This window comes from Clupea harengus, chromosome 1, assembly GCF_900700415.2.
Source record: "Clupea harengus chromosome 1, Ch_v2.0.2, whole genome shotgun sequence".
Classification (NCBI taxonomy): Eukaryota; Metazoa; Chordata; class Actinopteri; order Clupeiformes; family Clupeidae; genus Clupea; species Clupea harengus.
This window is the reverse complement of record NC_045152.1, coordinates 24,568,819-24,808,818: the sequence shown is the minus strand read 5'-3', so window position 1 is coordinate 24,808,818 and position 240,000 is coordinate 24,568,819. Positions and strand designations below refer to the sequence as shown.

The window sequence follows — 240,000 nt, the reverse complement described above, 5'->3', positions numbered from 1 at the left end:
AGTATGAGTGAGTGAGTGAGTGAGTGAGTGTGAGCGAGTGAGTGTGTGGAGGGAGTGTGAGTGTGTGAGCGAGTGAGTGTGTGGGTGTGAGCGAGTGAGTGTGAGCGTGTGAGTGTGCGCAAGCGTGTGCAAGGTAGCGTGAGTATGAGTGAGTGAGTGAGTGAGTGTGAGCGAGTGAGTGTGTGGAGGGAGTGTGAGTGTGTGAGCGAGTGAGTGTGTGGGTGTGAGCGAGTGAGTGTGTGGGTGTGAGCGAGTGAGTGTGTGTGAGGGAGTGTGAGTGTGTGAGTGAGTGAGTGTGTGGGTGTGAGCGAGTGAGTGTGTGCGAGGGAGTGTGAGTGTGTGAGGGTGAGCGAGTGGGTGTGAGTAAATGTAAGCGGGTGACCATGAGCGAGTGGGTGTGACTGTGTGTGAGTGAGGATGAGTGAGTATGTGTTAGTGAGGGTGATTGACGATGTGTGAGTGGGTGTGAGTATGTGTGTGTGAGTGTGTGTGGGTGTGAGTGAGTGTGTTTGAGTATGTGTGTGTGAGTGGGTGTGAGCGAGTGAGCATGAATGAGTATGTGTCAGTGAGCATGAGTGAGTACGTGTGAGTGAGTGAGTGAGTGTGAGTAAGTATGAGTGAGTGAGTCAGTGTGAGTGAGTGTGAGTGAGTGTGAGTGAGTGACCATAAGCGAGTGACCATGAGCGTGTGAGTGTGAATGAGTGTGAGTGTGAGTGAGTGAGTGAGTGAGTGAGTGAGTGAGTGTGAGTGAGTGTGAGTGAGTGTGAGTGAGTTACCATAAGCGAGTGACCATGAGCGTGTGAGTGTGAGTGAGTGAGTGTGAGTGTGAGTGTGAGTGAGTGAGTGAGTGAGTGGGAGTGAGTGAATATCTGTGAGTAAGTATGTGCGAGTAAGTATGTGTGAGTAAGTGTGACTGAGTGAGTCAGTGTAAGTGAGTGTAAGTGAGTGTAAGTGAGTGAGTGAGTGAGTGAGTGAGTCTGTGAGTGTGAATGAGTGTGAGTGTGAGTGTGAGTGTAAGTGTGAGTGGGTGTGAGCGAGTGAGCATGAATGAGTACGTGTGAGTGAGTGTGAGTGTGAGTGTAAGTGTGAGTGTGAGTGTAAGTGTGAGTGTGAGTGTGAGTGTGGGTGTGAGTGAGTGAGTGAGTGGGTTAGTGAGTGAGTGAGTGAGTGAGTCAGTGTGAGTGAGTGAGTGAGTGAGTCAGTGTGAGTGAGTGAGTGAGTGAGTGAGTGAGTGAGTGAGTCAGAGTGAGTGAGTGAGTGAGTGAGTGAGTCAGTGTGAGTGAGTGAGTGAGTGTGAGTGAGTGAGTGAGTGAGTAAGGGTGAGTGAGTGAGAGTGAGTGACCATAAGCGAGTGACCATGAGCGAGTGAGTGTGAGTGTGAGTGTGAGTGTGAATGTAAGTGTGAGTGTGAGTGTGAGTGAGTGAGTGGGTGAGTGAGTGAGTGAGTGAGTGAGTGAGAGTGAGTGAGTGAGTGAGTGAGAGTGAGTGAGTGGGAGTGAGTGGGTGTGAGTGAATATCTGTGAGTAAATATGTGTGAGTAAGTGTGACTGAGTGAGTCAGTGAGTGTGAGTGTGAGTGTGAGTGAGTGGATGTGAGCGAGTGAGTGTGAGTAAATATGAGTGAGTGAGTCAGTGTGAGTGAGTGTGAGTGAGTGTGAGTGAGTGTGAGTGAGTGTGAGTGAGTGACCATAAGCGAGTGACCATGAGCGTGTGAGTGTGAATGAGTGTGAGTGTGTAAGTGTGAGTGTGAGTGTGAGTGTGAGTGAGTGAGAGTGTGAGTGTGAGTGTGAGTGAGTGTGAGTGAGTGTGAGTGAGTGACCATAAGCGAGTGACCATGAGCGTGTGAGTGTGAATGAGTGTGAGTGTGAGTGTGAGTGTGAGTGAGTGTGAGTGAGTGTGAGTGAGTGTGAGTGAGTTACCATAAGCGAGTGACCATGAACGTGTGAGTGTGAGTGAGTGAGTGTGAGTGTGAGTGTGAGTGAGTGAGTGAGTGAGTGGGAGTGAGTGGGAGTGAGTGAATATCTGTGAGTAAGTATGTGCGAGTAAGTCTGTGTGAGTAAGTGTGACTGAGTGAGTCAGTGTAAGTGAGTGTAAGTGAGTGTAAGTGAGTGAGTGAGTGAGTGAGTCTGTGAGTGTGAATGAGTGTGAGTGTGAGTGTAAGTGTGAGTGGGTGTGAGCGAGTGAGCATGAATGAGTACGTGTGAGTGAGTGAGTGAGTGAGTATGTGTGAGTGAGTGAGTGTAAGTGAGTGAGTATGTGTGAGTGAGTGAGTGTAAGTGAGTGAGTGTGTGTGAGTGAGTGAGTGTGAGTGAGTGTGAGTGAGTGTGAGTGAGTGTGAGTGTGAGTAAGTGTGAGTGGGTGTGAGCGAGTGAGCATGAATGATTACGTGTGAGTGAGTATGTGTGAGTGAGTGTGAGTGAGTGTGAGTGAGTGTGAGTGTGAGTAAGTGTGAGTGGGTGTGAGCGAGTGAGCATGAATGATTACGTGTGAGTGAGTGTGAGTGAGAGTGAGAGTGACCATAAGCGAGTGACCATGAACGAATGAGTGTGAGTGAGTGAGTGAGAGTGAGTCAGTGTGAGTGAGTGTTAGGTGAAAATTCACCCTAGTTACCTCAGGACTGCATATAAGAATATTTATTAGACAAACAACAATTGCAATCGGGCTCATTCCTAGCACAAGGCTGAAAGTGAAGCAATGATAAGCACATCGCACAAGGTTTATGTAGACAGAAGTTTAGCGTTCAGTAGGGATAACCACATGGTGGATTTCTGACGTCCGAGGCACGGATGGAAGTTTTGCACAAGGTCGGAAGAAGCACAGTTCGACCCTTCTTATCACCCCTGGTCTAAACATGCTCTTGTACATATGCAGACTGAGTGGCACCTAATAATCTAAGTTACACACACGCAGAAACACGATGTTCCTGCTTACATACAGTAAGTACATGATTCATATAAGGTAATTAATAATACAAAGCACTTGATTATTATTTTCTTAAGTCATTTACAGTGTTTGGATTATCTCCAACAGTGTGTGAGTGTGAGTGAGTATGTGTGAATGAGTGAGTGTGAGTGAGTGAGTGAGTGTGTGAGTGAGTGAGTGAGTGAGTGTGAGTGAGTGAGTGTGAATGAGTCAGTGTGAGTAAGTCAGTGTGAGTGTGAGTGAGTATTTTTGAGTGAGTGTGAGTGAGTGAGTGAGTGACCATAAGCGAGTGAGTGAGTGTGAGTGAATGAGTGAGTGAGTGAGTGAGTGAGTGAGTGAGTGAGTGTGAGTGAGTGAGTGAGTGAGTGAGTGAGTGAGTGTGTGAGTGAGTCAGTGTGAGCGAGTGTAAGTGAGAGTGAGTATTTGTGAGTGAGTGTGTGAGAGTGAATGTGAGCGAGAGAGCATGAGTGAGTATGTGCGAATGAGTGTGAGTTAGTGAGTGTGTGTGAGTGGGTGTGAGCGAGTGTGAGCGAGTGAGCATGAATGAGTATGTGTCAGTGAGCATGTGTGAGTGAGTGTGAGTGAGTGGGGGTGAGTGAGTCAGTGTGAGTGAGTGTGAGCGAGTGAGTGTGTGTGAGTGACCATAAGCGAGTGACCATGAGCGAGTGAGTGTGAGTGAGTGTGAGTGAGTGTGTCAGTGTGAGTGAGTGTGAGTGAATGTGAGTGAGTGAGTGTGTGCGAGTTAGTATGAGCGAGTTGGTGTGACCGAGTGTGAGCGAGCGAGCGAGTGAGTGAGCCCTTTTTCCAACCCAACTGCCCAAAGGGTTTGTTTCAGAGTTGTGCCCATTTGTGTCTCATGTCTTCTTATACACGGGGAGCGCCCAGTAACATGATGTGTCATCACATGACATAACACTCTCCTCCCAGTGGCTTTCTCACAGATCAGTACTGCACCAGTCCCACCCAGTCACATTATTTCACACTGATGCTCTTTCTCTCTCTCTCTCTCTCTCTCTCTCTCTCTCTCTCTCTCTCTCTTTTTTTTTTTTTCTTTTCTTTCCCTCTCTCTCTATCCTTCCTTCTCTCCCTTTCTCCCTCAGCTCTGGGCGTCACCGAGCCTCTCCACTCATCCTCGACTTGCGAAATTCCCAGTCCAGCCGTCCCACCCAGCTGTGGCTCGCGCTCACGCTCGCTCTGCCAGCAGAGGCTGATGTCCAACACTAATCCTAAAACATTCCCTCCATGAACATCACCCCCAGGCCCAGCCCACTCCGTGACACCTCCGCACACCAGATGGAGCACTGATACGGAGCTCAGATACAGAGAGGTCTCCTCCCAAATGGGAGTAAAACAACGGCGTTGAGCTGGCTTTGAGCTGTTGTATGGCCGTTTGTGTTCACGTTTACACATACTTGGATGCTCTTCCCTTATCAGAGAGCTTTTTTTTGCGGTCACATCCAAACATCTTCGAGTCACCCCTGCCGAGTATGATAACACAGTAAACTCACGTGTGATTCCTCTCCAAATCAGATGCGCTCAAATCTCCGCCTAAGAGCACAAACATGAGGTGAACTCTGAGCCCACAGCGCCAGCAGGTTTCAGGGACAAAAACAATGTGGTTTTGATAGACCAGGAAAGGGGGGTTCCTGCCTTTTTTTTGCATGCGTTTTGGCCAGTGTAACTGTATATGGGTGAACACACGTCTCGGGACCAGGAGAATTTATGCATATGGCACGGCTTTATAGTGTCTCCTGCTGAGCTGATAGGCAAAGTGAGGGTGGGAGCTCAGCTCTCTGATCACCCCTCCACTCAGCAGCTGCCTGTCTGCAAATGGATTCCAGTATGAAGTCGTGAAATTAAGCACGACTAAAAGTTTTCATGTCCGTTCCTCGGTGAAAACTTTGTAGCCTTGGCTGTAGCCCGTGTAGAGTGCCCGGTTTTTCGACCGGAGCGCACGCTTTGGGTTTATTAACGAAGTGAGGCCTTATTTCTGACAGGCCCACTTTTAGAAGACAGCGAGTATTTGACTGTTTGTTTGAAATATCTCCAACGTTATCAGTCATTCTGCTCAGGTCATGGCACGGCGAGGCTGCTTGTGAGCGCTCCCTTTGCTCGTGCTGGCAGGAGAGGCTAATCAAAGACAGACGGTGGGCCTCTATTAGTCAATCCGGCCAGGCTGATTCAAACCATACATACACGTTTCACTCACAACCACCACATATTGTGGCATTTCAGAATTTAATTTCAGCAAGGGGGGAATGTTTAAGTCAGCACATTGACTTTTCTAATAACAGCTAGATGTAATAACTAATCCAAGGTAGCTGTGTGGTCTCTCAGGGCTTAATAGAAAGCTTCTGGGCCATACGTGACGTTGTGAAGACTCTCTTTAAACATGTTCCAGATATTTAGTGTCTTGTCTTCCCACACTAACACAACAACCTTGGTCTTTGATGAATCAGTGTGGTGACCTGTCATGACTGAGACCACACTTACAACACACATGGCCTACCATCCAGCAAAGTAGCATGTGGGGCAGGTATTCTCAGGCAGGGCTGGGTTAGCCATGGGGCTAAGAGGGCAGCCTGCAGGCTGGCATATATTAGGCCTGGATGGAGGCCTACATCGGTTCAGTGTCAATTTGTAGCCCATGTCTTGTTTGTTACCACATCTCTATACTCCACATCTCTATACTCTATACTCCACATCTCTATACTCCACATCTCTATACTCTATACTCCACATCTCTATACTCCACATCTCTATACTCCACATCTCTATACTCTATACTCCACATCTCTATACTCCACATCTCTATACTCTATACTCCACATCTCTATACTCCACATCTCTATACTCTATACTCTATACTCTATACTCCAAATCTCTATACTCCACATCTCTATACTCCACATCTCTATACTCTATACTCCACATCTCTATACTCCACATCTCTATACTCCACATCTCTATACTCTATACTCCACATCTCTATACTCCACATCTCTATACTCTATACTCCACATCTCTATACTCTATACTCCACATCTCTATACTCCACATCTCTATACTCCACATCTCTATACTCTATACTCCACATCTCTATACTCCACACTCTATACTCCACATCTATATACTCTATACTCCACATCTCTATACTCCACATCTCTATACTCTATACTCCACATCTCTATACTCCACATCTCTATACTCCACATCTCTATACTCTATACTCCACATCTCTATACTCTATACTCCACATCTCTATACTCTATACTCCACATCTCTATACTCCACACTCTATACTCCACATCTCTATACTCCACATCTCTATACTCTATACTCCACATCTCTATACTCCACATCTCTATACTCCACATCTCTATACTCTATACTCCACATCTCTATACTCCACATCTCTATACTCCACATCTCTATACTCTATACTCCACATCTCTATACTCCACATCTGTATACTCCACATCTCTATACTCTATACTCCACATCTCTATACTCCACATCTCTATACTCTATACTCCACATCTCTATACTCTATACTCCACATCTCTATACTCCACATCTCTATACTCCACATCTCTATACTCTATACTCCACATCTCTATACTCCACATCTCTATACTCCACATCTCTATACTCTATACTCTGTACTCCATGTCTCTGTACCTACTCGTTAACTCCCTCCAAAGGAACTCCCTCCCCAAAAGTCTGTCCCTCTTCATCTCTGCTTCTCTGCGTCTTCATCTCAATCCCGTTTCGATGGTTTATTGGAAAACTATTCACAGGAGGGAGTCTGTATTCAAAGTTAGAAAGATGCTATTAAACAACCGCATTTGAATGTTAATACACTTCCTTTGTGTTGATTCTACATTAACTCCGTGATTTCCCATTGAAATATCTATTGTTACAAGCTTCAGTCTTAAGAAGGAAAAAATATGAATCACATCAAATTATGCAATCAATGAGGTTTTCTTTTCTTTTTTTAATCGATTGACAGCATTACTGGAAATATTGAGGTGGCCCCTTTAAAAAGGTGTGGCCCTGGAGCTCCTCCGTGTTCTTAATCTGACCCTGGGTCCTCAGAAAGATGAGACTATGCCGGAACCTTATCAGCTTTCAGTGTTGACGCTTCCTGCCAAATTCCATCTCGCCTTGGCAAACTCACTTTGCACATCAAGGCTTCATCGACCAACTACACCTCCAGCGCTGAGGCTACACAGTGTAAATCTGACTGCCTGACAGACTCTCAGCCTCTCTGCCTGCGTCTCAGCCTGTGAATCCTTTTCAGTGCATCAACTCTGATCTGAAGCAAGATGCTTGTCATACATTCAATCAACTTAATGGCAGATAAAGATTCAAGACTTATAAAACAATTTTAGTATTTTAAGGGGAAATATTGTCTGCTGCAAACTGGATATGTGCGCTCACTCACATCTCAAGGCGTAAATGCTAGTACACACACATGCACAGATGCACACACACACACACGCACACACACACATGCACATACACGCACGCACACACACACACACACACACACACACACACACACACACACACTAAACCAGCTAGCCTGACAGCACCTTGGCTCCTTGTCCCACTGACCAGGCCACATCTGTGAAGCGCTGAGAAGCTTTACTGTCCTTGACACACCAAATGCCATGCAGTATCCTGAGAACGTGGTGGTCAGTGACAGTACAGTTCCCTGCTGATATGAATAGGCCTCCTCCTCACTGTGACTCCTGCTGATATGAATAGGCCTCCTCCTCACTGTGACTCCTGCTGATATGAATAGGCCTCCTCCTCACTGTGACTCCTGCTGAGGACTCGCTGAGGGAGTAAACCCCGCCGCCTCCCTGAAGCTGCTGGCCACGAGCGCAGCGGGAGCTGCAACCTCGCATGCATCTCTCGGGGAGAAAAGAGAAAGAGAAAAAAAAAAAAGCGTCTGATGCGGTGGGCAGCTCTCTGCCAGGCTCTGGCTTCAGACCTCTAATCCAAACCGTAGCCGACCCGTCCAAGGAGGAGGAACCCAAAACAGGACGGGCACATGGCCCACACCGCGTTATTTACAAACATTGGGCCTCAGAAGTAATACAGACTTCTGTGTGTGTGTGTGTGTGTGTGTGTGTGTGAGTGTGTGTGTGTGTGTGTGTGTGTGTGTGTGTGTGTGTGTGTGTGTGTGTGTGTGTGTGTGTGTGTGTGTTGTGTGTGTTGTGTGTGTGTGTGTGTGTGCGTGCGTGTGTGTGCGTGCGTGCGTGTGTGTGTGTGTGTGTGTGTGTGTGTGTGTGTGTGTGTGTGTGTGTGTGTGTGTGTGCTGTCTTGATTTTTATTGTAACTCAAGTGGCATGGCTCACGTACACTTCTGTGCCCACAAGCTGGCTCTTTGGCACAGCCAGACACTATCTGTCAGAGGTAAATAGAGCCATAGCACTCTGGCATTCTGTGCATACCACACGGCCTGTGGGAGAGCTCTCACACATGCACACACACACACACCCTGCACACACACACATGAGGCTAATGCATGGAGAGAGTGTAAGCATGATGGACAGTCATTAAAGAACATGTAAGTGGTTACTGAACACAGCAACACAACAACTGAGATATTTCATGTTTTATTTAAAAGGGTTGATATTCAATGGGGAGTTCAAATTCTTGCCTTTGGGTTTGCCATTATATGAGAGAATAAATTACCAAAGTAAAAAGCTGAGCAAATTAAGCTTTTGTAAAAAAAAAACAACAACAACAAAAAACAGCAGTAAACCCAGAAATAATCCACTACTTCTGAGTGGAGTCACTTGTGTGTTCTTCTCGTGCTCCAGCCCACCGTACTCAAGCATTGGCGTGTGTATTTGGGAGAGGGACAGGGTAGACTGGATGGTGACGTAGCGACGCTCGCAGGGCGGTGTTCTCACGTTTTGAAAAAGTTGACTGTGGTGCGGCTGCATCTGGAATACAGGACCCACGATTTGAGAATCTATAGTAGGAACTCTGAAACGCGCAGCTACGCTTTCTCCTTGCTTGCTCTCTATCGTTGTGGTGGAATTTTTTTTCTCTACACCTTTCTAGGCTATCTGTAAGTTGGATCTGTCGAGTTATTTTTTGTGTTTATTTCTATCCTACACTTTGATGGGAGTAATTGAAAACAAAGTCTATTTGCCCGCGCATAACGGAATATGAGAGCCTCACCCCTGTACTTTCGTCCATATGGATTTACGAATTATGGAGAGGATCGTACAACTTTCAGTTGACTCTTCGTTATGTTTTAGGGTTTAATTTTGGTTTCCGATGGTTCAGTGGTATTAGGGATTATATACAAAATCTGTTGAGCGAAACATTTCTACCAAAACAATCATTAATTGCAGCTGTGACCATGCTATTCCATTTCAATACTTATTTTATGTCAAAATGGACGGTTGGTGTTTTACTGTGCTAATACACTGTCGTCCTTGCATCACCTCAGTTGCATACTACTGAAAGGATTTTGATGCTTTATGATAGTTTTCTGTAGTTTTTTGGCGCTGTTGTTTTGAAAGTTAATGTGAAAGCAATTACACATGGCAAAATTGGAATTTTAGTGTATAATTATGTCTTGGGTTTACGCATAGAGATGTTTTGGTTATTTGCATAATTTAACGGTAGTGTATTTTAAAATTCGGTACAGCGATTCAGTAAATAATGGTACGCACTATATGCAGACGAAAAAGTAGGAGGAAACTTTTTGGGACTCAGAGAATATAACTGAGTGGGCAGTACAACCTGGTGGACAGACGAAGTAGTGCACAGGCTGCGCGTTTCTCTGAACTGCCTGGCAATTTATAGTGGAGTTTGCCTACTCAGCTAAACTCTTTATTGATCATTGTTTGCACCTTTATTTTTTTTATTGTAGATAGGTTCCAAAATGTCGATCGCTCTAGCCGCAATTTCGATTTTGCACCTGCTGGATTTGGTCATACTGATAACTTCAACAGCCGCCAATGTGAGTATAATTTTGTGTCTTAGTGCACGGGAATTGGTTCTGATTGTATGAACATCCATGGTGGCTATCAACTTTTAATTGCCTTCTCATTTTTTCCACTTGTGTGTGATGTGGGCGTGCCAGGCTTGGATAGTGGATGGGGACCTGAGTGCAGACCTGTGGTACAAATGCACCTCAAAGAACGGAGGATACCACTGCAAACAATCAATTAATGAAGGTCAGGACCTGTGAAACACACAACTTTGGTCTGGTTTGATTTAATTTCAGTGGAATCTCTTACCATTATGTGACATGCAAAGATAAAACCCCCTTGAATGATCTGTGTTTTGGTACTTCTATGCTCTGTGTGTTTTGACTGTCCTTTGGTTTGAATAGGCACGATTTGTATGACTTGTGTTGCTGTGTCTGGGTACTGATACAGCAGTGGCTGTGTGTATGTGTGTATGTGTGTATGTGTGTATGTTTGTATGTGTGTGTGTGTTGCAGACTGGCTGCAGGCAGTGCAGGCCCTCATGGTCCTGGCCGTGCTCTTCTGTCTACTGTCATTCGTCTTCTTCCTCTGTCAACTCTTCACCCTGGTCAAGGGAGGACGCTTCTACTTCACCGCCGTCTTCCAGATCCTCGCCAGTGAGTTCACACTTTATAATCGCACACCTGAATCTATGAGCACATGTACACATACATGCTCTCTCTCTCTCTCTCTCTCTCTCTCTCTCTCTCTCTCTCTCTTTCACACACACACATACACATACACATATATCCAAAGGCAGCACATCCTTTCCACACGGAAAGGACCTCACACCCATCCCAAAAGGGAAGATTTATACTCTCTTCACACCAATCACTTTGGCAATCACTCTTGTGGCACAACATCCCTCCTCTGAACTCTCTCTCTCTCTCTCTCTCTCTCTCTCTCTCTCTCTCTTTCTATTTCCTTCCAGGTTTGTTTGTGATGAGTGGAGCGATCATCTTCACAGTAATGAACTACGCTGCAGCCTCGAGCTCCTACGGGTACGCCTACGTGCTGGCCTGGTTGGCCTTCCCCCTGACACTGGGCAGTGGGCTCATCTACATCATTCTGAGGAAGACAGAATGAGCAGCCCCAGACAGGGGAGGAGTGGAGCAGGGAGGGGGACACCCACTCTCCCAACAGTCTCACTCAGTCAGTAGGACAGCCTGGTACCAGCAGCACCATAGAGCGCCCCCTTGTGGTGGCCGTCTGTGGACATACGCACTAAATGTGTTTTCTAAGAAGGAAAAAAACAAAACAAAGAGAGAAAAAAAAAACATGTCGGTCATCAGTTAATGTCTCATTGTGAAGGTGTGTATGATGTCTGTGGTTTGTCTATTTATAACATGTTTTACAGTACATACTTTGTGTATATAATAGTGTCAGTGTTTGTGTTAGAGGTGGTTGAAGCTCCCCGGCCTTTGGATTGGTTTTCAGTGCAGGAATATCTATGCAGAAAGGGGGAGAGATGGCTCTACTGTGTTGCTTTCATCCCACCATCCCACCTTAACTACTTAACTAGACTTACAATCAAAAGAGCAAATTCAGTTAATGTCCAGCGGTTGTTGTTTTTTGTCTTGTTTTTAAGTGCTTTTAATTACCTTTGAAATATGTATGTGTGTGATGAATCAAAGAAAATTTGTATCATATTATATTTTTAATCAATGTTTCCAAATAAAAATAGTGCTATGTATTTGCCATTCTTGAAAACCATAGGCATGTAGGCTTAAGTCATGAAGTAATTTGAACATTACAATTATACGTTGTGTATCTGTGTCCAAATATTCTTGCCTTCTGTAGTCTTTTTTGTAATAAAATGGCAAAGAGTATTTGATGTTTCTACTTGTAATACTTGATCTGACCACAAGAGAGCAGCAGACAACCAACGTTACCTCATGATACAATCAGTCTCCTTCATAGGAGAGCTACGTAAGATTGCTTGTACTAAAAGCATGGTAAGTCAATTCAGGTGCAACAGTGGATGTTAATCGGAAATAACTGAGTAAGAGAAAATAATATAATATCCATGTTTATTATTCACATAAAAACATATCATCTTTTTGACTGGATTGCAATGGCAGTGAACGTTGCCCATGACGCAGTCCACCAGCTGCAGCCAGATGGCCTCTCCTGGCGATGGCTTTGCACAGAACAAACAATGCAGCTGGAGCAAAATCTCGGACTTAGCTCATAGTTATGCAGGATTTAGGAGTATCCTAAGCAGCCGTGATATAATGTTGTATACATGCTAAGCCCCACAGTATAGTAAGTAATTTATTTTAGCCACCCTAGAAATAGAATTGCTACATGTTTGAATTCATCTATACTTCAGACAGACAAAGAAAAAAAGAAAAAGCGTTGTACATGAACGTTTTTTTTTTTTTTCTGTCTGAGGTGAAATGCTCCGAGGCTGGTTTAACCAGACCCGAATTCAGTTCGTGAATAGATACAGTCTGGCCAAGCTCCATTGGGGATCGTTTACAGTTGTTGCATCCTAATGGGTGTAGACGTCGGGTTAAATTGTTGCATCCTAATGGGTGTAGACGTCGGGTTAAACTGGAGACCTTTGGACTAGCTTTGAACCAATTGGCATTGACCTATGGGATTGCTAAACATCTTACTTCTTCACTTCAGGCTCATATATTAGACTTTAATTATTAACCTGTGAGAAGGTGAATTCTCCCCCTCCTCACTGTGGCCAAAAAAGGATGGTGCCCTTTAAGACTTTTGGACTCCACCCCATAATGGTTGGGGCTGGGCTCACCTGATGCCAATGTGGGAGGTAATTAAGCCAACATGGCTGTGCCCTATTTAAGAGGTGCCTCATTTGCAAGAGGGAGGCAGGCTGAGAGACACACAACAGAGAGGTAGGATGAGAGGTAGGATGAGAGGTAGGATGAGAGGTAGGATGAGAGGTAGGATGAGAGGTAGGATGAGAGGTAGGATGAGAGGTAGGATGAGAGGTGGTAGGAGGGTAAAACACTTCCCTGTTTTTAGAAGGTGTATGTGTTTTCTGTCTAGATGTGTGGACAGCGTTGGCCCTGTTTTATGCCTGTTCCTTTGTGCTTGTTCTGTGTGCCTTGTTTCTGTGCCTTGTCTTTGTGCCTTGTGATGTGTTCATGTGTTTATTTTGGTGGCTAGCTATGTACTTAGCTTCGGGCTTAGTGCCTGGGCCTAGTTTGGGGGCCTGGCTTGGGCCTTGAGCAGGTGCCGGTACTTGGGCCTGATCGGCCAAGCAGGTGCCCAGGGTGCCACGCACTTGAGTTCCGGGCGGTACGGCCTGAATGTTTTTGTTTGTTTATTTTGAGGGCACTGTTGGGGTTAGTCCCCGTGTAAATAAATATATATATATTTTTATATGAAAACCACCATCTCCTGCCCTGTTCTTCCGCACTGGACCACCCAGTCCAGTCGCCACATCCCCAAACGACGTGGGGTGACCGTCCGGTCCCTCACATAACCCTATTAACATATTAACCCCATTGTTATCTGAAGCTGTTGGCAGTACATAAACAATGTCTTTGCCCTTGATTAATGCATATTACACATTCCTCTTGTCTTGTTCTGTCTTCAATTCTTCAGCTTTTTGTATCGTCTAGCACTGCCGCCATTGTTACATTGTAACATTATGTACCAATTTTACCTCTAAAAAAAGGTGGTACTCTGACTTGTAATATGGATGCCATACATCTTGCAAAGAGAGTTTCCAAACTAAAATGACAGTGGAAACTGATCTGTGAGCAGTAGGTAGACAGAGCTCAAGCGCTCCTGTTTGCTTGCTGCTTCCCTCCTTCCTCCTGCTACCAAAACACACTTTCTAGACAAATCCAAATGCAAGACACTGATGGCATGACAGAGATTATTTCCAAGGGTTTACAATCTAGCAATTATATAGTGTCAGTGAAAAAGTCAGTGATAAATAAATGGATATCTCTTATAAAGAGATTCCTGAAGCAAAGCAGTTATCAGAAATAGGAGCATAGCAAATCTCAGTCTCAGGGTGACACAACACGTCAATGACCGCCTCGTTTAAACTGTTGATTAATTGGTGTTCTTGGGAAGAGCAAGGTGGAGATGCTCGATCCAGATGTTCCAGTTCCATTACAGAGCGTGCTCCCCTTACACCAGATGGAGCCATCTCCCATGAATGTTATTTGAAGTACGGAAAGTTTGACTTCAATGGAAGTCATAGAGGATCTGTACCAATGGATCAAAACTGCCCAACTACAAGTTCATTTGGCCAGCAAAGTGCATGGATTGGTTTTCCAAATATTTCTTTGACACTAATGCTAATATTTGTGTGAAGGGCACTTTGTGTGTCTGATGGTAAGACAACGACACCGTGAAGGACAAGCAACAGGAAGATGATGACAGATGAGGTGCAATCAAACATGCATGTGCATATACACACGCAAGCACGCGTGCAATTGAGTTACTGTACGTTAAGTCATTGATTCCAATACATTGACTTATGTCAAAACACAACAGAAAATACAGTTGAAAATAGATATTGGTTTTGTGAGGCTGTATCAAGATATAGTACCCCCTAAACACACAAGCACACAGAGAAATCTATATATATGTGTGCATAGGTCTTGGCAATTATGATTTATACAAGCAATTTGTCTCCATTTGACATAGAGATGAATAATGAATTATGAATAATTGTTCAGTCCTCAAGTAATTAAACATACTCATTTCACTGCATTTTCCTTAACCTATGTACACCAGCACATATCATCATGTACCAATGTCAGTCCATGCCACCATACGTCATCAGCACCCAAACTAGATGTTAAGGATTCCAGGCCAGAAGGATACTATTTTTCCAGAAAATGTTTCAATCAGTGAATATTAAGTTGTGGCAGCATTACGGAGCAGGAGTGAGCTGAGTACGTCAAAGCATCAAACAAACCTAACACAACAGCTGCTTCTGCTAATTAGCCTCAACGCAGCTCTTTTGTGGCTCCTCAGAGTTCTCTGCATGGAGCCTTATTCAACAGCACAGTATTTCTGGAGATGGACATGTCTGCATCCAGCCTTCCTGAGGTGTACAGACAATTCAATTCATTTAATTTCAGTTTTATTTATATACTGCCAATAACAATTTATGTTGTGTCTAGGTGCTTTACAGAGCCCAGAGCTTGAAGCCCCAGAGGGAAAGCACTAAGGTTGTGGGGATAAGGAAAGACCTAGAAACTCAATGCATTTAGGCATGTAAACATGGTCAAGAGGATCTTAAATTCAAACCAAACATCAGATTGGGGAAGAAAGGTGATTTAAGTGACTTTGAACGTGGCATGGTTGTTGGTGCCAGACGGGCTGGTCTATTATTAGTATAGTATTTCAGAAACTGCTGATCTACTGGGATTTTCACACACCACCATCTCTAGGGTTACAGAGAATGGTACGAAAAAGAGAAAATATCCAGTAAGCGGCACTTCGCTGGGCGAAAATGCCTTGTTGATGCCAGCGGTCAGAGGAGAATGACAGGATTGGTTCAAGATGATAGAAAGGCAACAGTAACTCAAATAACCACTCGTTACAACCAAGGTATGCAGAAGAGCATCTCTGAACCTTGATGCAGATGGACTACAGTAGCAGAAGACCACACCAGGTGGCCCTCCTGTCAGCTACGAACAGGAAACTGAGGCTACAATTCGCACAGGCTTACCAAAATTGGACAAAAGAAGATTGGAAAATGTTTTGCCTGGTCTGATGAGCCTCGATTTCTGCTGTGACATTCAGATGGTAGGGTCAGAATTTGGCGTAAACAACATGAAAGCATGGATCCATCCTGCCCTGTATCAATGGTTCAGGCTGGTGGTGGTTGTGTAATGGTGTGGGGGAGATTTTCTTGGCACACTTTAGACCCCTTGTACCAATTGAGCATCATTTAAACACCACAGCCTACCTGAGTATTGTTGCTGACCATGTCCATCCCTTTATGACCACATTGTACCCATCTTCTGATGGCTACTTCCAGCAGGACAACGTGCCATGTCACAAAGCTCAAATAATCTCAAACTAGTTTTCTTGAACATGACAATGAGTTCACTGTACTCCAGTGGCCTCCACAATCACCAGATCTCAATCCAATGGAACATCTTTGGGATGTGGTGGAATGGGAGAATCGCATCATGGATGTGCAGCCGACAAATCTGCAGCAACTGCGTGATGCTCTCATGTCAATATAAAAAAATATGGAAAATCTCTGAGGAATGTTTCCAGCGCCTTGTTGAATCTATGCCACAAATAATTAGGGCCGCTCTGAAGGCAAAAGGAGGTCCAACCTGGTACTAGCAAGGTGTACCTAATGAAGTAGCCAGTGAGTGTATATGATACATACAAGATTGACAGTGGATGAAAATGGAGAGAGTAAGCATTCAAAGTATGTGTTGTAGAACTGCTTACTGGGAATACAGTGTCCTTATGAGGTTACTTTTATAAGGGTAGGCAGAGAAATGAAGCACAAAACTATGATGTCAGTGATGGCATTCGTTTATATTACAGGTAAATAGGCTGGCTGACATTATGCAAATATATCATAAGCAGAGGAGAATTTGTTCATAACAGTTTGGTGGGAATGGGCCGCTGTAAGCACAGGGTTTCTGCAGGTAGACTGCAGCAGGCAGCATCCCACAGTGGAGATAGTCTAGACTAGGAGGGGAAGAAAAGAGACCGTGAGTGAACAGAGTACTCACTATCACGCCATATCAGACCTAAACCAATACCCAACCACATATACTGTACATGTCCTGAAATATGTTCTAATGTAAAATATATTTTTACCTATCCAATGAAATATATTTTAAATACTTAGCAAGGGTTTGAAGTTTAAAATGAAACCATGTTTTTTCTAAAACTGTGTAGGCAGTATGCATCCATAAATGTAATACCTACATTGTTACATATACAAAAACATGTCAAATTTTTCTTCACATTTAATCATTCTTCACCAGATGGTGAGGTTTTTTTTTTTATTGCGGCACGCTGGGGCTTATCCATCTCCATTAGACGCTGATTGTTGAAACATGTTAATTATGATCGTTTTCACTATGCTAGGCGCAGTCTCCACCGCGTTCATTAGTCTAATCTCAGCCCACTCAACACTCTCAGAGAAACGGCACATACTGTTTGCGGCGTGGGAGGGGGAATTGGTGGTGGTGGGTGGGGCGGCTAGGGGTAGGATTAAGCTGTAGTTCATTTCATGTCTCTATTTTTCACTATTGGTAATCTTAATTGTTCCACATTTTATTCCCTGCCTTGGTGAAAGAGAAGTCTACCCTCATACTCATAGGACAGAATGCGTGACAGGCTGTGTGGTCAGGTTGAACAGCGGAGGGGGACTTGCCATACGTGATGCCAACATACAGTATTTTTTTAAGCATGTGCTGGTTTAGATAGGAGAATCAGGCTGAGATGCTCCTCAACTCTCAAAATTGGTGTACCTTTAAAATACGACCACTAGAGGGAGCCTGCAACACATTAAGGACATTAACCATTTTAGCGAACGTGTTTGTTCTTCCCACAGCAAAAAAGCTCTTCTCCATATCTATAAACAGGTCGACAGGCACCGTTTTGAACGTAACAACCCAGCTCATATCAGCTGACATATCAGTTGTATCAAAGAGGACCAACTGAAGCAGCTTTGAAATTCTTTCCCAGACATATGTAACACCATGCTAATCCTCCTTCAACGTTATTAAACGTGCAAAATTTACCATCGTGTTGGATTATTGCAATAGGATTTAAACATGTGGCTTTGATCTGTGGCTTACCCTAAATCCCTTACCGCTACTGTAGGAAAAAAAATTCACCAGTGTCACAAAAGAGGGAATAATGCAGTGTTGTAAATGATTCTCAGCTCAAATATCACAGTTCTTCTAGCCGAGAGGAGAGGAGGGGAAGTAATGAAGCTATACCCTGATATATTAGGCTTTAATTGCATCGTCAGTTTCTTAGGTGTAATAAGAAAAAGCTTAAAATCCTAGTCTGCCAACCCAAGCTAAAGAACACTGTTTTACAGGGCGACAATTGGTAGTGGGTCCCTCAAACAAACCATGCCAAAAACTGAACAGCTTCATTTCAATGTAGACTAAATGTTTACTCATAGTTTATTTTTTAATATCAAAGTGAAATTGAAGTATGGCAAACTTCCCTATTTCAAGTCAGACCACCTGTAATAGTTGGATTCAAGTATATAATAATTGATATTAGTGAACTGACACACACACACACACACACACACACACACACACACACACACACACACACACAATTCACACCCATGTCTGGCTCGTTTAAAGATGTGTAGTCCAGAAGTTTAATATGACACACAAACACTCACACACACAGAGAGAGGGAGAGAGAGAGATTCACATCCATTCTCCTAACCACGACTCCAATTTCACCAACAAAAGTGTCCACAGCAAATAAGCCTGGACCACAGCATCTCGTTACACCTTTCCACACAGGTTCAAAGGGCCCTTCTCCTCCCAACTTTATGACTTCCTTCACCCAAACACGCCCACACTGAGAACGGTGCTGAAAAAAAGGACGAGGGCTTCCCCAGAGCCTACTGATAACATATTGGCAATGTCAAGAAAACTCAGGGGGCCCATAATGGTCTCACAGCTCCATTTCAAACGTGGTTAACCCTCCGGGTGATTTATCACTCCAGGGGTCAGCAGGGGACAGTGTGCAGAGCACAGAGGCCCACCGCCTGGGCTTGGAATGGGCCGGGGGGAGGGGAGGGGAGGAGAGGGGAGGATGGTCATCCCGATCCAGGGTCCAGGCTGGACTCAGCACTTAGCATCCAGATAGTGTTGCGTGCTGTTAGCATGTTGCGTGATGTTAATGTGTTGCGGGATTTTAGCGTGTTGTATGATATTAGCGTGTGCTGTTGGCCATGTGGGATAGGATGGCCACCCTGTATTATGGAATGCATTAACATCACTCAGAGTGAGCTGCTGCTCGGAGAGGAAGGGCGATGGACCCGCAGAAGATAAGTGTGTGCACCCTCTGCTCTTGCCTTTTTACATTCCCTCTCTCCCTCTCCCTCTCCCTCTCCCTCTCTCCCTCTCCCTCTCCCTCTCCCTCTCCCTCTCCCTCGCTCTCTCTCTCTCACTCTGAAATGTGGCACATTTGTCAAAGACTGGAGCCAGCTAAAAGAGTTGCCTGAAAGGAGCATTTCAAGACACCCACCCCCACCCCCACCCCCACCCTAAAAAAAAGGAGGGGAAAAGGAGAGTAAAAGAGAAAACCTCTCCCCTCCTTTTTTCTCCTCAGATTTGTTGCCTTTTCATCCCCGAAAGTCCATCTCCCGGAACAAAAGCCGGAGCTTCAGATGTGAGTAAATGATAGAGAAAACGGGGAAGCCGGCCGTATTCAGGCTTGATTTCATCACGCCCATAAATCTGGGGGAAATCAAAGCCCCTCCAGCGCCCGGTCCTCCCCTCCACTCTTTGTGTTGCTAATACACATTAGGCTGCGGCTGGCTGCCCGCTTTGAGTGCCGCCCGGATGGGCCGCTACTTCTCCCTCTCTCCCTCTCTCCATCTCTCTCTCTCTCTCTCTCTCTCTCTCTCTCTCTTGCCGGAGCTGCAGATGTGGCAACCCGGAGACGCCTTTAACCTCTGAACCTGCCCTGCTTTAGAGTGGTGCTACCGGCACTCTCACCGGCAACAACGGGGAGGAGACGAGGGGGGGAGACTCCCCAAGAATGCGCCGAAATCTCAGCCCCGCTTCCCCCTTTCCCCCTTGTCTCCCCAGGACCCTGAGAGGCTGATATATGGGTTTCAGATGAGCAGAGAGGATGAAAGAGAGGTGGGAGAGTGAAAAGATGCGTAGCAGGAGGTGGAGGATGAGGAGGGGTGGGAGTGGGAGTGGGAGTGGGGATTGCCCCTTGCTACTAGTTGACGTTTATATTCCTGCCCTGTGAAAGGCGCACACACACGCATAAACACAGCCACAAAAACACAGGCTACTGGCCAGCAAGGGTATGAATGCATTTGAGCTTGATTGTGTGCGTAGAGAAGAAAGCTTTTTTTTCAAACACTCTGAGATACTCTTCCTGCCCACTTGGTCTCCTTTTTTCTTCTGCCTCTGACCCCTTGCGTCTCTAAGTTCCCTCCTGAAGAAAAGAACAGGTCATAAGCACCACAAAGCCTTCCACTGCCTGCCAGCAACACTGAATGAGGGGGGGGGAATTGTAAACCCATCTAACTTATAAAAAAAATGACTTAATGACTCGCAAAAGCTGCGTAAAGCTCTCTGTACATCAGAGCCAACTGTGGGTGTGACTGCAGTTTGGCAGCTGCCTCCCACTGCTTATATTGGAAGGGAGAAACCTCTTCTGACACATTAGTGGCTCTCTATCCACTTCTGAGCTGTTCTATGTTTAGCTGTTTATGAGATGAAGGAGATGGAGGCTGCAGAAGCATCACAGGTGCCAGACTTGTATCCAAAGGGGAAAAATCTCTGGACACATTTAAAAAAGAAACAATAAAAAAAGAACGGTGTGAATTTCAGCCCGTGCATTATTCCTGTTGGCTTTCACACTTCCATTTTGCTTACTCATGGGGCTTTGGTGACGCATCTCTGTGGTGCTCGCATGACTTACTGAAGGAATGTTCCTGCCGGCTTGTGGTCAACATCTACTTAACATCCACTTACCACTTACCAGTTTCCCTTCTTCACCTCCTCGGAGTCTTCACATGTGGCCTGTGGAGAATTCCAAATTGCCTGATGGGACACGACCCCCCCTTTTTGCCTTTAATTAGAGAAGTCGGTGTCTCTCATTTTCCTCTGCAGTTTGGAGTTCAAGTTGAGCTTCCACCCAAAGCCCACAGAAGCAGCAATCGCCCCTTCTGATCTGAACAGGGACTGTTTTTACTGCCAGATTGCGGCAAGTTAGGGAAATAAAACATTTAACACATGGCCAAAGCAGTGATTCAAATCAAGCGTCCTTCTCACATGAATTACTCATAAATGAGGCCTTTCTGGAGTCTGTGTGACCTTGTAAACAACATATGTCATTGGATCATAGTGTGTATTGATGTCAAAGTGAAATGCCCTGCAGTTGTTTCTAGTCAAGTATGAATTGAATTCTTAAAAACACAAATCTGTCCTGGTTTAGAGTGCCAAAATCATTCCTGATCTCTCAAAATCATGTCAAATCTGACACCTGTGTGTCACGACGTGCTTTAATTCCACAATTCAGAAGTCTTTCGGCCGACTACTTCTCTGCCTCTGCCTCCGTCCCTGCCCAGGCAACAGAGCTCATTTGTCCCGGAGCTCTACGTGTGACTCGTCTAACGGGGGTTAATGCCTCTCCTCCTCTGCAGGGACTGCCTAATGGCACCGGACACATTCGTCAGTCTGTCACATCTGAGAGACTCGGCGGCGGTGCGGACTCATGGCAGCATGACGGAGTTGGGTTCAGCTCAGGTAATGGGGGGGAAGTGTGATGGGACCCATCCCTCATTGGCCCAAAACAGGAGGCTCAAGTGGACGCCGCCCCCACTGCTACCCCAGCAACCCCCTCCCTCCTCCCCCACACTTCCCCTGATTAAATAAAGAGCAACTACTGTTGGCCACGGAGGGGTCACATGTGTCTAGATGGGTTGGTTTAACCCCACTGACCCAGTCTTAACCTTTGGGGGCGACAGGTCTGGATGCTGTGGCTTGGGGGTTCACTGATTGGGGGTGGGTAGGTGAAATGTGTATGTGTGTGTGTGTGTGTGTGTGTGTGTGTGTGTGTGTGTGTGTGTGTGTGTGTGTGTGTGTGTGTGTGTGTGTGTGTGAGTGTGCGTGTGTGTGTGCGCACCCACTTGGGTGGGGGTGGATTGGCCATCTGAGTGGCCAAGGAGATTGGTTTGTTTGGCTCCTCTCTATGTGACTAATGACCAGAGTCCCGGTGAACTGGGTATTCAAATAGTGGACAAATGGAGATAACATTACACCCGGGGCAAACAGTGGGCCTCTGCAGCCTGAGTGATGAACTCTTTAATGGGAGGCTGGCTGTGATGCATCAGTCAGTTGACTGAGGACTCATCAGGAGGATGCAGTGACCAACTGATCATCCCCCTACAAGAGTGTAGCGGAGGTGGGGTGGAGGTCCGCTGCTGCTTGGATTCTGTGGAAATAACAAGACAACAGTCACACAGACATTAGCTAAAGCTAGAGCTTAGCTAGAGCTAACTGTTTTCTGCTTTGTTGTTATCGTATCTTATGTTCTCATTTCTCTCTCTCTCTCTCTCTCTCTCTCTCACACACACACACACACACACACACACACAAACGCACACACACACACACACACACACACACACACACACACACATACACACACACATTTCTCTCTCCCTCACACACACACACACATATAGGGGTGGTGCACCTCAATCATGATCATGGAACCACTAAAACATTGCAGGGCAAACAGAGCAAACCTTTATAGCCTGGTCCAGAGGGCTTTCATTCCCAGGTTGTATTATGATGAGATTCTTATCTCTCTCTTTCTTTCTATCTCTCTTTCTTTCCCGCTCTCTCTCTTTCCCTGTCTATCATCTGGTTTGTGAGCTGTTTCCTCCTCGGTAAAATGTGTGCACAGAGCTCTGATTAGATCTCAACTATGAGTGCCTTTGTCTTTGTGTTTTATCGCATCCACCCAGTCCTCTCAGCACGCGGGTCTGTTGTCCTGACTGTCCTGTGAGAATGACGGGATGTGAATGGAGATGTTCTTTTTTTACATGTCTGCCATGTCTGCCGTTAAGACATGGAAATCCGAGGTCACTGTGGGAAATCAAATGTGTGTGAGGGGGTAAATATCAGACTTCTGACCAGCTGAACGCTTGTCTGTGTTTGTGCCGGTTGTCCGGTTGTAACTGTTCAGGACACACAGGACACACAGTGTTCAGTGTGAACAGCTCAAGCCAGAGTGACACACAGTGTTCAGTGTGAACAGGTCAAGCCAGAGTGACACACAGTGTTCAGTGTGAACAGCTCAAGCCAGAGTGACACACAGTGTTCAGTGTGAACAGCTCAAGCCAGAGTGGACATTTTTCCAGAGAGCCTGCCTGTCAGTCTGAGCCATCACAAATGCAGGCGGCCAATGGAAACCATGTCCCAGCAAAGGGCCACGTTCACTGGGAATAATCAACAGGTTCCATCAGGCTCTTTTAAGTACATATGGGGTTTGTTTGTTCAGCAATGCCTGACTGTGTCTGCAAGTGAGAGAAAGAAACACAGAGACAGACTGTCACAGAGAGAGAGGGGTGGGGGGAGGGGGGGGGGGGGTTGGGGAGTGAGAGAGAGATGTGAGAAGTGATTTAAAGGTGTGTGTGTGAATGTGTGCATATACGCATGGGTGGAAACAGCACAATGTATGCCTAGCGCAGACCTATTAATTGGCCGGCATTCTCTGATATGGTCTGCCTCCACACACTCTCAGAGGCGGTATTGACACCTTCCAGTCTTCCCAGCTAAGGTGGCTAATGACCAGCTGCGTGTTGGACTCTGCCCACTGCGTGTCAGAGCCGACTGAGACACAGGCAATCCCTGAGCGCCCGCTAGGACCAGGAGCCATGGGATGATGGAACAGCCCTGCCCATGCTGATGACACCTCATTACTGTTCGGAGGGAGTCCGTGGTAGTAATGAATCAGATCTGGATGGTGATTGGCTGAAAGAAAGTCCACATTGCGGCGGCCATGCAGTGGAGGTTCTCCCCCCCCCCCCCCTCTCTCTCAGTCGTACTCGGCTACGCAAGACAGAATCCCTGTACTGGCATTTCCTCGGTGGGCTTTGGGAGGGAAAAAGAGCGTGAGAGAGAGAGAGAGAGAGAGAGAGAGAGATAGAGAGAGAGAGAGAGAACTCACGCTCAAGAAACCACGGTAAGCGTGCGGAGAAGATGAAAGTGGTTTAATTGAACTTGTCCTGTCCAGTCTGGTCACTCTGGTGTGTTGAGTGAGTGGACTACTGGCAGCCCCAGTTTCAGGTCTCTTTCCTGGGTCTGGTCAGGAGGGGCTCCACAGGTCTCTTTCCTGGGTCTGGTCAGGAGGGGCTCCACAGACAGACAGACAAAAGAACAGAACACTCTTCGTCGGTCCCTGACCAAGACAGACGGTTCACCTCACCTGGTCCCCGGGTGCTTAAAAGCTGCCCACTGCTCCTGGGGTCCTGGAGGAAGGACCGTCCGGGATGGGATAAATGCAGAAGATAAATTCACAAACGACCTCAGGCCTGCGTGTGCGTGTGTGTGTGTGTGTGTCCTGTGTCGCCTCCATGTATTCACGTGTGTTGCAGTGCAGTGTGTCGCTTGTGCGATTAAAGTCTGACAATTATCATGCCGGCACTATTTGTCACTGAAGTTTTGTAGATGCGCTTCTTTTGTGTGTGTGTGTCTAAGCCAAGGCAGCGTTCCCCAGAATGGGCGAGGCTCGTGTCTGAAAACACACATTAGCCAGCCGCTATTCTACCGCACAGCAAATGTCAACACAGCCTCCTAACACACAGCGGCAATTGCCATTTAACTTTGAATCTGCTAATTTCTCCCAGTTCAAGTCAGCACTCATCTTACCCCGGGCCCAAACAGCCTCTAGACCTGTATTCAAAAGGAGTATAAAGGCTGTGTGTGTGTGTGTGTGTGTGTGTGTGTGTGTGTGTGTGTGTGTGTGTAGTAGTAGTGTGTGCTTGGCTTGCGGTTAACCAAAGAAAGAAAATCCTCAACACTTAATCACAGTCCTCTTCTTGCAAACAAAAAAGAACATGATTCACCTCAGTGCTTGCTTCAGCCCCCCCCCCCCCCCCCCCCCCATCTCGCCCAGCCCAGAGTTGGCACGCACTTCACGCGCCTCGCCCACGGTTCCAACACCGGTAGCGAGACACACCATTGACAAGGAAAGCGAGAAGTGTTAAAGGAAACCAGAATTTGTTTGCCTCTTGGGCCAGATTTCATTTGCAGTATTGGTCTCGGTTGTGTGTGTGTCAGTCATGCCGCTTCATGCCTTGACTTTCCCTGGTCTTTGCATGAGAGGATTTCATGCTATGCTGACACTGCGGCAACAATAATAAGCAATGACAATGGTGCACATGTGTGAATGCAGGGTTTCATGATCAGTGTGCCCTCATTATTTCATTAGGACATCTATGGGATGTCAAAAGAAGCTTTGCTCCTTATGTAATACGATTTTTGTTCCAAAACTGAACCTGTTGCTTCTCAGCCATGCGCTGTGAGAACGCAGATATAAAGTAAGAGAGAGCTCGTCTTGAATAGGGTGAGGTGATTTAGTTAGTTCTGCATTCTTGACTCCAAAGTTGGTTTTAAAGCTCCAAAAGCTTTATTTCTCTTCAATGGCCATCAATGTCACCATGTGAGTAAGTGTCTGCGACTGGCCCAGTTGAACTTTGACCTGCAGTCTCATTGGTCATTCTCTGCTCACGCTATAGACAATTGGGGCGTCTGCTATGTAGACCGGGATAGAAGTGATGGCAAGACACCATGTTACAGTAACAGTGATGTACAGTGATTTTTTTACAGTGATTTTTTCGATCCTCCTGCACTACTTGTGAGAGCCTCAGACATGCCAGGGCAGCTTTAGCATGTTCCAGAGACAAAACAAATATTTCAGCTGTAAGGACTTAGGCCAACATAAACGTGTTTACTTATCAGGAGAGATTTAGCCATTAGAATAACACTGTTAAGTGTATTAAAATATATGCCTCAAAGAAAGACAGCGAGTGAAATGCGAGACGTTGAAAAATGAGAGATCTCCAAGACAAAGAGAGAAAGAGGGAACGGCACAGGGGAAAAGTGAGTTCTGTTCAGACAGCATTATGTGTCTTTGGGGAAGGGGTCATGGCCGGACTGCAGAATGAGAGCGCAGCTTTCCGGCAATCCTCTGGAATCATGGGAAAATGGCAGCCTGAATCCCTTCATCCCCTCCTTGGGCTGTCCCTGTCCTCCTCTGTCAGAAGCTTGGCTCGCTGTGCTGTTCGCAAGCGCAGAGGTTTATAATCCTAACTGATGGATGTCACAAGCCTTGACCTTCTGTTGGAACTCCCTCAAAAAGACAAGCTGCACCCACTGGATCTAGATGCCTGCAGTGACACACACACGCACACACACACACACACACACACACACACACACACACACACACACACACAAACACACACAAACACACACACCAGCAGAAGGCTAATGATTAATTACAATGCTGAGTACTATACAGTAGAGTAGAGTCTCTTTCTCTGTCTCTCTCCCTCTCTCTCTGTCTCTCTCTCTCTCTCTCCCTGTCCCTGTCTCCGTCCCCATCTTCTCCCTCTTTAAATCCATCCACCAGCGAGATCAGTGAGATTTTCAGTGAGATCACCCATAAAACATGTAGAATCCCTTTTTCTCAAAACCCATATTTGACCTGCTCGTGTGTCGACATTTTGGAACATCAGCAGCAGAGATGTGCAAAGTGCTGGGCTCATGTCCTCGGATGTTTTTGTTGTCGCTGTCGTTTGCTGCCTCTGCTTTGCTTTGCTGGATTGGGTTGAGGTGTAAGCACTTTTATGGCTGCCATGCTCACGTTGACAGTTGCACAAGAGGCACTCTGTGTGAAAGTAGGCCACATACAAACAAAATGACATGTCTGTGTTTCTCTTTAGAGAATCTGCTCACTCTACGCATTCATATAGTAATCACATTCCCAAATGCAGAAACAGAGAGAGGGATGGGGGGGGGGGGAGAGAGAGAGAGACATATATCAATAGTCATTACTTAAACCACAATATCCTCGCAGTATTATCAAAAATAAAACCAGCCACAGTGCCTTTACTACATTAACAAAGGAGCAGCAGTGATCCATTTATCCATGTCCAATATTCTGTTTGTTTGTTTGTTTGCCACTCTTTAGGTATGAGAGCTGGAAACAAACACTATTGTCATTATTACAGCCTCTTGTCTCCCCTACGCCGCAGGCTATCAGAAGAGCGGGTTAAGCACGCTCAGGTGAGACAAGGATGGATGGATGGAGAGCCCCGTCAGACAGACAGCGGGACCACGAGGGCAGTCAGGGTGTCGGGGAGCATCAGGGGTCAGGGGTCAGGGGTTGACCTCTGCTTATCTGCCGTGAGGCTTCCCATCTTATGGTGGCTCACTCATGTCATCACAACAGTCTGGAGGTGCTGAGAAACGACAGGGCAAAGGTCAAAGCACGACTCACCTCATCTGTAAGCATGCATACGCTGAAGACCACATGCACAGGAATCTATAAAGCTGCATATGTAAAGGATGTATTTACACAAAGTGTTTACAGTAACCTCATGGCCATTCACTGAAGGCGTTACATATCCATAACCAGACATAGACAGAAATGTGTTTATGGGCACATGCATAAATTCACACACTTGAATATGCATTCATGCATGTAAAGTATATATTTGTGAAATCGCATACACACATCTTTAAGCACGCATATGTACATGTACATACAGTATACATCTGGCAACGCACACGTGCACATGTTTACACAGATATGTACACATAAACATATGCATGTGTAGACACGTGCTGTCCTTATATTTGTTTGTTACGATCCTGAAAGTGTTTTAACGCCCTGCACCCTGAGGTTGACAGGCTATCGGGTGCGTCGTTGGGCTGAGTTATCTTGTAGGTGTGATGAGAGTTCAAGGGTGGCTGATTACCATAATGAGTATCGAACAGCGGAGGAGCTGCTTAGATTGCCTCCGTATTTTACTTTAAAAATCACGGCTTCGCCGGCACTTGCCGCACCTTGATTACACAAACAGCATCACATAAAGTGTGTGCTCGTGTTAAGTGCGTTCATATGCGGGGTGTCGCGTGAGTGCGTGCGTGCGTGCGAAAGCGAGTGAGTGCGAAAGCGAGCGCGCACCGCTTTTGACACGGCGAGTCAGTGGCTGCGGAGACGGAGTTAGACGAGCGCAGCACTCAATGTTACACATTCCTGCATCTCTGCCCCCCATCTCCCATGGGCACAGGCACGGCCATAAATCTGATCAAGCCATAAAGCTCTGGCCTTACCATGACACACATACACACACACATACCGACACACAGAGAGATACAAAGAGAGACCCACTGTAAATCTGATCTGCCTATAAATATCTACTCTAACCCCTCTGAGCAAAGCAATTCCTTCTCCAATGAGCATACTACACAAACACACTAATTCAATAAATCTGATTTGCCAATAAAGCTCTGGGTTTATGGGCAGTAGGGCCACAAGCCAACATAGACGTCTCATTTTCAAATAGCTTCCAGACCACAAACAGGTCTGACATTTTTTTTCTAAGGGTGAGGTTGTGTAGCGGGCACCGGTTGCCCACCCATACTGAAAACACCAGCAACAAAGGCAGCTCCACACTAAAGCGCCTTAAAGCCAGAGGCGTGCCCACTAACGATCAGTGGTGAGTTTGCTCATCCGTGTCTCGCTGCTGCGGCGGATCAGCTCTGACTGACCCCAGCTGGGCAAAAAAAGAAGAAAAACAACACTGCGGGCCACTTTGCTGTTGTTCCATCACAGGGTCTGACAGAGTTCCTGGAGAGAACAAAAAAAAGAGAGTTCAGTGACACGGATCGCATTACAATGTTGTCGCCCCGTGGCCTCTGTGCAGAGAGAGAGAGAGAGAGAGAGAGAGAGAGAGAGAGAGAGAGAGAGAGATGAGACGTGTCATTACGCGGGCACAGAAAACACCACCCAGTCCAAGCCTCAAAGCCCATACGGCCACTGGACGCTGTCATTGCCGGGCTCAGATTGAGCTGCTTTCCAAGGAGCCCCCGAACAGTGCAGTTCAAGTCCAGTGCTTTGAGGCGTCATAAAAAAACTGTTCAAGGACAGAAGTTAAGAGAGAGGATAAATTGTGCAATGACTGAAATTCCATAACAGTGCTTTTTTGGAAAACATCTTAAATGGTGAAAGATTGAGGGGGGCTGCCTCAGCTGTTGTTCATTTGTAATATCAGGGTATCATCTATCAGTGCCTGAAGTCTTGATCTGCCTATAGGAAGAATAATGGAGGAGGCATATGTTTTGACTGAAATCTTTATCAAACGGGGCAGAAGGACCTTGCTTCTTCCTCAGCCATACCAGAGGAAGGGGGTAGGTTGATTTACCCTATTCAGCTGTGCTATGACAATGGTTGTGGTGTGAGTGTGTGTGTGTCTGAGTCACATGTATGTATGTAATGGCTGGCGTCAGACCTAATATTGCCCTGAGACTGAGTTTCAGAGTCTGTGATGTTCTCGTTCATATTTTAGATCTTAAGCGGCTTTCTGCAAGATTAATTGCAACAAAAAGGGGCTCCCATGATGTAGGTCAGAGCGTTGGTTTATTTCAGGTCGTTGATTAGCTGTAGGAGCAGAGCGGCGAAGGACCCTTTGAACGGCGCGAGGAGCTTCTGAATCTCCCCAGCTGGTCATGCCGCCTGAGCGGAACATGTCATCCCTCCCTCGTCTCTGAAAACGATTATCTTTCTCTTTTTTTCACTCCCAGCACGAAGTCCCTCTTTAAATCTGGCACAGCTTTGATCCTGTGGTTTCTTGCGATTTGTTTCTGATTAGCCTGCAATTTCGTTGCAGCCTTCATGTGGATTCCTCCTTCCTCAGCCTCGGAGCGGTAAACCCGCACAGAGCCGCACTCCAGCGACAGGAAACAGAGAGGAGAGAGAGGGAGGGAGAGAGAGAGAGAGATAGAGAGAGAGAGAGAGAGAGAGAGAGAGAGAGAGAGAGAGAGAGAGGAAAAATAAGGGAGAGGGAAAGATGGGGACAACTGAACTGGACAACTGGCAACTGAAAACAGACCTCCATGAATCAGACGGTGCACCGTCACCAGTCCTTGGGCTACAATTGTGCTCCAGCTAGACCTGATCGAGGCGCGGCGGGCGGGAGAGACACACAAAAACAGGACCGACCCCCACCCCTTACCCCTCACCCCTCACCGACCCCCCCATCCTCACGACCCCCCTCCACATGGCCTGACATCACCAACGTGATGGAACCCAGAGTGGATCAGCCTGTCAGCACGGAAGATCCACATCTCCCCTCCACTTGAGCTTCATTTGGCCGACTTGACGTTTGCTGTGACGTGCCTCACCAGAGGGCAGTAAACAACGGCCCTTTCTCCCACAACGCAGCGTCTGCAGCAGATTATGGAAAGCAGAGGCAGGAAGGGAAGCATTCAGGATGACTTTCATGACCATTAAAACACAGATGCTCAGCCAAGCCAGACTCTGAAGTTATGAACCAGCATTGATGTGTTCATCACTGTTGAAACTTTCTCAATGATGCAATATATATATACGAGACCCTTACAAAAAAGAGGACACATGAAGAGAAGTGCCAGTACAGCAGCTCTGAGCTCATCTCACTGTAATCTGAGAATAGACATGGTTTTGATGCCGTGAGGTTTTCCCCCCTCGGAGCAGAGGAGCTGCTGACAGAGGAAGCCAAGAGTCTGGATAGAAAACGTTTGTCTTGGCAGAGACTGCAAGGACTTTTTCAAAAGGGAAGGAAGAGAAAGGAAGAAGGCCCAAAAAGTCTCTCTCTCTCTCTCTCTCTCTCTCTCTCTCTCTCTCTCTCTCTCTCTCTCTCTCTCTCACTCACTCTATGGTCTTTCGTATCTCCACACAGAGCCTCATCTCACACTTACACATGCACACTCACTCGTCCGTACACTGGAGCCACGCGCAGCACACAGAGGCATAGGGAGGGGAACCGACTGCCAGCTGTCTCTGTCTATTCATCACAGGGCCAGCAGAAAACCTAACCAAAAAAAAAAAAGTGTGAGTGTGTGTGAGCATGTGTGTGTGAGCATGCGCACGTGTTCGAACACATCGTCCATTGTCCAGCGGTCATATTCTCCTCTGTGGGATTTTCACAGTATAAATGCTGTCGTAATGTCAAGACTGGATTAAGTTGGGCTGTTCCTAATTTGACATACACATTCTAACCACAGTAATAAAATACTCCGTGTGGTTCCTCCTCATGAGCGCTGCCGTGTTCACCTCCACCCAGGGAGTCACAGGGCCAGCGGAGGCACTGCCACAGTACTACCGGGCACAATTAAATTAGCAGTAACGAGCTTACTGATGACCTCCATCACATCTCTCACTTTGGTGCTGAAACTGAATGTCCCTGTGGGGGCAGGTCACGGTCGGGGGGGGTGGGGAATGCGCGATCGTCCCCACGGTCCATTCACTGACGGATATGGGCGCGTTTGAAGTGGTTGGAAGGCTGACACACTGGAAAGAAGGAAACGATGGCACAGCTTAAGAGGCATGAAATGAAGCTGAGTATGTACGCTGAGAGCTACACGAGCAATTTGTCTCTCCTTTTGTGAATTAGAGGTCAGAGACGGCTAAATCGCCTACACACACACACTCACACACACAACTCTTTCTGGATTGTCAGTGCAAAGTACACACACACACACACACACTCACTCACACACTCACTCACTCACTCACTCACTCTCACACACACACTCACACACACACACACACACACACACACACACACACACACACACACACACACACACACAGTGCTGAGCTGCATATCCAGGCTGCATAGGCTCATCAGAGCAGTTTGAACAGTGGAGACAAAAACCAAGAAGAAGAAGAAGAAGGGACCACCCCCCCAATGGGGTGCATGGGCTGTCAGTGTAAAACTCTTTCTGGATTGTCAGTGCGAAGAAGCAGAGGTGACATGAGGTGCTTCAGAGGCCCTGTTCTCAGACGCCCTATGTTGTGTGTTTATATGACCTTCTCAGCTTCAGCACCAAACAAGATAAACTAAACGTAGTTTCAGGTAAATGTCTGTATCTGGGTGGCTCACGTGAGAACTTCACTGATGGCTCAAACAGAACAGATGATATCACTTGCCCTATGGTCTCTATATTTGAACCGTACATAACACATTATCACATCACATAAAATGGAACATATTTTAATTATGTTCTGTTACCACATGTTCTGCTTACCATAAGCTGTGTGTATTCTTTGCTGTTAAAACAGTGTGACATTCATGTTCAATGAACACTTGCAGTCTTCAGGCTATAAACATGCTTCCACACTCTCTGGTTGGGTTGGTACTTGGTGGCGATGGATCTAAATAGTAGATTTAATATTAGCAATTCACATATGCTTAAGTTTATATGAGGGATACCTAGGTTGAGGGAAACACTTACATGTGTTGGTCACAGTTACAGGATTGTGATACACCAAGGCAAACACTGAAGATGGAGATCACCATTACTGTGAATCCATAAACCATGGTAGTCCTTTAACATGCTTTGAGGAAAAACGCTTGAAGTGCAAGTGGAACTACATGTCAAACATTGTTATTCTCATCCTGATATTAAAAAAACACTCAAGCCTTTCAAACTGTAGAAGGTTTGTTTACATGCTGGCAAATAAATAAAAGAAAAAGAAAAAAGAGTGACACTTCCCTACAATTCCCTCTTATCCCAGAAGATCAAATGTACTTCTCATTCCTTACCTTCCAAAAGACTGAATTCTTTTTTCATTGAAAGGGGGGGAAAAGAACGAGCGCACATCTTTTTCCTTTTAGAAACATCAGACATTGTCACAGGCATCAAAGACGATGTCTGTGTATCATGACACAGAAAGAAATTACCCAGGGATAGGAGAGGGTGAGCTAAAGTCTCTGTTCCTGTTTGTGTTTGAGTCCTGATAGGATCAACTGTATCAAAATATCCCCAGGCCTCATCTGCGCTCGGCTCAACATCCCCTTTGTTTGTTGTTTACAGACTTCTTTGTTGCGGGAAGGGACAGAGAGAATCAGTGAGAGAAAGAGAGAGAGAGAGAGAGAGAGAGAGAGAGAGAGAGAGAGCGGGAAAGAGAGAGCGAGAAGACGAGCGAAAGCAGGGGTACTTTGTGATGAGAACCAAGTGAGGGGGATCGGAAGACAGGACAAACATGAATTGCACACATATCTGGAACCAGCTGGCTTAGTCACAGAATGGAAACAGTCCCTCAAGGGAGTCTGCAGTCTGACAGTGCAAGTGTGCGCGGGTGAGGCTTCAGAAGAGACTGTCTTGGTGAGGCCGCATTTTTAAGCAATTACAGGATAACCGCTGCAACCTTAGATGTGGTGCAGGGACAGGAAGATGGTGTGGTGTGTGTGAGGCCTGCTTGGGATGCTCAGTCATGCATACTGTACCTGCAGGTTATAGAAGAATTAGGTGGGGACTTCCACCGATGCTAAAACAACACTCTTCCACAACCCCCTCAGTCTTAAAACGAACCCTCTGAGAATCTCTTGAAAAACACACTTACCATTTAGCAGAGGAATCAGATTCATCCAAATGCATGCTTAGACATTAGTCACTTGCACTACAACACAGGAACGTTGTGATGGTGAAGGAGTTATTGACTCTCTGGGCCTTGGTTTGTGCACGCTAACAATAGTCAGAACACTTCGCTCTCACCGACATGCCTATGGTGCAACACAATGCAACCGCACGGGTAAGTGGAGGTTCCACCCACGGGATCAAGGGCAGAGCAAGGCTCTCGCCGTCTCGACGAGCCGGAGTGACAGACGCACGCATAGAAAAACCATGGTAACGCACGGAATTCTGCAGCGAGCCTGTGATGAATCAAGGACTCCGCATTCACGGCCATTTGACAGGGGAACATTAGAACGAGGGGGGGGAGAGACAGGAGGGCCGAGGCACACACAGAAATAAATGAGAGCTCATTAAGATCAGCGCGGAAAAGAATGAAAAAGCCATTTTGCATGGAGAATGGGGCCTGTGTGGGCTCACTCTGAAATGGCTGATAAAAATGAATCCCAGTGAAAGGCAGCAGAACGTGTTCAAAAGAATGAAGGTGGAAGGAGGAAGAGCTAAACTCGCATGAAATACCACGACGGCTATTTCCAGCAACGCGCTCGCTTCACACTTCCCAGAACGCATCTGGTGCTGATTTAACCCATTCTCTGCCACTTCAGGACTTCTAGTACTGAAATGGGGAGTTGGCTGCAGATGGTCATCACTATTTACACATGCTCACACTCGTTCTACTCGGATGTGAGCTGACTGAATGGAAGCGGTGTGGCACAAACCAGCAGGCTACTGACGGTCTATCCAAATCCTCAAAAGCCAGTAGAGTTCCTGTTAGACTACAGGACTAAAAACAGCAGAGCAACAGTAAAGTAATGATGATGTTTAGCTCTGTCCTCGGATGTGCCACACAGCCCAAGGTCTGAGACTGTCTGCATTTTGGGATGTGAAATCTGGGATAGTCGTGGAAGGATGCACCACAAGCCGTTGTATGAGATAAACAGAGTCCCGTTGAAAATCCCGCTGTTCTGGAAAATAATTCCTGGCACAGAGGTTGCCTCCATTCCTGTCTAATCCCTGGGCACAAGTTTAACAAACCAATTAATTGCAAAATCAGATTAAATCCCTGAAAGCTGGAGAGTGATCTGTGTGTTTAGTGTTCCAGTAGGGTCCGTTTCGAAATAAACTATCAACCCAGCTCATTGAAGATTTCAATTTGAGTGTGATATCTCTGTTAAAGCGCTTTGGAGTACATCAAATCGCTCGAAGCCCCGTCTAACCCCATAAAAAGCTTAGCTCCACAGGCATAAAAAAATGAAATCAAAAGATATCAGAGAATTATTTCTGCGGTGGTCCTTGTGTCAGAAGCGGGCGGTGGTACAGTTTCCAGAGATGAGCTTTAAAGATAAACCAGAACATATCCACCATCCTTCTTATCTCCGAGAGCCATACTACTACAGTCAGTGCTGCTTGGATGGGACCTGAGCCATTGGGAAGGACTAAAAACCTTTACAGCCGGGGGTGGGGTTGGGAGAAAGAGGGGGGGGGGGGGGGTCAAGACCTCCACAGGTCATCTGAGCAAGGTGAAGGTTGCAGACAGTGTGGGCGACACAGACAGGTCATACTGTAATCTTGTGGGCAGGAGAGGGAGTGGCCGCAATAACTCCTCCCCCACTCCGAGCACAAGGGTGATATTGGTTAATGGATGGGGGGGTGGGCTGGGGCTTACAATTGACTAAAGGGGAAAGAGGATAAGGGTGTTGGGTCTGGGAGCTGCATGAAGTGTCTGAGAGGGGAAGGGGTGAGCAGGGGACTCTTGACCTCAGCCGATGTCACTTAGCCTGATATGGACTCCCCTGGAATGTGCGCTCAGAGGTGCTTCAAGAGCACAGCTGTCGCTGAAGGTTATCAGTGGAGATTAAAGGTGGGGCCTATTATATACACATAACGTATCTGCTACATTTTATTTAAAAGACCTTTAAAAACTCAGTTGACCCGTAAATGTGAACACACAAGGTACTTCACATTCATTCAGTTTTATGAAGAACTGTTACACAAACGACAAGAACAAATGAACGACGGTCACAGAGAACACCATTGGGAGACGGTGTTGTCCAACATGGCCATATTACCCACAGAGGCCATTCCAGACAGTGGCATTTGAGGTCGTATGGACAGTGCACATGGTTTTGGACGTGAACCCCATATCATGACATGATTTATGAGGAAATGTCCCCGCTGACTGGCCTTCAGAATAGCAATTGCAGAGTTAATTTGTGTCTCTCTCCTCTCTGTTTCGCATGTGAGTAATCCAGATGTGGGCCCCTGCCTCACCCCTGATGGTAAACTGCTCTGCCTTAGAACTGGCTTTATGCTCATTTAGGGGAATCTGTTTTTCATATGTAAATAGAGTATCTGTGAATGGCTTATTTAATCAGAGAGTTGAAAACTCGCCAAAAAGGGAGTACATCAGAACCGCTCTCGAACCCGGATTAGGAGGCCTGCTGACAACCATATGTAAAGTTCACTAATCTTATTTGGCAAAGCCCAGAGCGCACAGCCCTGGCATGGCTCACATGAAGAGAGTCAGCTGCTTTAGATAGGGTGCCACTGGACTTAACCATGTTGAGGCTAAAGACAACCAAAGGGATTCATCTTACCAATCGCAACTTATTTTTGGCCATTCCGTGTGTGTGTGTGTGTGTGTGTGTGTGTGAGTGTGTGTGAGGGAGAGAGAGCAGATGTCTCTGTACGCTGCAACAGTTATTTCTACATTATTATCATACAGCACGTCTGTTTCCCCAATGTTCCACTAATGGCCCAAATGACAAACGCGCCATTACGTAAATATAGAGCTAGGTGAAAGCCACGGAGGCACATAGATCCACAGAGATGTGATAGATTAGCTGCAACGGTGGGGTCAATTCAAGGCTTGCATAAAGCAGACCTAGTCGGAGTTATGGAGGGACATGCCGGAAATTTGAGCATGTCATGAATTCCCATGGCGAAATCTTAGGACAAACTATGCACCTCCCTCGCCTGGGTTTGAACCATATGGTTTTACTCCTCCAAAGCAGTCGAGACAACTGCTTGTCCTTGACTAAAAAAAAAAACGTTTTTACTCTCAGAACTGGAAAACGATGAGGCATGACATTTTGGAGTCTAGTGGGACAGAAACTACTACCACTGCTGCTGCTTTCTATTTGAATCTCATCCTAGCCGTCTCTTCTCCACTGCGCCCGCACTCCTGCACAAGTGAGCCATCATCTCCAGTCTGCTGCTCACAGACAGCGCTTAGAGAGCCGTGTGCCTGCTGGAGCCGGGATTACAGCCGCAGATTAGTCATGTCAGCACATATGAGACAACACCCTCCCTCGGCTCAGATTAACGCTTGCCTTGCCTCACAGACTGGGATTACCATGTGGTATGGGGACAAAAACAATACAGAGAGGCTTGTTACCTTACAGGCTGTTTAAATGATATGGGTTTTAGTAGTAGTAGAAGTAGTATTAGTAGTGGTTTACAAATGAGATGATTTACATTCATAGGACACATCAGTGTGCAAATGTAATTTACATCGTTATGAATGTTATACATGTGAAACATTATATTTTAGCATGACCTCATGTACTTGAAAGAAGGCCATATATTTAGAGAAAAGCCTGACTGCTTACCCGAGACAGATTTTGACAAAATATTCATAGCAAAAAAAAGGAATATGAGTTATGCTACAAATACATTGCAAATGGTCTCTGAGAAATGCAATCCATGGATTTAACAGACTTAACATATTTAACTTCAGAGACTATTTCATAGACTAATCTCTCCCTGCTCTCTTTCTCCTTCTCTCTCTCTCTCCATCTCTCTCTCTCTCTTCCTTCGTAACAGGTGGCAGGCTCTGTGATGGCCCTGTAATCTGCCTGGCTTAGGACACCTGGTCACTTGGGAGTTTACTTTCTTAAAGTGGCTTACAGGATCCCTTCAATTGGTAAATCAGTAACTGTCTTAGTGTTCTCCATCAATTGGGAGTGAGTGAGTGGTGTCAGAGGACAAACACGAATGCTGGTAGTTCACCAATGATGCCGAATGCCACAACAGCCTGATTTCTAAACCACAACCTTCTGCCAAATGTGAATAAACAATAAACCCATGTATTTATTTAGGAGGTTATGTGGGGGAACTTTGAAGACTTGGAAAAGCAGGCTTGTTCTGCGATGTTCCAGACCGCCAGGTGTGTGTACGGTGCTCTCCAAGGCCCTTCACACAACAGCAGCCTCGCACACAACAGCCTGAGGGTATCTGGGCAAACAACAGTCTCCCAGCTGGGAGCGTCACAATTAGAGCTTCCCTTCAACTCTGCCAGTAATTGCTAAGGGGGCGCTTCCTGCACTAGCTGGCTGCGGGCCTGTAACCTGCGAGACGGGAGGGGAGGGTGTGTGGTCGGGTTATGGTGACAAGATGAAGAGAGAGAGAGAGAGAGAGAGAGAGAAGTAAAGAGAAAGAGAATGAGGGTGTGTGAGAGAGATTAAAAGAAGGAGAGAGAAAGCGAGGGTTATTACCGTCAGATAGATGAAGGGGGGAGAGTGGCAATTTGTGAGCAGTAAAAATAAATAAATGAATTTGAATGACTGATGGATGGATGGATGTGATCATTTCAGAGAGGAGTTGCCACATCTTGTTTAGAGTCCCACTGCAAGAGGCATGCAATTACAGGCCTGTCAATGCATGCAGCGCCATTAAACCTTCCATGAGCCCACATATGCTTAGTGTGATGCAACAAGTGCACAACCGCTGCATTAACCTCGAGGCTATGAATAAAACCCATGTGGTAAAGACTATGAAGGTTTTCAAATACATGTGCAGAAGAAGAAAAAATATTATGTCCTACACACACACAAAAACATAATTTTCTCTTCTCTCTATCACACACATAGAGAATCACATTCACAGAAGGACACACACACACACACAAACAAAACTCACATATTCTCACATACAGACAAGTGTTCATATGAGCTTTTCTCTCATGCTTGTCTCACACCATCCTTAACTGCGACCGGAACACATAGCACATCCCTGCCACTGAAGAGATTCACCTGCAGTGTGCCAGTACCCTTGATCACTGATGATAGTGCTGGTGTTGTCATGGTGATTGGATCCACTTGATGACAGTCGGTTAGTAAGACTCTGCATCTTCAGCATATCTCATTAGAATGTTTTTCAGACTGCGCTAGGCAAGAGCCACATGTCTGCTGTCCTCCGGGCTTAGCCTCCGTGGGCCTACAGATCCCACTGGTATGAACAAGAGCTCAAGGATGCTGTGGGACCAATTTCTAAATTCAGACTGTGAAACGTGATTTTTTTTTTTTTTAAAGGTGTTGGCTTGAAATAGCGACTAGCAATACTGTCAGTCATTGGGTTTCTGTATGGAAAAAAAATGTAGTGATTGTTTATAAACCCACCACAGCTGTACTCTGTGGAGAAGAAAAGACAAAACACATTATGTAAAAAATACATTTAATCGCCATCTCGGAGAAATACTTTAGCGCGACTGTATGCTGTTCTTGGTTCAATATGCAAAATCAATGTTATTTCTCCCACACCACAGAACTTCATGTTGGCATGTATAATTCATTCACAGGTTATCCACGCTAAACAGCATTTTCTGAGAAAACATTAACATTTTGTGTATATTTCTGAGGTTGACTAAAACTCAACCATAATGTTTACTAATGCATGAGAGCAATGCAGACTGAAAATCCCTTTAAGCAAGAGCGGAATGGTCACAATGCACAGAATCAGAATCACATATAAATATTCCTAAATATTCCCATATCAACATATACACACATTGCATGGTTTAAAATGTCATTCTGAAAGAGTGTTGCTGTTTTTTAGTTTTTTTTTGTTTAGTGTTTTCAAATTCACCCCAGAGATTTCTAATTTGTTCATCTGCGCTGCACTTGTGTTCTTCACCCACACCAAAACACTGAACGATAGCCCTGATGAAGTAAGTGCCTATCAATTTATATTATACTGAACAAGACCATAATCTCTCAAAACCTCGTCCTTTGACCCAACACCTCCAAATCTGCATGTTAAGTATGGCTTTGAGAGAGGGACTGCAGCAGGGAACCATAGCGAAGGTCATAACTGCTTTGCTCGTGCGCTGAAAACAAAGACAAGGGTTTCATTACTCTGTTGTGACAGCTGCTCAAGGCAGCAAACTCAGCATGGAGACCCCGGTGTCAACCTGAGCAAAACATATCTACAGAATGCTCCAATGCTCAATTAAAGCTTTTTGAAAAAACCTTAAGATCTGAACTAATAGAGAGAAAAAAAGTATTTTTTGGCAAAAAAAAAAATGTGAGTGAAATAGGTTTTCCAGCAAGCATTGGTGCCGGGTTGGCACACCATACCACCCTGACTGCAATGCAGTAAATTGCATTGATACCTGTCAGAGGTCTTCAGAGAACTGACCAAAACCTGGACAACTGAGGCCCATCTTGCACATCTCTCAGTTCATTCTCGCAATTAAGAAAAACGACTGGTGGTTAATCCATTGATGGATCCTGATTAGATTGGGGTGACCCTTAAAGTCGCTGCTGTGTGATTCCTCCACCTTAATTGACAGGATGAGTACCAATTTAGGTATTGATCTACCTGGAGGAGCAGCAATGTGTCAGCTGAGACCGCTATCGACCAGGCACAGTGGAGCCATTTCCCCTTCCTGTGCCAGAGATGTATTCTATAGGATGCTGTATACGCACTGTAACATTTGATTATTCGCTATATATGAAGGGCGGTTGCAGCCATTCAACTGCCTCAGAGTAACTTGTTAGTAAAATGGCTGGACTGATTTAATACACTGACAAATTTGTCTCTATGTCTGAGAGATACCCGTAACAGACTCACGGTGGAATTCAACCATGGTATTTATCCTCCAAGTATTGCAGTTATTCATTAGGAAAAAGCCACAAAATCTCTTGGTTGAATCCCCCAGTAATTGTGCTTTTGTGTCATCTATGGACCTTTGAATTCCTATATGTCATTCACTACAATGCTCTCTGTGTGGAAGTGCAAATAACTACCAAGCTTGTAAGACTAGGCCTTTTAGAGTTTCATGAAAATTAACCACATAATGAAAAACGGGAATGCAAAAAAATATAATGGAGATGTACTGATAGGCAGCTTAGTGAGTTAATTGCTTACAAATAAATTATCATAAAATAGACTTCTGAACTTCTTAAACAAAACAAATATCTCTGAAAATGTTCAAAATTACAATAACCACAGTATCTCCCACTGTCCATTTCACTCTCTTATTCTTCAGCTACCCACTCTCTGATTAATCCCAGCCAAAGTCATGGCCGGTCATACGGTAGAACTTCTTGTTGAAAGGCCTGTAGAAATCCCGTAAGCTCTGCACGACGCTGGGGTCAATGTTGGGGTGGGTCCTCCCTTTGGTCTTCCCCAGGCAGTGGGGCTTGCTGTTGCTCTCGGGCCTCTTAAGGCAGGGGAAGCCCTTGGCGGGGTTGAAGTGGAAGTGCTTGTCTGTGACAACGCGTTGCAGGCCCAGGAAGTCCTGGACGCGGGCCATCTCTCCGGCCGGGTCGCTGATTAGCCGCTCGCCGCTCACAAACAGGATCTGAGTGGCGGGGAAATAGGCCAGCCAGCGCTCCAGGTGTCGAGCGTACATGCCGATCTGGACGGCGCTCCACGAGGCGTCGATCAGGCCCGCGCTCCGGTTGCAGAAGGTCAGGCTCTCGAAGGACGGGATGTCGGGCTTCTTGGAGCGCGTCTGCGTGTAGTCCGAAATGGCGCGCGTGACCGGGTCGCGCACCACTACGATCAGCTTGGTGTCGCTGGACATGGCGTGGATGCGGGCGGGGACCTCCCGTGTGACGAAGTAGCTCGGCGTTTTCTCCATGGTGATCTGACCTTCCACCGTCTTAGGCATCAGATCCCTGGCAAGGGGAGAAATCGATTAAAATCAGGGAAAACCATGTGCATTGCCAGATAGATAGACAGCCCGAGTCACAGCTCTTGTAGTGTTGCTGTCTTACGTAATAAAGTTGCTGCCTTTCTTTACTACAGAGAGGTAGCAGTGTAACACCCTTCACACAGACAAGATGTTGAAGGCCAAATCATCAGTCACTCTCTCTAATCTGAGTTTAGTGTATGCGGAGAATACCCCACTGCTGACCCCAACCAAGTCATTCTACTGACTAACCTGTTATTTCACACTTGCAGAAAGATTACAAATTAAGGCTGAGAGATAACACTTGACATCGCCAATGCAGCAGACCTCTCATTTACCCAACTCAGCTCATATTGGAGGCACTTTAAAAGCGTTCCCTGCTGAGAGCGATTGTTAGCCATGCCCTTAAAAAGACGAGAACATTGTCACAATATCCATTGAGTCACATGCTTCTGCTTGGGGTAGACTTAATTGAAGACAAAGACAACATGCTGGGAATGAGACAACAGAGGCACTAGTGCGGAGACCACTCAGGCAGAGATAACTCCAGTCTAGTGGTTATGGACACAAAAGACTAAGTGGAATTTTGAGTAGATAGAGTGCGAATAGCTAGGAGACATTTTGGCTTTAGCAAACAGGATAATAAGCTAAGGCGTAAATGTGAATTATACCATACTCATTTTGAACTGATGTAAATATGTGAAATTGGGTTTAAATCATTATTTCATATCCCTCAGAGTTGACATGGCACACTTTGCCACATAAATTGTTGATGGCAGTCTTTAACACACAAGAGGTAGCTGGGACTTTATATATATGGATGCTGGAAAGCCAGACTGGTGTGGCTACAAATTAGCCAATCAGTCACACCTACAGAACACTGGAAGACCAAAAGTCCATACAGACTGACTGACACAAGTGTACACATAACACAGACAGTAACACAATTAAGTCCATGAATTTAAAACATTTAAAAGGAGTCAGGGATGGGCTGTTTCTCAACATCTCCTGCCACTTCCCCTAATCCCATTTATGGTTTAAAGATAATTCTCCTTGGCTGGCATCACAGGGCATTCAACTGTAATTGCAATGCGTGATGTGACTAGTTTTAGACATGTGTGAGTTAAATGAGTTTGCTTTACTAATTATGACGGTTGAGTGTTGATTCTTACCCCCGGGCGAACGTTAGATTATTCAAAAGGGTAATTGTTTTTTTTGGCCAGCCAGATGCAGAGGAAGACTTTTTTGGTTTCACTTTGCTGTAGTAAGTACCACTCTACTCACTCGTTGGCACAGCTAGCTGTGTGTGTGGGGGTGACTCCCCTCGTTGGAAAATTAGCCTTTTAGCTCTGGCCTGGAGTGTGTAATGGCCCACTCTGGAGCATGAGATCTAGCGCTGCAGTGAACGAGGAGGCAAAGAGAACAGGCTGAGATGGCAGGACACACTGGCCCATAGGACTATTCAACAAAAACATTTCCTTTCATTTGTTGACAATATGATTAGTTCCACACGGCCTATGCACTATATTACGCAAAACATGAGCCATGGGGAACTATTCAAAAGACAGTCCTTTATGACGTCACACGTCTTCACAGAAGTGAAAATGAGTGGCAATCAATGTTAAAGAAAGAAACAAAAAACCAACAGCATACTGGTATGGAGATGCATTTATGCTCTAAATGTCTGTCCTCCGAGACCTTCTGGGGGGGGGGGGACAAAATGCAACCAATTACGGGTTACTGCAGGGGAGAAGAAAAGGAGGAGGAGAAGGAGGAGAGACCCCTGTGTTCCTCTGCATGCAGCCAGGGGACAGGTGCTGCAGAGGTCTGCTGGGGGATGCTAAGGGGCAAAGCTCATCAATCTCAAAAACCTAAACAAAAACACACTGTGTTGCTCCTTCTTATGCAATCCTCATAAACCATCAGACTCTCTCCCATTTACTGGAGTAGCAGGCCATAGGTTGAGTATGAAGTATGAGCGGCATGACTTTTCTCAACGGCTTCTGGCTAATTTGACCATGAGGAACAAAACTAGGGTGCTGTCATTTACTGTAACCCGAGCGAACATCGAGATTTTGCCACGCCCTTTTAGCGCGCATCCAGCACATCTGTATCTCAGTCTCAAAATGACCGGAATATACATATTTAAATATGCACTATGAAGGTTTCTAAGCTCTAAAACCGTTACCTTTCGAGATATTCAAGAATTTTTGGGGGGGATATTCGCGTGGGGCGCAAAAAGCTTCAAATCTTGAATGTCTTGAATATCTCGAAAAGTAAAGGTTTTAGAGCTTAGAAACCATCATAATGCATACGACCTTCAGAAGCTGAAATACAGATGCGCTAGACGCGCCCTAAAAGGGCGTGGCAAAATCTCGATGTTCGCTCGGGTTACAGTAACCGACAGCACCCTAGGGGACGTGGGCGTAGATAAACGAGTGCAGTATGAATGTCTGAGATGGTATCTTCTCTAACTCTCACTCTAACTCTATCTCTAATTCTAACTCTAATTCTAACTCTAACTCTAATTCTAACTCTAACTCTAGGATAACTCTAACTCTAACCCTAACTCTAATTTTAACTCTATCTCTAACTCTAACTGGAGGACAGACTAAGAGAGCGCACCCAGGCATCTCCAGAGCCCCAAGGGAGACCAAAACTTACTACCCATCAAACTTCCCACTTAGTCCCCGAGCAAAACAAACCTGTAACAGAGCGCTATGAATTATTCATCCAAGCAGAGGAGGGAGTGTGTGTGCTTATGTGCGTATGTGTGTTTGTGTGTGTGTGTGTGTGTGTGTGTGTGTGTGTGTGTGTGTGTGTGTGTGTGTGTGTGGTGTGTGTGTGTGTGTGTGTGTGTGTGTGTGTGTGTGTGTGTGTGTGTGTGTGTGTGTGTGTGTGTGTGAGTGTGAGAGAGAGAGACAGAGAGAGAGAGAACCATTTTGAGTACAAGAAAAGCTTTACTCATGAGAAACATGTCGCTTTTGCAATTTGTTCTACTTAATAGACAGTATTGCCAAAGGCCAATTGGTTTCCAACTATCCTAAATCTATCACTTCTCGACCTCTCGTTATACTTAAAATGTAAAACCCTCGTGAATTCACACAAACACAGGCTGGATGATAATAAAATGGTAAACACACTGGCGAAAAGCAGGGAGAGAAACACAGTAATGAGGATTATAATATTCTGAGAGCTGGAGATTGCAGAGGTTAAATCGTTGGTCCTGGAAAAAGGCTGACACTACTCTTCACCGGCCAAAAACACTTTAAGATTCACTTCACATCTACGATTAGCATTGCAATGCAAATAAACACAATGGTTTGCATACATAAGCCAGTCACACACAGAGCAACACACACACACACACACACACACACACACACACACACACACACACACACACACACACACACACCGTACACATGTATCTGAGGGTTTGCTTGGAGTTATGTAATGAATTCACATTTTGTCAGGTGGGTGTAACCATGATGGCAGCTCTTTGAAAGACCTATTTGAGGGGCTCTGTTTACATGTTCTGCCATTGGGTAACGTGTGGTAAAGTGTGTTCAAAGGCAGGAGGCAGGTGGTTTGTGTTTCGGTGTTTGAGGACTGCTCTGGTTGACATAGCGTGGGGTGTGGGCGCTAAAGGCTGGCGTGTTGGATGCATACTTACATCAGAGGCCTTTGTCGCCTCACAGACATCCCCATACGAAAATATAATTATGGAACAATTACGAATGGATACCAGTTATGTTACAATGGCTTAACTTGAGCCATTAAATGGCAAGAGACAAGAGATGCTCCAGTTAAGGTGGAGAGGAGTGCCACTGGGTTGAATGAGAATGGAAGGCACCAGTGGTGATGGTATGCTGACACTTAAGGTCTAATCTGACAGCGTTTTCCACCAGATGAATTCCAGGCCCACATCAAAGGCATGGGACAGGAGCTCAGGGTTCTCCCACGGCCGCAATATGTCATCTTATCATCTCTGCCAAAGTCATAATCTCATTTTCCACTCACTGCCCTCTCTCTTGTGTGCTTGTGATGGCTTACACTAGCACAGGCCCGCAGTGGTTCCTTCTGACCATGTTCTACCACTCAATATACATGTCCGCCCCTTTCAAGCTCTAAAAGTGACCTGGTGTTAAAAAAAAAGATAGACTTATACACAAGACTGGTATGTTTAGCATATAACGTAGTTACTGTCAAAATACTTTTGCAGCATTGTCATTCTTCAGTTTGTTGATAAAAAAAAATGGCGTCTTTGCCAGAGAAGAAGATGCAGGAGTAGACTGTCATTATCTATTGTTGCAGAACAAGGGCTAAGAGTCTGTCAGGCTGGGAGCTTATTATACCACACAATGACAAAATGCTTCTCGAGAACAGACTTCAATACCAGCCGTCCTTCTCTCAAAATTGGCTGATAGTTGATGCTGCTGCCTTGAACAACACAGGGACATTGCCTCAAACTTTTGTTTTGAAAGAGAATTAATGGAGAGAAAAACAGCAGGCCGAACCATCGCTGTCCCCCCTGTCTCCAGGAGATGGTTGGCTAAATTAGTTTTATAGCAGCTACTAATCAAAACAGACCATTTTACAACACCTTTACAGACCAAAGTATCATACAATTCCGTTTTCAACAGCCATATACACGTCATATATCCCTCCTTTCAATCAAAAGGCTATTTTTAATGCCTGGAGTAAAATAAGATTAGATTGGATATTCCAAAAGACATTTTACAAACAACTGTGCAGGCTGGCAATATCCCAAAAGACTGATGTTGGTCATGCTGCTGATATTTGCGTAAAGGGCCTGCCCTGACTTGCTGATATGGGCAGATCTGTGTTATCATCCTCTATTGATGCTCTCGGTTTGTACTTAAGGTCCTTCAAAAATGCTGATACATTTTTACTTCAGCTCGGGAGCGTGCCAATGTTATGAGCTTTCCTCCGAAAAAACGTGCTAGGTTTGTACCCTTGTTCAAAAAAAAAGGAAAAATGATGGCAGCTGTTTCAGCAAGAATGGTGTGAACTTGTTTGAACTTTCATGTGGGAAAACAAAACTTTTTTCACCTGCTTCCTCACAAAAAAAAACTAAAAAAGTAACACCTCAGAAAAAAGGAGAAAGTCATCAGCTTTGGAGTTCACGTTCCCCTCCTGGCCTGGCTCTCCTTCTGGGGCCTGTTTCTGTTGAGTTCACACTGTGTTCGTCAAAAAGCACTTTCACCCTCCCCGGCGCATTAGCATACAAAGTGAGGGAAGACACACAATTCACACTAATTGCCTGCTCTTTCTCATCGAGGTTAATGCAGACCTCAGGGGCTCCACTGCCTTCTTTTCAGAGCGTCTAGTGCTGCTCCTGCTACTGCCACCACTGCTGCTGCTACTGTTGCCTTCTTCAATAGACTTACTCTCAATTTACGGCCTCCAGCATCAACTGCAGCCCGGCTCACAGTCAAGATCTCACCATCATCTGTGTTTTATAAAACAATCTGTCAGTGTTTGGGTTTTTTTTTTTAGTGAGTGCTTGAAATAACATTCAAAAATAAACATGGATGAAAGTGATTGTTTACATTAAATTCTGCTTCATGATATCCGTATCTCACTGCATGGAAATAGGCTAGACTGTATTGTCGTCCAAGAAGGGAGCAAGGGAGTCTGATACATTGACCCTTCCAACTGATTGTCTGAAAAGCTTTTTTGTGAGCGAAACAAAACTAGATTTGCAACAGAGGAGTCTTTTGCGTTGCAGAGCATTTTTGAGCGTAGGGGGCCTTGGCTGCCCCTCTGCCATGTTGGGCCAACAGTGTAGCCTCCCTCAATGCCTCCACAGGGGGGGACTGAGCCGCCCATCTGGGGGCTGCTCTCCCCGGGAGTCCACCTTACAATTAGCCAGTGGCCGCCCTTGTTGAAAACAGTCATCCCACTCTGTGCACCCCCACCCCCCTCCATCCTAAAATCCCTTCCCAAGTAAAAATGCACCACCGGGAGCCCAAGCCCCCATGCCCTGCTTAGAGAAGGCTGCCTGAGCCCAAACAAAAGGGGGGACCTGGGTCCATCTCTGGACATTCAGGAAGGAATCCAGCCACGGTGGGGAACCAGGAGCACCAAGAGCGGGGTCACGCATGACGCGACACGGCCTGTGATTACCAGCAGTCAGTGTGTGATCGCTCCCTTGTTCAGGCACAGGCTGGCGTAAGCATTCGGGGGCTTGCTCCTACAAAGACACCGGAGGGGGGTTCCTCTATCTCGGACTGATCATTAAGGGACGTGTTATTGTGTGGTCTGCAGTCCTGACAGCATCCACTCGGCCGGGGATGTTTTAATTAGCCGTGCACAAGCACCAGGGAGCCGGGACCCGAGGCCCCCCTAGCGGCCTTCCCCCCTACATTCTTCCACCATGTTACATTTGACCCCATAAACTAAAACACGATCACCTGTTACACGGGCCATTTGCCTGCCTCCCCCTCGGAGGCCTGCAAACGGGAAAACATCTCAGGAGTAAACCCATGCCAGAGGTCAGAGGCCAGCGCTCTGCATGTCCCTCTTCTGCTACAACTCACTCTGCCACACTCTGCCTCTCATTGTCATACATTTTTTAGCAATGCTGCCCCGCATCAAAGGTTAATATCTTTCACATGTACTTTAGAATTTAATTAAAAGAGATAGCACTGCCAATTCCGGTTGAAATTGGCCCATCTCACGGGGTATAAGCCATAAAGTATAAATCTCTGCACGCCTGAGGGGTATCCAGAGACCAGTACAAGCCTAACTTGAACTCTCTCCTCCCTCCAGGAAAGATTAAGGAGTCACCAAATGGTCATCCACAGCTCTGCCTCTGAAGGTGAGGGGAGTGCCCATGGGAAGCCAGACCTAACTTCAGAAACACCCCCACTACCCTCAGAAACTCCACTACCCTCTTGCCAAGGGCAGGAGAATGGAAATGCTGAAAATGGAGCAGTTGGGGTTTCTGCTGTTTCCCCCCCCCCCCCTCTTTTTACACAATCAATTTGTATAAATCCACAGAGAGACACACTCTGAACATCTGCTATCATATACCCCCCAACTTGGAATAATCTTGTATGTCTATATTTTATTCTAGCTCATTAGTCATCTTAATGCCAGAGGGAGGCATGTGATAATGTTTACTAATTTGTCTTCAGAAGACTGGCTGTGTTGCCTACACCAGTGCACTGCAGGAAATTAAAGAAAAGCCTGGAAAATGTTTGCTCCGACCAAGTTCTCTTTTCCCGGTAGAGTCTGAGCAACACAAGCAAAGCTGTCTCCTGTCTATGTGTCTGCTTTTTGAAATGGCAAGTAAACGACTTACAATAGAATGCAGCTGCGGGCAAAAACAGGGCTAGTTTGTCATACCACAACTACAAACTGTCAAACATTATGAGACCTCAACAGCAGTCATGCTCATTACGCTTAGCGTGGGCCATTTTAACTGTCACTGTTTCAAAAACAAAGCTAAGTATATACCGCGCATGTAACAATGGTCTAGCATATTCAAAATCGTCCACCAGGACATTGTCGTGAGGTGAACTTCCCAATGAAGCCCAGTGGAGTGTTTGCACATTCCGCATTTCTGAGTAAACTGTGAAGTGTGTCATTCTGAGATTTACACAGACTTTACCTGAGACCCCGTCAGACAAACCGCCCTCTCCACATGGCAATCATAGAGTATAATGAGAGCTGAGGTACGGTCCCCTGATACTAGGTGCACCTGCCACATCTTTATTTACTGAGCGTAATACATCTCTCATCTGGCCTCACCCTGACTGAGGAACTGGACCTGTTCAAAAGAGATAAATTCCTCTTTGGTTCTAACCAATCCTACTCCAAAGCTCCATAGCTTAGCTGTTGCACAATTTGACCGGACGACTGCATATTAATTAACTAATATTTAAAAATGTCCTGTCAGCACAGGAAGCAGAACAAATGTTAAATGTATTCGGCTATATTCCAACATGTATTTTATATGTATTCAATACGTGTATTTTTCTGTAGATGCCTCAGGATAGTTCAGTATGGACGTGCTTGAATGTCGGCTATATTTTGGCATGTCTACTGTCTTATAGGTGACACTGAAGTTAAGCCTATTTTCTGACTAGGGCATATTTGATATGGAGCCCTTCTTCAGACAAGTTTTGAACTGTACAGCCATTTATTTTTAATTTTGAAAATGGTTGCCCTTGATATAATAGATTTCGTATGCTATATTAAAATAGACCCCACCTAACAGTCTTGTTAATCTTCGCATGTAAAGGTAAGCGTACTCATCATACTCATTTAAACTACTAATTTTCTGTGAAACAATGCACTGCATACTGAAAAGTATATGGGCTAGATACTGGCTAGAAGTGTGTATATGGTGGTGCATAGGAAGAATCTGATTTACCTGTACCACTCGAGACCTTTATCGTAGTTTCGGTCGAAGAAGTGTGGCTCCGCTCCCACGGCTCTGATGTCCGGGTGAACGCGCAGAAACTCAAGGAGTGCCCGCGTACCCCCTTTCTTCACCCCGATTATAATTGCCTGGGGCAACTTTTTAGTCTCCGACCCATTAAGGTAACCAGACATGGCACTGTCTTCCAAACTCCTCTGTTCGCCTTTCATCTCATCCCAGTCGTCGGCTCGGCTGTCGATCTCGTTATCATTATTTAATAAGTCCCGTGAAAACGTTTTGATCAACGGGTTAAGACTATCAGAGTCCGGCTGCCCCCCGTTTTGGATTCTGGGTTGCATCTTGTGGTTCACTTCAGCGTTGTCTATCTTCCCACCTGGAGAGTCGATGATAAAACTTGGCGCGGATGAACAGTAGCCAACGCAATAATATAACATGTAGACCCACAATGACAGCATGATGCAGAACACAAATAGTTTATTTCTCACCGGGATAAATGAAATGGCATAGAAATTCTGACAAATCAAGCTATATTCCATAGGACTTTCGGTCGTGAAACTTGCTCCGATGAGGCATATTGGCAAAGTTACGCATCCTTTGAGCACCGCAAAATCCTAGGTGATGAAATTCATGACATATCTCTTATTTCGTGGTCCTAATAACAACTAAATCACACAAATGTCACAGGCTGGGGTGCGTCGCGTCTGAGTACTTGGGTTGACTCATCACCGTTACGTCTCCAGTCGGTTAATGATCGCCGGAGGGGTCTGTTGGTAGAAAGCAGACTCACGGAGACAGAGGGCGTGTGAGTGACGGGACAGTCGTCCAATTGCAGCCCAGGATATATCGGCAATTAGCGACAGTCTCACCCTCAAACATCGCTGAGTGCTCAATGCCAGTTTACCAGACTGTGATAGAAGGGCAGAGTAGCAAACCTTAACAGAACAAGTGAAGCCTGATTGCATGTTGTATGCTGATTTTGCATATACAGCCTTTGATTTGCGTCCTTAACCTGGTTAACTGCTTTTGAAATTATCGGCATTAATGTATGTGTTTTAGTTGTTTACCCACTTAAGGTTGGTAAGTGCTGCGCAAACATTCTTACAACATTGTTAAGTAGACTGCTCTTATGAACTGTCCAAACGTGGGTAACTGTATAACCTAGTGACTGCAACATCTGTTGGCAGGTCACACAATGGCTTTAGAATTTGCGTACGAAAGTCTGTGTTGGTACAATAGCCAGAACTCTTTATACGTGACCGGGCAATTGAGAACCAGCTCAGCATGAATAACGGCAGCTCAAGACGCGGGCAGATGTCTTTGAATCCTCCTCAGTTCCGGCATTAAGGAAGAATAGTATTTTCATAATAATAAGATCTACGATCTACTTTACCTGGTACTGACCTACTTGCCCTTGGTAATTTGCCCCTCCAACCACCACCCCATTGCCCACCACCCCCACCCACAGGGTCAGTGGTGGCTCTTTTGCCAATGCTTGGGGCTGACCAATGGATTTCACCACCTGAAATATGGTGCTTAATGGAGCCTCTCCAAAATCACAGAATAAATGTCTGTGTATTGTGTATTAATACAAGTGAGATCAGGGCTAATTCCCCATGATTGAATCATCACTATAGTGTCACATATAGTATCCAGTGTTTATACATGAATGTGTGTGAGTATGTGCATGAATGTATGAGGGTTACTGAGTCTTTAAATCTCTAACAGTACTATTTTCCAGATACCCTCTCCTGCCTAGTGAATACTGGGTGGACATATTTAGACAAACAGAGCTGTTCAAGGTCCCTTAACCCCACACTTGTTTGAAATTCCGACATGCTCTGTCCCATATCACCATAAGTAGAGCAGTTGGACCATGCCCGTAGTAATCCTCACAGCTCATTAAAATGGACAGTTTGTCTTCAAAGTAAGCAGCACATTGTCTCTGCGTGTCTGTGGGTGTGATTGTCTGGGCTTCGCTGCCTCAAACTAAGTTTCCAAGAGGAGCAGTGTGAATTCTTTACACTGCATTTTTAAATGGAAGGTGTTCGGCAAAAATGAGAAAGTTCCCCTGAGCCTTATTAAGCAATCGTAAAACTGTGAAGACTAGAGGCAAATCTGCTCACCTTTTAACAGTTACAGGGTGTCATCTGACACTGTGTTAAGAAAGCTGCTACATTTCATTCTGGCTAAAACGTCCTAGTGTAGCAAATCAACCAAACAAAGTACTGGAGTCCAAAGTCTGTTCTCTTTACGGAGGGCCACTGTGTGAGGGGGGGGGGGGGAGTGAACGCATGACCACAAGACAGCAAGAAGAAGAAGGAAAGAAGGAAGAGAGTGAGCTTTTTTTATTTTCATTTATATGTATTCCTGATTAGGCTCATCTCCAGCGGCTCTCTTTTGTGTCCGCTGAGCTCTCCTTTGGGTTGGATTGACACTTCAAAGTCATCCTGGGGCGGGAGGGGAAGGACACAGTGAGCTGGGAACAAAGGACACCTGAGGGGAGACGGAGCTCAGAGATGTACATGGTGCCCCCTTTTTGCAGGGTCCGGAAGGCCATGTGTGCTGATTGGTTCCGTCTGTTATGCTTCATGATGCATGACACACACGCACACACAGACACAGACACACAGACACACAGACACACACACACACACACACACACACACACACACACACACATACACACACACACACACACACACACACACATACACACACACACACACACACTTAAATCTACACAGATTTCGGGAGGATTTAAGAACAGGGCAGGACACATCAAAGAGAATCTAGCTCCTATAGCTCTTCTTCTGGAGGATCACTGTTACTGTAGCATGTTAACATGTGTTCCCTTTATGTCTCATTGGGAAGAATTATGCAAAAAAGCTCCCTGTCTTGCACATGCCGCCATCTTTCAAAGTGTCAGCGGGTTTCCATTACTCAGATGTGGAGAATAACACGACTCGACAACTCTGCTGCAGCGCACAAATGAGAGGCAAGACCTGAGTCAACCAGAACACTTCTTTGGGAAGTGAGGTGAACTCAACAAACTAAAAATGAAGGCATCTGTGCTGCGAGGAAATATATGGGACTGTATGTACTAATATAACACTCTCACACATCAAAAACAAACCTACTGTACATACTAGTATTCTGCAAGACCTGCAGAAAAGAATGTCTGCTCTTGTAACACCTTTAGCTATCACATATCAACACTACCTCTGAGGAGAATGACAGTGCCACAGTTCATGTCTATGTTTAGTTCATTTCTGACATCAGACTACTCGTTTGTTGTTTTTCCGAACACTAGTCTCTATAAATTCAGCCTCTCCCCCCATGCCTGTGAACCGTCTTGAGCACGTACACATATAAAAACATGACCTCCTTCACTCTGTGCAGCATCCAGATGTCACTAAGGCCGACTCGCACAATCAGCCAAGGGTCCATGACCTCATCCCCCATCACATCCATGGAACAACACCAAAAACTAGGAAGTGTTGAGGAACCTCACACACACACATGCGCGCACACGCACACACACACACGCGCACACACACACACACACACATGCGCACACACAAACACACACACACACACACACACACACACACACACACATACAATCCTCTGACAGTAATGACCAGGGTTATTAGCTGCTCTGAAAAGCAGCTCAAGTCTTCCAAGGTCTTTTAGTCAGGCTGTTTTAAATGTCTATAAATTCCCCCACAGGCCTGACGAAGTCTCTATCTGATCTCTTCTTTAGGGGAGAAGGGCCAGCCTCGAATGGATTTGATGGCCCTAATCCTATAGAGAGGGTATGATCCTCCTCCGCACTCCTTCTGTCGGGGCTGTCCGTCACAAGTTAGCAGGCCAAGAGCAGCTTAGACAATAGCCTCACCTCAGCAGTCAGGCCCAAGCAAAGACACTTCACCACACAATGCTAGTTCTCTTTAGTCTTTTTAAATCTGCAAGAATATTGTGGCCTAATTGTTCATTTACCTGCAGTGCAATCTGAAATGGTCTTTGCTGAACGGAGCACCCTGGGCAGTAATGTAGCAGGGTCCACACTGTTGCTGCCATGCAATCTTTTGTCTTGGGAAGTTAAATGCCATTCATAGGAATGTTCTTGAAAGGCCCCTTTGGAAGTCCGTTTCCGCCAGTGTGATGGAGAAAGAAATCCTGTAAGCCATTAATGAGAAACTTAGTGTGTCAAAAAATGAGAAACTTTATTATTTTGAGATACAAAATCATTATCTTGAGAAAGGTACTTACAGCATCCCTCAATGTAAATGTGCTCTTACTCAATACCTAAAGCACAAAACAAACCCATTTCCTCGTGTAACACGTGTGAAGAAAGGGCCTGGAAGTGATGAATCAAATGTTCTTGACACAAGTAATTTTCCAAGACACACCAAAAGGACAACTCCAATGTTCCTCCTAAATATATGTTTCTGAGCACATTAGGGTCACGTGTAAACACATTTTTTAATGTAAGCACATCTATACCAAGCCTGTGTCATCAAAACTTGATGATATTTGTTTAGCACTAAGCTTAACCCAAAAAGGAAAAATAGCTCATAGTTTCTGGCAGAGCTTCCAATCAATCTTTTCAAGTGTGATAGATGGCTGTCGTAGAGCAGAGAACAACAGTTCTTGTTTAGATGAGTAGCTTGATGGAGTTTTTTATGTTGGAGGGTTAAGTCAACACATTGGCAAAATATCATACAAAATAGTTTTAAAATGTTCTTATTCTGGGTCCAGCTAAACTCCAAAAGCCTATTAGTATTTATGGTCTGAAGGTAGGGGGAATGTGTGTTCTGATTAATTTACCACTGCCAGTGATAATATTGAAATAATAATATTTTTAAAATAATCAACTCTCAAATCTGGCAAAGGATGAAAATTAAAATGAGGGGCCAGCAATCAAAAAGCAATTTACATCAAAATAATTATGGCTGATTGCATAAATGGTCCAATTTTCCCATTTTCTTCCCCTGACTCAGTCGAAATCTCGCAACAAAATTTGTCATGTTAATTTGAAGAGTTGAACCTTCAGGACGATAAACAGTGTGAGTCATGCATAATATTTACACAACTGTGGCACTCTCCCTCTGAACCACGTAGCATTCTACTTTTTCAAAATATTAAAGTTCTCAGAGACAACCATTAAATCATTTCATGTAGTTTGAGACATTTTCATTAGTTATATCTCCTTTAAGCTCCAGCAACAGTCCTTCTTCCATGGCCCAAACCAATGGCTCACCTGTACCTGCGGTCGAGGCCAAGGTGCCTTACCAGGCTGTGGCCTCTGCCCTTTGATCTGGCGGATGATGACAGGGCTGTGATGGCTCCGTGGCCCAAGGCCTTTCTGTCAAAACATGACAAAGGGAATGGGTGGGCACACATACATGCACCAGCACCATACATACTCATACATGCATACATGCACACACACACACACACACACACACACACACACACACACACACACACACACACACACACACACACACACACACACACACACACACACACACACACACACACACACACACACACATCCAAACATGTATATACACCTAGACAGATCATTGGAAAAACAGAATGTAGCAAAAGTGATTTGTGCCTCACTGCCTAGCCTTGGAGTATTTTCATCGCTCCAATGCTCACGACATCTTTCTCACAACTTATTAGTACTTTTCCCTGCATACTTGCTGTCAAAGGTGGAGCGATACAAATGCACTTCAAAGGAACCAAATGCTCATTGAAGATATCCAAAAATAGCACACAAACCCCTCAGCATCGGAGCCAAGAAGAAAAGCTTTTTTTTGCGAGGAGCAGCTGAAGTTGGTCACTGGGTGAATCGTCTATCCCCCTCGGGAGGGGAAGAGACTCAGCGTGATAAGACGCACCCAGCTAAATTACAGACTAGCAACTCATCTAAATGGAGTTCAACCGGCGGCTGAGGGAAATAAGGTCACCCACTGCAGCAAAGCCAAACATCGATGGAGCCCCCCGCGTCTGCATTCCTGGGCGACAAATGTTGACAGGAATCACAGGCGATCATTAGGCGCACTCACGAGACCTCTGAGGCCTCTCATCTGCGGGGGTGTTTTTAAACACACACTCTGGAGCAGGTACAAAGAGCTGGTGAGGAGCCTGTGAAGCACTTGCCGTGTCGTGCTAGTACAACTTCAGTGGCTGCAGTCCAATGACTTTTCCAGAACAACACATTGCATCATGAGATGAAACAGGGCAACCACTATCTCAAGGACTCTCCATGCCTTCAGGCTACCAGAAGCAAGTCTACGGCTTATAAATCCATTCAGATGCTTTCAAAGTCATGCATGAATACAATTTTATTAATGTAATTTAGTGAACTCATGACAACCCATTTGATCGCTCAATTTGTCTCTTTCCAGACATGCAATCCAAGGGAAAAGTTTTGCTATAAAGCTGTTCTGATTGATCTATGTCTTCTTTTGTGGGCCTCTCTGCCATTAATGAGACTTTTCTGAGCTGCTTGAGTGGGATTCAAGTGTAAAGCAGAGCTTATATTTTTGAGACATCACTGCATGTCTAAAACTTTCAAGCCGTTGTTGTTGTTTTTTTTTATGAAACACACCTGGGGCCCTAATTTTATTGACGGGCAACGAGCAACGAGCACAGCAGCGGGCAAAATCTGCCACGCATGAACTAGAGCTAATTTAATAACTTGGCCAAATAATTTAACTAATTTAAGACAAGATCCCAAGTGCAAACATGGGTGGGTCAGCGCAGTGCTCTTGAGCCACTCGATGGAGCTGTAGTTCATGCAGCACGATGGACTTTGCTGGCTGCTTTGCTCTTTGCCTGTCAATGAAATTAGGGCCCCTGGTGAGAAATCCAATCTATAAATCTCTCTATCAGCGTTTCCTCAAAGGCCAGGGAAGATTTGGCACGTCACTCACTCTCATGGCATAATTTAGTATACACTTAATATGTTTCTCAGAGCAGAAGAATACCTGCGGTTACTTCAAGGCTTCAGTCGTTAGGAAACAGTAAGGCCCACTATGGGATGAGTATCCATAACACATGAAGCTCCACTCCTGTCGTTAGAACAGCATGGGAAGTTCAAGTAAAGGCAAAAACACAGAGAGGACAAATATTTCCTATATTCAAATATTCCTATATTTTTCAATGCTGTTTGTGTGTAGGATGAAAATACAAAATAATTCACCAACTGGAAAATGTATCTATTTCAAAAGCAGACATGGAAAAAATCTTAATCAAAATGTCAGAAATATATATATATATATATATATAAACATATAAATGCAAAAACATGCCTAGCTCCCCAAGAGGGGTCAAACTACAGCCATCCATTTCTAGTTCCAGGCAATTAAACATGCTCCACTAACAATGAGCTGTACATCCTGATCCACAAGCCATCAATGTGTATTACATAAGAACTTTTAAAACTCTCCACATTTATTTTGCTAATGGCATGAGTGATTATAATTTGAACTGTATGTGACAGACTGTTTTACCTGACATAGTGAGAATTATAAAGATGTTAATTTGAGTGAAAGCCCTCTGTGACAGCCATTCTTATCTAACTCATTTCTCAGCAAAAGATTCCCTCAATCCTTTCATAAAGAAGGACTCCAACAGATGTGTCTTTGGAGCCCTCACCCATCACCATCCAGTGGCTTTAATCCCAAAATGACTTTGCTTTGAGGCTTTTTATGAATAAAAGCTGTCGTTCATTTAACTCAGGCCGACCGTCAGGGGGATCAAAGGGTACCGATGATCCCGGGCCTAAGGCTGGGGGGCGCATGCAGAAGTCTATGATTGAATAGTGTGTTGGAGAGGAGAGCTGTTTTGCCGTGCTCAAATGGAACATGCGGTATGTGTGCATTGCCGCACGCTAATGGACAGTCCGCAATCTATGCACCGGGAAGTGGGGTGGGGTGGGGGGGTGTGGGGGGAGTAATCTTGCCCCCATCTTGACACACAACGGGCCTGAAGTAACTCCACACACCCTTCACTCACACATTCCTCTCTAGAGAATGGTGTATTTGCTCTTTTTCAAAACACACAAACCCGCCCCAGACACCTACAGTACACAGCCCCCGCTAACCATCCTTGAACACGAACAGCTGCCTCGTGTTGTTGTCTGGCGGACTGTGCCCAATGTGACATGTAAAGCCGACCAGACGCACACGTGCGCCGTAGCCCTCACCGCTCCCCCGCGCGCGCACACACAGCGCTGCTGTTTAAATCCCTTTGGTGTGCCGAGAAACGAGGCAGGGCGAAGCCAAGGACACCAGCGTCGTCGGGAGGGCCTCTGCATGGGTGGGCCGGAGCAATCAGCATCGCCTCGCAGCTGGCAGCGGCGGTTGCAGAGTGATTCAAATGACTTTTTAAAATGAGCAGGAGGAGCACAGGTGTCACGTCTCATCTCGTTAAGACGTGGATGAAGCACACACGCCAAGCAGTAATGGGGCCGTGTGCTGTGTCTCACTGGCTAGTTTGACAGCTGGTCACTGGTCTCTCACTGCCTCGTTTTTGTAAAGCGCAACGTCAACGAACGTTCATCGGCAGCAAGCAGTTATGGCGGCGCTTCCTTTGATCTCTCATAACCAATACACACAGAGAATGGTGGCCCTGACGGCTAAGTCCTCCAGCATTGTGTTGTTGTACATGCAATTACACTGATGTGACAGGGTATTATTCAGTGTCTGTCCTCCTCACAGCTCAGACCCTCTGTCTCAGATCCTCTCCTCCTGCAGCTGTGCTGAAAATGAGAAACATTTAGTAAAAAAAATAAGAAAATGTATCACCCTCTATGTAAAAAAAAACTCAGATGAAGTGTGTTATTTTGTGTGTGTGTGTGTGTGTATGTATGTGTGTGTGTGTGTGTGTGTGTGTGTGTGTGTGTGTGTGTGTGTGTGTGTGTGTTTCTGCGTATGTCTGTGATAATAGATTACATGAATTCTCTGTGTAGCTTACTGTGCTAAATGTTAAATATTTCCACAGGTGTCATTCGGATGTACACCTTGCATGTCGGAATGGCACCCTGCCACACGTGGGCTGCATTCCCCTGTCTTTAAGCATCCGTGCTGCGGAGGCAGAAATGTGTTAATGAACGTGCCCAATCCCAGGGTCAGGCCTGGAACGCTGCAGAGACGTGATAATGAGCAGGAGCGTGGCCTTCCGCAGCTGCTATCAGGTGTTGTTTGCCCAGTCTCAGAGGTGTCTGACAGATAACCATCGTTGTCTCGTCTGTCACGTGATACGTTTCGGAGCATTCCTTCTCGTTTAGACTTGTAACACATCCCTGTCCTCTGAAGTCACAACGTTTTCATTAGCGCTGGGGCTCGCGCCCATTAGGGCCCCCGCAGTCCTGCTGCACCAGACATAACACACAGAGAGTCTCACTGGCCTGAACTCTCCCTCCAGAGCTGCCTGTCAAAGGTATGTGTTAATGCTCGTTGACGTGTAATACTCTTCCCAGTGTTGTTTGGAGAGAGGTGGCATGAAGTGCAGTGCAGTGGCCTTTCTGATCTGCCGGTGGGGTACAGCGCGAGTGTCTTGTGTTGTTTTAGATGTCTCTGTTGAAAGGCCTGCTTATTAGAGGGCCTCTCTATGTAACTGTTGTGTAACGGTTTTCAGACTTCAGACTTCCTTTGAAGTTTTTTTGCCACAAATTAAGATGGCAAGCGAGTCGGTTCAGACCCAACTGCCTCCAGCAGAAGTGAGTGAAGTTCCGTTGTTTCATACGGCATTTGAGGAGGGGGTGATAGGTAATAGAATAGGCCCTTCCACAATTCAGGGACCAATGTTACCATTTGTTGGTGTTACATTTCCTTTGAAAAAAAAGGCATTGGTGGGCCTGTCTGAACAGGTCACAGTCAAAGTCCAAAGCAGGTATCAGTGTCAGGTGGGGTCAGTGGAGTTCAAAGGTTGCGACCCTTTGGGAAATGATTTCATTAGGCGCTTCCACTGGTCGGCCGTGAGCCAATTACTTCCCTGCGGTGTAATGATCAAGAGTGAAAAGCCCGAAGCCAGCCTGGACATTTGTACAGCAAGCAGGCAGTCTGGGAAAGACTAAATGATCCTGGGTCTTTCCTGACTGCTGTTCATTAGCACTGCCACATCATTATGAAGCTTTTCAAATAAAGCCTTCTCGCCCTCCAGCGTGTGATCAGAAATTCTGCAACCAAATTTAGCAGACTATATATCCAAGCCTGTAAACTAACCCTGGAGCTTTCTCACCCTCTTCTCGAAAAAGTGTGTTCGCTCTGAGCTGCGAAGCCTACTCTGTGCGGGAGTGTGGATGTTGGGCGTTTCCTCCGCGTTGACTTAGGGGCTTCAGGAGACGTTGCCTGAGTGTTTTTTTTTTTTTTTGGAAGAGCGAGGGTCCCGGGGCGGTTTTGCTTTTGGGGAGCACTGGCACTGCAAGAGGTGGGGGTGGGGTGGACAGGGGAAGTCTGCACTGGGACTGAACGTCTGGGGCTGCTGGTCTAATGAAAACAAATGATGAAGTTGGGTCAGAAGGTCTCCAGATCAAGGCTTAAGAGGATCTCCTCTCAATTTCCAACCCCACCCTACGCCACCCCCTCCCCTTTACACGAGATTAATGAAGACCCAGGGATGGTTGGCAGAAAGTGGCCATTTTTCAGTATCACTTACTTCAAGAGGCTTCTCTTGGCCCCAGGGCCTCGGCGTGCTGCCCACCTGTTGCCCCATTAAGGCCCTAATGGGTCCCACTACAAACAAGCCTGGGGGGGGGGGGGGGGGGGGGGCTTCCTTTGGTCACCTTACTGAATGAAAAGACATTAAACTGATGTTCAAAGGGGTTACGTCCACATACAACATGGCCGCAAGCAGCACTCCTGTCCTCAGTGTTTCCTCCAGGCATTTCTCTCCACTACAGACAGGTCTCCGCCCTACAAATGACTTACAACTCAATGGGTCTTCGATAGCTGATACTTCATAATGGTATTACATGTAAAGGTGTGTATACGGGTTGCTTTACTCTCATAGAACAATCGTGTTAACATTTGAAGTTTTTCTACCACTTTTGCTATGGGGAAATAGGGTGCAAACATTACACCCTTCTGAAACGGCGGCTAGAGCTGCTGTTCTGCTATGTGGGGGGATGTTGCCTGCTGGCATCCAGGGCCAGGAGAGGGTGTTGCGCCCTTCCAGATGTTTCTGTCTCCTTTGGATCCTAACGAGAACATGTCAACACATTGTCATCAGTTTTACCCAACTGTTCACAGGAATGTTATTTTTAGTCTGCAAGTGAATGAGAAAATTCATGTAAATTGGCATGTAAATAAACATAGTTCTTAGATTAAATATATGGATTCAAATGTTTGGCAAGGCAGACATGATTCCAAGAATATTGAAATTTGACACAAGGCCTAACTCTGGTTCTGTCCTCAGCTGGCCTGCTTCCGCTGCTACCCTGCCCTTCATGTGGTGTGGTGTTCCAACTGGACCAGGTCACTGGAGTGCAGAGACCCCTTGTTGTTGCTGGTTGCAAAAGCACCTCATCACCCAATTGTTTAGCACAGGCACATTAGTTGATGGAATAGCGCCCTCTGCTGTATACATTAATGCACTGACAAGCCATTTCAGATGTATCTGAAGACACACAAGTTAGACCTTTGACTTTGGCCTGAAATCTGTGTATGAGCCTGCTCAAGGAAAGAGCCTATTGACTGGAATTCAAAGCAATCAGCCACAGAGTGATTATGGATTAAATTTATTCTGAAATGAATATTTTCTAATTTAGTAATTCTCTTTTATTCCAAAAAGCTGATAAGAAAAACTGATGAAATTCATGCATGTCTCCCAGCAGATGCCTATACAGTCCTTTGACTTAAATTATGGACAACCAATAACTGTGCTGTCAGATCATCTGAGGCTGTGACTACCTGGCATGTGTCTTGACTTTTCCAACAGATTGAGAACAGTTGAACAGCTGAGACCCTCTACGGTACAATTTTATGTCGGAAAGAGATGGATATTGGTGTTCACTGATCTGTGTTATTTATTGACCTTTACTTGTTTCTCTTCCTTTTAGGTTTGTTAATTGGTCACTTGGGATGTTTGAATGTGGAGCCGTGACACTATAAATCAATCACACATTTTGTTTCTCTAAATGAGGCAGGTATGACAATAATGACAATAATGACAATCATTTTAAGTGTCAAATGCCTTGAGTTATTAAATGATTTGTTGTAGTGTCACAAAATGCCCAGAAACATAAAAAATGTATTCTAAAACTGGCCACTGTTGCCTTCTTAAAGTAGGCATGCTAGAACTAGGGAACCTTGCAAACACTAGCAGCCTAGTTGGCGCAATAAAGTTGGCGATAAAGTTGGCGATGCCGTACTGTAAGAATAAGTATAGCTACATTAAGGATGTGTTAGCAAAACTGAACCACGAGAGGGCGGTGTATTCACACCGCTAAGATAAGCTATTTTATGTATTGGTCTTGTTGGTCAGCCTGAAGTAATGAGATGTTCGGAATCTTTTGTCTATGCATGTCCAAATAAGCAGCCCCCCTGAGCATTACCATTTTTATCTCGGCTCAGTTTCGGTAATGCTGATTTTATATCTCAACAATGTCAAGCTTTTGTATATGCCTGTCCATGATCATATGATGGACCAGGTTATGTGATTTTCAAATTGAACATATTTCATTCTCACACTGCCGTGGACTGGACATTGCGAAGTTTCGGGAATTTCGCGATGGGTCAGTCTTGCAAGGGCCGGCGTTTTTTGTTGTTGTTTTTTTTTTTTTTTTTTTGTCTCTGTGTTACTTTCCCTGTCCTAGACTTTAGACATTGTATTGCAGATATTCAAAAGGGCGTCTTAGCTGCAGCGACACGGCTGGTGCAACCTGTAATAACAGTGAGGGCGTTTGCCATCACAACTGCAAAGTACTCGGGATAGTTCGAACGAAACGGAAAGAAAGGCTTTGCTAGCTGACGCCGAAGTGTGCAGTAGCGGTGGCAGGGCATCAGAGAGTGAGCAGGGAGCAGGTGATATGTCATGCAAGGTAGCCGTGCTGTGAACTAGCTAAATGAAATGAAGCAAAATGTTTGTTGACCTTTAAAACTGGTTTCAAAGCTGGAGTCCCGCTGCTGGTTTGACCATTTCCAAGGTTTAACTAGTCGGTGCATAGACGTTTAGAAAAGTTAACGTTCAATTTCTCTAAAGTGCTCTAACTTGACGGCCATCGGTTTTGTTCGACTGTGGACATACATGGGGAAAACAAACTGTTCATTTATTAAACCGATTTCCCTTTTAGGAAATACTGGACTGCTAATATCTCTATCAGTAGCCTATATTTTGAGAGTGAAGGGTGGATGAGGAGGGAGGAAGAACCAGCTCGGATCCAATTAAAGGTGCACTACTGCATGTTATTGTGTGACTGACGTAGGCCTAGAATAGAGCACAATGCATATGAACATAAATGTATATGATCAGGTCGGACTCCTTAATTCAAATGATTAGTTGTTGCATTACCATTAAAAAAAAAATGAATGGCATGTAGCCTAGAGCTGCATAATAGCCTACATCACATATGTATTTGCTTTGTTTAACTGTTTATTCAGATTTTAATGAAAAGGCTACAACATAATAGTTGAAGTTAATTTCCAAATGATATCTGATTTATGCATTTTAACAAACAGGTTAACCTGTCAGTCAGGCAGCGAAAGTTTGGAGAAAGAAGTCTTTTCAGGGACGTTACATTTGTACTTTCTCTACACACAAACATGAGGAGTAAAACCCTAGAAAATTAAGTTAATCGTTTCACTTATTATCCTAACACAAACAATGCAAAGTAATACATTAGTCGTTGGTCAATAAACATGCTGTTTCCGTTCGAATTTGCCATATCAAATGAGGTCAGTTGATAGCAAATTCCCGGGCTGTCTTTTTGTTGCTAGTCTGTCCCTTTCTATCATATAAAACACTACTACTATACAATGATTTTGAACAGGTTTTTCCTCCCTCGCAGCCTCGCTCTCGATCAGCAGCCTATCTGAGGCATCCACTGATGAGGGAAACCGATTTGGAGTCGTGACTAACCAGAACTACTTTTCCCAGAATGCAAGAGCAAGCAGCAGCTTCTTGTCGTTATGCTGTCACTTTGCCCACAGCGTAGAATTGCCCCAGCATCTCCTCATAGGGAGTAGCCGTATGTGGAGGAAAATGCATTGAAAAGACATCTTTCAGATTTTTCCGTGCGTGTTTCCAAATGCAATGAAGGACGGGGATTGCGACAGGGCGGATTTTTCTCGTGTGCCGCACCGGAATATGGGCCTTTATTTTCAGAGATATGCGGAGTCTTTTTCGCTGTAGGTGGTAACGCAGAAAAATACAAGATGAAGAAGCAATTCAATCGAATGCGACAGCTTGCCAACCAGACGGTAGGCAGGTAAGCGGTACCTCCCCGCTGTTCCGTCACGGAATTGAACGCCTTGGGGTTTTCGGTTTGAGAAATTTAAGAAAGTTTGAATGGGGAAATCCTCCTTATCAGAATGAGTTGTCTAATGATGCTATTCCAGTGATTTATGGAAACTACCTGACTATGCAACTGCCATAGAGTCAGCCCTGTGATGTTTCTGCTGCATAATCCTCTTAGAAAGATTCATTTCAGGCTCTCTAGTGACAGAAGTGAAAGTCCGAATTGGGTTGCCAATAGTCTCATTTGCGTAATGGTCTAACGTTACTGCAGAGGTAGTGTGGAGGCGCAATGCCCTCAGAAGATACCCACAGCGATGTTACACACGCTTACTCGCCCACACCAAAGGTTGTATTATCAGTGATATTTAAAAATACAATTCATTTTTTTTAGATAGTATTGGCGATGTCTGTGCAAGGGGTCAGGATATTGCATACCATCAATGTCAGCAAGCCTACTAGGATGCTTTTACAGCTGATGCAGACAGATGCGTCTTATGCGACGTGCGAGGAAAATGGAAAAGGTGCAATGTTTTCCAGTACGCAGTAATCTTTGCTACGGTCATCTAAGAGAAGGCAGAGTGGTCCCACCTCGCACCCAAATCATGGCCGTTTCTCCCGCGCCTTGCAAGACAAGGCTTTGCATCCGAGGTGGCACAAAAATCTATACTGTATCTTGCAGAGTGCATTCACGTCCATAAAATAATCATATAATCATTCTCTCTATTTCGGCTGCACGCTCACCAAAACCACTTTATATTATTTAATCGGCTTTATTTGTGTAAAACCTTCAATCTGGTCACTTGACAAGGTGTTTTCTCCGGGTGATAATGTCATGCTAATCTGTGCTGCTCTGATGTATTGCTACTGACCTTTCACATTCGTAGACTGTTGTGTATCACAGCACCCCCACCCTATCTCAAGGCCTGTTTTTCCACCTATGTAGGCAGCTTGTCATGTAGGTGGCATTGTGTGTGGGGACATGAAGTGTGCACCTTTCCATGTCATATCCTGCTGGGGAGATAATCGCACACAGCTGTGGGTCTTTATTCCAGGTAGTGAGCATTTGGTCTGTGGAAATGTCAGCCACTAGTTTCTCTACTTTCCACGTAGTCTGTGGCGGCCAGCATCAGTAGGGGCATTGGAGAGATGTCAATCAGTAATCACCGGCTCATGCAGTGCCGGCTTTCCCCCTGGACGTTGCACTGTACCTGCCAAAGTGTTTGTTTGTGTGTGTGTGGGGGGGGGGGTTTGTGCACACGTGTGTCATTAGGTGGTTGTATGCGAGCACGGTAATAACCATGTTAATGCCACATAGCTGCTGCCCGGTGTGATGGTATTCTCACCACACAGTCCGTAGTGCCCCCGGTCCCTTGGCAGGAGCACGCAGTAGCATTCTGTCGGCAGCGCTCCGGAATAATGAGCAACAACATGTTTCCCAAACAACAGGGTGCTCGCAGTAATGATTAAGTCCTACAAGGCTGGAGAGGTCAGGCCAGACCAGACTGTGAGAGGGAAGGGAAACAAGGGACAACATTTCACCTGCATCACACAGCAGCATCCCCCTCCAAAGCTCAGTGTCATGGCCCAGAGCACACATACACACACACACACACACACACACCCATACACACACACGCACACACACACAAACACACCCACACACCTATACAAACACACACCCATACACACACACACACACACACACACCCATACACACACAAACACACACGCACAGGGCTTCGGAATCGGACATTGTCCTCTGAGGGACCTTGACCTTCAGGCAGCGTGCTGAACATCTGGGAGGTGTTTCTTAAGCCCTCCCTGACATGCAGGCTTCTGCCATTCATATATCCAGTGCCTCTCACAGTGTTAAAAGAAATGCACAGCTCTGATTAGATGAGAACACGTGTTTTATTACACTGTAACGGCACTTCCATTTTTAGATCAGTTAGCACTTTGGAGCCTTGAGGAATGATTGATTATTGTGATTAGTGATCTTCTCATGTATTGATGACCCAGGAGCCCTGTATTATAAGACGGATGTTGTCAGTTGAAGTTTCTTTCTGTTTCACTTATGATTTTTGAACGACTTTGCTAACGTAAAACACAATAAGCCAATGTGCATTGTATATTCCGTACTAATGGATACCAGCAGCCTTCTTTAGGGGGTCATGGTTTAAGGGTCATGGCTTCCTTTCTCTTTATAGGTAAATGGGGTATTTTGTATGAACCAAAAGGGGTGGAAGTATATGTTTGTGTGGTTTCAACAGGCTCTCTCCCATCTGGGAGGGAGGCAGTGTTCCCTTTTAAAAAGTATGTCACAGACAGCAAGAGAGAGCGAGGGAAGAAATAAGCTCTTGAGAGGGAGGGAGTATTGTTACTGTGCCGTTTATCAATATACATAATGTTTATGTTTTACTGCAGTTGGGAGTAACAGAAAAAGGATGTTATCCCCTTTATGTTCAGCTTAATAGAGAGATGGAGACTTGGCACAGCAGAAGAGACGGAGAGGCACAGTAGGAGGGGGGGCTGTTCTGTTCTGAGGACTGATGTGTGTCTCTTTCAGGGGGACCTGCAGTTACAGTGGGGGGCACAGGCAGTGATTAACGGTCCAGTGTATTGAACACATTTCACACACACACACACACACACACACACACACACACACACTCCTTACGGAAGCCCTCCTCACTGTTTTCCTCTCAGCTCGCTAAACACTTGAGTCATTGGAGGTGTCGTCCGGCCCCGTAGACTGTCATCTGTATAATGGACGATGTCCATTTTACACTCATTTCAGTGCCGCCGCTACACATTACAGCTCTTTTATCTCCTTTTTATGGTACACACGCACTATGGCGTCTCATTTCACTGGCTCTGAGGACTTTAAATAGCATCATTGCTTTCCCTCTTGTCTGGTGTGGTCTTAACATACTGTAGCGAGGTTGATGTTCTCCCCAGGGCATCACTCATCCGCTGACACGTACTGCATCAGGCCGCGTCGTCAGCTCGTGAGGACTGCACCATGTCGCCGTCTCCCCCGAACTGATTTATGCCACTCAGCCAGGAGAGTTGCAGAAGGTATTGGCTCTCAAAAAGCCCAGGGAGAGACAATCAGGGAGTGTTCTCACAGAGTCCGATTGATCACGGTTCCTCTCAGGCTCCCCTCTCCAACACAGCAGGAACATTTACCACAGCTGGCCAGGTTATTGTAGTTTTGCAGCCGTTTGTCTTGGTGTCCCCCGTAGTGTGCAGCTCAGTTCATGGTGTGGTGCTTGGACCAACCAGGTTCTTGGGGTTCACGCATCAGGGAACTCTGTGTTGAATTGGAGAAGGAAGAACATGCTGTGTGCTGAGCATACTGTTATTGTCCTCCATTCAGGCACACCGTGGTGACGAGGTCCAATGTGGCGATGGAGAGCATCAGTCATGGAGGGTGCTGTCAGGCAGGGTGACACCCTCACCCTCTCTTCCTCTGCAGTGGCCTAGTTTTTAATTAGTGGGGAAGCGCTGGCTGGATGGGAGGTCTGGCCCTCATAGGGACCATAGCAGGTGTGCGGTGTCAGCAGCTCTTGGTTCACTTAAGCTGATGCCGGTGGGCTCTGCAGCGCCATGTGACCGCTGATGGGGGGATGGATCCGCGCGCGCTGCAGTGGATTTCCATTAAGCCCCCCCCCCCCCCCCCCCAGCCGTCAGCCATCCACCGAACGAGGCATTCTGCGATGCGAATCACGCCCGCCATTGGCGAGAGTGCCATTAAGGCATTTCCATGCTGCGCACAGATCTTATTGAGATAGCGTCCATAGGCAGAGCTACTTATCAGTCTTGGCATCTCCACTGAGGACTCTTTTTTCGCTACACAATAGCTGGGGCATTAGCATTCACTTAATGATACCGTTTGAGTGTCATTGGGTTTTTTGGCAGGTACTTTAGTAATGGTATTTTTGATTAAGTTTTATTCATGGCATTTCTTATCTGGGTTTTGGTGCACTAATAAAAATAATAGGACTAGATGAGAGGGAGACATTTTTATTTCGGCCCAGATTTTAGTGCACCTGCCCCCTCTGTGAATGGCAAACCAAAAGTAACTCTGAATGCAGATGAAGGCGAGATACAAATGCAGTCACATTTCTCAGTTACTCATGCTGCATAAGGTTTCCCTGTTTATGGTCAATTCATCCATATGTGAGTGTTGTTTCCATTTGTAGTGTTTACTCTCAACCTGGAGGCCAATCCATTTAATTTATTTGATTTACTGGATAGTCTAAGAGGTCAATGTAACTGTACTATTCAAATCAGCCTATTTGTTTTGGGCTTTTTAGACTAAAACAAGCATTCTTCCCAATTACATCTCAAAGGTCAGAGAGCTGAAACTGCCTCAGTACTTTCCAGAATTCTCAGCAGGAGCTTGTCCTCCTCCCCCCCCCAAAGCTCTCTCTCTCTCTCTCTGTCTCTCTTTCTCTGTCTCTCTCTCTCTCTCTGACACATACACACACACACCACCACCAGGGCCCCATCCTCTGCAAATAATCCCCGTTATTGTGTGGTAATAGATTTGTGGAAAGCAATTAGAGCCCAGGCTGCATCTCTCTGTACCCTGGGTCCAATTATGAGAGAATAGCCACCATTTGGAGGCTGCAGCTGAAACTCGCCACCACCCCACCACACCCCCACCCCAGACCATCGACCCCCCCACCCCCTCCCCAGACCGCCGACCCATCCACCCCTACCCCAGACCGCCAACCCCCACCTCCACTTTTTGATGTACTCTCTGGGGATGCAATGTGCTGCAACTGAGGTTGCATGCCGGCCACTCATGACATTTTCACTGGCTAAAAGCAAGAGTCTGAGGCTGAGGGACGTACCTCAACTATCAAATAAGTGATGTGATGAAATGGTGTGTGTGTTTGTGTGAGAGAGAGAGAGGTGAGGGGGGAGGGGGACAGAGAGAGAGAGAGCATGTTTTTCTGTGTGTCTGGGCACGCTTTGTGGGTGTGGTATCCTTCATTGCTGATGTCCTGCTGAATATTGTACCACATTGGCTGATTGTTTTGGGTGGGGTCCCTGGACTATAGATGAATGCCATGTTATTTTAGACCTGTTCGCAGCTCCCTGCCAAGTAGAACAAAGCCTTGCATAGCTCCACTGCTAACAGACACAGATAGCCGTGAGAAAGGCCAAAACTTGCATGTATATGTAAGCATACGTATATACACACTATTTGAATATAAAACAGAGGATAACCTCAAAGTGTTCCAGGAATTCCTGCAGTGTGGTCGCTCAGATAAGCCACAAGGAATGAACCAGCGAGGTAAAGGGACCACAGCACGCCGAGGCTGTCAGTTCCAGTGTGCCAGAGCTGCTCTAATCCCCTGTGTGTGTAGCCAAGGACAGCATCATCGCGATTCCTGTCAGTGTGTCCTTGAGATCCAGCAAGGTTGCATTCAAGAAGCATGGACGAGGTGTACTGTTCAATACAGGAGGGAAAGCAGGGTTAGCCCACCTAGCCTTTACACCTCAGTAGGGTCCATATGGCACAGAATTAGCATATTAGCACAGAATGTTTACATGAAGTTGAATAACTAATACAGACATTTTGAGTGGAGTAGGGGTTCAGTTGCCCTGTGTCATAAATACTCTGCGTTATTGTCTGTAATTGGTTTGGTCTGAAATGAAGGGCGCACAATGGACTGAAGTAATACAGTGTAACCTAATTCTTTCCCTGGTCGAGTGTTCATGGCATCAAGACATCAGCTTGCACGTGGAGCTTGTCCTTGGCCTCTTTAAACAGATCAGCAGTGTCAGCAAATGTCAGTGGGCTTACTTACCCCATTCACCATCAATAGATCTTCCCCCTGTATGTAGAGGGTGAAGACCAGTTGGTATTTTGTTAGTGTAGTGCTGTTGGAGTCAAGCTTTTATTCCAGCAGAAACGGTGCTTGTACAGTTCTGTCTGGATACTGAGTGGTAGTGGTAGGATACTGGAACAGAGGTGACAAGAAACAACAACAACATGAAACATGACGGGGCAGGGGAATGATGCAAGACAGTGAGAGAGAGAGAGAGAGAAAGCAGATTTAAAAACAGAGGTCCTTGGTTTGAAGAACGCCAGACACACGGCACAAAGAGAGAAAAACATTTGGCTCTGAGGTCACAATGTGTTCATAATGGATATTTTGAGGAAACCGGGTTCAGATGGTATTGGATGACCACCGCGTCATGTTTTTGCCGTTGATGGCAGCACTCCGCCCATAGCCCTTAAAAAAATAAATAACTACTCATGGAAAAAGTGTCTGCGGCCAGCATGAGTCACTCTCCATCCTCTCCGTGTCTGCAGATCTTTGATAAGCCTTCACTGTACTTTGGTAGCATCACATGAGGCAGCCTAGTTCCTCCCCAAATTCTCTTTTGTTCCCCAACAGCACACACACACACACACACACACACACACACACACACACACACACACACACACACACACACACACACATACACAGAACACTATTCCAGTCTCAGCACCCACTACTACAGGCATGTTCATGTAACTGGAAGCCCTCCAAGTCCATAATCGTAGAGCAGCAATTTATCATTAGATCATTAGATCAGTTGTGGTATGACACACTGTTCTAGTGTTCTATCAGAACTGCTCTCAACTCCCTTACTTACTTCCTGCACGCAGTAATTTGTGTTATATCACCATCTTAATAATATTTGATGCTTATTTGTACATTTGATTATTGTCCTAATGTAACAAGGTATTTTCTCCACTCTGTCTTGGCACTTGATGAGGACATTGAAATCTTGAATCTGGTTGCCTAGTAACGTCTTTTTTAAGGAAAATGTCCTGCTCTCTCTCTGTCTCTCTCTCTCTCCCTCCCTCCCTCTCTCTCTCTCTCTCTCCCTCCCTCTCTCTCTCTTCCTTCTCTCTCTCTCTCACTCTCTCTCTTTCACCTTGCCCACATGTTATTAATGATATGAGAACCTTGGGTGGGGGAGGTGCGAGGTACATATTGCAAGATTTGCTGGAATATTTGAGTGCTTCCATCCTCCCTCCCGGCCCTGGTGGAGGCAGCACTCGGAGGCCAGATTAGTAAGGCTACTGGTTGAGGCAGCACTCGGAGGCCAGATTAGTAAGGTTACTTTGTATATCTGACAGCTCTGGCTGCACCTTCAGTGTTTCCCCTACCGTTATATTAGGGGGGCGCCCCGCCCCCCCAACGGCACCCCCCGCCCCCCCTGGAAGGTCAAGTTAATTTTGTTCAATTTTATTTTCTATAAAGCGCCAGATCACAACGGAAGTAATTTAAGGTTACCTTTCCTATAGAACAGGTCTATAGTTTGTTCTTTTATTAAACAAAATAAATAGCCTTATGTTATTTATCTTATTTACACGACGGCATGTAATTTCTGTCTCTACATGGTCGCGCATTTACAATTCTCTGCTCTCTGTATCGCGCATGGCGGAGTTCCGCCGCGATGCGCACAAACACACACACACACAGACACGTGCGCGCACACACAGGTGAGCACGCTCCCACCAGCGGAGATAATTGGGCTTAAGAATCAGTGCACAGCTACGGACACGTTTAAGCTTTAAAAAACTAATATCCAGGCGTTCATGAATCCGGCAGAGATCTTTTCCTAGGTAGGGTCGACAATGAGGCCCAGTGAGAATGGCTAAAACAGACGTGGAAACAGAACGTACGTACAGAATGTCCGCACCGAAAATTCAGATATAGATCTGGCTTCCATTTTTTATCATTTTCCGTGAGTTGTGCGTGGCCCTTTTTACATAGAGTCTGGTAATAAATCTATGAAATGTAACGAAAATTATTTATTTTGCTGTGAATAATGAAGGAAGCAATAAATCCGATTATTTGCCAAACCCTCAAGAGCTGTTGCCATGGAGATGTAACGTTACTTTCTGTTTGAAGACAAGGTAGCAGCTAGTGTTGAAGAATGGATGACTTGAAATTGGACGACTTGAAATTAATATATGAAATTGAACATCAACACCTATACGGATAAAATAAATAAACAAGGATAGCAAAACAGATTGATAAGCAATGAGAACGGCAGAAACACAGGCAGGACGTCAGATGAGGAGACAGATCATAGTGACACAGGCTGTTTTTTTTTTTCGTCATATGAAGGCTGAGACATTCATAACATTTTATTCAGTCTTACTGGTCCTTTTGTAATGCCAACATGTGCACTTCGTTGTGGATAAGTAAAGCCTATTTTGCTAAATTTTTGTAGTCCAGGTAATCTTTTGTTTGGCATATTGGTGAGGTTATTAAGAGGACCATTTCTCAATCGTTTTGTTCTTGATTAATTAATGTTTGTTTTTTCAACAAATAACTCAATTATAATTACAAAGAGCACAATTCACAACGTTGTATCGCAACTTTCACAAAAACCTAAAAATAAAAACTTTCATCGCAACTTTTTGGAAAAGCTCCTGCGAAATCAGGAATTTTAGGCCGCAAATATCTCAAAAAATGTTCTTCCACAAGCCCAGAAAGATACACCACTGCAGCGACAAAAGCTGCACACTTTGTGGATACATCGTTCAGTTGTTATATTGACTGCTGTCGATGGCCATGCCACGCCGCGCACCGTGCCGCCCCCCCCCCCCCCCCCCCCAAAGCTGTAAACCTAGGGGAAACACTGACCTTCCACGCTGTAGTTTCTGGTATTGTATCATTTGAATGTCCAACAGTCTTAAACAGACCACCCTTCATGTAGAAAGTTGTTGGAGATAATTCAGTACTTGCCTTCCCAGAGCAATTTTACTGGGTGAGTGACTCTTCCTGGACGTGTGTGTGTGTGTATGTGTGTGTGTGTGTGTGTGTGTGTTTGTGTGTGTGTGTATGTCGCAGTTATTCTTGCATACTTAACAAAGCTGCGACCTAGTTTACTGGACAACTCCAGTAAGTGTTTTTTTCTGTTTCAGTAGCCTGGTAGCATTCCCCTCTGTCTTCCCCTCAGTCTCGTCTTCCTGGAGTAAAAAAAAACCTCTTTGGGTCTCTCCAAATCTCTCTGGTGTGATTTAGCATTGTGCTCAGTAGGAGAAAAAATGCATCCATCCCTTGACTTGAAATGCTGTGAATTTCCCAATGTCATGCTATCGCTCCTGTTCCCCGCCTCTTCCTCTCTCGCTCTCTCCTTCTCCCTCCTTCCCTTTCTCTCTCTCTCACTCACTCTCTCTCCCACTGCCCACTCTTTCTATTTCTCTCTTTCTCTCTCTCTCTGTCCAACCCACTGCACTACTTCGTTGCTCTCCCCCCCTCTCTCTCTCTCTCTCTCTCTCGCTCTCTCTGCCCTGTGCTGGCAGGTTAGTGGCGTGGGTGGATGGTTGGATGGTTTTTCAGTCAGAGTGGCTGCCTCTGCAGGTTAGACAGCTACCCAGCGCTCCGGTTCTGTGCCTGGCGACCGCAGGAACACTCCCCTACCCAGCGCTCCGGTTGTGTGCCTGGCGACCGCAGGAACACTCCCACTGACCAGACCGTCCGTTGGCTTTGGCTCCACATCAGTTCAATCCCGTTGCTTCTATTTTATTCAGATATCATTATGTACACATGAATAATTGATGCTGTCATAAGTCCTTGTGTGCGCATGTGTGTGTGTGTGTGTGTGTGTGTGTGTGTGTGTGTGTGTGTGTGTGTGTGTGTGTGTGTGTGAGACCCTGAAGGTCAGAAAAGAAGGGAGAGAGAATGGGGGAGCCTGGCTGTCTTAACACAAGTATTAACACATCTGAGCTGAAATGGAACCTTATATAAGGAGGGCGAGTGTTTGACGGTTGAGCCATGCTCACTGTTTGACTCAGGTCCACCTGCCGTTTAATGGAAGGCCTGGCACATCTGGTGGGGAGCCCGACTGAGAGCCTGGGTCAGATGCTGCTGTCATCAGGCATCAGTCACAGCTCAGGAAACCCCACACCTCACCTCAGTCCCTCCTTCCCCCAACACACACACACACACACACACGCATACGCATACGCTGCTTGCTGATTTGTTTAATATTGCAAAGGCGAGGTGGGCAAGTTTGAATGGTGGGGGCCACTGGGACTCTCTTTTGCATTCCCTCTCTCACCCTCTCTCTCTCTCATACACACACTGTCTCTTTATCTTTCTCTCTCTCTCACACACACTCTCTTTCTCTTTCGCTCTATCTCACACACACACACTCCCTCTCTCTCTCTCTTTGTCTCCCGCTCACACACACACTCACACTCTCACTCTCTTTCTCTCTCTTCCTCTCTCGTTTTTTTTTTTTTGCGTCTCGCTCCAGCGCCATAAATCTTGTTTTATTAATACCACACTCTTGCATTACATCTGTGAGCTTTTGTGCTGTCTGGTCCCTGTAGCAAAACCACTCAAAAAATTGCAACCTTCTGCACTCTCTTCCTGAGCAGAACAGCCCACAAACCCCGCCTGCCTGATTGTACTAACCCTGTCCGTTAGGTTGCGTTCTCCATCTGAAGTGTTCTATTGTCACTATCATTATGCAGCCAGAGCATCCAGCGTTTGCAGGCGTGTGTGTGTGGTGTGACAGATGGTGTTGACAGGCACACAGTGATTGTTGCCGGTTGCTCTTTCCCCTGCTATTCCTCCCACACCTTTCTCTGGCTAGTGCTAACTGTTTCAACTGTAAGGAGGTAACATGTCGCTAATGGCCTAAATGGGTATAATAATAATAATAATAAACTTGATTTATATAGCACCTTTCATGCAAAAGAATGCAGCTCAAAGTGCTTTAAGTGCTTTATTAGGTATGCTTATCCATAGTCCTGTCTCTCCCTTCCATCATCATCTACGTCTACATCTGTTTACAGCCTGTGGGCATACAGGCTGTAGTATTTTCCTGTTTTGCAGGCATGTGTACTGTATGTTCAGTCACTCCGGTGCTTCAGACTCGATAGGCAGATTAGGAGCGATATCCTGAGAGGAAATTCCGCTGTCTGAAAATAAACGAGCCGGAGGAACTGGACCTCTATCTATCAGCCGCGAACATCTCTGCTGATACGGCCTCTCCCTTTGATCCCAGGGCTGGGAGGACCTTTGGCTGGTGTGTGTGTGTGTGTGTGTGTGTGTGTGTGTGTGTTTGCTGTATTTGGGACCGTTTTTGTCGCTGCCCTGCACTGGCCTGGTCCCCTACGTAAACCAAATAGAGAGTCAGACAGAGATAGAGGGTGAGAAAGATAGAAAGAGAGGGGGTGGAGAGAGAAAGAGAAAGATGAGCCTGCTGGCCCGCACAGAAAGCATATGTGCTTGACAAGTTGGGGCCCAGTACTGCTCTGGCTTGTCAGATGCTCTTGAAGACCCAGTGTCAGCGGGAGATGACTACCTGTCCGTCGCTCATGGCTTCCCCATCTCACCATGTGGCTCCACTGGAGGACAGCTGCCTTCTCCACAGTGGCCCACTCCCACACCCCCTCCGCTTCAGGCATGGATCAGCTGTAACCCCCACCCCCTCCTCTTGGTGGGGCAATGCTGCCCTCCGCTCCTCTGGAGCCACACGGAGGATGACAAGCTCCCAGCCGCTGGGGCAGAGGAGTTGGCATCAGAGCCAAGGCTGCAGGGTGAGGGCTGGAGGTTGTGACGGCCAGGAGGGGGGTGATGTGAGTGTGGGATTGATGGAGCCTTGGGGCTGTTGACATATCTCCATGTGTCAAGCGGATGTCCAGGCTTCTACGGCAGAGACTAGACATCAGACTTTGACTTCATGTTTTGACTTTCCCCTCCTCTCTCTATCCCTTTTTTACTCCTTTCGCTCTTGCTGTCTTTCTCATTTCCTTTTCCCCTCTTTTCATTTATCTCCTTCCTCTCTATAACCATTTTCTGACTTTCTCTCTCTCCCTCTGTGACTCAGTCCCCCCCCCCCCCCCCCCCCCACTCTGTATTTCTCTCTCTCCCTCTGTGACTCAGTCCCCCACCCCCCCTCTGTATTTCATTTCATTCTGCACTGCTCACAGCACAACCTTCCAGAAAGCTGGTTTGTATTAGCGCCGTTCCGAGGCAGAAGTGCCCCAGTTCCCATGGCTTTACTCCTCTCACCTTGGCACTGTACGAGGGACGTTAATCACCACTCGTTTCCTCCTGCCTCATGTGTGTGTGTGTGTGCGCCGCCGAGCACGAGCGTGGGCATCGGCGAGCTGACACACACTCCAGGGCGGGTGCAGTGCCGCTTGACTTGGCCATGCGGTTTACATTTGCATTTAGCACATTCTTTTGGCAGACGCTTCTATTCAGAGTGACCTGAGAGTGAAGCCACAGGCGATACACACATACACCCCCACACACACACACACACACACACACAGGAATAGTAGCGGGGACTCATACTCTACAGAAACATCAGTGATTTGACAGGTTTGCAGAACAATTTATGGCAAGCCTAATGCACCTAAGATTCCTGAACATAGCCCGGAAAATCAGCAAGACTCGGCAGCCAAGTTACCGTAAATGAAACAGTGAATGAGTGTATTACTGTGTGTGAGCACATCATTCCTATCGAGAGCAAATGCCTACTTTATGTACAGACGTATCACGCTGTAATGAAACATAACAACACCACAGCATTGGACTTTGAACTTGGAAGAAGTCTGTTCTGAACATCATTGTGAAAGATAATTACAACACTACAACAGCAACGGAGTGCAAATGGTTCCTGTTCAGACACACAGACAGCCTCTCTGGACAGACCCTGATGCCATCATGAGGAGCTGCAGACGCCTTCAGAGAGGGAAAAAACAAGGAGACAGGCAGCGCCTGGATGTGATATTGGACGAGGCCAAGGCGCCGCTCCAGCAGGACGAGGGAAAAAGAGGGCAGTGAGGGGAACAGATGGCAGGCATTCTCACTGCTCCACGGGCCCGTTGGCACGGGCTCCCAGCACGGCCCAGCGATAAAAATACCCCCATTCTGTTACCCTCACACGCCCATGGCCGAGTGTCATTTTTTGGGGGGGTTGGGGGGGATGGGGTGGGGCTGGGGTTGAAATGAATGACAGGGCCAACATAATGGCTATTATGCTGATTCGTCCTTTATTGAGGCCAGAGTCTGTGAGTCTCGCCGGGGCACAATACCTGGAAGTGGTTGCTTGGTCAGTGGCCGGAAGTAGGACGGGGAGAGAGAAGGACAGAGTGAGTGCGTGGCTGCTGGCTCGTTGGGTCAGACACGCTGTTGTGAGCTGTTATCGTCTCCCTTCAGTGTCACACAACAACAGCCCAGCTGGAGCAGGAAGGGCCCCCGTCAGAGGTGGAATTCCTGGGCAGAGCGTGCCGCATAGTCCCCCTTTCACAGGCAGTTCTGAATGAACAGCAAAGGGCTGCTCTCTCACTCACTGCACACACTCAAACACACACACACACACACACACACACACACACATGCCTACACTCATACATACACAGAAGCATGGTAACATTATTACAGAGGGGCCCATGAGTCATTGGATAGTGTCTACTAATGAAGACAACCTGGCCCATTTTAGCATGAAAGTCAAACCAGCTTTCATCACTGTCAAATTAGGATGGTATTAGTGCAGGCCTTGAATGAAAACTCTGATCCATGAGAGACTCCCACCCGCCTTGCTTGTTACTGTGGCCACACTCTCTTTCTGGGCTCTCTTTAGAGCGCTTCTTATATCTTACTTAACTTCACACAAAGTCTTCGGATGTAGTGACAGTGAGGCATCTAAAGTGACTTGAACCTTCAGAATACACTCGTAGTACACAGGTGTAAAAGGGTGCAATGTTATGCTATACACATACTGCCCACTTGCGCTGTTGTGCTTCCGGAGCTGTGGTACGCTTCAGCTGCGATGAATAGTAAAGGTTTCCAGTGGCATTGGACTGACCCAGGGCCAGTCACGCTGATGAGGACCCAGGGGTGGGGTGGGGAGGGAACGTCCTGCCTGGGGAGCCGGTCAGCTGTGTGTCCGTCATGGTCCGTGTTTTCTAAGTGTGTTTATTTGTTGCTCTTTCCCCTCTGAGCTTGTCGGGGCGCAGCGCAGCATCACAGGATTCCAGCTTGTAGCATCTGCTGCGGGCAGCTTGCGAATTAATTTATTATTTTGTTTATTTTATCGGCTCTGAGCATAAGGCCGCGTCCTGGCCTCGGGGCTGTTGGAGAACGGAGAACATTCATGCACACACACACACACATAGACACACACTCACAGACACACACTCACAGACACACACTCACACACTCATAGACACACACACACACACACACACTCATAGACACACACACACACACACACACACACTCACACACTCATAGACACACACACACACTCATAGACACACACACACACACACACACACTCATAGACACACACACACACACTCGTGTCTACTGTCGCTCTCTCTCAGTCTTACACAATCTCCATCTGAGCACCCATCTGAGCCTCAGAGATCTTACCTAACCGGCTGACTCTTTTTTTACCTAACAGCCATTTGTGAGGTTGTGTGGTTGGCTATTGAGACTAAATGCGTTCTGAAGTGTGTGTTGTGTTGTGTTGTGTTGTGCATTTTCCGTAGCTCCTCTTTCATAACACCGCTGCAGCTCAGCTGAAGTGGACGAATGCACTAGTGGTTATTTTCACTCTCCAGCATTAGCGGGGAAAGCGTGCTGCTATGGCAACCTGGTCCCTCCGCATGTATGTGAGAAGGCATGTGGGTCACGTTAGAAACTCACGTGCCCCCGGCGGAAAAGAAGCCGCCCGTCCTCAGGCTTCCCAGCCTCTCCACCCACCTGTCTTCATGGGCCATCAAGAGCCAGCATTATGAGGTGGACGTGGTTCTAACACCCAGAGGATGAACCTGATCCAGGTTTTTTTGTTTGTTTGTTAGGTTTTTTTTTTGTGGAAATATGTTTATGCTTGCCGGCTATTTAACCAGTTTGCAAAGTTAACAGCACATTTGGATTGAAAGGTTTCTAAGCCACGCCCATCTCCCCAACCATGCCCCAGAATCTCTTCAAGCGCTTCCTGAAGGGAGGTTCTCATCCAGGTTTGTGTGCCTGCAGAAGGGTTTCTGATGTCCACCGTGAGGCACTCACAGCTAATGTTCCCCCATCACACTCATGGGGCCTTCGAGGGGTATGTGTGTGTGTGTGTGAGAGAGGTTCTGGCATACATCAGTGATGATGTCATCATGTGCTGACATCACAGCTCGGGAATGAGCGAGCGAGTCCATCTCTGGTGCACACACCCATCTCAGGTCAGGGGAACAGCGAGACCACTTCCCTCTTGTTTTCATAGCTTAGCAGGGGCAGGATGCAACGAGGCATTGGGACACACATTCTCAGTCAGCCGCTGTTTATGTAGCAAGGACTGAAAGGGAATATGCTCACTGAAACTTGGCCAGTTCATGGGGACTGTTTTCCTTGGTCCTATGGTTCCTCCGATGCTCGCAGATAACCGAAACAACCAAACACGTTGTCATCACTTTGGCACGAGCGTTGGTTTCCAACAAATAATTAATCATGGTCATGTAGAGAATTCCTTGGCTCTTCGTAATTAATAGCTGGAACACTTGTGAGATTCCCCCAGTGGCTTGTTGAGTTTGTTCTGGTTAAATAATTCACGCCCTGCCCCTGTGATACTAATTGACTCTTGTTTTTGGTGCTTGTTTCAGGGCGGAAAAAACCGAAGTTCTCAGCGATGACCTTTTGCAGGTAGTTTTGCGAGTTAATTGGGGTTCTATTTTGTGAATGCTTATTAGTTTGTGGTGGGTGTGGTGGTATGTGTGTCTTTGCACAGTGTATATTCATGTGTGTGTGTGTGTGTGTGTGTGTGTGTGTGTGTGTGTGTGTTCAGGTGGAGAAGCGTTTGGACCTGGTGAAGCAGGTGTCCCACAGCACCCACAAGAAGCTGACCGCCTGTCTGCAGGGCCAGCAGGGGGCCGATGGGGAGAAGAGATCGGTCAAGTCCCCCGCGGTGTGTGCTCTCACCCAGCCTCTCACACAATCTTACCATCCATATATGCATAGATGGACAGATCCAAAGGCAGATTTGTTGTGTTACAGTAATTCTGTTTAATTTTCTGTGTTAGTTCTTGTGAGCGATTGCTTTTCCATTTCAGTGGGACTCATCTTGATAAACACATTAGGCATGATGGTAAGATATTAAATATATTGATTGATAGTAAGATATTAAATACATTGATTGTCTTTTTCCCCAGAAAAAGCTTCCTCTGACTACTCTGGCCCAGTGTATGGTTGAGGGGGCTTCTGTGTTAGGTGACGACTCCCTGCTAGGGTGAGCTCACACATCCTTCGCTCACACACTCCCCTGTTAGCACTGTGTGTTATCTCTCACTTATTCTTGTCTTATCTCTCTTAACATCATAACACAGTGCGTTATCTCTCACGTATTGCACTGTTCCATTATGTCCTCCAAGTATTACTGTATGCTCACTGAATCTGTATCAGTGTCCCCCTTGAGTTGTGTTGCAACAACAAAACGAACTGAAACATAATTCATGTCGTAAGAGATGATTTCCATGATTTTAGTAGTTACATACATTCTTTGTTTAGATGGCAGTAGCATAACATCTCATGTGAACAAAGCTGAACAACCCAGATTTCATTTAAAAGCAACCCCTACTACCCACAAGCATTTTGTATTGTGACTCTTTGTTAAGAGCATGCTACACAAGTCTGAATATGAGTCTACAGGGCGCTGATGCAACATGGCAGTGGTGCTGGGATCTCAGCTCTGTGGTGTTCTTGGTGTTTGTTCCCCACAGGAAGATGCTGAAGATGTGTGGGGATGCAGAGGAGCAGCTGGCCCAGGAGCTCATCCTCTTTGAGCTGGAGATCGAGCGAGATGTGGTAGAGCCACTCTATGTGCTGGCAGAGGTGAAGCTCACACCGACTAACTGATATCTCTACCCCAACTACCTGAACTGAGTAACTTGTATCTCTACCCCAACTACCTGAACTGAGTAACTGATATCTCTACCCCAACTGAACTGAGTAACTCATATCTCTACCCCAACTACCTGAACTGAGTAACTCATATCTCAACCCCAACTACCTGAACTGAGTAACTTATATCTCTACCCCAACTACCTGAACTGGGGATGGTGCTAATGTGCTTACAGCTGTTAACCTTCTGTGTGTACACAAATTAGATATTTGCTATTCCAAATAATAACTCCAACTCCTTGGTTGGACTGTTAATATTTCCTATGGGTGAAATCTTTATGTTAGCATTGGAAATACATTGTTTGGATATTGGTGATTGCAACCAAGTAGAAATAATGCAAAAATAGTAAACTTGAAATCCAAAAAACATTGGCTACGAACAGTTGCTCTGTACTGATGTAGAGATTCTGTTTGGTTTGCCTGTGCAGGTTGAAATTCCTAACATTCAGAAACAGAGGAAGCACTTAGCCAAGATGGTGCTGGACATGGACTCTGCGCGGACGCGGTAAGAGCAGCTCTCACCCCTCAACACCGCTGTCATCACCCAGTTACAGCTGCCCCACCTGCCCCCTCACTCCCACCCTGTCATCTCCCCTCTAGGTGGCAGCAGTCCTCCAAATCCTCCAGCCACCCCAGTAACCTGCAGCCAGGCGGGGCCAAGTCCGACTCCCTGCGAGAGGAGATGGAGGAGACGGCCAATCGCATGGAGATCTGTAGGGTGAGCTGTGTTCTAGCAGTGGAGTCAGGAACTGTTCTGGAGTCAGGAACTCTTCTTCAGTCAGGAACTGTTCTGGAGTCAGGAACGTCTCGGTTACTTACGTAACCTCGATTCCTTAAGCAGGGACCAGATATAACAGTATGGTACATGACGTCAGTCATGGGCCCAAATCGAAGCATTTATCCATTCACGCCTGAAAGGCTGCGATTCGTCCGCGCTCTCTCCTGAGCCCGCCCCCTCAGGAGCCTATAAATTCAGGAGCATACTGTACTGTACTGTACCATACTGTTATATCGCAGTCCAACTGCGATAAGGAACTGTAAATTCTGTGCCGAAAAGTTGTGTCGCTACAGTTGTTTTACCGCTACTTAGAAGGGTATAACACTGCCAATGCTGACAACATGGACTCCTGTGTCCATGAATATAATGATGTATATATATAGTAAGTGTGTATACTAAAAGAGGAACATTTACAACAATGAGTGAGTGCTTCAAACCACAAAGCAACAAATGATTGCAACTAAATGAGCTACTGTGTCCTGTCTTCTTCTTTTTCTGTGTAGGATCAGCTATCAGCAGACATGTACAATTTTGTGGCCAAAGAAATAGACTATGCAAACTACTTTCAGATGGTAAGTTCACCACTTGATTGACAGCTGTGTGGGACAGCTGTATTCATTCCCTTTACTGACTACTGTATTGGTGACACAATAGTGTGTGCAGGAACAGACAGGTGTGTGTGTGTGTTTGTCTTCTGCGCAGCTCATAGAGGTTCAGTCGGAGTATCACCGAAAGTCCCTGGAGATCCTACAGGCCGTGCTGCCCCAGATCAAAGCCCACCAGGGTGAGATTGTGTGTGTGTGTGTGTGTGTGTGTGTGTGTGTGTGTGTGTGTCTGTGTGTCTAATTTGATCAGGTACCATTAAGCCCTTGCATGTTATTAGAATGCCACCAGTATACTCTGTGCCCTTGTCTCTGCTGACTGTAAGTCCATTGCTCTGTTGTGTTGTGTTGTGTCGTATTATTTTGACATGGCAGAGGCCTGGATAGAAAAGCCCTCCTATGGGAAGCCTCTGGAGGAGCACCTGACCCTCAGTGGCCGAGAGATCGCCTTCCCCATCGAGGCCTGTGTCACCATGCTGCTGGAGTGTGGCATGCAGGAGGAGGTAAACCCAGCTCTGGCGTAGCTCAGTACTCAGCCTGGTCCGTCTATTGGACCTGCTGCTTACAATAACAGGCATAGCATTGAGCTAATAACAGTGCCAAAGACATGCATTAGATCAGCTGGGAACACAAGTGCATACAATTTGTAGCCTCTGTGCAGTGAAGTATAAGTCACATTGGACAAGAACATTTTCTGAATGGCGAAAGTGTGATCTGATGTCATATTATTAAGAAACACTGTAATAATATTAACGTAACAATTGTAGGAAGTACTGTAGATATTGTTCTCAGCAAAAACCACATAAAAATGCATATTTAGCATATTTCCCTAGCCTCTTGTGTCTTTGTTGGTTCTGTCAGGGTTTGTTCCGGGTGGCACCCTCGGCGTCCAAGCTTAAGAAGCTGAAGGCGTCGCTGGATTGCGGAGTGGTGGACGTGCCGGAATATTCGGCCGACCCCCACGCTATAGCGGGTGAGCTGCGCCTCTCTCTCTCTCTCTCTCTTTCTCTTTCTCTCTCTCTCTCTCTCTCTCTCTCTCTCTCTCCGTGTACCGCTGTGATGATGTCATTTCCTCATACTCACCCCAGAGATGCTGGTTATCTCTAAAAGAGTGTGTATACGATTTGACCCCAGCTAGAGACTCCATTAAACTCTGCCCTAGTTTACTTGAGTCTAATGTTCCCTTTGGTGGAAGTGTGCCCCCCCCCACACACACACACACACACACGCACACACACACACACGCGCACACACACACTGTCAGGGACCTGCGGCACATGGTGAAGCGAATCTGACAGGCGAAACTCATCTTAGGGACTGTGTGTGTGCGTGTGTGTGTGTGTTTGTGTGTGTGCATGCATGAGTGTGTGTGTGTGAGTGTGTGCGTGAGTGTGAATGTTTTTGTATGCATATGCACAAAAAGTGTTTGTGTCATTATGCGTATGTGTGTGCGTGTGTGTGTGTGTGTGTGTGAGTGTGTGAGTGAGTGTGTGAGTGAGTGAGTGTGTGTGTGTGTGTGTGTATATGTGCTTGAGTGAGTGTGAATGTTTTTGTATGCATATGCACAAAAAGTGTTTGTGTCATTATGCGTATGTGTGTGAGTGTGTGTGTGTGTGTGTGTGAGTGTGTGTGTGTGTGTGTGTGTGTGTGTGTGTGTGTGTGTGTGTGTGTGTGTGTGTGTGTGTGTGTGTGTGTGTGTGTGTGTGAGTGAGTGTGTGTGGCCAAAGCTCATCTCTCATCAACCAAAAACCAAACCTTCCTCTAGGCCCCATTTCATATCTTTTGCCTGACTGCCTCTCTCTCTCCATCTCTCTCTCTCTCTCTCTCTCTCTCTCTCTCTCTCTCTCTCCATCTCTCTCTCTCTCTCTCCATCTCACTCTATCTTTGTCTTGCCAACTCCCCTTCTCTCTGTATGTCTATCTCTGTGTCATTCTTTATCTCTGTTTCTCTTCCCCCTCCCCCATTATTCTCTCACAGGGGCTCTGAAATCATATCTCCGTGAACTCCCTGAACCATTGATGACCTCTGAACTCTACGATGACTGGATCCAGGCCTCAAAGTAAGCAGGGAATCCCCCCCACCCCACTCTCCCCTCCCCCTCCAACAACCCCACCTTTCCATCCCCACCCCTTTCCCCATCACTATAAAAGCTCTCATAAATTAGGAAGCGGAGACTCTATCCTGATGTCCTCCGAGGAATGATTTTAAGTGCTTCTCTGACATGGATGCAGAATGTCATGCCTCTCCACGGATGACTAAACACTGCTCTCTCCCCCCCCCACCCCCACCCCCATGCTCAGCATTCAGGATTTGGACAAAAGACTGCAAGCTCTGCTGGCCGCCTGCGAGAAACTTCCACAAGACAATTTGAACAACTTCAGGTCAGCCTCTATTCGACTCTTGTACTCGGTCCATTTACACTGTAAACAAAAGCGTTTGTCTGAGACCCGTGTGACAAGTTCAAGTTTTAGTCAGTAGTCTGTGTTATTGTGCCATGCGTCTTGTTGCATAAGCGCTAATTATCACAGGAGGTCTTTGAAATGGAGTGTGCTTTGTTTTGTTTGGGGGGGGGGGTTCAGGAGGGCTGATGAGTGCTTGTTGACTGACTGCCTGCATATGTCACCTCGTGTGATGGTGGCACGCTGAGAGCGTCGTTAGCGCGAGGAGCCGGCGAAGGGCTCTAGCGTAGCAGACCCGGCCACTGGCGAGTCGCCAAAGCTAAATGTCCTTGACGCCGCCCCATCGTCGTCACAGTCCACAGTTAAAATCGTATGTAGGCCATTACCGAGGAGGAGGAGGAGGAGACGAAGGATAAATGCAGCCCCTCGTTCTGACCTGGATTCGTGAGAGTTCCGGGAATAGCACATCTTAATGATGGCAAGACAGTTGGCTCTGCGCCGTGTTGCCACACAATATTAATAGTGTTACAGATGAGACCACCGGTAGAGACCGAACGTCTCCACAGTCTATGTCTAACATGCATTTGAATGCTACTGTATAGATTAAAGTGCACCTCCTTATATGATAGCTGAAATAATTGGACTGGAGTTCTTCCCTGGGTAATTAGATTCATGAAAGATATTCATAGACAGGAACAGAAGAATAGAGCATTGTTTTAATGGACAAATGTGTGTTTAAATTTATAATTTTTTTTCTAGATGCTTTATTAACCCCCTGAGGGTGATTAGGACTCTACATTTACTCTACATTTAACTGTTGGCAGCGAATCCACTTCAGCACCCAGGGAGCAGTTAGGGTTAGGTGCCTTGCTTGAGTGCACTTCAGCCATGGACGTTGAGGGGGAAGAAAGCGCTGTTAATTCACTCCCATGTCCTCCTGCCGGTCCAGGGGATCGCACCAGCAACCATTCTGTCCCAGGCTCGCCTCTCTTCCCTTCAAGCCATGGCTGTTAGTTATTACTGCACAGCACATACACTGCTATAATTGAGGTTATGCACTCCAGCTTGAAGAATATTAACACTGAAATCCTGAAATATTCATGAACAGCCTAAAATAGAAAGGGATTTCTGATGAGTTTGGGGGACAGTCATTTATGAAAACAGTGTTTGATTCCTTTTATGTTTATGTCTCTCTTCCTTTCGCCATCAGATACTTAATTAAATTTCTAGCAAAACTCATTGAGGACCAGGACTTAAATAAAATGACTCCAGGTAACATTGCAATAGTGCTTGGACCCAATCTGCTGTGGACCACCTCTGAAGGGTAAGCATGGCCATTCTTTCAATAACTCTAGTATAGACTAATGGACTAAAGTCCAAGCCCAGTGCTAATGCACCTTTCCATAGCAAGTATGCAGTGTAACATTACATCAGAAGATTTGAATCCACTGAAGCAGTCAGAACCGTTTTTGTTCGCAGAAACATGACGGAGATGATGACCACGGTGTCCTTGCAGATCGTAAGCATGATTGAGCCCATCATCCAGCACGCCGACTGGTTCTTCCCCGGAGGTCAGGGTTATGATAAATACATATGCCCACACATGCGCATCACTCACACATTACCACTAGTGCTGTCAAACGATTCAAATATTTAATCGCGATTAATCGCATTTATGTCATAGTTAACTCAAAATTAATCGCGATTAATCGCACATTTTTATCTTTTCAAAATGTCCCTTCATTTATTTCTTTTTTTCATCATTTTATTTTTATTTGAATGCCCTTATCAACATGGAAAAGTGGATTGGCTTGCTTTATGCAAATGTTTTATTTTATTGAAAACCAACATTGCCAAACAGGGCGGTACAAAATAGAATTATAAAGTGCACATTTCAGGTAAACAAGGACTCAGCCTATAGTGCAGTTAAACCATGGCTTAATATTTTCTTTTTTTCAAGTTTGCTGGGAACATACCGTAGCAGTCAGGCCTCTTATTTCAGAAACAATGAACCGTAACAGTTAGGTTACCAATAAATGGTAAGCCTACTACTTCTTTGCTTTCAGCCAGCTGCCTGTTGACATTTTCAGACAACAGTGAAGCTCGCTTCTTTTGAACAACACAACTTTTAAAAGTAAACTTTCCGTTCAGAAGCTTTTTATCATCCATTTCGCCGTATCCCGCTCACCATTCACTCAAACCGTAACATTAGCCTACACAGTTTGCGAGGCCAAAAAGAACATTAATCTAAAAAAAAAGAAAAAATAATAATAATAATAAAAAAAAAAAATCTCGCGATAAAAAAATTAACGGCGTTAAAATGGGTTTGCGTTAATAACGCGTTTAACTGACAGCACTAATTACCACACATACCCACATATGATCATATACAAACCATACACACAAACACACGTGTAAGCACACACATGGACACACCCACTTGCGTGCATAGACACACACACACACACGCACACACCAACACGCACGTATGTGCACACATGGACACACACAAACACGCGCGTATGCGCACACACATGGACACACACATACATTGGATAGGCACTGGACAGATTTAGACCCCTGTCTTTATTTCCCTGCAGACATTGAGTTCAATCTGACGGGTTGCTACGGGAGCCCCGTCCACTCCAACCACAACTCCAACTACAGCTCCATGCCCTCGCCCGACATGGACCAATCAGAGCGCAAGCCGCAGCACGACCAGAGCCGCCGCCCACTCAGTGTGGCCACTGACAACATGATGCTGGAGTTCTACAAGAAGGATGGGTATGGTGCCAACTCACCCACTGCCAACAATCTCCCCCTCTGTTTTCCAAGACACCGCCCCCTCCTTGTCTTATCCAACTGTGGCCAGAGCACCTGCTACTACGGCTGACGCCCTCTTGTGCTTCCACAAGGCCAAATTGAACATTTTCAATTTGAACATTTCCATGCATGCTTCATTAACACTTTAATGACTTTTACTGGCCTTTACACTTTAGGTGTTATGATCAGAGGTTGTTAGCGGTCTCATAACCTCAGTGAGTAGAGGATCCCTGCAGCAGTGCATCCCTCACCATTTGACCCCTCTGCCCCATCAGGCCCGAGAGCACTCAGTAGTAAGGCTCGTGCTAATGCTAAGGCTAAGGCTAATGCCTCTGTGCGCCCTCTGAGCTGTGTGGACTGATAAGAGACTAGGAGGGAGATAAGGGAGGCCTGTGAGGTCTTGTGCACCTAACCCAGGTGCTCAGATTGGGATCTCCCTCCTCCTGTCCATCACTCTTTATCAGACCGCCCTCTTGAACCCTTATCAGCGCTCATTAAAGAGGCATCTGTGAACTCGTTAGTGGTTGACTGGTGCCTCAGAGCCAAATGCAGGTGCTGTGGAAGGCTGTGCCTGTTGGCTGTGGTGGCGGGGAAGAACACTGGGTCTGCAGTAGTAAGGTAGTATCCTGCTTTCCCACTGTTTCTCCCTGGCTGCCTCCATTCCTAGGAAATGAAGAGAAGCAAAAGCTCTCTTTGTTTGTGTGTCCAAGCGAGGGGCTCGAGGTAATTACAGTAATTGAGGCCTAATAGGCTCTCAGTGGTGGGATGTGAAAGCTGCTCATTTGGGGTCGGCTTCGCATGTCCTCACCGCTGGATTTCTCTCTTTTTCTCTCTCTCTCTCTCTCTCTCTCTCTCTCTCTCTCTACTTTTTTCCATCTCCTGATCCCTGCTGGTGTTCCATGATCCTCTTGGTGCTATTACTGCTCACTTTGTGCGCTACCCAGAGTGCATCACTGTAGTGTCAGTGTTGACACCACACTGCAGTGTATTTACGTTCACGTGAAGCAGGGACACTAGGAGATCAGTGTATGTTCAATATTCGTTATTTTGTATGATGTCGTGCCTAACTGCAGAACATGCTTCGTTCGGAAGAGACAAAGTTGCTGATGGTTGAGTCTCACTGCATGATGATCTCTTCTGTTCTTAGCCAACACACATATGAAAAGAAGTAAACCGTAAACACCTAACAGGTTTCAGCTGCCATTGCTTGATGTGTGATAAAACTATTGCCCGTCAGAATGTGTTTGTGTGTGTGTGTGTGTGTTTGTGTGTGTGTGTGTGTTTGTGTGTGTTTGTGTGTGTGTTTGTGTGTGTGTGTGAAAGAGTGAGTCATGACTGCTTCTTCTTTTCTAACCCTTCTCCTTCTGCTCCCATCACTGCAGCGTTAGGAAAATACAAAGGTACTGTCTGACTTTTTATGGGCGTCTTTCCTCTGTGTCCTCTCTCTCTCTCTGTCGTTTTCAAGTTTATGACTCAGTCTCTCCTTTATGCCATTTGCCATTCTGTCTCCTGCTTTTTTGTAAAACTAATTTCTCTCTCTCTCTGTCTCTCTCCCTTTCCCTAGCTCTTCTCAACTCTCTGCCTGTGTGTCTTTGACTGGTGTGTATGATTTACACCATGCCCTATTCACTCTCTCTCTCTCTCTCTCTCTCTATCTCTATCTCTCTCTCTCTCCCTATCTCTCTCTATCTCTATCTCTCTCTCTCTCTCCCTATCTCTCTCTCTCTCTCTCTGTCTCTCTCTCTCTGTCTCTCTCTCCAGCATGGGGGTGAGAGTGATGGACACATCCTGGGTGAGAGGCAAGGGTTCGTCGACGCTGGTGCGCAAGGCCTCCTCGACCCCCCCGTCCATGCACATGCCCGGCCTCCCCGGCGACTCCCTCATCCCCGAGCAGCCTGGCGAGCTGGCCTCCTCGCCCTCGCCCACCCCCCCGCCGGGGGACCGGGGCAGGTGAGCAGGCTAAACCACCCTCATCACCATCACCGCCATCATCGTCACTGGGTTGAGTCTCACGCAAAATCTCCCATCCCAAACTAACTGTTTGTTTCCTGTATGTTCCTCTTGTTTCACCAGTCACAGCCACTACCTCATTATTCTTCCTTGTTTATCTTTTACTACTTCATCATTTCATTTCATTTCTGTCTCACGTCCTTCCCGGTCGGCTCTCTTGTCCTCTCTGTCCCTCACTCCATCACCCCCTGTATTTACCCTGCTTGTCCATCTCACTGTAGTTGTATTAATCACTATCGCTCGTAGCCTGAACATCTATGAGGGTTAATCTGTGCGGCTTTCACAAGGATTTATTTGGAATTAGTCTCAGGACTTTGTTTACTGAAAGCTTTGGATATAGGGAGTCACTGTTTATTTTTGTTTTTGTTTGTTTTTTTTTGTTTTTTTCCCTCTCTATTGAAACAAATGAATTCAGCTTTTTAATGTGATCATGCTGCAGCTTCTGCGTGGGTTGTCATGGCGTCATGTTGCTAACCTGCTATGTAGTGGTCATGTGATGGCTGTGGGCGTGGCTGGCTGCTTCCCTTATCGCTGTGACCCTCTCGGCCGACAAGAAAGGGTTTTGTGTCGTTCTCTGTCTCAGGCTGTGCTAGATTCAGGTCCTGGATCAACCAAAGAAACCGTTTTTATTTCCAATTACTACCTTAATTAATTTTAATTATCGACTACACAAAGATGTTTAATCTACCAAATTAACTACTATGAATTACTACATAAATGAATTACTGCATAAATGTGTTTAAACTGCCAAATGGAAATATTAACAGCAACCATTTGTAATCATAGTGTAACGCTTCAGTATTTATTTTGGATTGGCCTTTCAGTTAGCTGTTTGTACAGCAGATTAGTGCTCCCGTGAACATATCATCTTGACCTGATTGCGCAGTTTTTGCAGAGAACACACAAGTTCATTTGAATGCATCAAAAAGAGCAACTGTTTCAGTGCAGTGTTTGCTTGTTTGCCTTTAGGAATCTGAAAGTCATCATTCCGCTTTGCCTTTTTCTTTTGCATCTGTGCCCCACAATGCTGGATAGTGTGCTGAGCTTGTTAGCCTTTCTTTCTGGCACCTTGAAGACTCACTTAACATTAGCGCAAAGTCCCATTAGTAACTGAAGCCATTGATGTGTTCTTGACACTGATTATTTATGATAACGTAGGGAATAGGAATAGGATAGTGAGCATAAAATATAAGACAGTCCACTTGATTTTTTTTTCTCTTGCGCACTCATGCGTCTCCCTGTGTAGTTACTAGAGCTGTTCTCTCCTCTCTCTGCTCTTTATGTTGACATTTTTGCAGCTCTGATGACGTGTCGCCCAATCGGCCGGACTCCTCTCACGCCTACCCACCCCCCGGGGAGGAGCGGCCGCCCCCCCCTTACCCCGCCTCCTCCGCCTCCGCCTCCGCGCACCACTTCTACCCCAAGCCCCCCCCCTGCCCTCGGCCCGTGGCCCCCCGGGCCCGAGTCGCAGCCCCCCGCCTCCCCGCCGCACCCTCGCTGGTCGCACCCTCACCCTCAGCCTCACCTGCAGCCTCAGGCTCTACCCCCTCAGTCCTGCTCTTCCTCCTCCTCCTCTTCCTCCTCGCTCGACATCAACTCCAACCCCAAGCCCAACTGCTTGCACTTTCCCAAGCACGGCCCCCCTGCCGACGCGGCGCATGCCCCCCCCTCTATTGACACTAACGCCTCGCCCCTCTACGTCAAAACCCCCCTCGTACTGACCCGCAGCGACGTGTCCCTCGGGAACCCCCCTAGCCTCCCCACGTCGGTGCCCCCTCCACCGTGGGCCGCCTGTCCCTGTGCCCGTGAGAGAGGACCCCCCAGGCTGACTAGGTAACTATAGCGCCTGCGCCCTGTGTGCCCTCTGTGCCCTCCTGACAGTGACAGTAGCAGCAGCAGTGAAGTGGTAGCGACACATATGAACACACACACACACTCACACACAAACACACACACCAGCCCCCCCTCCGCCCTTCCCCGGCTGCCGCCCTCCCCCACATCCCCCCACACTGCCACCGTGGCCTCGCTCTGAACCAGCCAAGTGCCCCTCCTCCCTCCTTTTTGATCTGCTCCTCTCTTCTGCTATTCTCTCTCTTTTTTTCTTTTTTTTTTTTGGTTTTTCTTTGCTGGTTTCAATGCAATATCTCAGATTCTGTAGCATTCTCATTGTCAAGCGATGCCTCTCACAGGGGGTTGCCTAGCAACTGAGGATGTTACTGGCCTTCGAGAAAGTGGAATCCTGGCATAGAATAGAAATAAATACATGACCAAACCGACACCCGAATGTATTTATTTTTTATTTCATACAGAATAATTTGTTTTGGACTTCTTTCTTTCTTTTTTCTTTGTGTTTGGAGAAATCGCTCCTCTTTTAGCTGAAACTGTGGGTCAGTCCATAGCATAATTAACAACCCAGTGCGATGCATCCATGGAGTGGCGCTTCTGCCTGCCAGGCTCTGCCTCCCTGCTAGCTACTCGCTCGTGACTGAGCCATCAGCAGCCGAGCTGTGGAAGTCTCGGGCTTGCTCTAAAAATAAGCCACTGTCACACTCGTGTGCCAGATTAGACTGGCTCGCCCGTGTGCCCGTCCAGTTCGATACCAGCGCCCTGCCAGGAAGGTGAATGTGGTTCTTGATGAATGCTCCCTTAAGTGTCAGGAAAAAAAAAAATTGCCCCCACCTCAATGGCCCCCGTAGTGTTGAGTGAGAAGAGGGGGTCATTATCCCGAGAGCAGGATTTGTATCTCTCTATCTATCTATCTATCTATCTATCTATCTGTCTTTCTCTTTCTTTCCTTCCCTTTCTCTTTCCTCTCAGGTGCGGACTGATCTCATCTCTTGTGAGTCCTCTCTGTGAGACTTGAGAGCTGATAGCAGCAGACAGAACAGCATGAATCATTATCTCAATTTGGTGCCCTCGTCTCCGAATGAGCTTGCTTGATGAAAGCTCCCCCCTCCCTCCCTCCCCCCCCCCCACCTCCCTCCATTAGCCTTTATTGAGATGTTGTCCCTCTCCCCCCATGAGAAGTGTGTGAGAGATAAGCGTCAGGCCTGATTGCCACAGTGTAGTTGTGAAAGTAGCAGCCTGGAGTTTGGGGGCGAAATGTGATGTGCTGGAGGCGAGGACTAGAAGCGTCTGTGGTTGTGTTGCTGCGCGTGGGTGTGACGAGGAGGGGGGGGGGGGGGGTAGGCTCTCGCCATCCTACTCCTCGCTTCCCATGTTGGAATACATTCACCACCATCTCACTCATGTGTCTTGGGACTGTTCCTGTGAAACTGACAACATACACACACACGCGCGCACACACACACACACACACACACTAACACACACACATGCACACACGCACACACGCACACACGCACACACGCACACATACACATGCACATCACATACATGTGCTGTAAAAGGCAATGGTGAGCATAGCATTACACAACATACACAAGAGTTTCTGCTACTGCTACTGATCAGTATAGTTTAAGTAGCAAGAAATGGTAAGTACATACTTAAATATGCCTTTTCTGGATACACCTTCTCCTGTGAAACTACTGTGTGTATATCCTGTTATGGTGTCTCTTCAGGTGTGCTTTATTTACTAAAAGATTATAACCACAACCTCAGTGGGAGTTCAGAAGCCTGAAATGCAAATGTGTGATGAAGTGAGAATGAGCTTGGTATGGAAAGTATGAACCAAGGTGCCGTGACTTATTTCTGTTTTAGTCTGCTTGTGGGAAGGCAGCCTTTCATTCTTTCATGCAAGGACCTGGACACTGACATCTTCATCTCTTTCCAGTACTCTAAAGAGTAAGGAGCTCTCCCCTGTTACTGGACACAAGCCCATCCAAGTGCCGATCCCCACAGTGCCCCCTCCTGGTGGCCAGCAGAGCAGCAGCCAGTCACCACACTCGGCAGAGTACAGCCCTCTAACGCTGCGCAAAGGCAAGCCTCTCCTCACAACACAGAATGCCACGACTCTCACAGAAAACCAAATGACTATTTATAATAATTTTAAATTCTGCTCTGCTTCTCCTCTGCTTTCTGAATTGAAGAGAAAGAAACGTTGTTTGTATAGTGACGATAATGTAATGTTACCTTGGTGCATTATTGGAAATAATGCACAAGGCTATGTCTTTCTCTCTGCTTCTTTCTTCTGTTTCTCTGGCTCTGCCTTTTCTCTTCTCATCATGTTCCGCCGTCTCTTCTCTCATGGTCTGCAGCCTCTAGGAAGCCAGCTCCCGTCCCGCCCAAGGTGCCATACGGCCTGTCGGGCTGCAGCAGCGGCGGCATGTCCGACCAGTCCACGGGCCAGCCGTCGCCGGTCAGCCTGTCGCCCACGCCCCCGAGCACGCCCTCCCCGTACGGCCTGGTCTGCCCACCCGGCCAGCTGCCCGCCTCCTCGCCAAGCCAGACGCCGCTGGGATCGGCGCCCCACGCCCTCTCCCCGCCGCCCTCGCTCACCGGCACGCTCACTAAGTCCCGACCCACGCCCAAGCCCCGCCAGAGGCCCAGCCTGCCCCCGCCACAGCCCCCCACGGTCCCCGGCAGCCTGCCCGGACAGACCCCGCCGCCCCTGGACCAGGGCCTCCTGGATGGCATGTCCCCCGAGGAAAGCATGTCCACAGGTAAACACGCCGGCGGACCGGTGCCGCTGATGCGCTCCGGAGTGCAGCGTTCCTCTCTCAAACTCTCAGTCTCGCCATCCTACACGGGCGGGGGACTCTGAGGGGAAATTCTTGTTAAAAAAAAGGAAAAAACTTTCTTGGTGCCCCTAGAAAAGTTTTTTTTTTAAACATTCTGGGTGCTTTTAGAAGTGACTAATAGTATTCAGTGAAAGGGAAATGTCTCCTGGCGTATCATCAGGATAATATTACCTCTGTTGGGGAAGGAGTTAATATATCATCAAGTTGACTGTTGGCTGTATGGAATCACCTGTCAAGACTTGATATGTGTCAGTTAATGTATTCATCTCTGCAGTCATAGATTTCACATCAGATGTCTTTCCATTGCTGTCGAGTGAGCCCAGGCCTTCAAGAGAGGCGGGGAGGCTTGTGTCTTATGATGTGAAGCTATAAGCTGTGAAGCTATGAGCTTGTAAAACAGAAGCTCTTCTCCTCTCTCATTGATTTATAACTGTTTTGTCCTCCCTACTCCCTCCTCTCCTCCCCCTCCTGCTACCATTGTGTACCTTGCAGCTGTGTGAGGCCAGGGACTGAGTGTGATGCTAAGTGTGAGGGGGACGTTTGGGGTAAGCTAGTCCTGCTGCGCCCGTGCCATGAGTCTCATCTCAGTCTGTCCGCCTTGGCTTTGGCCTGGGGCCACGCTGGCTGCCTCTGGGGACGCCTGCTCTTGCTCTCGCGCTCGCTCGTTCCCTCTCTCTCTCTCCCTCTCTCTCTCTCTCTCTCACACACTGTCTCTGTCTGTACATACATTACCCTTTCATTTTTATTTTAAGAAGAGCAAGTGATCGCTTTATGCCCACTCTCTCTCTCTCTCTCTCTCTCTCTCTCTGTCTCTGTATGTCTCTCTCTCTTCCTCACTGGTTGGTCAAACTTTCTTTTGCCACTTCAATGTTGCTGCCATGGCTAACTTGCTTTATCAGTGTATTCTGTGCATGGTGTTGAGACCAAGGGTTGTGCATGGCTGACGGCCTTCCCAGAGTGCACTGCACAAGTGCCCAAACCGGATTGGCGCCGCTTACAGGGGATGCTGCTCCATCTTTATAACCCCCATCCTCTCCTCTCTAAGCTAACAGGTATCCCCACCCATACTCCTCTCTTCCAGCTTGACTCTTTGGTGGTGGGTCAGTGGTTTCCCTCAGTCATGTCTTCTGCTCAGAGCCTCCCCTGCTCTTTTTCTCCCCCTGATTCTCTCTCCATCCCTCTTTCCTTCTCTCCCGCTATCCCTCTCTCTCTTTCTCTCTCTCTTTCCCTCACACACTCTCTCTCTCCCTCCCTCTTTCTCCCGAATCTGTCCGTCCTGCTCCATCCTGTTCTGACACAGGGGATGACATCATCCCAGAGCGCAGACACAGTGCATCAGACAGCTGCAAAGCAGATTTTTTTTGTATTCTTGCCCTCTTTGGTTCCTTTGCGTTCCGTCGGGATCCACTCCTGTCACTCTCAGCTTTCACACAACGCCCACTCATCCCGTTACCGCTGTGTGGTTTGGTTGCTGTGGTAAATGTGAAGTGTTTTGTATCGTCTGTGTATGACTCATATGTTGTACGAAAAACCTCAAGTCAAGTACCTAATTTCACATTGTGGAAAATGTGTGTATGAATGGACATTTGTTTGTGTTTTTTTAACTATGTTCCAAGGACTTGTTTAAAATTGCCCTTGGCATTTGGCATTAGAACATTAGAACAAATGACAAGCATTCCCTTCCTTTTTAGTATCCTATTAGTAGCGGCTTAGTTTGAGAGGATCCCTGTGTGAGCATGCGAGGAGCAGAGCTACTTCAGCCTCCATCTTTCTAACTAAAAAGTAAAACTAAAAAAGAAACATACTAATGCTGCTAATATGTTGCTACCTGTGGCTGCAGACGAAGAAATGAACTTTGACCTTGCTTCCCCTGTCTCCTCTCTCACGTCTCTCGCTCCACCTCATTTATCCACCATGAAACGACCTCTCACTCCTGTCTTCTCACACTTTCACCACTCTTCCTTCCTGTGCCCTCGTCCTCTCATCTTCACCATCCTCACCATCATCACCATCAAACAGCAGATTTCTTCAGTTTGGAAATACCCTCCTTCAATGTCAATCTGGACAGCCTCCTGGACGAGTTCAGGGTGTCGCCCTGCCGGAGCTCCCTGATGGTGCCTGACTCCCCGGATGGAGATGCCACTTCTGAGGAGGAGGGCCAGAGCACCACACTATGACCCCAGAACGGAACAGAACACACCCCAATCCTACAGGAGGCGCTGTCTTCTTTCTCTATCTATCTTCATGTTGTCCCTCGGTCTCTTTCTCTCTCTCCGTTCAGTTTCTCTCTCTGAATCCTCCTTTCTATCCTCTCTCTCTCTCTGTCTGTTTTCAGTTTCTCCCGCTATCCCTTTACTCTTTCTCTCTCTTGCTTTCTCTCTCTCTGCCTTTCACTACTGATGAAGCCACTGATGAATGCACAACTGAGTGTCAACCAGCCATCATCCGCAGAACTACAGACTTGGGTTTGCCACAGTCACTCTTCCGCTCTTCACAAAGCCACTGAAAAAAGGGACCTTTAATCTCCACAGACGACTTAACTTCTCCAGCTCTATATGTGACTTCAACTGCACGTATGGTGCCATGGAGGAAAAAACTGATTCGATCGTGCTGAATCTGACCAGAAGGGACATCAATAGGGAGAGGTAACCGAGAAGGAAAGGAGAAGAAAAAAAATGTATGTCAATTGTGTTCATTTGTTCCTTGTCTTTTTCATTTGTGATATGTACCATATTTTTACTTTTGTATATTTTTTTTGTATCGGTTCAGGGTTTTTTTGTTGGCCTTAGGAAAGTCAGGGATCAGGTTGCAAAGCAGCGCTGATTCAGACAGCGGTGTCGGTGGAGATTGCCTCAGGACAGAGAGAGAGGTTATTATTGTGTGTGTTTTACAGGGTATGAAAGGTTGGCCTCATGCAATATAAATGTTGCCCATTGTCAAAATCAGGACGAAACATGAACTTGCCATGAATATCTGACAAAAACCCATATGCTCTCTCTCTGTCTCTCTTTCTCTCTCTCTCTCTCTCTCTCTCGCTCTTTCTCTCTTGCTTGCTGGCTCTCTCTCGATCATTTTCTCTAATCCTAACCTTCACACACAAACACACACACACAAACACAAACGTGGAAGATAGTCACGCTCAGAAAATTGAGTGAAAAGATGCACTTGTAAATCTTCACATTGCTGTCAAAGCGAATTTACTTCAGTATTCACTGGGCTCTCATTCAACTGTGCACATATCAGCATCAGTGCAGTATGAGAATGTCTTTCTCATTTTTGAACGTTCTTTGTTTAAACTATTGTTATTGATATAACTGAACACAAATCATAAATGTATGGGGAAGACTGAGGGAGAAGTGTTTGAGACAAGATCTGAAGCTCACTCCTTTGAATGATATCTTTTTTTCCAGAGAAGGGCTTTGATAACAGGGGATTTTGACAGTAGAAAGAGTGGCCATGTGTATTAATGCTCATTGGTGTGCCTCTCCAGCAGGCCTCTCCATTAAAACATATGGACATAAACAGTAGTTTGAACTGTGACAGCACTGCCTGCAAGCCCTGTTGATGCTCTCTGCACACCTTGTCTCAAGTGCTTCAGACTTAATGTATCGCCCCTTCCTAGTGTAAATACTAACAGACTTGTAAATAAATATGTAGATAATTCCAAGCGGGCAGGTTCAGATGTAAAGACAAATATGAATTATACATATATTCATAAATGTGGTCATATTTATCTTGTTCTAGAAAAATGCTGTAAAATGATGTTGGTGGTGTTATTTTTCTCCCCGGCGCACACTATTGCCAGATTCACCGAGGAGTGAGTGAACTCGAGCACTGAACGCTGCAACAGAAAGCCATGAAACTGCTATCGGTACACGTGAAGACTTGACAGAGCAGAATTTGCGTGTTTGTTTGAACGTTTTGCGCGTTTGTTCTTAAATATCAGTGCCCTGAGGAAAAACTCTCTGAACCGTCAGTCCGTCATGATGCTGCCCACTAACTCCCACACCATTGCATGTTTGAGGAACAGTATTATTTTGTAAAGATTACTGCATAGCGCTCTAGACCATCTGAGGGATTCTATAATATGCTAATAATTGTTCACCCTTTTTGAATGCAATAATTGGGATATGTTGCTTTTACATGCAGTATTTTTGTATGTGTCAATTCAAAAAGATGGTGTGGATGCTATTCTGATCAACCTGGAGTGGTTAAGGATTTTACCATGACATCTGGCATACTGTCAACACACACCCTGTTAGAGTGTGATGTTATTCCCTGGGAGTGCAATGATGTGGCACACAGAAGACCTGTCTGTGTAGTGTGGTTGTATGACTGCTCTGTTCATTTTCTCAGAGGAATTGAAAGATGCTGCAGTTTTTCTCTCATATCTGAAGGCCCAAAACTGACAGGACATTTCATTTTGTCAATCAAAGTGCAATTATTTTGTTCTTGTGAACCTCAGAGAAGTGAAGAGGCCATATCCAACCCCCACTCTCTGCCCAACACTTGATAGAAAGTCTTTCTTCATTCCTTTTGCAGATGATATGGTTTACTTTTTATTTCTTGTTTTGTCTACTTCAGGGACTTAAACTCAAGAAGATAAAGTCTCTGTTATGTATGATATGCCTCAGTGTGTGTGTGTGTGTGTGTGTGTTCTCAATGAATTATATTCTTGAAGATTATGGTGGCTGAGTAATATTAATAGTTGTAGTGGTTATAAAATGAAAATTGCAAGTGCCCTCACATTAGATATTAATGTCCTAAAGCTAATGACAAGTTTTCTTGTGTACTTGAGGTTTTTGTCTGTGGTGGTTTCATCAGTGTTTTTTTTATGGAGGCAGGAGTGTCATTATACAAGAGCATTGACTGAATGTGTCTATCTTGACTTTGAAGCTGATCAAGGTCAGGTCTTGTCAATAACTGACAGAAGCTGCAATAGAAGCATGGCTTTTTAAAATAGCTCTCTTATTTTTCATACTCCATTTGCTCTGGTGGCATTTTGTGAACCACTGCACCCCACTGACAGTTTTAGTCAAATGCCTGTGTTAACGTTATTGAGCAAGTGGGGGAGGTGTTGTCGAGGCTTACATTTTGTAAATGCAATAGACTTTGTCAGGGGGCGTGGATTGTTTTCAGATAAGCGTTAGCATGCCCGCTCAAGCTGTGCTGTAGTCTGGTAATGATGGAGCTTTAATATTCATATTTCATTCTTTCATATATATTTCACACAGAAGGTATGAGCAAGTGAAGCTGTCACATCGCTGTCTGCAATGATATCAGGGTTACTAAAGGTCAAAGGTCAGCAGATGACTAAGAGCATGCCAACTTGATGTTGCAAAGCATCAATGACCGTGATGCGTGGCCATTTTTGCACTTCCTAGCTTATTGTGCGTGCTTTTGTTTTGAACCTGTTTTAGTCTGATTAGTCACAAGAGGAGACATGACTGTAAAGTGGGTTTTTTCTTTTTTATTATTAATTTGTAGTTCTCACACATCACTTTCTTTTAAGAGGAAGTTGAGGACACGAAATCATGGGTTAAAAGGGGGCAAAAAAACCTGGACATAGATGGCCATGGGTTTATGATACATACATTTTAAACTGGACATTACTAATGGACATCCAGCCTCTCCCATGCTTCCACTCCAACTCCTGCTGAACTGTAGGACCCACCCCACCCTTCCTTCCTCTGCTTAGCATATCAAGTGGAACAACACAGTCTGTACTGTGAAGCCGACTGCAATCCTTCAGAATGTCAGAAATATATATATAAATATATATTAAAGTCTACATTTTTAATAATACGTTGTCCACGTCATCTTTGTGCCTGCTGCTTTTCTTCTCATGATATGTTACAACAAGTTCACAGGATATACTGTATCATGCTTGAAGCAGAGCTTTCTCTGTTTCTGATTAATTGGCTACAATACCAAGGTCTGTGATCTTCACTATACACCAGCTTGATGGAAAAGTTCTTGTGACGATGCTTTGCCTCCACATGCATCCTCTGAAGAACCAAACTAACAAAACAAGAACTAGATCAGCTCAATAGAACAAGGATTGAATCACCAGACCATATTCTATTGACACAGTGCAGTCACTTATTGAGTGTAATATAGATAGAGTAGGCCTATATTTCATCTTGAACTACAGGAAAAGGTACCTAAAATGGATAATATCCTTAGATGTCACATATTCATAACAAAGCCCTGTGTCACGGAAGAACTGTCAAGGAGAGTTAAAGATAGGGGGCAAAATATGACAAAATGCTGTAATTTGTCACGACACATTATTTTGAAAATCTCTTATGAATCAGTAATGTTACTGCCATAGTTCACGTCAGCACACTTGTCAGATCCAAACTTTCTGCAAGTTCTACATCCCAGCTTCAGTCCAACTTTTGCAAGACAACCCAAACATGCCTGGCACCGGTTGAGCTGAAGGGTAATAAATATAAATTCCAGGGAGTCATTCCAGCAGGTCGGTATATGGTGTGTGGTTCATTTAAGCAGGAGGTGTGAAAATGAAATTGAATTAGATTAACATGTGCAATCACTGTGCAAATAATTTGTACTCAAGATGATCTATACAAGATTGTATCAGAATGTCCTCACATTGCAGGAAGTTCCCAGCCTGTGCACAGCTCCTCGTTGACCCAGAAATATTTATTCAAATCAGACTGTTCAAACTCAGAGGAAAGTGACCATGAAATAGCTCTCTACACTCTTCCCTTCCAAAAAGTATGATGAGGCACAGACCAAAACTATTGACCCATCTGACTCAAACTCTAACTTTGGCTCAGTGTATCAGGAACAGGTCAATTGAGGCAAGCATACAGTACATTTTCAATTCATTTTTTTAGTTTCTTTGTCGACCTTTTGTCAGTTTGAAAGGTCTTCAACAGAGCACTTTTAGATTACATTTTTTTAAATAATGTGTGTTTTGTAGAGCAAAAGTTTGTCAAGAATAAATCACAGACTGCGACACATCAGCCAGTGTTCTCAACCCAGTTTCTGGAACCTGTCTGACAGGAAATATCAGATAAAGGGAGGAGTGTAATGGAAGAAAAAACTCACACAGGCCATTAAGGCATGAGCCATGGTAGCAATTTACAGATGAGTTACACAAAAACACACCACCGGTGTCACAGAAACTTGGGACACATGGTGCATTCAGTTCCATCTTACATAACTTCATTCTAACTAATACGTACACACAAATACCTGTAACGTGACAACCATCGCTTATCTTCTTACAGGTGGCACCCATATCCAGTTCGTCCAGTTCCATTATGAGTAAACTCATAATCTTCTTGGATACTCACATTTATTCAGTATAAAATTCACAATTTAGTTTTCAATATGCTTTAAATATAGCCAAGTTATATCAGCATTAGTATTCATATATTTTCCCCAACAAGACATACAGACAAGATGAAAGGTCCTTGACAGATTTCCATACGTTTATCAGGCATAGCATTTTAAGTGTTATTATTATTCGAGGTTGCTTACATCTGTCCAATATGAAACGCGCAATATAATCACTAAGCCAACAAGACCCAAGGTAATGTCACGGTTATAAGCGCTAGTAAGGAGAAAACTGATAACAGGAACAGTAAACATCGCCCAGTAGTACAAATTCTCGGACGACTTCTCCTTTGATTTGGAACAATTACTGTTGTTGTTGGGAGGACATTTAAATCGTCTTCTTTCATAGGTCGGCCAAGTTCACTAATGATGAAAATCTCCGATGAGCTTTTACTGGGTCTTATGCAATCCGGTAAAGACACCCCTCTGAAATATCGCGTAATCCAGCCAAAACGTCCAGTATTCAAGGGTGAGACATTTGGAGACCGAACATTGAGAGGTTGGTGTACATCGAGTAAAGGCACTTCCAAAATCTTCTGGGTCTGTGCATGCAGACGGGTAGTCACCACGGGCTCATTTCGTTTAGTGATGAAGGTGAGGTGCCTGCAAATGGGACAGACAATACTATCCCGCGTGATGACCCCGTCCTTGTTGATGCTGACTAAAGTTCTGACCAGACAGTCGTGGCAGAATGTGTGGGAGCAACTTAGAGTCCTAGCTGTGCCTGAAAGGCATTCGTAGCAGATTGGGCAGTCTGTATCCTGAGAACTCAGACCTGTCTTCAGGTCTTCCATCCTGTCCTCGTGCGTCCCGGTGTGAATCTGGCCGATGGTGTTGTCGTGTGAGACCCGGGAGTGACTTCAGAGCTATCATTGGCGGTAGCCTACGTGATGGGATGAAGTATACTTCCTATATCTGAAAATGTCAACGCGTAAAATCCTCCCTCTTTGTGTTCTCTTGGAAACTCACGTTTGGGTGGAGACGTAAAAGAATGTCCTATTCACTCTCAGCATTCTGTTGGATAGCTTGGGGTAAATGCTGTCAAACTGGATTTGTTACTTTAAAAGGAATAGTAGGCTACCAACTTTTCAGCTGCTGAAATCGCCAATCACATTTAGAAGGGGGTGAATAACTTGGCGAATCTGGGTTCATGTTATAGGTCCATTTTAAATATCCCTTATTTACAAACCAGTTATAGGCTAGTGTTAATTATCAGTGTGGTATAGCAGCATTTCATCAATGACAACTCAGCTACATCAAATGTGAGCAACTATGAGGTGATGCTACTTAGAATGTCAAAAACTTAACACTCATCTGAGCTTAGTAGGCTACAATGCAATATTAAGAGAGCAGTGTAGATATGATTAATTACAAACAAACAAACAAGGCTGACTTCTGCCAGTTTTATTGTTGCACGTGCATATATTTGGAGGCGACACAGGACACACACACACAGAGGTCGGCGTGAATTTGACTTCTGCATTTTTCCCATCCCGGACTGTCCTTCCTCCAGGACCGCAGGAGCAGTGGGCAGCTTTTAAGCGCCAAGTGAAGTGAACCGTCCATCTTGGTCAGGGACAGACAGGAGAGTGTTCTGTTATTTTAGTTGTTAAGTTGTTCTTTAGCATGTTTTTAGTGGAGGAAACCCCTTGTGAACACGAGAACATGCAAAGTCCACACAGAAAGGCGCCCGGGAGATATCCCACCTGAGCACTGAAGGTCTGGGGAGGACCTGCCCCCCAGAGCCAACAGCGCCCCATGCGGGAATCGAACCAATTACCTTCTTGCTGTGAGGCGGCAGTGCAAGCACCTGAGCCACCGTGTAATATTAAGCTACCTCATTTGAACTATTATTTTCAAACCTGAAACCAGGACAAAATTAAGGTTAAATGTACAGAAAACCACGGCAGAGAACTGTCACATAATGAAAGCAACATGATTATACACAAATTAGGTGCTACATCTCCACAGAAATCACAGCAAAGACAACTGTTTTGGAACAATAGCCTGGACTACTCCATGACAACTCAGCAACACATTGTTAATGAATAGATAAGAGGAAAAGTTAAATCAGCGTCTTCTTCCCAAGTTATTGCCAGATAGCTACCTACTTTTAATTGAACAGGGGCTGGTCGTCAACAGCAATGCACTTAGCTAGAGTTGATGTTGGTGATGTTCAGTGCTGTCGTCAGGCATATTTTCCTTTCTCACTAGGGCCGTTTACAGGGTTGTTTGATGCGCATAGATAAATAAACTTGAACAGGATATGTCTGTCTGCCAACTTAATAACGAAATAATTCCTTACGGCCGATTCTTAACAGGTCTATATGTCGGAAAGAACACGTCGGATAGTCGAACAGTAGGTATAGCTAATTATTTTATTCTGACATGCAGTCTGGTTGCATCGCAGATATCAGACACTTTTATACTCGTATGAAATGTTACAACATGTAGGCCAACACATTTTATGGAGGCTATCCTACATTTACTTATGGAAGCCATCTAGGTAGACTTACATTGTAAACGTGATATGGTGCAATTATCGCGCTATTATATGTTTCAATCTCTGCTGCTGAGATAATACAAACCTCTTCCACAAGGGGGGCCGAACTCTGGGTGCTGTTCAGTGTTTTGTCGGTCAGTAACTTGGAAGAAATGACACACGGGGGAAAGGGGGAAAAAACTCTCAAACGCACGCATATGCACACTCAACCAGACCCACAAATCGAATAAAATGGAATTAAATGTATGCTTGTTTTTTATTTCATGATACGCACTGTTTTACCTGACAGGGTTAGCTTTTATTTCAAAATAAACAACCCTGCCTGGCGTATTGCCGTCAGAAACAGACCAAACATGTTGGCCTATTTGTTCTGAGTGAGCACAAATGCGAGTGAACATAGACCTACAACTTCACTGGACTGCAGGTCCTTTCCTCTTGAAGCTCAGCGCAGAAGGCCGACCAAACCTACTTTGAAAATAAGAATTTGAAGGTCAAGATTTAGATAATCCTAACTGTATTCACAACCACCATTCAAATTAAAAACGAAATAAAATATTGTTAATTATAAAATGAAAATAATTTTGGGTAAGGATACCCTTGGTCACCCATACAGAGATACAAGATTATCTTCCTTTACAGTAAAACCCAGGCCATCTTAAATCTACTCATCAGCCCCATCTAGGTTACATCTATGTTATATACGCATATACCTGGATTGATAACTGCGCTGGTTTAGCTCAGGGGTTACTTCGATGCAGAACTCACTCTTCGAGCGATCTCCGCAAAACCTCCCCCGAGAGGGGGATCGAACCCCGGGCGCTGTCCAGCGTTTTATCGGTCAGTAACTTTAGAATGTACTGTTAAGATGTAACCATATTGTATAAGAACGTGTTAAGATATTTACGATAAATCCGTAGCAAAATACGCTTATGTCCACGCGGAAGTTCGCCCTTTTACAACTTCAGTCCCATCGGTAACCTCCAGGGGGAATCATTGCGTAGTGATAACATTTCAGAAAAACATTTCAGAAAAAACGAGCAGGCGAGAAGGTTGTCTTTTGATGCACAAACAGTGGTTGCATTCAGGGATGGATTACCGAACGGGCCAACCCGGGCCAGGCCCAGGGGCCCATGAGCTCAGGGGGCCCCTAAACCAGAACACTGCAGATTCTCATCAAAACTGTATATCTGTTTTCATTTGACAACAAGGACTACCTCATTACAGTGGATTATTATTACAATTTTTAAGAAAAGTGTGTGTGTGCCTGCTGTGATAGATCAGCTAGACACCTAGACACGCTGAAACCGGGTGACTGTGTGAGAATACAGCCACTCAAATCAGGCAGAGTACTGAAGCCAGCTGATGCTAGGTCCTATGACGTCCAGTTACACTCCGGTGGTGTTCTCACTCTCTCTCAACGAGATACAAAGCAAACATTGGAGGTTGTAACTGTTCTGAACGAGGAAAACCTAAAAAAGTGAGAAAGGATGTAACAATAGGAAGTATTTTTTTAGCTATATGTTGCTACATGGACCTAAATTGTTGTTGCACCTACAGAGAGAGAACAGGCTAAGTAGATGTATTTTGAACGCATGAGCCAATGACCCAACTGGGTAGAAATAATATATACATATGTGTGTGTGTGTGTGTGTGTGTGTGTGTGTGTGTGTGTGTGTGTGTGTGTGTGTGTGTGTGTGTGTGTGTGTGTGTGTGTGTGTGTGTGTGTGTGTGTGTGTGTGTGTGTGTGTATATGTGTGTATATATATATATTAATACATTGTTAATACATTCTGTACTCCATGTGTGTGTGTGAAAGGGACGGAGGGTAACAGTAGGGGTCAGCCATTTCCCACAATCACTCCTGCTCAACTCAGGGTCCTGGAGTGATGACAGATTGCAGTCAATCATTCAGGCATACAGAATGTATTATCTGTGGGATTGCCTGTGTGGTGATTGCCTGCTTTCCTGCACTGTAAAAATTAAAACTCAAAACTCAAATTATCAAGTAAAAGTATTAGTAAACCACTTTACTAAGGTTTACAAGTTTAGACAAGACCTCTGCCAATTTGGATCTTCTTGTTCACCTAATTGAAACAAAAAAAAATTCCAGCACCTGGTATACCTAGGCAGTTTAATTTCGAAGCACTAACCCTGCAGGCCCAACACTGCTTAGAGATTGGATGTGATTGGGCGTGTTCAGTTTGGTTCTGCCTTTAGGTTTTTATAGTGTGTAATGTAAACCTCCACCTTGTCTAAATGTACACACGTGTACATTCTAAGACCAGGCTTAATGTAATGTAATATAAAGTTGATGTAGTCCAACTAAATATACAATGGACTGTCCATTGATGAACATATTTACATCTTAAAAAATAACTTGTACTGTTCATTATTTTGTCGATTTGGCAATCAGTTTGTAATATGCTAAAGCTGTTTTCATGTCAGACTGGTGGTATCACCTTTCTTGTCCAATCAGTGGCATTGACTGGCTGAGGAACGTAGTAATCTGTGAGTGGCAATCTCACCATGGACCTGTGGAATTCATGCATCAGCATTAAAACTACTAACTTTTTTGAAAGACAAGTTGCAGGAGTATCATTTATGGTCACCTCTGACGATCTTTAGCTGGCCTATTTTTGTGTTCTGCTCAGCTGCAAAGGATAGCCTGTGAGTCACTAGGTTACTCAAACTCTCTGAAAAGAGTGACTCAATCTGTGGCAAGAAATAGGAAGAGCTTTTGTAGATAGTTCACTTCTGTTTTCCCCTCTTTATCTACGTTCCTCAGCCAGTCTCACGGTAATAGCCAAGCTCACACCAGAAACTTCAGACACATACGGAGTAGAGGTGTTATGTCAAATCGTTCATGGCACGCGAGGCGTACACGTATCATCAACTTGCACTCGCTCTTCTCTTCACAGCAGGTAAGGATCACATTCAATTCTACCCTTAGTTATACAAACAGGAGGGTGGAAGAAAGCAAACACTTTAGTGAAGGTCTTCATTCAGTCGTTGTTGTTCTGTTCAACCTTATTCGCTGTCAAATTGTAGCAGTGACCTAGAAATATTACCGTTATACAGTAAGTTCCTTTTTGTAGAGCTTTAAGACTAGTATTACTAACTAAAAATTATTTGAGTGAATAAATATGCAAGATAGATGCTTAGCCATTTTGTGACACTTACACCGTAACATGTTGTTCCACAAAGTTTTCCGTGGGGAGTCATGCAACCTGGAGGTCAAAGAGCCAAGCGAAGAAATAAGGCAGAAGGAGCAATCGACCTTCCATATTCCCTGTGATGTCAGTGTAGCTCAGTGTCATGACAAGGGAGCACTTCAGTTCACCTGGCACGTCTTCAGGAAGTCCTCATCCGAGCAGTTGGACCTGGTCTCTGGCTCCTCTAAGTATTCACTTCTAAAGGAGGGGACGCTGGCAGTGAAGTCCTTCCAAGTTGCCGACAGTGGGATTTACCACTGTGGTGTGAGCATTAGGGACCATGTGGGAACAGGGGCCCAGGTCATTGGAAACGGGACAGTAGTGGCAGCTACAGGTGAGAGGAGATTTATGGGATCTATGGCTGTATCAAGAGAAGAAAGAGAAATTGAATTCTTTTGTCTTGTTTTTTGTAATGTGATGTATTATTGTTAACGTGTTTACCTGTGCTCTGTGTGATGATGGTGAATAATAGTTGTATCAAGTGAAGAGAATCGAATTGTTCATCTTATTATTGTAATGTGATGTATTATTATTGTTAACATGCTTATCTGTGCTCTGTGTTTTAGTGATAAGTCATCAGATCCAGCATGCTGTGATATGGTTGCTGTTTGTGGTGTTGGCAGTGTACAGTCTGATAGTCCTTACTCTCCTCATTCTCAAAATGGTAAATTAATCTGTTACAAATGTATTTGAAATAACAAACAGGATTGAAAGCTTGTGTTAGACACATTGTTCAATTTCCTCCAGACGGGACGAGACGTACCAATTCTAAGGGGAAAATGTGGAAAGAATAACGGCTCAAAGGTAATAAATATGACTGTCTGCTCCACTGCAAATATCATGATTTTTTTCCATCATGATATTTTGCAGCTTCTCAGTTTGTATGTAATAGTGTATTAAATATATGTTTATATATAATAAATAATCAATTGGACACCATGTTGACTCTCTTTAATTAAGTAGCCTATGCATCATATACATCTTCTGTGTAAATACCAAATATACTTCTGTATGTCTACCTCATTACTCCATTCTGTCTTGCAGAATAACTCCACCAGAAGACGGCATTTCCGGGCTGTGTTGCAAGAGCTGTACAGCAACAGGAACTTACACAGCACTGCAAAAACCCCAACCCTTAGGCCATCAGCAGACAGCCAGGTTCAAAACTACACTATTGACAAATCACAAAAGCACTTCATAAGAATCAGACAATTAAGCCATGTGTCTTCATTGTTCTTCGGTGGAGAATCTAAAGTTGGATGGAGCATTATTGGCATGTGTATGAAATTTGTCTTATTTTGTTTCAGTTTGAGAACCCACACACCCCAACACAAGATGATATCTATCAAAACTTGTGACTCAAACCACCAAGAGGAGTACTGTGAGATCAAAATGCCCACAGTTGTCGCCTGACCAACCCCAGAATGCATGGAAGAACAATGGCCAACCCTGCAGAAATATGATTTCATGCCCTATTTAAAATCTTCAAATGATGAGGCAGCAATTCATTCAGTATACTTGTGACTGACCCTTTTGTTTGAGTGGTGTGTGTGTGTGTCACAACACTGACTTTCACCAAACGTTTGCTATAATTATTATATACCTATAACCTTGTTACAATTAATAAATACTTTATTATTATTATTATTATTATAAATTCTGCGTGGCCTCCCCTTTATGTTTCATGCATTTCAGCCGTGCACGTAACAGTGTGTGTGTGTGTGTGTGTGTGTGTGTGTGTGTGTGTGTGTGTGTGTCAATCTGGTTTTGTAATCTCCTTTTGGGTTTTAACAATAAAGTTACCTTTGTGGGAACAAAGGGTGACTGTGCTTCTTTGAGTCCATTTAATGAAGTTGTCACACAATGACAAAATTCTTAACCCAGTACTATAGTTATAAAGATACAAACACCTTCTGAATGTCAGGAAAGAATTAGAAAATTTAAAAGCATACGTATATATATAGAGCCTATTATATATATAATCACTAACATATCAAGTACTGGTTGACAATTTGCTTGAGAACAAATATGTTTTTAAGGATAAATGCATTACATTCACTGAATCTCTTAAGACAAAATGAGTCATTCAAGCAGGCCTTGGTCTGTGCTGTACACACAAGTCACAATTTCATCTGGACTGACAATTCAACAGAAACTCACACAACTCTATAGCTTTACTGTTATTAGTCCTTCAGTGTCAGTCTCAGGATTTTATCTGATCGTTAAAAACAGCCTTTCACACAATGGATAAAAAGGCAGATGAGGGCTGTTGAATAATGAATACAAATAATCATTACAAAATATATAATTATAAATAAAAATAAGCATATAAATTCAAATTGTATTCATACCATCCCAAAACACACACAACTCTTCTCTCTTGTCACCCATGTTTGATTTTCAGCTGTATTTAGCTCAGCTAATTGTGCACAGCTGTGGCAGTAACTTCAGTAGATAGCAATCTTCATTTAAGATTAATCTTATCTGTTAACAATCAATTCACACACAAAAATGTGTTTAATGGACAGGTTAGAACGCAATTTGGTGTTCTACTGTCAAAATAAGGCAAACTGAACAAAACTGATCACACAAAGACACTATTGGGTCAAAACAGATATCCATGACAATAAGCAAAACTTAAACAAATGGCCCAAACTTATGTGATTATAGAATTTCAATGTGTGGAATGTAGCTACTAGCTTAGCTTAGCTCATCTCTTACCTACCGTCTTGCATATGTGTGAATGCAGCTACTAGCTTAGCTTAGCTCATCTCTTACCTACCGTCTTGCATATGTGTGAATGCAGCTACTAGCTTAGCTAAGCTCATCTCTTACCTACTGTCTTGCATGTGTGTGATTCTCAATTGGCAAAGATAAAGTCCATCCCTTTGGTACCAGTTACTGTCAAACATTGGGCTAATGCACCAGCTAGGTCCCCACTGACTAAACCCAATTTGAATACCTACATTATAAAGGAAAGACAAACAGAAACTGCCACCGTAAGGAGGATATAACAACACTCACTACCATCACGTTTCAACAGGGTTGAAAAACCTCATGGTCTCACGTTCTTCTACATTCATCCAGTGAGCATTTCCTGTGTACTGCCTACAGCACGTTCAGCCCTGAACTGAAAATGGGAAAGAATTATCGCCTTGTCAGCCATCAATATACTTGGAGTCGATGGTGTGACTGTTTCTGATGGAGAATGGCTGCCATGCCAAGACTTGCAGTGCAGAGACACTCAAGGGAACCAAACACACCAGGTAGAACATGGCTCCATATAAGGGCTGCAGTACACTGGAAATACAATAAGGACATAGTTTACACAAGTGTTATTATTACAGAGTAAATGTAACATAGTTTACGCAAGTGTTATTATTACAGAATAAATGTAACATAGTTCACACAACTGCTATTGAACATTGAAAAGCCTTTGTTGTCATTGTATTTGCATACAACTACATTTGGAATTATTATTACAGGGTAAATGTAACACGGCTGATACTCTCTTAATTTAACACATTTTTTTTTAACTTTAACTTTTCTAACTTTAGAGCCATCAATTTTTAACATTACATTTGAAACAGTGTCAGTCAGAACTCTAAACTTAAAAATGAAGTGTGTCAGTGCTCTTACAGAACAGCAACCTGTACTAACCTATTTGGCTAACATGGTCAGGGCCTACTGTTTAGAAGTGTATTTCACTGTATTTGAAGGGATAGTTAGCCTAATTATTAATACAACACATATGAATCACTGGAACAATATGTAGCCATCATAAAATCGTATTTGATCCGCTCTGATCAAATAAAATAAAGAAACTGATGACATATCTAAGAATAACTGATTGATTAAATTAAATTGAAAATGTTAAAGAAAGTTAAAGCAGTACCTTGGGTCCGTGGCTTGCGCAGCATCCTTTAAACTTTCGTAGCCATACTGGTTCAGAATATAGACGACCAGCATGGGTGACAGTGACTGTGCAGGTTTAGTGAATAAGGCATTGGTCCCAAAAACCATGGACGACAGAGGAGTACTGGCGAAAGAATAACAGATTTTTTTGTTAAAACATTTATCCTGAAACATGAACATCCCACAGAATCAAACATCCATTTGTGTAGAAATCATTTAAAATGTCTTAAGCAACACTAATTATAATAAGTTATACAGCCTTCTGTCTTTTTGTTTAAAAACACATAAGCAAACTCCACCAGTGAAATTATACTGTGATGGTGAAAAGGGCAAGATCATAAGGCAGAGGCGACACAAAGGAGATGAACACCACTTCACCTGCGCTTGTATCTCTGGAGGTCTGAGTCGATGATGTCTGCCAGAGGTAAGTTAAAGAGACTGAAGGCAGCCTGGACCAACACCCTGGGGGCGTAACAAGAAGACCACACAATATGATGATAATAGGAGATCATGTCAAGAATTTTAAATGTTTGCACAAGCTACAAGACAAAGTCTATCCTTCAGTATCTTTTCATTGTGTGCTGCACTAAATATTCATTGTGACAAGTGATATAAACTCGATAAATACCATGTTTAAATTACACTGTTATCTGGAGAACTCAAGCTGGCAAGCTAACCCACATAGCATGAAAAACAGCTAACATTAAGGTTAGCAAGGATTCGAGCTTAGAAATAATGGAATCACTTTTAACCAAGCAGCCTCCATGTTTTTTTGACTAAAGAAAGATGTACTAGCCTGGAAACTAAACAGGGTGGTTTCCTTTTAGACTAAACAAATACATACCTAAATACATGCATGGCAAAGGGTATAAACGGAGGAAACTAATGTTAATGTTACTTTGCGTTGTAAAGTGCTTTGCCTAATGTTTGTGTTTGTCGGGAGACCTTGGCGGCCTTTATCCCTTACTTAAAGACACACGCTCAAGAAAAATAATACACCAATGAATTTCCAGAGAAAAAGGCTCACATGTTGGCGGTGAGGAAGAAGGCCAGCAGGTAATAGTGGTGGCGGCCCAGCAGCAGCATGATGGCGGCTCCCCCTGCCTCTACATAAAAGGTCAGCAGGATCAGCCTGTAATAGCCGTACCGCTGCAGCAGCCTCTGGCTGCTCAGAACCAGTATCTGTGGAGACCATCAATCACCGGGAGGTTATTCATGCAAAATGAGAATGTGTGTGGTGAACAGGTGTAACATGGAGACTTTACGTTGTTTGGGGTTCAAACCCACAGTCTCAGTGTTCCCACTCTGGCTCTCTCTCTCCTAAAGTTAAACACCCACCTCCTTCTGATCCAGTCACACCAGTATAGTTGGGGGAGTTAGACTACCTTGTAAAGCTAAGTAACCTGTTTGAGAGTTTGCTACACTGTTACACAGACATGGTATTCTATATTTCTCATTAAATATAGATTAACTTCATTCACAGATGTTAACTTCTGATGTAAATGCATGTTAATTGATGTCCCTCTTGAACAGTAGGGAGATACTCCAGTTTATGGGGACTTCTTATACACCAATTTGTTTAAAACTCAGACAATATTGTTCTCAGCCGATTGCATTTGTATGTACTAACCACAAATCTACAGCACTAATAATGGTTTACTGGACTTACTTCATAAGCCTGTGGAAATGCATCTCTACAAGGGCTCCATACTCAAAGTGAATTACAGCATACTACATTTTTCAGTTTACCCCTTGGTTATCAATCCCAACACATTGGAGCTCTTAATAAAACCTCACTCTACCAGTTAAGCATGTGTATTGTTGGAGCCTTGTTCTTCAAGTTGAGTTGTGGGAACGCGTAATACCTGCGGGCAGATGAAGGCGGCCCCGTACATGAGGCTCTTGGCCAACGAGGGCAACACGTCTGGCGGGATGAGGTGCTCGGCGAAGATCATGGTGAAGTTACTGCAGAAGGCCACCATGAAGACCTGGAAGAAGTTCATGAGCACGAAGAGCTGGAAGTCCCTGTTGATGAGGATCTGCAATGTCATGGAGACCACCGAGGCCAGGGAGAGCTGTGGCTGGGAGGAGGGAGAGGACGAGGAAGAGCCGTCTGGATGGGTCTTGCTGTCGAAGCGGCTCTCGCTGTTGAGGCCAGTGTAGAGCATGCAGCCACAGGCCAGCATGGCCACTAACACGCAGAAGGCCTGGAAGGCGCCAAAGTCCTCCATGTTGTGAGAGATGAGGCCGCAGAACAGCACGCTGGACGAGCCCACCAGGGAAGCCACCTGGCTGTACTGGATCAGCCGGAGCCTGTTCTGGTGCTGGGACGAGATCTCGGCGAAGAGAGCGCACTGGGCCAGCATAACGAAGGTCAGCATGCCATCAAAGGCGCAAAGGGTCACCATCAGGTGCAAGCCGCTGAGCCAGTCCCCTGACTGGTAGGCCCGCCAGGGGAACCAGGCCAGCAGGAAAGCCAGGGCGTAAAAGGGAGCACCATAGAGGATGGAGAGCCGCCGGCGAGAACAGCAAGGCATTCGAGAGTTGTCCTGCATGTACCCAAACAAGGGGTCGTTCAGCGCATTCCAAATCATGTAGACTACCTGGAGAGGAAGCATTACACCAGAGAACATTTAAAAATACTAAAAGTACATGACAATTAAAGCTACACAGTTGTTTAGCCAAACCAATCCCCTTTTGAAGAGGCAACCCGAATTTCTAAACAGAATATATTTAGGAACACATTAGTAAACTGCAAAAGGTGTGTAGTTCATTACGACTTAAATACACTTTTCAAGTTTCTGGCATTACATTTATGCAGAGACCAGTACCTACTTGAGATTGGTGGAAGGCTCCCTCTGATATTTTGTACTTGTTTAAGAAGAGCTTGACATAGTAGAAGCTGAATATGCTGTTCATCATGCTCGCCCCAACAGTTGTCATCGCGTAAGCCACCGCGGGTGGATGCGCTCCAATCCTTGCTGTCAGGTGTCTCACCAAGGCGAAGGGGCCCTGGCTCCGTGCCCCTGTTACTTTCTCCTCTCTCATAGCTGCACGGTTTTCTATCAAATTAACTATAAACGTATGTACTTATACACGCTGCAGTCGAAAGCTAATGTATGCGAGTTTCACATTTGCGAAAGCTGTCCTTATCCATGTGCCTTCGGTAACTGGTATCACAACAGTACCTGTACTTCATTCAGGATGCATTGGACGCGGAAGAAGGCGTGACTACAACTACCATGTGACTACATCAACACTAGAGCGGATTAGCCCTTGCAGTATGCCCTGCCCCGTTGACTAACCATTGGACGACAGTCTGTCAGTAAGATCTTGTTCCTCTTGAGCGATTACTTGTTCGCTGCTTCGGGGAGTTTCAGGGTTTGGACTTTGCCACGTTGCTGCAGACGCCGGGCTACGCTTCTGCAGGATGTTGTGACTGAGGCAATACGGTGCAACCGTGTGGGATGAACGTAGAAGCACGAAACAGCTGGTGGAGATAGTTGTGTGTTTGCTGGACATTGATTTGCATCGCCGGTTAAAATGCTTACTGATGTGGTTATCGAGGAGGATTTTGAACTGAGGAGCGACGACCTTTGGTATAGCAAACAAGACCTTGAGAATGGTAAGTTTAGTTTAGAAGTTTAGAAGGATGCTGATGATGATGTACATGTAACGGTCTCGCCCATCACCAATACAAAACCACACTAAACATTAGGCTACATTACATTACTGTGGGTGGATGCCATTTATGTTTTGTAAAACTAAACTGATATTCATTCAAGTGTCTTGACTAATCGGCTTGCACTGGAATTTTACACAAATGTATTCCAGTCAGTCACTATAATCATTATAAAGTTTATTCACAAATATGATTTTTACTGAAAGATGTTAATGTAAATGCATCGTTTTGTATTACTGAACGAACGTTCAAAATTGTGTCTGTTAACTCCTTAGTACATATTAAATTGGGCACATAAAACTCGCCCTAGGGGATGAGGTTTGTAAATACGAGGTTGCAGCCACACTGCATTCTTTCACTGAATACGTGCACAGTCTACCTCTTTGACTTTTAGAAAATTCCTCTCAACTGCATACAAGACGCTCTGTGGACGTTCTCCTCTACTGCTGTCCTTTGACGAAATTCTGAGCTGAGATGTTTTGGGTCATTCTGTCTCTGATAATCCAAGTCGTTTTGGTGTACATGAATGCTGTCTTAGATACTCAAGTGATCGCCTGTGTTCTGCCTCGTGCTTTAAATTCTTGTGACACTCACACTATTGCTATAGTGCTAGTGACCTTTCCTGAGACTGTCTCCAGACAGTCGGTGGACAGGATGTCCTCAGGCACTCACTCACTTCCAGTGGTGTGTGTGTGTGTGTGTGTATGATGGTTTCTTACTAACTGATTTTGTTCTTGTCTGACTGTTGTATAAATCTCTGTTTCTCTCTCTCTCTCCCTCTCTCTGTTTGTGTGTGTGTCTGTCTGGCTGTATTTGTGTGTGGTGGCTTGTCCGTGTGGATTTCATAGATTTACATTTGGCTGCGGAGCTTGGCAAAACCTTGCTGGAGAGAAACCATGAGCTGGAACAGAGCCTTCAGCAGATGTACACCAACAACCAAGAGCAGCTGCAGGAAATCGAGGTGATTGTCCATTTCTTGTACTTTAAAACCAGCATTAAGTAAAAGTACACCCTCCGCCATCGACTTCCAACATTGTTTTTGTTGAATATCTGTACATTAATCAGGTAATAAAGTTTGTGTACGTTTATCCGAGCCCAATGTCAACAACTTGTATTACAAAACAAGCTCAGGCCCTATAGTGTTGCTTGGCCTCTTTGTGGGATGTGAAAACCAGCCTTGATCAGTCTCTGTTTCTAAGAAGGCTTTGGCACAAGGCAGACTGAGGGCATAACTGGTCATCTATCTGTCTATCTATAACTGGTGTGTGTGCGTATGTTTGTCTGTGTCTACGTGTGTGTGTGTGTGTGTGAGAGAGAGAGAGACACCCGCCTCTCACCTATGGGTGTATTCCAGTGATAGATTTAGCCTGTCTGCTCTGTGGCGGAAAAAACAGCTAAGGATTTCCTGCCTACCCCTTCGTCTTCTGCCAGGCAGTTGGTGGGGTTGCTCAAGAGGGCCCTTCCTGTTTGAGTTACCTCCCTCACCTTTCTCGCTGTAAGTCTCTGGCACCACACCAGAGCCCAGATAAGGCTGCTAAATCGTGGGTCTTGTGGGAAGTGGCGAGCTGATTCTAATCTTATTATTCTAACCTGTGTATGTGCTCTCCCAGTCCACTGCTACAAGCAGAGTTTGTTGATCAAGAGAGATAGGAACAAGACATGCCAATTTTGTCATTACAGTTGCTGGCATTGAAAGGTACAGATGCCAAATTGGGATTATATATAAATGTATTATATATATATAAATTGTAGATGTATTTATGAAGTCCACCGGGGCTTATAGACTTTAAGGTTTAAGGTTTAAGCTTGTCTGAAGATTATGGGATAGGAGTGGTAAATATTGCAGTCAAACTGAATGTAAAGTAACATCCAAATGGATAAGTACAACTGAAAATAATAAGTGAGTAGGCGGGTTGGATGCCAATTCCACCAAAATACTTAGAGAGTTCCTCTGATATACTACTTCTTTGGCAATACGCTCAGGCATTGGAGATTGTCCATTTTGCAGATTTTACATGGGTAGAACCACAATCCCAGTTATTATGTTTTGTGGCTTATGGTCTCCATGCATGGCTTATGGTTGGCTTAGCATAGCTCACTGTGAAGGACATGACGCCTTTAAAATATGATGACGTGGGGAATGGACTCCTATAGCTCACTGTGAAGGACATGACGTCTATATTATAATAATAATATTAATATAATTATTAGGGGTGGGAATCTCTTGGCACCTCACGATTCGATTCGATTCCGATTCAGAGGTCAACGATTCGATTCTAAACCGATTCTCGATTCTAAACCGATTATCGATTATCAATTCTAAACCGATAAAACGGTTATCGATGCATCTCAATTTTTAAAACATTTGAATTTGCTACTTAGAGTCTCAAATCACTTCCTACTTTGTGTTTGATAAATCAACAGATCTATTTTTTTATTAGAGAAAAAGTTTTTCCTTGTCACAATTATGACTTTCTATGAACAATGCAATAATCGATGCAGCTTGCATTTCAACACAAAATGAATATGTAAAAAAAAAAAAAAAAATATTATTTTTTTTTTTTTTTATTAAAAAATCGATTATGAACTTTTCTGAATCGAGACAGAATCGTTCTAAAGAGAATCGAGAGAAATCGAAAAATCGATTTTTTCCCCCACCCCTAATAATTATATAATGAGGTGGTGAATGGACTTTACTCCTGTAGCTGTTCTGCTCATTTGCATCTTATCTTTGTGGCACCATTTTTGTTTGATTGAGTTTATCGCTTATTGGTACTATCATGGATTCAAAGCCCAGGAAGCACAATTACTTCTTGGATCAGGACTTGCCATTCTTGTCATTGTGGTACTAAAAATGGGAAAGGTTTAAACTTAAAAAAAAATTTGTGAGTAAACAGTGAGAAACTTTGACTAAAACTGGAAACAGGATATTTAAATGTTTTGGCAGACGGCAGAGGAACTTGAATGCAGCAGAGAATATCACTGACATTAGAACTACTGTTGCATTGCCAGCACCAAATAAACCGTACTAAACAGTCATTGACCAAGTATAGATGTAACCGTATTGTACACCTCATATGCGTGGACCCTATTCCTGCTAACTGACACCGGGATGCTCATCCTCTCCCAGTACCTGAGCAAGCAGATGGAGGTGCTGCGTACGATGAATGAGCAGCATGCTAAGGTGTATGAGCAGCTGGACGGGGTGGCCAGAGAGCTGGAGCAGGGCAACCGTAAGCTGACGCAGGACAACCGTGCCGCTCAGCAGAGGATCCAGAGGTGAGCAGATGAGGGTCAGGGGTCAGGGGTCATAGTATGAAGAACAGTAGATGGGAAAGGAAGTTTTCCTGTAAAGCTTCTTAAGAAGTCATTGTTTTGATCATTGTTTGAGGATGAATAAATAAATTGAGCTTAATTGAATTGCGTGTTAACAACTGCTTGTGCTTGTGCATGCTGGAATTAATCAACTTCACCACACACTATGGCATAAGGTAATGCCCCATGAACATGTACACCAGATGCAAATGTATAGTAAATGATGATTATAAGCATTACAGAACATGCAGCCGGCCTATGTAAATGTGTGCTGATTAATTCAAATGCATGTGTATTTCATATACAGTATGCATGGAGATTGTGCACATGTACACATGTTAGCATGTGCGTTCATCATTGGCATACTTTTTCCCTTGGCAGCCTGACGGAGACGGTGGATGGCCTGCAGTCCCACATGGACGAGCTGCAGGAGCAGGTGGAGCAGCTGAGTGCGTCGCAGGCGGATCGCGCCCGCAGGGAGCAGGCCCTGCAGCAGCAGCGGCGCAGCAGCATGGGTGCTCAGAGTGTACCCTGTCTGAAGGAGCTCTATGACATGCACCAGGACAAGTAAATAACAACACAACACAACACATATAACATGTAACATTTAGCACAAGATAACACACAACATATTCTAACACAATATAACATTTCTGCAGTGCAGTATGTTTATTGCATGTGGCTGAATCCATCAGCTTTGCTATTTTGCATGTATGGGAGTTAACACCGCCTAACTGCAACGTAAGCCTTAATGTCTTAATGGCATGTTTGTGTTGTTCATGTGGGAACAGCAGTGAGTGACTCTTACCTATAAAGAAAGTCTTATCATAACACTCATGACTGCATCACAAGGCTCTTTATCCCTCTGTTTAGCTTACAAAAATAATTATGAAATGAGCTTTCAGTATGCTGGTCCAAAGGTTGAAGTCCATACTCAAATTAGCGCAACCAGATTGCAATCATGTCATCTGATTATGCAAGGATATTGGATATCGCTTTTTCTGTCCTAGAGTCTAGTTTGGAGTGAGATGAGGCATGTGTCCCGTGCAGCACAGTAAGACTGCTTTAGGTGAGTCAGAGTGGGGATGTTGCCGCCTCACGTGTCGTCCAGCCCATGGGTGACCTTTGTGATCAGCTCACGGTGACCCTCGCGCTCAGTAGCGCCTTAGCACTGCAACTTAGCATGTTGACCGGACAGGCGCGGGCCTTGCAGAACCAGACACCACAATCTGGCCTAGGCCCTTCTGACCATAATCCAATAATCCATAATCCATTGCCTTCCATGTCGAGGAGGGTTGATAATTCAGGGGCATGTTGACCGAGCCTCTCTGTTGCTATTAGGTATATAGGTATGCCTTCTACTGTATGAGGCTGTTAAGGGTAGCTTGTTACTTCTCTTCCACGACCCAAAATGTGTTTAATCAGGTTAAACACATCTTTAACAGGTTTTTCAATGTATCAGTACATCACAATATACTCCTTGGGGCACTCATTGAACTACAATTACAACCGCCACGCCAGCTTTATTCTAGCATACAGATTAACTAATACCACAACTTGACAATTAACACTGATACTCCCATTAAAAACACAAAAATCATTCATACAATTTGTGGTTGAGAAAAGCTCAATACTCCACAGGAGCCCAAACTAGCTCATTGTAACTCATTTGTATAGCGTGACAGAGCCCATTGAACCATCAAGAGCTCCTCGGATGTCTTTTTGTTAAGCCTGTATCTCTACCTTTGTGGCTCTTCAGGTACCTGACACAGGATGACTTCAGAGTGTGCGAGCGCCCCTGGCCATTTCAGATGGAGGAGCTCACGGCCGGCACAGAGGCAGAGGAGGAGGAGGAGGAGGAGAGGGCAGCCTTGCACGAGCTGGTCCAGACCTTGGAGGCCCAGCTGGAGGCAGAGCGCTCGCGTCGTTATGAGGCGGAGCAGGAGGCCGAAGCGACGGTGGAGGAGAACAGCCTGCTGGGACTGCGTCTGGTGGCCCTGGAGGGGTGTCGCGCCCGGCAGACGGAGCTGGAGGCAGAGGTGGAGGAGCTGCGGCAGCTGTGGCGTGCCGAAGTAGCCAGCACCAGGAGGGCGCAGAGGGCACTGCCCGACGACATGTTCCTCAACACAGAGGAGCAGCCTGCAGGGGAGCAAGAGGAGGAGGAGGAGGAGGAAGAGGAGGAGGAGGAGGAGGAGGAAGAAGAGGTGGTTCCAGAGGAGAAAAGAGTAGGGAAACCGCGCCCACGGCGCCAGAGTGACGGGGCACTTCAGGGCACAAGCGGCAAGGAACTGCGGCGTCGGCACCGGCCCACCTGCGCCCGCCGGCCCCGGGCACTGTGGTGTCGCGGCGTGTCACTGCTCAGCGAGGTGGATGCCCAGTACAGCGCCCTACAGAGGCAGTACGACGAGCTGCTGCGCCGCAGCCAGGAGGGATCCCTCAGCCACAAGGCCGTTCAGACCCCCGGGGGCCGTTCCGTCCACGCCCACGCTCACGCCCATGCCTCCGCCCACACCCACCGCCGCCGCCTCTCCAGCTCCGCCTCCAGCGAGGCCCCCGAGTACAAGGCCCTGTTCATGGAGATCTTCACCTGCATCCAGAAAACCAAAGGGGACCTGAGTGACACCAGCGTCCAGGCCATCCACAAAATCCAGACGAGACAGACGAGACGTCAGAGCCAGTCCATCCAGACGGATGAGACACAGTGACTCACCCGTGCTGAGTGGGGCTGCTACCAGTTGAGGCAGGAGAGTCACTCCCTCTTTCCCCTGTCATGGGGTTGGGGCTGCAGCTTATTCTAGGCTTCTGCATCAGTAAGAGGAGGGTGCTCAGGACTGGCCTTGGGCTTCTCTACAGATGCCCTTCATGGAACTTAGTGTTACATCTGCACCCAGAAAGGAAAGAGTAGTGTCCTTTACGTTGCATGCTTTGGTGTGGGCCAGGTGTGGAACCTTGTTAGCTGTGTATGTCAGGGATTAGCTGAGTCTCAGAACAGTGTTTCTGTTCTGTTTCTTCCCAAACAAGAGCAAGTGCAAGGTTAGATGTATTAACTTGCTGTTGACTTGACATAGACCTGACTCAACAAATGTATATGCATGCAAGACGAATTTAGAAGCCAATGAATGTAATGATTACAGCTGTTTTCAATCTTCGAAGTATATTTGCACTTGATTTGAAAATATGTGCTTGTAATAAAGGGTAGAGCTTTGGGACAGAAGTAAAGAGACAGAGACAGAGGTGCATCGCTGGCTTGTATATAAAAAGTGCCATACAGTGTATTCCTTGAGTAAATGTGAATGCTAGTTGCTTTTAGAATGATGAAGAAAATCTCATGGATTGCCCAGAATGTCAAAATTCAGGAAGACTGGGCAAGACATTCGTTCTGGTGGTCCATAATGTTTAGGCAGTGGATCCAGTGTTTGTAGATGTGGAAGACAGATACAAAGCAGAACATTTAATAGACCTACCATGCAGAAGCTAAACTGCTTTGCACATTACAGCATCAATGTTTTCCTCTTATTTGTTATTTATTGTAAACACATTCATCTTTAGAAATGAGATTCTATTTATTTTGTACCTAATTTTCTCGTATGTTTACAGTTATGCATTTCAAATTTATAAAATTATTGTTAATTTAACTAAATCAGAGGTCAGAGATTGACCACTTTTGTAAATTACTTAGTGGAGGCGGAGATTGGATTTGGCACACATTCCTACAGTCAGAATTACACAACAAGCATAATCTTACTCAGTTGATTAAAATTACAGTAATTTACAAGCAGTTGTGTACTGAAAACTAGGACTAGGTGATTTTTGTTTTGGGGAAGAACATATTATGTGTCCAGTGTTCTTACCCTAATTTAATGTATTTGCTATGCGAGAACCCAGAGCTGAGGTGTAGAAATATATAGTGTGCAGCCAGTATGAGATCGAAGAACAAAGAAATGTTGAAATTCTTAAAAAAAAAAAGAAGAAAAGTTTAGGAAGGATTCAGCTGTTGCTGTGTGGTGCTAGAAAGTGGATTAAGGCATGAAGCTCTCACTCTTGGGTCGTCTCCATCTCTGCAATATAATGCTATCAAGCATGCGGTCCAATTATTTTCGTATGTTTGTGTAATTGTATCACCTACTCAATGTAAGCACAAGGCGCAAACAGTGGATAAAGGCAGTCATACTCCTTTTGGAATGTAAACAAAAAAATATTCCTTGGAACATCAACTATTTTGTTTTGTTAGAGCTTTCTGACACGTGTGGATCCTTTTTATCCTCAACTAGTGTTCTGAAATATTTGCAGATTAAATGCTGTAGCTCTATCATATTGCTACAGATGTTTTTTTGAATCAAAATGTATTGATGTCTTTATCAGTAGAAAATCCAGGTGCGTATATATATCAATCATAATGGCACTCTTAACTGTAATGATGCACAGCATTTCTACTTTTTGTTTTGACCTTGTTCAGGGACTATGGCATACATTTCTAAGATACACCTTTTTTAAGTATTGAAATCCTTAAACTGTAATGATAAAGTTTACCTACTAACATGTGAAATGCAAAAATTAAATATATTTATGAACAAGCAAGTGTGTGTTTCCATATATGGATATGTTTTAGCTTGGAGAATATGAATGAGTTATTGATTGTTCAGTCAAAGTGCCCCCTAGTGGATTTCACTTGTAGTTTTCTGGTAGATGTGAATGTTCACACCATCCACTCCATCACTCACACCATCACTCCATCACTCCACACCATCCACTCCATCACTCACACCATCACTCCATCACTCCACACCATCCACTCCATCACTCACTCCATCACTCCATCACTCCACACCATCCACTCCATCACTCACTCCATCACTCACTCCATCACTTCATCACTCACACCATCCACTTCATCACTTCATCACTCACACCATCCACTCCATCACTCACACCATCCACTCCATCACTCACACCATCCACTTCATCACTCCATCACTCACTCCATCACTCACACCATCCACTCCATCACTCACTCCATCACTCACTCCATCACTTCATCACTCACACCATCCACTTCATCACTTCATCACTCACACCATCCACTCCATCACTCACACCATCCACTCCATCACTCACACCATCCACTTCATCACTCCATCACTCACACCATCCACTCCATCACTCACACCATCCACTCCATCACTCACTCCATCACTCACACCATCCACTCCATCACTCACACCATCCACTCACTCCATCACTCACACCATCCACTCCATCACTCACTCCATCACTCACACCATCCACTCCATCACTCACACCATCCACTCACTCCATCACTCACACCATCCACTCCATCACTCACTCCATCACTCACACCATCCACTCCATCACTCACTCCATCACTCACACCATCCACTCACTCCATCACTCACACCATCCACTCCATCACTCACTCCATCACTCACACCATCCACTCCATCACCCACTCCATCACTCACACCATCCACTCACTCCATCACTCACACCATCCACTTCATCACTCACTCCATCACTCACACCATCCACTCCATCACTCACTCCATCACTCCACACCATCCACTCCATCACTCACTCCATCACTCACACCATCCACTTCATCACTCCATCACTCACACCATCCACTCACTCCATCACTCACACCATCACTCACTCCATCACTCACACCATCCACTCATCACTCCATCACTCACACAATCCACTTCATCACTCCATAACTCACACCATCCACTTCATTACACCATCCACTTCATCACACCATCCACAAACACCTGGATGAAGAGAATGGCCTCAGTCTTCCATACACAGGAAGTGCTCCTTAATAACTCACATGGTTCCATCAAGAGAGGGCTCATTTCCAGGCCTCATCATCAAGGTTAATATAGGAGCATCTTTTCAACTGAGTAAGAATGGAGCACATGGACACGCACTTCAAGTGATACACGCTGTCATATTTCATGGTTTAATTCTTGAAAAAAAGCTTATAAAAACCGATCATAACAACTATGATTTTATGTTATACAGAGTAGATGCAATTCACAACAAGACGCATATCCATGGATCCTTGGGCATTAAACAGTGATTTTTACCATGAAGAATTCATCCATTTACCACACAGAGTGATCCCACTAACTGATACCCAGGCAAAACATGCCCTTTTTAACACACAAAAACTATTTTAAAACCAGGACAAGCTTTTGATATTTTGGTGTACATTTCTTCGAGTATTTTCACAGTGTATTGTTTAAAGATATGTACTCAAATATAACATATATAGATTTTACCATATTAAAACAATAAACATGCATAAATATGTATGCATTTACCATGTTAAAAACTATACATGACAGATGTACGTTAATACTTTGTAGAAACCTGTCAGCACCCACGTCCATCTACCACACACACACACACACACACACACATACTAACACAGCTTATACAGGAGTGTACTGAAGATTACTGTTTTTGGTGCATGTGTTGTTAACGAACAAGCTACTATTCTGTGCTCTAGTTCAAAATTCTGGTTCGTTACTTGCCAATGACACAAAACTGCCTATTTGTGCCCTTTAAGCTCCTTTAACCACTTCTGTTTGTATAGGGCTTATGTATTGGCGGACAATCCTTTGGGTCCATTACCAGGAAGACTCTAATAGTGTCTACATTCACAGCAGTAATGTGCTTACAAGACTGAGAGACTATATATATATATATATACAGCTCTGGAGACCACTCCAAATTTTTCTTAAATCAGCATTTCTAAGTGTATGGCAGCCATTCCATTCCAGTTTCTGTTGAATTCCAATACAGGCACACCTGATTCTACTGAGGTACTGATTAAGTGATCACCAGAACAAAATCTTATTTAATGAAGAAAAGTATAAAGACCAGTGCTGTGGTCATCACTATCCTCTTGCAATAGGACAAGCTGGATGGCAGAAACAGTGCTAGTAGTACCTCAAAAGTAATTGGAATATTAATATATATATAATGGAATATATAAAGTGTCTATTGACCATGCCAAAACGTTTTGAGTGAGGAAAAGAAGGGTTCAATTCTGGTTTTACTGGCAGAGGGATACACTGAGTGTCAGGTTTCCACCCTTAAAATTTAAAAGACGGCGGTTCATAAGAACAAGGTCAAATTTTGAAGTGGTCTCTTAATTTTTGCAGGAGCTGTATATACACACACTACACTGTTGCTTTTGTACTAATTTCTCTATGACCACCCGAACGCCTGGTTCAACTAACACTAACTAACTCACTCAAACTCTCACATCTAAGTATTTCAATCATGTACAGCAAAGCATATCTATCCATAAGAGTGACCTCTCTCTCTCTCTCTCTCTCTCTCTGGAAGACTCAAATGTGCCAAGGGATGTGGGCTCATCTCTCAGACTTAATAAGGCAGAAAAAGAGACCTAGAAGGACATTCGTCTGTCTCTGCTTTACTATGTCTGGGGCCCCGTCTGGCCACACATAACTCTAAGGCCAATAATATTAATGCCAATTGGGCAGAGTAACAGCCTCCCCAATAAGAGATTGTTTGGGGTCTCTTTATATGGCACTGTGGGTATTCCTCTGGAAGCAATGGATATTTTGGAGGAAGCGACCACCTGCCACTGTATGGAGAAATGTGTGTGAAGTCGATTTGAGATGATGAGAATAGTGGTGTGTCTTCAAAAAAAAAAAAACATCAGACTAAAGGCCACAGCAAGAGTGACGGCGCTGACATGCCAAGACATGATATTGCCATCACCTGCCAACGAGCCCTTATGAAATTTTTAATTTAAAGCTATTTGAAATCCTGTTCAAAAACAAATATGATTCTATCAGAAAATGTTTGTGTAGATACTTTTGATGACCTAATTCAACAATCTAGTATTGCAACATTGGTCTTAAATAATCTTTCCTGACCAGAACAGATAAGTACTTAGTGTTTCCTTTACATCTACTGAATAAATAATAATTAAATAACCCCTGCAGCAAACACACATCTTTTGTCCCACACCCCTGCTTAATGTGCAATGCTATGTAGTCTTGTCCATGTGTGCTGCTGTTTCATGATAATAGTATAGCGTTGATTATGTGTATTACCAGGTACAGTGTGTGTCTCAGAGTCTCTCGGGTGGTTGAGTCAGGGCTTTTGGTTCAGTGCTTCTGGTCCCATCCGCTGGAGCAGAGCAGCAGGGTGAGCAGGCCCATGAAGAGCAGCACCATCAGGAAGAAGAACTGAGAGGATAGGGGCCCAGTCTGGCTGGAGTGCAGTTGCTGGTTCTTCAGGTAGTGGTCCACCGCCTCCGAGAGGCTGTACTTCTTGGGAGAGAAGCCCAGCTCCCGGCGGGCCTTGTCAATCTTGAAGGTATGACTGATGGCAATGTTTCTCACCTGCAGGAAAGTTCATCACAGAATTTCACACAATTATTATTTGTAGTCTTATCTTTTTAGCGTGATATACTTCATATAGTCAATTACATTGACTATTACATTGAACTGAGATTATGAACATTTAGAGGCTAGCACATCCGCCCAAATGTGTGTTGCCTTAACATAAAGATGACTGACAGTCATTTTCTCTACGGATTACTCCCCCATATGCCTATGGAGGTTTCAATGGCAACAGGCTCTTGACACTGGCATTCACACACAGCACATCTGGAAAATATAAACAGAATTGGCCAAGGCTCTGGCCCCAGATGTTTTATCCTCTAATGGTACTGTCCGTTCTCATGAAAGGGGAGTGCAAGTGCTTTAATCCTGCCGAAATCAACAGTGCCTCCTACTGGCCACAAACAGATAAAACTATCACCATGGAAACTGTGAGGACACTATAGCTCAGAACGAATCTGGTGTCCACTCGTGACGCATGACTCACGAGGATCACATATCCAGAGGCTCTGGATTTGTTTAAAAAACCAAAGATCAGCGAAAGTATAGTCAAGAGGACAGGGCAAAGTTCCCCAGAGGTGCCTGTCACACAACACTGACCTCTACAGACAGAGAACCAACAGGTAAACTGTGGTCACATGACAGCAGGGAGACGCTGCACGCTGAAGCAGCTCTTCCTGTATCGCTCACCTGTTCCCCCTGGACCCAGCCTGGCACCAAAAAGCCAAGCCATGCGCTCATCTTTTATTCACACACAGCCGCCAATCATCAATCTCCCAGCCATCTGATGAGGAGAATTACCCCTGCAGGTCCAAGGCTTCTGTTTGTCATGAAACATGCATGATGGGGTTCCTGACTCTTAAACTAGCTCTAAACGCCTTAACAAAAGTGTCCTCGTGTGGAGTCCAGTGAAAAGCCTGTGGAAGCCATCTTTGTCATCTTTCTTCAGCCAGCTTGGGAAGATTATCTACAGGGACATAGTTGGGAACTGATTGTAGCATTGGTGCTCTAATTGTTGATATGTCTATGGTAGCATATATGTCCACTAACAATTGTGAGATGCACTATATATGAAACACAGTGAGGCAACAGTGAGCCTTTAATTGCTGTGCTGTGCTGTTGCTTTCAGTGCTGTGGCTCAGCTCAGTGGTAGAAAAACAATACATGTTGGATAGTGAAAGTAAGACATCCTGTGCCCAGCACTGTGACTGTCTCCGCCTGTTGCAGCCTGATTAAAGAGACAGCGGCCTGGTAAATTATACATCTCCCACTGAAAGACGTCTAAAATAGCAATGTGAAGAGAGGAGGGGAGATCAGAGCGGTTGATTGCGATTCTCTATTAACAAGGCCTGTCTACCGCTTGCCCAGGCGGGCCCCCGTGAGACTTAAACAAGGACCTAATCAGCCGCTGTAACCAGACCACCCGCCCACCGCCTACCCAATGCCTTCCCCGCAGTGCACCGGACCGCAGCATGACCGTGACGACCTCTGGGTTCTAGTGCCACTGAGACACGGGTGCGTCACGGCCACCCGTAGGCAGGCTTGCCCTTCATTCCCGGCACAGGGACGCCCGTGTCCCTCAAAGAGTCCTTCAAAGACAGACATGAAGGATCCATCCCCCGTGGATATCCACTTCAGATGGAGTCCCTATGGATGTCAGCGTCAGAGAAGGTCCCCGTAGAGTAATGAACCATGAATGTGAAACCTCCAGTACCCATTCATGTGTGTGCCATTGAATGCATTTGGCTATCGGAGCAAAGGATCTACAGTCACTTGTGGAGTTCTGCACAGACCTGTGAGCCTCTCAGCTTCGGAGCTGTGTATATACACTGATAGCATAGACCAGTGTCATGCAAGCTGGGAAACACTCATCAAAGGGATGATTCCTGATGGTGGAGGAGAAGAGTGGCGGACAGAGGGGCAGAGGAGTGTGAGGGATGTCGGCATGAGGGTGAGCTGGCATGAGGGTGACATGAGCGAGGTGCTACCTCATTCCGGGTGAAGAGCAGTGGGATCTCCACGAATGGTCTCAGAAGCAGATGCACACGTTCCATCAGCACAGCTGGGAAATGGAGGAACACGGAACACTGGCGTTAGATCTCCTCTAGTCTCAGTCACGTCGGAGACGTTTAGGGTATAATTTGAAGGCCCAACATCAAATGACACGTTAGTTTACAAAGTGCAGTGTGAAACAGGGCTGTGCAAAAAATGTTTTAGGGGTCAGCACACAAAAAGAGTGAACTCCCCCTTTCTTCCCCTTTTTCCAACAATGGAGGCGCATGTTTGAAAAAAAAAAAAAAAAACATCATCGGCAATTCACTTAAGGGAGAAAGGGCAGGGGTTCAAACCTGGCCTCAGGGTCTGTGTTAAGCACATGCCTGGTGTGTGCTCTGATACAATCGGCTTTGACCGACTAAAACACATGATCATTTCAGGACTGAACATAACGCCCCTGTGATTTCGTCAGTTCTTTTTAGAGAGATGTGGGAGTGGTAAGCCTGCTCAAAAGGCTACCTAGTGATGGTTATCTTGTATAATTCAAGAGAAGAGACAGTCAAATAATCCCTCAAAAGTTATAGCACAGAATTAAAGTGTGGATTCTTCTTCTCTCTGTATAAAACTTTCTGTGATTGACAAGGGATTGTCGTCAGACATGTGCACCTACCTACACACAACACATCGAGAAAAGCCTTCATTATATTGTGTTTCCATGCACACTCTTTTCTACTCTCCTACCTGCTGTGTAGACCAGACAGACGGGGAGGTGGATCAAAGGCCGGCTGTATCCCAGCTTTTCAAACTGACAAGGGGAAATGTTAAAAGAAGTGTCAATTCAAGCATTAAAAACAGAGGCAACTGGTAAACAAAACACAAAAAAGCATATTGGAAAGCATATCACATGCTGAACAAGGTTTATAGATCTACCTTCTTGTCTTTACACAAAACATTTGCATTTGGATACATTTTGAAAATTCACATTTTCATATCAACATACATTACCAATATCTGTAGTCTCCACACACAGAAGCTTTATTACCTACCAAAGGCCTAAACCACTCAAATATGTTCACTGACACTCCGTCATTAATGAAGTAGGCCTGTCCACTCTGGAAGACAGAAAGAAAATAATGCAAATTAATCTCTGCAGTAACAACAGAAGGCCTTGTCGGTGGTGACCGTAAGTAATTCTGGTCTCTGATTGGTTAAGACCGGTCAGGTGACTTGTCTTAACCAATTTAGAGACGAGTTACCACTGATTGTCTGCTGCTTACCACCAATCGTCTACCGACAGTCTTCCCTTGTTAATGTTTCACTGAGCTGAGCAGCCAGGAGAAGCTAACGCTAAAGCTCACCGCTACGCAGCGTCTCTCTGGCGTCAGTGCCTCGGCGGCCAGCAGGTGGGCCGTCACCAGGTTGTCCACGTGCACCCAGTTCATCAGGGCCCGAGGGTTCCCAAAGCTGAAGCTGAAGAGACGCCTCTCCACGTTGACCTGAGGGAGAAAGTGCCGATGCTAAGCAATGAGCTTCATGAGAATGTGCTACACTTCGAAGATGAAGTAGTACAGAGGGCCAAATCGGGACTTCTCTGCAGAGGCGCTTTCTGTTGTAACACCTATGGCGTGTATAAAGTGTTGCAAAGTCATTTTGTCATTTTTGCCTGCATGTAACTCGGTAAACACTGGCACACCACTTGAAGCAGGAAGCAGAAATAGCCTTGAAGTGCAAAAGCAGACTTGTGCTCATGTGGTGCCTGCTGTTCAGTAACTTCCCAGGCACCGCTGGTTTAAAGAGGAATGCAGATTAACACAGGAGTGTTTCTCAAGTGGCACAGGAGTGGGATGGAAGTTTTTCAAAGGCTGAAATTAACTTGATGTGACAGTGTTGCAATAGATTTAAAATACTGAAATGTGACTAATTCAGTTTATTCTAGTATTTTATTTTCATTATTTTCATTATTTTATTATCATTATTATCTAGTATTTTATACTGGCTATATTTTCTCTGTAAAAGCTGTGAGGAAGGTGATCTTACTCCTTGACTGTAGCTTCCTGTAGAAACCTCTTGCTGACAGTGTGGGTTGAATCTATTGACTAACGGGTGCTGAGGCTACTATTCACATTCACATTTGTTATAGAAACAAAGACAAATCCTTGACCTCTATTGCCATCTTTCATGGAAATGATTTATCCCATGCACAATTATGTGTACATTTATGCAGTGCATTCAGACTGTTGTGTATCATACTGCTGTGGTGTGGAGCGGGGGCCTTCAAGGGTGTAATTTGTTTGTCATTGTAAAAGGGGGGCCTGCCATGAAAAGCCACTGAAAATAACCACTGTTATACAGAAATGATTTATTAAATTGGATTAAAAACCATCCACAATGTATAAGACACTGTCATGTATGTAAGCAAGTAAGGTTCATCACGTCTGCGTCATGACAGAAAATACAGAGAACTCGTATGAATTAGAGCTAAGGACGATTCAGAACGCTAGGCCACATAAGTAACTCAATGAGTGTTGTGTGTGTGTGAGTGTGGTTGTGGATATGTGGCCTTGAGTCTCTCTGGGAGATGCTGAAGCAGGAGGCAGGAGGAGGGGGTGTAAAGTGATAGTCGAAAGTTCATAAATATTGTAAAGCTGCTAGGCGCACACAGGTGTCTTCAGGACCACACAGCAGGCCTGTCTGAGATCACGGCAGAGGCCCCGAGCTGCTCATAAGGGGCAGGGGTCCTGAGCAAGGCTGGCAATAAAGGGGGAATAAGACTCACCATCACCCGGTGGAGGTGGCGCCTCTCCTCTGGGCCGTAGATCCCTGAAGGACGCAGTGTGCAGGTCAGCAGCACGCCACCCCCTGTTGGAGCAACTCAGCCATTACACCTTCATCTAGCCATTAACCAGACATTTTTAACCCAAGTGACCTAAAGTGCAGCAAAGAAATACATCCCACTCCACCCTCCACCATCTGTCCCCCCCAGAACAGTTCATCAGCACCATTAAAGTCTCTTTCTCTTGCCTCACTTAATGCAGCTCCCTTAATGATTTTCCATGGTGGAGGAGGTCTCTCTGCGTAAGCCTTTTCAATGAGAGGCTGAGGCTCAGCCGACTTGGCTCCGTCTGAATAAATGTATGAGGAAGTCTATGGGAGTATCATGACCCGGCACCATAGGCCAGCGCTTAATTGAATATGTAAATAAGATATAGAGTATCACCTCTGGAGAGGGTGAGTGGCCTGCCTCGCACCTGTCAGTGTTGCAACACTCCTGCGGAGTTTTCCATTAAGGAGATTGGACAAAACGTGTACAAGTTGCATTGCACACACACAGCAAATCTGAATGTATTTGTTTCAGTGTTAGGAGACAAAAGAACCACATCATGCATGCACTTTCACATGGCGCACTGAATGGTTTGGTGTGTCAGGCAGCATATGTCTTTCTTTTTGTCCTTTTCTCTTTCTATCAATATGGCTATCGACCTTTCTGTCATGGTCTTTCCTTTTTCTCCTCTCGGTACATGTGCAAGAGTGATCATAATCACAGGGATTCTGCATATATACTGTTGTGTGAAAAGTCGACGTAACTATTAAGCGACGTAACTATTTGAATTACTTCAAAGTAATGCAACTTATTATATTTGGTTATTTTCAATTACTTTTTGATTGGCAGACGAGGCAGTGCTAATTCATACAAGGGAACCAATCAAAAACAACGCTCAAATTTTTAGCGCATATATACTGTCAAATGAGCCTGAGTCTAGATGCCAAAAAAAAGATGCAAAGCAACAGAATGGCTGTTATATTCTATATAAAGACTTTAAAGATTTTTCCTAAAAGAATATATTTAGATGTAACCCCTTTGTAATCACCAACATTTTGATTAGTAGCTGTAATTTAATTACATATTTTTCCTCAGTCACTGTAATGGAATACAATTATGCCTACATTCCTTTTGTCATTTAATTACGTAACTCTGTTACATATAACTAGTTACTCCCCGACTATGGTATACTGTATGTATATGTGTGTGTGCCTGTGTGTGCATGTGTGTGTGTACGAGTGTGTGTGTGCAACACAGCACACAGCAGTGTCAGGTTTAAGCCTGGCTCCATTTGTCCGTATTGTCCTGTTCGACTCTATTTTTAAACTGGTGTCAGCAGGTCTGGCTGTATACAGTTGCAGGCTGCAGCTGGGGCTGCTGCAGTGCTGTGGCCCCCACCTTAACCCAGTCATATGTCAGGACAGGAACTCCAGAGGGCACCAGAAGACGCAAGCTCAACACAGACAGGACTCTCACAGAGGGAACTCAATGACTTTGTGTGTTGAAAAGAGGAGATTATGTTTTTTATACCTTTCAGTGTCCTTCCATTGGCTGCCAGCACCATCCGGTCAGCTATGGCTTTGGTCCTAGAGTAGTGGTCTATGTGCTTTTGAGTAAAAGACAAAGTGAAAGGGAGGAGCAGAACAGAGGACTTTAAATCTCTAACTCCTTGTTGATGTATACTACTAAAGACACCACAGTAATTTTCATCATCCTCTGGTCCATCTTCTATACCAATAAAGACTCTGTATGTATGTATGTACTATGCATGCATGTATGTATGTATGTATGTATGTATGTATGTATGTATGTACTATGCATGTATGTATGTATGTATGTATGTATGTATGTATGTACTATGCATGTATGTATGTATGTATGCATGTATGTATGCATATAGTTGCAATGTACAAAGCACAACATAGTTGCAAATTCGATGAACAAGTGAAACACTTCACAAAAGCTCATGAACAAACACCTGCTCTGACATGCTTCATGAACTCCAGGCAGCTACAGCATGGAGGACAAAAGTCAGTGGCTGTTGTTAATAATGTCATACATGAGGGAGCCACACCAACAAAGGCTCAGGGTTAACCAACATGATCCCCGCAGCTTTCCTGAACACCTGAACACCACACCCACCCCAGGTGGAGTCCTGGCCAGACAAAGGCCCCTGCACCCTGACGCTCTCCTGACAAGCACGAGGGTAATCCTCGTGAGAGTGAAAGCACTTCTCTCCCTCTTTCCCTCTCTCTCTCTCTCTCTCTTTTTTCCCCCACAGAACATGAATAATCTGCCTTTAAACCTCAATTTGACTCACCACAGGGGATGATGTTTCACTTCAAACGTGGATGTAATGCTGCCATGGTCATTTTTGAACCGCACTGCTGGCCTACACACATCAAATCTCTCCAGATTCAGCTCCATGTCGTTTTATTGTATTTTTATATCATAACATTAACATTAAGTACTATCCCAGGGTGCTTTAAAAAACATGGCTAACCTATCTTGTGGTATCTAACTACCACAAGCAAGCTTCTGAGAGACCTGAGTGAGAGTTTGTAGGAAAAAATGGGGGAGGAGGAGAGAGAGAGAGGACAGGAATTGAGGGGTGCAACAGGTGGAAAGGGAGAAAGGAAGCATGTGTACACACAACAGGTACTTATACGTACAAGCTGGCCTGCTAAAAAGCAAAGAATGTTGAAAGAATGAATGACGAATGACATCTCACCACAACGCTTTCACAACGAAGAACCATTAAAAATTCAACTTTAAACACACTGATGAGGAAAGACTCCTCTGAGAGATCAAAATAAATGGAAGCAGCCTTTGAGGAGACACCTTGGTGAGGTAATATGTATATCGAGAGACTTTCTAATGGAGAATTCAACAAAGAAGATAAAACTTCTGAACAGAACTATATTTGTAAAAGTGCAAGTGACCAGTGAGAAAGGTAGACAATCCTGTGCTCTCTCATTCACCATTTCCAGTGGAAGGAGGGCAACTGAGTCCTCATCCCCATCCTCTATGGGTTTCCCTGCGAAGGCCACGTTCACGGTACTCGTGTAGACCAGTCGTGTTATCCCACGCTCAGAACACACTACCCATATGTGGACAAAAGAAAGCCAGGACCAACCTTAGGACCAATAATTATAGCGCTTATCAAATATATATATATATATATGTAAAATACAATTACGTAAATGATGAGGAATTGACAAGTAATCGTAGAAGCACATTTACTCTTCATTTCTGGTAATAGTATCTCTACATCTACACCTACATATCTCTAATGATGATGACGATGATGTCCTCTTAGCTGGCACATATCCATATGATGTAGGTGAAGACTAGTACTTAACTCGCACTTACTAGTACTTAACTCGCACTTACAGTAGTTACATTCCTGCACTTTTTATTCCTAAAATAGAGACCTAGTATTTATTGTTACACTAGGTCTCTATTGCTCGTAGCTTGATTGTTTTCTCCTTTGTACGTCGCTTTGCATAAAAGCGTCTGCTAAATAACTAAATGTAAATAAAGAAGTGTTTTTAACACACAATTAGGGTCTCACCATTAATAACGTTGTTGGTTCCCCCAACGTTGATAGATTCGACCAGTTCTCTCTTCAGCTGAAAATGGAGAAATGTAACATTTACAAACATGACCTACGATTACTGCTATTTTTATCATGTATGTACAACTCCACATGATGACCGCTTAACCTGTATTACATTGTTTCTCCCTGTAGAGTAACTACAGCAGGTCCAGATGTAAGAAAATGTGAAGAAAAGATCAGGTAAATTACATTGAATTGATTGATACATTTCTCTTTTTAAAAAAGTCCAAAAGACTGAGTACATAAAGGTCAAAACATTTATCAATTAGTAACAAATTAGGAGACATACACATTTCTGCATCGAGCCAAGGCTACAGTATCTGCAGTTCTTAGCCAAGAAGCTCTTGCTGTGTGCTTTATTTCATTTCCATATCAGCATTACAGCCTTTTTAATAGTTGATGTGCTGCAAAATGAATAAACATTAAGTTCCGCTGATACAGTTGAAACGTACCTGCTCAGGACCCGACATTCCATAAGCCGCTGTATGAAATATGCAGTCAACCCCCTCACACACCTTGTACAGGGACTCGTAATCTCGAATGTCACTCTGCAATGGAAAGAGTAGAAGCAGTCAATCAGTTATGGCAACGCAGTGACAGGTCACACTAGCTAACATATTTGTCTTCATGTGGCCCACAGACAGACAGGCGAGACAGGAAAGACAGGCCCCGGCGACAGCTGAGCGCCACGAGCATCACACCTGTAACATGAGGCTGAGAGCCCACCCTGCCCCCCACCCCTACACGCTCCCCACACCCACTCGGCCTGACGAGCATCTGTCCCTTCTGAGTCACACAGATCTTCTCCTTGTGTTTCACCTCAACCCCCTCTAATACCTGCGGAGGACCCAGGAAATGCAGCAATACAGAGAGACAAAATCCATCTCATGAATTCCTGTTTAGCATCCTGACAGTGTCTTAACATGGCAAAGCTACTGCTGCCAACACATTATCCAAATCATTAGTGCATGTCTGCAAACTGTACAGTCTTTTGCTCCCTGAGCCATCAAACCACTGACCATATCTGATCGCCATGCCCTGCAAAGTTTCCAGGATCAATTCCATGATATGCTGGTATAATATATTTCTTGTGAAATAGTAAACTGCTTGGCCATGACTGCCCTCCATCCCCCAGTCCCTCTCTACCCCCCAATCAAATAAGAAACGTCCACATCACACTTACCTGGTAGAAGACAGCCCCATCTGGAACATCCCACAGCGGTTTGTGCAGGTCGAGCAGAACCACCCTCACCCCCTGGCTGGCCAGGGTCCGTCCCAGTCTGAACCCAAAGTACCCAGCCCCGCCGGTCACCAGGACCTTCCCTGCTCCCTGTCTCTCCTTCTCCGCAGCCTCTGGTTGGCTGGCTACACACTCTGGGCTGCTGCACCAGGAGCCCACTGCCCCACTGGGTCTGTTTCGGGGACCAGCTGATGCAGCCACACCGGAGCCGTTTGTTGCCCAAGTTGAGTCATGGGCGCTGGTCTGGGACCTGCTGATGCAGCTGTCGCCATCCAGGAGACATGGGCATGGGGCAGGCTCCACCGCGCAGGAGGCACCATTCTGTTTCATGGTCCCCGGCTCTGCTTCAGTCCTCTGCTGCTCTCGACCTACAGGGAGGGGACAAAGGTCCACAAGGTGATCAGAGTGGTTCTGTTCAGGGCCGCTCTGTGTCCTCCTCATATATCTCCCTATCAAACCCAAGCGCTACACTCTCAACTGGAAAGTTACCCCTGTTCCTAATGAGCCTAAGATTACATTCGATCACCACAGCTGCAACTGCAGACACCACTCAGGGGATGAAATGCCCAAGTAGTGACTCAGGTAAGATGGCTCTTTCGCAATGTGAGGCAAGACAGACAGTATATTACATGGGACAGGTCATGTTAGATGGATATTCAAAACACTGATTTACACAAAATGAAATGCTGGTTTGAAAGTAGTACAACATCAGATGAACAATTATTAACAGTAGTGCAAGAATGTGTTTCTCAGCATTCTTTGTTCATCAGCTCACAATACAGATGCAACTAAGGAATAAAGGAATGCTTACCGGCAAGGAATTGTTTCTGCCCAGCTGTAAAGATCTCAGGATGCCAATGCCACCCTCCAAGATGTGAACACCTACAGTACATGATACATCACCCATAAACATAAAACAGTGGTCTTATAAATAAGTTTTGTCAAGTTTTAGTGCTCACTTAAGTGTAGCACATTATGAAATTCCTTTCCGAAAAGTATTCACGTGGAGGCACATGGTTATGTTTAACCAGTTTTGCCAGACGTCATAACTGACATTCAGCAGTGCTGAATGATATGGCAAAGCTTCTTTCTTACAAGTTATTATAACGAATCAAATTATTTATCCAGGGGCCAGTACGATCTGTCTGTAATGTCATACGTGAAGTGGAACTTAAATATGGCATATTTAAAATATTGACAGTTTTCTCTAAAGAATTTGCTGTGCAGGTATTTTTTATCATGTGAGGCCAGCATAAGTAAGCACCTGGGCTTGACAGACTAGAAACAGTATGTCGTTTTAAAATACTGATTTAAATCAACTGCACGTGGGCTTAACGGCAAAACGTGAATAATATATATCATAACGTTAAGAACCGGTTTTACGTTGTTTGCACGTGTTCTACTATCAGATATGGAACACACAAAAATTGTCAAATACCTTTTGCTTAGTTCAGCCCTTGTCGCAGGTTTGTATAATGTTTGACATAATGTTATGTGATTGAAAAAAAGAGAATAACACACTACTGATGGTTACATTTATCAGTACCATAATAGGCTTTTATGAATGAAGACAATGCCTCATTTGGGCTGTGGCGAAAGATAAAAACATACTTAGGCTACATTTTATTGAATGTATTTTAAAAAACGGCGGTTAACGTTTTATAGAGATTTAGACATTACCTCTTGAATATATAGGCCAATACTTTCGGAAAACGTCGGAACCATGCACTCTTAATGAAATACCACCAACAAAACAGCACAATTAGGTTAATTAATAAACCAGGAGATGCTCGGTGATGTCAGTGACCTGTTGCAAATGTTTTCAAACAAACATATTTACAAGTTAGTTAATACTTTACCTTCTTATTGTGGGTCATGAATTAACTGAAAAATTCCATTCTCTGCCTGTATCCACGGACATTCCGCTCGGTCGTTGCCCCTTTACTCAGGTTCCGAACTCATTTGATATCCTCAACCTGTCAATCACCTGTTGCTTCACCTGAGACCCTTACCGTAAGTAAGCGAAAAGCTGTGCATTTCGTATTCACCGAGAAAATATTTTATTCAATACCGTTAAATGTAAAAAAAAAAAAAAAAAAAGCAAAAATGTACTGACATTTATAAATAACTGTGTAGTGACACAGTTATAACACACAACCTACAGCTTTAGTCACAGTTGTCATTAACAATTAACATGATAATTACATTTACAGAACATCATTTCCTTCATATTTAAAATGTTATGGTCAAAAAACATCCCCTCATAATTTGATTGCAGCATTAATTTACCAGTACCACTACATTATTTTCAGACCATCGATTAAAGATTATGTAGATGCCAGAGGTGCAGCTCTGTGCAGTACAGTGCACTAAGACCCATTCATTTCTTCACTCCCTCTCAAGTTTATTCATGATCCTTCTTTTCCAAAAGAACGTCTCTGTTAAAACACAAAAAAAGCCACCCTTTCATTAAGATGACAACACTTTTAACTATTATGAATGATTTACCCTTTCCCAAGAGATCATCTGGGACACTTTACCAAGTTTCAATGTTTTAATGAGTAATTACAGGACATGAGAAAGCAGATAAAGCATTCACCTGAAACCCCCGGCTTCTCTCTGGAACTGTACCAGTTTGTTCATTTCCTCCCCCAGCCTTCTCAAATCGTCTCCCTCAAACAGCAGTACTGTTCGCTCCTGCAGGGCAAAGACCAAATTACAGGCTGAAAGTGAGAAACTCCTCACAGCTCTCAAAGCACAGCCATGTTAGAACTATACTTGCCTGCCCGTCATTCAGCTTGCTCTCCCACTGTTCGCGAGAGGCAAGGGCATCTACGGCTTTGCCATCCTCTTGGGCACAGTGGAATCGACCCCCTGTTTTATGGGCAAGCTTCTTCAAAAACTCTTTATCTGCTCTATGAAGAAAAGAGCAAGTACTTTACATTTACATTTATCTATTTAGCAGATGCACATTTCCATCAGTATGTGTGTTCCCTGGGTATCTTATGATCCCTGCGTTGTTAGCACATATCTCTACCTGCCGTAGCTCTGCATTCTGTACCAGATGAGCCACATGAATCCATGTCAATAACATGCACATTGGCACATTTACAGAAATATATGCAGAGGATTAAATCTGACCATGCCCACTGCTCTTATGTAAAGTTGTGGATTAAAAGTCTATGCTGAATGAGGTGTTTATAAATTAAGTAAAATGTGTGTCCCAGCACCTGTCTCTGCAGTGGAATGCGATGGTGTGGATGGTGATGTCCTTCCCAGCTGTCAGTCTCTCTGCCTCACGCAGAACCAGGCTGCAGCTGGAGTCAGGCCTCCCGTCACTGATAAGGTACCAGGCCAGAGGGGCTCCGAGCCCACAGGCGGCCTAGGAAGATCAGAGACACAAGCTCACCTCACACCTGGATTTCATTAAATGGTTAATTTTTTATTTCCAAGATCATATACAGATAAGGCAGCGCACAGATCAGTACTGTTCCACAATACTAGTTTAAAAGTTAAGGGGGGAGCACATCTTGACCAACAAGAGATCTCTGCTGTGTCCAACCTGGCATTGTTAACTCACTAGAGATGTCACTAAACTTCATTGTGAAGTTGTTTACTAATAATGGACAGTGGGACAAACGGAGACCCATGGTTGAAGTGCTAGTCTGGGTGTATATACTGAGACCCATGGTTGAAGTGCTAGTCTGGGTGTATATACTGAGACCCATGGTTGAAGTGCTAGTCTGGGTGTATATACTGAGACCCATGGTTGAAGTGCTAGTCTGGGTGTATATACTGAGACCCATGGTTGAAGTGCTAGTCTGGGTGTATATACTGAGACCCATGGTTGAAGTGCTAGTCTGGGTGTATATACTGCGTATATAAATGTAGTTCAGTGGTGTTGTGTAGAAGTTTTACCTGCAGTGCCTCCAGAGTGTGTGTCCCCCCGTGACAGGTGAGCTGAGACAGCCACTGCACTGCCTGCCTGCAGGCCTCCTCAGTGGGCTCCACCAGCTCAGGGCGCCAGGACCTCACGTCCCCCGAGAACACCAGGAGGGTGAACCTGTGACACAACCTTACTCTATGAACATGCTATAAATCTCACTTCAGTATCGTGGATGTTTGAATGTTTGAATATGAGGTGATGCTTTGTGTGTGTGTGTCTGTATGTGTGACATTTTACACCTGAATAAAACATATCTGAGTGTGTTTCACCCTTACACTCGTGTGGTATATGTATGTGAAATTGATGTGCATGTGAGTGTATGTGTGTATGTATCTTTCACTGTCAGTTTCACCTCACTCTTTGCCCATGCAGCTGTTCCCAGATCAGTGAGGCCAGCTCCCTCTTCAGCTCCGACAGGTTGGGGGCCATGGAGCCGGACACATCCAACAGGAAGCAAACCGAGCTCTCCAACACCGTCCCAAACGCACGTCGGCTTCCTGCGCACATACACCACACTATTACTGGAGGTTCAGCCCACTTAAACCAGACATGGACCTGGAAGTGTCCTCATCGCATCTCAACCAAAATCATCACAATATCACTCTGTTACTCTGATGAGTGAAACTAATGAATAATGAAAATAATGAATTTGTACTTAAAAATAATTAAAGTGATTAAAATAATTGCATGTTTTATTATTTGAACACTGAATAATTGTTAAGCCGTCTTTTGTTAGAAGCCCAGTGCTCTTTTTTCTGCTCTCACTAGTGACTAGCAGCCTTGAGAAAGGAAGCAGGGCTAAACTGCCATGTGGGCTGCTTTTAAGTGGTCTCCAAGGCTTCCCCTGTGGAGGGCTTGATTTGACAGAAGTCACACGAGCCACGATGCAGGCCGACATTCGTGCGGATGGTATCAAGAAGTCCTTTTCAAAATGGCAGGGAAACGATGAATAATGCAGCCGACGTGGGCGAAGGAGAGAGAGAAGAGGCAGAAGGGAGAAAAAAACAGATATGATTCAGAGGTGGCAACCTCTCTCCAGTCCAAAGGCAGGCCCCACTCAGACCTGCATGACCCCATGTGACCCCATGTGTTGACTCAGTGATATTAGGAGTTTTGGTACTTCGATGGACCTTCTCTGGACCATTGCATATGACAGCACTACATTTGTCTGGCCAATGAAAACATCATTAGTAAGCTGCATGGAGTATACTAGATGAATAATAGGTGTATGTTTACCAGCGGTAAGCCAATCAGTTTATCGTGACTCCTTTACTTGTTCTGTGACTCTTGTTCTGTGATGATAAATCCCTATGAAAACACTCTGGTCCATGGGGTAGGCAAACCCTCAAGGTATTTGTGTGTCCCTCTTAATGAAAACATGAAGTGAATGTAATAGATGCACTGCCTGTAGAAGCACTGTACATGTGTGTGGGTTAACTGAATGCGGTAGTTTGGAGGAGAGAGAAAAGGGATGGAGGGAGGGAGGGAGGGTTGTGGCAGCTGACCAGAGAGGAGCCACTGCATCCTGTGGCAGTAGCGCTGCAGCAGCCGCCGCGCCTCTGTGAGGTACTGGCTCAGCTCAGTGGGGGTCAGCTGCAGGTGCCTCACTCTGCCCTGAAGACACACGCACACACACACACACACACACACACACACACACACACACACACACACACACACACACACACACACACACACACACACACACACACACACACACACACACACACACACTGATGAGCATACATACACACACACACCAGACACAGATGACCACCCCCACCCACAATGATCAGTGATGTGCACAAAAGTGGAACACTGATTGACTGTAGAACATTTTTTCATAAAGCTGCAACTGATAAAGCAGTTTTCATCCTGATCTAATGGGTTCACCAAGACCAACATCACCATGCAACACAGAAGGACAATAACAGGATGAGAGTGAAGCACATCCTCTTGGACATTTCTTAAGTGCTTCATAAAATCAGACCACCGACAGAATACAGTCTTAGACATGTTAGTTGCTGTATCCTGCAAATGTACAGTGTAGAGCAGTTTGAACACCTCAATGTCACTGTGTCCACTGACAGACCAATATATAATTTCTTTCTCTTTTTTTTTCTCTCTTTCTGTTTGTATTTATCTCCTTCTTCTCGTCAGTGCATTGTCCATATTTGACATTTTGACCATGGTGTCAGTATGTAGCCAGCAAGCATTCCCATTGCTCTTGTCATTATGAATAGTTTTAGGAGGCTATGTATTCTCCATTTGTCTTGTCTATATCTCTCACTCACGTTCAGCTCCACGCTTGGAAGAATGGCGCAGTACTTCGCAGAGCCTTTCTGCTGGCTGTCTGGCACAAGTCTCTTATGGTGAACGCAGTCAGGCCCTGAGATGAGCTTGTGAAGATCCAACCTCAAACTCCTGATTCCATATCGCTTCAGCCACTGTTCATCAGTACAAAGACAGTATGCGCTAGTCTGAGATTGAGATCATTTATTAGAAGAAACATCTGTGAGAAAACACTTTGGTTCCACACTAAGTCAGAGCAGATCACCAGACCTGTAACAATAAATACTACTTTACACAAGGAATAAAAAGTGCAGGAATGTAACTGTGAGTGCGAGTTAAGTTTATCTTCTGTGATAAAACACTTTGGTTCAACACTTAGTCAGAGGAGACCTGTGGAAAAGAAAACACAAAGACAAAATGTTCACGTTGATACAAAATTAGCAAAACCCTAACTGTTCAGTCTTAGTGGGCGAGAGCACCCTCTTAGTCTTGTTGTCAGTGGCTCTAAAGGCCCTCCAACTCATGTGTTTAGTGATGGGGTAGCGAGGTAATGAGAGAGAGAGAGAGAGAGAGAGAGAGGGAGAAGGACAGAGAGGGCGAGAGAGAGGGAGAAGGAGGGAGAGGAAGAGGGAGAGGGAGAAGGAGCACTTAGTCAGAGGAGATCACCAGACCTGTTTGGTTGAGCAAATCTCTTCCCGCTTTGGTAGCTTCACTGTAGTGATCCCGTTTCGAATGCTTCTTGCTTTTGGGTATGCCTTGAAAACCATCCCTATTGTCAAAAAACAAAACCGATAAAATAAAGGACACAAATAGGAAAATCAACACAACAATGTGTGCTAATTGCCACAAACCTTCTTACCCATGCTGCCATCCTCTAAGAAAAAACATGATTGAGACGTTTTGATTTTCTTTCGCCTGAGGTCATTTTCCGCTGGCTTCCAGCCATTCACTGGTTTTGCTGAGTAAATGAGAATAGAAATATTTCACCTCAGAAGGTGGCAACACTGTGCACTCTACACGTGAAATGACCATAATATGGTTGCAAACAATTCTGTGATACAATTTTGAGCAGTACAAATCATTTACATAACCACTTTGAATATTCCTTTTTTTTATTTTCGTATTCATATTTTTCCTCTGATGAAAATAAGAATGCTAAACAATAAGCCCTTCCAGACTACCAGAGGGACAATTAAAAAAAAACAAAAAAACAATTGGTATATTTTTTTGTCATGCCAGATATTGTTTATGTATTGTCATATTGCAAGCAGTGAGAAGAATACAGGCTCTTCTAAAAGCTCTTTAAAATGCAGAGCAGACTCACCTGGGGGTATAACAGCTTTTGCACTGGTCGGCCGCCATGTTATTGTTCTCTGTAGGGAGCCTCTGTCTGGTCCCTTATCCCTGTTCGACTGCAGGCAAAAAGCACAGAAAAACACTGTCTCCATTCAAACATAAAATAGCCCCTCCTCGAAACATTCACCATCTCAAGTGATTTTTTGTTTTATGAATGTGTTTGTAGACCCATACATAGATACTGTATGTCTGGTCACCAAAGACATATAAGTCTGTCTGTTCTTGGTGTATGTTGGTTTTTGCCGATCGTCTTTCAAAAGTGTGGGAATAGCTACACCGTATGGTGACAACCAATGTGATGACACAGATGACACAGTGCTGACACAGTGACAGATGAGAGAGGATGGAGTGATGGTGTTGCTCTGACCAGCCGTGTGAGTGTGAGGATGGTGGGTCGAGGTGGGGGAAGTTTCTCCTGTCGTCCCCCAGTCTGGGCCCTCCCGACTGGGGCGCTGCCTGCCCGAGCCTGGCCTGCAACCGGAGCTCTGATCGAAGCCCTCTGGGCCAAGGAGTCCACCAGTTGACTGCACTGCAGTAAGGGAGGAGGAAAGGGGGGTGGTTGACACAAATCATGAGTCAGACTGACTAAGGGTGGGATTCCTTCCTGCCTGTGCATCAGAGTAAGTGATAACACATTTAATGAGTTCAACGATTTGGATGTTGAGTAATTTGACATGAGAAGAAATGCGATTGCTAACTCAGCAGGAAGCAGATGTGGCTTCTGATCGTTCTCCAGCACAGTCTAAAACTGAAGCTGCAATGTGTGTCAACTGCAGTATCAGTGGAGGAGTGGATCATTATGGCTTGGTATACGATGGGCGGCTTGGTGTAGGTGTAGATTTGAGGGGAAACTCACACCTTCTGCCAATAACGAGCAGCCTTCTCCATTTCTCCAATTAGAGCGCTGACGTCATCACTTTCAACGATGCCTGCAGGGAGAGGGCACGGCGTGATTTTCCACTCTGTCATTACGAACTCCACAACAGAAGCAATGGATTTGGTACAAAAGACTCATGCAGAAATGTGTGTCTCGTGTAAAACTTCCTTATGTAAGTACAAGTTGCATGCTAACAATTGTCCTCAACTGATAAACTGCAGGAATGCAAGTTTGATAGCTGAAATATTTGAGTTCATTTTTAATGATCGTGCCCTTTCTAGCATTACGGTGCATCGTGGCATGATATATGGTCAACACGGAAGTCTACAGGATCACTTCAGGTACCTTTGTACCTTTCTAAACAGGCATGTGACAAACATTTTGTTTTCAGAAAAGCACAAACAGGCCTTTTGCACCCTACAGCCCCTGTTCAGCACGGAGCCGCCATCACACTGATTGGGACACTGTGAGATCTTCATGGAGGCAACCTTCCTGAAAATGACACCGCCTCAGTGAACCCCCAACCAGCAGGGATAAATGAGCAACTAAGGCTAATGAGAACAAACTGCCCCTTTGGGCGAACAAGATGGAGTGACTCCCACACATTACAGCCTGCCTCTGCTTGGCTCCTGCTGTGTTTCTTACAAATGCCTTTGATCCCTCCCTCCACCCCGACATTACAACAACTGCACTGCTTTAACGAGGTCTTCAGCGAGCAATGAAGGGGTGAATAACATCTTAAGGATGCAGCCAATTCCGTGTTGTCTGAGAGGCCCTGCTTGTTGGTCAGCTCAGGGGTGTCATGAACTCTACACCAAGTGGCAATGAGAAACATGTGTTCCTCTCCCTGCTTATGGCATCGGTTCCCAAACTGGGGTACGCAAAGTGGTTCAGGGGGTACGCGGGGAGAACATTTGATTTGCGTTTTCAAAGTGAAAAAGCCCATTTCATTTTCAAACGGAGCTATAAACAGACATGAAATCTTAAATAGTCTGAATAGCCAAGTCGCATTGCCAGAAATACTTATGTATACCCATATTCAGCAAAATAATTACACTGGCAAAAATAGCTACAGGTAGGTTAGTGAACTACCCTGACAGTTTGAAGTGTTATAGGCTGAATATGTGCGCGGGGGGAGGGGGCGTGGCAGCGGCGGTTAGTGACCTACCCTGACAATTTCACAGTTTCAAGTGTTATATGCTGAATATGTGCGCGGGGGGAGGGGGCATGGCGGCGGTTACAAACATGGAAAAAAAAGGGGGCGGGGGGGGGGGGGGTACGTAGCTGGAGATTGAATGTCTGAAGGGGTACGGGACTGTACAAAGATTGGGAACCACTGGCAGCAGTACCTGTCTGGCTGATCCAGTGGAAGCGGCCTTTCCCGGCGTGTGCCAGCTGCCGCAACACCTGGGCAGTGTCAGTACGCGTAGCGTGGCGTGGGGGCAGTGGGTCGCTGGGGGTGTCCATGTCGGCAGTGAAGAGGCACAAGTGGAGTCTCACTTCAGAGGTGCTGCAGCACTCCGACACATACGCACTCACCGCTGCCTGAGAACGGGTGGGTAGGAGGGTGGAGAACCGCTCAGCATCATTCAAACGTGCATAGTCACACAAACACACAAGTACACACGGTATGCTATACAGCTTATACCAGATTATTTGATGAAGCGATCACACAACAAGGAGAAGAGGATAAATTCAGGTCAGCCATAATGACATGTCCACAATGGATTCATGAAAAAAAAAAAAAAGAATGAATTACTTGAAAATGAAAAAAAAGAATAGCCAAAGAGATAAATGTTTTCCTCTTGAGGAGAAACTCACCATGTCCTGGTCAGGCACCCCGCTGGTAAAGAGGTAGAGGCCATGGGGGACTGCAGGGGCCCTGTGAGGATCTCCCTCAAGGGCCAGCCTCAGGGCCCCCAGCGTGTTGCGGCCCCCAGCACTCTGTCTGCCCTGTAGCCACCTATGGAGAGAGGAAAGGACCCCCCATCACTGAGACACCCTCAGGGACTGAAACCCTAACTGAGAGAGCACAGTTCTTAAAGCAGCAGGCCGGACGACTGGTATTCCACGCTGCTGTTTATAAGTTGGCCAAAGATGTGCCCGTCTCACTTCCATACATTTAGCAGAGAGCTATTTCTCTCAACTGTACTGAACATCATTACAAAATAGGATTCATTGTGATTTTATTATCTAATTATATAGATTTAAAATAAAATAAAGAATTTGGAGGATTTGGCTTATTTTTCCATTTGGGTCAATGGATTTATTATAGGGGAGTATGCTGCTAATGCACATGTCCTCTTTCACCCTTTTAGTGCATTATAAAACCCATTAAGAATGATTCAGATAAGAAGTGCCTACTAGAACAAGAGTCCACTTATGGGCAAAAAGGACAGAGGGAGATGGAGAACACAAAAAAAGGTACAAAGGCTTGCATGGATGGAGCACAAGACATCAAACTAGGTCTCTCTTACTGCCAGGCCTCTTGAAGGTTCTTCGGGGAAACAGGAACCGGGTATTCTCTCCAGGATGCCACCTCTGTGCCAAACCTGATGAAGCAAGAGCAGGATGGAACACTTATGGAGGTCATTTTGATCTCTGGTGAGAAAGATGACACACTCGCTACAGCACTCAGTAGCGCAGCGTGTCATGGGTAAAACTGCACAGCTGCTCACTCAGGCAGTCCTGTATTTCCTGGCTTCCTGTGCATTCTGGTCTAATGTGAAACTCTAATTAATATTACCATTCCATTCAAAAACAACTGTAGCGAAGCGCAGCACTCTTGAGACAGAAATTATGCAAATGCAGCAATAAAGTCATTGGCACTAATGGGAGAGAGTTAGTCTGTTTATTCACAGGGAGGCTTTTAAGCAACGTCAATTAGCTCTATTCTTATGCACAACTTCACAAAAAAATATACCCCTTTGTGCTCGGAATTCGTGAAGCTCGAACAGGAAGAGACATCAAATGGTTTTGTCTGTGACTTCCTCACCATTATAAACCCATTTTTAGTTTCCAATGGTACTCCAGGGTAGACCAGAGTATCTTTTAGCTCAGCATGCTCCTGCCTCATGCCATCGTCACATACATTTCATGTTGCCTGTCACAAGCTGGATGTGTGCTCCTCCACTATGACACTGGAGGCATCGTCACACACATTTCATGCTGCCTGCTACGAGCTGGATGTGTGCTCATGTGTTGAGGCTGCAGGCGTGACCTACACTATGACATTGAAGCTGTGCTGGCTGCCCAGATGCTCTTCCAGGAGAAGCCTGAGGGAGTGCAGAATGTGGAGCCAGTGCCGATCGTTCATGCTCGACGCATCGACCAGAATCTGTACCCTGTCACAGAGAGAGAGAGAGAGAGAGAGAGAGAGAGAGAGAGAGAGAGAGAGAGAGATAGAGAGAGAATTGACTTTTAAAAGACATTTTAAACATCATTTATATGAAACATTCCATACCAGTAATGACTATGTAAGCCATGGCCAAACGAAACTGAAAAATGATAAAACTGTCCTCTCAATCTGACCACACAGCATCCCCAAAACACCATCAGTTTTCAAAGCCTGCCACATTGTCCATTTACTTACACTAAGCATGTTCCACCTCAATGCAGACCTTTACCACAGACAGGCAAACAACATCCACATCATGTCCATCCATTTTGTTCCACTTTCATATTTTTTTCTTAAATATCACCGTATTTGCTTAATATGCCTACAGCATCAATACTAGTGTAAGTTCTGTTTCTGAGGGACTTGTGGACTTAAGCTAGCAATCCCTTGAGTCAGACGTATGGAGGCATGGTATGTAGTCTGTGTTGATCTGGGGTGTGGTGTGTGTTGTAGAGTGGTGTGGTGTGTTATGTAGTGGTATGGTTTCTGGTGTTTTGTAATGTGTTGTATAGTGATGTGGTGTGTGTTGTATTGTGATGTGGTGTGTGTTGTATAGTGATGTGGTGTGTGTTGTAGAGTGATGTGGTGTGTGTTGTACAGTGGTGTGGTGTGTGTTGTAGAGTGATGTGGTGTGTGTTGTGCAGTGGTGTGGTGTGTTGTATAGTGATGTGGTGTGTGTTGTAGAGTGATGTGGTGTGTGTTGTATTGTGATGTGGTGTGTGTTGTATAGTGATGTGGTGTGTGTTGTATAGTGATGTGGTGTGTTGTGCAGTGATATGGTTTCTGGTGTGTGGTAATGTGTTGTATAGTGATGTGATGTATTGCGTTGTGTGGTATGTTGCTGTTTCGCAGTGGTGTGGTGTGTGTGTCTCTCACCTCGGCTCACACACAGTTCCCCAGATCTGCCGGCTGCCAGTGCTACTCAGCCACAGCACCCTCCTCTCCAGCTCACGCGTGGCACTCTGGAGCTGCTTCTGTGGGCACACATGAATTAGTGAGTGTGAACGTGTGTACGTGTGTGTGTGTGTGTGTGTGTGTGTGTGTGTATGTGTGTGTGTGTGTGTGTGTGTGTGTGTGTGTGTGTGTGTGTGTGTTGAGACTGACATGATGGCTGAGATTGGATGAATAGATGGAGGGATTGACAGACAGAAACACAAGATAAACCCAGATAAAGAGGCAGACAGACATGCAATCATTCTACCTGGTACTGAAACAGCAGAGGCAGGTCCACGTGCACGTTCTTCACAGTTCCATCATGCCACTCAAACGGCACCATGGCTCTCTGGAATCAACACAGCCACAAATACTACAACAAAGGTCAAAGGTCGCAATCACCCCAACCCTATTCTAGAACAAATGGGCACATACTTCAGAATCAGTAATGCCACAATATGGGCCTACTGGCTCACAGGAAGCACACACCTCATGCACAGTTGCTCTTACTGTCTTCCCCAAAACGGGCACAAACTCTTTCAGCGAAGAGTAGGCGTTGGGGGCCAGGACTTGGTACAGGCCCAGCTTCTGAGCTAGGAACACATTAGATCATTGTCAGAGTACGTCAGAATACTGTACTTAGTCAATATCAAGAGAACAACTAGTAGACATTTATTTGAGGTCACCTTTCAAACCATGGGTCTTCAGCCACTCCACTGAGGTCACTGGCAGCAGGACTTTAGGCTGGATGTGTAAGGGGGCATTAAGGTGGTTCATCCCAGAAGTCTTCTCAGAGAGTGAAATATCCTCCATGCCTGTCAGGATCTGAATCATATTTTTATACTCAATTATGTCTTATGACTAAAACCAGCTTTATTGAGGCAGAATGTCGATGCTTATGAAATGCAAATAATCTGTTAAAAACACCCAATATAAATACTGTAACTGTTTCTAAGTAGCCAACTGCCAGGTCAAGTAAGATTAGCCCTCAAGTTGTATGTGTAGGTTAAACCTGAAGTACCACCTAGTGCTCCATACAGACCTCAACGTCTTCCATGTGACCAGAGCGAATGTTGTGAATGTGGCTGAGAACGTGTCTGGCTGTTTTGATTTCAGCCCATAGGAGGTCCAGGTCAGTGCTGTCATCCAGCACACCCTGAAATAAACCCACGTGCACACGCACACACATACACACACATACACAAACACACACACAAACACAAACACACACACATACACACACATACACAAACACACACACAAACACAAACACAAACACACACACATACACAAACACACACACATACACACACATACATACACACACATACACAAACACACACACAAACACACACAGAAACACACATACACACACATACACAAACACACACACAAACACACATACACACACACACATACACAAACACGCACACAAACACACACAAACACACACACACAAACACACACACAAACACACACAAACACACACATACACACACATACACAAACACACACACAAATAAATTCAATAAACACTGACCCATACAAGATCCTGCGATACCGTCATTCTGTTATTAGAATTCAGGACACTACAAACACATTTAGGTTAGATTTACCAGGGAAGGTGAGAACAGGTGGTAGCTACCCCTTGTGACTTCAGCAAGTCTCTTCACTGTTTCCTACGAATATAAGAGACATTTACCGAAATAAAAACTGCCAAAACACCAAGTTAACCACTGCAGACCTAAATCTGAAAAAATGCACACATCACCCACTATAGCAGCAGGACTGCAGCAGTAGCCCACAGAATGGACTGATGCCTCTCTTCCCAGCAAGCACTGCTCCACTGCATCACAGAGGAGCCCTGAGGGCTGATCGGGGCTATATAAAAAAAAAACCAAAGAGATGTTTTTAAAAACACAGTCTTTTAAGAGCCTAGTAAATATCTGAAGGACATTACAGGCACTTGTAATGCCTGGTTCATAGCTCCAACTCCCAAAGAGCTCAAGCTCTGAGACAAGTGCACTCACTGTCAGATACCCTTCAGGTTAAGTGCTTTCTGTGGGCCTGAATGTAAGATGTGATATTAGTGAGGGTAAATGTGAATGTGGTGAGTGTGTTTGTGGGAGGCATTCACCAGGAGCCCAAGATGACGAGCAAAGAGTCCAGCTCCGTCTGAGCCAAGGCCATCTTCACTGCCTGAAGCAGGTTACAGCCTCCGCTCGGCCCCAGCTGCAGGACCCATTCCTGGACTTCGCGTAGCCTGAGGGGACAGCGAGAGGAAGGGAGAGAGAGAGAGAGAGAGAGAGAGATAGGTAGAAAACACTTAAATATCAGTAACTTCGATCAAAGAAGTACAAATAAAACATAAAGAGTCTGACCATTTCTGACCATCTACTCCACACAGTACAATTTACAAAATCTCCACCAGTGCCAACTGGAATTGCTCCCTATTGCTACAAATTATGTGATTACAATACATACAACATAGCTGAATTTTCTTTTAATATGCACAAACAAATGCAATAACCTTAAGGCAACATCACTGTACAGTTTTTTAAAGTGTTTTCCACCATCAACAACCAAGCAGTGCTCTCTCTTTTTCTCTCTCTCTCCCTCCTGTCTCTCTCTCTCTTTCTCCCTCCTGTCTCTCTCTCTCTCCCTGTCTCTCTCTCCCTCTCTCTCTGGTGTCTCTGCTCTCTTCACTCTGCAGTTAATGGAGGAACACACTGTCCTCTCATGTACCTATAAACTCCCCACTGACTCATCTAAAATGAAATAGCGACAGCACATGAAAATAGACATTTAATATCTTTTCGTTAATAGACAGTAGTGAATAAAACGGCTCAATCAGTGCAGCCACCACCACCACCACCACCACCACCACCACCACTCTCATCTCTCCTCGGGGAGCTTGGTGATTAAGGCCGAGACGGCTACTTATATTCATACGGTTATGTAATCATGGCATTCAGTAAGGACAACATAGCATTTTAATCGCTCTTGCAAATTTTGATCATTATATAGTACTGTGAATATAAGTGCCTGCCTCATACTGTTCCACATCTTGCTCACACACACACACACACACACACACACACACACACACACACACACACACACACACACACACACACACACACACACACACACACACACACACACACACACAAACACGCGCACACACTCTCACACACACACACACACACAGTATATGTGGCTGTTTTGTGGGCCACTCAATGTGAATTTCACCTTAGTGGAGAGGTGTCTCTGGGCTGGTCCCATTGGGAGCCGACCTCCGACCCGAACGAGATGAGATGTATCTTGGTTTTGTGGCGCAGCTGCTTGTCGAGCAAATCCTGAAGTGACACACATATGGGGACATCGCTGACAGATGAGCTCATAATGTTAATGCAGTTAATGCCATTATTCAAGGTGACCGGCGAGCTTTTGTCCTTATTAGGTTTACGCAGCAAAAAAAAAGAACCTTACCAAGAGGTTCCTCTGAAGATCAATGAGTCTGTCTGTAGAGCAGTTCACATCTGAGGCATCCACCAAGACCGCCACCTTGGAGCCTCTCACCATTCCAAAGACCTTCGAAAGGACAGTATAAGACACAATGCCAAGGGTGTTGATATAGATGCCATTTGTAGCCCAGCAGTATGCACTGGTCATCGTGTGATAACACTGCACATGCTCACCTTCCTGCTTCCCTCTGTGAGCCATCTGATCCTGTTGTGGTAAAGCTCAATCATCCTGCAAGGACAACAGCTCACTATTGTTACCCACACAGCCTATCACCTTTACACTACAAACTAACATTCACAGCCTACAACTGACTTTATCAAAGAGTTTCAACACTTTCTTTCAAATCATCAAAACATATGTTTTATTCATATAAAGACATGTTACATGATTCATATGAAGACATGTTAAAGACAGTGAACGTCATAATCAACATTTGGTATATCCTAGTGTCACTCACTGGTACAGCTTCATCTCAAAGTCTCTGAGCACTTCAGCACTGACTTCAGACGATTCCCCAGTGGTCCTGTCATCAAACAATAACCTGCTGTCAGAAACCTGGAGAGCAGGGTTTGGTGCACTGATAGCCCAGACACTACTAGCCTGTTGGCCGTGGGCTGTTCTGTAATGTACTCTATTGTGTTTTTTTAATGTGTTTAAGCCTGTTTCACATATTGGTGTAGATCACTGGTCTATGCTGTTATATGCTGGGTTGTGCTACAGTGTACTGTGCTGTGTTTTGCCACACTATGATGAGTGCTGGCCAGTGCCACGCCGCAGACTGACTGACCCAGGTGAAGAAGAGCAGCAGGACAGGATATGAGACAAAGAGAGGCCAGCACTCTGCAGGCTGCTGGACTCCAACCAGTCAGCCGAGGTCTGGCAGACACCGGGGTCAGCCCTCAGGGTGTGCATCCTCTACACACAAACACAAATATGTACATGTTCTCAGGTAGCCATGATATTAGAGAAAGACAATGACACAGGACACAGAACAGATATAAAATCTAATGGTCAGTGAGACCGCTTGATAAGACAAATAGATGGATGGGTATGACCATCTGATGATAATAGTCTACATTTGGCATCAACTTTAGATCTTAAATCATGTATTCACTCTATTCAAAGAAGAACCTGTATATCACCATTAGGTCCTTGGAGTGATTAATGTTTGTGACTAGAAGGCCATCGTCTTCATCTGCTGTCTGGTCTGACACACCACATTGCTCCCAGCATTCCTTGGCTGTGAGAGATGCACTGTGGGAGTTCATCTCACACATGTTGGCCAGCACAAAAGGCTGAAACACAAGCGGGTAATATCAAATAAATGTGGCTAGACAAAGTGAAAGGGCTTTTTCTCTTTCCCAATTCAGCTAGATTTCAAATAGAGAAGACAAGGTCCATAGCACTACCATTTTTTTTTTTTTTTAAAGCAGGTCTCTCAGTTGATTTAGCCAACCAATGCTGAGTCGAGCATGAGTTTTGCGCTAGTATTCCTGTCTGCACAAAAAACACTAAATTATGACCAGTGCCTACAAAAAAAGCACTTTTGTGGTACTTATTGTCAGACTTTGGCCTTGAGTATCCATTGATTGTTTTGATACTGATGTATCCTGTTGTGGTCAGCCTACAACAGTTAGGCTACAAACTAAGGTGAGTTATACCGCCCGTGAAATCCAAGTTATGGTTGCAGTTTTGTAAACACTGATCTAGCGATTATTGAACCGCGACCTTGCATTTCGGTTGAAGGTTGCATACTCCACTCATGGACATTAAAAATCAACCAGGCCTCATGAAATAACATGTTGTTTGAGGACATCTAATATATATATATTTTTATATGTTTCAAATCTCACAAAATCCGTCTGTTTTGTAAGACGGATGAAAACACAGAATCATTATCAACCAGAACACTCAATCAGACAGTTAGAATACATAATGACGTATTTGTTGAACGATATGTAACCATTACCTACCGAAATACACTCGTAGGACGAAGAGAAACTCCAATCTTGCGCTCCCCAACGCAATGTTTCCCGTCTCCAAGGGAACAGGATAATGAGCCGTTCAGTTCAGTTCAGACCATTGGTTCAGACTGACTGCAAGGGTTGCAAACTGATGTGTTTATTGTTATTGAATAACATGTGGTCTGGAAGGATCAAAGTGTGTGAACAACATGTTCAAGTTCAAAAGTTTAGGTTTAAGTCTAATGTTTTCACATGTTTTCTGCAGATATCCCATGTCAAAAGCCATGGGCTTGTTGGCCATTTTTGATTTACTCATCAAAATGAGTTTTACTCATTTCACTCAGAATCACACTGAACTCAACATCATATTATTATAATTGAAAGGTAGATGTGTAGTTGATGCAAGTAGCACTGTCTTCTCTGCATATTAAATATTGTGTGCAGTCATCTGGCAAAGAGAATCACGACTTGTCTCTTCTGCTTCTTGTGCAGTAGCCTACTCTCAGATTTCAGAGAGACAGAGAGAGAGAACTGACCTGGTAATTTCATATCCACGTAGGTCTTCTTGTCTCCTGGTGTTCAGAGGAAATCTCTTAAATGACTAAAGTAGCTTCTTATCAGCACTTCCTCCCTGCAGCACGCTCCACAGGGAGTTTCTATCAGCGGCTCCGGGGAGCTGAATAGAACAGGCTTAGAGTTGAACGAACTTGAGTTTGCTCTGGCCCCTGACAACTCTGGCACTTTTACAGAGCAGACTGACCAACAGCATGACATCATGACACTAATGCTAAATAATACTTGCTCTCTGAGAAAAAGAGCACGGCTAACACGGCTGGTCATTTTTTGGTGATTAATGTCATAATGAATGAGTCATCGGAACACTCAAATCAACCAGTGTGAAGTGTGAAGTGGTTGAATTTCAAAATGTAAAGGAAAACATGAGACCATAAAACTACAGCCAAACACACATGAATTTCTGTTCCTGTATGTTGTTAGCATGTTAAGCTGCTCTGTGTTAAACAGATAGTTCTAAGATGTTTTAACTAACACAATTAAGAATGACTGATGAATGAAGAATGATTAAATAAACAGGACATTGGGTTCATAGAGAACACAATGTGTCTTGACCATTTGATGTTCCAAAAATGTTTTGGTTGCCCACGCCATGTGTTACAGCGATAATGACTAAGCCTTGTATGACAGTGTGATAAAGACTGAAAGCTACTGTGGTGGCTAATCCTTGTGGGCTGCAACACTTGCTGCATGTTATTTTCAAAATACCAGTTATCAGTGACTCTCTGTTGCTTATCAACCAGAAAGGCTCAGATGATGCCTTTTATTGTATTGTACAGTGAAGTGTAAAATAAACACAAAAAGTGGAGAAGAAGAAAGAAATAGAACAATCAATAATGTCAATTCTGTTAACAGTAACTGTGCACTGGGAATGCTGTCATCCATTGATTGTTAACACTGTTGTGAATACATGTTTATTCGTCCCTTTTTTAAATTATAAATATTAACTTCATAATCCTTTACAAAACAAATTGAGTTACTTTTTTGCAAAAAGGAAACAAAAAACTTTAACATTAACAAAACATTAAAGCAGTCTTTAAGAGTTCATGTTTGCCATAGCAGGCTTTGTCTTCCACCCCGCCACAAAAATGTCTATTAAGTGACCCCCCCCCCTCCAAAAAAAATCTTTGACATGTATAAAGTCACTGTAGTGAGCTCTCAACAGGTTTGCAAAGCTGTGGAGACAATACTGAGTTGTACTTAGTGTTAGGTTTCCTTTATCTCTTTTTCTGATATCCTAACAGTGCGTTTATAATATTTGTGCTAGTGGAGTTAAAATTTCTGGTTATAGTTTTTACTGCCGACTCAGATCTTTACAGCTTTAAATCAGTGGCGGCCGGTGCCTGGCGAGTGCTGGGATAAGGCCCCCACACAACAGACATACAAATGACCAAACAAGCGTCAGTCCGCCTGGACTCCTATCAACTTACAGTGGGTTCCTTATTGTGTAGCTGTATGTCCCTCTTTATTCACCATGTTGTCATGCTCTTCCTTACTAACCATACACCAATCATAATCAGCCTTCCATAAAGATTACCATCCCTTAATGGCAATTTGACATTTACAGTGGTCCCAACATAGAATTGACAACTGAAAAACTGATGTTGGTGACGAGGGATGAGAAATGACTCAGCTTAACAATGTGCCCAGCTGGGGCAAGTATGGTTGCTGCTCAAGGGCAAAAGTTGGGTATGGTATAGGATCAAAGACCACAATTCATTTAGGATAGTGATAGCTTTTGAGTAATGCTGTTATTTGGTACTGGAGACTATTTGAAAAATCTGTACTATTTGAAAAAGCAGCTACAGTGCGGATTCATTAAGTCATGGTAGCCTAGCAGCTAGCTGGAGGGAGCAGTTTGGCATGGACACTGTAAAAAGGATGGCCCAGTTATGTCCGATTGTATGTATCCTTGATTCCCTCTCACAAAATCAAGCTTGCACGATTGAGGAATTCCCCAGCATTTTTAGACTTTCCCTAAGCTAATCCAGAGAGAATTGTATACAGTTCTGGATATTGGAGTCATTTTGAAAATGTCACCAACTTCTTTTCTTGGAACAAAGGTTCTAGTCAACGTGTAACATTAAGTCATAGGATGTAATAGGACCATTAATGTTTTGTCATGGGGAACAATTTCCTGTTATTTCAATTGCCTATTCTTGTCAGTAATCTTGTACGTCGTTAGCCTTAGCCCACCAACTAAAACTTGCACTGGTCGCCACTGGTTTAACTGGGGTGCATTTCCTGAAAGCGTTGTTGAGCAACTACCGTAGTTAAATGATAGAGAGACTCGTTTAGAACACTCTCTCTCCACGGTTACCTCAGTGGTTGCGCAACGTCGCTTTCAGGAAACACAGTCCTGAACAAGCGTCCTGCTTTTGTAATCTAGAAAAACACTGTTATATTCCTGACCCTACTCACATGGTAGCAAACTCTTTCACATGAAATGCAAAGTCTGACGAAGCTTGAGAGCTTCAAAAAATAAAGGCCATTGAGAAATCTGTTTTTTGTGCAGATAGTTCAAACACAATAGGCAGTGAGGAAAAAAATAAATAAATAAATGATGCCATTTCAATGAAAACAGACCATCATTTTTCAGGAGAATTGTAACCTTTCCTTTGAACAGACATCACCCTCGAGATCCCTTAATGGTCTTAGAGCTTGGAGAATATTCACTTCCTTTATGCAGCATCCTCAAAGATGTAGACAGATAAAAGACGGGCACATCTCTTCATCTTCAGAAGCAAGTGGCAAAAAAGAGGGCTTTTTACCTGCAGAAAGCTTGCCACTCTCTTATTCAGTGTAAGGTAAATAGTGTCATAAATGCAACATGGTCAGGGTTTCAGTTGCCACATTTCTGCTCAGGAAAGCACATAACTTATAGGGCACACATGATACTGTTATTTAACAAAGGGTTACAAACAATGAGGTAAGAACTTTGTGTCTGAACTTAGCCTGTACTGCTGGCTGTGCACTTTAATGCACAGTGCTCCCTCAGAAGCAGGCTATCCATTCATGGCACAACAGCGTCAGGAAGGTAAAAGAATGGCAACAAAAAAAAAAGACAAACAAACACTCTGTAGCTGAAAGAGTCGAAACAGAACAAAACAGATTTCGATTAAACCCAGCACATGGGGGACACGAGGAGGGAGGTGGGTAAGGAGAGTTCCATTCAGTTTGGTCACACCGTGTATATCTGTCTATGAGTGTGTGTGTGCGTATGCCCATATGTGATACTATTCAGCAGCATCACATTGGAGCACGTTGAGGCTCAGTTCCACAAGGTCCTGACCAGCAGTCCTGATTGCTGTTGAGCGTCTTTGAACTGAGCCTGTGATCAAACCTTAATCCTTTCCTCTGGCTATTCTCTCCTGTCATCCATCTGTGTCCTTCTTTTGGCCTTTGTTGTGGAGCAGCATGGGAGCTCTAAGAAGCTAACAAGAGAGATCCCCCGGTGTCCCAGTGGTCTCCCTCTTCTCTTTGACATCTTCTTCTTCTCCTCCTGCTGCTGCTGCTTCTCTGCAAGACGCCTCCTCCCTGTTGAGGGGGTTGAAGTGACTGAGGATGCCAAAGAGCCCTCCTAGAAGCCCTGTTATCTCCGAACCTGCAGTCCTATCTTTCTCACCCCTCAGGACCTCCTCCTGTCTCTCTGTTTTCTAGCACAGCCATGGCTCTACAACCTCGCTTAACCCTCCCCCTCAGCTGCCCTTGGTGAGGGGGAAGAAGGAGTGAACCTCCAATGGTCAAAGACACGTGGCTCCCCGCTCCACATCTAATGGGAAGAAACTTAAAACCCCACAGGTGAAAATGATGGCCCAAAGATGGAAGGTGAAAAGAAACTGAAGCAAAATATATATATAAAAAAAAAAAGAGAAAAAAAAAAAAAGAAAAGTGTTGGGCAAAGGCTTCTTACAAGGACATACACTGCCTCTGAAAACAGTTATGTCACAAAATACTGGCGTCATGGTGACCTACCGATTCAACCACAGGCATCGCTGCTGTACTGTTCACTTCTCTCTGCCGTCCTCTCTCTCTCTCTCTCCCTCACTTCCTATCATCTCTAAACCCCCCTCCGAAAGTGCAACATAAAGACAGACACTTGTGTAAGCACAGGAGTGAGGAAGGGAGAGGGGGGGGGGGGGACATTCATATCAGGACCCTCTTGCAGCTATATGACTGAGTGCAGTTTGTTTGGATTTTGTTCTCTATTGGCACTATTTTATAATTTTTTTTCAATGCTTAAGTGTGGTTTCTCCTCGTTGCCGCCCCGTGCGGATGTCCCTTCCTCTAGCGCCATTAATCTGTTTTTCGGTTTTATTTGTTCATTTATTTTGTCCTTCCTTCGTCTTGTCTCAAAAAAGCCCACAGTTGAGGCCGGGGCAGAAGGGTCCTTCAGCCGGGCAGGCAGACCTTCCCGGCGAACAGCAGCCCCACTATCGTGAAGAAGATGGAGAGGACGAAGAGCACGTAGGAGGAGCCCACCACCGTGTTGTTGGGCAGCTTGTAGGGCTGCCCCCCCACCTCGTTAATGTAAAACCCTATTGGGAAGATGAGGGCAGCCATACAGAACAGGATCACTGCAACAGAAAAAGAACAGAGACAGGAAGAAAGAGATGCATTAAAATGACACACAAAAACATTAACACACATCATTAACTGGGGTTGGGTACCGAGAACCGGTACCAATATGGAACCGGTTCCAATACAACCGGTACCTACCCGGACCGAAATGCAACGCAGATTTCGGTGCTTCATTTCGGTGCCTGAGCCAATTGAACACGGTCGCTAGGCAGATTCTGTGGGGCACATGTAAAACTGCCCCAGCTCCCAATTTAAACTTTGTCCTGTGTCGCTCACGCTCATTGGTGTTTTCATAGCAACAGTCTTATCTGATAAATGCCGAAATGAAGCACCGAAATCTGCGTTGCATTTCGGTCCGGGTAGGTACCGGTTGTATTGGAACCGGTTCTGATATGACAGTGAAGAGCAGGCAAGCACAAACAAAACTAGCCATCAACCTTTTAACAGAGAAAATACCGAAAGGTAAACGGTCAAAAGTGTGGCTGTATTTCGCACAAAAAGATTCAAACATCGCGACGTGCAGCAAATGCAACAAAATAATTGCGTGAAAAGGGGGGAGAGAAGGCAAGAGTCAACGGCAGATCAGCAACCGAAGACTGAAAAATATACGGAGATGACAGCTAAACTACCAACGGTAGTCTCTTAAAGGGGCAGTACACATTTTCTAGTACTCAGTGTGTTCAAGTAACAAAAGTAACTATAAACAAGATTGAAAAGATAGGTATAAACAAATCATAAAATGGTGAAATTTCATGAAATAAATGCAAACAAAATAATCAATTTTTGACTCCAAAGGCCAATATGCTCATATTTTTGCAAAAGAAGTTTGAAGCTGTTTTTTGTATTTATTTATATTTATTTAAGTATACTATAAACTGTTGTTTACAGTTAATATAATGTTCATAGTTTGAAGTTAAAAAGTTTGAAGCTGTAGTTGGAAGCCAAGTGTTTTGTATGTATTTATATTTATAATATACTTTAAACAGTTCATATATTGTTCAATTTGAAGAAAAAAAATTGCCTTGGCAATAAAAAAAGCCTTTCTTTAATGTCGTCAATCGTCGCCTATGCTTTAAAAAAAAAAAGTAGCGGTTCAGGCACCGTTATCGTTTTAAAAGTATCGGTTTAGCACCAGTATCGGAAAAAACCCAAACGATACCCATCCCTAATTGTGTACTTTCAGATACATATCTGTGTGTACAGGCCTCATCGACAGCATCGGAGAGGGTTTTCTCCTGTGCAGGTCATGCGATTAGTCAGGAAAGGTGTCGCATTTTGCCGGAGAAGGCAAATATGCTGATATTTCTACAAAAGAATTGCTGAAGTATTGAAGCTGTAGTGTGTGTACAGAGTGTGTGTGTGTGTGTTTTGTATTTATTTGTATTTATTTAAGTATAGTCTAAACTTTTGTTAACAGTTCATATATTATTTAAGTTTTAAGTTAAAAAGTGTTTTGTATTTATTTATTTATATATATAATCTACTTTAAACAGTTCATATATTTGGCAATAAAAAAAGCCTTTCTTAAATGTCGTCAATCGTAATTTTTATTTTTATTTATTTTTATTTTTTATAAAAGTATCGGTTCCGGCACCGTTTAGGCACCGGTATCGTTTTAAAAGTATCGGTTATGTACCGGTATCGGATAAAAACCAAACGATACCCATCCCTATCATTAACACCACAGCTGTCTCCTAGAAGATGGATAATTGACATTAACATTTACCCAACCTCAAGCTTAAGAGTTTTAAGCATCTTAGCAGTCTGCTAGGTCAGTATTTTTACCTCATGATTCACAAACCTACCGATATGACTGGTTACTAGCGACATACAATGAGATCTCCAGGATGTTACAGCACCCTTTCAATGGTTATATTAACGTGCCATTCACAGCAGAGTACATTGGAGATAAGTAGTTTCCCCCACTTTCTGCCGCAGTCAGAAATGAATGATAAAACCCTGATGTTTGAGACCCAAGAGACCGGACACCTTTTCCATCTAGGTGCACAGAAGAACAGGACTATTTTTCAACAAGGTCTACAACTTACACGGGCAAAGAAAACTCCTCCATCACCAATTCTAGCCTCAGAATTGAAATAACTCAGCTATATCCTTGGTGAGGTTTTGCCATCGTGATAGTTGTGTCTGTTGCCATCATGTCTCATGCAAAGACTGTTTAAGGCCATGCAACACAGTTAATATTGAGTATTTGGCTGGGAACACCCTTTTCAGCTTTGTGAAAGTACTATTTTAAATACTCTCTGTCCTAATAACACTAATACTAGTAGCAAGCACTAGTAAACCTTTGGAGATTGGTGAAACCTTCGTATTGGTGTTTTCAGAGGTTGTCCTTGAATAACTCCACATTTATCCCACTGTCAGGTAGGTGCTGAAGCCTTCATGCCACAGACCACAGAAAATAAGAGAGCTAGCAAGGCCCCTGCCAGCACGGTATTTAATTTCAATTGGCCCATTAGTCAGGGAAAAAGCCTCTCTCTCTCCACCCTTCCAAACATCGATTAAAACACCAGTGTGAAGAAGACGGCAATGGGTCGGATGGAGGCAGAGAAAAATGACAGATGGAGCCATTAACAGCTGATTTCGAGAGAGAGCTCCACCAGGGAATTTCATGATCTCCGTTCAGGAAAATCTCCTCCTGGCACAGTGGGGGGCGAAAAATAGGCGTACGTACCTCCAGGCTGCACATTTAGGTAAAGGAAAACACTCACCCACTTCAAAACACAAGTGTCAACGATTTTCTACAACTACTATACGATTTCTTTGAGTTATGACAAAAGAAATGATGACGATTCATCTCTCAAATAAGATACTTGAACATCCAGGCCCTGGAGTACAGAGGGGGAAAGAAAGGAGAGAGTCGCAGGAGCACTGGCACATTTTTTGAGGCTTATATAAATATTTGACACAACCTGCTATTTTTTGATCACCCTAATGAGAGCATATTTTTAAATGCGTGGCCTTTCCATGGGACGGAGCAGCCGAGCAAATGGAAGGAACGAACGAATGAATGAATGAATGGATTGGATGCTGCCTGGGTAACCGTCAGGGCAGTGGCCAGACAACAGCTAATATTTACGTCTGCACCCGCCAAACACACCATATGTTTGCCCTGTGCCAGCCAGAACCACAGCGGCAGCCATGGGGGGAGGGGTTGGGTTGACCTGTAGAGCAGCGAGGGGGGGTTGAGAGGGAGGGCTGGATGTGAGGTATGGTCCTAGCTGGGACAGTAGGGGCTTGTGCTACCCTGACAAAGCTGCCCTTTCAGGTGCCCTGGCCCCTGGCCAGCTGTGTAGGACCAGCACCGACCCAGCCACCTGTGCCCTCCCCACCTTTCCCCACTTTCCAGACTCACACAACTTCCTTCATCTGCCCCCTCAACCCCACACTCGCAAAAAAGAGCCTCTTAAGTGTCTCCTCATGTCTCGTCTCATTCTATGCTTGTTTCTGCCTCTCGCTGTGATCCTATGAACCCTGCTTCTGTCTTTTTATCCTCAGTACACAAAACAAACTATGACACTTCAAAAGTGAAGCTTCATACACATGATTGGTTAGTTGTGGGTTCTGGTAAGCTCATCGTCAAGACACTCTACACATTTGTTCTCCTTATCAGAGTGAGGATGACACATTTCATCTTTGAGCTCATTTCCAGTGCTAAATACAGCAGCTCTTTCAGCTTTGCTGAATTTATTGGCCTCTATCCGCTGATTAGGTGGGAAGGAAAAAAAAAAAAGTACCGCGGACTAGAGAGAGAAGCCTGGACACCAGGGGTCACTGGGTTTTTGTTGCCATGGCAACCATGTGACTGCGAACATGACTCAGAAAATGACTTCTTTATATGCTTCCTCTCCCAAGCGGAGGGAAATTATGTCTGATAACAAGGTGTCCCTGCTCCCCCCCCCCCTCCCGTTCACTGTCTGGCTAATGTGTTCAAATCTAGAGGTGTTAACAGCCTCAAAACGAAAACATCCATTTTCTGCCCAGGGCTGAGGCAGAGGTAACCGTGGGCCAACTCCCACCGCAAACACCTCCACACAGATGCTTCCTCTTATATCAGCTTGGCAGTAAGTAAGGTGGGTTGAGATGAGGATGTCTGCTTAAAGGTACAGTTAGCAGTTTTTGGGGTACTTACTCCCAGTGAAGGCGATCCAGCGGGCGTACTTGGTGGCCTCCCGGCGCCAGTGTGAGGCCACCAGCAGCCCGCAGGTGACTGTGAGGGAGATGATGCCCATGATGATGAAGAAGAGCGTGGTGACCCACTCAGGTGGGAGCCGCGGCGGGATGCAGGTGCGGTCGCGGCCGTGGATCGTCTGGCACTGCCGCACCAGCCCTACCGTCAGAGCGCCTAAGGACAGGAGAGGAGAGGAGAGGAGGGGAGGGAGGAAGAGTGGAAGAGAGAAACAGAAATAAATGGAGAAAATGTATTAGCATTAGGCGAACTCAGGTAAACAAACCACAACACAAATCCAGCTTCCAAGAATGTACATTACAACCTCAGCTCTAGCTTGCATTTCATCACTGCAACAGTAATGACCATGAATTTAATTAGTCTGTTGGACTATTGTGTTAGACAGCTCCTGCTAGTTAAATTAGGATGTCGCCCCATTGTTTCAGACATATCCTGGTTGCTCCCTCCCAGCAGCAATTATGGCTCCTAGAGGACCTGCTGCCTCACATAATCAAGAGGCACTGCCCAGGCCCATCTCTGGGAGAAAAGGCACACTGAGTGGATTAAGGGCCAAAGTCTTCCACTGAGACTGTTGAATAAACGTGGTCAGCAGGAGAGCAACTGAATACAGCGCTACACCTTGACAAGGTCTGCATCACTTCTGTGCCACCTGGCTTACCTCTCATGTGCGTGACGGTCGCGGGACCTCTTGCTTTTTTATTTCGGCGCCCATATCGACAGGTTAGAACAGACACTCAGCCTGCATGAGACGCTCATCTGAGGCCTGTTTCACACTGGCGGCGTGGTGTGTGTTTGTTGTGGCCGAGTCACCTGGTTTACATTTTTTTTTTCATTGATTTACGAGCCGCACGTCTCACGTTGGCAGTGTGCCGTGTGTTCCAACATGTTAACACGGGCGCTGAAATGAAAATCAACAGGTAACGCAGCCGCAATGCACACGCAATGCAGCCAGTGGGCATGCGGCCTGAGGCGTGGCTCGAGCCCGCAGTGGCACCAACTAGAGTTTCGGCATGGAGCCCATTTTTTCACACGTGAGGAGCGTGGGTCTTAGCAAAAACAAGCAGGGAAAAGATCTGTTCTAGTCAGGGCTGGCAGTAGCAGCGCCGCAGCAGCAGCAATGCTGACGGTGTGGACACACACTTGCGTGCGAGCCGCAGCACTTCAGCGAGGTAGCCGTCTCACACAGGTGAGGTAAGCGGCGTGGCCTAGGCCTGCATCTGGTCTATTCACCTTTCTAAATACCACACAGCACATGTGTGTGTGTGGCCCAAGGGCGTCCAACAGAAGTGACTGTTACCCAGTCAGCTGCTTCACTAGTAATCATGGCTCCGCTGCATCACTAAGTCATCATGGCTCCTATTTCTTAGCCATCAGTATCAGAATAATTATTATTAGTTTAATTGAACTGATTCCACATTCACCTAACCTTCCATATTCATGTACTCCACTCTTAATGGCTGTTTAGACTCATTGTGCAATCTGTGCAATCAATGCACCATTATTGCAACATCTGTTGGACAAATCCATCAATTGGTAGACATGGACCAATTTTTTTTTAAATGACTAAACACATTGGTGTACTAACATTATAAGACCTGAGAGGTACTGGAGGCCTCTGATGTTCATGGGGCTCCCACAAATAAGTGCCTCTTAAATGTCACAAACAATGGAATTTCCCTATACTTGAAAGCTCCTTGGCAGCACACAACCTGGCCTTCAGTGTGAATATAGTTGTCAGAGGTTACAGTAAATTGATTACTTTACCATAACTGCAACTGTCAAGAACAGCTTTGAAATATTTGTTCCACTACTAGTATGTGCTGCCATCTATTGCTTTGGGTAAAATGAACATGTCATTATATATAGAGTTTTAATTACATTTAAAATTAATAACTTCAAATTAAATTGCATAACTGACATTACAAAACATGACTAATGACATTACATATTTCAACATTAGTCACAGCACAAATAGCGGCCGTGGGGTTTTGTCTGCTGTTACTAAACCTTTAGTAAGAAAAATGTGAAAGGCACATAACAATCATGATAATGAAATAAATTAATGTTTTTTGTGACCGATGTTACATGTGGACTACACTTTATTTTTCCAGTAATATATTCTCCTAAATATTACAACCCTTTAGAACTCTTATCCTTGACTCTGCTAGCCCAAGCTGCAAGCAGATGCACTGGACTGTTTATTGTCAGTTGACAAGCTGTAATATCAGTCATGTTGTATGTGCCATTATTGGAAAAATAAACAACCATTTTCTTTGATCATAACTCTGTGTTTAGATAGTCTTTTGTGCTAGAAGCGGTTTTCTACTTATGAAAAAAGTAGTAAGACCATTTTGAATGTCGATTTTTTGCAACATCAGTCATGCTCCAAACCTACACCACAGCACAATGAAGCACATAGCTAAAGATGAATTGACTTTTTTTCCATGTCAAGCGAGGGCCAAGTACAGCCATAAAACTTGAAACTTAATGATAAATACAATGGCAGCTGTACAATAATGCTTGTCACAAAACCCTCCAATTTGTTACGTCAGTCATGATAGATTCACCCTGCTCCAGCCTGTCAAGTTGTCCAGTTTGGCCATTAATCATTACCAGAATGTATGCTGATTAAACTCAAAACAACAAAATAAAATGTTTTTCCACTTTATTTACCAAACGAATTTGTTCATCTTGTAAAATGCCAGCATCTAGCCATATATCAGGGGAATGTCTGAGAGTTAAAGGGGTTAGCCAGTGCAATAATGGTGAGTGGCATCATGTCACAGATTGATGATGGGACAGTCCCTGGAGGACAGAGCTTGCCAGTGTCTCTGTGCATTTACTCTCAAGTGATTCTGATGGCAGACAGACTGAACCTTCTAGAATCTCTCTCTCTCTCTCTCTCTCGGCACGTGGAGGAGAGCGGGCTGCACACAGCCTGAGAGCAGTGAGCATGTGACAGTGGAAATCACTTGATCATAAACACCCTTTCAAGTGTGACGGTGTCTGAGGCGACGAGGACTATGTCACTGTGTGTGTGTGTGTGTGTGTGTGTGTTTGTAAGAGAGAGAGAGAGAGAAAGGGGGGGGGGGGCTTATGACTCAGCCATTGATAGGCCTACAGCCCTGTGGGGTCAAACCTCAAGTTCACCCTCACCATTGACACCAGCTCACAGTGTACTGAGAGACAAAGGAAGTGAAAAGAAGTGAGCAAAAAGGGAAAGTGTCCCACTGAAATTCACAGGACAGCATGGCCCAGTAAATCCCCCCCCCCCACAGATCCCAACACATGCAGCACACAAAGTGTCTGCTGATCTCAGTAAACATGCACTCACATGGCATGAGATTTCGCTAGATAGCAACATGACGTGTGGGAAAAACAACGTGACTGAAAAAGGCTCTCTCTTCCGAATCACGACCAGCACAGGAGGAGGAAAGTTGAAGAGTCCATTTTCTCCACACAACTCAATTACTCCCACAATCTGGAGTCGTTTCTCAGGCTGATGCCCATTGACATCTCCACTTGGAGCTCTGCGAAAGATCCCCGACAGGAGGAACTGGGCCTATATATAGGACATATGTCTGGCCGCTTGTTTCTCTCCAGCCAAGACTGGCAGAAAGAGAGACATTTTTCAAAACATCATAATTATCCCACACGATAGACCTTTCAGGACAACCCACCATGGCACTCCACAGTATCGTACACGGCTCTCTTAGTACGAACTCCTGTGGTTCCACCAAAGAGATGTTCATCACTATGGAACAGATTACTTTTAAAGTGTCCATCAGCATCCATGAATGGAGGGATTAGGGGGGCAGAGGTGATTTGTATTGACAGTCCACAAGCACCATGGCGACCCAAGAAAAGAAGGTCTTAGGGTTCTCAGCAGCAGCGCAACTGGAGCACATAATGTCAACATGGTGGCCCAGCCCTTCCTCCAGCTCACACACAAAGAGCCAGAGACAGAGGGACGCGCGTGCGTGTGTGTGTATTATAGCCCTCCAGGAAGGAATGTTCTGATTCCATTAAGGTGTGGTCCAATCCTTTTATGCTCAGCAGGAACATTCCTTAGGAGCTGGGCGTTAGAGAGGGGTCAGGGGGGGTCAGGGGGCCCTAGCCTGGTCACTGGGAATGAGGAGAGGACATCAGACTGGAGGAGGAGGTAGAGCAGGATGCTACAAACACACAGACACACACACACACGTATTCATGCACATACACACAGACGTAAACATACATGTGCAGGCGCACGCACGCTTGCACACGTGCACTCACACACAAGCAAGCAAGCATACATGCTTTTGCTTGCACACACAAGCATGCACGCGCAAGCACACACACCCACACACATGTTTTGGAGAGGTACAGATATGTGAAGAGGCTCCGGTCCATGTCTCTTGTAAACAAGCTCCCTCCGGCACCCCGCCACTCCAGCCCCCGCAGTTTCACAACTTTTCTGCAAAATGCCAACGTTGAAACCAGCTGGTGCACAGCGGCAAGCCACGGCAGACATTCTGGCGGGCACCCCACAAGACACGAGACACTAGCGTGATCTCAGACACACACACACACAGACACTCTCGGCACAGACTCACCACATCACAACTGAGTAGCTCCATCATGCTATCTGAGATTTTAAGTTGGTTTGCCTACAGGCCAAATGTTCCTTCCTGAGATTAGCAACAGATAAGTGCAGAGTTGCAATAATATTCCTGTCATTGCGGAGCGAAAAGAAATGTAAATCACCTTCATTTGAAAGTGATTTTCCTCTGACGAGTTTCGACATGTTCTGACACAGTGTGGCCAAGGACCGGATGGAGAAAGAGGAGAGGAAAACTGCTCTCCCTGCCAGGTTACAAATAAAAAAAGGATTCATAAAGACATAAAGAAATGTTAAAAACAGGGTCTCTCTCTTTCCTGTGAACCCTGGGCAAATCATCCTGTCTTACTACATCCCCCTCTCCCATTCTCCACCTGTGCACAGCTTTTCCGGCGGATGTGTAGCACGGGAAGTGAGGCAGGCGCCTGTTCTTTCAATGAGTGGTAGCGTAGCCCTCTGCAACGCGGTGAACAGGAAGTTCTCCTGGGAATGAGTCAAGCAGCTCATAAACTCAGGTGGGTGGGGGGCGGATGGATGGATGAGGGAGCGGAAGATGTACAGGAGTCAGTTTACATCACTCAGCTCTGTGCACCAGGAAATGTATGGGCGTGATCAGTATGTGCACACAGAATGCTCTCAGCAGAAACAGACTCCCTAACGCACACACACGCACACCATTGCAAATCACTAGGTGTGTGAGGTTGGTGGGAAAAGCCACATTTGTTTTGGTAATTAAACAGAATAATAGCAGTCCCAGACTCAATTAACAAAACACTTAAAACCATTAACATACCAGAAAGCCATGTTAAATGCAAGCGTTACATCCGATTGCATTCTTTAAAGCCTGCGTACCCTCTTCAAAAGGATAATACTTTATTGAGCTGATATTTTGTTAGAATATTGAGGCTATAGGCTATCGACTATCTTTTCTTTTTGGGGGGGGGGGGGTGCACATGTTTCCTCTCCTCGCTGTTCATCATGTGATAAGCAATGATGCCGGTGGTGATATTAGGTCTGCTTGTTTCCTGTTTGAATTGTTCATCAGCAAAAGGCCTTTTAAGAGCAGTGGGAGGCCTTGGCATTTCTTCCGGGGCAGTTTTGTTTCCGCTGTGAACACAAGACTGCAGCCTTACCAAATGAAAATAAAAATAAAGTGCCACTGTCAATGGAAAACAAATCTATCGGGCAGCAAAATCAGGAGCGCGGTGGACTTCAATAGGCGTCTCCACACACACCACCATAATCATTAATCAGATGCTGATCTCGGCGTTGCTCACTATGACTGAAACATTGTGATGTCGGCAGGGGTTTATTGTTTTGTTTTTGGAAATGTCAGAGCCTGCCTGCTGTGGGCACTTCAGGCCTCTCGGAGACAAGGGAGGAGCCACTCATTCATTTGGCTTCGGTTGGGATTTTTCAGGTTGGCCAGAGGGTTTGAATTTACAAGGGGAGGAGAACACAACTCCAACATCAGAGAGTTTTAAAATAGCCCCTACGAATTTAGCCAGGTGTGCGGGTTGGTTGGCTATTCTCAGGCATCATACTGCCGTGTGGTGACCAGAGTCTCCATGTGTGGTGAGCAGAAGATACACTGCAGTCCTGATGCTACGGACAGATGAAGAAATGAAAGATATTCATTTACTGCTGTCATTCCCCCTCTCACTAGCCACTGTCTCAAATTCAGTCCTCGTAGAGTGTTTCTCATTCACCACGTTGCAGCAGTGCAACTCCATCATTTAACTTTAACCCGAGTTGTGTCCCTGTACATTAACAGCACTATACACATGAAGCATAACAATGACTGGGCACACTCTCTGATGTTTTAGACAGAAGTGACCCGTCATGCTTCGGCTTTTTTCCTGGTGATAGCATTAAGCTGGTACCATGGCTTTGACTTGAAAAAGCCAGCAGTGGCCTCAACAGATTGGAAACGTCCAAATGTTTATTTATTCGAGTTGTAAAGCTGGCGACACTAATGAAAATGTTAAGTCAACCCCTGTGGAAAATCCCTAGAGAGCTAAAGGTAAGGCTGGCATGTGCGGATTTAAAAAGATCTGTTCACTAAGCTAGAGATTTCAAACCTGCAAAACATTTGGTTGTGTAGTTGGGAGTAAAAAGATCAAGATAGGGAATGCTGACCAAGGCAAAGTAAGCTGCTCGCTGCGTAGGACTGAATGTTAAGCAGTCCCACAGATAAACTGTGTGACAGAAAAAGTTGACAGAATCAAACCAGCAGACAGTTCCCCAGAGAAAATTGCTCTGTCTGCACTCTGCATTTCAGGAACTAAAGGAGAGGCCAGAAAAACCGCCCTCTGCCCTAATCTCCACACAATTAGGAGAAAAGGAAATGGCAACAGTGGGTGCCATGGTGCCAGGGCTGTTCGGCGTGTGAGACGTGTGAGAAGAAGTGAGAAGTGCAACACACACGCCCTTCCCCTGTAACTGACAACAGGAAGTCCTTCATCTCTATAGAGAAGCCTAGACTACAGTCTATATAGCATCAGTGCTATAGTCAGACTGTGTGAGCAGTGAGTTAACGCTGTTTCAAGCCCACCTGAAATGTCACCTGTCCTTTAAGATAGGAATTACAATGCAGTACCCAACGCTAGGTCATGGCAGGTTCATCACAGTCTCCCAGGAACAGTCCAGTTATTCTTGGGAGCCCTCACTCAATTCTGAGTCATCATGGTGGGGCTGGTGGAGCTTAAACCCCCAGAGATGAGGTAAATTAAATATGAAAATAATACAAGAACCCACTGGGGGGCCATCAACAGAGACAATCATCCTGTGCGCACTTCAAACAAATTACTGGATGGGCTGATGCCAAAACGACAGAAAACTGAGCAATTCATCCAATATGTCAATTTGTCACCTAATAACATGCTAATGCTTTAGTCTGTTTTCAACTCAAGTCACTTCAACTATTTCCGTTTCAGTGTGGTTGCCGATTCATGATAGATGCAAACATCTGAAAGCATCACCCTGACAAGTGCAGGAAGGAATGCCTGCTGTGTACAAAGTCCTTTCATTGTTTGTGCTTACTGAAAACCCAAAGTGGGATGTATTGATACTCTAGACTGTATGAAGCCTCCCCTTTGGAAATAATAAGCAAAGCCAACCCAGACCCTCATTGTTCCTAAAACGAACAACAGAAAGACTTGCTTCTGTTACACACAGGCACAACTGTTTGGCCATTCTGGCTGCCTTCACAAAACCCTGTTTGAACCCTTCTTGACCCAGTTACTAAGCGGTCGTCAATAGGGAACAATGAGCAGCTGACTATCAGTGGCTCACTGTTTTGAAGGCTGGCGTAAAATATCTCCACGCTATAGATAGAGATGTAGCAGACATCACAATGAGCGCCATCACGGCTTTCACTGATGCTTGACCTCAGCGCACTTGATGACGTCGCCTGTGCTAGTACATCCACAAAAAAAGTTATACCGCATGGTATTACAATGCCAATTAATTTAATCCCCACTAAAAGATGTATTTCAAACATAAACATAACGCATTACAAAACAAACTATCACGCAATATATGATCTTCAAGAATGACACGACAGTGTTCACATGTTCTGTTCACATCATAAAAAACGTTGTTTCGATATCCTCATCAAAGAGGACCTGCATGCTGTGTTCTCAGTGAGACAAAAGAGGATGCTAATGCGAATAGCGGCAGCGGGATCTTATCTTTGTTCAAAGGATTAACTGGCGAACTGAGCGCACAGGAGTTGCTCCATTCGCATTTAACCTGGGCTTTTAAAGTGAGGACACTGCAACCTTGCTGGATGCTGCGAGGGTGGGGGAGTCTGCGAGATCCAAGGATGCACCGGAATGGGAGGAGGTCCCACACTCACTATTACCCTAAAGTCAAAACATACCTGCCGACTCGCCCGTGTTGATCCAGTCAGGGTTTGCAATGCTAGCAATTGCAAATATGTCTGCGGCCAGGAAGAGACATCCTGAAATTATGGTTAGCTTATCCATCTCAGATGAAGTCTATTTGCCTTGAAATTGGAAGGTGAAGAGGACACTTCAGACCGATCCAAACCGATGAGTGTGGAGCCCTTTTCACTTAAGATTTTACAGGGTCTGTGTTTACCTAGCCCCCTCCAACAGAGCCCCAGTTACAGGCTTAGTCTTCCCTTATTTTCTAGCCACATTGCGGCGCAATACGGCTCTCACATCAACGGGAGAAGTTCAATACGCCTTCCATTTAAGTGCAGGGGAAAATGCGGTGTCACATATCCGTGGGGCTGGTTTCGTCCTGAGCCGTACTCCAAACGAACAGATCGCACAATCTGAAAGCGTGGGCCCAAGGCTCCAGCTTCTCTTCTCGTAGATCCTCTACACAGCAGCGGTAGCAGCATTGGGTAAATGCAGCTAGCCGAGCCGCTAGTAGCTGACCACTATTTCCCCACAGTCGAGCTCTGTGTGCCGGACGGCGGGCCTAGACGGACTTGACGCCCAGGCACCCATTTGAACGAGCGATTAGAATGTGTAATAAAAAACACACGATTATGGCGAAAGAGGTGTAAATACAGGCCGCGATTCTATGCACAGCACCATGTCCTTGTTTTCAGCTCTCCCGTTGGACAAGCGGAGCAGTCCTTCTCTTGCTTAATCATGCCCCCTTTTCCTCCCCTGGAAACGCATCTGCACGAACTAGCAAGGCAAAACTGGTAAGCGGTCTCCCGCACCACGTAGAGAAGTAAGAATGTGTATCTGCCTGCGGCGTGGACTAGTATGATCAGTCTGAGCACGATGCCGTTAAGGGCTCTCCTTAGCAACTGAAGTAAAATAAGGATCTACCGATCCGCACTACCATTCTCTTCCAAGCAAATGACATCAAGAAGCAGGCGAGCACCCCCACGCAGAGCGATCGTCAGACACAACAGCTCGCCAACATCGCATTCGGTGGGCATTTGATCTCGCGAGATAAAGTGGAATGATATCGAGGCCATAGACATAAACGTTTATATTATTATACGACCGAGGCTATGTGCTCGGGTCCGATAGTGTAACTTTCAGACGAGGACGAACAAAAATATTTGTTCTTTTAAATAAATAAAATAATGTTACAGTACGAGGACTACAGTACTGGTTACTATACTGACAGCATTCACAAGCCAGAATAGCGTTTGTTCACGCACATTAAGTTTCTTCCTGCTGTAAGATTGATGGTAGCCTAAGTGATGGGGACGCTGTCCCTGAAAAACTAACTGATACAAGTTGAATTAAAAAGAGGGTGATTCTAAGACAACACATGATGTAATAGTTATCAAACACCTTCCCTTCGCTATCTGCAATGTCGTAAGAAGGGGCATGCCCTTGGCAAAGCAGTGATTAAACAACTCGCCAACTAGATGCCTAACCGGTGCTAGATATTTTGGGTTGTTTTGTCAGTCTACAATTTTCTCATAACTGAACCTGTAGCTATCTGAAAACGTCCAAACATCCGTAGAAAATTATTTGGGATATTTGGGGTGATTTGTTTGAGAGCAGTCACAAGAATCAGCACATATTTCAGCCAACCGACTTGGAACTGAGAACATCATAATCATAGAAATGAATTGGAGTCTGTTACGTTGGCCCTCCCTCCACATTTTTCTCATAATTAACATTTTCTCATTGAAATAGTATCAAGGAACTAGATATCTGGCCATATAATTAACCGGCTAACAGGATAAATGATATCCTTCTCTCCCTATGCATGTCTTCAGATAGTGATGTTAGTGTACACACACATATATACATATGTTCAAAGTTTTTATTTGATTTTCTTATTTTTATTTATAGGCTTTTTAAAGAGATTTATTTACAATAACGTTTCTTTACTGAAGCCCAACAACCACATCTTAAACAAATTTGTAAAATGAAGCTTGGGGCTCATTCTGATGCACACTCTTCAAAAGCACTGTTCATAAAGTTTGAACCTGAAATAATAAAAAAAAACTTCTTACTGTACAATCAAACATTTAAAATGAATTTGAGTTTTGTTTGTTATCAATCCATTACAAAAACATTATTAGTCTGAACACAGTACAGATCAAATCAAATCAAATCAAATCAAATAAAATAAAAAGTCTCAACTACTCTTTGTACTCCGTATACAAACGGGCAGCGACTGAGGAGAGACACACACATGAAGGGAACGTGAGAGGGGGATTAAACCCACATGAACTTCAGCGGGTGAAGTGTGGGAACACTAGCAGATTCAGCGTTCCTCTGATCTCCCCAGGATGAGCCTGCCAGTAAACTGAACAACAACGTTGTAAACTCCACTGCCGCCAAAGAAGGGGAAACTCCCTCCCCACCCCCAACATCAGCAGCACTGCAGACATGATGAAAAGATTAACTCGTTGCGTGAATGTAAATGTTATGGTTAGACATGTGGAGGAAGTCTAACTGTGGCTCCGTCCCGTGACAACTGCAAAACCAACTCGGGCAGCATGTTGCTAAAAATGGTGATTGCTTATTCGCTTTTCTGCCCCTTTGGCTTGTTGTGTTTTTCTTGCGCTTTTCGTTTCTCCCTGTAAAGTTCCCTGTAGTGCAGTTTCTTGGGGTTAAGTCCGTAAGCCCTCAGTCTCTGTCTGCTAAATTCCCTACCGCCCAGTTTAACCTTAAAGGACCTCGACAGCAACCGCCCGCCCGGGGCCCTGGGCTTCTTCTTGGGCCGCTTCTGCTGGTCAGTTCTGGGTTTGATGGTCTCTTCACTGACAGCCTCTTCACTGACAGCCTCTGTGGCGGCCTCTGTGGCAGCCTCCTCGCGCTCCTGCTGCTTTGGCTTCTCCATCTTGGGGACCAGGAACTCCTCTCCATCTTCCCCTTCGTCACCACCCATCTCTGTCAGGGCTTTGATGATGGATCCCTTAGCAGTGTCGGCTACTGACTGGCTGCTCCCTGCTTCCTCCTCCTTCTCTTTCTCCTCCTCCTGCGCATTTTTCTCCTGTTCAGCATTCTTCAGCCGCTCTCTCCTCTTCTTCCCGACCTTTCCCTTGGCCTGCTCCTTTTCTTCCCTGAATAATGCAAAAAGAACAGAGAGAAAAAATGAGCAACATGCTGACAGTGAACCTCAATAAAAACTCCACTGAGAAAGGCCTTTCTGTTGACTGGCCTGAGATGTTTTGTTCTTTCTGCCCTTTTCAGTCAGCTTGTTTCTGACTAGATAGGACACCCTATTGTTTTGATTTTTTTTTTTTTTTAAGTTCTGAGGCTCGAGGGCAGCCAGGGCTACACAGTGCACAATGCGTCAACGCAGGGAAATGGAAAAGTCTGATACTCACTCTGAATAAAGGGAGGCAAAGATCTGCTTCTTCTTCCTGGTGTCTTGGGCCTTGATCTTGAAATTCTTCACATCACACAGTTCGTCTTTTTCGGGCCTGACACAGAACATTCAGAAACAGAGACGCCTCAGTCAGACAAAAAAATAAATAATCCAGGTGCATTGTGCTTTGCGGAAAGGTTATTTCTGCACACCTTCTTCCTGGGGACTAAAGACGAGCTCACAGAGGAGCCAGAGATGTAAGCTTTCAGTACCTGTACATGCAGGTCTTCTTCAGGGAGCACCAACGGTTCAGCTCCTTCTCGTCTGCACCCAGGACCTGCAGGGGTGGAGAGAGGCTCGAACTGAGAGTGAGGTGGACAACATCCACTGGTCAGTGTGACCTGACCTCATCTAAACTCATAACTTGGTTTCCTCAGACACCTGTAGCTAATAGGCATTGTTTTGTCTGTGAAACCCACTGAGCTGGACAAATTAGAAAAGAGATGAAATCCGCAGGATCCCATCCCAAAATAACAAGGGTTACTACTGCTTACTACTATCTTCTACTCTCCATGTATGCCTATCATCCTTCCTCTCATCTCTTCCTTTTCTTTGTCAGCTCAGCGAGAAGATTGCTGTCCACATAGCCTGGTCAGAGTTTACCCCGTAGGGAACAATACCAGTTCAGACCCAATCTAATCTCATCAATGCCAGACACAGCCAGTTTTGAACCCATGACCTTTGCATTCATAGCCTGTTGCCTTACCTATTGAGCTACAAGGACTACATGCATTGTCTACCATCAATACCATTAGACGACATATCACCATTCTCACCTCATCAGTTGTTAGGCCAAAGTCGTTAGCAACCACTTCCCTGTAGCGGAACCTGCAGGGAAGATCATCGATGATGTCCTCATAGTCCAGTCGGTAATATTCATCAAGATACTGTTCATATGATTTCTCCTCTGTAGTAAAACAATTCATATAAATTACTGATGAATAGCAGAGCAAAAGAACAAAGCAAAGAACAAGCCAACAGTAATGATAATGAATTCATTGAGAGCACATCACTGCCTAGAATATTTCACCATCATTTTCGTAAAATATTAAAAAAATATAAATATAATTCTGGCATCCAGTCAAATAACCATTGATTTGGACCTAAGCCACACACAGTTGCCTTTGACATAAAACAGGACATGGTTTCTTAGCACTTGCTAGGACTTACGTGGGTCAAAAACAGGCTTGTTTTTAGCGATGACCTCAGCAAAGTGGGACACCTTTCTCCTCTTGCCCATCGGTGGGACGTCATCTTTGGACGGCGGCTGCCTCTTCTTCTTCTCACGTTCCTTCTTCTTCTTTTTCTTGGCAGATTGCTGGCTGGGATCATAGTCTGCATCCATCTAGACATCATCATTTCAGATAGGAATTAGAGAAAAAACTTTGTCAAGTGACCCCACCTGGGAACATCACGGAACTATTGAGTTGCTCTCTGAATACTCAGTGGTTGCATACTTGTATACTGCATTGTGCTGTGTCCAGTGAATTGACTGAAGTGTAATAAATTAGACAGAAGTGTCGACTGAAGGAGTAAATGAACAATACAGATGTGCTATACAGCAGGAGGACAACTAAGGCCAGGGGCACAGAGGGTTTGCCTTTCCTAAGGGGACATGCTGAAGGACATAACAGACAACACAGCATGAGCTTACGATGAAGTCAGGATCTTCACAGTTTGGCTGATGGTTTCCAGGCTGCCCGCCACCATACTCTTCATCACCGCCATACTCTTCATCCTCACCATGGCCTTCCCCACCCTCTCCTGTGTAGGTATCCCAGTTCCAATGTCCTGATGACATAAGATATACAGACCTCACTCACTGGAGACAAACAATGTCTGACAAAACAACGGCGATCAGGCAATGATGCTGAAGCCGCACATCCAAACTGTGTGAATGAGAAGTCTTTACCGTCCTCAAGCTCCTCGTCATCAAACTGAGGCTTTTCATCTGTGTCCATCCCATAATACTCATCACCAAAGAATTTCTAAAGAGCCAAACAAGCCAGTTAAAACCAAATATACAAAAACACTGGGATAGCACCGGTGATGAGTTCTGGTGATCAAAAAAAGATACTACCATATCCCAAAAAGCATAGTTAATTTATCTGATCACTGAAGAAAAAAAACAACACAGCAATGCCTGAATTTGCAAAATAGTTCTCCAAATTTAAGTCACTCAAAATAATCAGACCCATGTAAACTTAAAAAGAGTCACTTTATCATCAACCAAATGCATGTGGACAGCCTTGCCAATGTGTATTCATCTGCATCATGTTCTCTAGATAACCTTGTTCAACCTTTCAGAAGTTTGAACACAAGAGCATACCTGCATGAGCTCGTCGTGCTGCTCGGGGTTGAAGTCTCCCTCCAGGTCGTGCTGACTGAAGGCCAGCTTCTCGTTCCCGGTGAGCTCCTGCAGCGACTTCAGCTTCTCCATGATCTCGCTCCTCTTCAGATTCTTCAGCTGCTTCAGCTGCTCCTTCTTATGCTCCTTCTCCTACGGGGAGCCAGGAAGAGGTGGAAGAGGAGAAGGCATGAGAGGAGTAAAGAGTAACATTGCAAAGGGATGAAGCATAATGTAAAAAGCTTGTAGTTCAGCATCATCTCCGGCTGGTAAGATACATCAAGGCTTGTTTTGACTGAAGCTGAGATGACACATCTCCCTCTCCTCCCTTTGTTTGTGACCTGCCTGACCAGCAGACCAGACATGTACAGCTGGGTTTGCTCACATCACTTGAGGGCGCTCTTTCCTTCAAAATTCGTGTACTATCTACTTCATAAATAGAAATTGCACCTCTATTTACATCAATGTACTTTCAATGTCATTTGCTTCATAAATAGAAATTGCACCTCTTTTTACATCAATGTACTTTCAATGTCATTTACTTCATGAATAGAAATTGCACCTTTCAATGTAGTTCTATCCCTCTATTTCACCCCACGTGTTAAAGCTCAGACACCTACAGGCCTTCATCTCTGATTCTCTCCTAATGTCAGAATGGACAGACTCAAACCCTCTTCTCTGCCTTGTGTCGCTCCACACACTCACTGAATTAACAGTAGGCCAAAGATATTTAATGGCAACTGGTTTTAGAACAGAACTGAGGAGATACTAGCCTATATAAATAAAACAACGGGGAAAATGAATAAAATGTCTTACTTTTTTCTTCCTCTCCTTTATCTCCTCCCTCTTGTGTTTCCTCCGATCGTCTTTGGTACGGACGGATGTGCCAATGTTTCGGGGGTACGTTTTCACCTGCAAGAAATGCATGAGCATTTAAAACACATGACTACAACTACCGTACTCCAACACTCGGGCAAGTCAGAGCGTTGGGTCACCTTTGTGGCATCTGGCTCCTCAAAGCGGAAGTTGTATTTCCTCTCAAAGTCTTCCTGTTTCTTAAGGAAAGAGTCTCCTTCGTCCTCAGAATCTTCCACGTCGTCTTGTACCAACTCTTCATAGGTAGGTATCCTGTGTATGATAAACAGACAAACAGTCCAAAAGGCATTATTTACAAGCTCTTCATGGTAGCTGCAGCACTACACATGCCTACACCAAACTGTCTAAGGACTTTGCCACCATTCACTGAGTTTTGCTGAACTTGCCAGTTAAACTACACAAGAATTCAGTGAACTCCCAACTTTCCCTTTTCCCAGATTCAGTGACCTGTCAACGTTCCCTATTCAATCTAATCAAATAACTAATCTCCTTTATCCCACTCCCTTGTGAAGGTACCATCCAACATATAGCAAGCAAATCATGTCATGAGGTTATAAGGTAGAGATGCCCTTCCCAGAGGGTCGATCTTTGAGTAACATTTGTGCACAAACAACTCCATCAAAGCATTGCACCAAACAAGGAAAAACACCAAGAGGCATGAGAGCGCAGTCACCTGTCCTGGTCATCCCCCTCCAGGTAGCCCTTGTTGAGTACATAGTCCCGCAGGAAACACTCCCTCTCATCAAGCTTGGGGTCATTCCAGTATTCCTTAAGGTAGGACTTCACCAACACAAGAGTAAGATAGTCAAAAGTCAACAGCCAAAAGCCAGGTCACATCATCACTGCCCCTCTATGAGGTCTTGAGACTGCTGGTGCCTTCACACAAATCCAGCCGAGCCGCTTCATTGAGCCGTCATGCCCACACACACACTCACCATGTCCTGCACCTCCTCCTTCCCATCCAGCTCGGACTGCCCCTTAAGCCAGTCCACATAGTCTGCCTCCTCCTTATCCTGATAAACAAACAAACACACACACACACACACACGCGCACACACACAGACAACAAGTGAGTAACTGTGTGTTACTGAGGGGAAACCATATGTGTGTGCCTGAGGGATGTACTGATCAAACATATGAATACTGTGTAAAAATGTATGTATTGTTATTGGCAAGATGTCTGCTAGGCGTTGTGCAGCACGACAGAGCAGCTCCTGACCTTCTCTTCTTTAGTTTTGCTCCTTCTCTTCAGCAACTTGCTATCATCGTCATCACTGCCTTCATCACTGTCCTGCAGGAATTTGCGGAAACTTGGGAAAGAGAAAAAGAAAAACCCCTCACAAACATAATCAACAACAGTTTCTGTGCAGAACAACAGCCTCAAGGCTAAAAGACAACCGCCATCTTTAAAAAAAAAAAAAAGGGAAATGTGTACCTGTTTTTGATCTCCCGCTGTTCCTGCATGTAACTGGGTGACCCCGCTCTCTATGAGAAGTCAGAGTAAATACATTAACATGTGCACGCAAAACAATCATACACCTATACCTTTACAAAGCCATTCAGATGCATTCACACATCCAATTGAACAAATCACGTATTGCTCGCCGATGTTTAAGTAATACCTCTTGCATCAGTTTTGAAGCCTCCTCATTCTCACTGTCATCCTCATCTTCATATTTCCTATGAGCAAAGAAACATTTTCAAGAGCCCAGAAGAGAACACACTGAATCACATGATCTGTATGCTCATTACAGTTAAATCAGTGACAAACTATGGAGGCTGAAATGGGTTTACTCACCCTCCCTTTTCCAGGATAACTTTGCGCTCATAGTCCCTCAAGTACATTGGCTTTACAGCTGCCTTAGACGTGGATGGCTCCTCATCACTATTTGACCCAGTTGGTACTGAGGCAAAGACAGACAGACAAGGTGTGGACTTGGTAGGATTTGTTTAACTGATGATGTTGAATACTATAGTACAAGATGAATCGACATACCTTCGTCTGTGAAAAATGTAGCATCCTGCTGATAAATCTTAGGATCTTTCTTCTTCAGTAATGAAAGAGTTCTATAGAAATCTCTTTCCAACTTCGGATCAAGCTCCTGTCAATGAATGGACATAAGACAGAGAGTGAATTCGGATTGTAATAATCATAATTAGGCCTACCATTTTTATCAATTTTCAGAAGTCACTTCTTGTATTCTAGAAATGCAGGCAATATCAACTTAACCACGTTTTAGGCTATGAGTGTTTGATGCTCACCACGTCACTGTTCTCATCGGAATCAGACTCCGATGAATCACTGCCATCCTCGTCTTCATCTCCGTAGCGATCTTTCACTGAAAAATTAAGTTTTTATTTGGTTACCTAGTAATTTTTCCTCTTAAGTCTAGGTTTCCATCTAAGTTGACTTTGCCTGCAAGATGTCTACAAACCACGTTAACTGGTTGCTCTTACTCTCCTTACATGCTTGTAAACTGTGACACGTTATACCGTAATTGTAAAACAACGTGTAATGATGTATGCCATTTTGGCTAGGATGTCATAATTATTTCAAAACAAGTTTACAGCAAACCAAGTTAGCTAGGGACAGTTTGTTAGCTGTGCTAGCTAGTTAGCAAGCTAGCCATGATTCTGACTTCTGGTCAGTTGTTGACGTTAACTACTGTGACAACTCACGTCTTTGCAACTCCTCTTTTTGTCTGTACTTTTCATATTTATCTGCAAATTTTGTATTAATCTTGAACTCCGCCTGGCCAGACATCTTAAGAACAAAATATGCTTATAGATTAAGGTTAACTATTTAATTTAAGGATAGTCTAACATTCCGCATGGAGATAGCAGCGTGTAGCAAGCGACAATAAAGAAAGTTTCAACATGGCTGCCATTCGTATTATTTCAAAATAAAAGTCAAAACTTATTTATTAGTTTTAAATTATACAACAACAAAAACGAATGCTGATTTAACAAACTGTATGTCTACCAAAGCTACTATTTTAAATACAAAGAGCCTACTAGTGTTGTTCATAGTCTTTTTTTCTCCAAAAAAATTCTGGGAAATGACAAATCCAAAAATGTATCTACAAGAGAAAGGGTATTTGAACATCTACATGAGTCATCCCACCTGAGAGTTGAAAGGTAGGTGATAAAATGCATAGAATTGACCTACAATAATTGCCTACTGATGTACTCCTAATTGTGTGGCTGAGAAAACAAGAAATTAGCATCCTTGATATGGGCGTGAAATGAAATCCTCATGACAAGTACTGGAAAAAAATTCTTTATCTTGTCTCCCTTTGTACAGTTTACCAATTTGTGCCACACAACCAAAACAAATTCCTTGTATGTGGAAACCTCCTTGGCAATAATCCTATTTATGATTCAGATTCTGTAGGTGCAAGGGCATGTCTTCCTAACTGATCTGGAGGCAAAGGTGTCAAGATCAAAGAGTGCTTGCTTCTTTTTAATACCACTTGTGGAGCTGTATCTTGAAAAAACAAATGTTTTTGTTTTTTAAGGATTTTTTTTTCATTTGTTCACCAGGTGCACTTCTGTATGCGTGTGTGTGTAAACAATATGTTTTACATAATCCATATATACAACAGGTAAAATAAGTATTGAACACATCACCATTTTTCTCAGTAAATATATTTCCAAAGGGGTTATTGACATTAAATTGTTATTAACAACCCAAGTAATCCATACATACAAAGAAACCAAAACAAAAGAATTCAGAAATTAAAGTTGTGTAATAATGTGAAATGACACAGGGAAAAAGTATTGAATACGCTTACTGATATTTATTTAATACTTTGTACAAAAGCCTTTGTTGGTAATGACAGCTTCATGACGCCTTCTGTATGGAGAAACTAGTCGTATGCATTGCTCAGGTGTGATTTTGGCCCATTCTTCCACACAAACACTCTTCAAATCTTGAAGGTTCCGTGGGCCTCTTCTATGAACTGATCTTCAGTGCTTTCCATAGATTTTCAATTGGATTCAAGTCAGGTGATTGGCTGGGCCATTCTAGCAGCTTTATTTTCTTTCTCTGAAACCAATTGAGAGTTTCCTTCGCTGTGTGTTTGGGATCATTGTCTTGCTGAAATGTCCACCCTCGTTTCATCTTCATCATCCTGGTAGATGGCAGCAATTTTTTTCAAGAATGTCTCAGTGCATTTTTCCATTCATCCTTCCTTCAATTATGTGAAGTTTGCCAGTACCGTATGCTGAAAAGTAGCCCCACACCATGATGTTCCCACCTCCAAACTTCATTGTTGGTATGGTGTTTTTAGGGTGATGTGCAGTGCCATTTGTCCTCCAAACATGGAGAGTATTATGGCATGCAAAGAGTTCAATTTTACTCTCATCTGACCAGACTATATTCTTTCTTGTCCAAATGTTGTGCAGCAAACTTTAAACGAGCTTCAACATGCTTTTTCTTCAGCAATGGAGTCTTGCGTGCGTGTGCATACAGGCCATGGCGGTTGAGTGCATTACTTACTGTTTTCTTTGAAACAATTATACCTGCTAATTCCAGGTCTTTCTGAAGCTTTCCAGTGGTCCTTGGCTCTTGGACAACTCTTCTGATAATTCTTTTCATTCCTCTGTCAGAAATTTTGCGAGAAGCATTTGGTCGTGGCCCATTTACGGTGAAATGATATTCTTTCCACTTCTGGATTATGGCCCCAACAGTGCTTACTGGAGCATTCAGAAGCTTAGAAATGCATCTGTAACCAATGCCATCAGTATGTTTTGCAACAATAAGGTTGCCGCAGTCTTGCGAGACCTCTTTGCTTTTACCCATACTGAGATGTTTCTTGTGTGACACCTTGGTAATGAGACACCTTTTTATAGGCCATCAGTTGGGACTGAACCAGCTGATATTAATTTGCACTGACAAGGGTCCAGATTGCTTTCTAATTACTGATAGATTTCAGCTGTTGTCTTGGCTTTCTATGCCTTTTTGCACCTCCCTTTCTTCATGTGTTCAATACTTTTTCCCTGTGTCATTTCACATTATCACACATAACTTAATTTATAAACTCATCTGTTTTGGTTTCTTTGTATGTATGGATTAATTGGGTTGTTATCAACATCTGGTGAACATTTTATGTCAATAGCACCTTTGGAAATATATTTACTGGGGAAAATGGTGACGTGTTCAATACATATTTTACCCGCTGTATTTTAAATAGGTCACACATAATAGGGACAGTTCAACTCACAACTCTGTTCTGCCTATTCACATTGAACACAGTCTATAGGCTCAATTTATTCAGTAATGTATAGGGTGTGTATGATTCACAAGCAGTATAAATAAAACATTTTTCATCAGCTATGTGGAATGACCTTGGTGTGAAATGCAGTCTTCTAGATGTAGAAATGTATGATAATAAACAATGAAAAACGAAATGTTGTTTAGCCTACCTAACAGGCTACTATCTCATCCCATTGTTATTTGTAAGATGAGTCAGTCTGCTAAATTTTTTTGTTCAAACAAAACTTTGTAGCGGACTTTTATTTTGACCCTTTTCGCCGCCATATTGCCCCCTGAATGCCCCTCTTTCTTTAATGGTTACATGGCAAACCAATGTCTTTTTGGATTATCGCCACCTAACGGTTTGGAGTATTTGAATTAAACCCGTTTTAGGTGAAAACCATGTTATCTTAGACTTAACTTAAATCTCACAAAACTACTTGATTTTATGTTTTTCAAGAAATATTGTGTTTACTTTATAAATCAGAGTTTTGTTGGAGGTAAGAGTTAGAGCCAAATTAGAAGACTAATAATAATAATCTTTATTTATAGACCACATTTTTAAAAAACATGTTATAAAGTTCTTCACAAAGGCAGCAAAATCCGTAAAATCATCAGGTTTTAAAACAAACATATAAAAACAATTAGGTAAGCCATAGAAAAACCTATACAGAGTAAACATTTTTTTTATATAACAGTGCAATATAGTAATCTTGCAGACAGATGGGGCTAATGTGACTTACAGGTCTTCCTGCCCCAGGAGCTGAGAGTTCCCTGATGCAAACCAAATTAATAATCATAATACAAACTAACAGAGGAAATCTAATGGTTTTCTCTACAAATACCAAAGCTAGAGGGTCTTGGGACACATATCATTAATATCCAACGGTTTATATGGGTTTCTATGACATATTTGGATTCGGATTCCATTGAAAATCTCAATTCTATCCACTAGGTGTAAAATACCAAAATATTTCCAAGAGAAACCAATACAATTCCCATTATACCCACGATGACCTATTTACATAGGAAGAGCCGTCTTTCCATGTCTATAGCAATGGCCTGTGTGAAAAGGTTTACACAGCTCTGCACGTTATCCTTAAAGTATCTAGGCTATGTTCAGCATGATTTATTATTATTTATTATTCTATTGCATCTTTCCGCAGTTGACTGCTGTTGGTGTGCCTATTGTAAAAAGTCATAATAAGAGAACATTCTAATTCTATATTAGTCTATTAGTCTAGAATGTGAGTGGCAGTTTGTTTGTGGGCAAGTTAGGAAATGCAATTCAATTCAAGTGATAGTAAAGATTATGAGAACTACTGGAGCTGAAATGGTAATTCAATCCCCCTTTGTACTATCCCAAAAACGGTTTCAGAAACGTGGCTTTTTAGGTCAAATTTGGGGTGTAACGCTAGAACTGTGTGGATGAGCGCCACTTTAGTGCCAGGATCTTCAGAGGATGTTCTTTGACCTGTGGTCAGGAAGTGCCTGAAGTTGCACTTAAGTGCAGTGTCTGACACCTATGGCGAAGAAAACCTAGCAACCCATCATGTTAAGCGAGAGACGAGACTAGAACTTAAACCAGCGATGAGATTCTTCCAGGCTGAGACAGAAGCCCGATCCTGGGTCAGTGCTGTCAAGAGCTCTACATGAATTTAACACATTTCCAGGAGGCCTCTGTGCGTGAGACTAACTCTTGTTTCTTTGTTTCTCAGTAAGGAATTGTAGTCCTCATAATGTCCTCACACAAAAACAGTGAGCATGCTTGAACTGGTGTTTTTCTTTCGGGGGAAAAATCCAAAGTGAGTTATTGTCTCTTCTTGAAACACATATATCAGAGTTAAATGTCAAATGTCTGATTTGTGGAGCACAGTGAAGATGATGGCAAGTTAGTGATCTTGCCCAATAACCTATTTACAGTGTGTCACGCCCCTTCCTTTATCTCATCCATATCTTGTGATGATTTTCATAACAGTTTGGTTTGCTTTGTAGATTATCAGAATTACTCATAGCCATTTCCCCTTCATAAATAGCTCTCCACACCTTCAGATGAGATTAGATTAGTTGCGTGTGACCTCTCTGTGTCTATTTACGCTATCCGCAGCCCGTAAAGAGGCCTGACAAATAATAACTCACTCCAGCCCAGAGGGGAGCAGATGCAGGAAGCGTGTTTATAGAATCTCACGCAACTTTTCCTCTTTTTTTACCAAGATAATTCTGGGAAGTTTGGACTCAACTAGGATTTCATGCTGCTTAAAGGAGGCTCAGGGGGAGAAAGGCCCTGACATTTTTTGGAAGTTGGAGGTGGAGTGTGTTTTATGGGATTTCGTCTGCAGTGTTAGAAGCACAGCATGTAGACATTGTTTTTGCGAGGTAATTGAAGCGCCTTGAGACAATTTTATTGTTTTGGCGCTATATAAATAAAATTGAATTGAATTAAATTGAATTAATTACCTTAGTCTGACATTGTTACATATGCTGTTGACACTTTCCTTTTATAACATTAGTTAGGAACTCAATGTCTGTTCAGTCCCTAGCCTACAGATGAGCTGCAAAATCTGGGCCATACTCACATCTGACCTCATGCAGGGGGAAATGTCTTTGGTGGAGGCCTCCACTTCCATTTTAAAAGCACAAATTATTAGCAAAAAAAATTGTTTACACGTCATAAACACAATGTCATCTTTTGGACCTCAGTGAGAAATGATACAGCTGCTGAACATCTGTTGCCATGTAATGGATGTGTCCTTCCCTGGCCTCTGTCCCTGAATCCCCTTTTGCAATCTCTGGGAAACAGGGGCGTCGTTAGGCCTATTTTAGGGGGGCTGAAGTGTTACCTGCTTTAGGTTTACTTGATATGAGGCAAATGAAAGCGAATATTGTAGTGGGCTATGTTAAAACTAAGCTAGCTTGCTACTTTGTTAGAAACTGTCACCAGTTAGCAAGAGTGTGAACGAGCGAATTCGAAATACAAGAAATAACTATCGACATCTCTCTATTCTTTGCATTGATATATCTCTCTAGTATTTCAAAACAATATTATCAGTCCCTATAGAATGTTGTTATTTATAAACAGTTAATGCTAGTGAAAACTAAATGTCATAGTGTCCCTCATAACGCTATTGTACCGGTATATCATCCAATTCATTGACCAGATGGATATAAGAACATTCTTTAGGAGAGGTGGCAGCTCCGCCCAGTCAGATGAGAGAGAGAAGAAGGAGATAGACAGGGCTGAAGAAGCCGGTGTGATGGAGGTTAGTGGTCTACAGGTCTAGAAGGAAATGAGTGGAGTTTTTTTTATTTTCTTCTACTGTGGTAGAAATGTATAGGCATTTGTTGTCAGGCCTAGGCTACTCCAAGGGTTAGCCTAAACTAGATTATTACATGATATTTTTATGCCAAGTCATAAAATTGGCTTCTGGATTTTGATCAGTTAATGTTTCAATGTTTGAACTTATCTTAAAGGGTCATGCAGAAGGAGAGGCTGAGGCAGAGAGTCAGAGAGAGGAAGAGACAGACCAAGCAGCTGCAGCAACTAATGATTTAGGTGAAAAAGACACAGGGCCCAGACAGGTTAAGCTGAAGAGCTACCCACAGGACAGCTTTGGTGCTCAGAACAGGTCATTTCACCACAGCTGGTATATTTGTGTTGTCAAATTTCACTATGACCCTGTCATTCTGTCTCTTGTGTTATCATATACTGAATGCAAGCAAAACTACAGAGCAAAATCACACTCTTTCTGATTAAACCAATCTATGAACTGTCTGAAACAATGGATATCCGCGGCCGCAAATGGGCCCTGCTGGGAAATGTAAATAATTCCCACCTATAGTTATAGAGTTGGCAGCGACACAAAGCACACAGTAAATGAAGAAAGGTTCAGAGGGCAGAGTCCGCCACATTAACGACCACTTTGATGTTGGCCGCTAACATGAGCTTGGAATTGAGCTGGTTTTCAACTTATAGTGATGGTATAGGGTGGTGGTCGTAAAATGCTTAGTCATTGGGCTTGGCCTCTATTTAAGAAAGGTGAGAATGGAGCTATAACTAGCCTATCATTTCAGCTTTATTGGATTATTAAGTCAGCCTTGATATAAAGACACAAGCTCAAATTGAAATGTTGAAACATGCAGGAGACAGAAAGTGTATTTGTGTCAGTATCTGAGCACTGAATCAGTCACAAAAGGACAGAGTGATTAAACAATTTCAATTCCTGGAGTGGGGACATGGCGAGGGGATGTTGCATCAGCCCAGTCAGTGTTATCTGCTCTGACTGAATCCCTGTTCATTGGAACACGTCCTGTGCTCAGAGGGGCCATGTTGTTTCTGCCTCCTCATCTGGGGTGATGCTAATACTTTCTTTCTCTCTCTCCCTATACCCTCTGCGGGGACCCCCTCACTCCCCTCTCTGGGCCGGCCTCATCTTAAACAGTAGTGACAGATCAGAGGCAGCCACAATGGGTCCCTCAGACAACCCTGGCCCTTTTGTCCCAGGCACAGACTGGCAGTCTCAGAAATCAAAAGCATGTTATGTGTGTCCCGTATCCTAGTGAATTATTATTATTCTTATTATTATTATTATTATTATTATTCGTGTTTTTAATTATTATTGTTATTAGAGTTATTGTTATTGTTATTATTAGTGTTGTTGTTATTATTGTTTTTAGTGTTATTATTATTAGTATTGTTGTTGTTATTATTATTACTGTTATTTATTGTTGTTGTTATCCTTTATTATCCTAGAAAAAAAGGTTTCCTCCTGCAAATCTGATTGTCCAAATTGTGTTATATTGGTTGTAAATAGAGATATTCATCAGAGGATTCTTCTTAAAACATGGAAAGGTTCCTATATGGGAAATGCCAAAGAACATTTGCTGTGTTCATGACATGGCACGAGAACACTGACGTGGCAGAAAGCTTTGCAAATACATCCTGTGGGTCTGTGACACCTGACTTACGCACACAGAGGGTGGTGTCTCAGGCTGGAAGGGCCATTGAACGGGATGAGTGCCAGCTGGCATGTTTACTACAACACTAGTGGTTCTCATGGCAGAAAATATTTGTCACTTGGAGTTAATGTCAATGTGAAATGTCAACATTAGTACAGTGTGATCAGAAAAATATGTGTAGCCTTCAATGTCCATCAGAGAAACTCTCGTGGTATTGGTTAATTATTGATCATGTGATTATCTAAAGTCCTGTGTCAAGCTGAGAAAGACAAACAGTGTAGGAAACTTTATGACGTATGTTGCTTTCCTCAATGTTTCCAGTATGTGCTAATGTTGCCCATTATTTTTCACCCACAGTAACCAGTACCATTAAAGCATTTTCTTTTTAGAGTGTGATGCCACTGCTACTTATAACAGCAGCAACAATAATTTCATCATCATCATCATCATCATCATCATCGTCATCATCATCATCATCATCATCATCATCACCATCATCATCATTATTATTACTATTATTATTATTATTATTAATAATAATAATATTAATGTACTTGGCAGATGCCTTTATCCAAAGTCACTTAAAAAACATATTTGAAAATTAACAATAATAAAGAGAAACTTTTTGACACAATTGGAGTTCAGGTAAATGTTTGTATGCATAATGAGTTTGCATGTTTGTATACGTATATACATGTGTTAATGCGTGTGTGTGTGTGTGTGTGTGTGTGTGTGTGTTAATGCGTGTGTGTGTGTGTGTGTGTAGTGTAGTGTTTACCTTTGTTGGTTTTATCACACATCCCACACATCCCAACAGCCTTGAACTTTGCTTCTGAGGTGGCCTCTGCAGACGCCCGGGGACCGCTGCCCGGGGGCCGCAGGGGACTGGAGACCTAGTTTCCTCCTGCTTACTATGTTCAGGGATCATGTGCCGTGGTTACCAAGAAGAGGCAGAAACGTGAGGCGGCCCATGTGTCCGATAAGCATCTGTGCTCAGGTGAAGATGGCTGCACCCACTGGTCAGAGACAAGCTCCCAGGGAGGAGCCCGTGACTCTAAATGACTCCAATCCATCAGACATGTCAGGATTCCTCTGGGAGATAAGGGAGACTTAGGTTTGGCAGGGGTGGAAGGGGTTAACTTACTAAGATATATAATGTACTGTAGGCTCTGCCAATGCATGTGAATCCAGCTTTCACTCTTTTTGAATAATGGGGACACTAAGACTCAGCTGTTAAACGGTTGTTTCCACGCAATGTGGACAGTTCCTGAAGCTAAAGAGTGAGATCACTGCCTTATCAACAGTGGGGGCTCATGGTTTCACATCTGGGGTCACAGGCATGGATAAAAAGCATCCCTTTACTGTGCTCTTACGTTAAGTCACTTTGAACAAAAGCATCTGCTATATATACCAACATCCCAGTTGATGCTTTTAGTGACTGTGAAATGACTCTCGACTGCATTAAATCATCTTTATTTAAGACCAAACATCTAAATAGCTTAACAGATTCAGATTTCCTGAGATGGTGCTTGGCTGAGAACACCACTAGACTGATGGCCAGAAGTGCAAACAAAAATGAGAAGAAAACTTTCCCCGAACATCTTGTAGGAAAAAAGCTTGACCTGTGCCCCTATTAAGATTCTAGACTTTTTTTTACCCGTGACTCCTTGATGTCTTTGAGACATACGGGGGTTTCAGGATACTAGTCTCTTTAATGAGGTTAAAGGTACTCAACAGAGCACTGAACCTAGAGTGGTTGTGTGGCATTTTTAAAGAAACAGAATTAACTAATTATTGGTATGGACTCTGCAGTGATCATACAAAAGACTGTATAGACAGAAGAATTTATAGTCATTTCCATTTTTTCTATAGTCCTATAGAATTTATAGTCATTTCCTACAATAACATGTCTTTTGATTTATTCAGGTAATTTCACCTTAAATAAAATTGTTAAATAAAAGTGTTAACAACTGTCATGTATGCAGTTGTCATACTTTAGGGCAGAGGATGTAGAAGACATAAGATAACATAACACAACTGTCATTCTTTGACAGCTACGTATATGTTCCTTTCATGCCAGTTATAGGCTATCACAATTTAAAAATACAAACAAAAATGAATGGTTTCCTAGATATCCTGTTTGGAACTGAAAGGAAACAGACGAGTCAGACAGATTTTTAAGACACCATTTTATAGTTTTACATCATACACCTTCGTGGTTTCTGATTTCACAAGCACATCTGGAATTTCTATATTTACAATGTTAGTCTGAACAACATGTGAAATAAATATCAACTCCTGATTTGATTTACAAATAGATGATCACTGAAGAAAAGAATGCCTTCATAATTTAAATTCATCATTTAATTGGATAGAATTTACGAGGAAGGTTTTCTGTATAAATAACTGATGGTAAACTGCTATTGATTTTGGTTTTCAGTAATTTGAAGATACAACATGGACATATTTCACAATTAATCTCAGTTAATACCAAAGTGATTTGATTACATGTGCGATAGCAACCGTGATTTCAAACATTTATTTTGAAAACTGTCATGACTCTGTCACAACTGATTTTGATTCCAATGAAAAGATGATAGCCTTAGCCTTTAGCTAATTAGGATATTCTTTAACAGTTTTCAAATAAATATAGAGAAGGCATTTCTGCTTGCAAAGCATGCTTTAGAATGTACAAAGTGGGGACAAAGATTAAGAACAAACATTCATAAGTATTTACAAATATTTACAAATGCACAGTAAAATAACTGTAATTTTGAAGGTTGACAACATTTCTGTACTGGTACCTAATACAGCCGGTAAAAAAGTGAAATAATTTTGGCACTTCTTTTTGCCCATGAAATATATGTACATATGAAACTACTCATCGAAACACCATTAAATCCAGTAAAGGTGAAGCATTCACAGACTATAGACATACCGCCCTCTTTCTCACAATCCCACAATGCAATGCTTTTAACGCTTTCACACATTCTGGATGTAAACACAGAAGTATGCTGTGATGGACGGACAGCCCCGCTGGCATCTTCTCATGTAGTTTAACTGGAGATTTACGGAAGCTCTGCTCCACAATACTGGTGTTCAGAATAAAGAAGTGATTTTCTGCATTTGGTAAATCAGCCACAATGTGCTGCGCCAGAACTAAGTGTTCTGTCCTCTAGCATCATGACAGAAGAACTAAGTGTTCTGTCCTCTAGCATCATGATAGAAGAAAACAAGTAGAACTATGTTGTGATTTTAGAATTTAAGGAAGCGTATTGCTTTGCCTAAAAGAAGTCAACCAAAAATGAACAAATTGATAAACCTCCTTATCAATAAAACAGTAAAAAGACCATAACGAATGGGGGCTGGGGAGTTCCCTGTGGGCTCAACATTAATGTAAGGTCGATGTGAATGGACCACTTGAGACTCTGGGCCATCAGAATAATACAATTACACAAACACAAAACACAGATTAGCACCACTTAGAACACTGCATTGACCTGCATTTGAACTAGCCCTACTAGCATTTGAAATAGCCCTACTAGCATCCCACAGATAATGTCAAACATTAAGTATGAATGGAACACAAAAGATGGAATGCTCCGGAACCAAAGTAAACTGCATTGAAATCAAGGCACAGATAGAGTAGCTTATTGGCACTTCGTTCTGTTGAGGCATTGAGAAATCCAGTGAAGCCTTTTTGTTAGTTCAGCTCAGGCTGGATTTAACTAGACCTTTAAAAACATTCAAACTAGTGTTTGCTATTATGGGGTTTGTGTGGTTTGTATTATACACATACACCTTTTTCTGCCTTTCAGGCAGTTCAAGACCTTGTTATAGTACGGTAGAGGTAGAGCACGATACACTGTAAGCAGCACATACAAAGCTTCCAGGTGTGCTAGACACAAATGCATTATCTACATTCTCCCAGAGCAACAGAACTACAGGGCTTTCCACTGGCTCATTCTGAAGGTGGTATTTCCATTCTATAACACACACACACACACACACACACACACACACACACATACACACACACACACACACACAAACACTTAACAGCTCCAAAATCCTAAACATTTTCACATCTCGAGACCAGACTGTTATTGCTTCCCACATACACAAACCCCATTGATTTGTGCATTGACAACAAAACAATAGACAAACTAACATAAACATGAGAACCTAGAAGATGTGAGGTCTTCTTCTAGCTGAGGGGGCTCATGGAATGATACAATTTAATTTCCTTATGGGGACTCTCCTATCAATTGGGGACTGCTACATTGACCTAAGGCCTTGCCCCAAGTACCCTGGATGGGTAATTTATGGCTGTCATCCTAAAAGGAATGTTCACAGTATTTTGGTCATGGTGGGGGCGCAATAGAACTGGATATTTTTCCCTCTTTCCAAGAAGAGGACATCTGAGAACCTCCATATAAATCATGGCTTTGATCTTCGTCCTGCCTTAGCTCCTCTGACTGACGTGGTCACCAATGTAGACATCAAGGCATTTCATTGTCCAAGCTGACTGCCTGCCGCTGGAACAAAATGCATCTGTTAGCAAGGCTACCACTACTACGCATGCAAGCAGTTAGCATTCAGCTAGCTAGCACTTCATGATACTGCAGTTTAGCTTCAGAGAGTAAAATTCACATTCAGGTAGGTAGAAGTATTATGTTTTGCTCCAAATGTAGCTAATTTGTCATCCTTCTTTGGAGAAAATATGGTGTTTGACACCAAACCACCAAAGGGTTTTAGCATCTAAACCCAGATCTGTCTGTACTTCTGCATGTCTCAGATAGTTTCTAGTAGGATTTGGCTTAAGGTCAAAGATCTGCAAAGAGTAGCTGTCCCTTACCACAGGATAAATATAGCCATCTGAATTGTTTCGGCATAAGTGGACTTGGTCTTCCGTGGTCTTCTGGTACACAGGGTTGTCAAAGTGAATGGTGTTGGTGTTCTTCAACTTCCAGTGTCTCCACATGTACATGGCTCCAACGCCAAAAGCCACCAGACAGACAAACGCTGTAGGAAAAACAATAAAGGAAAAACATTTAGCTTCTGCAAGGTAGACCTTTAGGGAATTCAGTCCAATACATGGCTTTGAGCTGTCAATATCTTACCAATTGGCATTGCGATGTAGAGGGAAGTCAAGCTTGAGGGTGCTTTCTCTGGAATGACTAGTGGAACACCATTTGGTTTGTCTACAATATGGAGGCAGAGAATAGACATATCAGGGAGGGTAAAGTCATTTACTTATCTCGCACACAGTTCCCGGAGGGAACCACATATGAGCAGGGGAATCTCTTTGGGAGCATTCAGTCTCCTGACATACCTGGTTGGGTGGTGGCTGGATCCTCTGTGGTGGTGTCGGAGACCTTTGGTCTCTCTGGCTGGGTGGGTTTAGCTGGAGGTGCTGGACGGGCAGTGGTTCTGGCTGGGAGGGGTTCCTTAGAGGAGACAGGGGCAGGGGGTTTAGGTGTGGTTTTGGGCGGAGGTTGAGGACGACTGGTGACTGGAACCTTGGGTTGTACAGGGGATGGCACAGAAACGTTGGGCTCAACAGGAGGTGGCACCGTTGCTGAAGCTGCATTGAAAACAAAGATCAGGTGAGTTAGAGTTAGAGACCTAATATAAATAAACCAATGGAGAATCTTGTTTCTATTATTTCAAGACAGACTTACCGGGCACACACTTCCTCATGTCTTTAGCCAGAACCATTTGGTCAGGACAGGCACAAGTGTACTTTGGAGAGTATCTGGAGACCTGTGGAGCAGCTAGACACAGGAACTCGCACCCTCCGTTGCCCCCTCGACACCAATTAATACCTGAGATTTTAGAGAGAGTTGAATCATTAGGACACACCACTTACTGTTATACTGCCTCATTAACTTTTTCAGAGGGTACATTATATCAAGGAATGGCAGTAACCTTATGACTGTGTACTTAAACACTTCAAGGCTACACATATGGCTACATACCAGAGGGTTGCTTGAGGTTGTGGTACAGCACAATATCCTCAGGTGATGTCAAGTGTTCTGCCACTGGGGTGATGTCCCCACCTGTAACACGGTTGGCACTCAGGATAGCGTTCTGGCTGACGTCTGTCCAGTAGACTTTCTCCTGAAGCCAACAGAAAAAAACGGGTTCAGTTTGTTAGTCAAACAGCATCCCACCGGACACTGAAAATTGCCCACCAACATACCATCCTGGCTCATTATGTAGTGTGCTCTTGCAAATCAAAGGGAAATGTGTACTCATGCACACTGCAACATAATGCATAATGGATTTTTTCTTGTTATATAAATGGACGTTCATCCATTATACAGGAACTACTGTAGGTACACACAGTCATGGGCAGAAACACACCTCGGTGGGCAATAACAGACCAGCCCCCTGCTCACCTCAAACACAGTGACACTGAGAGGGTGGGCCAGCTTCTGCTGGTCTATGATGAGAGTGCGGCGGCCACCTCCCTGGACATGAATACTGGAGAGGGTGTGCAGCTTTGAATCAACCCAGTACAGCCGCTGGTTCAACAAGTCTAATAAGGGTACAGGAGAGAAAGAAGTAGTGAGTACCAAATCTGGTTTTCTCCAACCCACAATGGCAACAAGCAAGGGATGCTCGTAGATGTGGATCACTACTGGAAGGGTAGTGCAGATCCGTGTGGACACTCACCAAGGGTGATGCCATTGGGCCACACAATATCATCCACCACCAAGGCACTGCGGTCGCCTCCATTCAAGCCTCCCTTCTCAATCTTTGCAGGATTTCCCCAGTCAGTCCAGTACATGAAGCTGTGAAATGCAAACACAAATGGTACATTCCCACAGAAGTTAAAAAGTAAGCAGATTTTGGGAGGTAGTGAGAGTACATACACAGACATGATATGATATAGCTTGACCCATACTGATAACACTTGTTTGCTCTGCCTTGTAGCTGAAAGAATAAGGCAAACTAGCGAATGCAGACAAACACAAGACATGGGGTAGGAGTGTGGACTAAGCTGGAAAGAATTGAAGGTGGATCAATCGAATCTCTGATAATTGAGAGTTATACTGTATTTATCTTAAAAATTCATTGATTTCCTTCAATATCCTTCACAAGTGAGATTTTGAGTTCTTAAGGGAACCTACTTGCGAATTGGATCCACCACAATGGCACGTGGCTTAGCCAGGCCCTCCTTGAAGATGGTTTTTCGACGGCTTCCATCGACTGTCGCCACAGAGATTGTGCCACGGAGGCTATCTGTCCAGTAAATGGTACCGTGAATCCAGTCCACAGCGAGGCCCTCAGGAGCATCGATACCTTCACCTACAACGACAGTATGCTGGGAAGAGTCGGAGGCTGTGTCCATAAACGTTCTAGGAAGCAAGGTGAGAGGAGGAAGAACACAGAGAAAAAGCATTATTTGGTAACAGGTAAAGCTCTCATTACATCTCATGTCTATTGAAGCACAGTGACAGTTGACATTTCATAACTGATAAAGGAAATAAGGGATAAGGTAATATGGTATTTACTTGTAGATCTTCTTATGGGAAATATCAGACCAGAAGATCTCTTTGGAGGCCACATTCATATCCAGAGCCACCACGTTCTTCAGTCGAGGGACGACGCGAACATAATCGCTTCGGTCCAGCGTCATCTTCCTTACCTCATGGCGATTGGTGAAGAACAGGTAGGCCACCGTACCTGCAAGATTCCCAAACACAAACGGAGATCATAGGCTCAGCTTTGTGTGTTATTTGCATGTCATTATGTAATTGCATGCACCATGGCATGTAGCATTACCAGGTAGTATTAGCATCAATTACAGTATAAGTAATGCAACATGTAAGGCCTTGTGGTGTCACCTACCAATGGCTTTGCAGGCTTTAGTGGAGGGGTCGATCTGATAGCCCTCTTTACAATCACACTTGTAGCTCCCCACCAGGTTGATGCAAATCTGGCTGCACACGTCTGGGTTGGCACATTCATCAATGTCTGTGCAGAAGGGCAAAAGGGGTCATGGTAACAATTAACTTACTGGAATCAGGTGGCACGGACTCCTGGTGCAATAGTTTTATAATATTGAGTTAGTGGCTAGGGTTGAGTCACTGGTTAGGGTACACAGGGATGGCACAGAGCACTGCATGTACTTTTCATCTCTCCTTTCTCCCACAGAGGGCTATTAGATTCGGTGCCTGATCACAGGAAAGTAAACACAACCCCCAACCACCTCGTACATGTACGAGTCTGATGTCCGTTCTCTGATTCTGACCAATGACCCCACTGAAAAAAACTCTAGCTATGATGCAAGATATACCAACCGAAGAGGGCACACGTCACCCTGCTACTCATTGAGCTCCACTGGCTGCCGGTAGCTGCTCGCATTAAGTTCAGGTCACTTATGCTTGCCTACAGAGTGCTTGCTGGTTCTGCTCCCACCTACTTAAATGCTCTTGTAAGGGCAAATGTTACACCCAGGATGCTGCGTTCGTCTCGTGAGCGTCGTTTGGCACTGCCGTCTGTGCAAGCACGGCAATCCAGACTATTCTCATTTGTAGTTCCACGTTGGTGGAACGAACTGCCTAGTACTACCAGAGCAGGGGCGTCCCTCTCTACCTTCAAGAAGCGTTTGAAGACCCAACTCTTCAGAGAGCACCTCCCTTCCTAACGGGCACCTTGACTAGTGCTTAACTTGCACTTCAGCAGTTACATTCCTGCACTTCTTTTTCTTTCTATGTTGTTTTTCTATTTCTTATGTAAAGTAGTATTTATTGTTACACCAGGTTTTTATTGCTCTTAGCTTGACTGTTGACAAAAGCATCTGCTAAATGACTAAATGTAAAATGTAAATGTAAATTTAGTGTCTATCTGAATGGTCTCACCTGAATTGCCCCTCTATCCCTGACAGACACCCATATCACATACATGCCTAGGTTGAAACACTTGCGAGACTTACCTTCACAGCGTTTCTTGTCCAGTAAACGGAAACCAGAGGGGCACAGACACTCGTATCCAATCCTCAGGTCATTGCAAATATGTGAGCACCCTCCATTGTTGTACAGGCATTCATTAGAATCTGTAAAGGAGAAAATGCCTGTGACTTCACTGACTGGAAACCAAACAATATAAACAGACTCTTCTAGCCCCAGGCAAGACCTGTGGGATGGACCTGTGACTAAACTCAGCCTGTAGTTTGAACCCTCACAGCAATTCCATGGGTCTTGGCCCACACACTAACATTAAATTGCATGCCTGGCGTGAGGAGCTTTGTTTTCCAAACCCCTTCTTGTGGACTGCTAGCTACACCAGTGGGTTGAGCTACTGTCACTGGTCTCTGAACGGATCAGCATCCGATCAAAGCCTGATCCGTACGGCGGTCGGCTGCTGCCTGGATAGCTACTTACCACACTCTCTGAGCGGCTCATCGGACCAGTCCCTGCAGTCGCGCTGCTTGTCACACACCTTCTCCATGCTGATGCATTCCCCGCTGCGGCATTTAAACCTGGTTGGGGCCACACAGTGGGTGGCTGCCGGAGCGCAGCAGAGGTTACAGAGAGAGAGGGAAAGCAAAAAAGAAGGGAAAGATGAGTGAGACATGGAGATATGCAGGCACAGGAAGCATGGATTTGCTCATTTAGTACACAGTGAGAGAGGATGGTCGCAATATAACGCAATAATGATTGAACACAGAATTCTAATCATCACATCTATTTACCAGCGATTGTTCACATCTAGTGTCAAACTAAACTGAAGCAGATGGATTCCTATTCCTACTAATCTAGTGCATGAGATATCCTATTCCAAGACACTGAGCATTAAGTGTGTTGAGTGTGAAAAAGAGAGGAGAGGCGAGTGTACCATTAACACAGCCCAATTCATCACTCATGTCCTTGCAGTCATACACGTGGTTACACTGACGGCTGCCATGGATGCAGGTTCCATCCCCACATTGGAACTCGTCTGGGCGGCAGGTGGGACGTGCTAAAGGCAGGGGAGAGAGGTGAGACACAAATGTCCTCCACTTGCAGGTCTGTCTTCTTGTATTTCAATTTCCATGTTGTCTTATTCCAAAGGTTCAGCATCTTTGGCAAAGTCTAAATATCATTAAATTCTGTTATAATATAAAGAATGTCGGAATATGTTAGTCTGAGTTAAATATTGAAGAGCAGCAAACATCAAAGGCTCTAGTTTTGGAGGATCTTCATATCCTGATCTCACTACAGAAAAGTGTACAATAAAACAGAACCACAGGATATGAAGCAAGGAAGGGCAGTCTTGACCAGCAGTTAAACTCCAGTCAAGCATCTGACCACCTATCTCCACTTTTTTCACCAACTGATCTCATCTCGCTGTTGGATCATTCATGCTGTTGTTTAGCTGACACGTGGCTCTGGCTCTTTGCTGACCAGTGAATCTTTAGAAAGGTGGGATCTTAGGTGAGCTATAAGGAGAGCGTGACTCACTGCAGTTGCTCTCGTCTGAGCGGTCCAGGCAGTCATCTCCGCCGTCGCACCTCCAGCTCTTGTGGATGCACTCGCCGCTGCCGCAGTGGAACTCCTGGGCGGCGCAGTGCCGGGCGGGCGGAGGCAGGGCGTGGGAGCCGCACGTCTCGGGCGACTCGTCTGAGCCGTCGGCACAGTCGGCGTCGCCATCGCAGGCCCACAGGCGGGGCACGCACAGGGAGTTTTTGCAGCGGAAGGAGATGGCGCTGCAGGTGATGGGCGGGCAGGACGCCTCGTCGCTGCCGTCATCGCAGTCGGCCTCGTCGTCGCACGCGAACGACGACGAGATGCACTGGCCACTGGCACAGCGGAACTCACTGTTGGTGCACTCCTTTGGGGCTGGCGGTTGGCGAGAGACACAAAACGGGAGTGGATGAGATAACAGACAAATGAAAATGTGCTTTTATAGAAAAGAGCATGGTGCTTTATTGTGTTATGTCCTACTGATTTATAATAATAATAATGATAATAATAATAATAACAATAACAATAATAATAATAAATCTGAGGATTTGAAATAGAACTAAATTTCAATACAATAAGTTTTACAGACACACATCATATCAACCTCTTTGATGAGGCTAATAATCTCATTAAGGCCAAAATGTAACCATGTCTGCCAGGCTCTGACTGAGAAGTGAAAGAGATCAGGAGCGATGAATGGGAGGTTCAGCCACTCACCACATCCCTCCTCATCGGAACTATTCTCACAGTCAGCCTTGCCGTCGCAGCGCCAGAGGCTGGGCACGCACTGGTTGAGCCGCCCGCCGCATTTGAACTCAGATGACTTGCATGTCTTGGCCACTGGGAGAGACACAGAAAAGGGAATGTGAGATGGACGACCTCTATCACAGAGTTGTAGCTGTACGCTGGAAATGTCCCATATGGTATCTGGTTATATTAGCTATTTGAAAATGTATTATAAAATACATTTTACATTATTTTATACAAATACAGCTTCTGGAGTTCCATGAGTTGTGAATATATTCAGTCAGAGGTTCCAAGTTGATTTTTTATTACATTTTAACTTAACACTAATTAACAAAACTGTACTGTAAGTGTACCAAACTTTGTGTACTCGAATGATGTCGCTTAGAACTATATTTTTGGACAGAGGGAAATCAATAATTGTGAGAGACAGCTGAAGAGAGGACACTCACTGCAGACAGCAGGCAGCTCGTCCGTGCCGTCTCCACAGTCGTCTGCGCTGTCACACGCCCACCTCAGGGGGATGCACTTCCCGTTGCCACACTTGAAGTGCTGGGGACTGCATGTGCCTGCTGCTGGAACGGGAAAGGAGATCGTATATGGCTTCAGAAACTGTCCATACGAACACAACTCACTGCCATAACAGAGAACATTTTGTGAAACTGCTGGTGGAAGAAATTTGAAAGGAGAAATGAGTCTTCCTGCAGGGCAGTTACGAGTTTATGGTGAAATCAACAGAGAGGGAGGGAGAGGGAGGGAGAAAGAGAGAGAGACAGGAGGGACAGAGAGAGACAGGAAAAGAGAGAGAGAGAGTAAAGGAGAGGTACAGATTGGAAGGGAGGGAGAGAAGGAGAGAGTGAGAGAAAGAAAGAGAGGCATCAATGAAAGTTTATGGTGTAATGAAGGCTTTACCACCTCTTTATCACCATCTTTTTGTTTTCTTAATGAGTGGTATGTCATTACATTATCAACACAGATACACACGGTTATCCCATGCTATCAGCGCCGTCACATATCTTCCCATTTCCATGTTTCCTTGGCAGTTCAAACACACAGCACACTATCTCTCGGGCAACCGTGTGATAACACCACATAGAGTTCAGCCACCCCCTGTGCAGATAGACAGAGTGATTCCGTGTGGTGAGCAGCCTGCCCCTTCCACTCTGACATATCATCACATACCTGTTCACAAGGACGGCCAGTCCCGCTACCGCCACAACACAATTACATTTCTACTCATCCCTGAAAACAACCATACGACCCACGCAATGTTTGTTTTTCTAAGTCTAGGTGGGGCTGTCTCGTTTGTGTGAGAATGGCGTGCGTGTGCATCAGGTTCCTCTGACTCGAGCCACAGTCAGGAGGCAGTAGTGTATGTGGGGTGTGTGGGAGTGTTGAGGTACAGGACAGAGTCTGTCAGTGGACTGGGGGAAGGGGTACAAGATATTGGAGAGCTTCTAACTGGCAGCCCCACCTACTCAGCAAGCAGGCACTTGATGGGGGTACCCACACCGGATGCCCCAAGATTTTCAAGAAGGTGAGGAAAATATGTGATGGAAGACTGGGATAAGCCATGAAAAAAGTTCTAAGATATGACTAAGATGAGATTTGCATGGATTAGTCTCATTTTCTAGGCGTCTATGAACGTGATGATGCCATTAAACTGGATTGAACAGCCATCATCCAGTTAAACAAAGAGTCTATGCAGTCCACCACCAACACCCACCCCATGTCCATATTCAGTAAGGTGGATGATCGGTCAGTGGAGTGATAATGACCGGTCACTGGCCCTCCTGGATTTCCTCTCCGGGAAATGTCGCGGCTACGCTGATGCCCAGTGAATTACACTTCAGGGGCCCCAGGGTACGGTCACCTGTTCGTGACATTCAACGAGAGGGAGGAGCAAACCCATCACACCATCGCCTGCCAACTGGGTCGACTGGACATTCTGCACAATTATGACAGAGGGGTGGAGTTGCGTTTCCCCATGGGCTTTGGGTGGCGTGTTAAAAAAAAAATGATGTGTCAGCTGGTAGACCGAAGCTGATGAATTAATTAATGGGCGCAATGTAAATGGCCATCTGTAGGTTTGTCATCAAGCATTACAGTTTTGTATTCCAAATCTATAAGTATAGATAGAGCTACATCAACATGGTTAGTGCTCATTTGTGTCAAACAAATTCTTCTGAAAAGCCAAAAGAAATAAAATCAGGGTCAAACTACAGTGAGTGAAATCAAACAGTGTACCTCCCTTTGTGTGCGGGGGCTGTCATCATTCATCATGGTTGTGAATGGAGAGAGACTGTTTCTGCACCAACCCACTACCACTAATGAGTCCCTCTGTCACCAGCGCACTGGTTGCCATGGAGCTGAATGCGGCCACGACTGTGGCGCTCCTTCCACGGCTTACTGTCTCAGCCTGGCCCCTATTCACCTGAGCATTCGCCTCCTATTTATCTACTATTCATTAGCTGTTTGCAGTCTATTTAACCGCTCAAGGTTCTCCCCTGGGTTGATCCCTGTAATGATCAGCTTTTCATGATCCTTAGTTTCAGGGTGGTGTCTCGGTACAGGAGATCCTAAGGGTGTTATCAACAGTGCTAATAACAGCAGGCAAGCCACTAGGGAACAGCCATTGCTGTGTTCGCCTTCATGTCAGGCTCATCCTTAGAAAAAAAAAGTTGTATTTATCAAGGCAGATACAGTTGAGGTACAACCTCAAGCAGCTCTAACACTCCAGAGATCATGGCATGGACAGTTAAGGCACTTAGCCCCTGGAGCTGAGCATGAATATCGTAACCTCCATGCTCGCAGGAGGCAGGGTAGCAACAGTCAGCTCCGGTTCATAATTGACCTTCATGAGTACTGCACGTGATGGTGATTGTGCGCTTGTCTGAGGTCTTGCCTGTGGCTCAGTGTCATGTACAGATTAACTCAAGGCCGAGGGGCAAGTGTAGAGCCCACAGAAGTTGTGCGCCTGTCTCTGAAACTGTAGCTTAGTGTCAGATAAAGCCTCACTGAGCAGCTCATGTTGAGTGACAGAACCTCCCTTCCTTCCTGAGCTCCCAATGTTGTGTCTGCCCAGGCAAAGTCTCATATTACATTAGAGATGTTCTGAGCAACCCCTTAGGAGGCTGACTTCCCTTCCTAGAAAGGCACAACCTAAGGAATGCACTTCTGTGTAATGTCAAGGCGAAAGAAAACATCTGTGGAGGTTCCTCACTCAACCAATCACAGTGCAAAAGAGACTGGAATGTTTGGGGTGTATTTTGCATAGTGTATCTAAACTGTCTTGGTGAGAGAACTCAGAGGCAAATTTCTGATCTGTGTTCATGTACTGTGGGGTGGCAACTACGCTATCAGATAATCTCGCAAACACATAATGAAGTAGTTCTATCTCAGGCGAAGAACAGTTTCATGGTTTCTCCTCAGAGATGTTCTAAATGTTCTAGGTTTTAGTTTTATTGGTTCTACTGTCCAGATAAAGTGAAAAAATACAGTTTTAGACTGCACCATTTTAAGCCAAGTGTGTATTTTAAGAAGTCGTAAACTCCATGAAAAACCAGGTATTTAAAGACGTTGATCTCTGGTCACACAAACATGCCCTTGATCCCCCCCCCCCCCCCCCCCCCACACAAAGGTGTGAGGCCAGAGTTCCTCACTCTGCATATTTGGTTCATCTGATTCATGAACCACATAATGGGTTTCAAACACAAAACGAACTGATCCTCTCTTATTTCTTATATGTCTGAGGCTGACAACAGATATCATCCTTCCGAGAGGTCAAGTCAGACAGGCAAATATTCTCCAATCGGACAATAGACAATAAGGACATAGCGCCTGTGTCTGACTGAACACACAGCTTCCGAGAGGCCACTGCTAGGCTGTCATACAGTGCGGGAAACAGACAAAGCTCTGTTGCGGCTGAAAATAAATCTTACGAACTTGACCAGTTCCAACACGTTCCTGGTTCTCTGCGTTCATTGCCATTCATAAGGCACCACTCAACAGGGCTGAGACCTCGTTACAAAAACAGAAGGGTACAGAAATAATGGAATGTTCGCCCAGGGATGTGTATTTCTGCGTCGTGAAAGTGGTTAGTGGCTGAGAGACTACCGATGTGTTACGCACGGCGCTCTTCAACGCTTATCTTTACAGCTTTGCTTAAATTGTACTGCATGTTTACCATCAGGCCACTTGACAAACTTGCAAAAGTTATATTCCCTTCACTGATCGTTTGCCACACTGATGGTGCAACTGTCATTTACAAATTCTACTGGCGCAGATTTTTCAAGGCCCTACCATTGGAACAGTGATCATGCACCCAATGATAAATACTGGCCAAATGGAATTGGGCGCTAAATTATTTAAGGTTAACCTAAACTAATGTAACAGCTTTTAATTTATGAAAACAAAAGTTGAAAGTCGAAAGTCATCCGAAATCGGACTAAAAAAACAGGGGCGACTTTGACCTACATTTATTCATATAATCCTTCCCCCACAACCCCGCCTCCTGCTAAAAGGTAAGCGCACCACTGAAGAAAATGTGAGAATGTTTGAATAACTTATTTCAACGAGACAATAACAAAAAAGTTGAACAGTGAACGACAGTGAATTTGACCATTTTATGATAATTGTCCCTTTTAGGAGCCCGCCAGTATAGCGGCTAAAATATGTACATGAGGTAATATAACTTGGGTACTGTATACACACAATTTATTAATAAAAAACGTTGGTTCTTATTTTTCCTAAATGTTTTTCAAATTCGTAATATACAAATGTAATTTGTACTCACGTGTTTTCACGGCGTTGATGGTGGTGATCACAAACACCACGAAGAAAGCTTGTTCCAGAGTTTGCAGATGAAATATTAACCGCATCTCCGTTTGAAGTTCGTGCAGTCTGACAAGAAAGACTTATTTCACCAACTAGTGAATTCACGTTAATTGAAAGATCACTAAAGTTGTTCGTATGTGTGTATGTTAAATAAAATTGAAGTAATGTTGGCTGTGTTATAGGCAAGAGTAAATTTGCGTCCACTCCTGTTAAGTGATGTTCTGCACTCTGTGCGCTAAGGTTACTTGAGGATGCCGGTAGTAAATTTGCATTGTTTGGATACATCAGGGCCATTTGAACGTGGCTGAAAGATGGGCGGGACGGGCCGTGTGGGGGCGGGACCAGGTGGTGTGATTTCTGAAGTATACATTTTCACAACATGAAGGCGTGGTCTTTGGGGCCCACAAATTACAATGTCACAAAATTCAAATCGCTTTAAGTAACTCTGTAATATTCCCTCTCTCTTTCTCTCTCTCCCTCTCCCTATCTCTCCCTTTCTCTCTCTATGGATAATAAAGAGAAAAAGAAAGATAACACCTTTATTCTACGCTTTGCTTGTGATTTGAAGATTTGCATGCAGCTTTGGGTGACATCGCAACATAAATCATGTAGTGTTTTGAAACAATTACGAACAAGGAGTGTGGGCCCCACAAAAATGTGGTGATAATTCCTACCAGAGGTGTGGGTGATAAAATATGTGAACATTGCTCTCAAGACCCTATGTTATCTAGTTTGAGTCTTTCAAAGCTAATTATCCTTTAACATATTGGTTTCAACATATTATTAGACAGTGAATAACTGTCCAATATTACCATAATATAAAATGTCTATTCATATCAAAGGATCAATATAACAGTCCTAGTGGACCTCCATAAATTGAATCAAGCAAGTCATCACATATGACTGTGTAACTGTATTTGTGTGTGTGTGTGTGTGTGTGTGTGTGTGTGTGTGTGTGTGTGTGTGTGTGTGTGTGTGTGTGTGTGTGTGTGTGTGTCTGCCAGTCTGCATACTAACTAACTGATACTACACTCCTTTTTCTTAGTTTAAACTTGACCCTAAGGACGGTTCAAGAGTCCAGTCATAAAGTCATCAACACTGTAAGGTGTATTTCCACTGTTATCTCCATTCTTCTTCCTTCTGAGGTAAGCATCGGTCAGAAAACTCTCCCTTACACAAATGGTATGGCCATCACAAGACCTGAAGGCTAAGTCCAAATGTTTCAGTCACCTGAGGAGAAACATTCATACCACAAACCTTCTGCATATGGTTCCAGTTGCGTTACCTTTAACGAGAAATATTGAAACAGGATATGTCATAAGGAGACACGATGCCCTCAAATTAAGGCTGCAGATGTTTTGACAGCGTCACACCGTGTGTCAGTTGTCAGACTTTGCTGTCACAGTTCAGCATGTGCTCAGTGGTGCATTTCATCTCTCGGAGTCCACAACTCAAATATTTTTTATATATATTAAATATATTTAATTTGAATGTAGAAATGATCCTCTTCAAAACAATAACAATGAGCAAGCTCAAACACTTGTTTTTCACAGCAAAGAAAAGGAAGCACAATATTTGGGTGTTTTGTTGAACCTTTGGACCGCTTCTGATAAATCTTATATTTGTTCACTCTAGTTTCAATCGTGGGAACCGACTGTTGATTGACTCGCAAACGATTTGGACAAACAGCACGGGATCCTCGCAGACACAGGGATGTACATGACCTGTGCCAGCCTACCCCTACACAACACTCTGACAAAAACTGTATGTTTTTGTGTGTGTTTGTGTATTTACATACTTATTTGACAGAGAGAAAAACAGCCTTTGAGATACACAAGTTACCCATGTTACTTTTAATTACACAGGTCACCTGCATTAGTCAGCAAAACAGCAGTTCACCCTTTTAGACAGGAGACAAGAAAGTGGGATACATCTGGAACTATAGTCCTCGGTCAGATATGAAAACATCTCCATAGACACATCTGGAACTATAGTCCTCGGTCAGATAGCTACTGTACTTTTCTTTACACAGCTTTCCTGTTTTGGTACTTGCGCTAAAAATATCCTCTTGTTTATGCCTTACAATTGACACCTCAAATGAGTAAGTCTAACAAAGGGTGAGAGTAAAACCAAAGAGGCCTTTGCTGCAGCATCAAATCAAAGGTAAACCACATGCTGGAGAAGAATGGCAGAGCAGTGGGGCTTGGACAGGGACAGCATGGTGATGGTCAGCTATAAAGGAAAACACTTCGCCAGGTCTGACCTCAGATCAGATTCGTATTCTGAGTTTAGTCCACACATGGTCATCTGCTGGAATCGGATGCAGCGTGCGGTTCCTTTAACGCTTAGCGTAATTCTGTCCCTTGGGTGGATCTACTTTAATTCGTTACATTCTTGGGGGGGGGGGGGGGGGGGGGGGTCTTACAAATGGTTGCCTTAGGAAACCCCTTCAAGATTTGACTTAGAAACATTAAAGGTTCTCCTATTTTGAGGTTGGAGAATGCTGTAAATACGATAACACAATAGGTTTGTGCAGAGAGTAGATGTATGTAAATGTAGATGTATGTTAATGCATAAACAGAAACACCTTAGGGCCTAGAGAACCACTCATCATTCATTCCTATGTAATGGTAGGGGGCCGAGTCCCCGTTAATGATGGTTCTCTGGCGTGCCCCCAAAGTCCTGCTGTCCTGATAAAACCTAGAGGATTAAACAGAAGGTTGTATGTGTGAGTTTGCGTAGAGGGAGGCAGGTGAGGTGGTATGAGTCAATGTCTTCACCTTGTATGCTCCGCCTGCCATTCAGAGGAAACCGGACGCCACCCCCACCCTTGATTGACCGGTTTGATTACACACCCACACATGTGCACACACCGTACGATTCTTCAGAATTCATCTACCGACCTAACGACACACTATGTTTAGTTTCCTCTCATTCTCTATCCCTCTCTTTACCTCTATACCTTTATCATAGTCCCGGCCCTCTCTCCCCTCCCATGTCAGGCGGGGACACAGCAGACGTAGGTGCTGTGTAGACTTGGATGTCTCCCTGCGTGCCCTCTGCAGAGGTGGTGCAGGGACAGACTGAGGACAACATGGGGACGCTCTGAGGACACAAACGCGCCTTTGCAATGCACCGGGTTAACCATGGCTGAAATAAGGTTGGCCTTCACCCACAATGCACTGGGCTAACCATGCCTGAGATAAGCAGGCCTTCAACCACAATCTACAACACACCAACAGCCCCATTGGTTCTCTAAAACAAAACTCCACATACTCTCAGACATTTGGAAGCACTTTTTGGGGAATTAGCTCTTTCTTGGAACTAAGGAACATGAGGATATAGAGGTTTAATGAGTGAGGGCACAGGTCATGCACGTGTTTGAAAGGTAGACATGTCTGTCCTACTAACATGGCTCGCGCAGGGAGGGGGGTTCACGCTACATCAGTCACTGCTGAGCTTCAGCGGCAGCCCATGTCCGAGAGCCCCAAGGCATACATAAAAAGCCTGATGGTTTGCAGACTGAGGGCTTATAAATGAATGATACAGCTCCGTGTGGTGCCTTTCATCGTCCCTGCAAGAAATGAGAGGTTTACTGTACCCATTTTCTGAGCCAAACACCACTCATTACCGCTATAACCACAAACACATTGCTTCAAGAATCACACAAATTGTGAAATCCTCACAAAATACCAGTAGGGTGGAACTTTCACAATCTGAAATCTAACTCAACCATTGCATCAGTCACAGACAGGCTCCCACACGCAAAAGGTGTCCTGTGTACGCACAACTCTGAATGATGTCTACAGCAGCTGCCCCCCCATCAGCCAAGGAAGACCTTCACAACAAAGGTCCCTGTGCGTCACCCTATAGGGGGAGAGCAGGGCCTCCCCTCCACTCACACACAGTGGACCACCTGCCCGTGTTTGTTTTGATCAGTGCACGCACATGGACCCGCTCAGACCCCACCCCCTCATGCCCGGGGGAGAGGGGAGGTTAAAAACAGGCTTGCAGGGATAGGATAGGCTAGCTGTGTGACCCGCCCCCTCCCCTGGCCCTAGCATGGATCTAGCATGGATAGAGTAGGTCTGCATCACCACTGGGTTCCAAGAGGAGGGGGCAGGGGCGGGGGGAGTTCGTGGAAGTATTGTGTGGATCAGGGTCAGGCAGGGGGTATGTTGTGGGGTGCGATGGGTGAGTTAGGGGCTTATGCAAAGCATATGTGGGACAGAGGAAGTTAGGGTCAAACATGTGGGTACCAGGAAGGAGCGGGAAAAGATAAACGAGCTCTGGCTTGTTTTTCGGAGAATGGGGGCCAATAAGCCTTTACTGGCTGCTTCTTGGAGCAGATCACACAAGTCAGCAATGTGGCCCCTCGAGTTTATGGCCAGGATCATGCACTTTAACGGAGTAATCGGTCAAAAATGTGTGCATCCATGCACTGATACCCAGGACTGGAAGATAGTTTCGGGGGGGGGGGGGTGGATTTGCATTTGTCATTTTTTCCTTATGTGTTTATTTTGGACAAGGGTTGGGTCGCTAGTTGAACTACAGCTCTTCATGGAAACTGAAACATGGAAGCAGTGTTTCAGGAAAGATAACCGAGTAATGTTTTTTCCCTGGACAGATGATTTGAGTAATGTCCATATAACGGAGCTATACAGGTTCTCACATGTGACTGCAACGCAGAACACCTGTATCTGATATGGTCTTCAGTCACGGCAAACTCGCCTGCCCCCAAGGTTATTCAAGTACACGACTTAGAGCGCCCCCTGGAGTGTACATGAAAAACAGAAATGCAGCATCGAGAAGTCACACCCTTGTGTTTTACTCGTGGAATGAAAACAGAAATACTTGAGTGGATTAATGAGATGCCTTTATTGTAGATTTGGAAATCCAGTGACACTGACACAAGACAGAGTCTTCACCGTGTCCCCCCTCCTCACCTACATGAGCTGAGGGCGAGAGAGCAGGACGTACCTTGATCCCGCTAAATTTCCTTAAATTAATCATCGGAGGAAAACAAGGGAGGAAAAGAGAGTGAGACGGAGAGAAACGTTAGAGAAAAAAAAAAGAAAAGTTGGTGAAACTCCGTGTTTTCCACGTGCACTTCTACGCACAGTCACACACACACACACAACATGCATTCAGGGGGGAAGGTGGGGGTGGGGGGGAATGGTTCGACTCCGCAGCATAAGTGATGAAAAAGGAAGAAAAAAAAAAATAATGAAAACGCTTCACTTTAAAATGTCAAGTAAAACCCTCTGTGTGGTCCTTAGTCAGCCCTCGTCTGATTTGCTCCCAAACACACACACATCTCAACGCAAACAAAAAACCCCATCAAACAAACAAACAGCCAAAGACGTAAACGCTTCTACAGTTTAGATCGGGATTGCCTGCTTAAATATGGAGGTGGATTTGTTTTTTTTTTGTTTTTTGTTTTTTCTTAAATTTAATCGCACATTTTTATTTCATCATCTGATACACATGTAACTAAAAAAAAAAAAACATCTGCTCATCTAAAGTCAAACTATACCCCAGTCTTCGGTCTGACTCCTCCCACCCAGAACACACATACAGACGCACACACAAGTTTATAGATGATGTCGAGTGGCCACAGGTGTGTGTGAGTATGCATGTGTGGTGGGGGTAAAGAGGGGCATTGGTCCTGTAGAGGCTTAATCTTCTTCACTGCCGCTGCCTCCGGAACGTTCCTACACACACACACACACACACACACACACACACACACACACACACACACACACACACACACACACACACACACACACACACACACACACACACACACACACACACACACACACACACACACACACACACACAATCAGCTTTCAATAACCTCCACTACAGTACAGTGACTGACTACACACACTTAACAGGAGTTTTCATAACACATGCCAAGAACGTACAAATAACTTACACACAATTGTACACCTGCAACTAGGTGACTAATGTGTACAGTTCCGGTGTGTGAATGTGAGAGCATAAGTGTGTATGACATCAGATTGTGTGTGTGTGTGTGTTGGGGGGGGGGGGGGGGGGGGGGTCGGTCTCTTACCTCTTCCTGCTCTTCCTCACTGTCATCGTCGCTCACTACTGGTTTAGCGCGGGAGCCACGCCCCATACGCCGCCTCCCCTTCCCTCGCTCTGTCCCCTTCTCCTTCCTGCTCAGCTTAATCTTCACCTTCACCGAGCGCGCTGAAGGACCGGAGGAAAAGGAATAAAACACACGAACACAACAAGGATAAACAAATGAGACACACAGGCAGTCCTAAAATAAACGTCAGAATAAAATGAAAAGGCTCAAAGGCAGTAGAATGTGGAGTAAAACGTAAGGGTGATAAAGAGGGGATTCTTACACTCCGATTCGGAGCCTTCATCAACATCGTCCTCCTCTTCTTCACTTTCCTCGCCCTCGCTGTCCTCCTCCTTCTCGATCTTCTGACGCACGCTGGTGAAGACTGACTGTAGCACGATGGAGTCTTCGAAGATCTGGGAGGAACACACACACACACACACACACACACACACACACACACACACTCACGTGTTAAGCTCAAGGAACTCGTGTTCAAATCTGACCATGATCTGATCTCCCTTTTAACATGGCCCAGTGGTGGACAAAAGAGGAACTCTGAGTATGGCATCTCAGCTGTCACTAGCCCACTGCTTCCTCTCTTCCTCTCATTCATTCACTCGCTCGCCCCCCCCCCCCTTAATGTCCAGTGCCTTACCAGTGAGCCCTCCAGGTTGAAGGTCTGGGCGTTCTGGCAGAGTAACATCACGTCCTTCTCCAGGTCATTCAGACTGCGGTACTTGTGGCTACGGATCCTCTCCTGTTTGGGACACACACACACACACACACAGCGAGAACAGAAGACGACGAGTCAGAAGGAGATATATAAGGAGGTGCTCCCCATCCCATGGAAGGCTAAACCTCCACAGAGAGTTCAGCACCGGGAGGTCATGGATATGTTGCGTACACTCAGCTCTGACTGTGGGCCACTACATGAGGATACATGACAAAGACTGGGCAGAGCACAGATGTGCTACATGGGACTGCAGGCTCACCTTGATCTTCCTGAAGTCCACAGGCTTGCGGATGAGCTCGTAGTACTCGGGCAGCTCCTTGCGGGAGGGCAACACGATGAAGACCTCACTCAGCTGACGGCCATTGACGCTGGGACAGGTGAAATGCAACACAAAGTTAGCAAACAGAGTGGACAATAAACTCATGGGGCGAAAGGGGGTTGAGAGAGAGAGTGAGAAAAATGCATATTTTAAGTGCATTCATGAAAATTTGGCTTAAGGAAATGGGAGTCTGTCGACGTTTCCATCAACTGTGTTATGAGAGTTCAAAATGGACACTCCCCTAATCATGGACAGAGTTGTAAACTGTGGCTTCAAAACTGTCAGGTCAACTTTCATAGAAACAAGTAATACAATCTCAACAAATGCAATTTAATGTGAACAAACCCGTTTCCATCTTCCTTAGTTGCATTTGACCTTATATGAAGAATCAGTAATCCACCCCCCTCTAGTGAGTTAATTTCTTATTCAACTTAAAACTTCCTATTCCATTGTTCAAAAGTTGCATTAAAAAGTTGATTAGAAACCCAGTTATTCACATCTAGATGGTGGAATGGGCATATATAAAAAGACAGATGGACAAAACCCTTCCTTGTGCGAACAGTTGTCCTCACCTGTCCTTATACTTGATGACAGCGTCCACGACCTTCTTCATCTTCTTGGTGAGGGACTGGGGGTTGGGGGACAGCTTCTCGGCCGGGGGACGCCCGCGTTTCTTCTGTTTCTTGGTGCTGCCGCCATCCTCGTCCTTGTCTCTGCTGCGACCTCCGCTGGAGCTGGGCGTGGCGGGGCCAGGTTCGATGTCGCGGTGCTTGCGCTTGCGAGTGGTCTTTTTGGTCCGCACCTCATCCTCTATCTCCTCCAGATTGCCCTCCTCTATGGCCTGTAGTCGGGGGGGGGGGCAGAGGTTACCATGAGCGCTCAGACAGCGGAGAGGAACTGCTCCAGACATTCCAAAAGCAGCTCTGCTGTCACTACTGCTCACTCTAGGCACCTCAGACAGGAACCATTGGGGGGAAAACTCCTAAAGTAGGGTCCCAGTTCTACTCCTTCAGCTGCCCCTGCCTTTCTATCTATATCTGATCCTGCACACCCGATTTACATTAGTGTCATTCAGCTAAACAACATGGCGGCTGAAGAGTTCAGTCTTTTATGCAGAGAATGGATAGATGGAGAACAAGCAGAACAGGTAACCAAGGAGCAGAACAGGTAACCAAGGAGCAGAACAGGTAACCAAGGAGCAGAACAGGTAACCAAGGAGCAGGACTGAGAGCCAACCTCAGAGTGTTTATAATTAACCTGAAGCAATTTTCCTTTTAGCCTGGAAACATTGTTGAAAATGGTCTTTTCAGCCTGTTGTCACCCTCTCTCATGACCTCTGACCCCAGCCTCACCTTGAGCCACTGCTTCTCTGTGAGCGAGTCGCTGTAGTCCACCTCCTTGCGCGCGCGGGAGCCGCGCCCGAAGATCTTCTCCTCCTCCTCCTCGCAGGTGAGCCGCTCCACCTCGGCGTCGTCCTTGATGATCCACGAGGGAAGCTCTTCCTCCTCCATCAGTCGCGGTTTACGCTTGGGATTCCGTGCGTCCTCGCGGCGACGGTCCAGATCCATACGCTAGTGGAGGAGAGGGAGAGAAATGGGAAGGGAAGGGAGACGAGAGAGAAAGAAAAGATACAGTTACAGGTGAAATATAATTTTTATAACCCATGCGTTATATAACCAATATTCTATGGCTTAATGACTACTCAGGTAGAAGATGGTTTAGATGATTGAGCAGTGGAACTGGACTTACCATGAAGTGGTCAAACTCCTCTTCGCTTCTTGCAATCATCTGGTTTACAGTCTCATCATCTGGCACTTCATCTTCTTCCTGGACAATCGATACCGGAGACTTCACAATCCAAATAAAAATGTTAACAAAACCAAAAAGAGACACACATTCAGCCAACGACACCAGTCATAACATGAATGAATGATGAAAGGACTGTTTTTACGGTGCAGACTGAGCACCACACAAATTAAACTGAAATTGACCACATTTCCCAACACTATAATTACTCAACCACAGCATGCTTAAACCACCGTCATTACTCCCCCGACTTTCCTTCCCATCTCTTGTGAATTAACACATTCTGACACATTCTAAAACATTCCCCTCCCATCTCTTGTGAATGAACACATTCTGACACATTCTAAAACATTCCCTTCCCATCTCTTGTGAATTAACACATTCTGACACATTCTAAAACATTCCCCTCCCATCTCTTGTGAATGAACACATTCTGACACATTCTAAAACATTCCCTTCTCATCTCTTGTGAATGAACACATTTTTTAAACATTCCCTTCCCATCTCTTGTGAATTAACACATTGTGACACATTCTAAAACACTCCCTTCCCATCTCTTGTGAATTAACACATTCTGCCTCTGTAAAACATACACATGAACAAATTGAAGCTGAGACTCCTGTACCTCATCTTGCTCCTCGTGCTCCAGGATGGCCTGCAGGAAGGCCCGCCGCTCGTGGCTGGACGACTTCTGGTCGAACATGCCGGCCTGGATGACCTTCTGGTCCACGTTGAGCTTGTACTTGGCCGCGGCCAGGATCTTCTCCTCCACGCTGTTGACCGTGCAGAGGCGCAGCACGCGCACCTCGTTCTGCTGCCCGATACGATGGGCGCGGTCCTGGGCCTGCAGGTCCTGAAGAGGGCAGAGGGAGACAGAGGTGAGGCTCAGCGGATACAGAACAGGATTGGAGGGAACAGAAAGTGTGCGTGTGTGCGTGTGTGTCTCAATGGTTTCTCTTTTAACTGACGACACAGTGATGGTAAAAGAACAAGAGACTTTTTGTATTTTCTAAGCCAATATGATATGAAAAAAAAATGATATATAATCATTGCTGGTGAGGAGAGCTTTGGAAAAGGAATAACAAACCTAACCAGTGTCCAGATCAAATGTTAACAGTATGTGTGTAATGGAACTGTGGTGGACTTGTGGGTGATGTCCTTACCTGGTGGGGATTCCAGTCGCTGTCGAAGATGATGACGGTATCTGCTGACTGCAGGTTCAGGCCCAGGCCTCCAGCTCTGGTGCTCAGCAGGAACACAAAGTACTTGGACTCGGGGTCGTTAAAGTTCTTCAGCAGCGTGCCACGGTCCTCGGCCTTAGTGGTTCCTGTGATGTGAGGAAAACCAGAACTATTTAAATCATCACCAGGAGATAAAGCAAAGACAGACACAGGAGACAAGAGAATCAACTCGTCAAGGACGGAGGAAATGGAGATAACTCAAAGAGAGAAGGATCACAGAGGAGAGAGAGAGAGAGAGAGAGAGAGAGAGAGAGAGAGAGAGAGAGAGAGAGAGAGAGAGAGAGAAAGAGAGAGACAGCGTGCCAGTACTGGAGACAGAGGCCTAATAGGACGGACTCATCCAGAGCAAAAGGAGCCTGAGAATGAACTGAAGACAAGACAGGCTGCATCCTCTCACCGTCCAGACGCATGTACTTGAAGTTGCGGTAGCTGAAGTAGTCCTCCATGATGGTCATGAGGGAGGTCATCTGACAGAAGAGCAGCACCTTGTGACCGGTGACGTTCAGCTTGGGCAGGATCCGGTCCAGTACCTCAAACTTGCCAGAGGCACGGTACAGGTCAGGCCTGGGGAGAAGTCAAGGGTCACAAGGTCATGCTGGAAGTTTGCACTGGCTACCAGTTGAAGTAATATGACCATCTCCCAACACACTGGACTACAGACACTGCTTGCTGCCTACTGAGAGTCTACCATGACACAGCGGCCATCATAACACTCACCCACTCACGATGCCCGAGGTGAAACCCAAGTGCTCGGAGAAAGACTCCTGCAAAACAAACCCAAACAAAAGGCATGATGAGCCGAAGGGAAGGAAAACACACAAAAGCCGGCAAACGCAGTGCAAATGCCACGTCAACTGAACAATTTGAAAACTTGAGTGTGAAATAAAAACAGACAAACAACAAATGCCATGATCTACAACAGTCCCGAATACAATGCAACTTTAGACATTCTGGAGTGGTGTTCATCTCTGTAGTTATGGTGGGGCTGAGAGAGCAGTGGGGCTGCTTGAGGAAGGGGGTGTTTGGGGACGCTGAAGTGAGACTCCTCACCTCGATTTGCTGGAACATGTAGGGGTGGTTGCAGATCTTCCTCAGCTGCATGATGGTGTTCATCAGAGTCTTGGTGCCCCCCTTGCCCTGTGAGCGAGCGAGCGAGAGAGAGCGAGAGAGAGAGAGACATGAGACATTTGGTCATGGCAAAACACTACTTGTATGGCATGTAATGTATGGTGTGTAATGGATGGTATATTAGTCCACATCTTGTTCCCTTCTCACCTTCTTGTCCTTCTCGGAGCCGTCGGTGAGCAGGACTCCTTTGGCCTGCATGTGTCTGTACAGCACCCTCTGCAGCGCGGACATGTCGCACTTGATCACATACTCCACCTGGTGGACCAACAGGGACATACATCAGGAGAGGACAGATTTGTCTTTACGTTCTTGACGGGGAGTTAATGCTCGCCATCGCCTTCCTTCCCTGCTCTGTGGCAAAGCAACTATTTGTTTTAATAGTGTATAAACGTGTGCTTCTATTTAATACATTCTTTGAATGATTCTGGCAAGCTAGTTTGTGTGTGGTCTACCATCGTGCCTGATCGCCTGAAGCTGACCTGAGGTTTCAAAACTTTTAATGTCTTTTCCTGTCGAAAACCGCTGGACATTAACAAGTTTTACTGGCAACTAGCAATGAACACAAACACTAACCAGCAACTTTTAGGACCCTTCCAGAAACGAATGAGTGGAGTTTTGAGAGTTTACGTTTGCTTTTCGTGAAATGTTTTTTTTGCTTTGAACAGACCTTCTCGGGGAGCTGAGCCTCCACTTCCTTCTTGAGCCGGCGCAGCAGGAAGGGGCGGAGCACCTTATGCAGACGGCGGATGATCAGGATGGTCTCCTCCTCGTTCAGGTCCACCTAGGAGGAATAAAGAAAACAAAAAGACATTAACAAAAAAAAAAAAACCTCTTGGCCCTGTTGAAAACGCAGCACACCCAAGCTCACACAATAGCTATTGAAGAACAGGGCAGCACAGAAAAGAGTACAGAGAGGAACCTCTGACAGTGTAATATTGAACAGAAGATAAAGAAGGTAGAGGAGTGCGTCTCTGTATCCACCTTCTCTCCGGTCATGGCGAAGGGCGCGTTGAACCACTGCTCGAAGGTGCTGCAGCTCTTGAAGATGGTGGGCAGCAGGAAGTTGAGCAGGGCCCAGAGCTCGGGCAGCTTGTTCTGCAGCGGCGTCCCCGTGAGTAGCACTCGCCGCGGGGCCAGGTAGTGTGTGTTCAGAACCTGCGTCAGCTTGCAGTGGTGGTTCTTCATGCGATGGCCCTCGTCCACGATCATGTACTTCCAGCGGAGCTGTATGGGTACAGGCAGGGGCATTGGGAGCATGTATGTCTTGAGGCACTTTTAACCAGAACTTTTTTTTTTTTTTTTTTTACAAAAGGTCTTCTGCTTTTCTCAAGGGTGAAAGTTATTTTTTTGCTCTCTGCTTATGCATTTTTTTGTTTGCTTATGCATTTGTTTTACTTGTTTGTTTGTGGAAACAATGTCAGGCAATTACTCAGAAAGAATACGTTCAAGGTCGCCAAAGGTTCCCTCCTCGTTTTCTATATCTGCAAATCTCCCATGTCTGTGGGAATTTGGGAGAGCATAAGGCGTATGTTGGGAGCAGGCTTACCTTGGCCAGTACTTGCTTGTCCTTGATGATGTACTCATACGTGGTGAGCAGCACGTTGAACTTGCCACTACGCAGCAGGGGGACGAAGGCGCGGCGAGCTTGTGGGGATCCCTGTCACACACACACACACACACACACACACACACCAGTTTTGTTATCCATGTACACAACCTACTGAATGATAGCATTTCTTATTCCCAACTATAAGATTACAATGCAGTTAGTCATTCCTCATTTCTCTTCCATTTCAAAGAATTTAGATTTTTAAAGAGCAAAACCTGACGTCTAAGACTACACTTACAAATCACAATTCATACAATTTTACACCATCACACTACATACACCCACACAAACACACCTAGCCTTGTAATCCTTCTCTAAATGAACACCCATATCAGCTGCATCATTCACACATCAGCGCATCACCTGTCCACCCACCTTGTAAGAGATCTTTATCACAGATGGAGCCCATTTGTCAAACTCATACACCCAGTTGGAGAGGGTTCTGAAAATAACGGATGCTGGTTAGAGTGACAGAGTATTGTAGCCTCTTCTTACCACCCCAGCACACATTGCAAACGGGTTGTGTTAAAACACGGTAGGACTTAGGATCAGATATTTCTTGTAATAAAAAAAAAAATAAAAGCACTGATGATACAGATGTTTTATTTGAGAATGGCAGATTAAAAAAAAAATTGTGAAACTCTAGCTGGGTTTTCATCCAACTTTGTGACCATTCGAAATCCAGAGTGGAAATGCTTGGAATTTGCATAAAATCAAAGAAGAAATGAATTCACTAGAGGGGATTCACATTAGGTATAATGCAAGTAAGGTAGAAGGAAACTGGTTTATTCACATCAAATCACAACTCCTCCCTTGATTAGGAGGGTGTCCCATTTTTCATTCGGATAACACAGTGCACGGAAACGAGCACGGACTTATATTCCTTCGTAATGCACCTCAAATGCTAATGCAAAGGAGTTGGATGGAAACCCAGATTGAGGCAGAGAGAGTGAGAGGCACGGACAGGGCCTAGCCGGTGAGCCTTCACTTACGAGAGGGGCACGATGATGAGGAAGGGTCCGTTGATGCGCTTTAACTCCATGAGGTAGGTGATGAGAGCAATGGTCTGGATGGTCTTTCCCAGGCCCATCTCATCAGCCAGAATCCCGTTCAGGTTGTTGTTGTAGAGGGACACCAACCACTCCAGACCCTTGATCTAAAGAGACAGACAGACAAGAAACAAAGGAGACAAAAAGTGTGAGACATCCGGAGAAAAAAAATCATACAGTCTCCGCTTTAACCACGCAGGGACCACTGAGTTACACGCGTGTTCTCTGGGCTTCCTGGAGCGATGCACTGAGTGAGGTGAGGTCACGCGGTGTTGGTGCGTTACCTGGTACTGCTTGAGCTGGCCGTTGATCAACAGGGAGGACTGCTTATCCACCGTCTCTGTGACGGCGTGGGCCACGGCGTAGTAGGACTGCAGGCCACGGTTGAACGCTGCTGTCCCGTACTCGTCGTCCACGTCCTGCTTGGCGTTTCTGGGAGAGACAGAGGGAGAGGAAGGCCTATTTGACGGGCAGTGTTCAAACGTTAAACACCAACATCGATTGTCAAACACAAAGTGGAAACCTGACATGGCTCCCTTTGTGGAACTGGCGGACAGTGGAGACAACTATTTTCTTGTTTTGTTTTTTTTGGTTCTATGAGGTTGACCTGTTTCCAAGGCTAGACACCAGTCGGACCCAGGGACACGTCACACATACCCACAAACATTCTGTCGTGGCAGCTGGGTCTGGGACAATCCATTAAGAGACAGATAAGACTTGCAGAGAGCGCCATCTTTATATACAGAATCCAACTTGACCTTCCTCACTATAAACAGCTCTGATATGAGGTCAAGGGGGCAGCCGTGGTGATAAAGAGAGACTAAAAGGGACGAGAAGAGAAATCCTCACTCGATGATGCATGCAACGTCCGTCTCATCCACCTCCGCGATGTCTGGGTCTGGAATCAACTTCTTCTCCACAATGGGAGCCTGAGATGTCTGTGGCAGATCCTCGTCGTCCTCCTACCAGAGATGAGAGGGGGGGGGGCACAGTGGAAATGAAACTCATGCTCAGGTTCCGTTGCAAAACAGCAATTAGAACAGCCATCTCTAGTCTGTCTCAACATATGGAAACAGACATGTAGAGTCAGAGAAAGATGGTTGGAAGGAGAGAGAGGGAGAGAAATACAGAGAGAGTGACTGTACCTCCTCTTCTTCTGATCCACTGTCTTCACTGTCTGAACGTGGTGCCACTTCATACCTATGCGAAACAGAGGTCTAGAGAAATCAGTTTAGTGCCACCATCACACTCTCTCACACACACACACACAATTCAGATGAAAACACACATGAACTCAAAGACCCATCCCTTTGTGCCACTCACCCAGGGTTCACCTCCAGCCAAGTGTCCAGCTGGCCAGATTTAGGGGCCTCATCCCCAGTCAGGATATTGCCGCTCTCCATGTGGATCACCTTCACCGGCAGGTCACTCATCTGACTGGTCTCATCCAGAGGCTTCAGGAGCCGCAGCAGAGGAGCACAACATTAGCATACTAACCAGCTTAGCTTGTGGCCTAAGTTTGTTGGATCTGCATGATGGGCCAGTGCTTCTGTGCAAGTTAACTAAGTTCAGCACACGCTCAAAATATATATATATATATATATATATATATATATAAATAACAGAGTGTAACTATTGGGCTACACCACCCACACATATACACACACTGACCTCTCCATCTGGGCCCAGGGTCTGACCATCTGCATTCTCTGGCTATTGAAGGAAACACAACACACACACATTCACACCAGATTTAACACACTGACAATTTCCGCTTAGTCGTTTCAAACTTTAGAGCAAAGTGTGTGAGCAGCAGAAGAATGACAGCTTCCTGTCACCTGCTATTGTTCTCCCCCTTTCCCTCACCTTCTTTTTCTTCTTCTTCTTCTTCTTTTTCTTGTCCTTGGCGGCCTGGACAGCCTTGTGTGCACGCACCAGCTCGGTGAGGTTGGCCACGTACTCGTCCGTCTGCTGCAGCAGGTAGGCCAGGCGCTTGTCCTTCTTCTGGTCGATGAGCTTTCGGTAGCCCTCTTCATCCTCAGCCTTTGGTGAGAGAGCAGTGTAAGTGATGGAACCTTTGTGTAGCCTTTATGCACATGTGTGCATGTTTGTGTGTGCAGCCAATATCAATGTGTGTGTGTGTGTGTGTGTCCATGTAGCCTCACCATCAGCCTCCTCATTCTCTCCTTCTCGATGCGCTCATTCTCTTTCTTCTGCTCGCGCTCAGTGTTGGCGTGGTAGGTGGCCACGGCTTTGGTCAGCTTCTGGATCTTGCCTGTGATGGAACGGTGGTACTCCTTGAAGTCCTTGGCATGCTGAAGGATGCTGTTGAGGTATTCCTGAAGAACAAGACACAAACAGAACCATTTAGAGCCAATGTACAGTACAAACTGAGAATCCTACCACAGGGGAAATGATTCATTTGTGCATTTGATGATTTTACATCTGATATCTTGAACAGAGGTTTCATACATCAATCCTTTAAGCTTTAGTCTCTACTTCACCATATTCAACCCAACAGATCCAGCCATTTTCGCATGATTACTGTTACCTGATGGGATGCATAATGCTAATCTGGGAATCAGTAACTACAGCACGAGTCAAGTATCTCCACAGACACTAAGTCAAAAGGAGCGCCAGAGCGCATGGATGGACAGATGGATAAAGGATGGACAGATGGACGAAGGACTAGTCATACTGCAGTGTGGCATTGGTGAGGTGAGGGTACCTGGTGCTTCTGTCTGCGCTTGCGCTCCTGCTCGATCTTCTGCTGCTTCTCCAGCTTCTCTGTGATGCGGGCCTCACGCAGGGACTGCCGCTTGCTGCGCTTGTAGGCCTTGGCATTCAGGGCCGTCTCCAGCGCCGTGTCACGCCGCATACACACCACCACGTCCTGCCTCAGCTGGAGAGGGAGGGGGAGAGAGAGAGAGAGAGAGAGAGTGTGTGTCACTCAGTGCATGTTTAAACACAGTGCTTAGTTTCATTACTAAAGCCTATAGACATAACTTTTGATTATCCATAATATTTTCAAGACACGTGCAAAATTGCTTTTATAAATATACACAAGCATTTGACATCTAAACAATTAATCCTGCAGAATACAGCCTTGTTTTACACTGATCAACAATGACTCAAATGTGGAGACCCATCTCCAGACACGCATGCAGGTCAAAGTTGGCCCGAGGACACACCTGTCTCTGGAAGTTGAGCAACCTCAGAGCCTTGAGTTCAATGGTCGCTTTGGTCCTCAGGTCTCCAGCCAGAGAGCCTGGGAGGTTCTCCAGCTCCTGGATGCGATGGGCAATACGAGCCTGCAGCCTGTCACACAAGCATGTTCAGAAATATTACTATGCAGAGTATTAAAGCATGCGGAAGCAGCCAAAGATACAGTCCTACCTGTATTTAGTGGGTATGTTTCAAGGTGTGTGTGTGTGTGTGTGTGTGTGTGTGTGTGTGTGTGTGTGTGTCTCTCACCTGTACTCCCTCTCCTGCAGGATTTCCACCGGGTCAAGCCCACGGGGCTTCTGGATGGGCGTGATGCGGTTCTGCTTCTGATGCAGCATCATGGGTGGCGGCTGGGGTGGTTGCCCAGGCGACTGGGTCTGAGGGGGCATGACGGGCGAGGCAGCAGGCTGAACTGAGGGGGGCGCGGGGGAGGGCCTGCCAGTGGGCTGAGGGGGGATGAGCTTCTGTGGGGCATTGGAGGGGGGTGCAGCATTCACCATGGGGCCTGGAGGGAAGACACAATTAGATCATCTCAGTAACTGTTAAATAGGGGCATATTTTCCTCTAATACCATTACTTGCACTGTGAATTATAATGGCTGAAATCTCATGAAAAACTATTCTAAGTGGGAGTTGTTCTGGCTATTACATTTTATACTATTTTTTTCTAGAACGTCAAAAGGTAGAAATAAACTTCAATGACGTGTTTAAAACTTTTTTGTTTTCAGGAACGTTGCACGTCAAAAGGCAATCCATTGCATACTGAAGTATTGCTAATTTCACCGCAGAGCACACGGAGACACGGAGAGCCCTCTCCGACGTTGCAAACCCTCTCCGAGCACCTCTCCGTGGTCTGACCTCCCACATTTTTACTCCGTCAATACATCATTATCAATGCTTTACAACACCCACAACCGTCTGAGAACCATAAATGAAAACGAGTCTGTCGAGGCAACTGCGTGACCACGGAGTAACGGAGTCGTAGAAGTATATTTCAGCCTTTAGTCTGTCTGGGCAGAACTCACCCTCAGGCCAGGATTTGGGCGGTCCATTGGTGGGCTGCCCCTGCATACCTGGGGGGACTCCAGAGGGTCCTGGGGGAGGCATGTTGGGTCCAACCATTCCTGCAGAAGGGGACAGGAGAAATAATAAATACAACCGCTTATATTTCAACCTTACACTGCAGACTCACATGGACACGAGAGCTGAGCTGTTTAGAGCTCTTTATTGAGCTAAGCTGATGCTCAATATCTTCAAATCCAACCAGCAGATGTCACTATGTGGCCAGCTGGAATTCTTTGCATCAGGTAATCACTCTGTTTACTCCAAGGACCCCAGACTTCCCTCTTACCATGAGGTCTGTTGTAGTTGGCGGCTGCAGGCCCGGGGCCTGCCCCAGGTCCTGCTCCGGGTCCGGAGGAAGGTGGCATGTTGGGCATGCCTTGTGGCTGCATTCCCGGCATGGGCCTCTTGCCCTGCACTGCCATCTGTAGGTGCTCTGGCAGCACCTGCCCACGCGCCAGCATCTTGTACGCCATGATCTGGGCGCGTAGCTGGTGCAGCTGGTTCTGGTTGAAGGGCGTGGGTCCTGCTGGTCCGCCGGCACCTCCTGGGCCGCCGGGCTGGCCCCCACCTCCTGGGCCGCTGGAGCCAGGGCCACCAGGCACCCCACTCCTGCCCTGCTGCTGCTGCTGGGACATGTTCTGGGGGTCGCTGCCCTCCATGGGCACCCCGCCTGGGCCCGAGGGCATCATGGGGCCAGAGGGGGGGCCGTTGGCTGGGACGGGGCTGGGAGCGTGCTCAGAGCCCCCAAGAGGAGAGGGGTAACCTGGAGGAGGAGACCAATAGGGTGATGATGAACACGCATGGAGAGAGAGAAATATCTACAAAAAACAGCAAAAGGCTACGACTGGTTCAAAAATAAAACACAGAACAGATTTCACAAACAGCCAAAGAGACACTTAATGGTTAGCGAGGGACCTAGAGGGCAGTATGAACCACACTAGCATGTTTATCAGTAAGTATTATAAATATTTAGCGAAGCATAGGAAGCAGTATGAATGAACTGTCCCTGTGTTTTCACTCGTACACGCTCCACTGCTCTGCTTCTCTCGTGACTCTGACAGCTGCCTGTGTTTTTGTCTCTGAGGGGAAATCTCTCTCTCTCTCTCTCTCTCTCTCTCTCTCTCTCTCTCTCTCTCTCTCTCTCTCTCTCTCTCTCTCTCTCTCTCTCTCTCTCTCTCTCTCTCTCTCTCTCTCTCTCTCTCTCTCTCTCTCTCTCTCTCTCTCTCTCTCTCTCTCTCTCTCTCTCTCTCTCTCTCTCTCTCTCTCTCTGCTACACACACTCCAGAACAAAGCAGCACAGATGAAAGAGGAGAAATTGGCTGGGTCGGTTCACAGTGCAGCTGGCTGGCGCCCTTACGACGGATCCATGCCCCAAATACAGAGGCTGTATTTCCTGAGGTTACTCAGGAAGAACAAATTAAAAAAGAAACTGTTAGTGTCCTTTTACCGCTGCGCAAAAAGTAATTGGCTGCTCTCTTCCACCTCTTGAGGACATTTATAAAACACGCTGCCTCAGAAAAGCCCACAGTATCCTCAGAGACTCAACACACCCTGGTTACCACCTATTTGAACTGTTGCCCTCAGGGAGACGCTTTAGGACCATCATAGCAAAAACAGACAGGCTGAGAAACAGCTTCTATCCCAGAGCCATCATAGCACTTAACAATGCACAAAACTGACCTGTATTTGTCTCTCTGTTGTGTTATATGTCTTGTGTTTTTATAGTGTAAATATGTATATATATATGTTCAATCTATATTTTTATTGTTTTTGTGTCTGAGAGCTGCTACCTCAATTTCGTTGTACTTGTGCAATGACAAATAAATATATTCTATTCTATTCTTCTATTCTATTCTTTTCCCTCCATTGGTAAAGCCATTGCTATGAGACCACAAGGAAATAGGTCATATCATTTGTGTACACCACAGCAACTGATGTTAAGACATTCTGGTTGCGCTGTGAAAGTGAATATGTCCTTATGATCTAATAATCTGCTCATTTCACTCAACATGTCAACTCTTGAAAAGATTTTCTTCTAAATTACTTGCGAGTAAAATTAAGCCATCACTACTTGACCTCCACCCCTCCACTCCACTCCACTCTGCCTCAGCAAAATGGAAATAAGCTGGGAACTCAAAGTTCAGCGTGTGTTAAGAGCACAGCTACCAACATCTCTGCTGGCAGGGCACATGAGCAGGCACACACACACACCTTGGGAGTGCTGGTCCATGGGGCTGGGAGGAGGGCCCATGCCACTATGGGCACCGGGTCTCATGCCCATGCTCTTCATCTGGCTGTAGCGTGGGTCATCAGGCATGCCCTTCTCATGCATGCCTTCCATGGGCTGCAGGGGAAGAAGACAACAAGCACAGTCACAATCTCAAAGATCATAGATCACCCTGCGTACAGAATCCTGTTTAAATCTAAGGAACCTATTTGATGACTTTTACTTTTTTTGTGAGGTACAACTGGAACTGGAACACGGGGTCCATAATTTGAAATGTTGACATAATGACATATTAATCTGTAATTTTAGGATGTAGCAAAACATTGTTCCATATATATGTAGCAGAAATAATCAAAAGCTTTGCTTACAGACCCTAGTGAGAGAAAAGCTCTGCTGGTTCTTACCTTGTGCATCTGATGCATGTTCTCTTGAGGGTACCCTGAGGGTCCCTGAGGTGGCATGGGGTGACCTGAGGAAGGAGGCCCTGGGCTCGGGCCCATCATGCTGTGGGCTGATCCAGGAGATGGTCCAGGGCTCGGCCCCAGCATGGCCCCAGGAGATGGCCCAGGACCTGGGGAGGGACCCGGGCGAGGGGTCCCTCCCATGGGGGGGTCAGGAGTGGACATCTGTCAGCAGATGCTGGAGGAATGAATGCAGTAAAGCACTGTCCTGTCCTGCAGAGAGAGAAAGAGAAAATAATCAGCTCCTGGCTTGATTCCAGTTAACTTCAGTTCATAACACAGCACTGCCCATCGTGGTCCACTAGTTTCTCAAGAGCATGATTGAGAAGCATTAAGGTTATTTATCAAAAGTGGACATCACTACTCCTCCCTCTTTTACAAATACAACACCATACCAAACCACATGAATGTAAAACCTCTTATGAAGGTGAATAAAGTTATAAAGTATAAATTATTATTGACAATGCATGTTGGATTATTTTAAGGTCTAATAAAGACAGCATTATTAAAGCCTCTTAAGCACTTTGGGATCCATTAAGTCCACTGGATTGCTTTAAATCATGAAAGGCATTCTTGAACTGCTTTTTAACCTGCTAGAATGCATAACTACATTGGGTAACTGCCAGGCAAAAAAAGACAGAAAAAAATATAATCATAATAAAACATAATCATAATACTGACTAGTGAAAACTTAGCTGATAGTACTTGTGAATAATAATACATTCTTTCAAATATACTTATATTAATTGTACTATGCACTAAAACCATGTCGAATGTATTAAGGGGCCTTGATTAGACACTTGGTACAGAATTCCGTGGCGGGAGATCGGCAATATTGCTATGGATCCGTATCAATAGTGGCTTAATAGTCCAAAGCAGCATTGCTGACTTCCAAACAGTTAAAAGGGCTCGGTTCCATCATGCCCAATTTTAATTAATTGACTAGGGTAAGTAACTTTAATCAATTTCTGATGTCACAAAGTTACTGACTAAACATACGACCTAAACTGACTGAGGCGCACCGACAGGAGGGAGCGCCAGCGACCGGAGGGGCCACGCCGCACTAGGATTCACCACAGCGGGGGAGGCAACCGTTCTTTTGACCCTCTGCACCGACAAACACCATGTTCCCTAATGCTACGGAATGGGAATAAACCATACGGAAAGATCTATGGAGAATACTTCCGTGGCGACAGTAGCAGCATGGAAATACAATTCTGGACCGATAATACACAAACTACTGGTACGGAATTCTGTAGCCATAGCAGGTGCCTTCTCTTTAACCCGGGGTAGCAACCCCTTACTTATTCCTCCATACACAACTCTACTTCATGCTTAATCCCCTGCTTGCTTATAACCCTTAAAATGATTCAACAAAGCCCGATGGTGACACTGGTATCAGAGGCTGACACCAAAATAGCGAGACCGTGACCATGACATCATATTATGCGCGCCAGAGAGTTCGCGAAAGTAAACAGAAACCGGTAAAACCTGAGAGCAATGTAGGCTACGTCTGCCGTATGGCGCTACTTCAAGAAAGTACAAAATTAAACAACACAACCAACGGAAGTGGCCGCTTTTTTTAACACCTCATCCAAAAATGTAATTATCTTATAACCACATTGTACTACTGTAACAGCATGAAATAATGAAAACGTTTTGACTGAGGTTGCACCGATTTGGGGAAGAGATTCAGAACTCTCATTTATCTCAGTCAGTCGACCTATGCCAGTGTTACACAACCGAAACAATGCACAGAAATCTGTAATTACTTTTTCAGTTTTTCAATACCAATCTAAATGACAGATAATTACATCCATGTAATGCTAACAAGGGTAACATCACAAAACAAGATCGTGGGAAAGTTTGCAACAAAACAACAAACATTTGCTAAATTTCACGCAGATAGCAAATGACAGCTAACCAAAACTGAGCTGCAAAAGTGTAACGCTATAAACAAAGATTGTTAACTAGATGGCTGAATAGATGGTTAACTGTTAGCAAAATACAGTTGTCCAAAATCGGTGATTTATTTAAAAATTCCAATAGTGACTCTAAAGTACCAGTGTTATTTCAGTGTTTGTATGTAGGAAAAGTCAGCACGGAAGCTAGCCAGACTAATACAGCCCAACCTCCCCCTGTTGAAAGGCAATCTAATGGTAGCTTTGTTACGATCCAGTCCAAATGTTTTGCCCGTGGATTAACGCTAAATCAGCAAACTCCATGTAATATTCATTATGGAGATTATTATTAGGTAATTAGGATGAGCTTGATCAAATACAGCCAGTGTTGTTAGCAAGCCTTCTTCAACAAACCGTTTTCGCTCGACTAGCTAGTTAACTGCTAGCTTGTGAAGTGAGACTACTGTGGCTACTAAGCTATAGCTAGCTAATAAACAAAGGAAACAGCTTTATATTATTTACAGAGACCATTTCTGAATATATTCGTATTGAGGAGAAGATAAATATATATTACAAACGTTTATATAAATCAGTAAGCCAAAAATACTCGAGACAACGTTAGAAGAGTGTGGGTAACCAATTAAGAGAAAAGACAAAGACAGGCAAAACAGTCGGTTAGCTAGCTAACAACTAGCTTGCTTGCTTGCTATACTTTGGATTCAGCCTGCTAGCCGGCCATGCTGTCCTCCATCATGTTTCTAACTGTGAGTCTAGTCGTTTCGCTATTGGCCATTGATATGGCAAAATAACAGCTAAAAATACAAAAATCTTTCACTTTTTAACCCAAATGATCCTACTCGCCTCCCGTACCCCTGGCTCAGTCCCCGCTCTAGCTAGATTTCCAAAAAGAATAATTCATTCATTCCCCCTCTGCCGCTGCCACCGAAGCTATAATGTCGGTCTTGCTGTGGAGAACGAGCTCTTGAACAAATCGACAAAAGCAAACAAGGAAACAAATGTCCACATAATTACACAAATACTGATGTGGTTTCTCTTTACATTATGCGCTCTACGAGAACAAACACGGTTCATCTGACTTACACACAGTGAATACAGGTTTCGCCGGTATATCCCCTCGATTTCTTTAGCTGGCTAGAAACAAAGGGCGACGCTGCCAGTTCGCTTTTTTTCCCTCTCACCCCCCTTCATTTCGTCTGATTCTATCGCTGAGGAACTGCTTGGACGCAATGTTACAAACAGTGGAGCATTAGCGCCCTCTAGCCCCCACACAAACGACACAGAAGTCACCGCGCATGCCTGGTGTCAGCTGCACTGCAGGGTGGAATGCGGGCTGCTTGCGTTCATTGGGGGATGGGTGTGCTACTTTCTCAGCAAGCTGGGAATAAAATGCTTCACGAAGGTTTTCCAGGTTCGAACAGCTGTAATCTGAATGGGTTTTAATTGATTTTACTCATACAAGCGTGAACTGATTAACTATCCAAAAAGAAATGGGGGAAATACTGCTCGTTTGCACTTGGGCTGGGCTTTTACATCTTAAAACTGAGTGTGTAAGTAAAAGGCCAAGAAAAGGATAATGGCTAATTAAGAAGATCTAAGGCAATCAAGTTTATACCATACAGAAAGTTGATGGTTTTGGTTTTCTAATCGTTTCTGCCAATTGCAAATCAAAATGAGTGGATAAAAGCCTATACACTCACACATAAACCAAACATTTTGTAGGCTACTGTTACTCCACAGCTGAAACCTATTCTGTTGACAAACAATATTAATCTGTTTAGTAACTTTGACAATGTTTACATATTAAAAATAAATGTGTATCTCTTAAATGAATAAGAAAATGAAGAATACATTCTGTGTGGACAATTACAGACAGCTAAACAAGTTTCCCCACAATGCCCTTCTGGTGTGTGGGAGGTTACTCTTTATCGTTGAGCCAGCTTAGTGAGGTGATCCTGGGTCCTCATGAGCCTTCTGCTACTACCTCTGGAAACACTGATCCCTGCCAGCATGTGTGGGAGAGGGCATCGCTGTGGACAGACAGGCAGAGCAGGTGGACCGCGGCTAGGGAGATGACCCTCCGGTGGGTGTCCCACCAACTCTGGAGGCACCGAATGAAAGGTCTCCTGGTGACTCTGGCTGTGACGTTACTGCTTATGCTGCTGGCCACCCAGGCTCTCCAGCCTGTGAGGTAGGCAAATACGGTTTATTGCTCTTCCTAGTTTGTTTTGGAAAGGTAATGATATGTTGTTGATGTCCTGGTCATCACAACCTCTAGGGTTCCACACACACACAATGTTCTGTTAATGATGCAATCAATGAAGATTATAGATAGATTTTGTGAAAATGTAAAGTTTTTAAAAGGACATACTTTTTTTTTTATCTCTGACTTTGGGTTGTAGCCAAAGACCAGTTGTGGATAAAAGAACAGAGCATGAAAAGGCACAGCACAGACCAAAACAAGCATCCCACAAGGAGAGTGGCAGGAGGAAAGCAGGTGAGATCGCCACCACACAACCTACAGAAGACATTCCTCGCTCCACCATAGAAAGGAGGAGGGCTCCACCACCAATCGTCTTCCTCAAAACACACAAGACGGGGAGCAGCACTGTGCAGAACCTTTTGTTTCGGCTCGGGGAGCGAGAGAAAGCCACATTTGCCTTTCCTCACTACACTTACCAGTTCAGTTACCCAGAGAGGTACTGAGCACATTATACTTTGTCTTTTACAATGGAAAACAGCAATGCAGAACACATTTTACAGTTTTTTACAGTTAACAGTTACAAGTTATTTACAGTCAAATAACAACAAGTCTTCTGTGTGTTTGTGTTTGGGATAGGATTTAAGTCTAGCGGTGCTCAAAGTAAAGCAAAGAGCCTTGTTGATATTCAGTATTGGTCAAGCAATCTGTTTTCAAAAGACAGTTGTGCACTAACATCTGTTCCCTCTTCTGGCACGCAGGTTCAGAGCGGAGTTTGTTGATGAGCTGCCGGACGGCTCCACCCAGTTTGACATCCTGTGCAGCCACATGCGTCTGGACCTGGCCCAGGTGATGCAGGTGATGCCCCAGAACGCTGTGTACGTCACGCTGCTGCGCGAGCCCCTGCGGACCTTCGAGTCCGTGTTCAACTACTACACCTCCACCGTGCCTGCCTTCACCAAGGCCCAGAAGGCAGCGGATGCTGCAGCAGCCACCGCCGCCGCAGCTGGCTCCCTGAAGCGAAAATCGGCGCTCACCATCTTCCTGGAGAACCCGGAGGCCTACTGGGACCCGAAGGAAGTCGGGAATGGCCTGGTCAAGAACCCCATGTGCTTCGACATGGGGCTCAACAGCCAGCAGTGGAACAGCTCCTGGCCGGAGGACCTGGCACGCCTGGAGGAGGCCTTTCACCTGGTGATGATTGCCGAGCACTTTGACGAGTCGCTGGTGCTCCTCGGGGCGCTGCTGGGCGTGGGGCTGGAGGAGCTGGCGTACGTGCGGCTGAATGTGCGCTCGGTGCTCAGCGTGGCCACGCTGGACCAGGCCACCAAGGAGAAGCTCAGTGCCTGGAATGCCCTGGACACACTGCTTTATGACTTCTTCCTGCAGCTGTTTTGGGAGAAGGCGGAGATGTACGGGCGCAAGAGGCTGAGCCGCGAGGTGGCGCAGCTCAGAAGGGCCACCGAGCGCGTACGCAAGATGTGCGTGGCCAGGGAAGGGGTGCCCCCCGGGCAGCTGGAGGATTTGGTGCGGCCTTGGCAGACAAACTCTGCCACCATCATGGGGTACGAGCTCAGGGCAAACCTCAGCCAGCAGGAGCAGGGCTTCTGTGTGCGACTGGTGCTGCCTGAGTTACAGTATCATTCCCATCTGTACTTCCAGCAGTATGGCCGTGATATGAGGTCTGTACCCACAGACTGAGCTGGACCAGATATGCTGGACTTTGGATACTGGGCCTGTCTGTGTTTCATATTCTTGTTAGGTAAAAATGACTCAATTAATTTCATACTAAAAACATTCAGATGATATGTTGATGTAAATACTATTAGATGGTAAAACACTGGTTTCATTTTAAAATGATACATTAATTTAATAAATACAGTGTCTATGTCCATTTTGATATTGCCAGAGAATTTTGATTCGCAAGAAGTAATGAGAACAATATGTAAATAAAACAGTATAGATAACAAGGAAACGGTACATATATAATACATACTGATAAAACAACCATGCACCCAGAACCAAACACAGATATGCTGCTGATGCTGCCACACGATGAATCTGAGGTAACCTTCTGCTCTTTGAAGTTAGCAGCAGGATTGCATTCTACTAGCTCCATGTGCCTCTCACATGGTCTGTGGAATGGAGTCCAGATTTAACCCATTCACCAAAAGCACATCCTACCACATGATCTGGGAGACTCACTCACTGCCTGCTTAGTCTAATAGAGGATTCCTACTTTAATCATGGAATTACAGACACAAGCCTCAATTACCGGCATCAGGTCTGGTGAGAGGCTAAATGGCCATGATCATCATTATCAAGATGAGTCACATGACAGGAAGCGGGTAGGAACTCTGACCTTATTTGGCTCAGTTCATACAACAGTACAAACCCAGGACAATGGTTTTGGTTTTGAAAAAAATATATCTAATATTAATAACAGCCTGATCCTCATTTTGCATGAATATTTCCATTTCATTTTCAAAAATAACCCACCAAGCCCTAAATCACATAACCCTGAGGTGAATAAATATATCTATTAAAAGAAATGAACGAAAAAGGGCAGTGCCACTTGCCAAACAGATCAAAACATATCCCACAATACAAACATAACCTAAGAGTAGCCTCACTCATGTTCCAAATGATTTTGACTTTGGGACAGTGAAAAAGACCATACAAGTACGCTAAACGTGTGTATTAACCTCCATGCATTAAAATGACGACGGATGCACACATTTTCTATGCGAGGTAATAGGAATCAGATTGTCTGGAGGTCCTGAGACAAACGGTAGCTGCTGAGGACACCACAGAGACATGGCCATATGGGCCGGGCTTACTGGGACCTTAAAGACCACCGCAGCTTAACAGGCTCAGGCCTCTGACCACCGTCCAAGGACAGAGAGGTGAGCACAAACAGTGTTGACAGAGCGACCAACCAAGAAAATAAACAAGAGTGTCTAGAGTATTAGGATAGTTACATTTTGTCAACAGATGAATATTTTCTGTCCAGGGAAGACTGCCAGATATTCATCTATTCCTTCATTTTCTCATTTAGAGTCGGTCCAAAATTAAAGATTAATTAATAATAAAAAAACGAAACATACTTCAACTTCAGAATGAGTGCAACATTTTGTGACGGGCACTGACCTCAACATTAAGGAGGTAAGTGAATAAGCTGGCAACAGAACCCAAACATCACATATGAGAACTATGTCAGTGTATGCTCAGTAGTAGTGACAGTGCAAACCACTGATTTTGTTTTACATTCAGAGCGGTGCGTCATACACCAAGCTTATCAAACAAGTCAGGAAGGCCATGTAAACATTCTTTGCTCACAGAGGCTACTACGAGCACCTTCAGTATAAACAGCTTTCACAGAGTAACTGTTTTGTTTTTTTTCCTTCTTATTTTTGTATACAGACAGGGCTGGTGTCAGTGTCAGCTTGTATCAGTCCGGTGTCCTTAGACAGTTTACTGTGGCAAGTAGTGTGTCCTCATAGTAACACAAAGTCATCCGTGCCACTTGACAAGCTCGCGTGGCTTGCCTTGCTGCTGAGGATGCAAACTTCAGAGAAGAGAGACATTTCACTCCGTGCGTCGTCCTCCTCGGCCGCCCGCTGGCCCTCCGCAAAGGTAAACATTGGGTACTTGTTTGTATCGTAGTTCAGGACCTAGGAGGAAGGAATCAACAGCACAGTGTGAAATGGCTTTCGCTTCATCAAGCAGCATTGCTCATTATTCAGTTGCTAACTGACACGGGTGAATCCATACAATTTATCTCTTTTCATGAGCTCACATGCCGAACTGAACAGCAGGCTTTGGTGGTGCTGTTGTCATGACGCGCCACCTGAGCTATGGGCAGTCTTTCCCCTGGGCCCACAAATAACTCCTTTCAATTAATCTGTGAGCATTTAAGGCTATCAACAGCTACATGGAGAGCGTCACATCATGTGTCCAGTCCATCTGTGTCCCAGGGGGTAGCCGGGACACAGTTGGAACACATTGTGATTTGATGCACATGGAGTGATTGAAACTCCAGGTCCCGTTTTACACATACCGCACTGACCAGCGCACACAGCGTCTCAAACTCGTGCTGGCCTCTGGCATAGAAGCCCACAGTGCAGCTGGGGTCCATGCGGCTGAACGCCATCTTCCGAGCGGACTTACAGTGAAACGACTGCAAGAACCAGAAAACAGGATATAAATAGTAGATATCCACACGCACCCTTGGACAAGCTGTGTCACATGAGATGTTTACCATCACTTTCATTTACTGACAGGGAACTTCTAATGCTCAGTTATGAGGTGCTCTGGACCTTCTGATTGGATGTTGCAGAGCATCTCCATACCTCTATGGGGAAGTCCTCTTGGGTGATGTCCACTGCGGACTGGCTGTAGTGGGGGTCTAAGTACACCAGCTGCTGATCTGAGTGGGCGGTAAATGAAAACACAGCAGAATGGAAAGACAGGTCAGGGAAGAGGCAGAAACACAAACCCTCAAGGATGCCTAACGTATTCTCTTACGTAATAAAATAAAACAAGCAAAAGAACAGCTTTCAGGAGAGATACATTCGGTTTATCATGTGAACTCATGTTCACCTCCACTCCTGATTAATGACTTGTTAAAAATAGTAAATAATGTCAGCTCGGGGATGCATTAGTGTTCTCTGAAACTGAAGCAGCAGATTCAATTGAAATGTTTAGAGGTATCGCTTACCTTGGAAGCCGACAAAATAAAGTGAGTGTTTGGGCTTGCCACCGATGATTCCAATGCAACACTCTAACCCGAGAAGTCTCTGTTGAAATGATTGGCACAAGGTGAGGACAAATGAATAGCTCAGTTCCAAGTTCATCCTCCAAGTTTATCTGCATGTGTCACCAAACAAAAGTGTTCCAGGCTCACATTCCTTAACTGCTTCCAATGTATGCACAGCTACATCCACAGTGGATGTCATGAGTGCATCTGTGACCATCTGATAACTCACTTTGACACACTCGGTGTAGGCTGGGTTGAGGACGTCACCCCCAAGCCGAACAGGCACCAGAAGGATGAGGGACCTCCACGCAGCTCCACGGCCCCTGGGGCCCTCATGCTGGGGCCGCTCACACTGCCTCACAATGTCCCCTTTGTACACTGCAGGACAGAGGGGAAAGAGGGGAATGTGAGTTCAGTCACATAGTCAGACACATCACACACACACAGCTCATACAGATAACCACAATGAGGCATCGACATCGGCTGTTGAATTCCCACTAGCTGTGGTTGTAACACAAACAGTAATCTCAATGACCATAAGGGGAGCACAGATCCAAGTTAGTCAACTCTGACAGACCATGGCTCTGGCTATGGGTTTAGCACTCACCAAGTGCATAACTGACCAACAGAATATCAACAAATATTACTAAATAAAGAGTCTGAAAATGTTAAAGTTTGAATAGATTTACCTCTACTTGTAGAGATGCTTTAATTAAAAGTGATAGAATGTGCAATGCATATGTCATCATTTCAATATAAGTATTCATTATTTCAATATAGGTGTTCCTGGACAGAACCCATCCCACATCTCTCTCCCAACTCAGGAACAGGAACATGTATCACGTATACAGCTTATCCACGGTGGCTGGATTACATTTGAGGCAAAAACTGCCCCAGATTCAAACAGGTGGCTGACACTCACCAGTACAGTCCTGGGCCACATACACGACCAGATCAGATAACTCAGATGCTGCCACCGCGTTCCTGAGACAGACAGACAAAGAATGACAGATTGACAAAAGACAGGGCGAACAGAAAAAAAAGAAAAGAACACAAAAAGGAGAGAAATGTGACATTTATACTGCTCTGTGATACACTGCATATACCATTCTTGGCAAACCACAAGGTCAGTAGACCAGGAGAAACAAAACAAGGCCTGTCTTGAATCATTTAGGTTTCAGTGATTAGCACACACCTCATTAAGACTGGTGAGCTACATGTGAGCTACATGAAACGTGCAAGGGAAGTTGAGTTCTTTCTGGAGTGTCCTCTGTCTATAGCCGTGGCTCACCGAATGATGTGGGCAGCAGTGGCAGGACCGTACCAGTCCCCAGCCTTCTTCCCATGGCTCTTGCCCATCTCCACCAGCTGGTGCAGGCCGAATGGGCAACCTGGTTGGTCAACGAACCATGACACCACCATCCTGTGGGTGGCCTCACTCCCACTGCCACCCCTCTCCAGCAGGCTGCAGCCCATACTCTTCGTCCTGGCTCTGGGGCATTCTGCTGAGGCCACGCTTGTGCTAGAGGAAGGCCGAGGTGACAGGACCTCTAGGTCATCTTTGGTGACATGGTGTGAGGCAGCCCATGTCCATCCTACAGAGTGAACATCACATCAAGGTACTTAATAGTTATTAGTTTTGTAGGGACCTGTGGTGGACTAGAAAGGCAGTTGATTTTGCTACCCCTATACTTTACTTTCAACGCACTTAAAGTAACACTGTGCAACAATGTGACACTTTTTGAGGTATGGTTTTATAGGCAACTCGTTTTGGTACCATCCTCAAATTCATTTTGATAGCATATGGTCATGTTAAGGACAGATAAACACCTATGTCTTTCCCGCTAGCCATCCAGGATATGCCCTATGTAGTTCTGTGTTCCGGGCTGGAACACCCTGCAAAAATGGAAGAAAAGCGTTCACAGCATGACATTGCCAGCTATACTGCCAAAAGACACCAGTTAGTGTGTTGGCAAGCTTCTATCAGTGTCAACTGTCAAGGAACAATCTCCTCGATCCAAACCAGTCTGGATTCAAAATCGGTCACTCCACCGAAACAGCCCTGTTGTCTGTGACAGAGGCCTTAAAAACAGCTAGAGCAGCAGCTCAATCCTCGGCTCTCGTCCTGCTTGACTTATCAGCTGCGTTTGATACAGTCAACCACCGCATCCTTCTGTCCATACTGTCAAGTATGAGCATTTCTGGCAAGGCACACTCCTGGTTTGAATCGTACCTCACTGGGCGCTCGTTCAACATGTCACGGCAAGGTCAGCTGTCTGTACCTCACCGCCTCACCACTGGGGTGCCCCAAGGCTCGGTGATGGGACCACTTCTCTTTGCCATTTACACCACCTCGTTGGGCCCTATCATCCGCTCGCATGGTTTCTCCTATCACTGTTATGCCGATGATACTCAACTGTTTCTGTCTTTCCCTCCTGAGGACACCACTGTCTCGGCGCGGATCTCGGACTGTCTTGCTGATATATCCACATGGATGAAAAATCACCACCTTCAACTGAACCTGGCCAAAAACGGAACTGATGGTCTTCCCAGCCAAACAGGTCATCCACCACAACATCAATATCAATATTGACTCTTTATCTCTTGTTCCATCCAAAACAGCTAGAAACCTCGGGTCATTATTGATGACCAACTGACCTTCACGGCCCACATCGCCTCGGCAATCCAGACTATTCTAATTTGTAGTTCCACGTTGGTGGAACGAACTGCCTAGTACTACCAGAGCAGGGGCGTCCCTCTCTACCTTCAAGAAGCTTTTGAAGACCCAACTCTTCAGAGAGCACCTCCCTTCCTAACTGGCACCTTGACTAGTGCTTAACTTACACTTCAGCAGTTACATTCCTGCACTTCTTTTTCTTTCTATCCCGTTCTATTTCTTATGTAAAGTAGTATTTATTGTTACACCAGGTTTTTATTGCTCTTAGCTTGACTGTTCTCTCCCTTGTACGTCGCTTTGGACAAAAGTGTCTGCTAAATGACTAAATGTAAATGTCAACTGGGCTGTTGGTGGCAAGGTTTTTGCATGCCTTTTAGGTAGTTAGCTTGCTTATTTTGGAGCAAAACTCCTTGTTGCTGCTTTAAATATAAAAGACACAAGGATAAAAGATCTATCCATGGCTTCTGATGTCATTTGATACTTGACATAATATCTTCATAATAGAACAGATTTTTCCCTTACCGCCTCCATGTACAGAGCGAGACAGTTTGGTGTCCATATTTCCAGCTCACCTGGTGGAAGCAGGTGAAGGAGCAACCCCTGCGCCAGCAGCATCTGCCCGCTGCGCAGCATGCAGCCCCAGCCACAGTCACTGGTGAGGGTGGAGTCAGCCAGCTGGGGAAAGCCTTTGCGATAGGTCAGCCATAGCAAGGAGGAAAAGGCCCGTCGGAAAGCCTCCCTCTCTCCTGAACAGTTCAAGGGGTAAAGGTAAGGGGTATGTTTTAAAGTGAGAGGTGTAACTGATGTGTTGGATTAAACGTACTGCCGTCATAAGGTAGTAATGAGGTTTTGATTTTGATGGGTTTAGGACACGTCGGTACAGCGGAGCCGTCGGCTTCCCACATTTCTACTTCCTTTTATAGGCTTACAGAGCGGACAGAGCAACAAAAAATACATCCAGCACTTGCTTTAGAGGAAGAGCGGAACCCTAAAAACAGCTATTTTGATTTTATTTGGTTCCTCTCCACAAATATAAAAGGAAGAAGGGTTCTTAGGAACTCATGGATTGTAGTAGCCTGTATTTCTCTTACCACTGTAGCTTAGCAAGTAGTAGTGCCCCAGAAGGACAAGAGGTGACCTCTTATTGAAGTGGGACTTTGACTTAAAAGACCAGCCTGCAGGTAAACATCACAATCATTTTAAGATCAGAGGGTCTTTCGTAAGAGTAAATGAAAACAATGGTACTTAAATTAAATCAATTAAGTTACGTAAAGATTTAACAAGGGTTTTTCTTAAAAAGTCAAGGAAAGTACCATATTTTACACTGTTCCATGCAGACACAAGCTTGCTTTTGATTCTGACCCGGTCCTCTGGTTTCTCTGCGTCCTCGCTGGCCCCAGCTGAGCCCATGGAGCCCGGAGAGGACAAGAGAGAGACATCACTCTGAGCAGGGGAGTCACCAGGAGTCACAGGGTTCATGGCCATATCCCTCTTCACTTCATGGCCATAGCAGCCTCATTGCTCTCACACTGCACACAAGCAAACCTAGTGTCAGGTGAATGGTGCAGGCTTCAGTGCATGGTGAACTTAACTTAACTTATTTGTTTGTCTGCTTTCTCTCTAACTCTATCACTCACTCACTCACTCTCTCTCTCTCTCTCTCTCTCTCTCTCTCTCTCATGCATGCACACACACCCACACCCTTCCATTCCCAAAGTCAACCTTCCAGAGAAAAACTTTGAGTCTCAAAGAAAAGGTAGGCATAATGTTCTACTGTGGCACTGGGACATGTGATATCCGTGTGACAGGAATTCCACAAATTCCATGCATGTCAAAGGGAAATCTCAATGACTACTAAATCTGTTAACCAATATTCTTAGAATTGTGTCATTGATTCACATTAGATAATTTGCTTGTTGAATAAACATAACTGGTTAGCACCCAGATTATCATCTCACTTTGTT

The 240,000-nt window shown here is 44.9% G+C and overlaps 15 protein-coding genes and 1 non-coding gene across 21 annotated transcripts in view; 5 read left to right on the top strand and 11 right to left on the bottom strand.

Moving 5' to 3' along the window:
• The first annotated feature begins 8,779 nt into the window (after positions 1-8,779).
• Positions 8,780-11,754, top strand: pmp22a (peripheral myelin protein 22a). Its single transcript, XM_012825716.3, has 5 exons — positions 8,780-9,012; positions 9,826-9,915; positions 10,039-10,132; positions 10,402-10,542; positions 10,857-11,754. Exons 2-5 carry the CDS (start codon positions 9,838-9,840, stop codon positions 11,009-11,011), a joined length of 468 nt encoding a protein of 155 aa, XP_012681170.1. The 5' UTR covers positions 8,780-9,012; positions 9,826-9,837; the 3' UTR covers positions 11,012-11,754.
• A 27,010-nt stretch (positions 11,755-38,764) lies between these two features.
• Positions 38,765-50,417, bottom strand: hs3st3b1a (heparan sulfate (glucosamine) 3-O-sulfotransferase 3B1a). The gene is made up of 2 exons (XM_012825765.3): positions 49,650-50,417; positions 38,765-41,228 (listed from the first exon to the last, which is right to left on the bottom strand). The coding sequence occupies exons 1-2, from the start codon at positions 50,192-50,194 to the stop codon at positions 40,610-40,612; spliced, it is 1,164 nt and encodes a 387-aa protein (XP_012681219.1). The 5' UTR covers positions 50,195-50,417; the 3' UTR covers positions 38,765-40,609.
• Positions 50,418-63,588: 13,171 nt separating this feature from the next.
• arhgap44a (Rho GTPase activating protein 44a) lies at positions 63,589-100,188 on the top strand. 2 transcript variants are annotated; one of them, XM_031573002.2, is made up of 22 exons: positions 63,591-64,104; positions 79,780-79,819; positions 79,962-80,081; positions 80,326-80,402; positions 80,893-81,004; positions 81,502-81,578; positions 81,674-81,791; positions 82,355-82,423; positions 82,554-82,635; positions 82,829-82,956; positions 83,315-83,426; positions 84,431-84,512; positions 84,754-84,834; positions 86,063-86,176; positions 86,332-86,423; positions 87,453-87,636; positions 89,058-89,075; positions 89,437-89,625; positions 93,479-93,624; positions 93,903-94,307; positions 94,878-94,930; positions 96,405-96,542. In XM_031573002.2, exons 1-21 carry the CDS (start codon positions 64,052-64,054, stop codon positions 94,883-94,885), a joined length of 2,307 nt encoding a protein of 768 aa, XP_031428862.1. In that variant the 5' UTR covers positions 63,591-64,051; the 3' UTR covers positions 94,886-94,930; positions 96,405-96,542. The 2 variants fall into 2 exon arrangements, with proteins under 2 accessions (XP_031428852.1, XP_031428862.1); XM_031572992.2 differs by lacking the exon at positions 94,878-94,930 and having other exon boundaries at positions 63,589-64,104; positions 96,405-100,188.
• A 1,361-nt stretch (positions 100,189-101,549) lies between these two features.
• On the bottom strand, positions 101,550-102,896 carry LOC105898603 (RING finger protein 222). The gene has a single exon (XM_012825636.3). It carries the CDS (start codon positions 102,545-102,547, stop codon positions 101,930-101,932), a length of 618 nt encoding a protein of 205 aa, XP_012681090.1. The 5' UTR covers positions 102,548-102,896; the 3' UTR covers positions 101,550-101,929.
• A 3,784-nt stretch (positions 102,897-106,680) lies between these two features.
• si:ch211-139g16.8 lies at positions 106,681-109,114 on the top strand. Its single transcript, XM_031572981.2, has 6 exons — positions 106,681-107,177; positions 107,461-107,802; positions 108,035-108,132; positions 108,216-108,272; positions 108,513-108,626; positions 108,776-109,114. The coding sequence occupies exons 1-6, from the start codon at positions 107,120-107,122 to the stop codon at positions 108,824-108,826; spliced, it is 720 nt and encodes a 239-aa protein (XP_031428841.1). The 5' UTR covers positions 106,681-107,119; the 3' UTR covers positions 108,827-109,114.
• Positions 109,115-110,324: 1,210 nt separating this feature from the next.
• Positions 110,325-114,606, bottom strand: mfsd13al (major facilitator superfamily domain containing 13a-like). The gene is made up of 6 exons (XM_031572974.2): positions 114,219-114,606; positions 113,249-113,986; positions 112,411-112,565; positions 111,762-111,845; positions 111,364-111,507; positions 110,325-110,768 (listed from the first exon to the last, which is right to left on the bottom strand). The coding sequence occupies exons 1-6, from the start codon at positions 114,429-114,431 to the stop codon at positions 110,627-110,629; spliced, it is 1,476 nt and encodes a 491-aa protein (XP_031428834.1). The 5' UTR covers positions 114,432-114,606; the 3' UTR covers positions 110,325-110,626.
• A 123-nt stretch (positions 114,607-114,729) lies between these two features.
• cdr2a (cerebellar degeneration-related protein 2a) lies at positions 114,730-122,954 on the top strand. The gene is made up of 5 exons (XM_031572964.2): positions 114,730-115,008; positions 115,914-116,026; positions 118,196-118,344; positions 118,762-118,947; positions 120,140-122,954. Exons 1-5 carry the CDS (start codon positions 114,927-114,929, stop codon positions 121,083-121,085), a joined length of 1,476 nt encoding a protein of 491 aa, XP_031428824.1. The 5' UTR covers positions 114,730-114,926; the 3' UTR covers positions 121,086-122,954.
• A 1,901-nt stretch (positions 122,955-124,855) lies between these two features.
• On the bottom strand, positions 124,856-137,353 carry sdr42e2 (short chain dehydrogenase/reductase family 42E, member 2). The gene is made up of 12 exons (XM_012825634.2): positions 137,347-137,353; positions 136,404-136,828; positions 135,673-135,768; positions 135,176-135,233; positions 134,583-134,701; positions 133,132-133,207; positions 131,557-131,639; positions 130,139-130,276; positions 129,827-129,892; positions 129,522-129,585; positions 128,774-128,847; positions 124,856-126,785 (listed from the first exon to the last, which is right to left on the bottom strand). The coding sequence occupies exons 1-12, from the start codon at positions 137,351-137,353 to the stop codon at positions 126,549-126,551; spliced, it is 1,443 nt and encodes a 480-aa protein (XP_012681088.2). The 3' UTR covers positions 124,856-126,548.
• Positions 137,354-138,055: 702 nt separating this feature from the next.
• vwa3a (von Willebrand factor A domain containing 3A) lies at positions 138,056-155,999 on the bottom strand. The gene is made up of 33 exons (XM_042708350.1): positions 155,290-155,999; positions 154,763-154,935; positions 153,932-154,084; positions 153,577-153,704; positions 153,247-153,312; positions 152,963-153,017; positions 152,754-152,855; positions 152,514-152,620; positions 151,399-151,524; positions 151,037-151,142; positions 150,878-150,940; positions 150,304-150,417; positions 149,948-150,086; positions 149,751-149,854; positions 149,530-149,610; positions 149,205-149,302; positions 148,156-148,275; positions 147,409-147,483; positions 146,753-146,894; positions 146,281-146,476; positions 144,913-144,983; positions 144,422-144,583; positions 144,023-144,110; positions 143,558-143,656; positions 143,370-143,467; positions 142,701-142,853; positions 141,912-142,020; positions 140,759-140,903; positions 140,379-140,523; positions 139,691-139,842; positions 139,243-139,375; positions 139,060-139,157; positions 138,056-138,898 (listed from the first exon to the last, which is right to left on the bottom strand). The coding sequence occupies exons 3-33, from the start codon at positions 154,064-154,066 to the stop codon at positions 138,865-138,867; spliced, it is 3,444 nt and encodes a 1,147-aa protein (XP_042564284.1). The 5' UTR covers positions 154,067-154,084; positions 154,763-154,935; positions 155,290-155,999; the 3' UTR covers positions 138,056-138,864.
• A 227-nt stretch (positions 156,000-156,226) lies between these two features.
• On the bottom strand, positions 156,227-174,362 carry mosmoa (modulator of smoothened a). Of its 2 annotated transcripts, none has more exons than XM_031572951.2 (3): positions 173,542-174,362; positions 164,058-164,270; positions 156,227-159,903 (listed from the first exon to the last, which is right to left on the bottom strand). In XM_031572951.2, the coding sequence occupies exons 1-3, from the start codon at positions 173,684-173,686 to the stop codon at positions 159,719-159,721; spliced, it is 543 nt and encodes a 180-aa protein (XP_031428811.1). In that variant the 5' UTR covers positions 173,687-174,362; the 3' UTR covers positions 156,227-159,718. The 2 variants fall into 2 exon arrangements, with proteins under 2 accessions (XP_031428811.1, XP_012681208.1); XM_012825754.3 differs by having other exon boundaries at positions 172,598-174,198.
• A 121-nt stretch (positions 174,363-174,483) lies between these two features.
• On the bottom strand, positions 174,484-182,135 carry kri1 (KRI1 homolog). The gene is made up of 19 exons (XM_012825849.2): positions 181,946-182,135; positions 181,529-181,605; positions 181,263-181,368; positions 181,065-181,170; positions 180,889-180,946; positions 180,702-180,751; positions 180,486-180,576; positions 180,202-180,279; positions 179,940-180,046; positions 179,386-179,518; positions 179,207-179,302; positions 178,373-178,543; positions 177,956-178,031; positions 177,698-177,834; positions 177,214-177,388; positions 176,820-176,950; positions 176,256-176,320; positions 176,003-176,098; positions 174,484-175,735 (listed from the first exon to the last, which is right to left on the bottom strand). Exons 1-19 carry the CDS (start codon positions 182,028-182,030, stop codon positions 175,192-175,194), a joined length of 2,382 nt encoding a protein of 793 aa, XP_012681303.2. The 5' UTR covers positions 182,031-182,135; the 3' UTR covers positions 174,484-175,191.
• On the bottom strand, positions 176,600-176,696 carry LOC116222695. Its single transcript, XR_004164744.1, has one exon. It is a non-coding gene; the product is annotated as a Z30 small nucleolar RNA (small nucleolar RNA).
• A 9,516-nt stretch (positions 182,136-191,651) lies between the features above and the next one.
• Positions 191,652-205,791, bottom strand: ldlra (low density lipoprotein receptor a). 2 transcript variants are annotated; one of them, XM_012825848.3, is made up of 18 exons: positions 205,476-205,791; positions 201,133-201,255; positions 200,654-200,776; positions 199,934-200,311; positions 199,329-199,451; positions 198,875-198,997; positions 198,427-198,546; positions 197,340-197,465; positions 197,003-197,174; positions 196,619-196,846; positions 196,161-196,279; positions 195,884-196,023; positions 195,461-195,602; positions 195,164-195,307; positions 194,815-195,066; positions 194,603-194,683; positions 194,338-194,504; positions 191,652-194,017 (listed from the first exon to the last, which is right to left on the bottom strand). In XM_012825848.3, the coding sequence occupies exons 1-18, from the start codon at positions 205,558-205,560 to the stop codon at positions 193,982-193,984; spliced, it is 2,682 nt and encodes an 893-aa protein (XP_012681302.2). In that variant the 5' UTR covers positions 205,561-205,791; the 3' UTR covers positions 191,652-193,981. The 2 variants fall into 2 exon arrangements, with proteins under 2 accessions (XP_012681302.2, XP_031428782.1); XM_031572922.2 differs by having other exon boundaries at positions 201,133-201,252.
• Positions 205,792-210,375: 4,584 nt separating this feature from the next.
• smarca4a (SWI/SNF related, matrix associated, actin dependent regulator of chromatin, subfamily a, member 4a) lies at positions 210,376-229,598 on the bottom strand. The gene is made up of 34 exons (XM_031572812.2): positions 229,484-229,598; positions 226,425-226,694; positions 226,005-226,137; positions 224,080-224,556; positions 223,754-223,852; positions 222,979-223,234; positions 222,696-222,822; positions 222,233-222,406; positions 221,670-221,843; positions 221,371-221,547; positions 221,176-221,217; positions 220,828-220,958; positions 220,650-220,704; positions 220,354-220,466; positions 219,789-219,936; positions 219,448-219,611; positions 218,831-218,897; positions 218,393-218,503; positions 217,828-218,070; positions 217,514-217,627; positions 216,994-217,101; positions 216,769-216,855; positions 216,436-216,482; positions 216,116-216,282; positions 215,641-215,804; positions 215,103-215,330; positions 214,421-214,519; positions 214,024-214,242; positions 213,244-213,512; positions 212,612-212,720; positions 212,275-212,376; positions 211,900-212,032; positions 211,599-211,738; positions 210,376-211,230 (listed from the first exon to the last, which is right to left on the bottom strand). The coding sequence occupies exons 2-34, from the start codon at positions 226,644-226,646 to the stop codon at positions 211,195-211,197; spliced, it is 4,935 nt and encodes a 1,644-aa protein (XP_031428672.1). The 5' UTR covers positions 226,647-226,694; positions 229,484-229,598; the 3' UTR covers positions 210,376-211,194.
• A 126-nt stretch (positions 229,599-229,724) lies between these two features.
• Positions 229,725-232,494, top strand: LOC105898757 (galactosylceramide sulfotransferase). Of its 2 annotated transcripts, none has more exons than XM_031572823.2 (4): positions 229,725-229,811; positions 230,273-230,591; positions 230,803-231,099; positions 231,362-232,494. In XM_031572823.2, exons 2-4 carry the CDS (start codon positions 230,296-230,298, stop codon positions 232,299-232,301), a joined length of 1,533 nt encoding a protein of 510 aa, XP_031428683.1. In that variant the 5' UTR covers positions 229,725-229,811; positions 230,273-230,295; the 3' UTR covers positions 232,302-232,494. The 2 variants fall into 2 exon arrangements, with proteins under 2 accessions (XP_031428683.1, XP_012681268.1); XM_012825814.3 differs by having other exon boundaries at positions 229,743-229,950.
• Positions 232,445-240,000, bottom strand: part of LOC105898758 (cysteine protease ATG4D) — an 8,867-nt gene continuing 1,311 nt past the window's right edge. The window contains exons 2-11 of one of the 2 annotated variants that reach the window (XM_031572824.1): positions 239,350-239,581; positions 239,128-239,211; positions 238,609-238,782; positions 236,651-236,954; positions 236,282-236,343; positions 235,589-235,737; positions 235,321-235,399; positions 234,953-235,029; positions 234,661-234,780; positions 232,445-234,274 (exon numbers count right to left, since the gene is read on the bottom strand). In XM_031572824.1, coding sequence (XP_031428684.1) covers positions 234,098-234,274; positions 234,661-234,780; positions 234,953-235,029; positions 235,321-235,399; positions 235,589-235,737; positions 236,282-236,343; positions 236,651-236,954; positions 238,609-238,782; positions 239,128-239,211; positions 239,350-239,521 — 1,398 coding nt within the window. In that variant the 5' untranslated portion in view covers positions 239,522-239,581 and the 3' untranslated portion in view covers positions 232,445-234,097. The remainder of the gene's footprint in view (positions 234,275-234,660; positions 234,781-234,952; positions 235,030-235,320; positions 235,400-235,588; positions 235,738-236,281; positions 236,344-236,650; positions 236,955-238,608; positions 238,783-239,127; positions 239,212-239,349; positions 239,582-240,000) is intronic. The other variant, XM_012825815.2, reaches the window with a different exon arrangement.

Excerpts from the sequence above, each read along its gene's own strand:
- pmp22a (XM_012825716.3), top strand. The coding sequence starts at position 9,838 with ATGTCGATCGCTCTAGCCGCAATTTCGATTTTGCACCTGCTGGATTTG. Across the intron at positions 9,916-10,038 it reads TAACTTCAACAGCCGCCAAT|GCTTGGATAGTGGATGGGGA; the intron begins GTGAGTATAATT and ends TGGGCGTGCCAG. Across the intron at positions 10,543-10,856 it reads CGTCTTCCAGATCCTCGCCA|GTTTGTTTGTGATGAGTGGA; the intron begins GTGAGTTCACAC and ends ATTTCCTTCCAG.
- hs3st3b1a (XM_012825765.3), bottom strand. The coding sequence starts at position 50,194 with ATGGAATATAGCTTGATTTGTCAGAATTTCTATGCCATTTCATTTATC. Across the intron at positions 41,229-49,649 it reads AAAGGTCTCGAGTGGTACAG|GGATCTGATGCCTAAGACGG; the intron begins GTAAATCAGATT and ends TCCCCTTGCCAG.
- arhgap44a (XM_031572992.2), top strand. The coding sequence starts at position 64,052 with ATGAAGAAGCAATTCAATCGAATGCGACAGCTTGCCAACCAGACGGTA. Across the intron at positions 79,820-79,961 it reads TCAGCGATGACCTTTTGCAG|GTGGAGAAGCGTTTGGACCT; the intron begins GTAGTTTTGCGA and ends GTGTGTGTTCAG. Across the intron at positions 81,792-82,354 it reads ATCGCATGGAGATCTGTAGG|GATCAGCTATCAGCAGACAT; the intron begins GTGAGCTGTGTT and ends TTTTCTGTGTAG.
- LOC105898603 (XM_012825636.3), bottom strand. The coding sequence starts at position 102,547 with ATGGAAGACCTGAAGACAGGTCTGAGTTCTCAGGATACAGACTGCCCA.
- si:ch211-139g16.8 (XM_031572981.2), top strand. The coding sequence starts at position 107,120 with ATGGCACGCGAGGCGTACACGTATCATCAACTTGCACTCGCTCTTCTC. Across the intron at positions 107,178-107,460 it reads CGCTCTTCTCTTCACAGCAG|TTTTCCGTGGGGAGTCATGC; the intron begins GTAAGGATCACA and ends TGTTCCACAAAG. Across the intron at positions 108,133-108,215 it reads CTCTCCTCATTCTCAAAATG|ACGGGACGAGACGTACCAAT; the intron begins GTAAATTAATCT and ends AATTTCCTCCAG.
- mfsd13al (XM_031572974.2), bottom strand. The coding sequence starts at position 114,431 with ATGAGAGAGGAGAAAGTAACAGGGGCACGGAGCCAGGGCCCCTTCGCC. Across the intron at positions 113,987-114,218 it reads GAGCCTTCCACCAATCTCAA|GTAGTCTACATGATTTGGAA; the intron begins GTAGGTACTGGT and ends CTTCCTCTCCAG. Across the intron at positions 111,508-111,761 it reads CTCCAGAGATACAAGCGCAG|TACTCCTCTGTCGTCCATGG; the intron begins GTGAAGTGGTGT and ends TTCTTTCGCCAG.
- cdr2a (XM_031572964.2), top strand. The coding sequence starts at position 114,927 with ATGCTTACTGATGTGGTTATCGAGGAGGATTTTGAACTGAGGAGCGAC. Across the intron at positions 115,009-115,913 it reads CAAACAAGACCTTGAGAATG|ATTTACATTTGGCTGCGGAG; the intron begins GTAAGTTTAGTT and ends TGGATTTCATAG. Across the intron at positions 118,345-118,761 it reads GCTCAGCAGAGGATCCAGAG|CCTGACGGAGACGGTGGATG; the intron begins GTGAGCAGATGA and ends TTCCCTTGGCAG.
- sdr42e2 (XM_012825634.2), bottom strand. Across the intron at positions 130,277-131,556 it reads GCCACCTCCACCGGGTGATG|GTCAACGTGGAGAGGCGTCT; the intron begins GTGAGTCTTATT and ends TTTCTCCCTCAG. Across the intron at positions 129,586-129,826 it reads TTGAGTGGTTTAGGCCTTTG|TTTGAAAAGCTGGGATACAG; the intron begins GTAGGTAATAAA and ends TCCCCTTGTCAG.
- vwa3a (XM_042708350.1), bottom strand. The coding sequence starts at position 154,066 with ATGTGTGAGATGAACTCCCACAGTGCATCTCTCACAGCCAAGGAATGC. Across the intron at positions 144,984-146,280 it reads CCACTGGATCAGCCAGACAG|GCATCGTTGAAAGTGATGAC; the intron begins GTACTGCTGCCA and ends CTCTCCCTGCAG. Across the intron at positions 144,111-144,421 it reads TCCTCACACTCACACGGCTG|TCGAACAGGGATAAGGGACC; the intron begins GTCAGAGCAACA and ends TTTTGCCTGCAG.
- mosmoa (XM_031572951.2), bottom strand. The coding sequence starts at position 173,686 with ATGTCTATGGCCTCGATATCATTCCACTTTATCTCGCGAGATCAAATG. Across the intron at positions 164,271-173,541 it reads CATTTGCTTGGAAGAGAATG|GCGCTCTGACGGTAGGGCTG; the intron begins GTAGTGCGGATC and ends TCCTGTCCTTAG. Across the intron at positions 159,904-164,057 it reads CTGGATCGCCTTCACTGGGA|TGATCCTGTTCTGTATGGCT; the intron begins GTAAGTACCCCA and ends TTTCTGTTGCAG.
- kri1 (XM_012825849.2), bottom strand. The coding sequence starts at position 182,030 with ATGTCTGGCCAGGCGGAGTTCAAGATTAATACAAAATTTGCAGATAAA. Across the intron at positions 180,280-180,485 it reads GCAAAACTAAAGAAGAGAAG|GATAAGGAGGAGGCAGACTA; the intron begins GTCAGGAGCTGC and ends TTTGTTTATCAG. Across the intron at positions 175,736-176,002 it reads TTTGCCTCCCTTTATTCAGA|GGAAGAAAAGGAGCAGGCCA; the intron begins GTGAGTATCAGA and ends TGCATTATTCAG.
- ldlra (XM_012825848.3), bottom strand. The coding sequence starts at position 205,560 with ATGCGGTTAATATTTCATCTGCAAACTCTGGAACAAGCTTTCTTCGTG. Across the intron at positions 200,312-200,653 it reads TTCCGATGAGGAGGGATGTG|CCCCAAAGGAGTGCACCAAC; the intron begins GTGAGTGGCTGA and ends GCCAACCGCCAG. Across the intron at positions 195,308-195,460 it reads CAACCTCAAGCAACCCTCTG|GTATTAATTGGTGTCGAGGG; the intron begins GTATGTAGCCAT and ends CTAAAATCTCAG.
- smarca4a (XM_031572812.2), bottom strand. The coding sequence starts at position 226,646 with ATGTCCACTCCTGACCCCCCCATGGGAGGGACCCCTCGCCCGGGTCCC. Across the intron at positions 218,071-218,392 it reads ACAAGCAAGTACTGGCCAAG|CTCCGCTGGAAGTACATGAT; the intron begins GTAAGCCTGCTC and ends GTACCCATACAG. Across the intron at positions 214,520-215,102 it reads AGCACGAGGAGCAAGATGAG|TCTCCGGTATCGATTGTCCA; the intron begins GTACAGGAGTCT and ends TGGATTGTGAAG.
- LOC105898757 (XM_031572823.2), top strand. The coding sequence starts at position 230,296 with ATGCCCTTCTGGTGTGTGGGAGGTTACTCTTTATCGTTGAGCCAGCTT. Across the intron at positions 230,592-230,802 it reads CAGGCTCTCCAGCCTGTGAG|CCAAAGACCAGTTGTGGATA; the intron begins GTAGGCAAATAC and ends TTTGGGTTGTAG. Across the intron at positions 231,100-231,361 it reads CAGTTCAGTTACCCAGAGAG|GTTCAGAGCGGAGTTTGTTG; the intron begins GTACTGAGCACA and ends TCTGGCACGCAG.